The 285,654-nt window shown below is 33.4% G+C and overlaps 22 protein-coding genes, 3 long non-coding RNA genes, 1 other non-coding gene and 4 pseudogenes across 45 annotated transcripts; 17 read left to right on the forward strand and 13 right to left on the reverse strand.

The window, feature by feature from the left end:
- Positions 1–9,203: 9,203 nt before the first annotated feature.
- On the forward strand, positions 9,204–13,423 carry LOC18588781 (uncharacterized). Of its 2 annotated transcripts, XM_088809851.1 has the most exons (3): positions 9,204–9,263; positions 9,367–9,465; positions 12,205–13,423. In XM_088809851.1, the coding sequence occupies exons 2-3, from the start codon at positions 9,373–9,375 to the stop codon at positions 13,105–13,107; spliced, it is 996 nt and encodes a 331-aa protein (XP_088665977.1). In that variant the 5' UTR covers positions 9,204–9,263; positions 9,367–9,372; the 3' UTR covers positions 13,108–13,423. The 2 variants fall into 2 exon arrangements, with proteins under 2 accessions (XP_088665977.1, XP_017983347.2); XM_018127858.2 differs by lacking the exon at positions 9,204–9,263 and having other exon boundaries at positions 9,277–9,465.
- A 418-nt stretch (positions 13,424–13,841) lies between these two features.
- LOC18588782 (chloroplast thylakoid lumen protein) lies at positions 13,842–16,235 on the reverse strand. Its single transcript, XM_007013422.3, has 4 exons — positions 15,797–16,235; positions 14,803–14,942; positions 14,463–14,535; positions 13,842–14,261 (listed from the first exon to the last, which is right to left on the reverse strand). Exons 1-4 carry the CDS (start codon positions 16,170–16,172, stop codon positions 14,152–14,154), a joined length of 699 nt encoding a protein of 232 aa, XP_007013484.3. The 5' UTR covers positions 16,173–16,235; the 3' UTR covers positions 13,842–14,151.
- A 4,866-nt stretch (positions 16,236–21,101) lies between these two features.
- LOC18588783 (glucan endo-1,3-beta-glucosidase 11-like) lies at positions 21,102–26,635 on the forward strand. Of its 3 annotated transcripts, none has more exons than XM_088810220.1 (3): positions 21,102–21,564; positions 23,056–24,092; positions 24,783–25,211. In XM_088810220.1, the coding sequence occupies exons 1-3, from the start codon at positions 21,513–21,515 to the stop codon at positions 24,846–24,848; spliced, it is 1,155 nt and encodes a 384-aa protein (XP_088666346.1). In that variant the 5' UTR covers positions 21,102–21,512; the 3' UTR covers positions 24,849–25,211. The 3 variants fall into 3 exon arrangements, with proteins under 3 accessions (XP_088666346.1, XP_088666347.1, XP_007013485.1); XM_088810221.1 differs by having other exon boundaries at positions 21,103–21,564; positions 24,778–25,211; XM_007013423.3 differs by lacking the exon at positions 24,783–25,211 and adding an exon at positions 26,324–26,635 and having other exon boundaries at positions 21,104–21,564.
- A 2,845-nt stretch (positions 26,636–29,480) lies between these two features.
- LOC18588784 (umecyanin-like) lies at positions 29,481–30,484 on the forward strand. The gene is made up of 2 exons (XM_007013424.3): positions 29,481–29,812; positions 29,991–30,484. Exons 1-2 carry the CDS (start codon positions 29,635–29,637, stop codon positions 30,326–30,328), a joined length of 516 nt encoding a protein of 171 aa, XP_007013486.3. The 5' UTR covers positions 29,481–29,634; the 3' UTR covers positions 30,329–30,484.
- Positions 30,485–37,938: 7,454 nt separating this feature from the next.
- On the reverse strand, positions 37,939–38,818 carry LOC148760662 (uncharacterized). The gene is made up of 2 exons (XR_016028232.1): positions 38,684–38,818; positions 37,939–38,585 (listed from the first exon to the last, which is right to left on the reverse strand). It is a non-coding gene; the product is annotated as an uncharacterized LOC148760662 (long non-coding RNA).
- Positions 38,297–39,878, forward strand: LOC18588785 (blue copper protein-like). The gene is made up of 3 exons (XM_007013425.3): positions 38,297–38,553; positions 38,727–39,083; positions 39,292–39,878. The coding sequence occupies exons 1-3, from the start codon at positions 38,373–38,375 to the stop codon at positions 39,669–39,671; spliced, it is 918 nt and encodes a 305-aa protein (XP_007013487.3). The 5' UTR covers positions 38,297–38,372; the 3' UTR covers positions 39,672–39,878.
- A 1,919-nt stretch (positions 39,879–41,797) lies between these two features.
- Positions 41,798–48,280, forward strand: LOC18588786 (uncharacterized). Its single transcript, XM_007013426.3, has 4 exons — positions 41,798–42,086; positions 42,196–42,794; positions 47,464–47,665; positions 47,811–48,280. Exons 1-4 carry the CDS (start codon positions 41,903–41,905, stop codon positions 48,104–48,106), a joined length of 1,281 nt encoding a protein of 426 aa, XP_007013488.3. The 5' UTR covers positions 41,798–41,902; the 3' UTR covers positions 48,107–48,280.
- Positions 48,281–49,711: 1,431 nt separating this feature from the next.
- Positions 49,712–50,659, forward strand: LOC18588788 (umecyanin-like; annotated as a pseudogene). Its single transcript, XR_016028318.1, has 2 exons — positions 49,712–49,965; positions 50,241–50,659. The product of XR_016028318.1 is annotated as an umecyanin-like (transcript).
- LOC18588789 (uncharacterized) lies at positions 50,175–54,795 on the reverse strand. 2 transcript variants are annotated; one of them, XR_016028317.1, is made up of 5 exons: positions 54,165–54,793; positions 53,951–54,065; positions 53,754–53,868; positions 51,325–53,572; positions 50,175–50,587 (listed from the first exon to the last, which is right to left on the reverse strand). XR_016028317.1 is itself a non-coding variant. In XM_007013431.3 (5 exons), exons 1-4 carry the CDS (start codon positions 54,263–54,265, stop codon positions 52,680–52,682), a joined length of 1,224 nt encoding a protein of 407 aa, XP_007013493.3. In that variant the 5' UTR covers positions 54,266–54,795; the 3' UTR covers positions 50,175–50,587; positions 52,667–52,679. The 2 variants fall into 2 exon arrangements, 1 of the variants encoding a protein (XP_007013493.3); XM_007013431.3 differs by having other exon boundaries at positions 52,667–53,572; positions 54,165–54,795.
- Positions 54,796–57,618: 2,823 nt separating this feature from the next.
- Positions 57,619–59,743, reverse strand: LOC18588790 (protein LURP-one-related 5-like; annotated as a pseudogene). Its single transcript, XR_016028176.1, has 3 exons — positions 59,612–59,743; positions 59,085–59,510; positions 57,619–58,346 (listed from the first exon to the last, which is right to left on the reverse strand). The product of XR_016028176.1 is annotated as a protein LURP-one-related 5-like (transcript).
- Positions 59,744–64,114: 4,371 nt separating this feature from the next.
- Positions 64,115–80,231, forward strand: LOC18588791 (Transducin family protein / WD-40 repeat family protein). Its single transcript, XM_007013433.3, has 20 exons — positions 64,115–65,541; positions 66,254–66,728; positions 68,239–68,326; positions 68,437–68,618; positions 68,770–68,906; positions 70,063–70,129; positions 71,773–71,935; positions 72,024–72,138; positions 72,922–72,997; positions 73,099–73,281; positions 73,803–73,963; positions 74,305–74,410; positions 75,088–75,292; positions 75,381–75,667; positions 75,805–75,926; positions 77,268–77,412; positions 77,546–77,638; positions 78,844–78,917; positions 79,177–79,230; positions 79,315–80,231. The coding sequence occupies exons 1-20, from the start codon at positions 64,526–64,528 to the stop codon at positions 79,613–79,615; spliced, it is 4,050 nt and encodes a 1,349-aa protein (XP_007013495.3). The 5' UTR covers positions 64,115–64,525; the 3' UTR covers positions 79,616–80,231.
- Positions 80,188–83,386, reverse strand: ARP6 (actin-related protein 6). Of its 2 annotated transcripts, none has more exons than XM_018127219.2 (8): positions 82,557–83,386; positions 82,097–82,316; positions 81,948–82,011; positions 81,572–81,656; positions 81,422–81,472; positions 81,269–81,331; positions 81,030–81,177; positions 80,188–80,905 (listed from the first exon to the last, which is right to left on the reverse strand). In XM_018127219.2, the coding sequence occupies exons 1-7, from the start codon at positions 83,249–83,251 to the stop codon at positions 81,048–81,050; spliced, it is 1,308 nt and encodes a 435-aa protein (XP_017982708.1). In that variant the 5' UTR covers positions 83,252–83,386; the 3' UTR covers positions 80,188–80,905; positions 81,030–81,047. The 2 variants fall into 2 exon arrangements, with proteins under 2 accessions (XP_017982708.1, XP_007013499.1); XM_007013437.3 differs by having other exon boundaries at positions 80,188–80,919.
- Positions 83,387–84,032: 646 nt separating this feature from the next.
- LOC18588794 (putative clathrin assembly protein At2g25430 pseudogene) lies at positions 84,033–86,754 on the reverse strand (annotated as a pseudogene). Its single transcript, XR_016028559.1, has 2 exons — positions 86,494–86,754; positions 84,033–86,218 (listed from the first exon to the last, which is right to left on the reverse strand). The product of XR_016028559.1 is annotated as a putative clathrin assembly protein At2g25430 pseudogene (transcript).
- Positions 86,755–90,968: 4,214 nt separating this feature from the next.
- On the forward strand, positions 90,969–91,061 carry LOC148760663 (small nucleolar RNA snoR8a). Its single transcript, XR_016028723.1, has one exon. It is a non-coding gene; the product is annotated as a small nucleolar RNA snoR8a (small nucleolar RNA).
- A 1,071-nt stretch (positions 91,062–92,132) lies between these two features.
- BRIZ1 (zinc finger (ubiquitin-hydrolase) domain-containing protein) lies at positions 92,133–95,410 on the forward strand. Its single transcript, XM_018126421.2, has 11 exons — positions 92,133–92,513; positions 92,717–92,825; positions 92,904–93,018; positions 93,105–93,202; positions 93,422–93,528; positions 93,654–93,903; positions 94,236–94,289; positions 94,442–94,585; positions 94,727–94,791; positions 95,018–95,072; positions 95,153–95,410. The coding sequence occupies exons 1-11, from the start codon at positions 92,227–92,229 to the stop codon at positions 95,309–95,311; spliced, it is 1,443 nt and encodes a 480-aa protein (XP_017981910.2). The 5' UTR covers positions 92,133–92,226; the 3' UTR covers positions 95,312–95,410.
- Positions 95,411–101,890: 6,480 nt separating this feature from the next.
- Positions 101,891–111,158, reverse strand: LOC18588797 (topless-related protein 4-like). 2 transcript variants are annotated; one of them, XM_018127773.2, is made up of 26 exons: positions 110,975–111,158; positions 110,702–110,791; positions 110,386–110,565; positions 109,941–110,054; positions 109,669–109,827; positions 109,399–109,576; positions 109,195–109,318; positions 108,752–108,867; positions 107,955–108,150; positions 107,687–107,796; positions 107,516–107,585; positions 107,334–107,407; positions 107,136–107,231; positions 106,967–107,062; positions 106,053–106,180; positions 105,691–105,925; positions 105,442–105,606; positions 105,255–105,347; positions 104,951–105,106; positions 104,392–104,502; positions 104,088–104,267; positions 103,691–103,819; positions 103,511–103,606; positions 102,909–103,097; positions 102,521–102,687; positions 101,891–102,406 (listed from the first exon to the last, which is right to left on the reverse strand). In XM_018127773.2, the coding sequence occupies exons 2-26, from the start codon at positions 110,779–110,781 to the stop codon at positions 102,208–102,210; spliced, it is 3,441 nt and encodes a 1,146-aa protein (XP_017983262.2). In that variant the 5' UTR covers positions 110,782–110,791; positions 110,975–111,158; the 3' UTR covers positions 101,891–102,207. The 2 variants fall into 2 exon arrangements, with proteins under 2 accessions (XP_017983262.2, XP_007013506.3); XM_007013444.3 differs by having other exon boundaries at positions 107,955–108,123; positions 110,975–111,157.
- Positions 111,159–124,743: 13,585 nt separating this feature from the next.
- Positions 124,744–129,744, reverse strand: LOC18588798 (beta-1,4-N-acetylglucosaminyltransferase family protein). Its single transcript, XM_007013452.3, has 2 exons — positions 129,700–129,744; positions 124,744–126,068 (listed from the first exon to the last, which is right to left on the reverse strand). Exon 2 carries the CDS (start codon positions 125,974–125,976, stop codon positions 124,870–124,872), a length of 1,107 nt encoding a protein of 368 aa, XP_007013514.3. The 5' UTR covers positions 125,977–126,068; positions 129,700–129,744; the 3' UTR covers positions 124,744–124,869.
- Positions 129,745–131,148: 1,404 nt separating this feature from the next.
- On the forward strand, positions 131,149–135,425 carry LOC18588799 (putative vacuolar membrane protein YML018C). The gene is made up of 8 exons (XM_007013453.3): positions 131,149–131,318; positions 132,548–132,943; positions 133,356–133,573; positions 133,803–133,873; positions 133,959–134,060; positions 134,567–134,684; positions 134,777–134,912; positions 135,131–135,425. The coding sequence occupies exons 1-8, from the start codon at positions 131,238–131,240 to the stop codon at positions 135,191–135,193; spliced, it is 1,185 nt and encodes a 394-aa protein (XP_007013515.3). The 5' UTR covers positions 131,149–131,237; the 3' UTR covers positions 135,194–135,425.
- A 2,865-nt stretch (positions 135,426–138,290) lies between these two features.
- On the reverse strand, positions 138,291–139,912 carry LOC18588800 (auxin-induced protein 22E-like). The gene is made up of 4 exons (XM_007013454.3): positions 139,374–139,912; positions 138,871–139,127; positions 138,682–138,763; positions 138,291–138,597 (listed from the first exon to the last, which is right to left on the reverse strand). The coding sequence occupies exons 1-4, from the start codon at positions 139,724–139,726 to the stop codon at positions 138,546–138,548; spliced, it is 744 nt and encodes a 247-aa protein (XP_007013516.3). The 5' UTR covers positions 139,727–139,912; the 3' UTR covers positions 138,291–138,545.
- Positions 139,913–150,034: 10,122 nt separating this feature from the next.
- Positions 150,035–151,483, forward strand: MYB82 (myb domain protein 82). The gene is made up of 3 exons (XM_007013457.3): positions 150,035–150,191; positions 150,318–150,447; positions 150,638–151,483. Exons 1-3 carry the CDS (start codon positions 150,065–150,067, stop codon positions 151,134–151,136), a joined length of 756 nt encoding a protein of 251 aa, XP_007013519.3. The 5' UTR covers positions 150,035–150,064; the 3' UTR covers positions 151,137–151,483.
- Positions 151,484–152,066: 583 nt separating this feature from the next.
- LOC18588803 (RabGAP/TBC domain-containing protein) lies at positions 152,067–162,999 on the reverse strand. Of its 3 annotated transcripts, none has more exons than XM_018127650.2 (16): positions 162,771–162,999; positions 162,388–162,561; positions 162,018–162,069; positions 161,808–161,915; positions 161,335–161,419; positions 160,026–160,080; positions 159,265–159,663; positions 158,453–158,596; positions 157,195–157,254; positions 156,788–156,886; positions 156,581–156,691; positions 155,302–155,373; positions 155,066–155,182; positions 154,294–154,443; positions 153,332–153,432; positions 152,067–152,548 (listed from the first exon to the last, which is right to left on the reverse strand). In XM_018127650.2, exons 1-16 carry the CDS (start codon positions 162,831–162,833, stop codon positions 152,224–152,226), a joined length of 2,115 nt encoding a protein of 704 aa, XP_017983139.2. In that variant the 5' UTR covers positions 162,834–162,999; the 3' UTR covers positions 152,067–152,223. The 3 variants fall into 3 exon arrangements, with proteins under 3 accessions (XP_017983139.2, XP_017983140.2, XP_007013521.3); XM_018127651.2 differs by having other exon boundaries at positions 158,453–158,533; positions 162,771–162,998; XM_007013459.3 differs by lacking the exon at positions 158,453–158,596 and having other exon boundaries at positions 162,771–162,996.
- A 6,812-nt stretch (positions 163,000–169,811) lies between these two features.
- Positions 169,812–177,775, forward strand: LOC18588804 (UDP-N-acetylglucosamine transporter UGNT1-like). Of its 4 annotated transcripts, none has more exons than XM_007013461.3 (11): positions 169,812–170,093; positions 171,487–171,563; positions 172,987–173,148; positions 173,248–173,381; positions 174,525–174,655; positions 174,742–174,786; positions 174,896–174,993; positions 175,714–175,821; positions 176,614–176,670; positions 176,758–176,867; positions 177,322–177,775. In XM_007013461.3, the coding sequence occupies exons 1-10, from the start codon at positions 169,961–169,963 to the stop codon at positions 176,830–176,832; spliced, it is 1,020 nt and encodes a 339-aa protein (XP_007013523.1). In that variant the 5' UTR covers positions 169,812–169,960; the 3' UTR covers positions 176,833–176,867; positions 177,322–177,775. The 4 variants fall into 4 exon arrangements, with proteins under 4 accessions (XP_007013523.1, XP_007013522.1, XP_088665600.1 ...); XM_007013460.3 differs by lacking the exon at positions 177,322–177,775 and adding an exon at positions 176,946–177,172; XM_088809474.1 differs by lacking the exons at positions 172,987–173,148; positions 177,322–177,775 and adding an exon at positions 176,946–177,172.
- Positions 177,776–186,184: 8,409 nt separating this feature from the next.
- Positions 186,185–190,713, reverse strand: LOC18588807 (serine/threonine-protein kinase PBL35-like). Of its 2 annotated transcripts, XM_007013464.3 has the most exons (6): positions 190,296–190,707; positions 189,234–189,553; positions 188,991–189,126; positions 188,038–188,171; positions 187,818–187,941; positions 186,185–186,993 (listed from the first exon to the last, which is right to left on the reverse strand). In XM_007013464.3, the coding sequence occupies exons 1-6, from the start codon at positions 190,408–190,410 to the stop codon at positions 186,539–186,541; spliced, it is 1,284 nt and encodes a 427-aa protein (XP_007013526.3). In that variant the 5' UTR covers positions 190,411–190,707; the 3' UTR covers positions 186,185–186,538. The 2 variants fall into 2 exon arrangements, with proteins under 2 accessions (XP_007013526.3, XP_088665784.1); XM_088809658.1 differs by having other exon boundaries at positions 187,818–188,171; positions 190,296–190,713.
- A 4,516-nt stretch (positions 190,714–195,229) lies between these two features.
- Positions 195,230–198,203, forward strand: LOC18588808 (Ubiquitin system component Cue protein). 2 transcript variants are annotated; one of them, XM_088809659.1, is made up of 5 exons: positions 195,230–195,777; positions 196,190–196,346; positions 197,103–197,308; positions 197,459–197,632; positions 197,812–198,203. In XM_088809659.1, the coding sequence occupies exons 1-5, from the start codon at positions 195,580–195,582 to the stop codon at positions 197,896–197,898; spliced, it is 822 nt and encodes a 273-aa protein (XP_088665785.1). In that variant the 5' UTR covers positions 195,230–195,579; the 3' UTR covers positions 197,899–198,203. The 2 variants fall into 2 exon arrangements, with proteins under 2 accessions (XP_088665785.1, XP_007013527.1); XM_007013465.3 differs by having other exon boundaries at positions 195,235–195,777; positions 197,091–197,308.
- Positions 198,204–199,244: 1,041 nt separating this feature from the next.
- Positions 199,245–200,640, reverse strand: LOC18588809 (calmodulin-like protein 3 pseudogene; annotated as a pseudogene). Its single transcript, XR_016028325.1, has 2 exons — positions 199,663–200,640; positions 199,245–199,580 (listed from the first exon to the last, which is right to left on the reverse strand). The product of XR_016028325.1 is annotated as a calmodulin-like protein 3 pseudogene (transcript).
- A 13,710-nt stretch (positions 200,641–214,350) lies between these two features.
- LOC108663496 (uncharacterized) lies at positions 214,351–216,510 on the forward strand. Its single transcript, XR_016028570.1, has 2 exons — positions 214,351–214,576; positions 214,827–216,510. It is a non-coding gene; the product is annotated as an uncharacterized LOC108663496 (long non-coding RNA).
- A 27,915-nt stretch (positions 216,511–244,425) lies between these two features.
- DAYSLEEPER (BED zinc finger and hAT dimerization domain-containing protein DAYSLEEPER) lies at positions 244,426–248,774 on the forward strand. 2 transcript variants are annotated; one of them, XM_007013475.3, is made up of 2 exons: positions 244,426–244,702; positions 246,423–248,774. In XM_007013475.3, the coding sequence occupies exon 2, from the start codon at positions 246,436–246,438 to the stop codon at positions 248,455–248,457; it is 2,022 nt and encodes a 673-aa protein (XP_007013537.3). In that variant the 5' UTR covers positions 244,426–244,702; positions 246,423–246,435; the 3' UTR covers positions 248,458–248,774. The 2 variants fall into 2 exon arrangements, with proteins under 2 accessions (XP_007013537.3, XP_017983540.2); XM_018128051.2 differs by having other exon boundaries at positions 246,426–248,774.
- Positions 248,775–249,107: 333 nt separating this feature from the next.
- Positions 249,108–252,334, forward strand: LOC18588812 (Small nuclear RNA activating complex (SNAPc), subunit SNAP43 protein). Of its 2 annotated transcripts, none has more exons than XM_007013476.3 (8): positions 249,108–249,265; positions 249,423–249,517; positions 249,609–249,735; positions 249,879–249,992; positions 250,208–250,406; positions 250,507–250,552; positions 251,179–251,254; positions 251,904–252,334. In XM_007013476.3, exons 2-8 carry the CDS (start codon positions 249,461–249,463, stop codon positions 252,146–252,148), a joined length of 864 nt encoding a protein of 287 aa, XP_007013538.3. In that variant the 5' UTR covers positions 249,108–249,265; positions 249,423–249,460; the 3' UTR covers positions 252,149–252,334. The 2 variants fall into 2 exon arrangements, with proteins under 2 accessions (XP_007013538.3, XP_017982062.2); XM_018126573.2 differs by having other exon boundaries at positions 249,185–249,265; positions 249,410–249,517.
- A 420-nt stretch (positions 252,335–252,754) lies between these two features.
- DIN10 (Raffinose synthase family protein) lies at positions 252,755–256,277 on the reverse strand. The gene is made up of 5 exons (XM_018128042.2): positions 255,998–256,277; positions 254,530–255,914; positions 254,217–254,426; positions 253,962–254,096; positions 252,755–253,624 (listed from the first exon to the last, which is right to left on the reverse strand). The coding sequence occupies exons 1-5, from the start codon at positions 256,199–256,201 to the stop codon at positions 252,934–252,936; spliced, it is 2,625 nt and encodes an 874-aa protein (XP_017983531.2). The 5' UTR covers positions 256,202–256,277; the 3' UTR covers positions 252,755–252,933.
- Positions 256,278–262,512: 6,235 nt separating this feature from the next.
- Positions 262,513–263,534, forward strand: LOC148760664 (uncharacterized). Its single transcript, XR_016028286.1, has 2 exons — positions 262,513–262,572; positions 263,354–263,534. It is a non-coding gene; the product is annotated as an uncharacterized LOC148760664 (long non-coding RNA).
- The last annotated feature ends 22,120 nt before the right edge of the window (positions 263,535–285,654 follow it).

The following is a 285,654-nucleotide window of genomic DNA, read 5'->3' on the forward strand; positions in this document are numbered from 1 at the left end:
AATTTAATTGTATTATATTTATAAAATTTAATATGATTCATTTAATAAATGTGTCAGTCATGTCATATTGTGTTTCATGGTGATTAAATACATTCATGTATATGTTAAAATCTTGACATAATTAATTAATCATGTCATGTTCGTATTTACCCAAATAAGCATTAATACCTTATGTTTATACGATACGAATAAGACATGGATACACGAATTACCAAGTCTACACATCATCTTCAATGTGAGAGGTGTCTTTTATGAGACAAAATTGAAAGTCTAGTGGGACAAGGTGAACAATATATTGTAGGTTAATTTGAATTGTGACAATTGATATCAGGGCAAACTTTGGGAATATTAACGATGTGCCATTGAGGATAGTATGCTTTTGTTGGAGTGAAGAGGATGTCATGCTTTTAGCGGAGAATCGTGAATCTCACATTGAAAAGGTTGTATGCTTTTAACGAGGAACCATGAGGATATTACACTCTTAACGGAAAGCCATAAAGATAGAACACTCTTAACGAGGAACCATGAATCTTATATCAGTTATGTATTAAAGTGAGACTAGGCATTTAAGGTTCATGTTGGATAATTTGTAATATTGGAAGTCTTATTCAAATGTGATTGTTCAAAGTTAAATATAACTCTTAAAATAAGAAAAGTGTTTTTAACAAACACAATTATTGAAAATTGTTTAGTAGACACATCTATTGAAACACAACAAACACATCAACAAATACATCTGCTAAAATAACAACATACATAACTTTTCAGTGTCTATAAAAGGAACATACTTCTAAGACAGACTTCATCTTTCTAAAAGCATTATGTAATAGGCTTGTTGTATCTTGGAAAATTCTTGTTTGCAAATCCCCATAGTAGGCAACCATTCTTTAAAAACAATGTGTTACAACATGCCTCAAGCCTTTCTCATCTTTTCTTATACTATTTTTCTAATAATTTTAAAGAGTTATTCTTAATGAAGTCTAATCCAAATTCGAGATTTCAGTTCATGAATCAAAAATTCATCAAACTTGATCAATTGATGGAACCAATTTCACCCATTAACGAGATAAGATGGTGTTTTTGCTCAAAACCTTGAAGATTTATTATGTCCTATATTTGAATCTTACTGCACTTCCAAAACCAACTGATGAAGATTCTAATGCATAAAAGGAAATTTCATGAAAAAATGAATTGATATATCGTAGACTTATCCTGAACACTTTGATAGATCATCTATATGAGTTTTACTCTAATTTGAAGACTTTAAAGAAAATTTATGTAGCCTTGAAAACTATCTACAAGAATGAAAAACGAGGTATTGACAAATTTTTGTTCTTAAAATACTTTGAGTTTAAAAAAAATGACAATCTGCCTAACATGGATCAAGTACATGAACTACAAGTTTTGGTTTCAAAACTTAAAGACCTTGAGGTTAAGGTTCTTGATGTACTACAAATAGGTGCATTACTTTCTAAACTGCCTTAATCTCGGAATAATTATAGAAAAAAGATTCTGCATTTTGTTGATTCTATATCAGTAGAATAATTCATGACTCAAATGCAAATAGAATGTGAAGCACATGTACGTAATGCACTATTTAAGCCATCTAATTCTAATGTAAATCTTGTGAGTCAAAATTTGAATAATTTTGGAACTAATCAAAACTCTAACAATTCCACGAAATCCAAATTATTTGCATTAAAAGTTTCAAGACAAGCCTTTAAGAAAAAGATAAGAAAAATATAAATTGTTTCTACTGTGGAAAGAAATGTCATATGATTAATGAGTGTAGATCAAGGAAAGTAAGAAACAATTTTAGTTCTAAAAATCTTAAAAAAGCAAACATAGTAGAAGCTATCAAGGAATTGGTTGCCGTGGTTTCTACAATAAATATTAAAATGGTAACAAAATATAATATGATTGTTGGTTCCAATAAAAGTAAAGATTGGTGGCTGGATTCTAGTGCTACAAGTTATGTATGCAATGATAGAAACTTGTTTAAAACTTATATGAAAGTTAATAAATCAGAAGATATTTTGATGAGAAATCACGTTAAAGGAAAAGAAATTGTCGAGTTAATTTCACTTTTAGACAGAAGCTGACATTACTGAATATATTCCATGTTCTTGAAAATCGAAAGAATTTACTTTCTACTAGTTTGCTTACAAAGAAAGGATTTAAAATTGTAATAGAAATTAACAATGTAATGGTATCCAAGGGTAGCCTATTTGTAGGAAAATGATACTTTTGTGATGGCATGTACAAGTTCAACATTAATGAAATAATTATAATTTATATTTATATTGTTTAGTCTAATTTGTTATTATGGCGTGCTAGAGTAGGATATTTAAATTTTAGTTCCATGAGATTTATGTCTAAAAATTGTTATATTGCACGCAAACATAAGCATATAGAAAAATGTGAAATATGCATACAAGCAAAAAAGATAAAGAAACCTTTTCGTAGTGTAGAAAGAAACTCAAAATTATTAGATCTTGTGTGTTTTGATATATATGAATTAAATGAAAATTTAACTAGAAGAGGAAAAAGATATTTTATAACTTTCATATATGATTATTCTAAATTCACTCGTGTCTATTTAATTAAAACAAAAATGAAGCATTTCAAAAATTTTAAAAATATAACTTTGTTATGGAAGATAAAAAAAGGTAGGAAAATCAAAATTCTAAAAAATGATAAAGAAAGATAATATTTTTCTACAGAATTTGATAATTTCTATGAAGAACATGATTTAATACATAAAAAAAGTACTCATTATTTGCCATAACAAAATAGATTGACTAAAAGAAAAAATAGAACTTTGGTTGACATGACCAATGCTGTGTTATTGAATGTGCATCTATTGCATGATTTATAAGGAGAGACTTTTTTAACAACATGTCATATACTGAATGAAGTTCTTTTAAGGGTATTAAGGTTTTACCTTATAAATTTTGGAATGAGAAAAAAATCAAACTTGGAATATCTAAAAGTGTGGGGTGCTTAGCCTTTTATCAAGTTCTTGAATCATAGAGAACAAAGCTTGGACCTAGAGAAATGAAAGATGTTTTTGTTGGCTATGCCCAACTTTCTAAACCATACCGAATTTTAGATTTACAATCAAATATTATTGTAGAGCCTATACATTATGAGTTTATTGAAAATAAATTTATGCATAACTCTAATAATAAATTTAATTGTAAACAGAATGTCTTAATGTGACTAAAATGATATGACTTCTCATGGTACATTTAGTAAAAAGAAAAAGGATGATATTCAAATTGAGCTTAGAAGAATTCAAAAAACCAGAAAAAGAAAGCATTTAGAGCCAGATTTCATTGATTTGCAAGCATTAGTATTCCTTGTGAAAGAAAATAGAACTAAAGTGTATAACAAGATACATATTTTATAAATGTTGAAGATGATCTAAAAATATTCAAAGAAGTTATGTCTTCAAGGGATGTAGCGTTTTGGAAAAGCAGTAATGAGTGATGAAATGGATTCAATCGTGTTAAACAGAATATGGGTTTTGGTTGATCTTCCTCTTGGATCAAAACTTAGAGACTGTAAATAGATATTTAAAAGGAAATATAACACAGATGGTTCGATACAAACCTTTAAGGCTAAACTAGTTGCCAAAGGTTTTATGCAAAAAAAAAGGCATTGATTATGTTGATACTTATGCTTAGGTAGCAAGAATAGCATCCATAAGAATGTTTTTGGCTTTGGTGTCTATTTATAAATTACATGTACATCAAATAGATAGTAAAACAACCTTTTTAAATGGAGATCTTAATGATGAAATATATATAAAGATTCCTGAAAATGAGAGGAAGGTTTGTAAACTAATCAAATTTTTTTATGGACTAAAATAAGCTCCAAAGCAATGGCATAAAAAGTTTGATAGTACTACACTTTCAAACGAATTTGTACATAATAATGCAGATAAATGTATTTATTCTAAATTTACAAAAGATTATGGTTTAATCATATATCTTTATGTAGATGATTTGTTGATATTTACAAATATGTTTGAAATTGTTGAAACCAAGAAATATTTGACTTTAGTTTTCAAAATTAAATATCTCAATGAAGTTGATACAATTTTGGGAATTAAAGTCAAAAGAGATAAAAATGTGATTTCATTGAATGAATCACATTCCATAAAGAAAATACTTCACAAATTTAGTCATTTAGAAATCAAAGAGTTTAATACTCTTTATGGTTCTAGTATAAAATTGACTAAAAAATTATGAAAGAGTTATGATACAATTAAAAATGCAAGTATCAAAAGCAACATAATGTATGTTGCACATTGTACCAGACCAGATATAACCTTTGCCATTTGCAAATTTTCAAGGTTTACAAGTAAACCTAACAAAGATCATTGGAAGGTTATTAGTGGAGTACTTGAATAGTTAAAGAAAACCAAAAATTTGAAAATTTTTTACAATGGATTTACTAAAACTTTAGAAGGATTTTCTGATACTAGTTGCATAACTAATATTGATGACAATAAATCTACATTAGGATGGATTTTTACCTTAAGAGGTGGTGTCATTAGTTGGGCATCTAAGAAGCAGACTTGTGTTACACATTTTACAATGGAATATCAATTTTTAGCATTAGCAGTTACTGGAAAGGAACTAGAATGATTGAGAAATTTGTTATTAGATATAAAGTTGTGGTTATAATCGAAACCAGCCATTTTTATATATTGTGATAGTGAGGCTACAATATGTGTTGCCCACAATAAGATTTATTATAAAAAGTCTAGATATATAAGTTTGTGACATGCCTACATAGGAAAATTAATTTTGAATGGTGTTGTAACAATAGCTTATGTCTTGCATTACGCATTCCACAATGGCATCTGAATTTTTAGCATTAGCAGCTGTTGGAAAGGAAGAAAAATGACTAAGCAATTTGTTATTAGTTATAAAGTTATGGCCATAATCAAAACCAGCCATTTTCGTATGTTGTGATAGTGAGACTACAATATGTGTTGCTCACAATAAGATTTATAATGGAAAGTCTAGATACATAAGTTTGTAACATATTTACAAAAGAGAATTAATCTCGAATGGTGTTGTAAAAATAGGTTATCTTAAGTCTTACAAAAATTGGGTTGATCCATTTACCAAAGCTTTGCCAAGAGAGGTTGTAAAATCAACATTTATTGGAATGGGGCTAAAACCCTTGACTTAAATGCTTTAATTATGGAAACCTAACTTTGAGTTAGCAAAACTAACAATAAAGTTTAATGGGTAATAACAAGTTATAATATGTTATTATTATACACTAAATTTTAATATTAAATAGTCTTATTATAGAATGTTCAGTGCAATTGTTATAAAGCAAGAATGAGCAAAAGGCTCTTAATGGAAATGTTAAATGCTTGTAATAGCCAGGACATAATGACAAATTCCACCTATATGAATATTGAAGTAGTGTTGCTTCAAACAAGAGTTAAGAAGGTTTACTCTTGTAAATATTAATGAAATCAGGATTAGTACAAGGCTATATAAGTGATAAAGCAATTGGTAGAATCTTAAAACGATTAAATAATGCTATGTGTGTGATATTTTTGGTTATGACATAAGGAGTTATGGTTCGACCCTTGTGATACCAATAATGTCGTCTTAACTTTAAAATTTCTACACTAGTAGAAGATCAATCTTCAAGATACTTTCTCTCATGCACAATATTATTAATATTATAAATTAGTGGGAGATTGTTAGATAGTTTGTAATATTAAAAGTCTTTTTCATATGTGATTGTTCAAGATTAAATATAACTCTTAAAATAATAGAAGTGTTTTCAACCAACGCAATTATTGAAAATTGTTCAGTAAACACGTCTGTTAAAACACAACAAACATATCAACAGACACATCTATTGAAATAACAACAAACACAACTTTTCACTGTCTATAAAAGAAACGTATTTCTATGATAGACTTCATCTTCCAAAAAGTATTTTATAATAGGCTTGTTGTATCCTTGAAAGTCCTTGTTTACAAATCCCCATAGTAGGTAACATCTTTTTAAAGACAGTGTGTTACAGCACGTCTCAAGCCTTTCTCCTCTTTTCTTTTACTATTTTTCTAATAGTTTACACCATCCTCAACTTAAGAGGTCTTTTTTGTGAGACAAAACTGTGAAGCCAGTAGGTCAAAACGAACAATACTTTGTAGAATGATGCGGACTGTGACACTAAGCTTACAACTTTTGTTGCTTTCAACAACCTTTTTATAGTAAGTAAATTTGAGAGAGAAAGAAGAGGGGAGTGTAGGGGGGCGATGGGGTAAATGGAAAGAAATCTGTTGCTACTTCTTTCCAAACAAAAATGCTTGCGTTTTAATCTTACTTCCAAACTTAGAAAGAATAAAATCCAAAAATACAGGAAAAAAAAGGAAAACAGGCAAAAGCCAATTGTTTTGTTTCTATTTTTGCATACATGAGTTTATTGAAGGCATAAAATGTTATTTTGCAGACAATATACTTATTGCAAATAAAACAACCTTACCCACAACAATTAGTAGACTATTTTGTACAAATACAAAACAAACTCAATTCATTCAATTCCAAATCTTGATAAAGATTCAAAATTTTTGAAAAAATTATGCAATTGAGCATAGCCCATCAAATTTGAACGCAAAATTTGAAAAGTAATTCCCTCAATAAATTCATGGACGACTTTCTGTTTATCATTGTATGAAGAGATTTGCAAAAATGTTCGAGTTTGGGTTCAACAAGCATCAAATTAAAGAGCTTGTCCTACAACTCGCTTTTTCACTTTTAGGAACAAAATGGTGGTGAAGGGCTAAGATTACTTTTCAAAAATTAAACATGTGAAATGATTTTTTTGCTTGAAAGCTTTTAGAAGGAAAACAAAGACACGAAAGAAAGAATTTTTTATTTTTATTTTGGCATAATACTTTAAAATTTTTTTGAACTATTTAAAAAAATTTAAATATATACTTATTTTTTTATTGTGTTCAATTAAGTTTTTATACTTTTATTTTAAATCAACTAGCCTTTTTATAACTAATAGTTGACTAATTATTATTAGTCAAAATATCACTTATCATTCTATACTACGTGACACCGTATGTCATAATAAATAATGATATGACACATTGATGTGGGATGATGACAAGGTCATGTGACATTTTTATCCTCCACGTTATTGCCATGTGAGCATAAAAATGACAAATGACATTTTGACAAATCACAATTAGTTAACTATTAATTATATGTACATATTTGACTTAAAATAGAATACATGACTTAATTGAGCATAATAAAAAAATAAATGGTGAAATATCCTCATCTTCTTAAGTTTTAATCGAAATTTTAAATGAGTCTATTACTTTTCGAAATGGACACTCCGTCCTAAAAAAAATCTTCCACTGGACACATACTTCCAACTGTTAGTGTTTTCGTCAATTTGATGACACGACAATATTAAAAAAAAAATTACTCTTTATTAATTTTAAAAATTACTATTATATAATTTTATCAATTTTTTATTAATTTAAAAAAAAAACCCTAGTTCTGGTGCTCTCCAGGGGAGTGTTGGTTGGTCAGCCGGTGCAAGGGACACCATTAGCTAGCTTGAGAGTAAAAAAACAATGGAAAAAATAAATAGGGTATTTTAGATATTTCATATTTAATATTAACGCCGTTTACACGTTTTGAGCAAAATGTCTATTTTGAAAAATAATGAATCTCTGTGTAATTTTGATCAAAACTTAAGAGATCGAGGGTATTTCACCCAAAAATAAAAGTTTATTTAAATTTGTTTGAATTGTTTAGTAGTTTTTTCAAATATTATACCTTTTATTTTTCTCTTCAATTTTTAGTTTTTTTTTTCATTTCTTCTTTTATCTAAGCCTCAAATCAAAAGGTAAGGTGGTGTTGTTTTCCAAGGGAATTTGAGGCCGTTGTTTCGGTGCAATTTTCTCATGAAACAAGAGTTTTGTTGTTGTAAAGGGGAGAGAAGGGAAAAGATGATGACGATGTCATTTACTCCTTGATTAGAAATTAGACAAAAGACTGGTTTTGGTGTTTTTTTATCTCATAGATAGTTTAATCATTTTCTTACATACGTTAATAATGTTTGGATTTTAAGACAAAGCATCCATTTTAAATATTACTGGATTTGAAATGAGTTAACATGAATTAAGTTTGTGTCGTATCGAAAAATATAACAAAAAATTTTAAAATCAATTATAAATAATATTTATATATGTAAAATAAAAAATTAAAAAATATTATTTTTTTAACGTAAATAAAGATTAGAGGGCCTAAATTGAAAAGATAATTATTTTTTTAATTTAAACTTTCAACATACTCTTTAATAATATAGATTTTTAAATAAAATGTATATTTGTCTTATTAATTGATTAATTAAAAATTAAAAAACATTTATTATATTAAAATTAAAAGAGAATTTAATTTTTTAGTTTTTTTTTGTTTAAAATCTAAAAATTAAAACTCATAAAATATAATTTTATATGTTTCAATTCAAAAAAATAATAAAAAAATAATTTTTTTAATAATTAATTAAATATAAATTTATAAAAAATATATTGAGTGTATAGTATGATATGCTTCTCGTATCGTATGATATGTATCATGTACGATAAATTTCGATACTTGATCAAATACGATTTAATTATAAATACATATTATTTTTTATTAATATCGTAGCATATAGTACGTATCGCATATTGTATGATAATAATAATTATGTCTTAATGAAAATAAGTCATATGTTTCAAAACGTTGACTTACTATGAACTTTAAATTAGTTTGATTTTATCCCATAAATTATTTCGAACAAAATTTTTACATTTTTGTTGGAAAATGTGAAATGAATATTAAAAGGTTCATCGAAAAATATCAAGTAAAGAATATGAGAAGACATTATTTAAGTTTACCTATTTTGCAAATGATTAGAACACTAATTAGGAGGAGGACAGGTGTCAGAAAGAGCGAAAACCGTCACGTTTGAAGAATACTCATGTGGAGCACGGAAAACTCTTCTCCTACCCAAGGCGTTTCTTTTGGAGATGGATAAAACAGTAAAAAAATAATAAAAGAAGAAAAAGCGAAAGAATCGTCTCTATTCATCTGCTATTTGGTTTTGTCCTATTCGGCACATCACCATTTCTATATAAAAATCCAAAATTTTCAACAGATAAACCTGTTATTTTGTAAAATAATATTTTCAACTTTCTAGAGAGAGAAAAAACGGTCAGCTCAGCATTTTCTTTCTCTCTCTAGCGTACTAGGTGTTGGTATATAAATAAATAAATAAAAAACAATTCTTGATAAAATTTGTGTGGGGAATTTGTAGGTGGAAATGGCGAGCTCAGTGGAGAAGAAGGAAACGGAGGGTGCCAAAGAGGATGTTGTTTGCTTAGAACTCCCTGCTCCTCCTGGTTGGAAGAAAAAGGTTCTTCTTCTTTTTTTAGATTTTAATTGCTTCAAATTTAACATGGCGTCTAATAATTTTATCTATTTTTGGTTTGAGTGGTTAAATTCTGTTAATTAGAGTGTACTGCTCGTGGTTTCGTTTGGTTTTAATTTTTTTTTATTTGGGAATTAGAGGTAGAATTTGGGGAACTAATGACAATTTTTAATTTTTTGTTTTGTGCTTCTAGCATTAATGGTGAATTATGAGTAGTTTTTCGATTTTGGGTTATTTTGTGAAGATTTCTGGGTTTCCCAATTTATGGGAAGCAAAGCAATAGCTAGGGTTCTGTAGATGGCCTTTCTCTGGAATTTCGGGTTTTCTGTTTTAAAATAATTTTCGGGGAGAAATAAGCATCCCATTTGAAATTCTAGTACTAGTAGTTGGAATACGTATCGTTCAATTGAGAAATGCTATGATAACTACTATAGCGTTGAAATAATGTAGAAGAATGCTAGTCGATTACACATTGTTTTGAAGTTGTTCTGCCATGTTTCAAAATTTATATAAGATTCAATGTTCATTTGTTGTGTTTTATAAATTTACGTAAGTTTGATTGTATGCATTTTGATCTAATCTAATGGAGGGCTTAGTGTTATTCCGCCTATTTGTGTGTACAATTTCTTTGCTCAAGTTCCCAATGGTCTCTGAACATATGGTTGTTACTTCTTGTGGCTGATATCCTTGAGCTCTCTCAGGGCTGTAATTTCTTATTTAAGAGTTTCCTAATCTTTTTAGGTCCTGCTGAATGTTGTTGTACTTATGTTCTCTCTGAACCATTTCTGTGGAAGTACCCTCTAGAACTTTTCCTGGTCATGTATGGACTATGGAGCTTTCTCTGGTATCAATTTGGATACTTGATAGTATAACAATTTTGGCGCCCTTACAGGATCACAAAGCTTTGGATGGTGTATAAAGTTCATGCTGCTTCAATTAATGGGCATACTGAAATATTTTGATTTACCGTCTTTAATTTTATTTATTCATGTTGGGCTTCTGTAGATCTTTTGTGAAGGGAATGAACCTTGCTTAACAGTATGTAGGATATGCTTGCCCAAATAATTTCTTACTTTCCCTCATGTGAAACACTGTATTCGAGTGAGAAGGTGATTTCAGTGGAACTTCAAAGTACCTCTTTAGAAATGAGCTTATTGCGTTTTTCCTTTTGCGAAGTTTTTTCATGCTTCTTTTTTTTTTAATTTTAATTGGTTTTTATGTCATTCTTAAAATACTATAACAAAAAAGTGCTGTATACTCTTGGGACCAAAAACATTGAGTGCCCAGAAGGTATTTTTTTGGTGTTTATGTTTGTTACCCTTTTACAAGATCAGCTAAGGCTACAATATTTTCATCTGATTTCTTCAAACTCCTGATGCATGGATCTACAATGGTATGTTAGTTACATATACTTTTGGTAGGCAGTGCCTACTAGTGGCAGACTTATGCTTTAACTGATACAGCCTGAAAATTGTGGTTCTGTTTTTGGAAATGAGTCATATCTTTCCCAGGGTTTTTCTTCCATGGCATAAAATTATCACCCATGTATTAGAAATGAAGTATCAGTTGGATTGTTTTATCTTGAGTCCTGACAATTGATAATGGTCTACACTTCTATGCCAGTGGGATTTTTTTATCTTGAGTCTTGACAATCGATCACGGTCTACGCTGTCATGCCTTGTTCTCTATCTTACTCGATTGGAAATTTTAATCATGTTATCACTTGTTTAAACTAATTGGGTAGCGAAGGTGCAGTTAACTTTTTTGAACCCGCGTTCCTTTTTTTTGTGATTCAATGGTACTATTATCAAGTTACAGAACTTGGCAATTACACATGTTTCTGGGCTTTGCATCTTAAAGGCCCTTCAAACAAGTTTAATTAGTTTACCAACCAGTCAGGATTTATGTGTTTTTATGCCCCCCAAATTAATAACACCTGTCTAGATTTTTGGAGTTGGCTACACAAGTTTTGTCATGCCATTTTGACTCATCTAGGTCTTTCACTGCTTCTGGTCTTGTGCACTTTCTTTTTTTTTCTTTTTTAACCTTATTAACCGGGTGGGGTTAGGTATGGATGCCACAGAGTGGGGATAATGGCTTCTGTTCTGCATCCTTACGAAGATTGGGTGAAATGGAAAATATTCAAACATTTTGTTGGGTCTCACTTCTCGACTGCCATCCAATAAGTTAATTTAAACAGTATGCTTAAGTTGCCTTCCAGTAAATTAGTTTTTTTAGTTTGGTGCGGTACAAGTATTATGTGTATTGTATGGTTAGTGAAGGAATTGCGATTTTCTTTAGGCCAAGAAGAATTATGATTTATGCTCTGCTTTTCTGCATAACTTTCTTGAATTAGATGCCTGGTCATCAACCTGCCATAGTTTTTTGCATGTTTCTTTAGTAGATGAATTTTCTATGGATTTTCTTTAGTTTACATGATGCTTTTCTGCTGTGGTAGGGTAGTTCTGTTAAAATTTTTTTCTTTGTTTAAGTTCACCGGCATGCCTGTTTCATATGTTGGAACTTTAAATTTGATTGACTATGATGTGTCCAAACTCAACATTTGAGTTCGATTTTAGCTGACATTTGCTGTAGGCATTTATATAGCTGGAGACCTTCATATAAGATATTTTGGTCTTGAATTTCTTGATATTGAATTTATATCATCATATATGTTTCCCTATCAAAAAGCCGGTGCAATTTCAGGGTTTCTTTTTGTTGCAGTTCATGCCTAAGAAAGGGGGGACTCCTAAGAAAAACGAGATCTTATTCACTGCTCCCACAGGAGAGGAAATCAGCAACAGAAAACAATTGGAACAGTACCTTAAAGCACACCCTGGTGGTCCAGCAGTATCAGTATTCGATTGGGGCACTGGCGAGACCCCAAGGAGATCAGCAAGGATTAGTGAGAAGGTAAAAGCAATGCCAACACCAGAAAGTGAACCTCCAAAAAAACGTGGCAGAAAATCATCAGCTTCAAAGAAGGATAACAAAGAAACGGAGACAGGCCCTGAAGGAACTGAGGAGACTAAAGACGATCATATGCAAGAGGCTGAAAAATCTGAGAAAGATAATGAGGGAGAGGCTGGAAAGGTTGCTGTGCAGGAAAATGAAAATGAGAATAAAAATAAAACACAAGATGGCGATGGCAAAACTGAATCCACTCCTCAAGAAGTGAAACTTGGAGAAGATGCTAATGTATCTACTAATGTTGAATATGGTACGGAAAGTGCTGACGCAGCATCTAAAAAGTTGAAGAACCCCAAGGATGGAGTTGAAGCTGATGCTTCTGGAGTTGCTGAAAAGGAAAAGGAAGGTTCAGAGGGTACAGCGTCTCAGGGAAAGGTTGAACAACCAGTGGCTGAAGCAGAGAAAGGGCTTCGATCTGGGGAACAGGAAAAACTGGACATAGGAATTACTGGGGAAATAAAAAATAAGGTGGAAGTAGAAGAAAAAGGGAAGCATGATATTAGCGCTACTGAATCTGAAGGAGCAATCAAGGAGAAAGAATCAGCAAATTGCAATGAGGGGCAAAATACTTCAGTTGTCAATGAAATTGACAAGAAAGCAGAAGAAGCAATTCAGAATGGTAGTAATGGAAATAATGCAGGCGAGATCAAGCCTTGAGTTACTATATATATGCAATAGATTAACTTGATGCAGGCTTCTCTCTCACCTCTTTGTGACCCTTTTAGATTTTTGGGGCTCCTTCAAATGACTGTAGCTTTGATGTTTGTCAAGGATAGTAACTGATTGTTCATTGAGACATCCTTCCATATAAAGGTAGATAGCTTTATAATATAGCTGCTTCAAATGTATTGGTCAGACCTGTAGCTTGCAGTAATTTATGTAACATTATGGCATCTAATACTGCAAATGAATGTAATATGCAGTGTTAAGTAATAAGTTACAATAGTGGATGAAACTCCTAATGCTCTTCTGATATGTTGCTTTTATTATTTTCTTGATTAATTTGGTAAACTTTTCATGAGAAGCTGTAGATTCTGTGGAAACAACACAAGGTAAGCATTCGTCCACAATGGGTATTTTTCCTGGATTGGTGCTTTTCTCTCTCCCCCCCACGTGTGAAGTTGGGGAAGGGACCATGAAATGCCCAACCACCATTGGGGACCGTGAAGTCTAATTGTCTCAACATCCATTACAACCAAAACGAGAGCAAAATGTTGAATAAACATCTTCATACCCGTCTTGTAGGGAGATAACATGCAGCATTTATCATCTAGTCTTGAACCCTAAATAGCCTCTGCCCACGGAAAGTAGTCACAATTATTTGCACAATGAGAATGCTGATTTTGTGAGATTTTTGAATAAAGCCGCAGGTTTCTTAACTCTTGCAGTCCTTCAAACTAACTGGTTAGTATATTGATAAAAGAAGATCCCTGGCAGCTGATTGCATCAGAATTTGTGGTGCTTATTGAGAAATCTTACAAAAAACCGAAGCTCAAACAAATCGAGCAAGGAATTACAGCTCTTACGAAAGAAACAGTCTGTTGATCTCAACTTTTGGACCCAGCTGAATCGTGAAAAAGAAAAGAAACGCTAATAGAGGATTTCAGTAAAATTCCCCAATGGAGGATAAATGAAACCTTAATTGTACTTTTTCTCAACAGATGCTAAAAAGAAGAAAAAGAAAATCCATCATCCTTTTCCTCAAAGACCTTTAAGTTGTCCAAAGAGCCCTGTCAAGGTCGTCCATTTCTCAAATGCACTTGCCGATGCCACAAATGCTACTTTGGATGATTCAACATCATTTTTTGTAACTACAAAGTGCAATGCAAACAAGAGAAGGGCATAATCAAAACATTGGACTCATAAGTAAGTTATGATCTTTAGGTAAACTACTGTTTTCTGTCATTCTGTCACCTGGATGATCGCCAACCGTGCAGTACAGAAATGCGAGACATATCTAAGGTACAATTTTAATGCTGGAATATCAAATTTTACTTGCAAGAGTGACCCACCTGATGAGATCAGTGAAGCTAATGAAGCATTAAACGTATCCACCTGAGTCTTTTCTTCAGGACTAGAGCTCAGCTGTTAAGAAAGCAAACAGAAAAAAGCTTAAGACATCTTTATAACATAAGCCACTACATGAGAAGGTCATATGCTCCTCCATGAAAACCCATATTGCAGAAGTCAGATGCTAGTATGACAGCAAAATTAAAACTTTTGCAAGGTTACAATCCGAAATCCAAGATCCTTAAAATGTTTGCTACAAGTGGGGCTTTCTGCAGGGGTATAAGATTGCTCAAAATTAATTTATAGACAATTGTGTGAAGATATATTATCATCAAGAGTGACCTTGTTGAAGGCTTTATTGGCATTCTTGACCCAATCTATATCAGTGCTTCCCCCAAGAACTGAGCTGGCTGCAGGCAGATCATTGTTGTCGATGGCTTGACCTATTTTGCTTAACTTGTATACCAGATCCTGCAAATATCCTGCAACATTCCATTTCATTGCATAATGTTAGAGGCAGCACCGCAGACAAGAATATTTGCTGCTGAGCTTGAGAAAATGGCATGGAAAACGTTATACGCTACATCTCTTGTATCAATAGCCATCATTTATTCATTTTGTGATGGTAAGAAGAAGGAAGATAACACTGGTGAATGTATCGGAGGTTATGAAGATATCATCATCCGGTTGCTTCTTGATGGCTGTTTTAAGATAAATGGCACTTGCCTATCACAACTTCAATCTCAGCCTAGCTCAGGTCAATTAAGCCTTAAAATCTCAGGCATTGGCTCAACTCCTCCACCAATCTGCTTAATCTACAGTCATGCTTTCAAAGATGTCCTCATCGTAAAATGCAACACAAGACAACACACAAGGACCATTTTCCAAGCTTATGTGCAATCGCCAAGGTTAAAAGAGGGCATGTTAGTAGCCTACCTAGAGTGAAGTTCTTGAAACCCCAATTGCTACTCCGAAATGGGAATAACAATTAATCAAACATAGCTTCTACTAAGCTTAGAAATAAAACCTCATGCAAAAGTTTAGACACAAGAACAACACAATTTTTTTTTTCAGTAGGAATCACCTTCTTGAAATGCTCAATCTAATTGTCTAAGCAAAGTTTAAAGAAGCACATGACTATGTAATTATATCATCAGAAGGAAGAATTCCAGATTGGTCTAACAGCTTGGACACAAACAAGATTCATTGCACTTCGATTAAACACAGAAAAGGAGGAACTGACAGAAATTTATGCTGTAAGAGCATTTGGGTCCATTCGAATTATGCGCACTAATTCTTTACTTTAAGGAAACATACAAGAAAAGCACCAATCAACCTTTCTCTTGGTCTGATGAACTGATCACTCCTTGTCTTTCAAGCCTTTTCTTCCTATCTTTCTTGACTTTCTCCAAAAGTTCTTCATCATCATCAGCCTCTAGAATTGCTGCATTGGCACCGAAGCAACCATTACCAGCCAAGACTAAGCTGGTGATGAAGCCGAGAGAGAAGCCTCTTTTGGTTAAAGCTGGAGAGGGTGGTGGTGATTCGTTGAATGCTTTGCAAAGAGTTTGTCTTCTTTTGACATTTTGATTGTTGAGGTAAATTAATGCTGGTGTTAATGAAGAAGAAGAAGATGAACAGGAAGAAGACGTGGAAGTTGAGAGAGTTGAGGAAAGGAAGGAGTTAGCAGTTGAGAGAAATGCAGTTGCCATTTTTTTTAATTTTTTTGATCTCTTTGCTTTAATTTTTCTTTGCTTTTCTGGTAAATTTGGTGGGAAAAATTAGAGGTATTGGCACTTTCAGAAGATAAGGTTGCTGGATTCTGTTATCTGGTCCAGTCATTTTGCCAATGCTTAAGGGGCTTCCTGTCATTTGAATGCCCACTTAATACAGGATCTAAATCTACATTTATCAACACAACCATAGTCTGAATACTAAAATTCAAAGACAAATAACAGCAAAATCTCAATTCAGACATGTCGAGGGGCTCTGATTATAACTTATTACCTTGTATCATGGCTTAACCTCAGACATACCAATAATAATCTTGCTAGGTGATTGGGAAAGAAAATTCTGTATTGTTTCTTCCTTTCCCTTTTCAGACAAATTAAAACGTAAGCTGTAAGCCAAGAGGCTTCTATACGGAGGTACTCATTCATCTTGGCGTAGCTATCCATCTAATAAATTAAATTCCTGATAAATTTGTTCAGTATGGCATCCAATTTGTCTTAATACGACGGAATGAAATTTGTTTATTGCTATAATCTCTTTTGATTTTGTAAACTCACCAATAAACCAATCATCGTTCGAAATGACCTTTTGTTTTGGAGGGTGTTGTGATAGTTTTGAATTCTACTTAAATTAGAATATTTTAATTGTAGTTAGACTAACATGCCTTGTTGAGATAGATTTTAATTCTAGCAACACTAAGATATCAGATTTCAATCAAACTAAGTTAAGACTCTTGTACGTGACCAATCATATACAAAATTAAAGAATATCATTAAACTAAAAGAGAATTTGGGAATATCTAAATACAAAATGAGTGATTTGGGTGTAAATGAAACAAGGTTGTGAATATTTTGAATGATTTTTTTATTATTATGCTATTTTTACAATAAATGAATTTGAGTTTCCAGATGAAAATAGAAGTTAAAGCATTTGAAACAAAAAAAAAAAAGTCAAATGCACTTTTTGTTTCTCAGTTGATAAAGATTGTTTCTGGCGATGTCACACACTGAGTTGCATGGAAAAATAACTAATGAGTTGCTCCGTTCAATACAAAGAAGTACACATGCAAATCTTAAAATAACCCAAAGGCCTGTGACCCAGCAGAGGGAAATGCAGCGAAAACACAGACAGCATTTTTCTAGATACAAGAACAGAGGAAAATGCTGCGAAAACAGGGCCCACTAACGAAATAGAAAGGAAAGCCTGAAGCTTTCCGCATGATGAACCTCTCCGCTTTCCTTAACTTTACCCACTCATCAAACGAAAGAAGGAAAAGTAGATTCCCTTACGTGGATCATTTCATTTGGCTTGACAAAAGCTATCAGTTCCTCCATAACCAAGTGCTATATCCCTTCAAAGCCAGCTCTAAAGACAACTCTTTTTATGTCAGATTTGTTTTTTTTTTTAAAGCCAGGTACGAACTATAAAATCATACACACCCAACATTTATTTAGTTTCTAATCAAAGTAATTAACTTAAACTTCAATAAAGGTCCCCCCACAGTTTTCGCTTTCTAAACTTCATTGCTTTTCCTATTCCCACACAGAAAAGTACTTCCACCTTCGTGGCCTTTGTCCTGTTCATACCCCTTTTTTTCTTGTAAATTATAATTACTGTTCAGTTCACAATTTAAAAAAAAATTGTAATTAAATTTTAATTGAACTGCAGCAGGTACCTTCCTAATATTTCTTTTTGGATTGAACTAGCTTTTAAGTACGGAATCAAATTGACTTCTAATTGGGTTTGCACCTAATTAAGGAGTAAGGCGCCATTAATTACATCTTTAATTATTTGAAAGTCTTCACTTTTCTTTCTTTAGTTACAAACAAAATGTTAGTTCAAACTTCGAAGACAAGACTCTTGTCTCTTAAGTTATGATCACCATTTGCTTCCTTCGTCAAAGCATTGATTGGCATTCTAAGCTCAGCTGCATTATCAAGTGAAGTAGCAGGACATAAAATAATTCGAAGAAAAGTAGTCAGCCAAATGTCTTGTTTCTTGCCAGTTAAGGTAATGATGGAAAGTGGACAAGGTTACAATAACTTTCAGTTCTTTTTCAAAACGTAAGCATCAAACTTTTTTTTACTGGGGATTAAGCCAGTGACAGTACAGTATGCCTTATTGCCTCCTCTATTTAGGTATTAAATTAAGCGTAATTAAAGAGCAGCTAGAATTTTCAAACTTAACTATTACTTGATCTTCTTTAATTTCAAACGCGAAGTATATTTCAAATTCGTTGATTATATAATTATTTTAAATCAGACATACTTAGATTCGAAAGTGAGCATAGTGTGTGAAAGCCTAGTAATTGAACAAACAAAATGGTAGCTGCCAGTTACTGTCAAGCGGGATCTCCGAGCAGCCGCCCCAACCGCCCAAACTTGGTCTACATTTGTCAGCCACTGCGATGAGTGCTCTTCGATATACCCCACTCGTTCAAGTTCAACAATCCGCACGTGAAAAAATAGTTGAAAAAAGAGAATGTTTAAAAGTAATTTCATTTTTTTCTTTTTTTTTAGATTTTGTTTTGACATCATATTATTTAATAGATATTTAATGCGTCAAGTGTTTGCAAAGATTCATTATCAAAAAGCGAAAAGTGTCTGCTGTTAATGTGTGAACCTTCTTTAGGTGCTCTGATTTACCCCATTTTGATAACCCAAATTAACAAGTGGTGGGTTGTTGCTTTTGGAGTTGTTAACTTAGTTAAGCAACTCCAAAAAGGACAAAAGGGAAACGTGTTAAAATATTCGATAATCAAAATGAAAAATAAAATGTTCATAAAATTATTATTTATTATTTTTGTATCATTTATGAATAAATAATTGTGACAAAATAATATTTCTCCAAAAAAGAGTAAATTGCTCCATTAAAAGAAAACAGATAAAGAAAAAATTACAAATTTTTCATAATCTAATTATTCGCGAGAAGGTTTTCCTTTGGGAGGGGACCGGGGTGAGGAAGAGGTTGAGAGGACGGAGGACAGTTTGATGACAACACTTTCTAGTTACCCAATAGCTTTCACATTAGCTGGGAAATCATGATAAAAGTCCATTTCATAGCCACCTTTTCTGAAATTAGGACCAAACGTTTTCTCATTAATCATATCATTCTTATTTTCTTGTCCATTCCAGTGATTTAGAGGTAGTTATTCAACGTTTAAGAGAAGTGTAAGTTAATGAAATAATTAATTTCCTTCTATTTGACATTTCCACGTACTAAGAGATAAGTATATATATGTGATTTAAAAAATAAAATTCGAAGCTACCCTCCTCATTAAAAAATTATTATTAGCAATTCAGCTAAATTGGTTATTATCTCTTAAATACTGACCAACAGGTGATAAAATATGGGAAGAGTAGGGGAGTTGAGTTCGCTTGAACATTGCCAATCGAATGATTGATTAGGTGGCATTGGCCTACACACATTATAAAATTGGAATCTTTGAGGGAATTGAATAGAATTTGCAAAAATTTGAAGCCACTTCTGTAAAAATGGCTGCCATCTCTTCTCGCTTGAGCCAAGACCAATACCAAAGAAGGTGGTCTATGCGTTTCAAAACGCAATGAAAGGTTCTCCCACGCGCACGCGCTCCCATTGTCGCTTGGCAGGAAATTCCCTGAGGATTCAAAACCTTAAAATTCTTAAAATTCCTGTCTGCATTTGGGCCAGCATAGCAATGCATACGAGCTGTGGCAGTTGGAAAAAGGGACACCCACAAAAGGATTGTAATAACTAGAAAAAAGACATTCCCTTAATAGGTTGGCTTCGTAATAAGGGAAACCCATTTTTAGTCTCATTATATCTTTAGTAAAACAAGTCTTGGTGGTTAGCAATTAACAATTTTTTATTACAATCGTTTCTATATTTCTTTTGTCCATAAAATTTTAGCATAAAATATAATTTGCACTTTCTAATATGATTCTAGGAAGTTGGAACTAACCAAAACCAATAACAGTAATATATATAATGCAAACAAAAAAAAAAGAAACTATAAAGTTTCATCTCAACTTTTTAAATGATGAGAAAAGTGGTTGGAATTTTTAAATTTCTTTTTAATTGATTTTTTTATTTTTATTATTTATCTATTTTTTGGAGTGAAATTTATCTATTATTTTTTATTATAAAATAAAAATACAAACATCAATCAAATTGAGTTTAATTTATTAAAACCATTTTTTATGATATTATTGAAATAAGCAAAAAAATAAATGCATTACACTATATTTCATTAAGCTAACAAATGAGATTTTTAAATTTTTGATACAATTAAGAACGGTAAAAATAAGTCTTAGTTGTTCTCGACTTGCGCTAGTAGACATATGAGTATATTAATACTTCACTTGATAACCAGATCATTCACTAATAACTAGATATAGTAAATGGTCAAGTTTAAATGGAATCATTTTGGATTCGAGTCACAACAAGTTCAATTCATTTTAAATTTGAATTGTTTAAGTTTGAATTATTTTTGAATTTAGATTATAATGAAATTAATAATTAATTTTATATTTTTAGTATTAAACATAAATTATTATAATTTTAATTTAGATTGATCTTGGATTTTGATTATTGAATTTTTGACCAATTCGAGTTTGACCACATTCAAATTCAAATTTTTTCAAATAAGTTTTTTAATTTGGATTCATTTTACCACTTCTATTAATAATAATAACAATAACAATAATAATAATAATAATAATAATAAAAGCTTTTAATTCATGCCACTTATGGCGCGTGGAAACAGTTTTTGAGATTGCGAGTGGGTAAAAACGCAAGTTCAACACTTCCAAATTGGCAAGTTAGCATTGACCAATGACATTGACCAATGACAACAAATTTAACACTAAAACCCAAGGTTTTTTTTTTATTCAAAAAAAACAACCACACGACTAAGTTTTAAAACGAGCAGTCCTAGGACTTCATTAGTTCAATACAATCAAAGGCCCGAGGCCGAACCTCCTCTCTCCGCAGAGTCCCACAGAAAACGACCGCCAAAAACAAACCTTTTGTTCTCTGTCTTAGAATCACTTCACTGTTTTCTATTCCCAGATTTACCCAGATTATAGTTGAAGAAAACAAAGAAGCTAAGATTATAAGAGTCAAAAGCAAAGGCATGGAGAGAGTTTGATATAAAGAGAGAAAGTGAAGTATAAAGGGAGAATCTTTGGTGTGTTATGGCATGCCAGAGTTACAAGGAGCACTGCATTGAAGGAGTTAGTTCAATTTTCCGTTTTGGTTTTGTTCTTCTGTCTTCCCCTTGTAAGGATCGTTTCCAAAAGTCGGATCCTTTGATTCTTCCTTGAAGAGAAACAAAGCCAATGAAAAGTTTTGGGTTTCATCTATTCTTCTTGGTCTTTCTTGCTCCAATTGGTACTTTCTCCCTTACTTTTTTTTTAAGGTTTATAATTGAATTTTTTTGCTCGGCTTTTTTTTTTTTATGTTGTCTAAATTGGGTTGATCTCAGAATTTGTTGAGTTTAATCATTTGGAACTGTGTATATTGCCTTTTCTACTGAAAGTTCACCTTGTTTTAAAATTTGGGTCTTGGTTGCTTACTGATGAATTTTGTTGGGATGTTCCTTTTATATTGATAATTGTAAGCTATGGTGAATGTTTCATAATAAAAAGATGTAGTCAACCGAGAAACTACTCTTTTGTGGGAAAATTCGCTTTTTTTAAAAAAAAAAATTCATTAAATTTAATGTTTCTTTTATATCATGATTAATTGAGTACTTTTTTTTTCTTGAATGAAAGGAAGGCTCTTTTCCGCTGTTGCACTTGTACTTCAATTGCTATGTTTTTTAGTTGGATTTGGGATTTGAATCCTATTATTCTCTTGTAAGGCTCGGTGGATTATATAAGAACTCAGTTTGGTGGATATGTTAGATTAAAGTTTCGTCAAAGTATGAGAGTTCTTTTTTAGTATAGCTTCATCCATAAGGATGGTTTTACTAATGTATAACCATTCTTTTATGTGTTAGTGTTCAATTGTTAATGGCATTCGTTTGCTTTCCGTGCTAAAATTATTTTGTTTGATTTTTGGGATGATTTCTGTGTGTGTGTATAGAGATGTATATATCTTCTATTAGTTAAACAAATCTTAAGTTCTTTTGAAGGTTGAAATTTGCTCACTTTATGCCACAAAAGTTCTTTCACAGTTTTGATTACAAACCATACAATATAAGTCTATAAAAAATGACATAATAGTAATTGAAGAAACAAAAATAACATAAAAACCATATCTGATAACCACCCTCTAGTGAATTTTCCCCAACTTTGTCTCCATACCAGCCTTTCTCACTCTTTTTCTTATCAATAACTACTGATTCACTCATACTGTATTAGAACACATTTGAAAAAAATTTCTTTCTTATTTTAATGCTCATTTCTGTTTGGCTTTTGGTTTGTGCAATGTGTGTATGCGTGTGTATGCAGTTTTTTTCTTTTAACCCTCTTTCTATTATTTCGAGAACTTGCTTATATATTATTTAGTGCAATTGGTGCTTATTATTGTTTCTTTCAATTTATAATGGACATCTTAATGCCAGAGATCTTACCAATAAAACATAAAGAATTCGATTTGTTTTAGTGATCCACAAAAGATGCACTATATTATTGTAGAATTCATAGGAAGTGAGATGTGTTTGCCAAAAATCAGGGGAAAAACAGCCTTAGTTTTTTTTCCCTACCAAAATGTTGACCATAATAGTTATCCAAGTCTAGAAAATTTAAATTGTGTACTCTCTTCTGTCTGGGTTGACAAGTGAATATCATTGTTGTTATAATTGTCTTCCTGTTTATTACGTGGTGCTTAGAAATAAACTGACAGTAATCAAAAAATATTTTTGTCTCTTTTCTCCAGCATCTGTGACTGTGAAAGCATTCACCGGAACATATGGCATTAATTATGGAAGAATTGCAAATAACATCCCTTCACCTGATGAAGTTGCCACACTTCTTAGGGCAGCAAAAATAAAGAATGTTCGAATTTATGATGCTGATCACAGTGTCCTCAAAGCATTTAGTGGAACAGGGCTGGAAATTGTGGTTGGACTTCCAAATGAAAATCTGAGAGACATTAGTGCCAATGCAGATCATGCAATGAATTGGGTCAAGGACAATGTGCTGGCATATCTTCCTGATACACATATTCGTGGGATTGCTATTGGGAATGAAGTCTTAGGAGGGAGTGATGAATTTTCTGGATTTCTTCTGGGTGCTGTTAAGAATGTTTACAATGCAGTAAATAAGCTTAAGTTAAGTGATGTTGTTCAGATTACCACGGCGCATTCACAGGCTGTTTTTGCTGATTCCTTCCCTCCCTCATCATGTGTATTCCGAGATAATGTAGTTCAGTATATGAAGCCACTCCTAGAGTTTTTCTCACAAATTGGCTCCCCTTTCTGTTTAAATGCTTACCCTTTTCTCGCCTACATGTATAATCCAGAGCATATTGATATTAATTATGCTCTCTTCCAACCAACTCAGGGAGCAGATGATCCGAAAACTAAGTTGCATTATGATAACCTGCTTGATGCTCAGATTGATGCAGCCTATGCTGCATTAGAAAATGCTGGGTTTAAAAAGATGGAAGTTATCATCACAGAGACAGGGTGGGCTTCACATGGAGATGAGAATGAATCTGCGGCAACAGCAAGTAATGCAAGGACATACAATTACAATTTGCGAAAAAGGCTTGCAAAGAAGAAAGGAACTCCGCTCAGGCCAAAAAATGTGGTTAAGGCATATGTTTTTGCGATCTTTAATGAAAATTTGAAGCCTGGGCCAACCTCCGAGAGGAATTTTGGACTGTTTAAACCTGATGGGAGCATCTCGTATGATATCGGGTTTCATGGACTTAAATCTTCATCTGCAGATTCATCACTTTCATCTTTGAAGGTATGAGGCTACCGTCCACCCTTGACATATGTCATCTCAGATATGTTAACTTTTTGCAGATCAGATTTGAGTATTCTCTGACAGAAGAAGCATATTCTTATAACATTGTCAATTTGTCATGTTCTTGGTGTGCTAATTATTTTGTTTTCTCTTCTTTGATTTCCACTTGATGAAATTACATTGGAGCAAAAATGGGTGGGTATATAGCAGTGGTATCTAGACAATTCTAATTTTACAATTTAGATATAGTGAAAGCATTAGGATTTTAATGTCTATTAATAAAAAGAAAGACAGACTGCAATAACAATTTCATCATGTTAACGGAAGAGGCTTAGAATTGTCATATAGTTTATCAATATCACAATATGTGATGCTGCTGACCCAACTGCTTTACAAGTCTTATTTATCTTCTCATTAACAATCTGCTTCGTTTACAAGTCTGTACTTAATAACTTGCCCCAAATACCATTTCACTCATTCCCAACATGTCTATACTTGCTTGATTGCATTGCATAGATTCATAATGCCTTTTTATGCACCCCTTTGATGGTCTTCTCATCATGTTCTTGAACCATTAATTAGTGGTTGCTGTAGAATTTTTTATGTAAATGCCTTATCTATATCTGAGAGCACCCAAGTCCACTTATTTATTAGTTTGAATGACAAATTTCCTTCAACTTCGTAGGGCAGCTTGAAGAGAAAGAACATAGAGAGGATATAGGAGAGAACAGAGAGAAAGTAAAGAGAGATAGATGAACAAGAATGAAAGTAGATAGATTTTCTGATTTCGTATTCCAATAATCAAGTCTACTGTCAAAAACCACAGTAATAAGTTTTTATAGTTGCAAGTCATAAACAAATAAAGGAGCCTACCTAATTTCTATGTCTAAAATTCTTAGGTAGTGATTCTCTGTATTGTTTCTTCTCTGCATCCTGCATGAAAGGAAGTCTCTCTAACATATATGAACTATTGAGTAAGGAATCATAAAAGAAGACAGGAATGCAGTTGAAAGATTGGATAAGGTCCTCCAAGTTAAGTTTAGCCTCCTGCCATGTGATGCAAAGCTTCTACGATTTGCCAGTTTTCATTCTGACTACCTGCTAGTGGATTAAAAATAAGTAATGTACATATGATCCTGGAAGGATCCCAAGTAAGCACAAACGGCAATATGGCAGGAGGAACGCTAGTATCCCCAGCCAAACCAGTGCAGCCTAACTTTTTCTAAAACCAGAAAAGCTGAATGTGCTCCTATATGCCTTGCAAAAAGGTTAATCCATCATCATGCAGGACTTATTAATCATTTACAATGCACAAGGACTTTAATCAAGTACAACGAAAAGATCAACCCAGATCTACACATCATTTTTGCACCAATGCTACATGGGAAGCACTTCTTTCAATAAGAAAAATCCTGTTTGGATGCCATATGTTCTACAGAATCTCTAACTTGTATTCATACTTGTTACCTTGTGGGATCAGTTGCTTAATAGCATGAAAAACAATCCCCAATTGGTGAGTAATATAAATTATTGGAAACAGCTAAGGGGACGATGCTGGTTTGAGTTTGGTTGTACATGAAGAGGGTGGGTACCAAATGGTATCATAAGCTACTATGGGTTAGCTTATTTTCCCAGTACAGTTGGAAGGTTGAAATGCGAACTCAGCGTATCAGAAACCTCTTAATTTAGAATTGACCTTATTGCCAAATCATGGCCCTTCCCAAGTCACCTCATCCCCAGTGCAGCAAGTTCAATAATGGTTCCAAGGGAAGGAAAAATAAGATGAAAAAGAATTAAAATGATGAAGATAAAATTTCTTCCATTGAATGCCAATATTTGTTCGTTCCCAGAACCTAGATATACCATTTGATTAATAGGCAAAATAGGTAGTCTTTTGGTGGCTTTATTTGGTAGGTTATTTAGTTTGTGACAAGATCTCCCTTTAATTGGTTATGCATATATCTGTTTTCTTTGTTAATGAAGGGAATAAAAAGGTGTTGTTTTGGCTTAACTTGACAAAATGGAGTTCTGAACATATCAAAATATGTGGTTTAGTGACTCACTTGTTTGTGGTAACTTCAATTTTAATTTGACTCGAACAACACAGGAAAAGTGAAAGATGCTAGAGATTGTATTTAGTACTTATGCATATCATTTGAGGAGTTTGCCTATTGATTGATATTATCGTTTCTTTGTCCTATTTAATCTTATTTTTATGTGCACTTTTGCAGGATATTCGAGCTGGCAGTTGGTATGGATTTTATCCCATAATATTAACAATCTCTACTGCAATACTGCTTGTGTTCTCAAGATAGTGATTAAACATGTGTTGGGGCTCGTTCTGTTTTGCATTTGATACCAAGCCAGCACCCAGAAATTCTATAGTTATAATTTTATTACTTATTTTCATGTCATACTTCAGAGAGCAAACAACTACACCTGATTTTTGTACCTTTAGAAACATTTGTTGGAAATTGCTAATTAGTTCTTTCCAAAGCTCAAAAAATGTATATTTTTTGCCCCCGAATAAATTTCTCTTATAATTTTAGTTAATATATATACATTAATACATACTTGGGGGGTTTTAATCCTTTTTTAATGAAATCATTTGTTCTTAATTTCTTATTGTTTATGCATCAAATTTAAGGAAGTGACAGTGTACAATTAAAGGGTTTTAAACAGATATTTTCATGATTATTTTCTTTTAAAAGAATGAAGGCTTTGTTTGGTATTTATCTGGAAAACCAATGAACTCTCTCACATGTCTCTTCCATTTTTGGCTCTTGACAGCATAGAGAATAAATAAATATATATTATTGCATTATATAATTTCAATCAAACTCAATGTAATAAAAACTGTAAAAATAAAAACCAACAAAATATAGTTGGGAAGACTTGGGAAATCAACGAAAACAGAAGAGAAGTATATATTGATCTTAACTTTAGCTAGCCTTATGGCAGCAATGGAAGATTAATGAACTAGCATGCCTTTAGCCAAAATGTAATATTGATCTTAAACTTTCATTTTCACCGACATCATTTAACATTTTAGATCAATGATGCTAAGATTTCGATAAATTTATTTATAAAACTGTAAAGATTAAAAATCAACAAAAAGAAGAGAGAAAAGGGTATGTCCCCAACCTATTGAAGTTCTATACAGAAAAATGAAAGAGAAAAAAAATTCTAATCTAACCTATTGAATTAGACTTTAAACAGCAATGGAGGCTAATCTTTGGGGTAGTGGGCTTTATCTATGGACTTTCTTTTCCTTTGCTACCAGAAGCCGGAGGGTCCATATGAACTACAAGCCCCTCGTTAGCTAAAAAGTTACAACTATATTAACGTCTTTTTCCTTTTAGTCTGACCTCGATTTTTTTTTCTTTAATTTTTTATTAAAAAAATGCATATACTTATTAAATCAAATGATTAAATAATTTTACTTGTACAGATAACTTAATAATAAAAAGAAGAACAAAACCGTATCAATGAAGCAAGCCTTAATGTCAAACAGGTTTAGATTTTGCCAAATTTCAGACTGACATGCCAATGATGTCATATAATTTAGAAAAGGCTGGAAGCTCCAAAAGGAAACTACCATCATGTTCAAACTTCAAAGCTTTTCATTTCCTATCATATAAGTACAAAATTAAATTTAATACTATTAAAAGTAATAAAAGCGAGATACGACGCTGATGCATAATGTAATGGGACAGCCCAACGACCCTTGAAAGGACAGTGTCGGTGCGGATGGAACCCTCCATCTGGGCCTGAATTTGCATTTAGCAGTTGTTGCAATATAAATTCAGACAAAATAAAAAATATGTCGCAGCGACGGCCAAAGAAATGGTTAGAAGAAAAAACAGAAAAGCTGAAATAGAAGCTTAGGCAATTGATTATATTGGCCATTGAAAGTCGTCCATGTTACTTTCCTAGCAACTTGTCAAAGTAGAAATTGCCAATTTTTCAAGCCATTCATTCATTAATTAAATATCTTCAGATACGAATGAAAATAGGCCAATACACATCATCATAGTTTAGACAATCTTTTAATATTGCACGAGTATTTTATAATGGACTGCTTTTGTTTACTAATGTTGCATGCCTACTGGTCTACAAAAAGAAAAGCAGATCCTAACTTTATTTTTACTTTATTTCAGAAGGGAAGTGGAAGATTTTCTAAAATTAGTTCGATAGTTGATACCCTTTCAATAAATTAAAATATTGCAATTATGATGAAAAGAGTGGGAAGCCCTTGAAATCGTAGCAAGAGTCTAATTAGATCAATAATTCTAAATTGCAAGGCCGACCGCCTCCGGTTCAAAGGAATTTGACAACGTCCAAATTCAGCATACTCAATTGTTATTAAATTCAATATAAAAGGATACCAGGCAATCTCTAAAATAATTGTACTGAAAATTTGGGTCTCATTTCATCAGCATGATTAAGTGCATAATAAGTAATAGATAAGAGCTTAAGGGGCTGTTTTTTTCTTTTCCCACATGTTTAAGTCATTTAGGAGGATTTGTCTTCGGAGAAATCTCTGTTCTGTTTACATAAGCAACGTCTCTTAATATAAAATATAACGAAATTCGTCATTCCATGGCCTACTAAATATTAATTAGTAATTTTTTTAAGTCGAATGATTTAAAAATAAATAATGGAAAACGAGAGAAGCAATTGGAAGTAAAAAACGTACAGCTTGCAAACATATATCCTTAAAATCAAAATATCAAAAGAGCAAATGTCCTAGAGGCCCCATTGACATATTCTCGGCAGTGCAATGGAGTTGATACTTTGATTTCTGTTTCTTCGAGGAATATTAGAGCTCCAACCAATCCATGGAGCCAAGCATCTAAGGCACTTTAAGATTGCTGGAAATGAGAAGGTGGGGAAAACTACTGATAAGATTGAATTAGAACCTCATAAGGCTTTGTTGATCGGCTTTAAAGTTAAGGAAACTGATGAAACTCAAATTTCTTCTTTAACCCCTAAGAAAATGTTACTTGGAAAGAAATGGGAATCCAATCTATTGATAGACTTGGTTTTGGCCAATTGTAAAAGCATGATTTCTATCTTTAAACCCATGTCGCGGTGCTATAAAGGAAATGTGCAGGAAACAGTCAGCGGTCAAGATGTTCAACGTCATCCAATTCGCTTCCCGGGTTGAAAGTTCAAACATCAAAGGACGGTGGCGATGTTTCCACACTTTAGCAGATACTTTTCTTTTTCTTAAAAAAAAATTGTAAGCATGTGAATATGGACCACTTCTCTGCATTGACTCGGTTTGTGGATGTGGATGGCATTCAACAACTGCCCCCACAACGGTAAATCACTAAACAATGTAGTGATTATTCACACATGGCTCCTAATTAATTCACTCAAAGCTTCTTCAACAACTTCCAAGAAAGTTTTCACTCTCCACTATATATACTCTTGCAGAGGGAAGAGAAAGATATACAAAGCACACACTACAGAAGCGGAGAGAGACAGAGATCTAGGGGCGACTGTAAGAGAGAACACATCAAATACGGAAAGAAAAATGGCTAGGCAAATCAGCATCGCAGCACTTTTTGTAGTTTTGGCTGCAGTTGTGTTGCAGAGCACGTATGCTGCAACTTACACTGTAGGAAACTCCACGGGTTGGAGAATCCCACCTAATACTGATTTCTATGATAACTGGACTGACGATACAAACTTCGTGGTTGGTGATATTCTAGGTGAGTTTCTCAGCTCAAAATCCACCTTAATTAAGTCTTTGAATTGAAATAGGAACTTGATCAGCTACATAGATGCTTCTGCTTTGGTTTCTTCGGAGAATTATGCCTGGACAGAGAAGTTCTGGAGTTTGTATATGCATAAGTTTTTGTGACTAATTGACTGTTCCTTTTTTTGCAGTGTTCGACTTTACTACCGGGATCCATGATGTTGCCGGGGTGACAGAAACTGCTTACGACGCCTGCACCACTACCAATGCCATCTTCACTGAGACTACCGGACCGGCAAGAATTAGACTTAACACGACTGGTGAGCACTACTTCATCTGCACCTTCTCTAATCACTGTGCTAGCGGCCAAAAGCTCAAGGTCGAAGTCCAAAATAGCACCACTGCTTCCACACCTGGATCAAGCCCCACCACCCCCTCCGGCACTTCCAGTCCTCCCAGCTCAGCTTCATCCCTTGTTGCCGCCCTCTCTCTTGTCTTGATGTCCATTGCTCTGGTTTTATTATGCTAAATATGTTAACCTCCATTGCCTATTTCTATGTGTTATTATATATGTCAGGTCAGACTTTGTAGTGTATTCCAGAGAGACTTCATTCATTTTATTATATAGATATTGATCTCATGGAGTGATATTTTGTGCTTGAATAAAACTTGATTCATTTTTATAGATTGATCTAATCAGGGCCTTGCTCCGAACTATAGTGTCTTATTATCTGTTAGTGTTGTTTCACGACCACTGGATTTCGCGATTCTTTTACTCTAGTTTGCAAATAAACAGTATGATCTTTTTTAGGGTTTCAACAAAAGATAAAGACAAAAATAGGGTGGTTCCGATGTTTGGGTGACAAGTGGCATATCCGGCTTTTCTAAAATCTACATTATCATTAAGATTTTAATAATTTCTCTTCAGTTTTATATTGACCAATGACACACATGGCCTAATTGAACAAATGGAGATGGCCACCAGCTAATAACCTAACCTTATCTTGATTGCATAAATTAATTTTCCGATTTTAAGTTGCTTTGAACTGAAACCCTTTGCTACGCGTATCTAGACTTTTAACCTTTGGCTATATCATCCACTCCGTATGAATGACTTGGCTAGTAGTTGCAGGAGGTACTTACCTAGAGTTCTCCACTTTTTTCAACACCTTAACTAATGGTGCATGGCATATGTGGAATAGGATGCTAATTTGAACCATGATGAATGAATAGTTATTAGGTATTTGACTTTGCAATGGCAAAAGCAAACTTGGCTTCTTCATCCCTGTACAAGTACCAAATATATCTTATACGATATTTACATTCTTAGTCTTGCTTTTCCTTTGACATGGAGGAGTTCCCTGGTATGCCCCTAGGCCGAATTGGCCGTCCTGGGGAAGGTGCTTTCAAGCTTCCTTTGATTTATATTTTATCAGTGGCAAAATAGCTTTACAAAAGTTGTCCGACAGGATAAGAGAATCACAAGGCAATGTCTATTCTTTTAAAAAAAAATAATTTGAAGGTGGTAGAGAAATGACAGAGTCCACGTCCAGCACGCCAGGTTAATTGATTAATGATAACAGCACTGGTGTAGGCTTCATCGAAAATGGGGAGCAGGCAAAAACTCAAACTTAAAGTTGCTTTGCTAGTTTAGTTGTTGTTGTTCTTTATGCTACCAAAATCCAACCCAATGAGAGCTACATACCCATAGAGGGAAATCAGGTGAAGGTGGCTAAAGTGAGTTTCCAGCAAAAACAGTGGATAGTAGTTAACTCAAAACATACTGTGAAAAATGAGGTATAAAAAGGGCAGCAACAGACTAATTACAGTAGAAGATCGATAATGCAAAGTCTTTCTAATCATGTATCTACCCCTTTTTTTTTTTTTCTACTAGAAGATTCATTATGCACAAAGTAAAAGAATTCTTTGTCAAAATTCTAAGGCGTTACGTACGTGGTTGTGTTAATTTACTCTTTTTTCTTTTACCTTCAGATGATAAAAGGTGCTGAAATATTGTATATATTTTGAGTTGAAAACGCGGATTCTTAGGTAAGGTCCGCAAGATGTTCTTCCTTCCTTTTAAAGGAGAAATTAAAGCAAACAGCAAATCGTCACAATGATGTCAACAGAACGTCATTCTAGCTTTTTATGTCCCTAGGGATCAATTGACAAATAAAGAAGTTTATGGGCCTGAAGGCCCATTCAAACCCTCAAGTCCACCCGACATTTTTAGATAAATTAGTTTTTTAATCTTGCATTCTTGGTGGATGATTCAATACGTATCATAATTATAATAAAAATAAAAATAATGAGTTTGTGGATCATAATTTGATCCGTTTCTAATTAATTATCGTTTGTAAGTAAAAAAAAAAGATTTATTTTCATGAAAAATACAAAAGTTAAATAAATAAATTTCTCTTATAAAAACAATAAACCAATAACCAATTAAAATTTAATTAATAAATTTTGAGATCATGAAAATAAAAGGAGAAAACTCACATGAGTTTTGACACGTATCCTTTTAGCAACCAATAAATACTCAGTTAGTTATGCATTTAGAATATCAGTCAAAATTTTATAATTCATTAACACACACAATCTATTATTTAAAATATATAAAGTTTGAAACTTAATTTTCTAACCACTAATTAGGAATATTAGTTTATAGGCGCATTCCGAAAAAAAGATACAAAGCATTAAGAAATAAGAAAGAATGAAGTTTATTTCAACTTAATTTTAGATATTCAAGCACAATTTCTTGTGTAGAATATTATTTTACTTACCAAAGAATTACAATATTAAAAATCATTGCGTCAATGTAATAATCAATCAAGTTCTTTTATGTATTTATAAGTAATTTTTAAATTATAAAAAGACATTTATTTCCATAATTAATGACAAACACTTATAAATAACAAAAAGAATTACAAGTCTCATATAAAAAAATCAATCCAAACTACTTATAAATGTAATTATGAGTCATAAGTTTCATATGAAAAAATTACATATTCATTATTACTTGTTATCTATTTACTAATATTATTATCAGTTATATAGAATAGAAGTTTCAATGAAGCAAGTATTACTGATTGATGATTTTATTAGTAATATACCAAAACTTTAAAAAAAAAATACGTTACATTCAACTTGTTGGCTCTCTTTTCAAAATTTTATTTTTTATCAGTTTATGAAAATTACAATCTCTATAAATGTTACTTCTAATCATATATAATATAAATCTTAGATATCAAGATATACTATGAATTTAATAAAAATTTAATCATTCATTAAGAATAATCTCTCTTTCTCTAAAATGATCCCTGGTCTAAACTCTAAATCTAATCTTCTTGAATTAAAAAATGCATTTACTGCTAGCCATAGAGATGCAACTCTGTAACCTGCTTAAGGTGTGGAGCTTGGTCCAGATTAGCCATCCTAGCTATAACATAATGTTGAGTAGAGCTGACAAAGTTAATTTGAATGAAAAATTTTGACTGATTCATTCAAATCCAAAATCGAGATAATTTGATTTGATTAGAAAAAATCAAGTCAAATATGTTTGATCTTTTAGAGCATGGAATTAGAAAATAATGAAAAAGATTTCAAGGCATGAATTAATGTCTTTGATTTTAAGATTTTAGGAAACTGCAAAAATACAATAAAATTCAACAATCATAATTATTGATTGTACAAACATTTTTATTGATATTTAAATAGTAATTATTTTTAAATATAATTTTATTATTTAATTATTTGTAGATACCAAATATCAAGTATCTTTATAATATATTAATTAAATATTATTAATTTAATTAATTTTAAAATCTATCAAAGATTGAAAAACCTACTCATGGTCCATCTAGCATTTTAACCCACCTTAGTTCAACTATTATGAATTTATTCTATTTTTTATCTAAGTGATTCTTGTATGTTCTCTATTTTCAATGTGAAATTATGTCTCACATTCATTATTGTTGAAAATGTTCCACATGATTTAAATTTAAATCGAATTAAAAAATTGATATAACATTATTTGAATTCGAAATGATCCAAATAATCAAAATTAAAATGATTCAAAATTCTTTTGATCCAAAATGACTCGACTTGCCTAATTGCCATCTCTATCTCTAGACTGTTGAGGCACATGAAGCTCAAATCAAATGAGCCTGTGCCTATCCACTTTAGGTTGTTAATGTCCAAGTTTCAAAGGTGCTTAGTTTTCCATATTTTTGAAGCTATGCCACCTACTTTACTATGAATAGTTACAAAATCAGTTGATCTTGCTAGTGGCAAATAGCAGACTCCCATCTTAGATTACATCTGCTGCTTTTTGCATTTTCATTAAGGCCTTGATCGAATAAACTTCTTTTGTTGAACGTAGAGAGAAGTGACCCATTTTGATGACACTTATCCCACGGTAGGAAAGCATTCCTTCTATCCCCAATTTGATGGTGTATGAAGCTGTCTTCCCCATAAGCTTTAATTATTTTATCGAGGTCCAGCTGCTGCTATGACGGATGGGGACCTGCCAAAAAAATTTTCTTTGTTTTAGCAGGTGAGCTTTCACTATACTATTGAACTAGACTGCGTAAAGAGTGTCCAAAACTCCAAATGTTCTTTAAATTCCAGGCTTGAACATGATGAAATTGACTGAAGAAAATATGTTCCTGTGTCTTCAAATTCTACCGTCCAGTCTGGCTACTCTACACCTCCATCAGTTCAATTCATTTCTGCTTTAAACCTGAACACACCATTCTTTGCCTTTGCTTGTCAGGTATGTTCATATCTAAAATCAATTGATATCCTTAAAGAACGCCGAGGAAAATAATAGACAGCTTTTCAATTTTAGTTCAGCTTCTAAACATAATTTTTCTACCAAACTTCACTATTTAGATAAGCACGGACAACCTAACATTCTGATTACATAAGAAAGGGGTAAGAGGCTGTTACAGTTGAACTAGCTAGTACAAAAGTTAGTAAGCTTAATTGACATCTGTTAAGCATATATTCAGTAGATCCTGAACAAATTATTTGGATATGATTTTAGTTTTGTCCCTTAACTCTCATTGACCCTGCCTATGTTGGTGGGATAGTGATTACATTTCACCTAAGATATTAAACTTTTTCATGGACGTTAAGCATTTGACTTAGCCGGTGACACTGCAGACTGACACGGTTAGTACTTCAAAAACTCTTTCTTACCTACCCCGCCATTGCATGTGAACTAAACAGTTTCATTCTCAAGGACTCTCCCACGCTGACTTACAAAAGCTTATCATCCTAGAAACCTCTATTTCATATGAAGCTTACCCATTTTCGTGGTTAATGCATTCCAGGGGAAGCAATAAAACCGCTACAGTTAATTTTTCTGCGAAGATATATAGGAGCTTTCGTTAAAAGTGTGGAAGAAATTAGTCCAAATATGTTTAACAACCACCTTTTACTTGAGAACTGAAGGAATTTTAAAGGCATCTCATTTCAGCATGTGGTAAACTAGGATGATTACTGTCAATCCTTTTCCTTTTCTCTGGCTCGAATAAATCCAAGTATGAACTAACAAGTCAGATGCAACTAGTGCTTCTGTTCAAATCTTTAATGGGGAAACTATATAAAACAGCCCATCTTTGCTGACAACGGGTCGGGCAAAACAAATTTATACTAATTTTGAAGCCCAAAATGGATGTCCATGGTCCACTTAGTAAGGCTATGACTTTGTTGGTGTCGTGTCGTCGTGTTTCCCTATTTTAAATTTCACTTATAATTTTATATAATTTATAAAATTTTAAAATATAAACTAATCTGTATTTAAATATTTGAATAAATAGTTGATACATAAATTTTTCATTTAAAAATATAAAAAATAATACAAATTAATTTAACTAAATGACAAATCATTGCATACTAATTTAAATTAATATATAGTTCACAAGGAGATCATCAAAAGATCAAATTGCCATAGTATGGGACATTAATATAGCTCGTGGGTTATGCTTGCTTAAAAGGTACGTATTCAGGGCAATCTTGAGGAACTGTAGATACTTGATTTTGGTTAATACTGTTACTCTAAAAAATTATGTTATAACATAATATTGTACAAAGAATAACCTGAACAAGCGGAGTGCTACTTCATGCAGAATAATTAGAACAAGTGAAGCGTTACTTCACGCAAAACAATTAGAATAAGTGGAGTACTACTTAAGGCAAAACAATTAGAATAAGTAAAGCACTACTCTATATGGAACAACTAATACAAGTAAAACAGCTATTTCGAATAGAATAACCACTTCACTTGAGTGACAGTGAAAGTAACTCGGAATAAGTGACAGGGTTCATGGATTACTTTCATCTTGGGATGTTTCGGAGAGTTTGGCTTGGTGGTTTAGATATGGAGGTAGTTAAGAGGTCTTCCTCTTAACCTTTTCTTGAAGTACAAGTATTTCACCCTCTTAACTTATTCTCGTATACCTGTTCACATGCACTTTCTTCTCTTGTACCTATTTTTGTACAGCTTCTTCCCCTGTACCTATTCATGTACAACTTTTCTCTATCATCCCCTACTCAAGAACAAGTCTCATTAAATATAATTACTTCAATAGTCACATAATAAGTTTCTAATAGTTATTCAATATTAATTTTCAGTAATGGTTACCTAATATTAAATTTCTCCACAATAGTGTCATTCATTACGTATGTTAAAACCTTTTCTTGTAACCGTTATTTCTGACACTATATATAAAGCTTTTATAATTCAAATAAGGGAAACTTTTCTCCTTCACTTTCAGAATTATCCGACTTTCACTCAAAGTTTTTCTCATTAACTTATTCTCATTTAAAACACCAATTCTTTTTTTATCCTCTTTCACCTACCACAACATTTGGTACTTCAAAAATTGCTCTAATCTTCCTCTCCGTCACCTCCGATACATTCCTTACTTGTTTGCAATGCTTCTTTTTCTTCTTATCACAAGAACCCCTCTTATAGGAACCAATATGAGATATGAAGAGAGGTCTACCTAGATAGATAGATTGCATTTGCAACACCATTACGGAATATACAATGGTGAAAAACAGATGTGTCACTGGAACAAATCTTGTGCCTTGACAATTATTTGCCTGACTCAAATCTTGTGAGTATTTGTCTATCATGCCCCCTGAAATCAAGATTTGAAGCACCAAAGCACATCTACCAAACCTCTTGAACATCAGCGCTTCGATCTAAGCCTTAATTTTCAACGATGAACAATAGCATACTGCACGGTCATGCATGTTAAATAGCTAGTGGTACCAAGATTTTAAGCTTGAAGAGATAAAAATAAAAAATTCAATATTTGAAGGAATGAAATTAAAAAATTTTTGAAAAAATAAAGATAAAATTTTAAAATAAAGACAAGATTATAAATTTTTGAAATTTTGGGGGACAAGGTCCCTCCTAGATCCATCTCTCTCCGCCTCTGGTCTATACAAATGAATAGTTAAAAAGAAAAGTAAATGGAGAGAAAACAAAACAATAGTAGTTACTTGAAATGACACTGACTGTTTTTATTATGCTTGAGAGAAAACGTTGAAAAGAGTAAGTGTCGTGACTAATATATTTGATCAAGGTGTAGCTTTCAAGCTTACTTTATTATTTTTGTGAATTAAAAGTGAATACCTATTAAAACTCTCCAATTTTACATATATTTGATATCTGGATCGAGAATACACATCATAAATAAAATATTTGAGGTTTAACTTTCTAATCTCCTGCTAAAGGAAGATTCGAATCATGAAATACGTGCACTATCAAATAAAAATAATGAAATCATGATCTTATATGAGAAAGAACAAGAATGGAAACTTCATGTTTATAAACAATTGTATTTCTGGCTGGAAGATGCATGTTGGTTTAATCGGTAAAAGTTTAACAGAACTTTTGACTACTAGGTATAGAATTGGACTAACATTAAAAAAAAAAAATTCTCGAAAGTCTATAACGTAAGTTCAGGGCAATAACTCAAAGAATTATATTTCCCTTTCTTTCCCCAATGAATCCGTTAAGAATTAGACAAATATAACAAAAAAACGAAGACTTTTGACTAATTACTCTCAAGTCTTAAAAATTACTCCATGTACGGGGGCAAATGAATACTACTCTAAGCATGGTGGAATACTGAAATGTAGAAATTAACAAAACACGTAAAAATAATTATAGAAAAATCAATCTTCTAGAAATGGAAATCGAAAATTCGTAGAAACAAAAGAAGAAAAACTGACGGGATTTTTGCAAATCTTCATCTCTGGTGCTTTGGGTTTGTGTTTCTATATCTGTCCCCATCACCCAAGTTGCTGAATTCATTATAGAAGTAATCGTCTATTTTTCTTTCGTTCTAGAATCCAATTCAGCTGACCAATGATACTAAAATAAGAGTAGAAAGAAAAATTGGTAGAGATCAATTTTTTCAACCAATCACATACTAAAAATTGGTTAAACTATTTTCGTGATCTCTATAAAAAGTCATAAAGACACAAATCAACCACTCGGATCTCAAATTCTCAGAAGATACAAAACCCAAAACAACTCCTTGACAAAAGATATGGCTAGGAGTTCTAGCTTAGCGATTTTGGTCATAGCTTTATTGGCCATATTGCAAGCCACCGCTGCACAGACAACGCATGTGGTTGGTGACGAGTTGGGTTGGCTGGTCCCTCCCGGTGGGCCCATTGCTTACTCTACTTGGGCTGCCATGCAAACTTTCACTGTTGGCGATGTCCTTGGTATGTGAACAAGTCTTGCTCTTTTTTGTTTTCTGTTTGAGTGAAGAGAAAGAAGATCAGAAATGAAAATTTAAAATCCTTGTTACAAAAAGATGGCGTTTCATTTTAAGAGATTTCAAGCTTTTGCAACCTGAACTTGGGTCTTATGAAGCAAGTTTTGCTTGTATTTTCAGTTTTCAACTTCACTACTGGAGAGCAAGATGTGGCCATGGTCACCAGGGAAGCCTATGAAACGTGCAACTCAACGAATCCCATTTCCCTTAAAACAACTGGTCCGGCGAACTTCACCCTTGACTCAATTCGCGAGTACTATTTCATAGGTACTATGGACCAACGCTGCTCCTTAGGGCAGAAGTTAGCCATCAATGTTCCTGCCCCTGGACCTCGGCCTAGCTCTGTTCCTCCTCCTCCACGAGGGCCAATTACCTACACCGTTGGTGATGACTTGGGTTGGCTTGTCCCTCCTGCTGGTCCCCTTGCGTATGAGACTTGGGCTTTCAACAAGACTTTCCTTCTGGGAGATACTTTAGGTAACACTTGGACCTTCATAGCCACGATCCATAGAATTAGCAATCTAAAGTATTGATATGAAAAAGTAAGGTTTAGGTTGATGTTTTAGCTATTTACAGTTTTGTTTCTTAAAAAAAAGAAAGGAATAAAAATTTAAATACTAAATGTCAAAAGAGAAATACTCATCTAATGCTATCTTTAAATTTTTGTTTTTTTTTTTTTTTGCAGTATTCAATTTCATCAATGGAACACAAGACGTGGCTGTTGTGACCAAAGAAGCCTATGAAACCTGTGATACTAACAACACCATCACGGTTTTAACCACTAGTCCTGCTAATATCAGCCTCACCACCACCGGTGAGCATTTCTTCACTAGCACTTACGCACGCCACTGCGACTTGGGTCAGAAGCTAGCCATTAATGTCACAGCCATTACTAGCACTTCAAATCCACCATCAAGCTCCACAGAGCCTCCATCCAGTGGCTCAAATCCTGTTTCTGAAGGTCCCTCTGCTGCGCCGCCTCCTTCTCTAGTTAGCTCAGCCCCGTCTCCTCTCATAAGCGGCTTCTTCATCACCCTCTTTTCTCTAGCCATGGCATTCTTTTAACATACATTAGTACGTAAATATGTCACTACATTTATTGTTTGTCTTTAGGACTATGTTATCATTACATTGCATACTTGTACTCCGAGGTAACATTCATTTTATTTGGTTTTCGCTCCGTATTTGGATGTTTGGGGAGAGGAATTGAGTGCCTTCTCCTTGTCATTATTTCATACTTTTATACAATATTATATGTCATTAATTTATCAAGATGTCGATTTAATTTTTTTTTATCTTTTAAGAACTTAAAATTATATTATAATTATCATAAAAAGTGAATTTTTTTTTTACATCCATTAAAAAAATGGTCTCATAATTTTTCAAAAACATATGGTTAGTAATATAAACCCATCCATACCAAATCAACCGTCAGTAACTCTAATTAACTTAGAAACTTAATATATAAGTTAAACAAAAAAGGAAAAGAAAATTAACTTATAAAACATGGGCTGGAGCTTAATTTTGATTTTTCATTAAGCCCAATTTCTTTCCCCGATTGGACTTCACAAACTAGGCGTAACAAATAAATGGGCTTAAGAAAGACTTGTAACATGTGCCTCAAACATGGACTAACTTAAAACAACAAGTGCTTGATCATATAGCTATAACTGCGATCATGAATTTTATAATTTTACGATGAAATAAGAAAGAGCTTAAGCCCCTTTTTAGTTTAAGTTTATCATTGTTTTCTTAATTTTGCTTTTCCTTACTTTCAAAGGAATATTTGCCTGTATTTGTATAAAACAAATATGTACCAACTTCAAATTTTAATATTTATCGAATCAAATAACATCTTATTTTTTTCATTAAGTTTCAAGAATAAATTATTACAACATAATTGAATTAAAATCTTATAAGTGATTAAGCTCAATGGTAAAAGCATAGGCTTTATTTAACCCCACATTGGCTTATTTCAGTTTTTGGATGATAAGTTTTTGCATTTGGTGTGAAGGAAAATGGAAATATAAAATGATCGTGTGTAGTAATTTTTTTTATTTAAGTAACATTTTTAATTGTTAGGTAAACTTGGGTACAAAATCCTTGGATTTGCTAGAATTTGAGTTCTGCGCAATATTATATTTATACTCTCTGTGGAAGCTTATGGACAAACTTGATCATCTTTTCTTATTTCATAGTAATTGAGTCACGTAATCTCTTTTGACTCCATTAATCTCAGCCATCGTATAATGAAAGTATTTATTTTTTGTCTCAAAATGAATTAAACTCATTAATTATGATGTTATCACATGTGTCAGTACCACAACCACAACCTATTCTAGCATTATTTATAGTCAGCCATGCACATTGACCAGTCCTTTTCTTGAAGTTTTCAAAGTTCTAACTTTTCCAGAAAGTAATACTTGCACGATAAGAGATGAGCTTCCTCCCAAATTTCATGACCATCTTCTTTGGCACTTCCTTGCAGAGTTTTTGTTCTTATTTTTTGTATTGTTTTAATCATCAATTTGATTGCATAATGAAAGGTAACATAACTTTCCCCATATCGACAATCCTACCAAAACGACCATATCATTTTGTAAACAAAACAAAGTTCTCTCATAGAGTCATGGGTATGAAAATAAGATCATTAATGTTATTTTCAAGTTCGTTAACATTCCAATTTGAACAGAATTTTGAATAATTTCATCATCTATGGCTTTAGACCTTTATAATATTGTAGCTTACCATTAAAAAGTATTTCTTGTTCACATCTTTCAATCTTCCTTCTTTTTTGTTACAATTTTTATATGGAAATTATACAGAACCATCCTCAGTACATCTATGGTCCAAACCTGTTCTTTATTAGTTCTTTTTCATCTAATTTAACTTTATACGCTCTTTTACTTTAAATAGAACTTAAATACATGCAATTAATTGGCTATCAAAGCCTTTCATAGACTTTACAAATCAAACAAAGACTTGGCAAGTGAACCTTAGAAAGTCGTCCGATTTGGTAGAGATTTCACGCGGCAAAAGTCCCAAAACTCGGCAAAATTGCACCACCACTCTCACTCTGCAATTAAAATCGGTGCTTTCATGATGTTGACCAAACGATACACGTGTCCTCCATCAAACGAATAGCATTCCATCATAGTGGCAAAGCATTTTGCCTATAAATAAATTGGAGGCAAACAAAATGGTAACCTCTCCCACTTGAGTTCTCTGTCTCCCTTGGAAAGCAGAAGCAGAGTAACAGAGAAAAGGGGTGACCTGAATTTTAAGAACACAAGAAAATGGGAAGAAGATTGAACATTGTATTTCTTGCAACAATTGCCATAGCGGCTATGCTGCAGAGCTCGTCGGCGCAGACAGCTTATGTTGTTGGGGATGCGTTAGGTTGGGCCATTCCTCCTGGCGGCGCCGTGGCTTACACCACATGGGCAGCAAACAAGACTTTCAGAGTTGGTGACACTCTTGGTAAGTAAACGAACGGAAAACGTTTCAGATACTCGTTTCTTCTTTTGGTTTACCCCTTTTTTCAATCGAATCGGAGTGATTTAACATGTTACTATGAATTTTTGTGCAGTTTTTAATTTTACTAGCGGATCACACGACGTGGCTAGAGTGACAAGGGCGAATTTCGATGCTTGCAACTCTGCAACTCCTCTTCTTTTACTATCAAATGGTCCTGCAAATTTTACCCTCAATGAAACTGGCGATCACTATTTCCTCTGCGCCTTTCCTGGCCACTGCAGTGCTGGTCAAAGATTGGCGATAAACGTTAGTGCTGCAGCCTCATCTCCTGCCCCTCAGCCTTCAACTCCACCCCCTCAACCTTCTTCTCCTGCTCCTCAACCCTCTACTTCTCCACCAGCTTCTACCCCTCAGCCTTCTGCCCCTGTTCCAGCTCCCCAAGCTAGCTCCCCTTCACCCATCTCTCCACCAACGTCCCCGGCGACCCCACCATCCTCTTCCTCACCCCCACCTTCAACGGCAACACCACCATCCTCCACCACCTCACCCCCACCATCAACGGCAACACCACCATCCTCCACCACCTCTCCCCCACCTCCCGCCGGAGATAACGGTCCCACCCCACCACCGCCTGGCAACTCGGCAACATCTCTAGGTGTTGCTGGGCTGTCCGCTACTTGCCTGTCCTTTATTATAGCTTTGTTCATGTGTTAATTAAACATAGTAGTAAAATAGAATTAATGTGAGAGAGGGCATTCATTTTTCTTCGATGTCTTATTGTCATACAGATTGAGATTTTGATTGCAATAAAGAGATATTTTTGACATATGAGTCGACAATCATGAAGGTCTTGAATACTTGTGATTGAATTGTTAATGCGATTACAAAATTTTCAACCTCTCCAATTAGTAAGCCACTCTGCTTTTGTGTGGTCCTCAATCCTCATGGCCGGTTACAAATGAGACGTTTGGATTTGACAGGGTGCCCAAAGACTTCCAGCATAGTTTAGACGAAAAGAAAGCAGATTCTTTGAACGTACATGGGAAGGTGATATTGTTTTTCCAAAACTAACAGGAAAAGAGGGGGAGATCAATTGGGTCAAGATTAGGACCTATTTAGGTTACCAAAAATTTTGTATGTTTGTTGGCATCTTCGTAAATCAAACATTTGAAAAAGAGTGTATAATCTATATATGCATATCTACGAGAAAGATCTTTATTTTTTTGGTTTGCCAAAATTTAATGTGGCTAGATAGAGGAAATATTTTAGGAATATATTCTCAATAGGCAAGATTTAATACTTGGTACTCGAATTCTAGCTAGGGTTAATTTTACGACTTAAACACACATGAATAAACTAACAATAAAATGAAAATATGCTAAATAATTTAAAACAAGGAAAAGGACAATATTCAAAGAGTCAAAATAGAAAATGACAATAACGTAAAGTTGCTAAGACTTAAAAACCAAACCCAAATGAATGAGCTTATAAATTGGAAATATTGGAGGATCAAAGGTCTCAAAGCTATCAGATACCGTAGCATGCCCGTCGCTTTGTATCGCTACCCTGTTTCAAAATAACCCCAGCTATTGAGAATTATTCCCTCAGGACAGATGACCTTCAAGGTTCGGATTTAAAATCACTTTTTTTTTTTAACAGAAAAACATGAAATTACATTTGCCTAAAATTGGATTAGAGATGGCTTTGGACGGATTTTAATTAATCGGGTATTTGATCCGATTAAACTCAATTAATGCAGTTTTAAATATTTATAAATAGATACAAATATATTTCTATAGTAAAATTAGCACTTGTTAGAGTTTGGACTATAGTTCGGGGTTTAAGGGTTGAGATATCTTGTTACTCAGAATCATTTTACATATTAGTTTTTTTTTTTTTTGAAAAATGATAATATTATTGATCCAAAAGCTAGAATGCCATAGTAAGTGTCTGTTTAAAAAAATAAAAAGCAAACCAAACGTGATCTTTTGAGAAGTTTTTAAAAAAAATAATTTTTTTTAAAAACAAAATTTTAAAAAAAAGAATTTAAAGAAAAACTCCAAAGAAGAGCTTTCTCTTCTCTTCTTTTAAAAATATATTAAGTTTTTAACAAATATCCCTCTCTTAATCAATCATCCTTTCCTCTTCTTTCTTTTCAAATCATCATTTTTCAACGAAAATCACGATTTCTCTCTTCTCTACCTCTCTCTACAAAAACTAATAAAAAAACAAAAAACTCAACAACAGAATATCAAAATTTAGAATTTTTTTATTCTTACAAAGATTAAGAGAAAAAAATTTAAAATTTAAAACTGCATTCAGATACTATTTAAAAATTTTCTCTTTTTTTCACCAAAAAGGATTTTAATGTTAAATACATAGTTTCCTCTTTTCTTTTCTTTTTTGAGAATTGAAGCATTACGGTCCGATTGCTTGTTAGATCAATAAAAATCTAATACTATTGCTATTATACAAGTTTGAGAGTTATTTCTTTTTTTTTTAACATATGAAATTATATATAAACTTGAAGCATTATATCGTAGTTTATGAGGTGATTGAAGATGGCATGAATGCCCTTCATGATAATTTTAACCAAAATTAAAACTTATATAATTTATTTTGTTAAACAGTTTATCAAATAGTTTTAATTTAATTCTAAAAGTTATTATTTTTTACAATGGCTTAATAATAACTTTTAAGTTAAAAAAAAAAAAAGCTAGGCTAAACAGACTCTAAGTCTTGATCCGAATTAGAAAAAGACTCTTTTTGACATAAGAAGACTAACTTTGGTAAAGATGTAACCTAGTACACAAACAAAAGTGAGCAGGTTGTTCAAAAAGTAATTGCAGCACAGGCATAATATGAGAGAAGTAGGAGCACATTTCTTGTAATGTATCCAATTAAATTTCATTATGTTTTATAACAGACCACCGTAATGTAAGATTGTAATGCAATCACATTACAACTAAGAGATGTAATGTGCTCGCAGTCCAAAATCAATGCAATCACATTACATTGTACTTTGCAATGTTATTAAAGATATTTTTACCTTACAGCTTTATTACTTTGTTAAAAACAATTTGTAATGTTATAATTAAAATAAAAAATATTAAAATAAAATATATAATATAAGAATTAGAAATTAAAATAAAATTTATATAATATAGGTTAAAAATTAAAATAAAATATATAATATAAAAAATTATACTAAAGAAATGAAAATAAAATATATAAGATTATAATAAGAAATAAAAATAAAATATATGACATTAAAAATATATTTAAGAAATGATATTATATCAAAATTAACAATAAAAAGTACAAGTATATTTAAGAATAATGGTATTTGTGATATCCGTTCAGTACAACCAATAGTTGTTTCTGATATAGTTCTGACCCATGTCACTGGAGTTAATTGTGATTTTGATTTTGACCCGTGCTGCTAAGGTTAATTGTGGTTTTATTTCTAACTTATGCCACAAATGTTAAATGTAATCATAGCATGTTACAGGAGATCAATAAAAATATGAAATCAATGTAAAATTATGTTCTGTTCTGTTAACTGAAAGTTTAAAAATTTTGTTAGCTATGTTATCTGAAGTGAAATTATATTGACTTTTTTTTATAATTTGAAAATCAAAATTGAAATATATGTTTCTGAATGAGATTACCCAAAATTTTGTTTTGATACTTATATGTGTATTAGTAATTTTGGACCTAAATATTTTGAGCATGCTTAACTCAGTTGAAGGGATATCAGTTACTTGTTGAGTAGTTGTACTGATTCCTATAATCTCATCATTTTACAGATTTCAACATTTTGCATGTTTGGGAGTTACACTTGCTTGGCGAGAGTTTTGATTAGCAAGATTAACGTATGTCTTTGAATAATTATAAGCTTTAACATGAATAATCAATTTTTAGTTTATTTAGCAAATGTTAACTAGATCAAAAATTTGTATATTTTGAAGGATTGTATTTTAATATTATATTTTAAAATTTGAGGTTTTATAAAATACAGAATTTATAAAAATTGTAGAGATATTATATTAATTAAATATGATATTATTGTCTTACATGCTTATAAGATTCGTCCCTAAGTATACGTTGATTGTTAAGTCCTAAAGTTTGGGTTTGAGACGTGACAGTTTGACTCTACATTTGTTCGGTCCTTGTCCCGTGCCGCCGCCATTAATTTCCTACCCGGCTACCCCTCCTAATTTTTCTAATCGTAGCCTCTTTTCGGCCTTCACTTTGCTCTTCCTGATCCGTTAATCGCTTTTTTATTACTGGTTTCTTTATCTGCATTTTCTACTTGCTTTTCTTCTTTCTTTATTTGCTATTCTATGAACATTTTGCTTTACTCTCCACATCATATTTCCACAATTAGATAAAACGTGAAGATTCCTGAACTCTTAGTTTAGTTGGCATTCATATCTGTAATTTTTTTTTTGTCTAATTAATCAACCAGAGCAACATCAGCGTTCCAAAAGTATATAGACCTCTTTTTGTTAAAACCATCCATAAATTTCTGAAAAAGAATACCAATTTGACAACCAATCCCTCCATTTCTAGGTAATATAGCTGCCTGAAGTAGCCTTTGGAGGAGGACAAACATGGATCCCCTTGCAGGTCATATATAGTCATATATCACATGTCTTGTTTATCAACACTCAACCCCCATCTGGCGATTACACTCACCTAAGCTACATTTAGAGTCTCTTAAAATTTCATATTCTAAGTTTAACCTCTTTGATTTAATTTTCAGCTATATATAGTTACTTTGAACATTGTGATTCCAAATTCAGAGCTTGGTCTGCAATAATTTGTTTATATGTCAATATGTGTGTGTGTGGTTATGATATAACAAGCTCGTGCTATTGGTTTGCATAGGCATTCTGATGTTAATGTTTACTGGATCTATCAATGACATAAATCCAATCAAATTGTTAATACCATGTGTTTACAGAAATCGATAATTTTGTGACTTGTAGAAACAGGAAGTGCAAAATGATCGAAAATCAACAAATAGAACATGCGAAACAAAAGAAAATTAAACCGTGGACCATGTCAATTTTGAAGGCAGAAGAGTATTAGTGCCTTAGTCCTTTTCTGGCGCTAGCTACCAAAGCAAGGAACGTATTCCACTTCTACTTTCTAAGTAAGGTTAGTCCATGGCCATGCGACTGGACCAACAATTTCCCTGCACGTTTCTTATGCAGTTACTGCCTTTTAGTGGACTTGCTTTTGTGTGTATATATATATATATGCAAGATGTAGACACCATGGTTATCGAATTACTCATTCCCATTTTCTTTCTAAATCATAAAATTTCTTCAAGGGAAACAAGACGAGCGGATTCTCCCTAGGGGTGACCTGAGAAACACAAAAAATGACTAACCACCGAGTGGGCCTGAGCTTGATTGGGTTATTGATAGTGGCAATGACATTTCTAGAGGGTGCAATTGCAGCTGATTACACTGTGGGAGACAACTATGGTTGGGATGTTCCTCCCAATAACTCCAGTGACTTTTATGCGAGCTGGGCGAACAGATTTGAATTTAAGATTGGAGATGTAGCGGGTAAGTGTCCCTTAAATATATCTTTTTGGACATCAACTATCTACCATTTCTTTGTTCAGAGCATAAAGAAAAAAGAAGTTGATTACGGGTCTCTTGATTGCTTGATAGTATTTTCTAACCCTTAATTCTTAATTTCTTCATTCAGTATTCAACTGGACTGGGGATCACACAGCAGCTCAAGTGACAAATAAGGCTGATTTTGATAGCTGCAACAAAAGCGGTGCAGGAATAAGGCTCATCGGAGAAGCTGGGGTAAGGGTACCTATCACTTGGGAGGGCTTCCACTATTTCATCTGCACCGTTGATACTCACTGTGAGCAAGGCCAGAAGGTGGCTCTCAATGTTACAGCTGATGTATCATCTGCTCCGGGTCCACATCCCACCGTGTTTGCCTTTTCCATGGTTCTCTGTGCCTTGGCCATCGTTTTGTTGATTCATTGAAATGTTCAAGCTCCGTCCATTGCTGCAACCTGCTGTTAAGTAGAGCTAAGAGACGATTAGCATTGATTTAATTTACAGGGATGATTGGAGTATAATTAATAAAGTTGTTATCTCCAGATTTCATATCCTTTTCTCCAAATCAAAAATAAATGAATAAATAAAACTATTATCCTACATCAATAACTATGTTTTGGCTTGCTATACATACATACTTTCTTTTTTTGCTCTCTCTCCCTTTTATAAGTAAAAGTTGTATATATCCAAAGAAGCATCCTGCTACAAGTAAAACAAGCAAAGATGAAAAGCTTACAAGAATAAGCAAAACCCTCCACGTACCAAAACCAAGCCTCCTCCTTATCTTAAATAGTTTAATTATGACCTCACCAGCACCACCACCATGGTCAAATAAAACCTTTCAATCCCCACAACTTTATATAAAATTTAAAATCTATTTTAATTCGCTCTCAAATTTTATTTCAACACTTAATATGCTCTTATAATATTTTTGTATTCAAGAAGTTTTTCAATTTCTCAATTTGATGCAATTAGATCAAAGCATCGAAATACATAACTCTTGACTCAAATCTAACGGTCCTGATATTGGCAAATGTCCTAAGCCAATAGAAATTAAACCCACTTTTTGGTTCTGCCCGAAAACAAAAACACCCACTTAGGTAGATTGAGGTAGGATCACAAATACCCCCCTACATGGGCCTCCAGTCTACCAGTTATAGTATTGGTTAGGAGTACGTATTTGGGCTCATTTTAGTTTGAACCCAAATTGGTCTGAGCAGTTCATCTATCCTTAAAAAAGCCCAACTGAAAAGGAAAAAGCCCCCTTTTTTCATAAAGGAAAAATTATACTATTGTCTATAAAATATTAATAATTCATTTTGATTGAACTCATACTAATTTTCGCTAGTATTAATTAATTGACAGAACATTGCAATCGTACTGTTCGATTGTACGATCTGATATAATGATCACGATCCTAACAATCTAGTATTACATAAACTACTAAAGGGACAGTTTCGCATAACAATAGATTTGCTAGTTGAAGGACATATTAATTTGCTTGCTATGTCTTCCCCGACTCTGTTGAAACCTTAAAAATGGACTTTGATCATAATTTCCTTGGATTCACACTCTAAATTCATTCATTCAACTGAGTGCGCAGAAATCATGATGTTGTGCTACATTTATTTTCCTAGTTTCACACTCAACCATTATGGAAAATACAAAATAAAACAAAAATCTCTTCTCAAAGGTCAAAAAATTTACAAGTATTTTGTGTTGAAAAAGACCGTGATAGCTTTCCTGGGATTTCTGTATCCCATATACTGTCAAAAACTAATAATTCAAGCAGCGAAAAATATGCTTAATTTCCAGGAAAACTACGTAGTCTCTGCTTCCAGAAGTAGAAATAGTTATCAAGAAGAAAAAAAACCACCGTCTCCCTAGCACCCTTTGTCAAGACTTGCAGGTTCTAGATGGGAGACGCCAATGTTGAAACAAAAAGAATATCTTGGGCACGTTTTTTTTTTCAAATGTAACTACGTAAGGGTGACTTTGTGTACTATAAAAGTACCCCAACACTGCATTCCTAGGCAGAGATATTTTCTTGTGAGGAAAAGAGATAGAGAACTGCACCGGTGACGACCTGAGAACACGTTATAAAATGGCTAATCGCTTGGGGTTGGTTACTAGCTTGATTGTCGTGGTGATGGCTTTGTTTAAGACTACAGCTGCAGACACTTACACAGTGGGAGATGAGCTGCGCTGGACTATCCCTCCTGGTGGCCCTATTGCTTACTCAACTTGGGCTAGGTCGAAGAACTTTGAGATCAATGACACAATAGGTAAATTATTCCTCAAACCTTCTTCTGATTCAAATTCAATAGCTTTGATAGCCGAGGTAGTCGAGTTCATTAGTGGGGTATATGCTTTCCGAACTGCATGTTACTAACGTGCATTCAATCCTCGCCTAAACCTATACCTCATATATCTAAGTCATGTACCCAAAGTTTTCTTCTATATATGCAGATAAACAAAATAGGCCCAACCCAAATTCAATAACTTATATTTATAAACTTTCTACTTATTGATGAAGATAATAATTTTGATTGTTATTCAGTATTCAACTGGAGTGATACACACGATGTGGCTGAAGTATCCGAGGCTGATTATGACAACTGCACAAAGACAAATCCTATTGGCACCATACAGCAGACCAGCCCTGCAAATTTCACTTTGGATTCCAACAGAACCCGCTACTTCATCTGCACCATCAACACCCACTGTGAGCTTGGCCAGAAGGTTACTATCAACATCGGAGAATGGAATTCAGCATCTTCTCTGACGGTCGGCGCCTTGTCTCTACTTCTCTCCACCATAGTTATCTCCCTGTTGAGTTACCAGATTTAAATATCACCCGTCTGTCATGGCAGATTTCCTTCATTGATCATACTTCCATTGCTTTGGCTGAGTAGAATTTTATTTCATCATTTTGGGAATCAATAAAAAAGAAAAAAAGAGACATGAGTTGATATATTACTATGGCATTAATACTCAATTCGACCTTCCATCAGATTAAATTTCAGCAAGTGCAAATTAAATTAATAAAAAGGCTTGTCACGCTTTCTTCTCAACATTGCTTTCAACAGCTTTGGGATTTTAATGCAAGTGGTAGGTATCCAAATCTTTGCCTTGTGTTTAAAACATTGGAGAGTCCAGTTGGGAATTGGCTACGAAAGGACAGAAATACGATTCTTGATCTAAGGGGCAGACATTTTCTTTCCAACATGTGATCTTTTTATAAGTTATCGCTGGAACCCACAAGTTAGTTACATTGCGGCTGGGGAATCGCTGCCCAAACTAAAAAGCGGAAGACCTCTGGCAGGAAACTCAACTCATTCAGCTGATGTTTACTGTGCTGGTGGTGACAGTATAATAATAAAGGGTAAAGCAAAAAGTGCACTGAGATGAGAAAGAAAAGAAATCTGAATATCCTCAACAATGGGAGGTAAATCCGTCAGCCATTGTCTTATTCACCCTAGGGAATAGGATGGGTTACCAACCACAAATTTAAAGCTTGGTGGAGTTACCCAACTACACACCGCATGGGAGGAGTTAGACTCTGCCCAGGTTTGAGAGGTATCTCCAAAAACTTTAAGCTTAAAAGGTCCAGAATGGGCTGAAAATGGAAAAAGAGAACATACCTTATCTGGCCACCAATTACAACTTCAGATTCAATGGGTTTTACAATCATGCATGAAGGGCGCTCAACCTCAGTAAAACATTTGCTTTATTCCAGAAATCAGAACACAAAGTGAGGTAATCCTCAAAGCAAGCATTCACCTTTGAGGCCTAACTGAATACCACTGGCACCCATCTGCCTCACTCCCCCATCCGAACGAAAATAACAAAGCCATTCTTGTCGCAATCCACTTCGTAATAAATAGGTTCTTGAAATAGGTCAGCATAAACCCAACTCATCAATCATACAGCTAATACATAAAGGCTCATTCTATAAAACACCAAACACAAGTCCACAACCGAAGAGTCCTTTTATCGTGCGTCTGTACCACCTGAAAACCTAATAAGGTAGATGCTAACCAGGATTATTCCCACGGACCTCCTTATGCCCGAGTGCATCTAATTACTGAAGACTATCACACCACAAAGATATGCATGAGACCCTTGCTCCCATCCTGTCCCATATCCCCTCCACCTGTAGTAATCTAGTCCCCTTCCCACAAACTAACTCCTTTTCTAAGAACACTCAGATGCCTCTTGCAATCCTGATCTCCAAAACAAGTGATTTAACAGAGACTTATCTACACCGCGGAAGTGACAAAAATTAATGGGTAATTCCTCAGCCGGCAGTGACAGGCAGCAAACTGCACTAGAAATTGGGCTCAACCAAACCTAATGCCGAGAACTAAAAAGTACCCTCATGCGGCTAACTCAAGAAACAGTCATATCAACAAGAAATGTATTACTGTGCTACAAACATGCACAAACCAATCCTTGCCCATTCTTCTAGGCCAATATGGAAAATGAATTCTGGATGTTGGATGTATCCTTCATAATCAACCTTAATTCAGTTCACTCTGTGTAAGCTCAGGTCTATATTTTACTCCACTCTATAGTTTGAAATAGTTCTGATTAATTTGTCCACAGTACATAATCTTTTTCCTCTTTCTCTTTGCTCTAGCTATTTGTACAAGCAGAATTCTATATATCACTCAGTTTGATGGTGAGAAGTTAAATATTCCTTCTATGGCCCTCAACTGATCTAAATTTATTTATTAAAAGATTATAAGTAATTAGATGAGTAATGAGAATTAAATCATCCACCTATTAGATATCAATCATGCTCAGATTTTATTTACAATTCACTCTACGCTGCATCCCAACAATGCAACTCTTGGTCAGCATTTAAATTTTACAATCAGATCTACTTAGAAAATAAAGATTGCAAAAGGGATTCACTAAAACGATCCAGAGATCTTTAATTTTGAAGGACAAACTACAACAAAAAAACTATTGTCTACAAACCTGGCCCATTTTTTCAATTATTAGATGAGGGCCCTGGTTGCCAGCAAAATTGTTCATCCTCCGAATTGCCTCCAAATGTTGCCTTACGTTTTCTCATTGTTGCCCCCAAATTGCGACCTTCAATGTCTATAATCCACTTTCTTGAAAATGATTCATAATGATCATTCACATTCCTTTCCGGAAAAAAACAGAACTCTTTACTCTTTTGTTGAAAAGCCTCATTAACTTTGCCCCCTTCTTGAGAGCTGCTTGGACCAACATCTTCAGTTTCACCGATTGAATTCTTTTCTACATGCATACAAGGGTCAGAAAATAGACCTAACCGCAAGGACAAATCACATTCTGTCCCAAATGACTTCTCATTGGTGTGCCTGATATCTTGCTGTCCAATTCTTTTACCACCAACATCAACATCAGAAGATGAAAAGAGATTCTGCAAGGAACCCATTTCAACTGGCTGTGCAACCGATGTACCAATAGGTCTCCCAACAATTATATTATCAGATGCTATATTTTCCTGAACTGGAGAACCTGTCTGAGACTCTACATTTTGATAGTGAATTCCATAATACAGGGGATAAACTTGACCCAAGTTCGGCCGGGTGTTAGTTTCCATCCTCGTCAATTGGTCATGGCCAGGTGGACAATTGTCAGACAGGAAAGGATAACTATGACGGTTAGTTTGTGAAACCGAAATGTTCGAATTCACATTGGTGGCTATTCTTGTGAATTGACTGCCAGAGTGAACTGGCGATAACTGAGGACACCTTTCCTCACCACCTTTATCCAAAACCCTAGGAGCTGCAGAAATAGGTTCTTGTGCTCTTGGTGTTAGGTAAGTCCTAGGAATACAGTGCCGTTGGCTCCTCGAAGCTCTCACTGGATGGCACCCCAGATTTAGGGCCGCTAAAACAACATATATGTACTATAATCTTTTAGTCCAAATTGTTCTTGGAACTACTTTCAAATTGAAAACTTCATAAAGTTTAAGCTAATGTACATCCAAAATGAGAAAAACCAGTAACAAAATAATAAATTTGGATCCAAAAAACCCAAAAAAAAAACATAAAAAGGAAATCAACAGTACCTTCAACACAAGGTGGCAAAAGCTCTCCTGTTTCAGTGCTCTCATCTCTACGGATAATCGTGTTGATGGCATCATTAACACGGTCCCATAAGGTTTCCGGGTTCATATATTCCGACTAAAAGACAATAATAATAAAATGAGTCCCAAAAAGTAAATACAATAATAAAAGATCCACAAAATTGAACGCAGAACAGAACCTCAGAATTGGCTTTGGAATACATAATCTCCTCAGCTTTGAAGATGACAGTAAGTATTTTATCTTGCCATTCCTTGTTTTTTTTAGTAGCTGTGCTATGAGTGTCAATAGCGAGCCTAGAATCAAACATGTGGCGGGCAAGGTATTAGACCCCAGAAAAAGGATGCTGCTAAAAATGTACAACAAAATTGATGGTAATAAAGAAGACCCAGAACCTTAAAATCTGCTGAATGATGGAACCTCGGATGGGTTGGTGTCTTTCGCTATGCCAAGCTCTTCTTACACACTCGTAAGGTCTAGGGCCTGGCCTTGGCATCTTTCTTCTTCAATGGAAAAGGAAACAAAGAAAGTCTTGTGTGGTAAAATAAAGAGACAGAGAGGAAGGGGCAGATATTTGTGCTTTACCGAGAAGAAAGGAAAAAATGGTAGTAAGACAGTACTGTTTACATGGGTTTGATGGATTAGTCAATTTCTTTATGATGTCTTTTGCTCTTTCTTCTTTTTCCAATTCCCAGTTTGCAATGGAAGAGAAGAGAGAGAGAGAGAGAGTGAGAGAGAGATGGGGGACTTGGCTTTTCTTTTTTCTTTTTCTTTTCTTTTTTTTTTCTCTTTCTTTTGGCTGGGGAGTAGTACAGCAGGAGAGAGAGAAAGGGTTGCTTTCTCTTCTCATGCCTTTGTTTTTTCTCCAATAATTTTAAAGAGAGTTTACCATTGTTTACAGTCGGTTTTTGGGTCATTTTTTGATGGGGAAAAAGGGAGAAAGGGCGAGCTGGGGTTGGGTATCAAAAAGACAAAGTGTTTGGGTTTTATAATAGTAAAGAAGTCACCACTAAAATCTCCCTGGCCATGCCCCCTGCCTGAGCAATTGGCACATCAATTTTCCCCAGCATGGGCACTTCACAAATTGACATCCTATCCTCTTCTTTTGATCCCCAATCCCCTGCTGAAAGACTAATAGTATCACGATAATGATGCATATAGGAATATATAAATAGATGATCTTGCTTTTTTATTCTGAAACTTGTTGCTCTTTATCTCTTCCTTTTCTACCTTTTACTGCATCGCTTTTTGCATTTCAATGATGTGAAAAATTAACCCTTTAATATGTACTTGTTTTTTCCATTTGCCATAAAAAAAGTTACAACTATCCAATAAGCAGAAAATATGCTCTGAACAGAGTTAGGATTTAAAAGTGGAACAAAACCACTCTGTTGTTTTCAGTTGCATTAATTCCCATTAAATCACTGGCTGCACAAGGGGAACAGAGTGAATATTGATTGGTAAATAAAAGATAGTAGGAACATTATTTTCATGTCATAGATTGTCTATTAATTGGAGTTAAGCTACTCTGAACGTACGCTTTCAAAAAAAAAAAGCTACTCTGAACATTGCAACTCAAGCTTAACTTCTGATGAGTGCTAAGATGAAGAATTCCTCCCCTCCTGCTTCATCTAGAAGCAAACATCCAATCAATGTCTACCGTTCAGACTATTGGACTTAATATTTTCTTGGATGGTTTAACATTTTCTGAGACGGTTAATCACATTTCTAAGCTTGGCCACCAATGAAAGCGAGTGGTTGAGTGCATTCACTAAAGCAGAACCTCAGTGGTGATGAAAAAGTGTCGTAAATTGTCCATTTATTTGTGAGAATAGCCTAACACAGCTTTTATCATGTCCCTGACAATGCATGGGTTATCCCCAGTCCCCACTCAAATGCAGTTATGTCCACAGTCCACTATATTGAAAATGGCTGTGCAGTGCAAATTAGTGAGAGACACTTGACCCTTCTCTGTACTTTTGGGACAATCCATCTTTCCTCTTTAAATGAACAAATAAACCCGGCACGCTCACTTCTGCTGGTTACTGTAATCACAATTGATGTAAATCTTACTTTTTGGTTCTAGTATGGGAAGTTGTCGATTCTATTGCATAACATTTTACCTTACCCTTTCTCCAGTAAGAGCTATCACCAAAATAATTAGAAATAAATTGTTTGTTTGTGTACTCTCTCTTCCAATATACAATTAAGCTGGGCCAGATGGGGTTTTTGACAAAAACAAAAAAACAGGTTTTGTTTATGTAAAAAGTTGAAAATGAGCTTTTAGAAGCTAAAAGCTGCAATTTTAATTGGAGATTCTGGAAAAAAAATATTATTGTTATTATTATAGTACTAAAAGATTGATAAAGACGTTTAATGAAATTTATAAATATATAAAATAAAATATAAATATTTTAAAAAATTCTTAAGCTATTAAATAAAACATAATAAACAAATAACATGAACGCGTGATACTTTTACACTTGATAATAATTTTACATGAACATAAAAATGATAAATAGTATTTTGATTAATGTAAGTTAATCAACTATTATGATATTAATCATAAAGATCTATTTGATTTAAAATAAAAATATATAAATTTAATTAAATATAATAAAAATAAAAATTTATTTAAATTTCTCCCAAAATAACTTTCAATTATTTGAACTAATTTAATTTAACAAAAAAAATTTCTAAAAATTTGTACTTCAAAAACACGTTCAAGTCACTGAGCAAAAAAAAAAAAAAAACACGTTGAAGTCGAGTTAAACATGCTCTAAAGTTAATTATTTGATGGATAAAAAAAGGGAAAAGTTGGCAATCCTATGGTCTTAGGTTAAACTTTTATTAGTACAAGAGAAATTTGTTCTGACATTTAAAATAAAGTTTTCTTTTTTTTTATTCTTTCCTCCACCGTGGAGTACCTAACAGTTAAAATGCAGTACATTCTTTTTCCCCTTTCTCTTTTCCTTATTAGTTAGTACTTGATACCGAAAACAGGGGAGAACACATTAGGTGGGAAATGGGAAGGACGGACAAGAATTAAAATTCATCTGCGAGTAGGGACTAGAAACCCCAAAGTTGGGTCCGTATCGTTGTAATAAATTTTGAAACCGAAATGGATTTCTATAAGTTTTTGCTTTGTTCCCTCTGTGTATACTGAACAAAATTGCTTTCTTTACGCAAAATCATGGGAAGCCAAAGATTGTTGTACCGAAGGAAAGCAGTGTTCACTCACATCAGCGTCAAATCAACTACCTTAATGTTAGGGAATGGAAGATTCTCTTGCCAAATCAGAGCTATCAAAGTCCTCATGACTTGGGTAAATTCCCCCCCCGCCCCCTACTCCCCTACTTTACTTTTGTTTTAACGAGCCCATGTTACTATACGAGAAAGGTCAATGCAATTCAACTTTTGTTTAAAGCAATGTAAAATTTGATGGATGGTCAGTTATAATTTAATGACAGATGAGTCTAGTCCTATGTCTGCATCCTCGCGTCTCTCTTTCTATTTTTATTCATGCTTCTGTCTCTTTTTTCCCTTCTTTTCACTTTTCTTTTACCCCTTGATTTGTTGCCTTCCTTCCATCCCTTTTGGAAACTTCTTCACTAACTTTATTGCTTGCTGTTATGTTCCTTGTTTCGTAGCTGGGTAGGGGCCAGCCCCATTTGAGTGAGAGTCTAAGCCTTTATTCTTATAATTCTTGATCAAATATTTTGTAAAATATTATATTAACGGTGAAAAAAATTTAGCAGTTTAAAAATGGATGATAAATTTGATTAATTATTTAAAATAAAATAATAAATATAGATATTATCCAGATTTTTAGAGAGGTGGATATGAGAATTTTGCTAACAAAAATGTCACATGCAATATCTAATTGAGTGTACATAAAAATAAAACGTCCCTTCGCCTCGAAACAGAACAGTGCAGGAAACAAAATATGGTGATTGTACCAACCGGGACAAATCACTAAAACGCATTCAATTTCCTTCTTCTATGTACACTCAAAAGTGGCATAAAACAAAAACAATGTAAAGGCGTCAATCTTCAAATAAAAAAAGAAAAACAAGTGGCATAAAACAAAACATAAAAAAACAAAAACAGTCAATGAGAAAATGAATTCACTAAAATTAAAAACTATTAAAAAAAACTTTAGTCAAGGGGAAGAATCCTCTGCAACCAGATCCATCTTTTCATCATCATCATCATCAGTGTCATCAAACACTTGATCAAGAATTAGCACCAATCCCATTGCAAATGCACTGTCAAACCGTGGCCGAAGGCAAAGCAGAAACACATCTTTGCCCACAATAAATCAGTTTTAGGGTCCACTTTTCTTTTGATCTCAGCCATCGGTTCCTCGATGATCTTTCCAAACAAGTGCTGTTGATTGTACAGCAACGCTGGGGAAAAGAACCCTCTATCTGGTACTCCTCGCCTGGATCACCGTACACTCCCACCACCACGCTCGACTGTCCGATGATGGATGATCGACGAACGCAAAAAATTGGGTTTTCGTTTTCCATTTTCTCGCCTAATAAGCCTTCCCACCTTTGATGGAGACTTGGCTTCTGATTTACCAAACATTAACTCTTTAAACGGGCACTAAGCTTTCCTTACTCTTCAAATTTTCTTCAAACTGGTTTAACAAAAGTCAATGCTTAATTTTTAGTAGAAGAAAAATGAGGGGCAATTGGAATTAATAATTCTACCTCTAATCTTTTTAAAACATTTAAAGAAGACAAAAACATAGTATATAAAATTCCTATACGTATGAAACTTTTTTTGATAATTCTGCCTTTATAGTTTTAACAAAGCATAGAGGGCATTCCATTTTTTTCTTTTTTGGATAAAGTAGTTCAATATAGCATACTCAATTTTCTGCAAGAAATATGTATGAAACTTGAACCATAATCTTATAAGATTAAATAATTTTGACATTTTCCTGCTAATTCTTTTTTTTTTTAACACATCAGATGATATAACAAAACAGGAACATACCAGGGTTAAAAAATTTCTACCAATAATTTTGTCCTAAAAAAGTATTATATGTACCGAACTCTTTATTGATCGGAAAAGAATCAAACTCGTCTAGGTTTGACATGGAAAACTAATTGTGAAGCTATGAATTATTCCTGTTTTCTCTACATGAACCTACAAATTGAGAAATGCTTTGTGATTGTGAAGTTATTGGTTTTGACATGGCAAGCAACAGTTTTTTACTTTATTAACACAGTTGCATGATTGAAGGGATACCTAATATTTCATGTCATTGAAGCAGTTTCCAACAGACATACAGACAAACTGACCTTTCGAATAAGGGTGAGGAGGCACTCGCCGGTTGCGTCCATGAGAACTAGCTCATCTTTGGCTTGTGAATCAGGGCCATAGTAAGAATCGAACCTGAAGATCAATTCTCCTTTAGGGTTGTATACAACAAAGCCATCTCCTGGAAAAAACACAGAGGTTTTGTGGACTGTTAGGTGGGTTTCCTCTTCAAAACAGAACCTGTCATCCACGAGCACGGCTCTTGCCATGGTTATCCCTGAAGAAAAGAGATATATCTTGCTATATAACAAAGCAGATATAGGAAAAAGAGAGAGAAATTGGTAGAGGAAAGCAGGTAGAAGTAGGTCGACGTTTGTGGCTTGGAGCTTTATGGCCTTTTTCCCTAATTTAGTATTTGATTTAAGTTGATTGTGGTGGTCTTTCTTTGTCTGTGACGTGCCGTAGACCTGTAGATGGTGCAACAGTTGAATGATCCATAAATATCTAGATCAGAGAATAAATAAATAAACTAGTAATGTTATGTTTTTATTTGTGGTTTTAAGCTTACCTTTGGGTGCATGGCAGTTATCATGGATGGGCGTTGGGACAGGGCAATTCACTCATTAAAGTCATGGTAGAGTCTGTCAATGTTTGATGGCAGCCACATAAGGATGAGAATTGAAACCATAAATGGGGGTATCTCAAGCTCAAAAGGGACCCTCTTGCCCGCTTAACAAGAATGATGTTTGATCATCAAGCATTCAATCCAAAAACTCTTTGATTGGACATTCTCTTACCAAGTTAATTTTGATGGTTACTTGTATTTGTTTCTGTTATTATCACTCTTTAACTGGAAACGTTTTTGCTTTCCGTCTGCCTACGCTCTCAAGTGATTGCGGCCTAAAGGAGCTGGATAGGTTCCCCACTTGCCGGATCGCCGCAGCCGCCGGCGGTTTGTTAAAGCTTGTGGGGATCATCCCCTGCTGCCAACGAGCTTGGTCCCTGGTTCATAACTAAACGCTATATCACTGCAAGAAATTTAGCAATTAGTGGCGCAAGCATTAACGACGCAAAATATAAATTTTACGTCGCGGATAGAAGCATCTTTGTATCCTAGCCGCTTCGCCTTAAATCTTCTCTACGACCTAATAAACTCTAATTCCATCAAAGTTTATTAACTGTGTACTTTTGGCAACACTAATTACTAAGAAAAATTACAGGGACTTTATATTTCACTTTTGTATTAGGTAGACCGTACGCTTTAAAGCCTAAAGATTTGATATAATGAATGATAAAAATGAGAAAACTCCAAGCCGAAGAAAACTGAGCGTTTAGTCTTTCTTTTTATAGTGATAGTAGCTTGACCTTATAGCAGTTAAAATGAGAAAGGGGAGATTAAAAGCTTGTTTGGTTTGATTTTTTTAATTTAAATATTATTATAAAGTTTTTATTAATAAAAATAATTTTGAAAATTAAATTAAAATTATTTGATAAATTTATTTTTATAAGTTCTTTTTTATAGATAAGTTATTTCGCAAAACAATTGATATAAGTTTTAATTTTGGTTAAAATTACTAACTTTCTATTAATTAAGAATTTATTTTTCACAATTAAAAAGTTAACTTTATTTTTTATCTATTTAAAAAAAATTTAGAAATATAAAAATATAACGTAAAGTTTATAATTAACAATAAATCATAAAAAAAGAATTCTACAAATAATTTTAAAAATATTTTTAATAGATGAAGATATTTTTGAAACAAAAAAAAATTCTCTTGAAAAACTAGTGTATTTTTTTTTAAAAAAAACTACTTTTGGAGTTTTTTCTTTTTTTTAATTTTATGCTTTAAAAATATATTTTTTTTAAAAATAATTAACTCAACTTTTGTTTTAAAGATATAAATAAGTTGAAAAAATTGAGACCAAAAACAGATACTAAGTATAATTCTAAAGTATTAAAATATTTCTTAAATACGTTGCAATATTTACCAATTAAAACTATGAATGGTAATGGGTATCCTTTTACAGAGTAGTCACAGATATCGAACCCGGTTATATAGGATTAGGATATCCTATAATCGGGTTTGGGAAGGGTTTAAATAATGATTTCACTACTCGAATCAGGTTTCATTATCACCCTTTGGGTACCCGTTACTTGAACCCGATTATTATTTACAAATATATAATTATTATTTTAATAATTATATTCAAAATATATAATTTTTATCAACTTTATAAGCAATTCTTTTTGTTAACAACTAACAAATATATGAAAAGTATAGTTACTCTGATTATTAAAATAATGACATTAATATATTTAAATTAAAAAATTATTAGATTGTTAATCATGTTTAAATAATATGAATATCATATTATATTATAAAAAATATAATTACTATTATATACTTTTAACATAAATATATTTACTTTTTATTTTTTTTAACATTATAAAAATTATGACTTATAAAATTATTAATTATAATATATATACCATTATTTATATAAACTTATAACATATATACTCAAATAGTGCTTTTGAGATTTGAATAGTTTTGGAACTTAACTATTTTTTTTTTAATTTCATGAAATTAGGGACAAATGCATATAGTTAATTAAATTAATTCATCAAACTATTATTATTAACTTATAATGTCTTTTAATAAATATAGTTTATATATTGTCTTAATTTATAAAAAATATAATTACTATTATATATATACTAAAATATTTTTAGTATATATATACTTTAAATATAAACATATTTACTTTTTATTTTGTGTTAACATTACAAAATTATAACTTATAAAATTATTAATTATAATATATATAACTTTATTTATATAAACTTATAATATATAAACCTAAAGAGAAGTTGTGAGATTAAAATAGTTATGAAACGTAGTTATTTTTTTAATTTTATGTAATTAAGAACAAATTCGTATAGTTAATTAAATTAATTCATGAAACTATAATTATTAATTAACTTGTAATGTCTTTTAATAAATATATTTTATATAAATTAAGTTCATTTATAAGGAATAGAATTACTATTATATATATATACTTTAAATATAAATATATTCACTTTTTACTTTACGTTAACATTACAAAAATTATAATTTATAAAATTATTAATTACAATATATATACTTTTGTTTATATAAACTTATAACATATAAATATATAGAAAAGTTGTGAGATTAAAATAGTTTAGAAATTTAGTTATTTTTTTAATTTTTTATAATTAAGGATAAACTCATATAGTTAATTAAATTAATTAATAAAATTATGATTATTAATTGACGTGTAATGTCTTTTAATATGCATCCTTTATATACATTAGGTTCATTTATAAAAAATATAATTACTATTATATATATTAAAATATTTTTAGTATATATACACTTTAAATACGAATATATTTACTTTTTATTTTGCATTAACATTACAAAAATTATAACAAATAAATTTATTAATTATGTTTAAGATATTTATTTTTGATTATTAAAATTTAAATTTTATTATTTGTGTGTTTTAATTAATTTAATTATTAGTAAATTATATGAAATATGTAAGAGAAATATTATTGTATATGAATACGGATTCAGATTCGGGTAATTTGATACTTATAAATAGTATTTTAATAATTTTTTTATATAATTAAAATTTTAAACTGATTAAGGTAATTATAAAATAATGAGAATGTATTAAAATTATGATTATAATAATAATTTTAAAAAATATTCAAGTAATTAATGAGGTTTGAATAATTTATTTTTTATAGAGTTTAAGTTTGAATATTTTAAATTAACAGATACCTGACATCTTTAATTAAAACAAAAAGACAACATTATTGCGCACAGCTCTTTTATTGCTCCACCATCTGGTCAGCTACGCTCAGTGCCTTGGATTTGCCGTTAAACCAACCTCACAACTCTGTCGCAACTCACAACCTTTTCTTCAAACGGCCTACTCAATTGCAGTTACATCTGTGTAGCCAGTGCAGTTTAATTAAATGGGCCATTAGTTTTTCTTAGGGGTGATTAATTGATTGGTTCGATTTGTCATAATTAAAATTTAAATAGATTAAATATTTTAAAAAAATTATTCAAATTTAAAAGAAGATCAAACCCATTGAACATCAAATTGATTCGATAAATTTAATTTTGGATTGCAAGAACTAAAGTTTTATCACTTTTATCTCTTGTAAATTACAACACTAAAATATATTAATTTCATTCATAATCATAGAATACACAAAATAATCTAAATATATATAAAAAAACCAATTGTCATTTCATTTACATAATTATGTCCTCATACATAAATTATCAAATTAACATTCAAAAGTTTTAACTTTTAAATTTTAACATTCAAGATTCAATATAACGAAAATAATAAAATTAATATCTACAAAATAAGACTATCTAACACATGATAATCAACCATTGCACATCATCAACTTAGTAATAAGAAAATATATATTTTTATAAAAATTTAATATATTTATAATATTAATTTGATTTTTTGATCGATTTGGTTAAAAAATTTTAAAATCAAAAACCGACAAAATAAATTAATTGAACCATTTTACTCAAATTACATTCGATTCAATTAAATTATTAGTTCGGTCCAATTTTAACTAATTTTTAGTTTTTTTTAGATAGACATTGCCCAAGGATGTTTTCCGCACCTATTTTTCTTTTTTAAAATTTTCCACCTAGCATTCTTGCATCTTTCTTAGATAGTTTCTTCTTTTCATTATATTAAAATTAAAATGCATTATATTAACATTTAAAAATAACATTTAATATAGAAAAAGATTATTGTGAAAGAGGCCTAAATCATCCTTTTTTGTTTCCTTGAGCAAACTACCAGGAGAATAAAATGTTTATTATTATTCATTTTTATTTTACATAGATAAAAAATTACAACGAGTATTCGTTATAGTAAAATAAGTTACTATCAGAATTTTCAGAATGTATAATGACCCAATCGCAGTCCAACATCATGGTTGTGAAAGCAAGTTCCATCGACATCAAAGCTTATATTTTAAGCATGACAAGAGTAATGGAGTGTGGATTATGTCTTCAACAAAATTAGTAAGATTTTCGCCATAGTGTTTTATAAAAAATAGTAATGAAAATGCTACCCACGTTGACGTCCTGCACAATGCTCATTTGGTTGAAAAAAAGAAACGAGCCACCATTTTTCCATGAACCTCCAAAAAAGGGGAGAACAGAGAGACCATTGTTGTGGAACGAGCTTCCAAAGTGTGTAGTCTCAGGCAAGCTTTAACGGTTCTTACTTTCTCTCTGTACCCAAACGAGAGGAAATCAGCATTTCTCCTTGAAACAAGTTCAATGTACCTTTTGCCTCCTCTCCTTTTCCCTTCGCCCTCGAATTAGGGAGTGAAATTCACCGTCAAACCCGACCCAAAAATAAAAACCGAATTTTCAAATTTCACTTTCCATTTCAGAAAATGTCGATCCCGATCCCGATCCCTCGACCGTTGCCCAGTGACTCATGGGACTGTATGCTCCCAGGCCCACCGAGCCGCAACAACTTCGGATCCGCCGACCTAAGCCCCTCTGGCCTCCTCGCCTTCGCCTGCGGCTCCTCCGTTTGCGTAATCGATTCCCGCTCTCTCCAGCTCGTAACAACCATCCCTCTCCCTCCTCCTTCCGCCACTCTCTCCGGTTCTTCTTCCTCCAATTCCTCCACTTCTCTTTCTCCCTTCGTTACTTCCGTACGGTGGACCCCACTCCCTCTCCGCCGGGACCTTCTCTCCACTGAACCTTCCTCTTCTCACCTCATCCTGGCCGCCGCCGACCGCCATGGCCGCATCTCTCTCCTTGACTTCCGTCTCCGTTCTCTCATCCTTTCCATTGATCCTCCCGATCCTTCTTCAAAATCCGGTATCCAGGACCTTTGTTGGGCCCAGGCCCGGGCTGATTCTTTCCTCCTTGCTTCCCTCTCTGGCCCTTCCTACCTTTCCCTTTACAACACTTCCTCTTCTCGTTGCATCTTCAAATACGACGCTTCACCGGAATATCTCTCCTGTATCCGCCGCGATCCTTTTGATTCACGCCATTTATGCATCATCGGACTCAAAGGATTCCTTCTTTCGATCAAAGTCTCGGGAGAAACAGAAGACAGTATTGCCCTCAAGGAACTTCAGATTCGAACCGATTGTACCGAGTTACTTAAGCTAGAAAAGGATGCTGCTGCTGGAGGAAGTTCCTCTTCTTCTCCTGCTTCTGCTGTTTTCCAGCTTTATGCGGTGCGTTTGGCGTTTTCGCCGCTTTGGAAAAACGTCATTTACGTGACGTTTCCGAGGGAGTTGGTGGTTTTCGATTTGAAGTACGAAACGACGCTTTTCTCTGCCGCATTGCCGCGTGGGTGTGCCAAGTTTCTTGATGTGTTGCCTGATCCGAATCAGGAGTTGGTTTATTGCGCTCACCTTGATGGGAAGCTCAGCATATGGCGAAGGAAAGAGTAAGGAAGTTTATGTTCCCATCTTATTCCTGCAATAGCTGGCCTCCTTGAAATTTAAACTTGACGCGATGAAATAGCTACTATAATGCACAGTACTATGGGTTATTTCAGGAATCAGAAATGGTGTAACTAAGTTAGGAAAAAGGGGTAGAGTAGGTTTTGATGAGATAAAGATAAGTCAATGTGAAATAGTTGGAAACCCTGAAATATCATTTTAATTTAGATAAAATTAGGGGTTCCTGGCTTCCTTCACATAAAGATCATTTTAGTCTATGAATATTATTTTAAATCTATTTCATACGGTGGACTATGATATGGTTTTTATCAACATGTCAACTGTATATGCGTTGGTGCAATAATATGAATTTGCATTGAAGGGAATTCTTTTTTCTATGTAACAAATTAAAGAATAAAAGATTGTTAGTACTCTCATTTTACAGTGTAGACTTTGATTTTAAATATTTATAGCTATTTATTAGTTGATATCTGGTTGAGCTAGAATCATATTAGCAACCAATTAAAGTTGTTGAATTCTTTTTCGTGCTGATATACTTTGATATCACAGTAAGTGGAAGCTTAAGATATTTTTTCACATTTGATCACTTATCATCTATAAATTTTTTTGTTTCCTGAAGTTAGTTGTTAATGATACTTAAAAAATTACAAAACTTTCTGCCCCCAAGGTAATTTACTCGTTTGGATATTATCACAGAGGAGAACAGATACATATAATGTGCACAATGGAAGAGTTGATGCCATCAATTGGCTCATCTGTCCCTTCACCGTCAGTACTTGCAGTCCTTATCAGCCAATCAGAGTCAACGCTACAAAATATAAGCAAGCTTTATTCTGGTTTATCAAATGGTGCATCTGATGAGGATTTTGATAATCCTTTTGATTTTTGTGATGATACTCTTCTTGTTTTTAAGACACGTTTGATGTCCATTTCTGATGATGGCAAACTGTGGAGCTGGATCTTGACTGCTGAAGGGACTGGAGATATGCAGAAGGATCTTATAAATTCTGGAAAGATTGCTGATGTCTCTGAAGAGTCAACTAATACAAACATCACAGTTTCTTCTTACAGTGGACTCACGGCAGAAGGCAGCAAGCAGCTGCACAACATAAATGGTAGCAGAATTCAGCTGTCAAACTCTACTTTTGGCCTGGCAGATGTGACATTTAAGGTTTGCAAATAAATGTCTCACTTTCTAATAGGCATGTTGTAGTAAGTTTTTTTTTCCTGTTGAACTTCTCGCAGTTCTTGCTGAAGACTGTAGTTTAATCAATTGAAAAAAGGGGAACTTTGAAAATTTTACTTCTTTTTTCCTCTTAATTTGCGTCTTTGCCCTGCCCCCAAATTTTTGAACATGCACTAATGCTTTTTCTGTCTCTCCACACTCGCACACATACAAGTTATGCACATTGTCTATTTTCCTTGTCCTACCATACATGTGTCTGTAGACTAAGTCCCTTTTTAACCATAATTTGTGCTGCCCCAAATTAAAGGAAAACCAACTAGGAAAGTCTGTTGCTTGGTTATAAAACTGCTGGTTAAGGAAGAGTTAATGCTTTCCAAAATAGTTTTCTTCTTACCTTTCTGATACCCAAAATCTCTTCCATTAGATGATGCAATTTACGATTTACAAATAGCTAACAATTGATAAATGGAAGATTAGGGAAGCTGTCAAGCTAAAAGGCATTTTTAGCTGAAGGATTTTATTAAAAATATCAACCCTTCTTGGGCCCTGTTTCTGGTGTAGTTGGGGTGGTAAGGAATCAAGTGGCCTGCTCAATGCCAAAAGGAGATGCATAGCTGCATGGATGGGCCTGGCACAATGGAAGTTCAGGCATGAACTTGACATGTATAGGCTTGGCTGACTCTTGCTGGGCCTCAGAGTTATTAGCTTATATTGTTTGTCTGCTTAATCCTCAGGAGATATAGATTCATGAGTCAGGTGGAATTGACATCAAGTGTGATGAAATGAAATAGTCGTAACATAAATTAATTGGCCAGGCAGTTCACAATTTTGGTCAGATGTGGCATTGGACTAGTATTGGGCAAGAACTTAAAGTTAAATCATGGTGCTCTTCTGGCTCAACCCAGCGTATGGCCAGCCTTAGGTGCTTGCTGCTGTGGTGCTGAGAGTTATCTAGTTTAGCATTTAATTTATTCTATATCTAACTGCTTAGCCACTTGCTGCTGCATCTTGCTCTATACTGATCTGTCAAGCTGAGAGGAAAATGACATGCCTACTTTTTATGCATGTTGAAAAGTGAAGCTGGGAAATGATGACACGAGATCACAATGACTATTGCATTGTAAATGTGAAACGTGTTTGAACTGGATGGAAGCCATGTACTGAAATCCATGGGAAATGGAAGAAGTGGTGTTTGACCGGCAAGTTTATTGCTTACCAAATTTTAACATGGTCTGAACTGTAAATCATGGATTTCTTTGTCTGGTGAAACTTTGCTGACATAACTGCATTATGTTATAGTAGTATAATATTCATTGAGTTTCTCTTCTTTATCAAGGATGTGTTAGGTGCTCTGATATAACCTTATGATTTTCTCCTTGTTATTAAGAATGAAATGAAAAACAATTATTATTGGTAAACAACTTCCTTATCATTTAGCCTCCCTACAAATTCTTTGGGTTATTCATGATACTTACATGCCAAATCGCTAGTGCAGATTAGCTTAGTTGGACAGCTTCAGCTTCTTTCTTCGACAGTGACCATGTTGGCAGTGCCATCCCCTTCTTTAACAGCTACTTTGGCTCGTTAGTTCCACCTCCTCACTCTTTCTCCTGAATTTCCATTTCTGTTAAACTTCTGAACTCCCTCAGTGTAAACTTTTACAAGTTGATTAATCAGATTATATTATGCAAAGGTGGGGGAAACAATCCTGCAGTAGCTGTTCCACTGGTTGCTTTGGGGACTCAAAGCGGGACAATTGATGTCATTGATGTCTCTGCCAATGCTGTTGCAGCAAGTTTTTCAGTTCATAATAGTACAGTGAGGGGTTTACGATGGCTGGGTAATTCAAGACTGGTTTCGTTTTCTTACACACAGGTAAAATATCAAGCTTTGAAGAATCATATATGTCTAAGGCATCATAGTTAGCTTCATTTCTTCCTTGCTCCCTAGGCCTTCCTTTTCTTCTGTTCAACATTGTTGCTTTCTGGTGATAATTGATTACTTAATATTACTTGTATGAACTCAGGTAAGTGAGAAAACTGGAGGCTACATTAACAGGCTTGTTGTGACTTGTCTTAGAAGTGGGCTTAATAGAACTTTTCGGGCCTTACAAAAGCCAGAACGTGCACCAATAAGAGCTTTAAGGGCTTCTTCATCTGGAAGGTTTCTTTTTTCCCCTAAGTTCTCATATTGATTACTCAATGCATCAATTTAGCAGCATCCTTTTTTTATACACTCATACTTTTCCTTAATGCCAAATTGCTCCTTCAATATTACAAATTTTTATTTGTCTCCACATCATAAAAAATGCATGATGGGTGAAGAGTGTGCCACATTAACTTACATGTGTAAACATAAATTATCGAATAAAAGGGGGCTATGACATGGATGCCAAACCCTAAATTACATGTTTCTATTATGCGTTGCAATTTGATTATGATTGTTGTTTAATATTTAATATTTACCGTTATCTTAGAAATAGTTAATGCAGCCAACATTAACTGGTATGATATAAATATATTTTGGTCGGAAACTCTATAACTGTTAATTTGCTCTCATATCTGTGATCAGAACTTGGGTGTTGCAATGCATGATAAAGTTGGGGAATTCAGTAAGATGTGCAAGGCAAATGAAACTGAAGTTGTACAAAAGGCTTGGTCATGAAGGCCGAGAATAGAAAACTTTAGCATACACTTCATAACATTAAACTTTGAAGATAGAGACTAGCATCCTTGGTTCAGGTGGGTGGTTTAGCATTGGTGGTAGCCAAGGGATCTCGGAAAGTATGTGATATATATTCTTGTCTATTAGATGGTGGACCATCTCTCCCTGCTAGTTGCACTTTTTGTTATGAAATACGCAACAATCCTAGTTTTTGGAAAATTCAATTTTCATTTATAGTTAGAGAAGGTGGACGGAACTTGGGAAGTGGCATACTTTGTTGTAAAAGATAAGCAAATTAATTTATGGAAATATTCAGTAGGATAAAAAATATATTGTATCAGGAATGAGCTCTTAAGAAAAGAAATGGAAAACATTTACTGAGAGGACGAAAATTTTGTAAGTTTTAGGGAATGAATTAGCTGCTTTTAACAGTTTATGAAGCAATTTAAGTGTAACAGCTTTTCTCAAATAGGTTTGAGATTTTTTTTAGGCTGTCAAATTTTGATGATCATAATCCTTTATATGTTCAGACTTCAGACCCATATAGCTGACTTGTGGTGTTGATGTTTTTCAAATACTGCTCGGTTCTTTGTGTAACCTGCTCTTCCCTTTCAGGAATATGTGGTAATATCTTGTCATTTTTTAACCTTTTCAGGTATCTTCTGATTTTATTTCGTGATGCACCTGTTGAGGTTTGGGCAATGACAAAAAATCCAATTATGGTAAGTGTGATTGATACTTCAGATTCTCTTGATCTGGTTTGTATTATTTCTAATAATTTGACTTTTTATTTGCTTGTTGCTGGCAACCGAGCTTGTTCATTTCACTATATACCCTTCTGTATGAGGATATTTTGACTTTGATGACTGGCTTTCTGATACTTTATTGTAGTGAAGGGTTAAACATATTGTCATTTGTTCACAACTCCTATTTTCGTGTTTAGTATTTCATTAGGCTTCTCAAATTACCGGTATTGCTGCTGTTGCACAGAAATAAAGTAGCAAGAGCGAAGATAGAAGGATTATTATGGTTCTTGTAGACTTATTGAGGGAGAATCACCTTAAGGTTTTATTTTAGGATTATTGTTAATATGTGGAATATTAAGTTTATGTTAGTGTTTTATGGCTGATACCTATAATACTTTGATGGATTATTTTTTTGACTGCCTTGACATTATTATTTATTGAGATTCCTATTTTTAACTCTGATCTACGTTTTCTGCCCCTTTCCCTAACTGAGACATCATTTATAAACCTTAAAGGATGTAGTCACTGTGAAGGAGATGGTAACCAAATTTGTGAATGAGAGTGATTCAAGTTTCAGAATGTTTTCCTCATCTCAACATAAAATGGACCATAGGCTATGCTTTTTGAGTCCTTTCACTTACCAGCACTTCATCTAAAGACACGGCTTTACTTTAGAGATGCAGGATGTTCTGATGTAAAAGAGAAACCTGATGATATTTGTCAGGATTTGTCATTTAGGATGTTTATATATTAGCCTTAAAGGAAGAAGGATGATGTCTTTTTGCTTGCTTTATGCATCTCAACTAGTGGATTTTGGACAGAGTACATTGTTTGATCTTGCATAAGGGAAAAAAGATGGAATTTGTTTCATTTGCATAACATGTGTCTTAGTTTTGAGAAAGCAGAACATCATTTATATATTTTCTGTTCATGTGAAATTCAAGTGCTATAAATGAATAGTAGAATGTTCAGATATTGTTTGGAATTGCGCCTCCCATTTTGTTTTCCTTTGTATTTGAATATATTCCTTGTTAATTGAGGTGGTACATGACACGAAGGTCATAATTGACTATTGGAATTAGTGGCTCCTAAAATCTCGGAAGTCTGAATCTTATAGGAAGTCATTGAAGAACAAAATGGATTTGTTTTTGCAACCTCAAAGAAGCATATTAAACTCAATAATAAGTTTAAAATTTCACGGCTCCATGACCATTTCATCAGTGCGACAGGTTCCTATTGTTCTGCATGTGTTTTTTTTTTAAATATTGTTCTGCATGTTAGTAGCTCCTTTTGCTTAATAAGACTTTATTTTGTCTGAAATTATTTCTTGGATTAGTTCCTTTTGCTTTTCCCTTATGATTTCCTAGGAAGCTATGATTTTTTTCCTTGAGTTTTTTATTGTGGAAGGTTTTTGTATCTTCATATTTAACTTTCCTTGAAATAATATATTGCCAATAGGTAAATTCAGTTCTTGTTTTTTTTTTATTGATTTTGTGTTTATTCTGATTTTTTTTTTCAAACATGTATAAATCAACATGACAGCTATACTAAATTTCATCTTGGTTGACAGTGTCTAATTTTTAATTTAGATAATTATTTTGCTTTATACTTCCATGTAGCTTAGATCATTAGCTCTTCCATTCACGGTATTGGAATGGACTCTTCCAACAGTTCCCCGACCAGTTCAAAATGGTCCCTCTAGGCAATCTTCCCTTAAAGATAGTACAGCTGCGGCACCAGCAGAGGCAGCCTCATCCACAACAGCATCTTCCTCAGATTCTAGTGGGATTCTTTACTTGCCATCATTTATTATGTAGACCTCTGTCTGGCCCAAATGATTATCTAATTATACTGTAACTTCTATATGCAGGGGCAGGGAACTCAGATGGCTCACAAGATGACACTTCTGAGAGTTTTGCATTTGCACTACTTAATGGTGCACTTGGCGTCTTTGAGGTTCATGGCCGAAGGATCCGAGATTTTAGGTAGTATTTATCGTACATGCTAAGTACAGTGTTATGACATTAGGTTGCACCACATGCTTTTAAGGAAGTATATTGTTCTTTATTTTAGGTTATATATTAGCCACCTGTTTTGCAGTTTTTCTTTCCATCTGTACTACAGCTTTGCCCTGCTAGCAGGCTTGAAGTTCTATTATTCAGTTTTAATGTGTTAGCTATTGTGGACATTGGTATTTGTTTGGGCTAACTTGACTTGAGCTGTGAAGTGACCTTATTTTGGTTATCGGACGACAATCCACTGCTATAATGGAGCTTGGACAAAATTTGTCCGTGCATGGCTATTGATTTCACACTCTAACATGCACAAACACATGCATCCTTGTTGCCATAGTTGTAGTGGCAAGTCAGGATCTTAAAGATGTTGTCTTGGAACCTAAACATGTTGACAAGGAACCTTGTCAGTTGTGATTTTTCCAAACATGGAAGTAAAGATCCAATATCATACGGAATGAAAATGATTACTTTTTTAATCAAGTTTTTATTGAATGTATACAAGAAAAAAATAGAAAGGCCCTACGTTTCAGTCAGTTTGCTACTTGTGCTATAGATTCTTTTTGCTTAAGTTTTCCTAATTTTTCTTTATTTTCTACAGAAAATATCTAAGTTTTAATCCAAAAACATTATGATTTATTGCTGATTACATTTTACTTGTGTTCTCTTAGCTCTATTCTAAATTTTTCATAACATATAATCACAGTATCTCTCCCTTTTTTCGTGCACTAAAAAGGATCCTTTGCTTGTCTCCAGACCAAAATGGCCTTCTTCTTCATTTGTTTCATCTGATGGATTGATTACAGCCATGGCGTACCGCTTGCCTCATGTTGTACGTATCCTATTTTAAATTATTCCATCCAATTTGTAGTTTATATTATTATCTTTTTTCTTTGGAGATTTCTGTAGTCACTGACATCATTAATCTCTCAGGTCATGGGGGACAGGTCAGGTAACATAAGGTGGTGGGATGTCACTAGTGGCCATTCTTCCTCATTCAACACTCACAGAGAAGGAATCCGAAGAATCAAATTCTCACCTGTTGTTGCTGGAGACCGTAGTCGAGGGCGTATTGCTGTACTATTTTATGACAATACATTTTCTGTGTTTGATCTTGTAAGTGTGAAAATGCATTATCAATTCTTCTTCCCTTCCATTGATCTATCATTTGCAATTTTCTTGCAATACTTAACATTTGGTACATATTATGTGTTTTATGGTAGCTGGTGTGTTGTCTTAGCTGTACGAAAATGGATTCTGTTTTCTCATAAGAACTGAGAAGTGACTACCACCTTTTATTTTCTATATTAATGTGTTTTATTTGTGAACTTTCTTTGGTCTCTGCTTTTTGTAAATTTGGAAGAAAAATTAAAAAAGTTTAAGTTTATTTTGCGTGCCTGCTCGGTAAGCTTTTCATCCTTTCTAAATTTGTATTTAATATTATGCACTAAGAGGGTTAGAAGCCTTGTTTTGGGTTTTTGTTGCTAGACATGTTTCTCATTGGGACCTTGCATGGTCATATTCTGTGAAATATAGAAGTTGACTTTGTCAACTTAAGTGGTGCCTATTGGGTGCAGGACACCTTTTGAAGGATATTTCTACATGTTAGTCTAATGTTTAATATTTGTTATTCGCAGGATTCGCCAGACCCATTAGCCAATTCTCTTTTACAACCTCAATTTCCTGGAACCCTTGTATTGGAATTGGATTGGTTGCCTTTGAGGACTGACAAGAATGATCCACTGGTTTTGTGCATTGCAGGAGCTGATAGTAGCTTCCGTCTTGTTGAGGTTAACACGTATGTGCCACACTGTTTTCAGTTCTCTTAACTTTTCTTCGTTGTAGTTAGTCTCTATATGACAGGATGCCAAGAGGACCTATTGTTTGTTATAAATTAGTGTACTCAAATATTTTTGATGAAATTTGTTTGGAGCTGTAGATGGGACTTTTTCGTTGCTTTATTAGAATGAAAGTATTATAGGTTTGGAGTGACTATCAAAGAGACGGATAGATTAGGTCAGTGATAAAACGATGGGTGGATTAGTTTTGGGTGATGTGAGTAATGCTATGCTAGTAAAGATATGATTCATATGAAGTTGATTACTTTGTACTTTAGTAACCTCACTTGTTTTCATGCAGAAATGACAAGAAAGTGGGCCCTGGGCCACTGCCACGAAATATAAAAGAGAGATTTCGGCCTATGCCTTTATGTTGTCCCATATTACTTCCTACACCCCATGCCCTGGTAACAATCATTCTGCCATTTTATTTTTGGTTTAGTAATTGATATTGCTAGTATTTTTTACTTTTATAAGCTGCCAACCACCAAAGGTTCTGTTAACAGATGATGGTATGTTACATCATTTGTAATTAGCAGAGACATGTGCAACACTAAAACACTAGTTGCCTTTTAAATAACCGTAAAAATGGTCCACGGGTCTGTTTACATTGATGAAATGTGCAGTGTACTCTTAATTCTCTGATTTCTAACAAGTTCTGTTAGATATGATTTGGATATCACATCAACAAAATACCACGTCAGCACCCTAATGGCTAATGAGCAACTGAATTAGTAGTTTCCTTGATTGCAGAAATGGTTGAGTACGAGGATTAAACTGTTAGAAGTTAGACTAAAGAGGACTACATTGCATGTTTCTTCAAAAGTATAGGACTGATGGAGCAGTTTTACCTTAAATATTAAATAAAAAAGAAGCCATAAACAGAATTGTTAATGTTGACACATTGGGGTTGCCTCCACAATCTAGAATAGGCTGAGGGATGGCTATTGAAATAGGGCTACTGGAGTTGTTCTGCTTACCATGAAGCTTCATTTTCTCTGTTTATTGTCTCAAAGGTAAAATGGGCATTCAAAGAATTACTTATGACTGACCATCTATTTTCATGTCTTTTCTTTTATTACAGGCACTGCGGATGATCTTACAATTGGGTGTAAAACCCTCTTGGTTTAATACTTCTGGTACAACTATAGATAAGAGGCCCCATTTCATTCCAGGAACTGCTTCATCCTCAGGGGATCTTCGCAGTTACATGATTGAATTACCACCTGTTGGTGATTCTGTAGTGCCAGAATTGCTCTTAAAAGTATTAGAACCTTACCGAAAGGAAGGTATGTTTTTGTAACCTATTTAGAATTCCTAATTCTTCTATTCAGACATTAGTTTTCCTTATCCTTTTCCATTATTGCATTGCTCAAGGCTGCATACTCGATGATGAAAGGGCTAGATTGTATGCTACCATAGTCAGTAAGGGTTTTGCTGCAAGGTTTGCCTTTGCAGCTGCGACATTTGGTGAGGTCTCAGAAGCACTTTTCTGGTTGCAGTTGCCTCGTGCTATTAACCACTTGATGAGTAAGTTAGTAAATAAGTCTCCACAGAAAGCACCTCTTTTAGCATCAAATTCAGAGCTTGATGACACGTCTCTACTTAGTAGAATTACATCAAAGGGGAAATCAACACCTGAAAATGGGCAGAGGGATGCATTGGTAAGTCTTTAATGGTATTGACTGTCCTATGGTTAAATAGTTTAAAGGGCGAGAGTTTCATTAGGTTGTCCTTGTGTATCTATTATGTCTTGTGATTTTAAAACTTTTGCTAGCAATACATATTTTCTGATTCGCAGAGTCAAGGTCAGCTTAGATTAATGGCTTTTGAGCAAGAAGACTTGTGGGAAAGTGCTAATGAGCGTATCCCTTGGCATGAGAAATTGGAGGGAGAAGAGGCAATTCAGAACCGTGTACACGAGTAAGTTCACCATCTTAATTTTTTTTTTTTTTTGCTCAATCTTTACGTTATTTTATTGCTATGTTAACGGTTGAACAATGAAGTTACTGCAATGTCTTTGTAGAAGTGGATGCAAGATGTTCTAAATTTATTTAATGACTATGTAGAACCTGTTACTTTTGCTACTTCTTTTTGCTTCCAGAAGAGAAAAGCAAGAAAATGTTTTTGGATACAAAAGCAAATATTTTTTTTTCGTTAAACTTTTAACTTTTGTAAATAACCAAATGCATGATTTTACTTTTATATGGAATAATTATGATAGACTTGTGTTGCATTTTAGTTATTTGTTCATTTTTAATCTATTATTACTGTGTTTTTGCTGATATGCATTTGCATCTTAACAACTTCTGAAAAATATAAAAGGCAAATATTCAAAGAAAGTAGCAAAAGTTCCAAAAAAATGGAGTCTTATTTTCTCATAAGATAATTGAGATACTGATTTTAATGTTTCTTTTTTTTTTCAATAATACTTTTTATCTAATGAATACATTAGATGTTTCATGTTCATAATTCTTTTAGATATACGGTACACTACTGGGAGTTTACAAACTTTGTGGATGCAATGTTGCCTAGAGTTTCTAGCTTGATTTCCTATTATTCTCTCTTTAACTCCTTCTTGTCTTTTTCTGCAGTTATTATATTTTCTTCATAATTTCTTCCGAAATAGAACTGAGTTAGTTTAATTCTAGACCAGGCTGAAATCAGCCTAATTAACCTGAAAGTGAGCTATCCAATCTTTTTCAATGCTCCCCATAGTACACATTAATTCTGATTTATAATTATGGTGCTGTAGTTTGAAGATTTTAAGCCTTATCTACATCAGACAGTACGGGGACGCTTTACTAGACATAAGAGCTACTGATCTAGTTTTAGCTTGGTATGACCTTAAGTTTCTTGTTTTAGGAACTGCTACCTTTTCCCAACTAGTTAAAACCATCTGCTTCTTAAACTGCAACTTCGGAATTGGCAGTGCTATGTCATTATCAAGGACCTGCATCCAAGCAGAGATGAGAAGTGCACTATGGTAATTTTTCAATTTAGTTAGGTGGTCAATTTGTTTAAATCGAAGTGTATAGAAGTTCAACTCCACTCAATATGCACTGTGGTAACTTTCTCATGTTTTAATCTGATTGTGTGCAAGTCCTAGTATTCATGAGGACATTACAAGGACCTAAGGGTAGGGAGGAGGGGGCAGTTGAACGATAAACTAATCCTTCATTTGAAGAGTGACATTCACTAGGCCAATTCTGTGTTATTCAGTGGCTGCCACACTAGTAATTGTACTTTGTGTTTTATGAGCAGGCTTGTCTCAGTTGGGAACTTGGAAGGTGCTGTCAGTTTATTGCTTTCAACTTCACCAGAGAGCCCTTACTTCTATCCAAATGCTCTCCGTGCAGTTGCTCTTTCTTCTGCAGTTTCAAAATCTCTTCTTGAGCTGGCAGTTAAGGTGAGGATTAACTTTGATTCTGTTTCTAGATTAGAGAAATGTGATTTTTTAGGTTTTACAATCTTTCATGTCTATTTTGGTATTCTTTTAAACTGTCCTATTTTTGGCTGCTATTTTACTTCTGTGATCATAGGTGGTTGCTGCTAACATGGTAAGAACTGATCGGTCACTATCTGGCACTCATCTTCTCTGTGCTGTTGGAAGGTATCAAGAAGCTTGTTCACAGGTTAGGTTCTGTTTGTTGAAAGAAATCTGTGTTTTTCAGTTTTCTTGAAGATAATCATCGAAATCCAACCCAATGCTTGTTACTTTTCTTATTTTGTGTCTAATAGAATCCCCAGGATTTTTTTGTTGTATTTTAATCTTTACTTACATATGATTTGTGCATGTTGGTATGCATTCACCTATCTATCTCTACATTGGACACTCGTAATGGCTAGGGATGTAAATAAACCAGTGTGTTGAAGGGCTCATGGATGAGCTTGACTAGAGCTTGTTTGTGTTAGGTTATCAGGCTAAATAGACATACATAAACGACAAATTCAAGCTCATTTAATGAATGGGTAAGAGTTTCAATATTGGTGAACTTGGCTCATTTATATTCACTTGAAGGCTTGATAAGCAGTTTATAAGCAAGCTCAAGGAGAGCATGTTTATCCTTTTGAAGTTGACCAGTTTGAGTGTCAATATCAATATCTTTTAGTACAAATCAAGTATAAAAATCTGTCATATCTTTTAAAAGTTCATGTGACCTAGGAAGAGCTTTAGCTTGGCAAGTTTTATACAAGCCAACTTCCAACAGCCGTTCTTGAGCTTGAGATGAGCTCAGTTTCTGTTTGAGCTTAGTAATATCCAGTCGAGTGGTGCCTAAGCAAGATAGAGCTTTGCTTGTTTGCACACCAATGATAGCAATGCTATTATTAAACCTTGTGGCTCACCACTAGTTGTTTATCAACTTTATCCTTGATTCTGTTTTCCTTATCCATCAATTTGAATAAGTTTATAATAATGTCAATATGGGAATATGATTTGACAATTGGATGCCATCCTACTGTATATAACTGCAGATGAGCCTCTATAATGCAAATTAAACACAGTTTACTTGGAGAAAGATTTGAACAAAGTATGTGCTAATGAACTCAAAAGAAAACATGTTGGATTCTTCTGTTCTACGTATTCTACAAATGAGTTGCACAAACGAATAGATAAATTACATGTAAAAGAGAACCAACTTGTTGAATGATAAGAGCTGGTTGATAGAAGCTTCCTTTAGTTATGGATGTTTACTCTCAGAATTTGGCCTCTTTTGTGGCACTGGGTACTTGAGTTGGGAAGAGAATGATATTATTTCTCAACATTGCATAGATCCGCTAAGCATTATGCTTCCTTGTTGTGAGTCTCTTGATTGATGGTTTTTTAACATTTATGCAGCTACAAGATGCTGGATGCTGGACTGATGCTGCTACTTTAGCTGCGACGCATTTAAAGGGATCTGATTATGCCAGGTTTCTGATTTATTTCTTCAGATAAAACATCTTAGGTTTTTTAAGCAGTTAAATTCGTAGCATTAGCTTTACTCTATGTGATGGCTTAGCCTTGTGCTTTTTATTCTATGTAACATACGCATTTGCTATGTTTATTTTAAGCCAATGAAGATTTGATCTCCTGGTGCAAAGCTGTCAATTTAATTTATTCTTTAAGATATTTAGCAACTTAGGCTCTGCGTGGTTAGGATACCTTCATTTCAAATTGTTCCTTTTGCAGGGTGTTACAAAGATCGGCTGAGCATGTCCTTCATGCTGAACACAACATTTGGAGGTAATAGTTTTTCTTAATTGTTCTTGTAGTACTTGGTACCCATTGCATAATTGGCATTCTAAAGCTTAAGATGGTTGGATGCAGGGCGCTTATTTTATTTGTTGCAGCTGGTGCAATCCAGGAGGCATTGGCAGCCCTGCGTGAGGCACAGCAACCGGACACAGCTGCCATGTTCGTACTGGCTTGCCGTGAAATTCATGCAGATATCGTCACTAATTTAGTAGGCTCAGATGATGAATCAGGGTCAACAGTCAAGGATACACTGGTTAACTTGCCTGGTTTAAACCCAGAGAATGAAGATGTGGTTGCAGTGGGTGAATATTTTGGGCAGTACCAAAGGAAATTGGTGCACCTATGCATGGACTCTCAACCATTTTCAGATTGACTGGGCTAAGGGAAAAGTCGTTTCATTTATTTACAGTGAAGCAATGTGGATATTTTGTTGGAAGAACGTATAACACCGGAGGGCCAGCAGGATGGTCAACTTCACGGATGAAAGAACAAGTACTGAAGCAACTTTACGGAGTAGGCAAACCTATTTGTTTTGGAGCAGACTCATTGTCCGATTTAGCGCAAAGCTGGCTGTTTAGAAATACGTCAAAGATGTAGTAGCTCGGTGCACAAAATTTTGGATGCTTCTAAACCTTCACCCCACAGAATATGGTTTTCAGGAGTGCGGGATGCAGCTGCTGCTCTCACGAAGAGGAATTTATTTCTATAGAAGACATTGGTTGAGTTATATTGTTTATTGATAGTTGCACATCGTGGCATTTTCATAAAGAGAAACTCCAATGCTGATCAGTCTCATTGATTCCTTTTTCAAACAGTTTTGAGCGATGTAAATTGTTCCATAGGGTTACCCTTATCCGTATTATATTTTGATACCCATTTGAATGGCATATAGAGGATTCCATTCTATTTAATTTAGTAAGAAGTATTCGGGGCAATTGCAATGCCTTGACAAATGAACGGGAGATTCCTGTTGTTCATGACAGCTATAAGCAGAGTGAAATCAATAGCATTCTTTGTGAATGTAACTGTTCATAAAAAAAAAAAAAAAAAAAAAAACCATGATGGTTGTCAAACCAACAGCAAGATTGTATGAGGTATGTTTTCAGGGTTGGCTCCTTGGTTGTCATTAATCATAAAGCTAAATCATCTACCCACCAAGCTAAAAATGGGCACTTGGAATACATGAATATTAAGTAACATCCCGCAACTGAAGACAGGAATCCTCATCTCTTGGATGCAACCATACCAAACATGTCACTTCTTTCACATATTTAGCTTCCAAATAACATCTTTGATTGATTGGAGTAGGAGTTTGTCAGCTGGCTTCTGTGTCAGAGTAATGGAGGCTAATTTCATCTCCAACACACTCCTTTCACAGGAAAACACATCAAGAGGCCATATTGTAGCAACTTATCAAATCAAGTTGATGAGCATGACAAATTTGCTAAGGTTTCTGGGTATATGTGTAAGCCATCTAACAGCAGTTGATATCCAGCAACATCTTCCCCCATATGGCCTGAAAAATTTGCTCAGGTTTCTATGTACAGAATTGCTCAAATTTGTCAAAAGAATGCTGTTCACCATAGAAGAGAAGCTCATGTCTCATAACAGCAGTTGATTTCCAGCAACATCTTTCCCTCATGTACAGTTGCATCAAGAAACTCTAGAAAAATTAAACTGACATGATTTGACATGTGTTCACTATTTAAATGCCTTGTAAATTTCACCAAACACCACAACCTAAATGCCACATAAAGAGGCATTAATATTCAGTAGAGATAACATACCTTCAAGATCTTGAGTACTCAATGAAAGAATCTCCTCCGACATCGAGCAGATCCAAGCTCCTCATATTCAGCCTTGGTGACACACATTGATTCATATTCAGGACTGGATGCCAAAAGTGAACCCCCTCGCCACACACCTAGTATTGGACTGACAAGCATCCCAAAGATTTTACCAAATGGGAAGAAATAGCATTTCAAAGAAATAGCATATTAATACTTTATTGAAGGTGGGATTTTACTCTTCTTGAGTTGTTATCTTCACTTGATAGTCATCTGGAACAAGAGGACGCAGATCCTTTTCCCTAAATTTAGCATAAAATTACGAGTGAAAATCAAAGTGGCACTGCAAATTGATACTAACACAGTCAAAATGGTAGAGGGATTAAGCTTACAGTCTTTCAGCAAATCGAGGAAACAATGTGCTTCCGCCAGTCAATATTATGCTGTTCAAGCACAACGTTTAAATTGTAAGTGGCATAAGCAAATTAAATTTGACAAAATCAGACACTTTATAAGATTGTACTTGAGGAATATAAAACCACCTTTGAAAAAGTACAGGATGAAGACAAGGATGGCATGCATTGACAGCACGAACAATGCATTCTGCTAGTCCAGCCTCATTCATTCCTGAAAAAGAGAGGGGCTTTAAGTTGGCACTTTATCATTGTTGAAGTACTAAGAAAAAATGAAACAGTATTCCCATTTCTTACATTATTAGTCATTACACAACACATCATTTTCTCAAATGCTTTCCTCCCTATCCCATGCTTTGACAAATTAGATGCTGATTTTAGTGAAAAATTCCAAAACTCACTGCTTCAAACAAATTAGATACTGATTCTAGTGACAAATAACTAATTGAAAATGTTCTACATTGATTCCCACCCTAGAACTAGGAAAAAAGCATATGATACACACCCAAATCTGCAGGTTGGAAGATCATTTCCGGGACAAGAAACCGTTCATTTGTTAAGTCAAACTCCTGTAACAGGCAGCCAAGGCAATAGTTTGAGTATCATTGAAAATGGATAGGCAATCACCCACTCAGTAAGAAAGACGAACACTACATTTTTAGTTAAATCCACTCTCTTCCTCTCCTCACTCTTCTCCATAACTTCCAAGTGATCTGTCTCTTTCTTTGTTTCCACAGCTCGTGAAGGAGTGGCTCCATCTGTCAAAATACGATGCCTCTGCGCCGCTTCCGGGTCTTTAACATAACCCTTTGTGTGAGTAACACCATCAGGCAAGACGTAAGTACATCTAAAAAGATTGTCGTTGCCACGTTTCCTGTAAAGATTATCTACACCATTTTAAAATAGCAGAACAAATTGCTTATTGCTTTCACAGCATTTAAAGAGCACATTGCAAGTAATAATAATATTTCAAGAAAATAAAAGTCTCATCTTCACAAATGTTCCTAAAACATATTTGCAGGAAACAATTAAAAGGGTTTAAAGAAAATAAAATAATTCACTGGAATTTCAAACTCGCCATCAAAATAAAAACTTTATTTTTTGTTGTATTTACCGGGCAACCTGGAGATCTCTTTCAACATCAACAGAAACAAAGCAAAGCTTCTCTTTAACATCATCCATTATAAAAGTCTCATCCATTACATTAACCGACCGATACGAAACCAATTCTTTCAAATAATTAGTCAAAGCTTTCCCTCCCAAATCGATCCTCTTCACCCCATAATTCACCGTAAAGTTCTGGAAGACCGGCGCCGCATGCGTAAACGAGAACCCACAGTCCACCACCAAACTACACTGTGCCTCCGAAACCAGCCCGTATGGACGGCGGCTGGCCTCGTAGAGGTGGACGAGGGAAGGCGAATCGGCGACGTAGAGGGAGTTGAAGCCGAAGTCTTCGAAAACGAGTTCGTCGGTGGAGCGTTGGATGGAAGGGAGGGAAAAGAGGGCTTCGGTTAAGAGGAGGGAGGAAGAGGAAGGGGTGACGTGGAGGAGAGAGGTGAAAAGGTGGGACCATATGTCTCGTTGCAAGTCGGGGTTGATTAGGTAGCCTCGGTCGATGGGGCGGCGTATGGCAGCGGAGGTTAGGTCTTCGGTTGTGGAGGAGAGGGTGGTTGTGGGGTGGAGGAATTTTTTGGATGTAAGAGGGCGGTAGAGGCAGTTTGGGATTACGACGGCGGGGTTGCGCTCGCCTCCTTGGCCCGCTTTTAACAGGCCTCCGCCGTTGTCGAGAACGACGACGTTTGACATTGGGGAAATGGGAGATCGGTTCCTCGAAAGGGGTTGGCGGGTTTTTCAGGATTTATGAGAGGATTAAGGAGACGCTGGGCTTGAACATGTTAGAACATGGGAGCACGTATTAATAAAATTCATTTATACTTACCGACACTTACCGTTTGGATAAAATAAAAGGGAAAGAAGTTTCTTGGTCTATCTAAAGGAAGCAAGGTAATCTATCAATAATTTTTTCCATGAGTTTTGCATTGTAATTACCATCACTTAAGATGTTAAATGCAGTTGACTGTCAATTTATATAAATTTATTTATCATTTTTTAAGTCCTTGTCTAAAGGAACGATGGGAATTGCCATGGATATCCAAATTTAGATGGTGCAAACTGCCAAGGGAACAACTCCTTCCTTGAAGTAAAATTTAGATGGTGGCGTATGTTGTTAGAGCTTCGAGTTGTGTCTCCGCTGCAGCCGCTCTTGGGCGGCAATCAAAGCTTCCCAATAACCCAAAGCTTGTTGAAAATTATGCAGAGAATAAACTGCTTCCGAGCAAAACGAGTAGAACCAGTCGACAAGGTCATGGTCAGCGCATGCCATCTGACGTATGGACCAGCTCATCGTTTCTAGAATTCAGCCTATGAGATGCCGGACGTGTTCAAAACCAACTCCATGGTTCAAAGAAACGTTTTGTTAAGGCTGTCTTCAGCCAGCAAGCATTTCTTATATTCTGTAACGTTTTGAATAAGAATGTACACCCTTGAAAGAGGGCCAAAATATCTTCCTTGCATAACAGTAAGAATATTGCAGAAAACACAGATATTATGATAACTATCCATCATATACTTATACTGTATACTTTATCAAACCTTTTTATGTCCATTGCACCCTCTGAGGCAGGTAAGTGCATGTAAACAAAATGAAAACAGGAAAAAGTAGGTGGAAAAAATCTTCCAAATGTGTTGGCAACGAAGCTCTCATCCGATAGTAACAATGTGCACCATGGGAAGATACACCCATTCATAAACAAGTGAATTCAGTAGGGTGGATAGTAGTACCCTCCCGGCTGTCCCATGCCATTGACTTGTGGCATCCCGTAAGGCATCATCATTGGTTGTGCAACAGGGGCATAGTAGCCAGGACTAGCAGTGATCTTGGCCAGACTCGCTTGGCCTTGCATTCCATCCCTTCCATATTGTTGCCACAGCTGCTGTTCCTGTACAAGCAAATGCTGCTTCTGCTCCATGTCTGCTATCTGCACGTATGAAGGAGGTGGCACTGCAAGGGATGCAGCAAAAGGGTCCTGGTGTCCTACTGGTTGTACCGTCCCATCTGGGGCAGGCAAAGCTAGCACTTGAGTATTTGTCTTGCCAGGGCCAGGCAACGCAACGCTACTTGCACTCCCACCGCTTAGCTGAGTAGTGCTCACATGCTGCCTCACTGCCCCCTGATCATACATACCATTCAATAGCAATGGATCAAAACCACCTGCCAATGCAGCTTTCTGCTTTGATAAATTACTAGCTGACTCAACCAATGCCAATTCCCAATCTGCTTTACCAGCCTCAGCAGCTGGTGTTTGCCATGCAGAAGTCACCTCTGGCTGTCCATTTGAAGGGAATGCTTCCCACGAGCCATTAGCATTTGAGGTGGGTGGTCCAGAGAATAAAGCCAAAGCTAATCTGTTCCCTTGCTCATCAGCTGAAACCGCATCATCCTTTAAATTTACCAAATCCTCTGTATCCTGTTGAGCCTGCATCTTAGGTTGTTCAGGTTCGGGTGGCGGAGGAGGTGGGGTATAACTCTCTGGTGCAGGAAGAGCCTTTATTTCATTCATATTTGCTTCCGGCTCCTCCTTAACCGGTGGCTTCTCTTCCCTATTTCTCTCTGGACCCTTTGGCCCGTTAGTCATTTCCTTCAAAAATCCTTCAAGTGTTCCCAAAAGCTTATCAGTAATTCTCTGCACTTCCGGATACTCAGATGATCTAGCAATTCCCATTTCCTTACACCAACCATAAAACCCCACAAGCTCATCAATCATCTTTGCTGCACTAACATAAGTATCAAAACCCTTAACACAATCCGCATACTCCATCTCAGTAAACCTATCCAACAAAATCCCTAACGCCTCACATATCTCTACATAAAGCCCAAAACTCTCCTTCAAAATCTGATAAAGTGCAACAAGTACCAACCTGCTATTTTTGGCTATACCAGCTGGCCTACAACCCAACACTCTATCAAGAATCCTCAACAACTGATTCAGCCTCCCCAAAACTCTCTCTGGCCTCATTTCCCTCATTGGTGTCACCTCTCTCCTCTGTTCTCTCCTGACAGAATCACTCAAATCACCATAAGACCTCGATCTCCTACCCATTCCATGATCATAATCATCTCTAAAGTCTCCGTACTCACGCCTATTCCTCTCATCTCTCTCCTCAAACCTCCCCTCCCCATCTCCCTTCTTCTTCTCAAACACCGAAAACTCCACCTTCTCATCAAGATACATAGCATAAAACCTAACAAAACCGGCATGATCCCACGAATTGGAATGCGCCTCATCCCTAAAATCTGACAAATTCAAAATCCTCATCCCTCTCCTAGTTGCATACACAATCTCCTCTTCAAAACAAGGGTTCCCATCGACCAAAAGCCTATGAACAAGCATCAAAGACTTAAGCGCCACAATCCAATCATGGGTTTTATTCAACCTTTTTGACACTGTAGCGATACAAGCACTAACATAACCTCTAGAATAAGATGTATGGCTTATGATCTCCCTAAAGTACTTCTCATCAGCTGGATCTTCATCGTGGCTTGTGGCTTTGACCACCAAAACTTCCAGTTCCGGCGCTATGTTTCCTGCCACTTTGGCAATGCTTATACTCGTTTGATCCTTCACGGCCCCGATCGCTTTACGGATCGTGCTAGGCGCCATTTAAAAAAGACTCTGCTTTCCCTTTTTTTTTTCTTGAAGATTTTTGTAATCTCTAAAAAAAAAAAGAATATCAAATCTTTATGCTCCAAACTCAAAACGTAAAAGATCAAAAAACTAAAACTGGGTTCTTTCTTATGTATATTATAAACTTTTTATTGTTGAAAAATTCAGATTCCTTTTTTTTTCCCATAAAGAAATGTAGTAGTACTTGCCAAACATTTATTCTCCAAAATCAAAACTTTTACCAAAAACTAAGTTTTTTCTGATAAAGAATTTTGATATCACAGAAATAAACGACAATGAAAATTGGGGTTTATCCGTGTTTACCTCTTAGGACTCTTTTTGATCCCGACGCTGAAGAAAAGCGAAGATCTATGAAGCTTTGACGCCGTAAATGGTGTCCGTACGGCGGATGAAATCGGATCCAAGAAACGTAACAGTGATTCTTTCCTTTTCTCCTGTGTCAGTGTAGGTGAATTGTAAGAGTGAAGAATGCAAGTCTCGTGATTGTCTCCATTTCTATCGCTGCGTGAGTAGTAAAAAGGCCGAGAGGGAGAGAGAGAAGGAGCGGGCAAAGATTTGCAAAAGCGCGTAATAGACGGGGCGATGCTTTCGATTAAGTGGTTAATACGACGTCGGATGAAGTTTGGAAAAGGCCGAAGGCATACGTAACGATGCGGTTTAGTAAATTATGCTCTCTATCTTCTTTTGTGGATTAACATCCTTTTTTATCTTTTTATTATTATTCCTATTCTAGTTTCCACCCCCATATTTACGAATATTCTAACCAAGTCCTATTTCCTCCTTTGAAGCAAACGGGGCCTAATTTATTTTTCTATTAATCCCCTTTTTCTGGTCAAACGCTTTCATTATGTTCACTCTTGACCATGTCCTTTTTTCTTTTTTACATTATTATATACATTGTAAAAAGTACAATAAACAGAGGACGCTTAAAACAGTATAAGAATATCTTCAAATTGCCAATAGATAAAAAGCAAAAAATTAGGGGAGAAAAAAGCCCATGTTGAGTTTGTCTATAAGGATAGATTGATAATGAAGAGGCTCATCGACCCTTTTAGAATGGGAAAAGAATATATATTTCTAAATAAAAAAACATGGTTAGATAATTGGTTGAATTGATCAAATCATAAACTACTTTGGTCCGATGTTGCGTTGATAATTGTCAACGTAAATTATTCAAAAACAAAATCGGTCTGTTATTCTAGAATTTTGCATTCAAACATAAATGTTCCATTGTGTCCACTCAAATCAATCCACTTCTTTATTCATAGACTTGTTCTAAAGGCAAACATAGATTGTGAAAGAGCAAATTTTTAAATTTTTGTTTTTTTATATAATTTTTAAAAAAAAATTGAACTATTTAAAAAAATTTAAATAAATCATTTTTTGTTTATTACATTTAATTAAATTTTTATATTTTTACTTTTAATCAAATAAACTCTTATAACTAATGATAGATTAATTGTTATTAGTCAAAATGACACTTATTATTCTATACCACCATGACATTGACTATGACTTGTTAACTTGTCATAATAAATGATTATATAGCATGCTGAAGTAACATGATGACACGATCATATAGTATTTTTACTTTCCACATCAACATTATGTCCATATAAAATGACAAAAGATATTTTAATTAAAGATAATTAATCAACTATTAGTTATGAGAGTCAATAAAAAATATATATTTATTTGAATTTTTTTAAACAATTAATGAATTTTTTTAAACAAGATATTAATATAACATATAATAGCAAACATCATGAAAAGTGAAAATAAAAGAGTTAGATTGGTTGAAGTAAGAATAGATTGAACACTCGTAATAAAGTAGTTCATAATTCTATGTAATTTTTTTATGCGTATTTCAATATGTTTGGATATGTATTTTTTTTTTGTTTGACTCATTTAGCACAATTCTACAAAAAAGATTAACTCATTTGTGTGCTTGTGTCACGCATTCATATTTTTTAATTTAAAAATATACATTTTAGATAGAAGAAAACGTTTGCTTATAAGTTTAAAACATATCCTTATCTCTCATTGATGTGTGATATAAAGACATGTTGAATTAAGTTTCAAAACTCATTAGTCATTTCACGTGGAATATGTATAGAATGCGGTCTCACATTTATGAAGAATTGGGCAGATTTTAATATTAATTATCACAAATCTACAATTTTAACTTAAATGAGATACTTATTAAGTAGAAAAAGATTTTTATTTATATGCCTAACAGGTTAAGACCTAATTTAAAGTGGGATTCATGGCACTTATATTTACCTACATAGATTTCTTAGAATGAATATATATTAAAATAAGATAAACTCTACATGGATCTGCATTTTCGCACATGGCACCTTGAGTTTTTTTTTTTTTTAATATAAAACCTTGTATTTTATTTATATTTGCAACACAGATAACAGAGTAAAAATTTCATTTAAATTTTTTTGTAAAAAGACAATAAATTTTTTTTTATAACTTTATTTATTTAGTTAATTAAAAAAATTGAACCTTTTTTTTAGATTTTTTTATGACTTTTCTGTCATTTTCTCATTCTTATCCAACAAATCAATTGAATACCTTATATAAGAAGGAAATATAAGCTTTTCTTTTATTTCGAATCTAACTATATTACTCCCAAGTACTAGAAGCTGCCAAAAGCTTCAAGAAATCATTCGAAGTGAATTTGGGAGACAAAACTTTGATATAAAGCAAAGGGGGTGCCGACCATTCATTAATGGACAATATTCACGAAGGTTAACGAAAAATAACACGTCAAACCGTAAAACATAGTTTTTTAATTTTTTATTTTATAAAGGACAATGCAATTTTTTCAAAAAAAGAATAATATATTTTTTTGCGTTGTGGGTAAAATACTGATACTGCTAAAATATTATTAAATAAAAAATAAAATAAGTGTGACATGAAAATATGCATTTATTTAAATAAAATAGATATATGATTAAACAATATATTTAAAATATTTTATCATTATATAATTGAATAAAATCATATATAAATTATTTAATAAAAAGTTTATTGATTAATTATTAATTTCATGATGATAAAGAGTCAAAATATATAATTAATGTTAGTTAATTATAATAATATAAATTAATTGTAAGTATTAGATGTTCAAATTGATTTTAGATTTTTTTTTCTTCTAAAGAAATGTAATTATTTTATTTTTATATGGTGTTGTAATATGCTTACATGTTAATTTAGAAGGTAACCATATTATGTTTCTACGTTTACTTAAATAAATTTAAAAATAATTTATTTCATACTATTATTTTTATAATTTTCAAAAAAGAAATAAATGAAAATAGAAAATATGTAACATAAAAGTTATATACTTGATTACATAAAACAAAACAAAATAAAATAATACATTTGAAATGTTTACTTATTTTATATGTAATATATTTATAATTATTTTAGGAGAAGTCATATGATGCATCAAAATCACATCTACACTTATAATTAAACAAAATATTTAAATGCCAATTTCATATTTTACATTACATTCAATTCCATTATCCATATATAAAAATAAATTCATAGAAAACTTAATTGATCGTATCAACAATAGTATGATTAATATGGAAAAATAATTTATTTAATATTAATTATTAATATATAAATGTTGTGAATGACTTTATGATATATTAATATTAGCATATATAGAAAAATATGCAAAAAGATATATTAATATTTTAAACTAAAAATTATTTAAATAAAAAATTATCCCAAAACAACATGCAAGTAAAATTCTAGTATCAAATAAAAATTGATCAAAATACCTATCAAGTCTTTATATTTATGCATTTTGTTCAATTTAGTCTTTGTACTTAAAATCAAAGCAATTTAATCTCTAAATTTTAAAAAATACTCAAATTTAGTCATTTCCTCAATGGTATCCAATTTTGTCGTTAAATGAGATGACGTTAATGTTGACATGGATTAACGTGACACTGACATGATGACATTACAATGTCACGTGGTACAGTCTGTGATGACATGACAGTACCACATGACACTAATATGATGACATGACAATATTGATGTGTCAGTACCACGTGGTAGTGACGATGAGAAAGATTGAGAAAAAAGTTGTCAAAAAAATGTGTCACGTTATAAGTACTAAATTAAACAAAAATCTGTAGTATATGACATAAATTAAACAAAATTAAGGTGTTAAATGACTAAATTGTGTAAAATATAAATCTTTAAGTAAATTATACATATACTTATTAATAAGTCAAATATTTAAGTGTAAAATATTTATAGTGTTAAGAAATACACATAAATATTTTCTTATTGGATCACTTTATTCCACAATAGGTATATTAGTTTATCTACTTTGTAAAATTAAGTTTAAATTCCCCTTTTATAATTTTTTTTAATATTTAATCTTGGATATGTACTTATAGGAAAACAACATTGTCATTTACACAAACCCTTAAAACACTTAAAATTAAAATTTAATTTTCGCATTTATAAGAAACAATAGCTAGTATTCTCCTTAGCCACCCTGCAATCTTGTTCTCCATTCTTTGTTTTTCTTATTAAAAGTTTAATTCATTAATTAATTGTTACAAAATTAGGGTAATGATGATAAATTTACGTTTTTTGTTTTTTATTTAGATTTTTTTCTTAAATTCTTTTACTTTAAAAACCAAACAGCTCTATAATGATAATGTTTGTGCGTGTTTAAGCCTCTTTGTTTTTTGTTTTGGTTTTTTCTTTTTAAAAAAATGAAAAAGGGAAATATGGAGTTAGCAATAATTATGAAAATAATTACTCATCCTGACTTACTCAATTTGGGCATAACAAATCTCTTATTACACCTATAAAATCTGAGCTACTCCACTCTTTCAATTTTTTGATTATTTTTTATATTTTTATTTTGTTTAATATTTTAGGTTATATTTTTTATGCTGGAATTTCCTGAATTAAAAACTACATCTATCACTAATAGAGTTAAATATAATTATAAAATATTTTGTGTCATTTTATTTTGTATTTACTAATTTTTTGTAAATCTAAATTAATAATTTAAATTTAGCAAAATTTATTGTCTTTTTTGAACATAAATAAAATAATTTTACAAAAAACTTTAAAGTAAATTTAAATAAAAGGTAAATTGGTTAAATGTTGAATAATTTCAAAAGAATGGGTATTTGTAAATTTTAAAAAATTGCAACTAAATCATATTTTATACTATTATAAAAAAAATTATTTAATTATTTATATTATTTTATTTCAATATAATACAAGTTATTTATCCATATCTAGTTTTGAATATAATTTTTTTTTTGAATTTTTTTTATAAAAAGAGAATTCAAACTTAATTTTTATTGAAAAAAAAATTTACTGTACTTATTCTGAAATCAAATAATCAACTAAAACAATATATATATATATTTATATATATTTTTTAACATAAAAAATCTTTTACGCTTATTAAGTATATGTATCATCTATTTAAAAATTTATATTTTTTAAATATTTTTTTCAATTTAGTCATTGAATACCTCAATCCTATTCAATTCAATTCCTATACTATACATTTTTATTCAATTTAATTTCTATGACATAATACATATATATTTTTTAAAATATTTATCAATCTACCACATTAGCATTATCACGTGACACTAACACGTCAACATATTAGTGCCAGATTAGTATTGTCATGTCATCATATCATGTCACGTGACATATCACATCATCAAAAGTGTCACGACAATATTATGTCAGCGCTGATATCATCCAATTTAATGGTTAAATTGAATGTCATTGAGGAAAAAATTAAATTGAAGTAATTCATAAAATTAAAAGATTAAATTACTTTTATTTTGAATATAAAAATTAAATAAAATAAAATCCATAAACACATAAATTTGGTGGGTATTTCAAACAATAAAATTAGTGACAAAAGCTAAGAGAGAATTCATGGGGCAACTATTTTAACGGCGTCAGTCTTTCCCGCGAATAGCCCAACTCCCAAAGCGAGAAAACTCAGCCATCATGTCCATCCTCCGAGTCCACTCAGTGGACAGCGAGCAACCCATCACCACCAACGAAGAAATCGAGTTCTATACGGTCACTTCCCCATCAAACCCTAGCCCTATATTCAGCGAAAGGAGAGGCGTTGTTCACCTCTATCGAAAGGCCTCCCAAGGCTCCCTCCCAAACCCTAGCTCTCGCTCCACGTCCCTCTTCGTTGTCGCCGTCCCCAACTACCTCTCCGCTGCCGATTTCATTCGATTCTCTGGACCCCACCTCGAAAATATCACCCACCTTCTCTTCATCAGGTACCTTCATCACGCTTACTTTTGATCATTGTTGACTCCAATTTCATGAATTCAAAAGAAAAGAAAAAAAAATTCATCTTCAATGTAGAAGAAAAAAGTCAACTTTTGGATTAGTTGGTAGTCAATTTGTAATAAAAAAAAAGGGAGGGGGGAAAGGAAAAAAATGTCTTCTTTTTAATTTTTTTGTTATTTTGTAAAATTAGGAATGATGGAATTGAGGATAGGTATAGCGTGTTTATAAAGCTAGTTGATCAGTTGGCGGCGGACGGATTTTATCGTAGCTTGAATGGGAAGAGGTTTTCACCTGCTGAGGTTGGTAACCTTTGCCTCAAGTTACTACATTTTGATTTTTTGAGTAATTAGTTTGATTATTGGGTTGAATTTTGTTAGGCTGAGTTATGCCATATCCTTTTTACGCATTCCGTGGAATATACAGAATCGGGGGACATTGCTAGCACACCTCCGGTAGGATTCACTGAGTTGCCTACTTGCCCCATTTGTCTTGGTTAGTAGAGTTGTTTTTATCCAATTTATCTTGTATATTCATGTTGATATGCTTTTTACTTTAAGCTTTTTGTGTTTTGGTGACAGAGAGATTGGACCCGGATACTAGTGGGATACTTAGTACGTTTTGTGACCATTCGTTTCAATGTTCTTGCACTTCAAAATGGACTTATTTGTCCTGCACAGTAAGCTAGTTCTTGGTTCCCTACAACTTTTTTGCTCTTTGTGTTGTGTTAGTGCCTGGTCATGTTGTTATCTTCATCCAAGAGGAGCTTCCCTTTTGTTTCTATTGTACCATTGCATCTGCATTTATTATGTTTAAGACACTGGTTCTTTGAAGTTAGTGTTTAGCAATTTTTGTCATATGAAGTTATGTTTTTGATTAATATCATATGTGTTGTTAGGTCTGCCGATTTTGCCAGCAGCAGGATGAGAAACCAGCCTGTTCTATTTGTGGATCACTGGAGAATCTTTGGGTCTGCTTGATATGTGGTTTTATGGGGTGTGGAAGGTAATGTATTGTCAGCTGCTCTTCTATTATGGTGTTAAAAATCTTTATCATTATCTAAGTGTGGGGTTAACTTCATTTAAGGATTGAATTTATATACATTCATGGTTTTTTTATGGGCACTGCAGATATAAAGAAGGTCATGCGGTTAGACATTGGAAAGATACTCAGCATTGCTATTCCCTGGAGTTAATATCACAGCAAATATGGGATTATGTTGGTGATGGTTACGTTCATCGATTAAATCAGTCAAAAGCTGATGGCAAGTCAGTGGAAATGAATTCTCGTTGTATGTCACTTGAAGGAAATTGTGGTTCCTGTGGATATGGTGATGATTCTGGAATTAGGGAAGCCATCTATAGCAGCAAAGTAGAAGCGGTACATTTTCCATATAAATAACTTCTGGGGCAGGTCAATTTTTTTTTTATTAAGTGTGGACATGTTAAACTAGCTGATAAGACATATTGGATGTGTCAATCTTTTAAGTTTGACAGGTTCCCTTAAAAGAGTAAAACAATTTTGTTACTTTTAACCAACACGTATATGCCTTGGGCACCAATGGTTCAAATTTAATGGAACAAGCTTTATGATGGAGAGTTTCAAATCAACTCATACTTTGTGCTTTATTTTGAAACTTTGTGCCTTTAGTTTTAGATTTATAACTGCTGCACTTCACATGTACCTGTGCTGATTTTGACACGGCATATCAGATTTTTGATGAGTACAGCCGTCTTCTGGCCACGGAGATGGAGAAACAAAGACAAGTAAGAGCGCCACTCCTGATGCTATTTTAAATCTGCACTATTACGAATCTCATAAGAATTTCTTTCTCTGTTCTTCTACTACTGATGCTATTGTAATTTGCATTATTAAAAATTTTAATTATTGTTTTCTGTATTCACTCTTCCTCCCCCAGAATTATGAATCACTACTTGCAGAATCCAAAAGCAAAAGAGATAGTTCCATTGCTGAAGCAGTGGAGAAGGCTGTGACTTCGGAGATGCTGGACATCCAGAATAAACTGGATAAGTGCACAGAGGAAAAAAATGCTCTCGCTGAGGTGAATGTTTAACACATTCCTATATAAAATTTTGCATGCATTTACTTCATGCAGAGCATATTCATAATATGTTCTTTTATAACATCGTTATCAGTCACACAATGTGTTGCATTTGTTACCATTAAAGTTTTTTGGTTACAGATCAATCGCAATCTTATAAAAAACCAACAAGTGTGGCGAGAAAATGTCAAGGAAATTGAAGAAAGGTACTCTCTTTTCTACCCTGGCTATATAGGCCTAGGCCTGATTTGTTCTCTTGCTGTCTTGTTCCAAAAGGGGAAATTTTACATTTTCTGTATGCATACATGCATTCGCATATTCTTTTTGAAATAGTTATTTCCTCTGTTGGTTGTTTTTGTCTCATGTGCGTTAGCTTTTCCCTTTTTAGGCTTCCAGATCTTACATGGTGTCTTGTGTTTGTTTTCCATTTAGGGAAGCTTCTCAGTTGAGGTTGAAGGATGAGAAGATACTTGATCTGGAAGAGCAGGTATCTTAATTACCTAAATTTATATGTCTCTATGCAATTGATTGAGATTACTGGCTTTGACAGTAGTTTGTCAATTACAGATACGAGACCTTAAAGTCTATATTGAAGCTCAGAAGACACTTATTGACATGACCGATTCGGATGGCATCAGGGGAGGGACACTGTTACCTGTTCCTCAAACGCAATCTTCCTTAGCTAATACCAGGAGGCACAAGAAGTCAAGTCGAAGGAGGAATTAGGAAATTGCAGTTATCCTGAGAAAAAGCAGAACCATGTTTTATATGGAATGGTTATTACATTGAATCAAATGCAGCTTAAACCTTAAGCTTTAAACCAAATGCAGAATAATATTTATCTTTTAATATTAAATATTATTTAATTATAATAAAAGGTTTAATTATCTTTTAATACAAAATATTATTAAATTCTAATAAAAATATGTTTATATTTTGGTGAAAATATTATTTAATTATAATAAAAGTTATTTTGATTTTATTGTTCAGAATATTTTTATTTTTTAACAAAATAAATTTTTTAATTTTAATAAAGAGTATTTATTTTTTAAAATAGTTTTTTAGTTTTTTAATTAAAAAAATTTTAAATTTTAATAAAGAGTATTTTTATCATTTATTCATTATTTTTTAATATTTTTAAAATTATTCTTACTAATCAAATAATGGAATAAGTAATAATAATAATTTTTATTTTTTTTTATTTTTATAAATTAATTTATATAATAGTTATTTTTTAAAAAAAATAATTATTTTATTTTTATTCTATTCTTTCCAAGTAACCAAGTATGTTATAAAAGTAATCTCCTAAACAGAATGCATTCATAACCTCTTTTGAAAAATGACAACACCTACTATTACCCATCAGCCATCATCACTGTTCGATGGCTCAAATTATTCAGTACGGGCTGTCAAAATGAAGGACTATTTGAAAGGCTACAATCTTTAGAGTGTGGTTGAAAATGAAACTGTAGTGCCGCCATTAAGAGAGATGTGTCCGAGACGATCTTCAGTCGAATTATGGGCTGTGAGACAGCGACTCAAGCCTGGAACAAGCTTCAGGAGGAGTTTCTTCGCACTAACAGAACGAGACAAATGAAGGCCTCTAACGTGAGAAGAGAATTTGTTCTCATGAGGCTGAAGGAGACACAAACTGTCAAGGAATACATTAACCAAGTGATGCGTCTGGTAAATCAAATCAGAATGCTTGGTGAAAATCTACATGAGGTTCGGGTTGTAGAGAAGATTCTGATCAGCATTCCAGAGAAGTTTAAAGCTACCATTGCTTCTCTGGAACAAGCCAAGGATGTGTCTGACATCACTGTCACTGAATTAGTAGGTGCTCTTGAAGCTGCAAAGCAAAGAAGATCTGCTCGATCGAATTCAAGGACTGAGGTTGCCATGGTTTCTTAACTTAAAGGCAAAGCTGGTGCAGAGAGTGGAGCCAGGAAAATTTTGAGAGAGAAAGACAAAAGCTCTCTAATGCAGGTCAGTCTTCTAATAGAAAGGGTAAGTTTAAAGTCTGCTCTTTTTGTAGGAAACGCAATCACTTGGAAGAAAACTGCTGGTTCAGATCTGATGCAAAGTGTAAATTATGTAATGGTGTTGGTCATGTAGACAAAGCTTGCACCATCTGATAAAACTCAATCTACAGAAAACGCTGAAGTTGAAGAAGAGACATTATTTATGGCTTCAACTGACTCATTTTATGACATTGACAACCTTGAATGGCTTATTGATAGTGGCTGTTCGAACCATATGACTCCATCAGAGGATGTGTTTGTAAGCCTTGATAAGGGCTACAAATAGACGGTTAAAGTTGGCAATGTTATGTATCTTGATGTGTTTGGTAAAGGCACAGGTCGAGTAATTTCACTCTCGGGGTTCCAGATATATTTCAGAAGTCGGTTCCCTCTATTTAACTCAGAACCTACCGAGTGTTGGACAAATGTTGGAGCATTATTATATTCTGCTCTTCAAGGATTTGGCATATGCACTATATATGAACCAAATGGAAACTATCTTATGACTGTTCCAATGAAGAACAGAAGCTTTTCTCTAAACTGGAAAGAAACCTGCATGCAAGCCACTCAATCTCCTGGAACTGATACAGAACTTTGGCACAAGAGATTGGAACACTGCAACTATATCTCTCTTAAGCAAGTAAGTTCCACTCATTTGCTTAAAAATTTGCCAATATTATCTGATAAAGGTCAAGTTTGCAGTGTTTTTCCAGCTTGGAAAGATGTCCAGGAAGCCTTTTCCATCTGCATCTATGCACAGAGCCAAAAGCAAGCTAGAATTGATTCATACAGACCTTGCAGGCCCCATGAGTGTTGAATCTTTGTCTGGTGACAAGTTCTACTTCATTTTCATTGATGATATGAGTAGGTTCTGCTGGATATGCTTTCTTAAGTCCAAGTCTCAAGTGTTTGAACTGTTCCTGCAATTCAAGGCAAAAGTTGATCTTGAAACAGGGCATAAAATTAAGACTCTAAGGTCTGACAATGGAAGTGAATATACCTCTAATGTGTTCACTGATTATTTGAAGAATGCTGGCATCCATCATCAGTTAACTGCCCCACTACACCTCAACAGAATGGCGTGAGTGAAAGAAAGAACAGAACCATCTTTGGGATGTCCAGGTGTCTGCTGTTTCAATCTAATTTACCCAAGAAATTCTAGGCAGAAGTTGATAATACATCAGTATATTTGCTCAACTTGCTTCCCACTCGAGCCTTGACAAACAAGACACCATTTGAAGCTTGGTATGGCTATAGGCCATCAGTTGACCATCTCACAATATTTGGTTGTCTGTGCTATCTACATGTGCCTGAAGTTCAACGTGACAACTTTCAACAGAAGGCAATAAGAGGTATATTTACAGGGTGTAGTAATCAATCTAAAGCTTATTGTGTTTACTTACCTAAAAACTGATAGAATTACTGTCAGTAGCAATGTTACTTTCGATGAGCGTTCATACTGGAATAGGAATACTATTTCCAATGCAAATGAAAGTACCTCAGCTCCATTTACAGTTAATGTTGATCTGGGAATAAGTGAATTTAGCAATGATCTTGAAGAAACTGGTGATGATATTGATGATGTACCAGTTCGAGGCACAAGATCAATCACTGATGTGTATCATAGAAGTATGCTAGCTGTTGATGAGCCTAGTTCTTTTGCTGAGGCTTGTGGCTTTCTTGAATGGTATGAAGCAATGCGTGAAGAACTGGCAACGATTAACAAGAACCAGACATGGAGCTTGGTTGACAGACCTGCCAATCATCATGTGATTGGAGTTAAGTGGGTGTTTAAGAGGAAACTTAACCCTGATGGGAGTGTGAATAAACACAAGGCACGTCTGGTGGACAAGGGCTTCAGGACATATGCCCCTGTGGCCAGATTTGATACCATACGCCTGTTGATTGCCTTATCTGCAGCATTTGGATGCAAAGTCCATCATCTGGACGTTAAATCTACCTTTCTAAATGGCTCTCTTAATGAATAATCTTTGTAGAGCAGCCAGAAGGCTTTGAACTACTGACTGGTCAGAATAAGGTATGCAAGCTCCACAAAGCACTGTATGGGTTAAAACAGGATCCTCAAGCCTGGTCTAGCAGAATTGATGAGTTTCTGTTGGAAGATAACTTCACTAGAAGCTGCATTGCAGCAACTTTATACGCATACAGGGGCACAGGTTCATCACATCTGATCATTTCCATTTATGTTGATGATTTGTTGTTAACTGGAAATGATGACACTTTAGTGTTGAAGTTCAAAGAGAAACTCAAAAAGAGTTTGAAATGTCAGATCTTGGTCCTATGAATTACTTCTTGGGGCCGGAAATTAATCTAAGGTAGTGATGGAATTCGACTTTTACGAAAGAGTTATATTAGTCAAGTTTTGAGAAGGTTTCACCTGGAAAATTGTAAACCTTCCCCAACACCTTTTCCTGTTAATGAGAAGTTCTCCAGTAGCAAAGGAAATAAGCTCAAAGATCCTTCTGAATATCAAAGTATAATTGGTTGCTTGCTTTATATCTGCACATCTCGACCAGACATTATGTTCTCTGTCAGTCTTATGTCGAGATTTATGCAAGAGCCTTCCAACCTGCATCTTGCTGGTGCCAAACGCACCCTCAGTATTTGAAGGGCACTTAAGACTTTGAGTTATTCTTTGCTCATAAACCAGATATCAATCTACATGGTTATTCTGACAGCGATTGGACAGGTGTAAAGGTTTTTTTGTTAAGGAGAGAGGACTTGTTGCAATGAGTGAATCAAGGTGCGCTAGAGGAGGTAGAAAGGAAGACTGGAGCAATCCTTGAAACTTAAGTGCTTTAGGTGGCAGGTGGTGAGAGATGAGAAAAGATGGAGGAAGCGGCGGATAATGGCGAATGGGAAAGGCCTAATAGAAAGAATGTTGGAGGAATTTTAAAAGAACTTTTAGTATAATTTTTGCTGGGTGCCTAATGATATTTTGATTGCCTTCCAACTTTCAAGGCTCTCATATTTATACTAAACAGGAGCACTTTCTTAAGAGTAGTTAGAAGAGCATGTTCAATCATGAGAGAACGTACTTGTCATGAAAGAGCAGTTAAAGAACGGTTTAGGAAATATGAAAAGAATGACCGTGTAATTAGATAGTGAGCGTAAGTTTTGGGTAATGGACTAGTAGCACTTGATAGTGCGTCACGTGTGTTCTTAAGAAACAAAGAAAGACCAATAGGTAAAGCACATGTACTTCAAGAAAAGATTAAGAGAAAGCCCTTTTAACTATTTTCATATTTGAGTTACCAAACCAAACTGTTTAGAATATTTCAAATGTGAAAGTAACTCATGAACCCTACCACTTGTTCTAAGTTACTTTCACTTTCCCGTACAAGTAGTTGTTTCATGCTTGTTCTTAGGTGTTCCTGTGCTTGTAACGCTCTTTAGGAGCTTCTGTGCTTAGAACACTCTTGGGTGCTTTTGCACTTGGAACGCCTCTGGGAGCTTCTGCACTTGGAACGCCCCTGGGCTCTTCCACGCTTAGAATACTTTTCGGTGCTTCTGCGCTTAGAACACCCTAGGCTTCCAACTTGAAACACCTTTGGGCACTTCTATGCTTGGAACCCCAAGCATTTCCGTGTTCAAAATGCACTCTTCTACGTTTAGAACATCCTGATGTAATTTTCCTATAAACAATACTTTAAAAATAATAGTTAATCAGAATTAGGCATCTACAACAGGTAATATTGATGATTCTAGAAGCACATCCGGGTATATTTTCTCTCTTGGAAATGGGACATTCTCCTGGAATTCTCACAAAAAAACTCTAGTGGCTCAATCCACTGCTGAGGCAGAGTATATCTCAGCAGCAGAGGCATCAAATCATGCTGTATTAGTAACGTTCTTGCAGACCTAAACTTAACTCAAGGCAAGCCTACTGCTTTGTTTGTGGATAACAAGTCAGCAATTGCACTGACCAGGAACCCTTGGTTCCATGGCAAGACCAACCATATTCATGTTAAATACCATGCCATTAGAGATGCAGAGAAGAGAGGAGATATTTCTGTCCAATATTGCTCTTCAGATCAGCAGCTGGCAGATTCAATGACCAAGATTTTGCCCAAGCGAAGGTTTGAATACCTTAGAAGGATATTAAATGTTCAGTGTGCAAACATTAAGGAGGAGTGTAGAGAGTTAGAGAGCTAATGCTTGTTTTTGAATCAACACGTGGAAGCAATACAATGTATTTTGCTTCATTGTACTGGTTTTATCAAAGCTTCCTCTTATGTCTGTGGTGTCAGCTTGCATGAAATACCAAAACTCAAGATTAACACTTGTTTTGTACTACATTACAAGTGTAATCCTTGCATAATGTATATTTAACCATGACGATGTTTAATGGAGTATGTTTTACAGTTTGTAACCTTGTTATTGTCTTTGTTCATTCTCTGTTCTTCGGTTCATCAACAGAGGTTTCTGGTTTGCCATCATGTTCATCCTTTAGCTTGATTATAACAATTACGACCTGAGAATCCATACAAATGGTACTGTAGACAAAAATAAAGGATAAGAAGTAGCTATAAATAAGACGGCAAATGTCTTGAGCGATATATGAACCGCTCAAACAGCTTGATTGATGAGTTCTCATAAAAACATAAAGCTTGGGTTAAGTTGGTTATAAACGAACTAGTTCAAGCCTAATGAATGTCGTTGAATTTCTCCCAGGCTTGAGGCTGGCATCGAACAATACTCATTGTACAAACGTTTGGTAAAGTAAACTTACATACTGGTGCATATCCAATATATAAAGCAAGTAGGTTTTTCACTTTCAAGCTTATTTAAACTTTAAATTTGCTATCGAACTCACACGAGCCGAGCTCAAGCCTCTTATTTTCAAGTTCAGTTAAAGATGTAGCAACCCATCTGGATTCCTCCACTTTGCAAGAATCTAGTCTATTTGTCGAACCCATGATTGAGATTCGGTGGTTAAAATGGCTGAGAGGGAAGGACATGGATGCAAGACCACGGAGAAACGATAAATTGTTGTGCTGTCTTCTGTCCCTCACAATCAACCCTGCTCAGGAGTAGGGCGGCCAATCTCCGTAAAGTCTACTCTAAACCCATTCCCTTGAAATAATAGACTCCCCCAAGACGAGGGAGAGACCTCCACAGTCCACGCCACCTGGCGAAAATATGCGCTGATTATTACCATGATAGCATCCCACTGAAATTATTAGGGGTTTGATAGTCTTAGAAAGTATAATAACTTTTTAAACCCCCAAAGTAAGCAAGAACAAAAAGAAAAAACCAAAAATTGTGCTCGACTTAAAAAATGGTGATATTAACTAATTAAAAGTTTCTGAAAAGCTGAATAACAATGAGAAAACAGCCAGGGCTCCTAGCTTAACCAACACATAATTTGTCCCTGATTTCCTTTTATGTGTTTTTTCAAGTCTACAGTCAGACCACCTCTGATGTACCAACTCCTAAATTTACACCAATCCTATAAAAATGTAACCAATGAACACTAAGCCTTGGCTGCAAAGCGGATGTCATGCCGTTTTATGTGAACCTATTATAATTGTGCAGTTTCCCAGGGAGAAATACTCGATATCCTCTCTAAAAGCCTAGTCACCGCTGGGGTGGTTCTGAACCATTTGCACCAGAAGCATTACTCGGCCCAGCACCATTTTCAACTGGTGGAGAGGTGCCCCATTTTCCTTCAGACTCCAATGGCTCAAGTATGTGGACTCCACCATCTGTTAGGCCCAAAGCAAATTGATTTGGGTCGGATGGATGTGCCGCAATGACGAGAGGATAAACTCTCAAGCTGTTCAAGGTGCATTGTTAGATTTAGATACGTCATACCTATTGCCTTGATTCAATACCTGATTTTAACAATTAAATCAATTTGTAATAAAGTACATAGTAAAGGAAAAGGCACCTTGGATTGGGAGGTAAATATGCAGCAGGACCTATCCGACATCTCAATCTCAGCGTTGAAGCAGTAAGAACACCCACACTTCCATCTTCAAAGCTCACATATATTGATTGGCTATCACAGGAATATGTTGCATGTGTGATGGGGCCACTTGCTTCTCGCGGGACAAACTATTTGAGAAAATAATTCCAAAACTAATATTAATAAACCTAAATCCAAATGACCTAGGTACTATTGTTAACTAGCAAACCATACAGCCAACACTGCAATTTCTAGAAAGTCAAATTTGGCATTGCTGCCACACTTTTTACTATGTGCTCCGAAGTGCACTTGATTTCAACATAGATTTTATAAGTAAAAAAATTATATTACAGAAAATGAGCTCACACACCTGCTTTAGGCATTCTAGGTTTGGAGCTTCATATATAGCGATCTGTGTTTCATGAACTGCCAGCAAATGTATCTGATCTAGGTGAAATTGAACACGAGTATCTGCATGAGGAGATGCTGCTCGCCCATTTGGAATTTGCAAGTACTTACTAGCTTGCTTCTCCCAGCCATCTGTGCTCCAGACACACAGCTGCAGGGAAAAAAAAAATGTGGAAATAGAAGCAATTACATTAATGGAGAGTTAATTCCATAACGAGAAATATTGAATCATTTTATAAGACATGAAAAAAACTCTAATGAAATTCTATATAATTTTGAATAGAATAACCAAACAACAAAACATGTGAGAAAGACCCAATAAAAAGCACAATAAATAAATCTGTTATCAGAAATCATGAATTCTGGAGAATCATTCCCTAGACAAGCTTTTTCCTAAGATACCTAACAAAGTTAATTCAAAATCAGCCAATTACTTGAAACTTGAGCTTTAAACATATCGAGTTCCCATCTCAGACTATAAGTTATTTTTGCTTTCTCATAGTGGGTTGTTGAGCTGCTTTAGCATTACAAAACGTGCATGGGACAAACACCGATATTTCTTACCTGACTATCAGCTCCTGAAGATACAAGCACATTCAGAGTATGAGAGAAGGCAAGACCTGTTATTCTTTTCTGATGACCCTTTAACTTTGTTTTTACCTGTGAAAATAGAGCACACAGTTAATCAAACAATTTCCACTTATTTATCAACAGCTATCAAAGTTTTAAGTCAATTGAAAGGACCTCATCCACCCGAACGTTGTAAATTTGGATTGATGAATCATCCATGCCTATGGCAATGATATTATTGTCCTGAGGATGAAATGCAAGAAAGGTAGCTGCTGGTGGTGGGGGCATAAATGTTGTCATTGTCTGCATATTAAGAAAGCACAAAGAAACAAAATAAATGAAATTAACTCCTGCAAAATGAAAATCCCCCCAAAAAAGTAACCTTATTATCAGTCACTTTCCACCTAAAGACCCAACTAATAGCCTCAGAATTTAATCAAAAGTCTTTAAACTTCATAAATTACACTTTAAAACTTTATCCTTTTATGTAAGGCCTATTGACCTGAAATCTAGAGCTTCCCTGAAAATGTAGTCACGTGCAAAGAAAGAAATAAATGGAGAAAGGACCTACCTTAAATGTCATCATATTGAATAGTGAGATTTTACCCCCGGAAGCTGACATGACGTAAGAATCATTCTTTGAAAGCGCAAAGCATGGAACGGCATCTTCAGGGTTTGTATCAGTTATATCATTAGTCATTAATATTCCACTTGAAGGCTGCCATAATTGTGGTGCTACACTAGTTGTGGCCTACAACAGAAAAGATCATTGTTAATACCTAGCTTATAATAACATTATGAAAATAAATATGAAACCAAAGACATTAGGATACTAAGTATAGACCTAGAAAAGAGATTTAAAGAAATTTCCATACCTTCCCCGTTAAGTTTCGATCATTCCTCTGCCATTTCCAGAGCTTGTGTACAGCATTAGATGATAATGCCAATATGGCAAGTCCAGAATTTGTATATATTAGTCTAGACACCTACATCAAACACAAAAAATAAATGACTGTCCTTAAGGTATTCTATAATCTGAACGACAATTGTGTGTGTGTGTGTGTGTGTGTACTGAATGAGAAATTGTTATAAACTAAAATAATCTCTCAGGTATTTTACACATCACATTTATCAAGTCACTGAAAATTATCATATGAAATATAGTATTTCTTTGTGCTGATTATCATACTCTGATCATAGAATAAAATCAAAGCCCCAAATAATGCAAAATGATAACATTTCTGATGATAATTTTGGTCCCTAATTGTTAATATAACCTAAAAAATAAAAGAGCTGTCTACAACAGAGTAGAGAGGTAACATCTTGGTCAATTATTCATGAGCAGATGATTTTAGAAGGACCACAAAAAATGGTATACGGGCACAATTATTACTAAGTTATATAAAGTTACACAAAGTAGAAACTGAGACTTACCCTCATTGCCGTCAAATTATCAGAAAGCCTCAAGGAGCGGCACTGTGTTGGTTCATTAATTTCTGTAAGTTTCCAGATCCTAGATTTTTCAACAGACTCATCTGCAATTCGGGGCTTTACATCAGCCAAACTTCGACCATCGCTGCTCTGCAGAGACTGAAAAGGAAAAGGTTAGATCATAATAGATCATAAGTTCTTTCATGCATAAATGAAAACTCATAAAAAATTAACATTCACAAGATTAGTACATTTATGTAAAATTCTGGCAAAAGCACCTAGATTATGATGATTAGAGATAACTCACCATTCCAACCATAGCAGCTACTGGTGCAGCCCGATCACCGATGGTTGTTCCAATAGTTGCATTGTTAGAGCCAAATGCACCCATATTTGGAGCCTGTTACATGAACCAGACACTTGAAAAGCATATTCTCATAAAACATTTACATGCATAAATGAAAATACGTATGTATATATACAAAAGGCTTTACTTTTACCATAGCAGCAGGAGCAACTCTTGAAGCATCAAATGAACGATTCTCCACCGTCCGTAGAAACCTAATCCCATCTGAATTTGCTAGAATTTTAACCCCATTGTCTTCAGTCGAAACAGCTAACAGTGTTCCTTCCTTGTTAAATCTGATGCAAGGCGCATGCTGCATTTGTTGTAAAAATGCAATTAGTAAGTACAAGTAAGCATTAGATTGCCTAACATGGAGTAATGCATATGCTATAATTACCGGTAATCCACCATCTGCTGGAGTACTTGTTAATAGATTTACATTGTCCATGTCCCAAAATTTGACTGAGAACTCATCACCAGCAGCCAAGAAACGACTCTTTGTGGTATCGAATTGAACAACTCCTGCAGATCGCTTCCCAAGACCAAAATATGTCCGCTTTACAGCTCCTTCACTTTCATTCCATTCCACTAAGTACGATTCCCCATCTTTGTTTGTCCCACATGAGAACAACCTATAAATGGCCAATAAAGCCAAAGATAAGTATTACTGTTAAAAAATAGAAAGAAAGCAAAAGAACAACCTCCAGTCAATAGAAGAAGAAAGATCAGAATCACAGAGTGCAAATAAGATATATGAACCTTGTTCCATCAGCACTGTATGCCATTGTCGTGGATGACTGGCCTGGCGCATTATAGTCAACTCTTGAGCCCACATTATCATACAACCATGCCTTTATTTTGCCATCAGTTGCTGTTGAGAAAATGAACTGAAAAAAGAGAATAAGACAGAAGAAAATAGAGGTCTTTAATCATAACAGCCATATAAACATGAGACTCAAGGGATAACAATGGTTAAAATGTATACTTCAAAAAATAATACCACCAAAAGAAAAGGTAAAGAACTTCTTAAGGAATGGGAGAGATTCCAGAACGGAGTTGTGGACTCTATGGTTGAGAGGAAGAATGCATTAAAAACTCAAAACAGATTGTTCTATGACAAGCTCAATATCCCAAATTTTAAATCTTTTACTATATCATGTGTTGATCTCACAGAAGATTTATACTTAAAATATTTTTTAACCCTGCTACATTTATTTAAATAGGAAGTAGAAAGAGGTGGTCATTGGAGGTGAAACTAGCTGAATTTACAAAGTCACAAAGTTTTTATGCTAGCAGTCAAACAAGAAAGTTTGCAGCACAAAAGAGATCCAGGAACACTGTATGACAATCCACTTCAAAACAAGCAACAAGATATTAATCACCATGAAAAAGCAATAAGCAGACAGCTTATTTGGAATAAATATAAATTAAATGTCCATGGCCTCAGTTTGACGTTACATGAATAATTATTTAATGCTATACATTCCATCTGTTAAGAATTGTCTAAATAGACTGGTCGGAACTTTTGAACCTAGTTTCCTAACCGCAATATTAGCTCATTTTATAAACTAAAGGAAAAATAACTAATATGACTGTCTTTTACTCACTGTTGAAATGGAGAAATCTAAACAGAGAAACAAATGAGCATGAATCTGCATGCTATTGTCTGTTACCTGAATATTTTCCTTGTGATGAGGGCATATAGAATAGACAGGTGCTTCATGACCCTCAAAAATATGCTGTTTAGCCCCACTAACTGCATCCCAAACCTACAAAATTTGAGACTGTTAAGAGCAGTATCAAACAGATGCACTAAGAAAAAAAAAAAAGAAGACAAGCAACCTTAATAATCCTGTCCTCGCCACAAGTGACAATGCACAATTGTTTGTTTGGGTAAGAGAACGCAAGATCATTAACACTCCCGACATGAGCCTCAATCTAAAAAAAAAAAAGTACCAAGTGAATATATTTAGGAGAAAGAAAGGCAGAAAATCAGCTTAAAACTTGTTGGATCTAATGGACTTGACTAATCACACACACCTCTAGGCGGTTACGTAGATCATCACCACCATGGTAGGAGTATACGTGCACGATATGCTTGGAGTATGCAACACCTGAAATAGGGAGAAAATATCAAATCTAGTGTTTAATTTATAAGAATTTACTTCCTATGCACAGCAGAAGGCTATCAAAAATCCAATTGCTAAAGCTCAGAGCATTACCAAAAAGATTTCCATCAGGGCTCCACATAACACGGTTGATCGATACTGTATAATCATTAGCCAGAGATGCCTGAATGAGAATCAGAAGGTTAACATTAATTCAATTTTAAGCAGCATTTAGTACCTACTTCATGCTCAATAAATCTCACTAGAGGTGAAAGAAAGCTAAACCTGCAGAGGCATTGAACATGCTGAAAGGTCCCAGACCTTAAAAGTTTTATGAGCTATCCTTTCACCACTACCTACTTCCCACACCATGATATCACCGGTGTTTGTTCCCACTGAAATTATAAAACCAAATATGGATAAAACACAATTAGATCACAACAGGAGGTAGGGGAAGCTAATACCAGAATGTGAAAACCGAATCAATTTACAAAAAGATGGATTCTGAGCAGGCACAAAAATTTTTGTTCTTTGTGCCAGTGTGAGGGCTCACCAAGAAGTAGAATTTGTGTCTTTGGATGGAAATCCATGCTCTTGACAGCAGAGCCCTGACTTAGGGTCATAACAACAGTCTTGGGCAAGTCATCAGGAGAATAAGAACTCTGACCATGGCTCTGGCCAGCATATGGAACAGGCAAAATATTTACTGGCAGATTATTGACCTGGTGGAGTATCAGCTGATTAGGTACCTGTCATTTAAAAATATTGTTCCAATTGGAAGGATGATGCTATGCTACATGATAAAGCAGATCTCATGCTTCCCATTTAAGAGACTAGTAGCAGAAAAACCCTTAAGGTGATAAAACAAGACAACTAAAACTCACAAAGTTGTCATAACTATATAAGCTGTACATTACCAATTTTTTTTCTTTCAAATAGTAAAGAGAAACCAAAGACGAGGTTTAAAAGGGAGGAAGCCAAAACCAACCAAGAATGCACTCAAAAACCAAGAAAAGCAAATAAAATCTCATTCTGCCTCATCAACCACGCTCTATTACATTTCCTTGATTACCTATCTTTAAGGTGACAAAGGGCAACCAGCAAAACTTTAATTAATTGTCATTAGAAAAAAAAAAGTCATAATACAAACAAATTTTTGAAAATTTTTTATCTAAATCACATTTATCACATGAATTACTTAATATCCTCTAAACCTCAATAAATATGCATCACATCATCTCAAAGCCATACTACATTAATCCATATTAAAATAGATATGCATATGTTACAAAGCAGTTCATGAGGTAAATCTAAATACAAACAAGAGAAGATATTACTGGCAACTGATACCTCATCTGGCATTCCAAAGGGCCTTGATCTCTTCAAAACATGTTCAGAGTCTGCTGACTGATAATCCATAGCTGGGTTATTGGTTGGAGGAGTTCTAGGGCGCTTTAAGATTGCAGCTACCATGAGAAACAAATACAGAAGATAAAATTATAGTCCATCATGGTATGCAGTTCACTAGTAAAACAACCTGACTGAAATCGTAAAATCTTCATCCTTTGGTGAATTCTCAATTTCTTCATCTTACATCTTAAATATATATCAGCAACAAATATACCTTTTCCTAACAGGTTTCATGCATCATGTATCTTGTCTGAGGCAATATAAGTAATTGTAACATACAACTATAGCTTCATAGCATGCCCATGCATACCCCCATGATAAATGTGGAACTTAGTAAAGCAAAAGCACTTTGAACACAAAGAAAAGATCCTATAAATAATTACCTGCATTGTTAGGTGCAGTCAATCCTATCGGCCCTGCAGAAGCCGCAGGGTGAGGCACAGGAGTTGGGTTAGCCATCCATCCAGCAAGAGAGGTTGGAAGAGCAGCAGGTGTGGGCTGAAAGGGCTGTAAAAATATATATGTATATGAAGTCAAAAGAAATACACACTCCAGAAACAGCTTGATTACTAATGACTTCTACTTACACCATGAGCGCCCAGTGGAGGAAAACCCCCTGCCTTTGGAACAGCACTCATTAAAGGATTAGTGACAGGGGATGGAGCTCGTGCACCATTTGGTTGTCCACAACTATGGTCCACAAATAGGGTTTTTATGTCTGGATTAGGCCTTGGATTCTTACAAAGCTGGTGCTGCCAATTTAAACTGCATTATAGTGCCAATAACAATAACTATCAGAAAGCTCACAAAGGATAGGAATAGCTCAAGTATAGAATCTAGAACCAAGAATCTGAGACCTTTGATTTATTAGCGTCCGCAGTCTTGAATTCTTCAAGGTAGGAAACTGAAGCTTATCGCGGAAAAGGGGGTTCGCCTCTATCAACTTCTTTAATTCAGCAAGCATTATACTCCTAGCAGATTTGGTATCTCCATACTTCGATAGCTGTTCATTCTCTCTGCATATTGTCATAAGCCATAAGCACCCATGAATTAATGAAATATGGACATGCAAAAGGTAAAATTCTGCCACATAAAGATCATAAACCAAGCACCAATATCTCATTCATACCTAAAGTTGTCCAATGTCAAGAGATGGGTAATTTCCTTAAAAAGTTCCTCATTAAATGCCGAAAAAACTTTCAGGTCCTTAACTAAAATATCAACGGCTTTAGCGCGATCCCGCCTGCATTTATTTCAGTAAAAATCAGATGAGCATATAATCATTTCCCTTTTTTGGTAACTAAATTAACTCATGAGTATGATAAAAAGAAAAAAAAACTCATGTGAAGGCGAACCAATTAACGACAAAACACACTTAGAAGATGCACCGAACATAACGAACTTTTAAAAAACAAAAACAACATAGAAGATGCACCTAACATAACGAACATAACGAACACAACGAACATAACGAACACAAGGACCATAATGAACATAAGGAACACAAGGAATATAATGAACATAACAGACACAACGAACATAACGAACTTTTAAAAGACAAAAAAAAAACTTACTTATCAAGAGCTTCAAGGTACTTCTGTTTTCGAATCTCGAAAAAAATCTTCATGGAATATCTGTTATCATCAACCTTGGTAAAACCTGAAAGATACTTCTCTACCTCATCCCATTCCCCATTTGTCACCATTTCCTCAAAATATCTCAAATTGAAGAAAAACCCTGACTCTTGCTCCAATCTATTAAATTTAAATTCATTCATCAATAGATAGAGCCCCACAAAAACCAAAACAAAACAAAAAGAAAACATCAACAAATTCATATATAAACTTTTATTAAAAAAAAAGTAAACAGAGAGCAAAGATTAAAGCATACTTGTGAACAGTGTCTTTAAATTTCTCTTCATCAAGGAATTGAAGTATAAGAAACACGAGTTCTCTGCTAAGCGAGGACATGATAGTAATTCTGCAACAAGAAATCAACGAAAAGAAAAAGCAAAGAGATCTGAGCTTCTCACAGATCAATTATACTTCAAAAACTAACCAAAAAACCCTAAAGAAATTACAGTCTCCGCTGAAAATATTCAACAACTCAAAATAATTATACAAAAAAATTTATTAAAAAAATAGAAATGAGAACAGAAATTACCAGACTGGTTGCACAGATCGGGAGAATTTTTGGAGAAAGCGAAGAGAACGACAGGTCGTTTCACTGCTTTCTCTTTAGTTTTCTTTTTTTTTTTTCCCCCAACTTTTTTTTTTTTTTGGTGTTCTTTGTTTCGTCTGTCTCTCTCTTCTGCTTATTGCTCTTTCTGATGAAGTATTTATAGAGAGGAGAAAAGGGTTAGGGATTTGAAGATGAGAGAGAAAAAAAACAAACAAACAAACAAAAGAAATTTGCCAGTATCAGACAAATTAAAAACCGTGATGTGCGAGACGAGATGAGATGAAATTGATGTGAGAATTACAACTCATCTGATAAGTGCTCGGTCTTATAAAGTGATAAGATCACTATAAGTGCTATTACTTATAAGCGTTATTAATACGCTGGACTTGGCCTTGTATCCGGCTGGATTTGCTGTCTTCCCTAGTGAGTAATTACTCTATTTATCTGTCTACAGGGTAAGCTTAGGCTTTCTTGCCTTATATAAAATTTTCAATTGTCTAGTCAAAATTTGCTTTCTTTTATAAGGAAAGTTTAGTAAAAAATTTAGTTACTTACTCAAATCACAAATTTTCCACCTGACTTCCTTAAAAAAGAGTTGGTGCCTCATTTTCTTTTAATTTTTTTCTTTAAGTATTCAAAAACAAATCTGGCAAAAACAGAATATTTTAATACATACCATGTACAATTACACTACCATGTTTAGCTTTAGAAAGATAAAATTTCTTCCAATTTGCATTAATGATATAAAAACCATCATACTGAGCTGTATTTGTTGATAAGCTTAGCACATCATATTGAGCTGTATTTGGCTGAGGGTAATTTATGTTTCCATTTGAGTGTGTGTATTAAAGTTAAATTTTGATTTAAGAAATTTCAATTTAAATTTTAATGTAAAGTGATAAAATTTCTATGAAATACTTAATTTAAACATGAATAAGCATTTAAGTTAATGATTTTAAAAAAGAATTTCGTAAAAATAATCATTATTGACATCTTGAATTTTGGTTGTATGTAATTTACCCAAGTTTACACTTATATAATTATTTACGTATATAGTAGCAAGGTATGATAGTAGACAATTTTTAATTTAAAAAAAAAAAGCATTTAAGTATTCTGTTTTGTTGTTAAGAGGTTACTATAATCAGACACTTGTACTTCAATTGTCTCCATGCCTAAAATTTAATTCAAAAACAAATATCCTTGCCAGGGCCAGGAGCACAACTTTTGTAGAGCGTTTTTCTTTTCTTTCTTTTCTTTAGAAACACGTCCTCACTTGCGTGTAGGCACGCGCTGAAAAAGATAAGGTTGGACAACAACCAAGAACGTGGACCTGTCGTTTATTTCTGGAGGGAGACAGGTTAACTCAATGTGTGCCGCGCACAATGTAAACATGCTCACGTGCTCAGTGAAACCCCCTTTCTTCACACGTGTCTCATCTCTATTGGAGATTGTTTTGCACGCTAATCATCTGCGCGTTTATAACAGAACCATGCAGCATTGCTTCTTTCTTCTTTTATTTTATTAATTTATTTTAATGGAGGACTGGAGGAGCGCATGGCATGCAGAAATCACAATTTACTGGCAAAAGTTGTCTAAGAAAAGAGTAAAAATAGTAGTAGCAGTAGTAGTGTAGTACAGTTTCCTTTGCTAAGGACAAGAATGGCAGTATTACTATTTCTTTGTAATAATCTATTTGAATCAAGTGAAAAACCAACATTAAATTATATAAGTTTAAGGTTAATTAATCGAAAATAAATAAAAGCACCTACTTTATAATAGTAATGCTTTTGCAACTTGTGTACAATATGCAGAGTTATACTTAAAAAAAGAAAGAAAGGAGGCAATCAATTTTAAATCAATTCAATATATATATATATATATATATATATTTAAAATTCAGTCCTCATCCAACTTATAGTAATGAATTGTCTAATCATGACATTCGTGTTTTATAAATTTAGGTGAGTTGGAGTTGTTAAGACATCTTTTCCCTTTTCTTATACAGAAGAAAGCTTAACCATGTGACATTGAAATCTTCAAATAATATATTTGTGATAACATAATGAGTTATAAAACTCAAGAGTTCGACTTACGAGGACTCAGGTGTGATTAACCATTTAGGTAAATTTATTTTTTTTAAGAATGTCAATAGGTAAAGAACCCGTTAATTTTGAGATACTTAAACCCAAACTTGATTAATAAATAAGATATCTAAACTTTACAATTACTCGAATATTTTTGAAATTTACAACCTTAAACCAAATTATAATACATATCCACTACCTGATAATCATTTAAACTTATTTAAAAACCCAATTATGTAAAAAAATTATTAAAATACTTTTCATGGGTACTCAATTATGAGAACCTGACATTTGTATCCTTATCAATGTACAATAATATTTCTCATCGATATTCCATATAATTCGTTAATAATTAAATTTATGAAAGCACACAAATAAAAAAATTTAAATTTAAATAATTAAAAATAAATATTAACTTAAATAACTAAAAATAAATATTCAAACAACAACTTAAACAACATTACAAGTTTACACCAAGGCAATAACATTACAATTTTAATTAACTATATAGGTTTGTCCTTAATTAAATTAAATTAAAAAAATAGTTAGGTTCCAAAATTATTCTAATCTCACAACTTCTCTTTAGGTATATATATTATAAATTTATATAAACAAAGATATATATTATAATTAATAATTAATAATTAATAAGTTTATAAGTTATAATTTTTGTAACGTTAACGCAAAATGAAAAGTAAATATGTTTATATTTAAAGTACATATACTAAAAGTACATATATATAATAATAATAATTTTATTTCTTATAAATTAATATAATATATAGAGTATATATATCAAAAGACATTATAAGTTGATTAATAATAATAGTTTTCATGAATTAATTTAATTAACAATATAGGTTTGTCTTTAATTATATAAAATTAAAAATATATATAATCGGGTTCGAGTAACAGGTACTCAAGAGATTATACCCAAGCTCGACACGAGTAATGAAATTACTACTCGAACACATCCCAAACTCGATTATAGAATGTCCTAACCCTACATAACCAGATTGGGTACCTACGAGTATCCTGTTATAGGGTACCCATTGTCATCTTTAATTTTTCTTAATGAGATCTTAAGTTTGACTTAGATTCATTTAAAAAGAACTTAACTCATTTAAAAATAGATTCGGGTCTACAAGTCATTTAAAAAATACTTAGATTCATTTAAAAATAGATTCTGATCGACAAAACAGATTTAAGTTTAGAAGTACAGTTACATGTAAGGAGGAAGGTATTAACACCCTCACAACGACCACTTAATTTACCTAATTAATTATTGTACTTTTAACCTTATTAAATTCAATGATAAATTTTATTTTTATTTTCCCAAAACAAACAAAATTTGTTGATATTGAAATATTCCTGGAAAACTCCAACACTTGAGAGAATTCAAGGAAAATTTCATAACTTTCTTGAAATTTCATCATTGAAAATTTTTTATTTATTTACATTTATGATTGAAATAAAAACAAAAACTCTTTGATATTAAAATATTCCTTGAAAACTCCAAGACTTATGACAAAATTCAAACAAATTTTCTCACTTAAAAATTTTCAAGTAACCTTCTTGAATTTCATCATTGAAAGAATTTCTATCTATTAATTATAAACTCTAATTTTTAAATGTCTCAACAAATAAATAAAATAAAGATAAAATAAAATAAAATAAAATTAGAATCATAAAATCTAATAATAATAATAATAAAAACTCACCTAATTGAGTTGAAAAATCCAAAAAATAAAAAACCAAACTAATGGGTCAAGATTATCTAGATGGATTCATGCAGATCTAGGTACCAAGCGTGCATTGTCAAAAATGAGAGACTCTCTCTAAACCATATTCCAAAAATTGGGAAACTCTTTCAACTTTTTCTTTTCCTTATTTCTCCCTCTAATAAAAATAATTCCTTTATAAACTAAATCGATTCTCTTAAATTTAAAAAGAATCGAAACCCAAGGCCTCAAAAACTATTTACTCCTTTTACCAATTGTTTTTTTTTTTTAGTTTTTCTTTTTGTGTGTTTTCTGACCTTGGCTATATTTATAGCCAATGAGTTGTATTTAATTTCTTGAGTTTTAATTCAATTTAACTTAATCTCTGTTCATATTTTCAATTTAATCTAATATTAGAATTTGTGCAAACACATTTTTATCTTTTTCATATTTATCTCTCCTTTTTATATATTTTCTTAATTTTCATATTTTTTTATATTTTCAAAATCTATATACATCTCGAGCCAAATGGAGTGTCTACAATACTAATGACATGTGCATTTTCATTTTGTAAACATTGTACTTTATTAAAGAAAAAAATAATAAGAAAATTAACAAGTTTCACATTAAGTTTGCGATTTAATTGCTATCGAGTAGAATTTGATGAAAATTAAATCCACATGGCACAATAACAATAAAAAATTAGTATTGAGATTGAAATCCAAAGGCTTCCACCTTGCTTTTAAATGCCAACATTGTCACTCCGAGGAGTCACTTTTCTATGTCAAATGGGAATGTCCTCTAGCTTTACAAGTTTGAAATTATTTTACAAAATTCTTCTAAACTTATATTAATCACCCACAAAATGTTAATCAGATTATTTGGGCATGGTTGTACTCTAGTGACTACACTAAAAAAGGACACATCTGCACGTTAATGCCTTTATTTAATTTTTGGTTTCTATGGATTGAACGTAATGATGCAAAGCATAGGAACCTAGGCATGTATCCCAACAAAGTAGTGTGGAAAGTGTTAAAGTTGATCCACCAATTATTCCTTGGGAAGCAATTTCAACAATGGCAATGGAGGGGAGATGTACAGATTGCTAAAGCATGGGGCCTTTTATTCCAGAAGACACCCCACATCCACCAAAAGTATTCTATTGGCAGAAACCATTAACATGTGAGTTTAAGTTGAATGTTGATGGTAGTTCTAAACGTGATTCTCAAAGGTCATGTTTGGTAGGTGGAATGGCTAAGCCATTCCCCCTCTATTCCTTACAAAATTTTATCCCCTTGTTTGGTTTGCTCTTGGGGAAGGAATAGCCATTCCAAAAGGAATGGCTATTCTTTAAAATTAGGCAAAAGCTTGGAATAGCTAATACCACCATCCCCCATGGTATTAGCTATTCCACACCTATGGGAATAAAATTTATACATTTTGGACTAAAATGTCATTATTTATTTTTAAAAATTACAAATTTAAATTTATAAAATTAATATTTTAAATTAAAATATAAAAATATTAATATTTTTATATTTTAATTATAACATATTTAAATTATAAATAAAAAATTAGTATTTTAAAATATTAATTTTTAAATTATTAAATGAAATTTAAATTAAAAAATGAAAAATGCAAATAGAGAAAAATAAATCTTATTATAATAAAAAGGTTAAGTTATTAATTATATATTATAAAATATTTTGAATTTAAAAATTAATTAAAAGTATTAATATTTTAATCATAATAATATTTAAATTATAAATTAAATTACCAATTATTAATATTTTCAATCAATTATAAATTATTAATATTTAAAAAATAAAATAAAAAACAAATAATCATAATAACATTTAAATTATAAATAAAATAGTAGTATTTTATAATATTAATGATTAAATTACAAATAAAATATTAATACTTAAATAATCAACTATTAATATTTAAAAATATAAATTATTAATATTTAAAAGATAAAATAAAATAAAAATAAATAATGACAATAACATTTAATATTAATGATTAAAGTATAAATAAAATATTAATATTTAAACTATCAATTTTTAATATTTTAAATAAATTATACATAATAATGTTTAAAAATAAATAATCATTATAATATTTAAATTATAAATAAAATATTAGTATTTTGTAATATTAATTATTAGATTATAAATAAAATATTAATATTTAAAAAATAAAATAAAAATAAAATAATCATTATATAATAAAGGGTATTTTTATCTTTTTATTTTTATTCTTTTCTTATTCCAAAGTTATTTTTACCAACCAAACACTGTAATACGTCATAATAATCATTCCTGCTCTATTCCATTTATCATACCAAACTACGTAATACCTATTCTATTCTATTCTCATCTCATTCTATTTTCACGTAATAGCTATTCTATTCCATTCCTGTCTATTCCGCGAACAAAACGTGCTAAAAGTGCTGCTGGTGGTGGACTTCTTCGGGATCATACAGGTACTCTGATTTTTTGTTTTGCTGAAAATTTTGGACCTTATAATTCATTACAAGCAGAGTTAATGGCATTACATAGAAGTTTACTTTTATGTATTGAGCACAATATTCGTAAACTTTGGATAGAGATGGATGTGAAAGTAGTGATACAAATGTTACATGGAGGACATAAAGGTTATGCACAAATTAGATACTTGTTGGCTTCAATTCGTAAATGCTTAAGTGTCATATATTGTCGGATATTGCATATTCATAGAGAAGGTAACCATGTTGCAAATTTACTCTCCAATCAGGGGTACGAGCATCAAAACCTACATGTCTTTTCACAAGCCCAAAGTCAGCTTAAAGGTATTCTTAAACTTGACAAAAATAATTTACTTTATATTCGTTTTAAATAAATGTAAAGGAGTAGTACTCCTAATTTATTCTTACTTAATCCATTTTGTTTTTTATTTAGAATCTTGTAACATGGAGGTGTCTCAATTTTATGATTGCATTCATAAATATGCATGTAAAATGGGACATTTCTTTTTGGGTATTTCTTTAAACTTCTCTCCCGCTCATGTAACTTTGGAGGTTCGGTTTATGTCCCTTTCTCCAATGTGCTTAATTTTTTCGATTAGTAATAAAATGATTATAGGATAGCTGGGCCCTGTGAGAATTTCCAATACAAAAAAAAATAAAAATTTAATGATCTTAAACTAAAATCACATCTCATATACTAATCATGCTAGCAAAAATTCAGTTACTAAATCTGAAAAGTTACATCTTTTCATATGAAAAGTTATAATTATTGGAAAGATATATTAATTGAAAGGTTATATCATATAATGTGATTATTAAATTATTGGTGGTTTTTCATATCAAAAGTTATGTCTTTTGGTAAAAGTGATATTCGAAAAAAATAAACACCTCTAAATCTAAAATTTACGAGATAATTGAAAAGCATCACTATTAAAAAATTGTGATATTAAAAGTTATTTTTTTCATATTATTATTCAAAGGTTATATTTTGTGGTATAAATGATTATTTTTTCATAAAGTAATTATTGAAATAATATTTTTATCCAAATGTTATATCTTATCACATGTAAAAATGTGTTTTGTGTTAATGAAAGGATTGTGTCCTTAAAGAAAAGACACTTACAAGTTTGGCAATTATTTTGACACATAAAACAAACAAGAGAAAGATAAGAGTAAGAGATGTGTTATGAACTAAATTAAAATTTTGAAAAGACATAAACATTTTGAGTTCTTATCATTTATCAAATTTGTCAAAATCCCTTATAATCTACTTAGCACAGAATGTAGGCTTTAAAACCAAACAACTTTACAACCCTCGAGTATGTCTAGTGATTTATCCCGTAAGTACAAGATAAAGTTAGACATCAATTTCATTGTATATTTTTAAGTATTTGTATAATTTTCTTTTTGCATATTAAGTTATGGAAGCAAAATAAATTTTAAAGATATTGTTTATAAATTTACGCCTTTAAGTAAATTTTGTTGATTCCTTCCATAAACGCCATTTGCACCAACAAAATCTATCAATAAGCCAAATTAAATACCGAATTAATTTTAATTTGCGAGCAAAGCTCATTGATTAATTAATATTTATAGATGTGCGTAACATTATAGGAGTTTTACCCGTCACTCTTTATTTTCATAATACTCATAAACACTCATAGATGTCCAATACATGCATATCCACATGCTCATATGCATGCAGGGGCAGAGTGTTCCTTTGTAATGGCCCCCCCAAGATTTTTGAAATTTTTTATATATTATATATTTTTTAATGATTTTTCAAAATAATTTTTTGAAAAATTATTAATAAAATTAAAAAATAATAAAATGATCTTACAAGTCCCATTTAATTTGACTCAAGTTCTTAAATTTGTTTTTAATTTTTTAAGTTTCTTCACCCAACTTTCCCTCTTCTTTTTTCTGTCCTTATATTGTAAAATTATAAAGAAGTAAAGTTTTTATTTAATTTTTTCTATATATTATTATTATTATTATTATTTATATTTATTTTTTTTTTTTCAATTTTATTCTATTTGCTTATATGTTTTAAGTTTCTATAGATTTTCTTTTTTAAATTTCTACGAATCATTAACCATATTCTTTTATTTTTGTTATATAGGTTATATCTTCTACTTGTCATGGTTTTTTTTTATTATGTGAATTTTATTTTTAATGATTTTAATTTTTAAAAATTAAAAAATTATTGTATATGTAATTCTCAAATATAAGTTCTAGCGTTACATTATTGGTTATTGTTTAAAATTTCACCAATATATTATTTTTTATTTATCCTAATTATATAAAAAAATTATCTTGAGTATATGTTTTTAATGTACTTCACATTTTATATTTAATTGAAAGGAAATTATCTTGAGTATAAGAAGAAATTATTAATTCTATATATCGTATTTAACTATTTATATTTTATGCATTATAGTTTAATATTTAGTATTATAAACTTAAATATAATAAAATAAGAATATTAGATGTTGACTACAGTAATTTTTTAATCATTTATATTGAGAAAGACAATACTCTAAAATAAAATAGATGATAAGTTTCTTCCCAATAAGTTAATTGTTTATATTAAGAAATATATTGCTATCGTCGAATAAAACTTTCCTAAAGCACTATTATAGGTTTTTTTCTTTCGATTAACATGTTATATAAATTTATTTTCTATTATAAATCTTTTGATTATTAATGGTTAAGTTTAATATATTAGCTTTAAAAGATTTTAACTTTTATTCTTCTTAACTTTTGGCCCTCCCAATAAAAATTGGCTAGCTTTGCCCCTGTATGCATGCATGTAAAACGTACCAAATTGTACAAAGCATATATAACTTAATCATGCCTTCTAATGATGTCCTATGTTATGCCTTTCGGTAATGCTTTTTGGTAAAGTAATCACCTTAATTGTTGGATATATATATATAAAACTCAATACTAATCGCATTGCATGCATGAAATCATTCTGTCAAGCAACAAAAATTATTAGTCATTTGCTTTCAAATTCAATATCTATAATATTTTAAAGATATAATATCTAAAAATTCTTTTAGATTATTTAATAGAATTTAAATAAGTTCTTATTATTTTATTGTATTCATTAAAACTTTTATAATTTTTATTTTGAATTAAATAGATTTTTATGATTAACAATTAATTACTTGCCATTAGTTAAAATATTATTTATTATTTTATGTTATATGGTGTGGACATGGCATGATGTCATATCACATAATATGTTCACTTTACACGTCAACGTTATGTGAATATAAAAATGACAAATGAGTTTCGATTGATAATATTTAGTAGTTAGTCAATTATTAGTTATAAGTGTTTATTTGATCAAAATAAAAATGTAGTAAATTGATTTAATAAGATAAAAAAATAAAAATTTATTTAAAATTTTTAAAATAATTTATAAAAATTTTAAAATAGTATATTTTTTAATTATCTCCAAATTAAGCCTACTTTTCATTCTAAATCAAATGTGAATATTTGAAGTTGAAGGAGAAATATTATTATTTTGTCAATTTGATGCACATGGTTGATAAAACTTTTGGGAAGATAATAAAAAGGAGAAGGCATACCCTTGGAATAAGAAAAGTATCCATCATGTGCCAACTTTGATCAGCCTCTTTTTCATGTGCCATTGAAATGACACAGTATCATATGTTTTTTATTAAAATTTTAATCAAAGCAAAAAGAAAAATGTTGTTTATGGCTGACATACATGCTTATTGCTAGTCAAACTCCGAAAAAGTTACATGGTGACACGCAGCTCACATGACAAGCGAGTACCAAAAACCTTAAATACTCGAGGGCGTTAAGGACCCTGAAGAGCGCTTTCGCCAAGCAATACTTTAGACGTGTGACAAACGAATTGAATGGAAAAAAAGAAAGGGAAAGACTAAAAATATCGTTTTATTCAATTTATCGCGATTTATTCTGCGGGAAGAGAGAATTTGTCTGATCTTTATCTCTTTCTCTCTCTCTCTCTCTCTCTCTAAATCACATCATTTTTCTCGTTTGACAAAAACAACCGCACGTCAATTCACTGTGACGCAAGACATTTTAAACGGTTCTAATCAGATGAGTTTTTGTATTTATCTGGACAATAAAAAAAAGTGGGGTTTTCTTTCCTTTATTTTTTTTCTTTTTATTATTTAAATAAAAAGCAGAAACGCTCCTCTTCATAAATTTGATGTGGCTCCCACACGACACCATAACATCTATTTTTCCTTTTTTCCCCTAATTTAACCCCCCACCCCCAAAAAAAAAAAAAGAGTTCTCATGAAAATTTTAGCTAAATACTAAAAGCCCATTAAATAAATTAATACTTCTTTAAACAATTATGATGTAACTGTGTAAGTGAAAAAATTATTACATAAGTTTTCTTTAATCACACCAGCTGTATTACGACATGGTAATAATGATATATGTAATATATATTATTTTTTTATGTAAGTGAGCAAGTCGTCCTTTTTATATCCATTCACAAAACAAGTCAAACACTGCCTTTCATGTTAAAGTAGCTGAAACTAAAATATTTATTAGAAAGTGGCGGATTTGCTTTAAGGTTTCGCAAGCTCATGGTACAATCCATACTTCTGCATCGAATGAGAAAGAAAACAAAAGAGCGAGAGAGTAGTATTGTGTAATAATTTCTCTATTGGTTTTTTATTTTAGACATCATTTAATGACGAACGCGCCTACGCCTTGTTAGAAATTTGAAGGTAAACTTTCTCACCAATTAATTAATTTATTTATTTCATCCTTTCACATATAATAATTGGTAGTAAATTTTTAATGAAATAATAATGTTAGGCTCTCGGGGTTCTTTTTAGCCTATATAATAAAAGTTTAATTTTTAAAAAGAAAACGTGGAGAAATTAAAATGATCACAGCATGGAGGAATTATTATAAATTATGTTTTCAATAAAAAAAATTGAAATTTATATTATTTCTATGTTTCGCTTCAAAATTAAACTAATAATCACAAATTAAAAAAGAAAATTATAGATTTAGTAGTATGAGAGTAGGCAGTAGGGCCGGCTTAGCTTTAGCCATTGACTTTTTTCGTTGTACTAGTAAACGATACAGTATTAGCTAAATGCTGCACTTTAGCATCGGAAAGACAAAATTCCCTCTTCGACGGCGAATTTGCTCAAATGGGAAACACCAAGTTTATAAATAAACGAATTTATAAATATAAAATGAAACGAATTGGGTGGCGCATGTCACTTTCAAATGGATGCAATAAATAAACAAGATTCAAAATTTATTTCAATTTGCTTCAAAGTTTATTCTTCAAACTCCAATATCCTACTTTTCATTTAAAATTTCTTTCTACTAAGTCCGATAAATCTTCTTTGGAATTGAACGTCAATTTTTTTTTGTTATTTTTTTAACTTTTAAAAGTCAATATTGTTGCATTTTCCGATGGGGACCTGTTTGCGTTCAAAGTTCAAACTATACATTAGAAATAATTCTAAAAGGGGAAAAGAAAAAGAAAAGACCATGCAAATAATGTTAAAATTTTTTCTCTGTTCTTTCGATAAAAAATTATTTTTTTTTAGTTTTTATCTTCAAATCAAATATGTCAAGTTATTAGATAACATTAATCAATTAGGTTAAACTCGTGCATAATTAAAAGAAACTTGGGTCGATGAAAAATGGTAACTCTTAGTAGAAGAATGATTATATAAATCATTTGTTTTGTTAATTAGATATCTAATAAAATATGGGTTCACATGTTATTTGTATTTAAGTATAATATATTAAAATATTTAAATTACTTTAAAAAAATTAAATAAAATTTTTTAATTAAAATAAATTTTTATAATTAATAGTTAATTAACTATTATTAGTTAAAATATCATTTTCTTATTTTATGTCACGTGATATGTTAATGTGTTATAATAAATGATGACGTGACATGCTAATTAGACAAAATAACATGATTATGTAACATTTTCTTACTCCACATTAACGTCACGTGGGTATAGAATGACATGTGACTTTTTTATTAATGTTAATTAGTCAAATATTAATCATAAGAGCTCATTAAGTTGCGAGTCTATTTATGTTAATATGTCAAATTTTAATTATGTTAATTTATTGAATTTATAATTAATATATTTAATGTACATTTGAATATTTAATTTAATAATAGATACATAATTGTCATTTGATAAAAGAGTAAGATTTGAGTACTCATTTCTCACAAATATAAATATATAAAAAAGAGAGGTATGTAATAATTTATGGTATGGGAAGCATAAGGTACATGAGACCAAAACTGATGAAAAAGACAAGCATGAATTGGCAGGAGTAGTACGTGTAAACGGCATGAGGAAGTTGCCTAGAACATTAAGCTTTCTTGGCCACTGATGTACCAAAATTGGAGGTTTGTGCTGTTCAAAAACTACTTTATGCATCACAAATGTGTACTTGATTATAAAGTATATGGTCGGTGCAGAAATATACGACCCTCATTTCACAGCTATCCTTTTGTTGCTGCAAAACACTAGATTCACTCAATAGTTTACAAGCTTTCCACATATGGCCTATCGTATTTCTATCAGCAGCATTTTTCCTTTGGGATTAGGGATTTCTCATTTCCCCTTCCTTAACTCCTTTCCTTGCGCACCAACCTTGTTTACTATTGATTCCTTTGGTTCTGGTTTTTTTTTTTTTTTTTTTAAATAAGAGAACCCAAATGGAATTACTGTACTTGTTGCTTGCAGCACCATAATTGGCTTCTCTCGAGATTGAAAAATTGACTATTGAACTATTCTGGGCAGATGTTTTAACTTAAAAATTTTGTTTAGAAATATGAAAATTTTATATAAACTGCAAAGGACTTTCACGTGTGCAAAAAACAAAATTGGGGCTGATAGCAGGGGAAGTTTCTAGCTCTCTTGTGGATGGCAAAGAAAAGATTGGACTCAATGATTGCACGCCAATGTCCTTAGTACCAACCAATTCAGATAGCTTAGCTTTCTGTATTGGGAAATGACATCTGAGCCGAGATTCCTGGATAACCCTAAAAGGCTAAAAACCCATTATTAGACCCAAGTCAAATGAAGTTTACGTCATGTTATGGACTGCCCATACAAACCCACAAAGCCCAGCCCGTTTCCCAATCTTGAAATGCTCCTTTCAATGTTTTCATTTCGGATTCATTTTAATCCACAGAGTCAAGACCCTGCCAGGCTTTTAGTTAAAATCATTGAAATTTCTGATACTTGACACATTATCTAAACGAGAAAGTGTACATGTCATCGCCACATCATTGACATAGCAGCACAGTTAATGGTTTAATCTAATGGTATTATAAATTTGACTTTGACTAATCACAGTTTTCCTTCCAAGTAAGAATAAATTACTCAAAATTCAATATTTTCAGTTTTGACCTACTTCAACTAAATTGTTTCTAGTGTTTGATGTCAACGACTCCCATGTAAATGCTAGACCTTCACATCCTCGGGAAGAAAAAGGGAAACGGATTAAGCACAAAGACGTCTAATGTAAATGGTTTCCCAGTCACCTTCAGGGGCTGATTGTAAAATCTTTTCTTCTTATACAGCCCCCTGGGAGAAGAAACCTAAACCTATCAGCATTTTCTATCAAATACGCAGGGAGATGAACTGCTGAAGCTGAATGCGGGATAGAACCCATCTTTTTGATCAACTCTTGGAAGGAGTACTCTTCAGGGAGCATATCAAAAAGATCATCTCCCCTGCAAATGATTTTCTGTATTCTAGAATAATTTAGAAAGTCCATCCTTTTCACCCTGTCGGCATGGCTGTAACCAGTCATCTTAAACACAAATTCTTCAAGACTCCGAAAGCAAAAGCTGCAATGCCATCCTGCATCCGAAAAGATTACATCAGTTTGGCGTGAGTGGCGGTACCTAGTCCAAGGGCTATACAAGTGAACTGTGGCTCGCCAACTGCTATAATCCACGGGAAACTCAAAGGAATACATGTAATGCTTCAACTCAAGGTGCAAAACAGGTGGCACTCCATCACACCATTGTAGTAGTTTCAGAGTGTGTGGGCTTGGGACCTCATCTGTGTCTGACATTATTAGCAAATCTCCATTGGATATCCCCGCACTGAGAAGCAATCCATTCATAGCTCCACGTTGGAGTGATTCCAGAACAAATGGGTCTTTATGTGAACCAGGGGATGCAATTTGGCCTGGAAATACACCATGGACAATCTTCTCCTCAGCAAAGGCAAACCTGGCACGGTTTGATGCAAAGAATAGGGGTTTGGGGATGCCAGTGAAAGTTGTATTTGACTCAAGGATTACGAATTTTGAAATATAGGGATCAAGCTCGTGCCACCTGATCTCAAGCAAGTCTAATTCATTGCTGAAGATGATGCTGTCAAAAATACGACGTGGCTGTGAACGTATGGACCAACCATGGAGGTGGCAAAGGTGTTCCATTGAAACATTTTCAGCATAATAGTGAGGTAGGCGTCTGAATGGGGCAGGGGGCTTGTCCCAAAGTGGGCGGAAGAAATAGGATATTTTCTGGCCATTGGTAATTATTCCAATCACACAAACTGGCACAAGTATCAAGAGGGCAATAGAAAGAAGCTTAGGTGGTGATCTTCGGCTGGGGAGGTGGGGGAGTCTTGTTGCCATGGCTTAAAGTAGAAAGCTTAAGACAGATAGCAACAGGCATGCTTTGACAGTTTAATTAGCCAAAGAATCATGGCTCTGACAAACTTGATCACCTGCAAAAAATTCACCAAAAATTAAGGTCTAAAACTGCAACTAAAAATGTAATTTTCACCCAACTGTTCTTCGTGAAAGTTAAGACAAACATCAGAACTCAAGTAGGAGCATGAAGGCAATTTTTGCCCCAGTAATAAGCAAATGATGAAGATAGGGCTGAAAGGCAAACAAACAATGTCTTATATCAAGTCAATATTCATGGATGAATATAAAATTAGCAACAGCTAGAAGTTTCTAGGTCCAATCTTCCTGGTGAATCCAAATTGTCATATTCCAACATTACATCTGTATCAGACTTGATGCAATTATAAATTTCAGTGTACTACGTAGCAGAAAAGCTTGATTCACAGGCTCAGATTGCACTTCTGCTGAAGGGTCAAGTATGATCTCTAGCTGCTACAATAGGCCTACAGTCCAATAATAATCACATGCACGATGCATATGCCAATTTAAAGCATAAGTTGAGACCACATATAAATTTTACATGAATAATAATAAAAAATACACAGAGAAACTTCGGTAATCACATACAACGGCATGATATCAGATGACATAAACAAGTATGACAGTGGCAGTAACAAAAGTACTGTTTAAATGTCTTTGTACTTAACTGAATATGCTCTTAATCTTTAATTTTATGTGCCTGCAAGAAAAATTAATCATACAAAGACTGTGCTCTGGAGTAACTGAAACTAGACCATGCATGGTAGATGACTGAGAAAGAGTAATGAGCTTTGAGCCTTAATCAGGTGCAAGGCACAAATATATAAGAAGATTAAATAATCAGAATTCAAGCAATCTTAGCATATATAAATTAATGAACTAGAAACTTAACGATAACTGAAAAAAATTCATCCCTAAAGTTTCATGTAAAAACAAATAAATGAATATAAATAATAAGGTTGTATGCTCTTCTATATGAATTTAAAAAAGCTCAGTCATGTCTAACAGTTTGGACATTTCCAATCTGATAAAAACTCTGTGGAAGCACATTAATAGACTGGTAAAAGGGAAAAAGGTTTCTAAAGTCCAACAATAACCATTGGTCCCCTGCCTCCTAATGCTTTTCTTCATCTAAAGTGGCTCAGTGGTAGACCAGTATGCATGTTTCTCAATAATACATGATGTAATATGATTATATGTAAGTTTATGATGCCTTCAATAAGGTTTTCATAGCAACATGACATTTTACAGAGAAGATGGGAGTGACAAAAACAATGAGATATAACAACTCTGTACAAACACTTGGACTAAACTGACTAAAATTTCTTGCAATTATAAAAACTGCAAAATGAAATTGTTATTATCAATCACAGAAAATAGGCCAAGCAGTAATAATACTAATGTGCACAACATGAAACGAAAGTATAATATGATATGTGTTTGCAAATCTATTGCTAGCTATGCATCTCTAGGCAACTTAGATTTTATAGAGCAAAAAACACCTGACGCGAAAGAGACTGGAGAAACATTACAGTCCTAGACACAGTCAAGGTCACCAAAGTGGCAAGATAATCTTTTGCAATGCTTTAAGACAATCAAATATGATCTCTTTGAGAAAAAAAAAAAAAAGAAAGAAAAAGAATAATTTTCAAGGTTCACCTCATCCTGACACCATATTTATGAAACTGGAATTAACATAACATTAAGCGTACTGGAGGAGAGGGGGGGAGGGGTTCTAAGAGTGTTGTTTAAAGGAAAATTCATCTCGATTCGTTTTGTGTGGGGTAGAGGTACGAATGCTAGGGAATTTTGGTTCTGTGTCTCGGACAAAAGGGAGGGGGGCGGGGGTTGAATTGTGAGAGTAGGATGGAAGATATGAACCATCCAATGTTGCTGTTTAGGAAGTGAGAAAAGGTAGGTAGAATTTTTCATGATGATAGGGAATCTATTAATATGGTTGTAGATAGTTCTCATAAATCTATTTTACTTATAAAAGTATTTTGAGAAAAAAAAAAAGAAAATAGAAGTGAAATAGAAAAAAAATGAAAGAAAATAATAAACAAAAAAAAAAAAAAAAAAGAAGGGAAAAGTAAGACATACAACCCACCCTATGGATGTGTGTCTTGCTTAGGTCCGGTTGGTTTGTGGGGAGATTAAGAGGATGTAGTAAGGTATTTTGGGTGTTGATGAGGATTGAATGACCTGATGATGCTTGCGGGGTTCATTGCACAGTAGGGAGCTGCTTCGATGTGAAACTGGTATGATGGTTGCTGCTATAAGGTTTGGCTAATGGAAAAAGGGTGAATGGTTGAGCATGATAAACTTTGAAGGTAGGCTGAGATGGAATGAAAATTTCGGTTGCAATGGGATGATTTTGTAATGCTGTCAGAAGCATACCAAATGCAACCTGGTTTGCTTCAAGGCTGAGTCTGGTGGATGAGGAATTCGAATGGGGCAGAATGCTCTTTCTCTTGGTAGGAATGCAATGAGGAGAGGAAGACAGGTTTTGTAAAGATATTTTGGAAGTTGATGCTGATGGTATGACTTTAAGATGCTCTCTGGGAATTTTGATACATTAGGGAGCTGCTTCTAAGTGTAACACATGTAGATTGAAGCTGATTTATGCCCTGGGATATTCGTTAAACTAGGGTGATGGCTCTACAGTTTGTCTGATTTTGTGGGTACACTGATCGTTTTAATTAGTTTGTTTTTTCTTATATGCAGCTCTAATCATGTTAAAATATATATCCTGCATGAAATGGCTGCATAACTATCACATAGAGGTAGTTTTTTCTACTCATCGTTAAAGAAATGAAATCATCTTTAAATACCTTATCACATGCCGATGAATAAGCTTACTGGCACAGTAAGAAAAGGACATTTCCTGACAATGCACAACACCATCTTAAGATACTGAACATAACTACATCCTCTATCAAGCATTCTCCCCAAATTTTAGTACATGACATTCATTAATGGGGTTATGTGAAGCAAGCAGAGATTAAGTCGATAACCATATTTCACTCAATGAACAAAACTCCACACATTTCAAATCATCAAATATCATTGCAAGCAAACAAGAAAGCCCAAACGTTTATTAAAAGACAAAGAAAAAGCCATAGAAAAGTCCCATTCCACCTTATTCTGCCCGAACCACTCTGTGTTTATATACATTTTCGTGAATACCCAAGTAAATAAAATCATCTAAAAACTTAAAAATGAGGGAAATTTGAGCAGCAGACTGAAAAACAATAACCATAAAAACACAAGAAAATCCTCCCAAACATCGGCGCCTCTACAATCCTTACAAACCAAAAATAGGCTTTTTTTTTTTTTTTTCTAATATCTGAAATCATGTTCCTAATGAAGAATTAGCCCAAAGAGTATTAAAAAAATAATTAAAGGTGAAAACTTGTTGCACGAAGCTTAGATTTTTCACAACAATGCCCCAAAGCAACGTTAAGACACTAACAAAATTCACTTTCACGATCAAATAGCTATTACTTTAACGATAAACAGATAACCAAAAATAAAAGAAACAAGCAAATTGACGGTAAAAGATATATTTATTTAAAAGAAATCTAAAAAGCCTCTGAAACAAAAGTTAATGACCGAGTTGTAAGAGAAAGGAAACATGAAAAGGCCGAATTCAATTTAGAGAGAAAAGAAAAAAAGAAAAAAGTTTACCTTTTTTTTTCTTTGGAGGTTGCAGAGGGCCGGGGGATTTGACGTCCGATCAAATTCCCGCCAGAATATACGAAATTACAGTTTAATCCCTCCCACCATTGTTTATTTTGTTAATTAAAAGATTAAAAAAACTGGGGACATGCAGAGATAGAGAGGGACAAAGCAAAAAGATATTCGGAAAAAAAAAATATTTATTTGGTAAAAGAAAATCTTGAATGAGAGAGACAGAGAGAAGAGTGCGGCCCACTTCAGAATGACGGAGGAGGAAACCCCGGATGAGGAGAGAACCTAGCACTGCGAGACTCGGAAGGAAGGAGGGATTTTTCTCATCTACAGTTGTGTTTAACTCTCTATTTGAGTTCAGCCGATTAGTTAACTACACGTGTGATTTTGTGACGTGGCAAGTTTCTTATTTGGGAGATTGGGGGAACGAGGGTGGGACGGGGATGTAGAAGAATTCCGACAGTGGAGTTACGTCATGCGAAACACACTTGTCATGGAGTTTGAGAGATTACGTGATGACGTGCATGCGGTTCTCGGGAGAAAAATTAGCCGGTACTACGAAATGACTGATATGCCCTTTCGTATTTTTAGCACTATTTGTAGCAACTTTTTTTTTTTGGGTCGCGCTGACGCATCATCCGTGGGATCTTTTTAATTAATGTGACTCGTTACGTCTTATTATGGTTAAATAATTACAATTAGCAACTAATATTGGAATAAGATACCTTAAAGTTTTCGAGCTTGGAAAAAGCATTGTAAAATATTGACTAGCAAAATGTCTACCACTTGACAACTGTGTTAACCCAAGTTTTCTTTTTTGGGCAATATGTTTGTATTTACTCAAGTTGGATAGTAGAAAATGACGTTAATTGGGATACGATGGTTTAAGAAAGAAGAGCCCTTTTGTCGTTTATCTAATAAATAAAAAAATCTTTTTTAAATTATTATTTTTGAAAATATTTGTGTGATAATTAATGTGTTTACTTAATATATGTATATACATAAACAAGAACCCTTTTGTCGTTTATCTAATAAATGAAAAAACCCCTTTTTAAATTATTATTTTTGAAAATATTTGTGTGATAATTAATGTGTTTACTTAATATATGTATATACATAAACAAACAAGAGTCCTTTTGTCGTTTATCTAATAAACAAAAAAAACCCTTTTCAAATTATTATTTTTGAAAATATTCATGTGATAATTAATGTGTTTGCTTAATATATGTATATACATATGCGTAAAGCTTATACAAAATGAAAAATGAATACAATGCCTCGATCTTTGTTGTTGGTGCAACTGAAACGACCGGTTGGAGAAAGAATTGGTGCTACTGACCATGCCGATAGTGAGGCTGTGACAATGAACTAAAACTCATCACTTCCCTTTGGTTTTCCTATATATAATTACGTTTCCTCAGCTGCATTTGGCAAGGCTAGCTTGGATGTTATTGAAGGTAAGAAAATTCAAAAAGAGAATTTTTTTTTCAATGAGTTTTGCATAGACAGCAGATTGAAGGAAGAAGAAAGAAAAGATGGGTTGGAAATATAAGGGAGGTTTGCTTCTAATTATTGGTGTCGTAATCATGTGGGTTACCTCTGCAGAGGTCACTCAGGTTAGTTCTGATCAGATTCTTCCCTTCCGTCTCACATGCTTCCTTGTTTTCTTCTTTTACTTTTGCAATCGTTTTTTGTCGAGTTGTCAGACCGAATTTCTTGGACTTTTCATGTTTTTATGCTGTCGAGTACGGTTGATGAATCTTCCATCTTTCTGGGACAACTTGGTTTTCGACACTGTCACTTTGTAGTTTCGTGGTTATCATTTGTTGCAAAGATCTGAGAGGTGATCTTTGACAATTTGTCATAATAGAACTTTTGTGGGGTAGGCGTAATCCACCCATCATGTCAATTTCTTAGCCATCACCAGGCTGAAATTAAGAACAATGGTTTTGGTTTTTGACACAAGGAATTTTAAAATTATTCCTAGCCAGGTTGGAATTTGTTAATGTTATCTTGACTCTATCTCTGTTGCTTAAATTCTGCAGTTTAATGATTAATCTGTAGAATCTATGGATGGTTGATGAATGTAGTCGTTCTTATTTCTAGCTTAGCATAATTGTCTTTAGCGTGCACACCAGCCATAATTGAAATTAATGTGAAAACAGGGAAGAACTTCGCCCATAAAAATGTGTGTTCATGTTATTTAAAGTGGTTCTAAAGTCAGAAAATTTTCAATGCCTAATTTGATGATAATCATGAATTTTCTTGATTATCTGTTCATATCTTCTTCTATTTTTGACAGTTTGCCACTATGGTTTTCTTCCTATATTTTTGATTCAGTTGTTATTTTTCGGGTCATGTTTTTAACTTCCCGTTGTTGAAACTGATGATTTCATTTCATCTGCTTTGTTTGCTAATGGAATCGGGAGGTCTCCTGGTTGCTCCTGGGATCTTCGTTCTGGGCATCAGGTTTTCACCCACTTGCCTTTTTCCCTTCTAATCTGTTTTTTTTTTTTTCTTTTTGTTTCTTTCTGAATGGTTTGGTCTTCTCATTCAAGCTCATTTGTCACATTTTCCTATGCTTAGCTTTTATCTTCTGATATAAATATCATTACCAATAATTTGCATTCACTTTTATTTTTTATTAAGTTATAAGACATTCCTATGCTAAGATGTTATTCTATGCCAGTTCAGTGGTGCAAGGTGAAGATCATTTTCTTCTTACTAAAATTATTTAGTCCATCAATTTTTTTTTGTTGGAACTTGACTGCTAGGGTTCTGTTCTAATACCGTTACATTCTCATTTTTACTTTGGAGTTTTGACATCACTATTATGTTTCGACAGGGTGTGTTTGAAGACTATGGACATCCATTTGCCGTGACATATCTTGGAACCTCTCTTTTGGCACTTTATCTGCCAATAGCATTCTTTAAGGACTGGTTAGTAAAGCATCTGAGAGGTCGCCCTTGTAATAGTACCAAAGGCCCAAAAGGGGTTGACAGGTCCTCTGTAGAACTAAATTCTCCTGTAAAACATGATGACAAGCATGGCAATTTTCAAATTGAACATCAAGTACCAGTACCTGAGTGTGTCATAGACCTTTGTATCAAGGAGGAGGAAAATCCCCTGGTTTCTAGACACAAAGATATTGTGGAAGCACCAAAGCGAGACCGAATGCTTAGCACAAAGGAGATTGCTGCATTTGGCTTTTGCATGGCTCCTATCTGGTTTGCAACAGAGGTGTGAATGAAAAAGTTGTTTATCTAATTTGTTTTTTTAGCTGGTTTTCAAGTCAAGCATTTGTCTTTAAGCATCTAACATCGAATTCGTTGAAGCCGAAATTTTAATTAGTAAGGAATGCCATATATTTTCTCTTCCAGATTCCAACATCTCTTTGTTTACATTTCAAACTATGCTTCCACAATGTATATATGCATCTATGCATGCCCCTTTTGCCTGATTCTGCCACCCATCTCTTTTAAATCTTCATATGCATAGATGTGCTCATTTCATGTAAATCCTCAGGTCTTTGCTGTATGAGAAACATAATCCCACCGAAATACAGTTGATCTCCTACAGGAAAATCTGGGATTTACATATTTCCTAGAAAGACATTATTGTAGTTCTTTCTAATATTGTTCATTGTCTCCAGTATCTTACGAACGCTGCTCTTGCAAGAACAAGTGTTACTAGTACAACATTGTTGTCCTCAACTTCAGGATTTTTCACTTTATTAATTGGGGCACTTTTGGGTCAAGACTCCATTAGTACAGTGAAAGTTGTTTCAGTTGTCATTAGCATCGCTGGTGTTGCTATGACTACACTTGGAACGACATGGGCTGCAAATGAACCAAAATCAGGCATTAACAAGTATTGTTTTCCTCCACCTCATTTGAGCTGTTACATGCTACCATAATTTGGCTTGGACTATTACTTGTGTTAAGGTTATAAATAAACTAATTATACACTTCTATAACTTCTTTTTGCCCCTTCTTTGAGGTGGGGTGGTGGGTTGCAATTGTTTTAATGGTTTTATTTACTTGATACATGTGAAGCATGTTTTCTGAGAAGCTACTTACAGTTTTACTACTGCATTTAGAATTGGGAATCATGCTCTTCTAGGAGATCTTTTTGCTATCTTCTCAGCTATGAGTTATGGACTGTTTACAGGTTTTATACCTTCTCTTTTATTTGAACCACATTAGAGTTTTTTTTTGATAAATTACCAACAGAATACTAAAATCTTATGTTGCAGTTTTGCTTAAAAAGTTTTCTGGAGAGGAAGGAGAAAGGGTAGACATGCAGAAGTTGTTTGGCTATATTGGATTGTTTGCACTTGTTGCCCTTTGGTGGCTTGGTAAGAGCATATTGTTAGTTGGTTTTCCATAATTATTCTGCTCTAGGTCAAAATGAAAAATTTTGACATAGTTATCATATTCTGTTTTTTTCAGATTTATACTATGGAATAAATTTATACTTGACTGCTAGGTTTCTTCTCCCCTGTTCTGATAAGCTTGTTAAGAGATGTGAAATAAAAAATAGACATTACTGTTTCATCTTCTTCCTGATAGCTTGAAACTGGACATAGTTTAGCAAGACGTTCTAGGAACTAATTTAGACTATGCAAAGCAAAATGATGGAATCAATTGACGGTGGTAAGCCACTACTGGAATGATCAGGCTGTGGAGCTGTTTTCTAAGTTTTTAAGCATTTCATAGCCACTGTTTCAATGAATTGCTTTCTGTGGAAAGTAGCCAATATGCTTCTAGCAGCTTTCAGTAAATGGTCTCTTAAAGTTGTTAGATAAAAATTGGACACAACATCTGCATTGTGTATGACTTGATGTTTCTGAATTCTTTCCAGCGTGGCCTCTGACCGCAATTGGTGTTGAACCAAAGTTCACATTTCCTCAATCAGCTAAAGTGCAAGAGATCATCCTTATAAACAGTTTTGTTGGGTGTTTTCTATCTGACTATTTCTGGTATGCGAATACAACAGTCTAACTAAATTTTCTCACTTATGGATCTACATGTTTTTAGTTCCTCCCAAGTCAACATCTATCATACTTTACAGGGCATTGTGTGTTGTCTGGACCTCTCCGCTGGTAGCTGCACTGGGCGTTTCGCTTACCATACCTATTGCAATGTTGGAAGACATGCTAATTCATGGTCAACGGTATTCAATAATCTATATGATTGGATCAGCTCAGGTAGAGTAGTAATCTTGATAAATTCTAAAACTTGTCAGCCCCATCATCGTTCAATTTCTTTGATACATAAGCTTCTGACCAGATAAATATTCAGTTAATTTCTACTCCATAACTTAATCAAATTGATCAACTATATATTAGTTTTGATCCTCCAGCTTATGCACATTGCTGCGTGGAAGTGCCTTGCTTATGAAGGATCATATTGTGCTGAATTTCAGGTATTCCTGGGATTTCTAATAGCTAATATTTCAGACTGGATATCAGAGAAGTTGAGATGGTAAAGCTGTCATTCTCCACCAAAGACTATATAATTGGCCCAACCTTAATGACGCATGGCCCCCCTGTAGCCTACGTATGCAGTAGTTTTATCATCTGGCTTTGCTGGAAAGGATACTATTATATTATCGTAATGTACTAATGTTATGATGTTTCCTAACTAGTGGCAATCCGAATGAAAGTCTACCTGTTTTGAGTTTCCACGTTGACAAATTGCAGCACTTTATGATTTAGGTTTTTGGGATAGCTATATAGAATTAGTACAATTTAATTTTCCCTCCTTTCAACTCTTTATGTCGAGAATTCTTTTCCATGATTTGTTGCCACAACCGTCATTTTCAAATCTAATTTTCTCTGCTTTTTCCTTTAAGATATCGTTTGTTCGTTATCATTTTCAAGATGATTATGATGTTTTATTCGTTATGTCATGGTTATCTTATTATTACAGGTGATTAAAAAAATTATATTTACTTAACAATTGTTAAACACGAGGATTTAGATCATTGAGTTTCATATCATATAAGATCAAACCAAATTTTTTTAATTGTAAAATTTTAATATGAAAAAATATATTTATCTATAGGTAAATACATAAAAATCTTTAAATGAATTAGAAAAATGAAACTAAATCTATTAAAATGATAGTGGATTTGTTGAGAAAACAAAAAATATATGCAACATAAGAAAAAGGCATGTGGTATGCATTTGAGTTTGGTAAAAAAAATTATTTTTTTGAAAAGGCAAATATTTATTATACAAATATAATTACTATATGGTATGAAAGTAAGTTTTTTATTCAGGTAATATCATCCAAAATTAATATTTTAAATCATTTACTTGGCTGGAAAAAGTTGTCCACATTTTTTATGGAAATTAAGGTTTAATCATTATTGACAATCTTAGTTTAATATATTGTCATAGATTATTAGGTTACATCATAAGTTATATTATAGGTGTAGATGCCCAATTTTGATTAATTATTATTTAAAGTACTCTTTACAAGAAAATTACGTTTAAGGGTGTTTCAAGCGCAGAAACACCAGTAGCGTTCCAAGTGCAGAAACGCCTAAGGGTGTTCCAAGCGCGGAAACATGAGTTCCAAGCATGAAAACGCCTAGGGAGAAGTGCCCAAGGAGTTCCAAGCGTGGAAGCCCCTAAGGGTGTTCCAAGCGTGGAAGCGTCCAGGGATGTTCCAAGTGTGAAAGCTCTTAGGGATGTTCCAAGCGTAGAAGCGCCTAGAGATGTTCCCAGTGCAAAAGTGCCCAGAGAGTTTCAAGCGTGGAAATGTAGATACTCAATTTTGGTTAATTATTATTATGTACTATTTACAAGAAAATTACCTCAGAGGTATTCCAAGCTCGGAAGCGCCCCAGGGAGTTCCAAGCATGGAAGCGCCCAGGGGTGTTCCTAGCGTGGAAGCGCCCAGGGGTGTTCCTAGCGTGGAAGCGCCCAGGGGTGTTCCAAGCGTGGAAGCGCCCAGGGGAGTTCCAAGCATAGAAGCGCCTAGGGGAGTTCCAAGCATGGAAACACCCAAGAACAAACATAGAATAGCTATTTGTATAAGGAAGTGAAGTAACTCAAAATAAGTGATAGGGCTCATGAGTTACCTTCACATTTGGAATGTTCTAGAAAGTTTGCTTGGTGGCTCAAATATAGAGATAGTTAAGAGGACTTCCTCTTAATCTTTCCTTAAAATACACGTGCTTTACCCTTTTCTCTTTCCTTACTCTTTAAAAATACATGTGACGCACTTTCAAATGCTACTGCTCTATTTACCCAAAACTTACGTCCATTACCTAATTAGATGATCATTTTTTTAATATCTTGTAAATCGTTCTTTATCTGTTTTTCCATGACAAGGACGTTCTCGCATGATTGAATGTGCTCTTTTAAGCAACTCCGTTTCTACTGAGTATAACTGTGAGAACTTATAAGGTATGTGGGGACTTTTGGAGACCTAGTAGAGATTACTCTAAAAAGCTCTCTCCAGATTCCTTCAAGCATTCTTTCTTTTGAGCCATTCTAATTCGTTGTTATTCGCCACCTCTTCCATCTTTTCCTATCTTTCACCACCTGCCACCCAAAGCACTTACACTTCAAAGACTGCTCTAGTCTTCCTCTCTATCGCCTCTAGCGCATCCTTATTCACTCATTGCAACACGTCCTCTTTTCCTAAACAAAAGCCCCCTCTACAATAGGTATATGTGCCAATGCCATTAAGCATTTTTAGTTTAAATGGCAAAGGTAGTGACAGCATTTTGACTTTAAAATTGCGTTGTTTTAATTACTTCAATGTCATTTTAATTAAAGAAGAGACATTCAAATTCAAATCAATTAGCTAAATGGAGAGCTGCAGGCGTAGCATAGGAGGGAGCCCATAGTTAAATTAAATATATAGATCAATATCCCATTTGATAACTTCAATGGTACTGTTTATTAATTTGTAAATAGAATTTACAAACGAGAGGGTGCCGACATTACTTGAGTAAGCAATTATTTATGATTGTTACGTTTTAGGCAAATCTAATCAAATTTGTGATTATTAATTTAATTGAGTATCGCTTTCCCTAAATAGTTATGTTTCCATCATCACATTAGATTTTTTTTTTAATTAAGGGAAGGAGATTTGAATCTTATTTTTTAATCAAAGTATCATGCATCAACTAATTAATAATGGATCAAGCCTTTAAATCAAGAGATCATGCACCAACTAATTATTAAGGATCAAGTCCTTAACTTAGCACTGATGCCCAGATTCAAATCTAAAATATCTAATCAAAGGACCATATATCAACTAATTAGTAACAGATCAAATCTTTAATCAAGAGATCATACACCAAACTGGAAAGCTTAAAAAGCTAAATCTTCAGTAAAATTGACAATGTCTCCTTCTGATAAAGGATAGCCAGAAACATTCCACTCAAGAAAGAAATCAAAGCCCCTCTTTGATGGGGCCGGAATTGTTTCATGCTCAGGAATACCTAAAAGTTGAGTAGTATCGTGAAAATGCTTGAGATCAATTGAAGCAGAGAATTAAAAGTTATTGCACTTAAATATGGTGTCATGTGCTTGTGCTTAAAGGAAAGAGGTGTCTCAAGCAGATTGAAAATATAAGCAACAAGTAATTAATTTTCTTCTACCAGGGAAAAAATAGTCTTTTCCAGTTGTCATGGAGCTGATTGCTGTTTTAAGATTTTACACAAAGAGAGTTAAATTACACTATTATATTACATACAGTCATTCAAAATTCCAAGCAAAAAAAGGGCCACCAGGATTCGTTTTAAGATCAAAAGGAAGCTGAGAACATGGCCGACGATTTTGATAGTTTGATGTGTTGGCGCAGGAGAAACCCACTATCTAGCCTCTGATTCTAATTAATTTGAGGCATTTCAAGGAGCGAATGAAGGTCCTGAAATAACCAAGTTCATTTCCATCAGATTCTACCTATAAAGAAAACAAAAATAACCCAGAAAATTAAGGCCAAAATAAGCACCTCCAGGGCACATCTTCAGCAAGCAACCAGTCTCCTTCGCGGTCCAGATAAGTGAGTCTAAAGCACTTCCAATTCTCATCAGCTGTTTCCAAACAAGAAGGGAAAGTAACAGTTAACTCATGCTTTTGTTAATCAAAATTTAATGTTTGAAATTAGGATTATATTTAAGCAAGGATTGGGGTTACTTACAAATACCAAACATTCTCATCAGGGTGCTTGTGAGCGTTTCAAAGGAATGATGGACGCTAAGGTCAATTTTCCTAGCAATTGCAACTCCTTCTATCTTTACCTTCACGAACGTGGAATTTGAAGCTCTAACACCACAGCCATTGTCCGCCGCCGCAGCTACCCTATTGTTCTGCGCTCCACCATCAGGAATTTGGCGGCGTTGCTTCTTCCTCCAGGTTTTAACTGGTGGCCACCCCACTAAACCCTCTCCATCATTCCTATCAAACCAAAGATTTAAACCCCATAAATGAAAAATTCACAAAGTTCAGTCATCGAGAAAATTGCCAACCCGGGAAAAAAAAACCTAATAACAAAAGTTTTTGCACGATTTTGTTCTGAAAAACTGAAAAGCACGCATAAAAGAAACACGACAGAGATCAAGTGCAAACAAAGAAACAAGACAGGCGCACGAAACAAACGTAGAGGAAACAAAAAGAAAAGAGAGAGAGAGAAAGAAAAAGTACTTGAAAATGGCAGAAGAAGAGTTGTCCTCGAGATCTTTAGGGTCATCTTCGTCATTCGGTTGGTTACTCCAAAGCAAAAGAGGCAGCGTTTTGGGAACAGCTCTGTTCTCATCAAACAGTACTACTTCATCAAAGCCGCGTTTTCTGCTGCCACCGCTGCTGCTAGAGCTACTGCTGCTGCTACTGTTAATATTGTTAATGTCGCATGGACCCAGTTTTAGCAAAGGCCAGCTCAAAATGTTGGAACCCAAAGCCTCCCTAGGTTCATAACCGTAGCTGTTTAGGTCGAACATCTTGATGGGAATAGGAGGAGTACTTGGAAGAGCAAGTCCCAGTTGGAGCTCCATGCACATCAATATAAATTGAAACTAGTCCCTGATCCAAATTGTCCAACACTACCAAAACAAAGATTGCCTCCAAAAATAAAATAGAGTACTTTAAAAGAAGCAAGGTGCAATTGCTCTTATGCTACGGCGTAAGAGAAGCAAAGCAAAGGGAAAAAAAATGAAGAGTCAAGAAATCTGGTTTCTTGGTAGCAAAGACGGGGGATTTTAATATAAGATGAAATGCGAGGCGGTGAGACGGGGACATTTAGCAGACAGAGGGTAACATTTGTTGAAGTGGGTCCAAGCTTTGCTTCACTTTTAGCCGACCTATTTGCCCCCCTTCTGCTTCCTTTGTTGCTTCCCATTGTTTTCTGCATCTTTGTTAACTACACTGCCTGTGTCTTTTGTAAGGATTTCACGCGCACCTAAACTGGGTCTTCCGTCCTTTTTTTCTTTGTAACTCTTCCGTTGGTTCGTTCATTTTCTCACTTGGACGGCATTTCCACAGTGAGAGGGGGGAAACACATGAACCAGCAGAGCAGTCCTGATTTTTTTGTAGGGCGTCTATTTATGAATCACTTGGCTATTAATTGAGTTGGGATTTTCGTACTCAAGAAATTAAATACTCTAGTACCATAAAACCAAAAATTAATTTGATCTTTACTACTACCTTTCTTTTTCCCTTTCTATTTTTGCTATTAAAGAAAATGCACGTTTAAAAATTTGTTTAAACTACACAACTTTGTTGATAGCAGTTTTTATAGGTATTTCAAATTCACCAACAATTAAAAATTCATGAATTTAAAAATAATTATGGAAGCTATATTAACAATTTATACTAGATTTGAAATTTAATTTTCTTCTTCCAAAGACAACCTTACTAAATTCCATAAAACCATGGTTTTGGAATACGATGTTTTTACATCAACTTGATTAAATTAATGGATCAAAAGCTTTTCTTGTACATCTCTCAAAGACATGCACAAGGGGAATATGTACTCCCAACAATGTGAAAACGGACAACATGAGTTCTTGACCATATAAACTTTTTAGGCTCTGAAAGTAAGGGAATGTGGTCACTTTATGCTGGACAAATGAATTTACTCTGTGAAAGCAATTCAACGTCTTTGTAACCCTAAACCAACCCTAAAACCACCAAGACTAAGCCCCACACTATATGAACACACACATGTAACAACTAGTTCGAAATCCCAGGCATGACTTCGTGGTTGCCTTGCTTCCTCTCATCTTCTAACCTCAAATCAGGACGCAGATAAAAAGTGAAAAAAGGTGGAACCAGGCTGTGCTGTCGACACGCTCCTGTAGGGAGAGTGGGAGGGTTGGAAAGTAGGGTTGAGTTTAGAGGGGGAGGGGCCCCATGAGATTGAAAGCAAAGCTTAGAGAGAGCAACAGAGTTTAATTCCCGTTTAGGTTACAGATTTGATAGTCAAACATACGGGCGGGGTGGGGGGCCACCTCTCCATTTCCCCTTGCATTCAAAATCATTGCCACGTCTTCGGTTTCTCTCTTTCGGAACACTTGCCCAATCTCGCACGTTTCATTAGCTTCGCTGTCTTACTGATGAGATGTTCAAACCACACAATCAATCTAAACAATTCAATTTCTCTACCTGTTGCTTTCAAATTCCACAATTTCCTTTTTTTTTTCCCTATTTGTAGAAACTATATCTGTAAATAATATTTGAATTTGAAAACTTTGCTTTGCTTTGAAGGAAAGGTGTGAGAGGCTGATGCACTGAATCTTGGATTATATCTAATTTTCGATTGCCTAATTTCAAATTCAACTTTATATTCAATTTTTTAGTCAAGTTGGTTGGACCATATTTCTCACAATTCTAATTTCGTCTAATTTTTTTTAGCTTAAAGTACCTGTTTAGCTCGGTTTTTTCAGCTTATACTTTCTCTTCTCTTCTCTTCTTTTAAAAATATATTAATTTTTTAAAAAATATCTCTCTCTCAATCAATCTTCCTCTCCTCTCTTTTCCTTTACAAATTACCATTTTTCAATATAAATTACGATTTTTCTCTTCTCTATCTCTTTCTACCAAAATTAATAAAAAACCAGAAGATCCAATAACAAAATATCAAAATTTAAAATTTTTTGTTCTTATAAAGATTAAGAGAAAAAAAATTTAAAATTTAAAACTGCATTCATATACTATTTAAAGATTTTATATATTTTTCACTAAAATAGATTTTAATTTTAAATACATCGTTTTCTCTTTTCTCTTCTTTTTTGAGAATTGAAGTATTACGATCCGATTGTTTGTTAGATCAATAAAAATCTAATACTATTGTTACTATACAAGTTTGAGAGTTTTTTTTTTTTTTTTTTTTTTGATTTTAACATCTGAAATTATATATAAACTTGAAGTATTACATTATAACTTATTAGATGATTGAAGATGACATGAATACCTTTTATAGTAATTTTAATAAAAATTAAAATTTATATAATTTATTTTGTTAAATAGTTTATTAAACGATTTTAACTTAATTATAAAAATTATTATTTTTTATAAAAGCTTAATAATAGTTTTTAAGTTAAAAAAAACTAAGCCAAAGAGGCTCTAAAGTATTGGTACCCTAAAATTGAATGTGATTGTTTGCATTTATATTTACATAACAAATTAACAATTAAATAATGTGTAGAAAACATATAATTACTGCTTTGTTTTTTCATTAAAATAAAAAACATGAACTTGTACGGAACAAAAGTAGCCACCTAGCACGGATCTCCTAATTGATAGTTATATAAAATATAAAATAATGCAATGAAAGCAAGAATTAATTGATCCACACGTAGAGTACTATATGCAAAATATTTTTATATATATTTAAATTGCACTCACAAACATAGAAGAACTCCTTAAAGAATATTTGTTTAAAGGGGGCAGACCACATCTTTTGATGTCAAGAAAAAAAAAATGGTTCTTTTTCTTTTCTGTCTTTATCTTAGTCTGGGAATGGAGAGAGAGAAAGAAGGGGGGAAAGAAAGCATTGTGGAGAATGCAACCCACAGCAAAATTGTCCGTATGGTCTTCCCAAAAAGATAACTTGTCAGGCTTAAACAAAACACATGTTCCCTATGTGTTTTGTTTGTGTTATGTTTGGTGCTGAATCATAAACATAATTTAATAGCACAAATTTTGATTAAATATTTTATTCTGGATTTTTGTCTCACTTTTGCCTGATGCTAGCAAAAGTAGCTGGTTCCAATGAATGAAGTTGGGCAACACTGCCCCCCTTCAAAGCTCAAACCCAAAAAAACAGATTTCACTCACGTTCGTCCATTGCTGCTTTGCTAGCAACAGAATGGACAAGATTGAACGGGAGCCATGCGGGGTTCACGTGATGGAGGCCCCCCCCCCCAACCCCGAGGCAGTGGCAAAGCCCACGAGACAGACGGTCAAGGCGGGGCAACCCGCACGCGGCGGTGCATGATGCAACCTACATTCGAACAAGCGATAAGACTGGCTCCATCCTTTGGATGGAGCTGGATCGAAACACACACAATCCACGAGTTCCACCTCCCCCCCACCCCGTGGTCCAGCACTTAAGATGAGTTAATTACTAGGGAGGCAATGTGGACCAAAAACTTGTGAATTTGGCGTAGTGCCTGAGTGAGTGCAAGGGCTTTTATCACCCTTTGTGGGAGGGGGACTGCTTTGTTTAGTCAATTTAATCTATGTGCATGCGCAAATCAATGAGAGAGTGAATCCAATTCAATTAGGCAACTTGAATGGTGAAGAATTGGATGAAATTCTCTACCACTCACTCATGGCTCCTGTTTGTGCGGGATTGATGAGTGCGTTGTTTTTTTAGGCTATTTTCAACTAGTCTAGAAATGTAGGTGAGGGGCAGTCTAGTAACTAGGCTGTTTGGGAGCCTGATTTTGTATCTCCAAAGAGGTCCCCCTCCTTTGGGGTTATTCATTTTATTCAACCCTACTCTAAGACAAGCAAAGAAAAGAAAAGAAAAGAAAAGAAAGAATTTGCATGTCGAAGCTATCTTCCAAGTTCAAAGTCAATCGTTGTCACTGATAAATTGTGAATAATAATTATAAGGTAATTAATTTTCAAGATCATAGTCATAAGATTTAAACGAGCATAAATTTCTTAAAAGATAGTCCATAAGCAATTAAAAGGACACGAGTTTATTCAACAAGGCAAATCTCAATTCAAATTTCCTTCAATCTATTTTGTTTTACCATGCTTTATAATCCTTTGTAAGAACTTTTCATAATATTAGATTTTTGAACTTCATCTTTGTTAAGTTAATAATAAAAATTTAATTATAATATCATGGTGAAATTTGACTCTGGGTATGTTCTTAATTTCAGAAGAATAGATAATCATCAATTGCAAGTTTATATACAAATTAGTACTACATCATATGATTAGTTCACATAGCAAATCTTGAATTTCCAAAATTTCATATATTTTGAGAGCCATTGAACTTATAGTCCAAGTAATTATGGTAAAAATGGTAAAGTTGGAAATTTTAATGTTAAAAAGGAAAATATATTTCAAAAAATTCATATATATATATATATATACATATATGTATGTATATATATAACTGTGAGAAGAGGAGGATAACCGGTTGTAATTGCAGTGACATTGTCGGTTTGGATTTTCCCAAGATTTCCATTTACAAGTTGAACAGCTTGTGAGATGGACACCGTCCGAGCTGTCTCATTCATTTTATTCAATGTTCTCACTAACTTCCAGTCCCAAACTCAAGAAAGAACCATCTGCTCCTTTGGATTCGGGGGAGGAATAGGATGGCATTGGCATCACAGTCACACGTGGGGGGCGATATAGATGACAGGTTGAAGTCTTCTTGTCCTTTTTCGTCAGCCTAGCTTTGCTATATAGAGCCATGGACAAACCCAGCCTTGATCCACCTAAAGGCCTAGAATTAATTTGCTCCTACTGTTACACTCCATGGGAATTATTGGGACCCAAGTAGAATTATGAATCCAACCCATTTGGCTTTTTAACACGTCTTTCGACTCTTATGGGTCGTTTTCCAACCAACAATCTCTTGTTGGCCCACTAGTATCAAGATTCTCATCTTAAATGGTATTGCATATTTGTTTCTACTAAGCGGAAATTTTAATCGGAACAATATTTTACACCAATTTTCTCTTTAAAGGGTGAATTGTACTCCAAAATTTATCAGTTCGTTTAGTACATTAACAACATGGTTGGCCCACTGGGGGTTCATGTTTAAGCAATGTTAGGTTACGAAAAGATGGGAAAGAGACAATACTAAGGCATTAATGAAAGATGAAAAAGGACTCTCACTTTGAAAGTTTTTAGAAGGTTTCAAAACTTGTTCAGCCTATTACTAACAATGGTTGCGCTGTCATTAGATATTATAGCTTTTTCTAGTGTTGGGTCAATAAAAGGCATGGAAGAAAAGAAAAAGAAATGCACTAGTGGGAAAAGCATCCAAGTATCTATTCCTTTGATATTCGTTTCCTCTCCTCTCTCTCTCTCTCTCCCTTTTTCTCACCAATGAAGAAACAAAGAAACAAAAAAGGGTTTTTGTTGCTGGTTAGGTTAGTGCACCCAAAAGCGTGGAATGTTATGTTTTGGTTATATCCACTTAGGCTTCTTCTTCTTCTTTTTCCCAAAAAAAGTGTTTTAAACTCATAAATTACTGTCAAGTGATGGTTGATACAAGTAGATTGGGCCGGCCACTGTTGGGCCTATTGCTTATATAACTTCCACAGTTTATTTTGCATTGGCTACTATAAATTTACATCATACCCAATTTTCCAGTTGAGATTTGAGTCTTGACAATGTTTAAGCCACTGCCTGAGCCATAACCATGATGAATTTGGCCGGATAGAAAGCAAACATAAAGCAAAACTGTCGACCATATATATATATTCTCACTCATGTTATACCAGCTCAGCTCCTTCAATGGGAAAACATGTTAGATCTCGTTCCACAGTCTCCTTGTCTGTATTGAATGTTCATTACAGTCTTAATTTTCCCTTAATTTGTAGGTCTCATTCGGCAATGCGGTGGGGGCTTTAGTGTTTACAATCAAACCCGGGCATTGCACAAACTTCAGCATTTGATTTGGTAATGTCTGTTAAACAGTATAATATCTACAATTTAGTGTGCCTTATTGGTGATGTTATCTTGTTTCTATCTTTTCTGCTAAATCCAAATTGGTAGGATATAAAAGTTAGGAAATCATTAGCCTTTGTATGTGATAGGTAGAGGGTTCGAAATTTCCACCGACATAGAATTGCTTTAGGAGACAGAGAGAGAGCCACGCATTGGCATCCCATATGTCCTAATCAACATTTAAATTGACCCACAATTTCAGTGATTAACGAAAATGTTAATGGGATCCACCGACACAAATCAAAGTGGAAAATTAATATTGTAGACCAAAACATCACATCTAAGAGGCAGAATCCCTATTAGGCTTTTCATAGATGCGTTTGGAATACTTGTTAACTTTCATATGCCCTAGAAAACAACATTACTAAATGTGGCTCTTGACCATTTAGGAGTTAATCAAAATTTACTTGTTAGTACAAAAAGATGAAGGAACACCCCCACTTTGGACATACAAGGGCAATTGTTGTTGACAGCTAAAATGGTTGTTTTTTTCTTCCTAGTAATACAGGGACAAAGCCTGTAGACTTCCGATTTTAGAATCTTAAGATTTTTTCTTTCTTAAAATAGGATATAGGATTCACAATAAGCATAGTAATAGGACAAAGGAATGGACCGAAGCATTTCTTTTCCCCTAAGTTTGCTGGTTATGGTCCCTACTATGGACTTGCTCTCAAACAAATGTGTGCACGTGAATCTTGTCATCATGTCTTATAACTGAAATTCAGAATCTTGGCATGAGAGAAGAGTCCTATCTTAACTTTGGTTATAGTGTTTTGATTGCTAGAGACAACGGATTTTTACAGGAATATGTGCTTATCATGATCATGGGTTGCAAAATGGGAAAACTAACACCCATTTTCCAAGCAAGAAAGAGGTAAGGGGGAATTAATCTGGAGCTTGATGATGACTGGAGCTGGTCGCTTTCACTTGTGAAGTGGGGAGATTTTATATGAATTGGCAGGCGGAAAAAGTGAATCATTGTGGAAATGATCGGAAAGTGAAGGGAATCGTGATCTAATGCCTACCCCACGTTCCAGCTTAAAAGTAGACTAATGCTCAAACTTCGTAATATGTGCACACATCGTAACATCACATTCTTATCCCAAGAAATTGGCTACATACGATTATATTTTCCAATCCCATTGTTGTTTTTGCTTATAGTCATTTCATACTTTCCTGGTCTGGTGAATTCCAAAGCTATTGAGATCATAGAATGAAGTGAACTGAACAATAATTTCATGTGAATCAAGAGCAAAACCTCAGGAGAAAAACCTACACGAGGCATTAGATAGGAATATGCATGTATCCTTTTGCTAGCTAAACTGATCCTATATGAGATGAGACAACAGAAAAGAAATGGAACAGAATGGAATGGATACATCCTGGATCCAATCCCTAAAGCCTTTTTCTTTAGGATTGTGGTGTGAGAGAGGGGGAGATAGACTGGGATTTGATTGCAGCTTTGATCCGCTCTGTAAAGGGGAAATCCCCACTAACCATCTATTGAGGAATGAACACAAATATCTAGATTGCAGTCCACGTAAAGTTGTCATTTTTCTCTACCTCTCAAAATATAAAGTTTTTGTAAACAGGTAGTAAAAGGATGTGAAATGTTGGAAAGACCTTTACATTGTGATAATGACATGAAAGAAAAGCAAAGCAGGATAGAAGAGAATAATGCTACAGTAGCATTCTGACAAGCTTCAAGGACACAGAGTTTCCAACTTTCAAATGGGTTTAAGTTGGCAACCAACTTTCTTGCTCCTCTTATCTTTCATCTTTAACTTGAAATGCTTCTGCTTAACTGCTGTATTCCCTTCCTAGCTAGCAATTTGCATGGTTTATGTGCTTTTTTTTTTCTTTTTAAATTTCTTATTTGGGATATCTGCTGATAAGGAGGACTTGAGTTGAACATAAAACAATAAAGAGAAAAATGAATACCATGCAAGATGAAGAGCTATATAATCCGACAACTTTAAGAAATATTGAGTGCCCATTTTAATTCGAGTCAAATGAAAATATTTAAATATGGAACAAAATCCGCACGATTATCGACATGATCAGACTCCTCAAGTAAATTGTCAACCCAAGGCCCAAGGGTAAGGGCTAAGGCGCCATGGTTTTGTTACACATTCCCAGGTAACCACCAGTCAAAACTGTTAGCATTTTGGTGTCTTGATATATATATATATATATTTTGGGAGTTTCAGAAAAAGAAAAGAAATCAATCTGCAATCCATGTTGTTTATATATAATATACGTTATCCATGTAAGATGGGTAGTAGTGGCCATGAAATGACTAGTAAAATGGTGCAACCTGGAAACATTCGAGTAAATTGGGTAGCAGTGACTTCAAATGACTAGTTAAAAGTTGGAAATATTCAAGTAGGAATGACCGGTAAAATGCTAGAAATATTCAGGTGAAATGCGTAGTAGTAACTAGAAATGACTGCCCGAATAAGACAAGATTGGTAATCAATTCACAGAAGCTTATAAGTATGTAGCTTCAACCTTTGTTGAAACGTTTCTCGTGAATTTATGGAAATGGTCCAACTGGAAGAGGCTTTGGATTGGAATTGAGCCCCATTGCTTTCTCAATGATAAGGGGCATGATTGTTGATACCACTTTGTTTTTATCGTGGCAAAGATTTTGAGACAAACTGCTGAACCTAAGGAGCTGAAAAAAGTTAAAATCATAGCAATCAAAAGCAAAATTCCTCTTGAGCTGACACAGACGACTGAAAACTGAAAAGCAATTCATTCATACCTCGCCTTGTTCCCTCCACATCTTCAAGTTTTATTTTTATTTTTAAAAAATTGATCACATTCTCTCCACCAAATTAAATGGTACAAAAGCAATGCACCCCTCCCCTCCCGCAACACAAAAAATAGAACACTCATGATAATGCATGTCATTTCATGGGGCTCCCAAAAGCTGCATTGGGGAGATAGTGGTGTCTCAGATCATTTACATATCCCAACATCATTTTGATTGTATTTCTTGTCTGTATTTTCCATCATTAGTAGCATCGAAGTCAAACAAAGTGCTCGGTGCATCCATTATTGGGATATTTTAATTCATAAATTTGGTTGAATTCTGGGTTTGCTTCATTTAGAACTTCAGCCTTTTTCTTGACAATGTAAGTTTGCATCTGCATTAGGCTCAACTAACCTTCCTTTATCCTCCTTCATTCTGCACTAAGTCATTGAAACATTTTGAGGATCAGAAAGGGTGGAGAGTAACCCTAGCTAATTCTCAAATTTTTATTACCCTATATTTCACATAGTACTTGGTGTGCAACATGTGCACATTTTCCTTTTACTAATAGTTAGGAGATAGAGACTTAAATTGATTTTGAATTTCAATTTTAGAGTTAATTAAAATAGGATTATAATTTTTTTCATACTTGCAAAAAATTTATCAAAAATTAAGATATTCGAATTCTCAAATTTTTTTTATTGAACAAATAGTGAACCTTTTAGTAAAAGATAACAATCACTACAATAAACTCGATACATCAAAATATAATATTTTTATATTATTGTAACATTTGCGATGATACATTATAATAATTAAAATAATATTAATAAAATATTAAGAGAGGAAATCATCATCGAGGATGAGTAATCAATAAAAAATAACTTAAAATCTTTAGATTCTAGCAAGCTATCAACATACATCATTTTAATTTTATATGATTTCTCCAAAACCGTACATTAATTAATCTTAAACACAGTCAAAATCATGTCAAAAAGTTTCCATTTACAACAGGATGAATAGGAAGCATATATGATAGTACATGTACAACTTCCTTTTAGAGTAGCTAGTAGCTATAATATTATAATTTGGTGATGATGCACGTTCCAGGTTTTGTCTCTCTCTCTCTCACTCGTGACTCTAGGGAGAAAGTGGAAGAGGTAACTCGAATTTGCTTTGCTTTTACAGAGAGATGGTGTGAAGCAAAGATAAAGCAAACCAAAATAGGGGGGGCCCCCATATGTCAATCATTTAAGCACTGTTTCAGTATTGTTAACGCACGAATGTTTAGCTAGTTGATGAAAGATATGACTTCGCAGTTTGCTAGACTTTTCTCTTTCCCTATATATAATCTCCTTGTCATTTGAACCATGTAATAACAACATTCACCCCACTCCCACATCCTTTTCGTGCGCCTGTTGAGGAAGAGAGCAAGAGAATGGAGAATAAAGAAATGAAGCCACAGCCAAAAAGAGGTCTATGGAAACCTGAGGAAGACTTGATCTTAAAAAATTATATAGAGACTCATGGAGAAGGCAACTGGGCAACCGTGTCAAAGAGATCAGGTATGTATCTGTTGCTCATCCTGAACTTTGATGGCCAAGTTTTATAAGCAAGAGCTCTTAGCCTTCGCTTGGCTGTAAGTAGGTTAAGCTTATTTATAAATGTATATGATATATTTATATTTTCAGGGTTGATGAGAGGAGGGAAAAGTTGTAGACTAAGATGGAAGAATTACCTCAGACCAAACATAAAACGTGGTGGAATGTCTAAGGAGGAAGAAGACCTTATTATCCGAATGCACAAGCTTCTTGGTAACCGGTTAGTACTTTCGTTTTCACCATTTGATCTCGAACCTTGTTTATTTAAAAGAATTAACCAAGTTGTTGCTATTAGATTATACCTTCATGGTTTTATTATCCTATTAGAACTTCATCATCAGATATACATGCATTCCAACATTTCTGTCGTCTGTGTATTTGACGGTTTTGGTTTTTGATTACAAGTGCAGATGGTCTCTAATTGCTGGTAGACTTCCTGGTCGAACTGACAATGAGGTGAAGAACTATTGGAATACCCATTTGAACAAGAAAAGCGTTTTAGGCAAAAGAAAAACTATTGACTCAAACAACCAACATAGTGACAACGAATTAGACAAGGAGACCCTGCAGCAGGTGCAGGATAGCAAGAAACCAAGCCAATTCGTGCATAATTCTCAGCCCGTTTTCGGCATAAGTCCAGAAAAGACAAAAACAGGGAGATTGGATTTGGATGAGAAGAAGGAAATGCAAGAAGTGAAGGAAGAGAGTAGCATTACGGATAGTACATGGATGGAACGTGCGGCTCAGTGCTTCAACTATGAGTATGCCTACGACATAGTAGAAACTCCACTGATGATGCACCCTAATTATTCAAATTTTGTGTTTGATGAAGAGCCTTTCACATCCTACTTGGATTCTTTTGTTCTGTTCGAAGCATTTGGGACAGATTCAGATCAGTTTGGAATCTAATCATTAATTCTTGCCTGAGGGACAGCAGAGCATACGTGGACCACCACCACCTGGGACGAGCACTTTTGCTGGCAGGCTGGCTGGCCTGCTGGGAGTTTTGAGTTTTCCAAGGGGCAAAGAGCTTTTGGCTTTAGCAGGAGATGAGTGCATGGTACGACTGCTTTTTGGTGAAAGCAGTGTTTGAGCGCTGTTGAGTGTAAGCAAGTCAGGATTATAATTTTAACTTACTAGTATTTTTTATCCTAATGCTTAAGTTAAAATTATAATTCTTTCCGTGTTGAGAGACAAATAAAAAGTGTTCAGGAGTCAATTAATTTAAGCAAATGTGTGTAATGCTAGTGTCACCATTCAAGCAGTCTTACAGTTCAATCGGAATCCACGTCCCAAAAAAAGCTGAAAAGGAGACAAGTACCCCCACGATGAAAAGGTGAGAGCACAGCATCAAGGAAACTGGCGAGCACCCTACCATTGAACATTTTCTCGATGAATGACGATTGCCGTTTATATTATCATGAGATTAGCGTCTCAAAAGGACAACAACAACAAAAAAAGGTTTATGCAGAAAACAAAAAAGCTTTCCTAGAAAAGCTTAAAAAATAAGAAAAAGATACTTAATAAATGCCACTAAATTGGAAATTTCCAAAAGAATCCAAATGGAAAAAGCTCATTCCCCCTCCCAAGAGCACATGTGACAACCTATGCACGCAAAAAGAGCACATTGTCCATCATGGAACATAACCCCTTCAATTCAGATTATTGCCTCGCCCAAAATGGCAAAGAGAGAATAATAAAAACAAAACAAACAAACCTTAACATCTCTCAAATTCTTCTTGGTTTGCCAAAAGTAAGGAAGAAACAGCTAAAGAAAAAGTCACCATAAAAATATGGAGTTAAGAATTTGACGATTTTAGGAGATTGTAGAAAACAACAAAAAAAGGAAAGCATACTAAATTGATTTCATCAGAATATGATCCATCCATTAGCACTGTTTTGGAAAAATCGGCTAATTACAAGAGCAAGAAAGTGTTGCCAAAATATAAGACTATGAATATTAATTTGACATATGCTCCCCAGAAAGGGATAACATTTACAATACTTCATCTTGTTGAGAGTAAAATAAACCATTGTCAACAGGTAATGAGGGTGGAGTTCCAGGAGGGATGCACGCAGCTCCATTCTCGCCTGCACATATGCATAAGGCCTCTGCATCCCTGAGAGTTGCATCAAGGTCAATCTGACCACTCAGCTCATTGATGAACTTCAAGAGGGTGTCAAAGTCCATTTGCTCTCCCATTATCTTGCCACGATAGCGCTTCAATACAGCAACACACACATACAGATGGAGGTGCTCCGACAAATAATGTGTCCACAATACTTCCCACAATCGCATTGTTTTCTCATATTCAAATTCCCTGATAAATATGTTGAGACCACTCATGTAAAATACAGTAATTCTATCTCCATGTCCCAGTGCATGCATCAGCAATCTTAAGATGAAATTTGAAGGGGAAATTTTTTTTTGAAATCCCAACATGGTGCCAAGTCCAAGATCATGAAATGCCACAGTTTCTTTTTCTCACAAAATTTTTTCAGCAACTACACAAACCCGCATAACACAAACAAGTCTTCTCCCAGCCTTCCTCTGTCTTTCCCCACCAGGTTCCAATGCAAATAAATTTATGTTGGATTTTGTGGGAGGGGAGAAAGGAACACACACATGGAGAAAAGTACAAGCTAAAATAGATTAATGGTTTGTTTGAAAATAGGGATGAAAAATGGATCAGCAGGAGGGGGTATTTTTCATCTATGTGAACGAGATAACAGGAAAATTTGCAAACTTGCTAAGACTCTCATCTTCTCTCCCATTCCTCTTTGTACCCCTCCCAAATTAGGTAAATTAAAATCGACAGGTTTGGGATAAATAAAAAGGCAACCATCTAACACTTTCAAGTCCTTTTACACCCTCCTTACGAAGCCTTTATCTTCATCCTCTCAGATTCCTCTTCCTTGGAGCACATTGTAGGAGTTATACCACATACTACTCTACTTTAGATGCAGCAATTTGATATGTTTCATTGAAAATAAAGAACGCAACAGCAGGAACATAAGTGCGTTACATAATTAAGGGAACATGCATCCTAAATAAATGTTGGCATAGAGGGAAATGATTGAACTAGTAATTCCAAGAGCCTAACCTTTTAAACTGTATCAAAATCCAGCGGAAACAGAAGAAATAATTCAAGCAATCATTCTGCTTGAAATAGTTATGCAATGGGATGTCTAACAACTCCACCAGCTGCGAAAAAGTAGAGGTACTGTTCAAAGTCAGAGACCAAAAATCTGTTCATGAACTATTAATTTACTTTTGTTAGAAAAATAAAGTCATGATACCCTTTTAATCTTCTTTAGGTTGTTTCCTTCCCAGGAACACAACCAAGGACTGAACCCCAAAACTCTCCAAGAAAATACATAAGTTATACGACATTGCATATAGATGCTACAACATTTAACTTTATTCAAGGACACAAGAGACCAACAGTGACAATGTTATATCTTGTTTCAAAGTTATAGTTGGTAACTGAAGCAAAGAATCGGGAATCATGATAATCTTGGGAATGATACTCTACTCATTGTAAGAATGATTTATGAAACGTAACTTTTGAGGCCTGCTATCTCATCACGTAAAGTCTCCTATGAAGCTATACCACAAACCTTGGTTCACAGTTCAAAGTTTGACAAACTTGACTAATACTATTGCTTTTTAATGCACATTAACAGAGGCTGAAATTTCAAGGAGTGATACAAAGTGAAGAAGAATAAATAAATTGATCACAAAAAAAGATCTTAAATGAGGACATGCCAGAGTTCTCTGACTATTTTACACATGAAGTTTAGTCCTAATTATAGAGAAATCGATGTCTGAAGAATGAAACAAAAATACTACTGCCCTTTTCTCACTACAGAGAGAAAAAAATAACCCCACACCAAAGAAAAATAGGGAACGAGGAGGGAGAACGGAATATGAGATTACCTTTACGTCTTGATTATCCATATTCTAAGAAAAGAAAAAAACCAAAAGACATCTGCCATTTTAATGGAATAACATGACTCCAGGAATTTGCAAGAGAGAGAGAGAGAGAGAGAGAGGAAGCAAGACCTTAGATAATGCAAAGAGCTGAGTGTGCATGCCGTTTTGGTCACGATTAAAATTGGGCCCAAGGCGTTCCATCAGTGCCACAAAACACCAAAATGATTCTGACTCCTCCTCCATTACAAACAAAATAGGGGAGAGCAGATCGCTCATACCCTATAAGAAGGGAATAAAAAAACAAAGATGAAGCACACAGCCATATAGAACATTAGTGCCACAACTGATAGAAGCTTTGGGGAAACTCATAACATAGACACATTAAATTATGCTCAACTTTCAACGTAGTTTTTGAAGATAATGCCTGCTTGAATTCACTAAAACCATATTCATACGAGAAAAGCTGTTTCAAATTTATTCATTAATTAATGCTCTCAAAGTATGTGACATATGATATCATGTGTACCGCCTTCTTGGTTGCTTATGAGATTTTTTATGTCATACTTGTACAATGCTATGTCACCTGCATGCTGGCAGCTCATTGCCAGATGGTATGACAAATATTGTATGAAATGACAAAATGAATTGTATTGCCACCAATCCAGTCATTTATTAAGCAGGCATTACCATTTAGACCAGACTGATTCCAGCATTTCTACATACTCCCATGCATATCCGATATAAACACTTCATTCTTGTTGCATTTCCAAAACACTTGAGATTTTCTTCATACTTAACTAAAAGAACAACATCACAATTGCAACTCAGCATAACTATAAAATTAACTTTTTTTGCTACGCTACCGACAGATCAAAAACCACGGCATATCAGAAGTCATTACCTGACAGTAACCAAGATCAAAGTTGTAGAAAGAGTAGGTCAACAGAATATCACGTAAAAGATTCACATTTGGATTGTCATCCCCCTCATAGAAAAAGAGCGATCTGTCAGTCCTTACCTTAAACCAACAACAACAACACAGGGATTGCAATGAACTCAGAGTGGTGCCATCACACTTTTCAAGAATAAGAAAATATATGAAAGTCCCAGTGAAACATGTGATGGTTTCATACATACCACATCTTTCTCTATAAGGCCTTTCCTCTCTCTGAACTTCGTAAATCTTTTTGCCTGTTCAGGAGAAATACTCTGCCATAAAAATTCATCGAACAAGTGTTAAGCCTCATATGAAAACTAAGCTTTGCCAGCATTAAATAATATTTCTCTTAACAGTACAAACAGAATGACAATAGTTACAAGATGTCTAAGAACATTATTTATCCAAACACTCAATGGTTACAAGACTGCACTGCATCGTCTTTTTGACTTTACATTAGTCCGCACGTAAACCAGAGTATGCATAAGATCAACAACATTATGCATTTGGGCTTTGAAAATCTGCAAAAAGATGTCATCACTAGGGTGGATTCATGTTGAAGTCATTGCTTTGCTTGAGCTCCCAATAAGCCATGAAAGCTGGCCTTACAAAGGTTTGTCTTCTCAATTTGAAATATGAAAAAAAGAAAAAAAAACTCCCTTTACTGGTTGTCCTACTAGACTACAGAAAATCTTGAAGTATGTTAAATAAAACCAAATACACAGCTTATAAAAAAATAAAAAAAAACAAATACGCACATTAACACACAGGCAGATCAAGACAAGCCCAAAGTAAACCAATGCCTGGCTCACAGAAATCAAAAGCGCAAGTGGCTGAATTGACCCAATTCTAGTGACAATGGTTAAATGGTGCAAGGCAAAATAGTGAAAATTTTCTACCAAATAAGGCCATTGTTATCAAGGACCTGCAAGGTGTTTCTACACCCTTACAAGCACAAAACATTTTTAACAGTTTTGTTCCAACATCGAAATTTGCTAGCCCAAAGTTCCACCCTAAAGCTTTGCTTCATTCAGAGGCACATCTTGGAGGCATGCAAGTTGTGCAACATGCCACATACCTCAAACGCAACCAGCAATCTTAACACAAATGGCTTGTGAAAGAAACCTCCAAGCAAAACAACAATCTTAGCCCCCCCTTCCCCACCTCCCATTCCCCGAAAAAAACATGTGATGCACTATAGAGGCACCACAAAAAAGGGGGGAAGCCTGCTTCCAAAAGAGGCCAAAACAACTCATGCCGTAGTAACATAAAAAGGAAAAAGAAAGTATGTTGTCGACAACAAACATCCAAACATGTCTTTGGTTTGAAAAAAAAAAACATAACTCTTTTGAACATCAAAATTTTGAGCTGCTGCTAAAGACTAAAGACCACTGAAACTAAAATTCGACACACTCTCACATACAATGTTGGGAAGGTGAGAGCAGTACTTGACAAAATAGACAACGATTTACTGCAAACCTGCCACTGGTTTTTTATAGTCTCATATTCTGTCTTTTTGATAGACCTTAGATATTTCCTCTCCGCATAGGTTGATTCGTATGTATGATATCCCAACAATATTGCCCAGACCTAAAAATCACAACCAAGATCTCTATGAATAAGATGCATTTTTAATTAAAAAAGAATCAATCCACTCAAAATTCCTTGCACCATACGAACACAAACCTCTCTTCGTAATTTGTGTTCAATTCCTCCATAAAATATTCTTTTCCTTAAAGCTTTTGAATCCACCACACGTCCTTCGGAATCCAAGAATGTGGCCCACTGAAAAAAAAATTAAATTTCAAAAGAGCAATATAACACCAATCACATAATGAATTCATAGTCCTTGGAAGAAAGCGTGTACAGCATGTAACAACTTCAAAGACATATTTATGGAAAGCTTTAACATAAAAATTAGGAAATTTTATTACTAATCTATTTCTTTTCTCATAGTAAGAGACTAGTGATGAAGACTGCCTAATCTAGAGAAGCAAGGACATAAGGCAACCAGGGCCCATCAAGGAAGAATAGTTAACTAGATAAGGAAATTAGATACAACACGGTAACAAAGTTTGAATCTGGCTCCCTACCTCTTCTAACCCCAAAGGTGGCTGTCGGGGTTTTCCCCACACTAGTGATAGTTTGTCAAACTGCCAGAAAATGAAGTAAAAAACATATATCAATAGATATGCAAAATCTATCCCCAAAATATGAAACAATAATATGCCACAGTTATGGAATTTAGTGTTCAACCACACCAAGTATTGGGCCCTCCTGATATCATAATCAAATGCACCAAAATAATGCATGTTTAGCATTAAGAGAGGAATCGATTTTTAAAACACACAGACTAGTGACAAAAAATTACATTTCTGTTCCATTCATAACAACTAGTCACTGGAGGGCTGCATACAAATAGACAGACTAGTAGAATGAAAGTTTTTTCAGCTTTCAGTTTTTTAATTTTACAAAAGTATCATCGCTTCTTGGCTAATTCATAAATATAATGAATTAACGTTTTTAATTTCCTTTGCAGCCCTGTAACACTTTTAAGATTGTCCAGCTTGGTCTACAAAAGATTAAAAAAAAGACTCCTATCACAATAATTACATTGCAGATTTGTTTAACACAAAAATCACAAGATTATAAGTACAGATACCTCTACTTGCATTTGTAGACCTTAGATTGGCACGAGGCCTTCTAATATTGACATCCTAATTTATGACTACTTTTCTGCAACTTATCAACAGGTCAATGCTGAAGGAAGAGAAAGAACTCAAAACAAACACCCGAGTCAATCCCATCGATCAAAAGGGGGGAAAGCCCATTACCAACGCCAGCCATATTCCCAATGTTAACAACAATAGTCTATAGACTACACAGGGTTTCTCTATGTAGTCAGACCAAGACAAAAACCAATTTTCTCAACTACTCAGTGAGTTTTTCCTGGCTAAACTGAGAACCTACTGTTCTTTTATCCATCATCTAAGGCCATATAAAAATTTTTGTAATTCCATCCGTTAAAGATTATTTATGGAAGCATCACATTGCAACACATTCGTCATCTGCTAATGCTTCATAAACCAATCTACCCCTGCTTCTGGCCACTTTTTCGACTTCCAACTTTATGTATCAAACAATAAAAAGAATTGAATTTATGCAGTCTCATTCAGTAATTTTAAGCCAGAAGATATACTGGAACCTTAGCAGGTTGTAGCAGTAATCTAAAAGGATTATAAAGGAATGTGTTGCTAAATATCTATATTGAACTCATGATCACACTTGGAAATGTCAAAAGAAAAGGAAACAAACCCAGAAACCATAAAGAACTAAGGCTCCTTTCTATACCTCCTTAAAATCGATTAGCTCAAATGTCCCCACATTGGTGGCAGCTTCATCATCATGATTGTGTTTCCTATATGGGGCTTTCTGTTTAACAAGGGTAGAGGTTGGCATCGGGTGGTCCTGGCATAGAACTTGAAATCTTTCCAGCTAAAATAATGCAAGTAGCATGAATTGAATAAAGAACATAAAACTCTAAACTACGCTTAAATTAACAATAATACTTAATCTCTCCAAGTAATGTGGAAAGATGTAGAGACATTCAAACCATCAAATTAACGTTCCGAGAGCGCTCCACCACCTCAAGAATACACTCCATTCATCTCATTCTTTGTTTTTCATCACCAAATGGACCACTCCAAGTATCTTATTTACATTGCAAGAAAAAAGAGAGAATCTCTCCACTATCTCCAGAAAACTAATCACTAGCATAAATCCTATGGAGTAAGTAGTTGAATTGTTATCATTAAACACTTGCAAGATTAAAAAGTTTCAAAGAGGACACCATCCTATATTATGAATATGGTTTTTTTTTCCTGACCCACTATATTCAGCCATGACCCCACCCCCAAAAAATGATGTTGATATTGAGTTTGAATTGATCCATGTAGGATAAGACCTTCTACAAAAAGATATGTATTTGTAATTTTTACCTTCCAATAAGAATGCATGAGCATCAAAATTGTGCGGAAGAGTATCTAGAGTGTAAATCCCCATCCGAAAACACAAACCTTTTGAAAATTTCACAAAATAGACAGCAATATTTCTTGTGCAAACATTAAGTGTGCGAAAAATTGACAAAGGGTGCAGACAGCTACCTCAAGAGGATCTGGAGCAACAGGGCTTTTAACAGGAAGTTCCTCATCTTCGTCAACTTTGTGATTATAATCAAGGACAGACTGGTTAGTGTTTGTCCTCTCAAAAGTATCAAAACCATTACTATGTGTCTCCCAGAACAGCTGCGATGTTGTTTCTCGGGCAAACTTGGTTACAAGAGAAAACTTCTCCAAAACATGAATTGATAAGTCTCGAGCAGGATCATGAACCTTTTGCCTCTGCCTTCCATTGTACCGAGATGTACTTGCATTTTCATCACGGACACCTACATCAGTCCTCTCTTCATTTTCACGCGAAGTAGACTCCCTAACTGAAACAGGTGTTGATGGCACACTTGCAATGGAAACTGCCCTGGGAAGCTCCAATGAAGACAAAGTTCTCTGTCACAAGCAATTGGAAAATTCAGAATATATTAGCAACTCACTGACCATGTATGGTCAACAAAGTCGAACAAAACCAGACAACTCAAAGTAAATAAAATGACTTTTAGTTCAACAAATCTAGTCAACCATTGAAAACAATAAAATTTACAGTTTGCATTTTGAAAAAAATACAAAAAACAGATAAGACAATGTTAGTTAGCACAATTACACTTAAGACTTGCATTTAAAATAATTAACCTCTGTAAAAATAAGATATTTCGCAATTAAAGAATTCCTTATTTCCCCACTTTGAACATATGATATAGGAAGCAGTTAATGAAAGAAATTTCTGTAACAAAAATAAACCAAACAACACAAACCCGCAGAGGATTTTCGAAGTCGTTCGCAAGAAATACATTGGCATCTTCCGCTGACCTGAAAATAGATATAAAACAAGGACCTTAAAGAAATCTATATCAATGTTGTCAAAGGCACAAGGCACATTCTAGGCACTAGGACCCTTACCTCAACTGAGGCACAAGGCTCGAAAAAGAGCTTGCCTGAGTAAAGTAAGGAGCTAATTTCTAAAAGGTATTTACAGGACAAAGAAAATTCTACATATCATGTCTAATAAGCTTAAAATATATGATTTTGCTAATAAACATTAAAGAGTTTACTCCATTACATTGCCTAATGTGTTCCAAAGATCAAGAATATAATAACAAATGTCATTAAACAAAGCTCCAAGTCCTTCATTTCCATCCTCAACAAAAAGTTGTGTATCAATTCTATTATTTAATTTTTTAGTGCCTGATGAAAGGTGCCTTGCCTGAAGGGGTGTAAGCCTGCAAGGTGCTTTGCTTGATTTGCACTGCACCTTAGCACCTAGACACGTGCCTTGACAACACTGAACGATATATCTTTGTACTAAATTGTGAGCTCAAGACAGATGTAATACTAAAATATTGGAAAATAAGAATATAATTGCAGTATAATACTAATTTTTTCCAGAGAATACTCCTGAATTAAGAAGATTTTGAAGTGGAAGAAGTAAGAAAATAGAAATATTTTATATCACTAGAATTCTTTCCATTAAAAACTCTTCTCCTGTATATGTGCAAGAAACTTTTCAATTTAAAAATGAGGCAAAGGCTTCATGGCAAAAGTATAAATTAACTATGGCACATTTGACAAAAGAAAAAAATCATCATTATAGCAAATTCTTTACTAAAAATAATCAAGACTTATGGTGTAAAATGAAATAATACAAATGTCATATTTTGTTTTCCCAAATCTAGGAAAAATCCCAAATGATGGGTTCCAAAAATCTATCAAAATCTCCTGAGATTTCTAAATGTGCCAATAGAAAAAAACAGTTAATCATACTAACACAGAAACAAATTCTAAATGAATAAATCAACAAAACTCCATAACCTCCCAAAATATTTTTTTGCTTGATTCTGTGTTAAGAAAAACATTTATAAAAACTTTTACAATATATACATTGTTTGTCCTAGTAATTATATTCCTTTACACGTCTTACTCTACTCCCACTTGTTTTAATAGGTCAGCATATGGTAGGCAACACCAGGTTAATTCCAAGATTTTATTCTTGATCAAAATACTGTAGCAAGTAACTGTTTAACTCAAATTATTAATTACACAAACTTAAAATGAACACAAACCAACCTCACAAGAAAAACGTGTTGTTTTACTGTAGCAAGGAACTCTCGAACACCTCCATTATAGAAGTAAAGGGGAGGAAATGCAAGTCCTGCAAAACAATATTTTTTTCATAGAATGTAAGGCCAAGCATAGATACGAAGTAGGACTGAAACAAAATGTAGAGATAAAAAATTTAAGTCGAATAATTCAAATAAATCCATGAGATTAACCCATTCACACGATATTCTAACAATCATCAAAAGGATTGCAAATACTTACAAGTTGAACAGTCAATTATTAAGTAGTTAATTGACACATTCCACAAGTGACCTTAAATGTATAAGTTAGTTAATTTTTTGTCCCACAGGGCCATGAAAGTTCTGATGAAGATCAACTGAACATCATACGTAGAAGATACAACTTCAAAAATCAAAAGCCATCATGCTCAACCTCTTATAGCACAAGCGATAAAAGCAGTACAGTTTGTGGTTCCTTACCAGATGACAAAACAACAATTATGTACTGCCACCCAAGAGCTGGAGTGTGTCTTCGGATGGACCTCACATCAGCAAACGGCACTGGGCTGATGGTATAAAGATTCCTATCTGCATAATAAAGCCATGCAACAACAACTTCAGCAAATCATCTATGCCAAATTGATAAGTGCATAGTAATACATTCAAATCACAAGTCTAAAGCTTAAAAACCTTTCTCAGACAGCCTCGCATTTGTACTTTGCCCTTTGTATGGAATCCATGTCTATGATCAAATACCACAATCAAACATATAAATTATACATAGATAAAACATACAAAAATGATATTCACGCCAACACCGTTTCACATCCTATTTGCGTCCCTTGACGCGTATCCTATCCATGAATTGATAGGGCACACTAGGTTCTCGTCCAATAACTACTGGCCACATCAGATGGTACAAATTATTGGTATAAAAGAGGTACGGTAAGTAGCATGATTAAAACAATATACGGCAAGTTGTTTAATGTTAAACATAATTAACAAAATTATCCATATGTAAACATAAGTAAATACAAGCGCTTAAGAATTAATCAATTACCATGAAGAGAGAAGAGCCTTGCTTAATTAACTTTAATCTGCCACTAATCCGCTCAGAGGCAAACTGAGTAGGATGAATTGTAACATTATCTTTCAGATAAACAATTTCGGCTCCCTCCGGTTCACTCGACGAGCTTCTTTTCCCACGGTCGCACCGCATCATACTCGCTGATCCCTACACCCCAAAAAATGAAAAAAAAAACTAAATTAAAACAACAAAACCAGAATTAAATGCAAGAAATCCGATATATATAACAACTAATTACGAGATCGATTCATACAAAAAAACAAGATTAAAAAAGCGATTCAATTAAATATATATAAATAACGGAATAAAAAGAAAATAAAAAGAGTTAAGTTGAATGTGATTTTTTTTTGGCTTACTTGTTGTTGAGACGCGGCGTAATCGGCGTCGTCTGATAAATCATGAAGCTCAGGTTCCTGCATCGTTTAGGGATTTTTCCTTTTTTTTTTTTTTTTTGGTTCTTGTTTTGAGTAGAGATTTTTAAGAGGGGAGAGCTGATTTTTTATTTGATGTATGTTTTACCTTCGAGGCGAAGAAAAGAGAAAGGAGAGGAACCGAGCCGAGAGCGAAGGCGTGGTGGGACCCGCGTGAACGAGATTTCTATACCTTGTAAACGGTTTCAGGGGATAGCAGTTAGTACCGTACCGTTTTACATTGCATCATATATACAAAGAATCAAATTTCCTTTTCTCATAGTAGTAATTTTGATTATCTTGATAAAAAAAATTATCTTTTTCTTGAGAATTGAATTAAATTAAATTATTTCTCTCATAAAATAGTAATTTCTACCTCAAAAACAAGTTAAATCATTTTTAACTAATGATGTGTTATGCACTAATTAAGGTCATTCACTGCTTAAGTGAAGGATAAAACAATCAAAATAGAGTGCCTAATGTTGTTCTTGTATTAAAAAAAAACTGCCAATAAAAAATCAAGGATTAGAATTTTGATGTGCACAAGTGGTATATGAGATAAATTCAAAACACTTTTCTAGTAATTAGGATTAGATCAGACGGAGAAAGAAAGAGAAATGAGTAGAAATTTGGATACCCCTTTTCTTCAAGTAATGATTAAGAGAAACCGCAAACTTTAGGCAAAGTATTTATTTAGCGTGCCTAACTTTAGCTATTTTAGCCAATAGATTTATTTGGTACATTTTTTAGCCAATAATCTGCTCTTACTAATTGACACATCCTACAAAGGGTTTTAAAATCTTTAAATTCCAAACAACTCCGAGAACGGTCAAAACATCCATCAAGTTTTGTATTCATTTATTTTGTTTTATTTAAAATCAAAGCTATTTAATTTTCTAATTTAAAAAATTACTTCAATTTAATCCATTCTTCTAATGACATCTAATTTTACCATTAAAGATAATGACGTCAATGTTGACGTAACACATTTTGATGATGTGGCACTAATATGATGTAGTGGCATTAACATCATGACGTCGTATGTCAAGTGGCACCAACTTGATGATGTGGCATGCCACGTGACACTAATATTATGATGTGATAATGCTAACATGGTACCGACATGTTAACGTGTCGGTACCACATGGCAAAAATTTTTTTTTTTTTTTAAATTGTGCTATGTTATAGAAATTAAATTGAATAAAAATATATAGTATAGGGATTAAATTAAACAAAATTGAGATGCTAAGAGATTAAATTGAAAAATATAAATATTTAAACAGATGATAGATATACTTAAACCAAATATTTAAATGTAAAAGATTTATGGTGTTAAAAATATATATATAAATATTTTTTACTTGATTATTTAATTTTAGAATATGTACATTAATTTATTTTTTTTAAATTAAGTTTGAATTCTCCTTTTATAAAAAAATTTTGAAAAAAATTTTATGCCTAGAGTCAAATTTAGATGAATAACTTACATTATGTTTGAATAAAACAATATAAAAAGACTAAATAATTTTTTTTCTTTCTATTTATAATAATATAAAAATTTAAAATTTATTTGACTTAATTTTTAACTTAAACTGAACTCAAATTAGTAAAATAAGTTGAATTAGTTTTTTCTGTTGAAAAAATGAAAAAGGGAGATACAAAGTTAACGATAATTATAAAATAATCCATCATTCTGACTTACTTAATTTGGGTATAACAAACCTCTTATTACTTTACCCTTTCAATTATTTATTTATTTTTTATATTTTTATTTTGTTTAATATTTTAAATTATATTTTTTAGGTTAAAATTTTATTGATTAAAAACTGCATTTATAGTCGATAGAGTTAAATATAATTGTAAAATTTTGTACTATTTTATTTTGTATTTACAAATTTTTTGCAAATCCAAATTAATAATTTAAATTTAAATTTAGGATAATTCAATTGTGGTATTTGAATTTAAATAAAATCATTTTATAAGAAACTTTAAGTAAATTTAAATAAAAGGTAAATTTGGTAAGAATTGAATAATTTCAAAAAAATTGGTTTTTGTAAATTATGAAAGTTCTAACTAAATCAACTTATTTTGCTAATTTGAGTTTAGCTCATATTAAAAATTAAGTCAAATAAATTTCAAAATTTTATATTATTATAAATAGAAGAAAATGAGAATTTATTTAATCTTTTTATATTATTTTATTCTAACATAATGCAAGTTATTCATCTAAATTTGGCTTTAGGTATAAAATTTTTTAAAAAATTTTTTTTATAGAAGAAGAATTCAAATTTAATTTTTGCAAATAAGGTAAATTAATGTACATATTCTATAATCAAATAATCAAGTAAGAAAATATTTATATATATTTTTAACACTACAAACCTTTTATACTTAAATATTTGTCTTATTAATAAATATATTTTATTATCTACTTAAATATTTATGTTTTTCAAATATTTTTTCAATGTAACTCCTCCACATCTCATTTTCGTTCAATTTAATCTTTATATTATATATTTTTATTCAATTTAATCTCTATGATGTGACATAATTTTTTTAAAAAATTTTTAATTTACCACTTGACATCGACATGTCAACATATTAGTATCACGTAAGTATTGTCATGTCATCATATTAGTGTCATGTTACACTGTCACACCATCAGGTAGGTGTCATGTGATACAACATCAAAATGTGCATGAAGATACAACATATAAAATGTGCACATATAATGTCATCATATAATGTTGATACAACATCATCAAAATGTGCCATGTCAATCCCTTTAACGGTGAAAGTAAATACCTTTAGGAAAATGGACTAAAGTGAAGTAATTTTTAAAATTAAGAAACTAAATTACTTCGATTTTAAATACAGTGACTCAATTGAATAAAATGCATGAAGATAGAGACTTGGTAGATATTTTGACAAAAAAATTCTTGATTATAGAACAGTAAGAAATACTTTATTTAATTAAAATGAATAAATCTATATAATCTATACGCTTTCAGCTCCTATTTAATATCAATAAGGATAGTTTGGATATTTTCAGAGACAGTTAATTGAAGTAATCTGTCCACCCCGAAATCATTGCCACATAGGTGAATTTATTCTCATTTCTCCGCTTTCTTGATTTTTTATCAATGTGTTTGGCAAGAGTTAGGTATTTTAGGTGTGAGTTTTTAAGAGGGTTCTATAATGAAATAGAAGGAGAATGGAATAATTATTTTTTTAAAATAAAATATAATAACAAAAGAATAAATTAGTTATTATATACTTTACTTCATGAAATGGAATTATCATTCTCACATTATTTTAATATTTAGTTAACAAGTGATTAAGCGATAGGCAATAAAATGATAAAAATACATTTTATTATAATTTAATAAATTTGTTGAGGGTTTTAAAACTCATTATCTTTTAACAATATGTTTTTATTAAATTATAATTTAATAATAATTTAATATTTTATCTTTAAAATATTAAAGTTTATTATTAAAATATTAATTTAATTTTTTGTCGTCATTTCTTTTTATTTTCAATCTTTTAATTTATTCTTTATAACATTTTATTAAAATATTAATAATTTATTATTTACAATATTATTAATAATTTAATTTTTACTAATTAATATTTCAATAATAAATTATTATTAATTTAATAACATTATTATTAAATTAATATTTTTATTATTACAGTATTACTAATAATTATTATTAATTTTTACTAATTAATATTTCAATAATAATTTATTAATAATTTAAATTATTGCAATATTACTTAAGGTTAGTGATTTATTATAAATAATTTATGTCACTTAAGCTCGCTTAGTAATTTCTTAAAATGAGTAGGATATTTTTGTTTAAAAATATTTGGATTCTATTTTGTAGGGAGAAGAGTAGTTAATACCAAGGAAGTTGATATTAGTTATTCCGTGAAATAATATATCTTTTTTCAATTCTAATTAAAATTTGTTATTTTTTTAAATATTTTACATGCTTGATCAGTCCTGTGCTTGTCTATTATAATTAAAATATTTTATAAAGGTTTTTTTTCGAACTAGTTTACAATTTTACACGCTTGATCATGATTATATATGTCTAATCAGCTTTGATTTTTTCTTGATTCTTATATGATAGGTTTTAACCTTTGCAACTAAGCTATGAGCCTAGCAAAGCAGTTGAATTTGGCGGTTGACATGAGGTACATAAAGACGATCCTATTTCTAGAAGGAGAGGGATTCGTCATCAGACATGGATGAAGGTAAAGTGAGAAAGGGACGGGGAAGCCAACGAGGCAACCCATTTTCTTTCTTGGAACGAAGATAGATAGATAGATAGATAAATAGGTATTGGATAGTGGAATGTCCCACCCATACTGCATCATCTTTAGATAGTGCTGAATGCAATAACTTTTGCTTCATTGATAAAATCTCTTTTCTTTGTTTTTTCCCGAAAACAAAAGCCTTTTTCTTTGTAAATTTATGTCCAGGGTCATTTGGCCGATGGTCTGTTAGATCCATGAAGTTCTTTAGTTATATTGATATCGTGTTTATCTCATACGGTTTGTAAGTTTTATCTCCCAAGGAACATTTTTACAGTTAATAATTTTTCTATTTGATGGCATTTGAAAATTTTGATAAACAAACAACGGTTAAAACTATATGATCAAATCATGCAATTAATCCATATATTTTGTTGAATTTGATTTTTATATAATAATTTATAAAAATTAAATTTTTATGTTTTTTGAAATTATTAATGTCAATCCAACCATTAATAGTATTAAATTTTTTTTGTTATCTATATTAAAATAATATTTGATTGTACTTACTTAACATTAAATATGATAACATTGATTATATTTTTGAATAATAATTATTATATCATTTTAAATATCATATTATTAAATTTAATGATATGTCATCATATTCAATATCGCGTCAATATAATCAAATACCATATCAATATAAATAATGAAAAAAATTAATGTCATTAATGATTAAATTGATATTGCTAATTTAAAAAAATAAAAAAATAATTTTTAAAAATTATTATAAAAAATTAAATCAACTATTTTAATGGAGTACAGAAATTAATTTTATAATAATAACCCAAACTGCATCTTTGTCTTCAAGTTAATTGAAAGTACAATAAGGGAGTTTAATTTCAGCCTTTTGGCAATAGAGGCGGTTTAGTATTAAGAAAGTGACTCACTTTTAGGGAATGTAGTCTTATCATGGCCATTGTATTACAACAAATCTTTGAGAGTGTCATTTTATAGGGAGAAGTGATAAGCTGACTTTCTCATAATGAGGGAAAGTACAAATTTATAGTGCAGACTCTTTTACTCTTCCAGCCTCGGATGGAATCAAAGTTAGATATTTATGGTAGTTACTTCAATCTTAAATGTATTAATGATTGAATAAATGTAAAAATTAATAAAACTTATCAATGAATATGTTTAAAAATTTTATTTTAGCCTAACCTTATGTTAGGCTAAGTGCAAATGAATAACTAACGAGGATTCTTTTTAGGGAAAAAAAAAAACAAAGACCTTACATATTACTAAAATATGGTAATTCCAATAAATAAGATTAAAGAGATTACATGTCTCCTAATTTTAAAGAAAAATATACATAAATCATTAAATTAAATGCTCGACCACAAAATTACAACAAAATTAATCGATGGAATCAAATTTTAAAATTAACATGCTGTCGATATTTAAAGATAAAATGTCATATGAAAGTATTGAATATTCGGTTCATATATAATCACCCCTTTAAATCCACCCTCCATATTTGAGGCTTTAGCAAATATGTTTTTCCCCATAGCCAACCTACCATTAGGAAAGAATGCTCATAGTCAACAGACTTGTCATTTTTCAATAATTGTTGATTACGAATTTTTTTTAGTACACGTATCACTTCTAATTATTCCTCTATGTACCATAAATTTATTGGTTGAGTTTTATTAATTTATCAATTTTGATTATTAAATTTAATTTAATTTATTGATTAATTTAAGAAAAGAGGATTTCAATATAATTTTTTAAAGTGAGAGATGTACCATACCAAATATCCAAATGCAATTTTTATGCAATCTTTTTGTAAGTTAACTTTTTTTTTTTCAAACTTCACAATAGGAAATCCAACTATGCACATCCTTAACAATTAATTACATAAACATTACCTTTTAACTTTACACTTTGTTTTGGCAAGTGTTCTAATTTAGGTAGGACAGTAGGACTTGACAATTTCAAAAACAACAATAACAAAAATTGCCACGTATTTGTCCACAGATCATCCTTCCTAAATTACGAATGTATTTATTATATTACCATATTTATATTTATAAAAAAATAATTTTATGTCACGTTCTTTTAGCTCTAATTAGAAGAAAAACATTTACTACAAAATTATATACTATGTTTTTTTGCACAAAAAAAGATGCTTAAAAGATCAGAAATTTAATATTGCAATTAATGTTCAGCAGTGTACCAAACAAATTTTAAAATACTAACTGAATACTTATCTTTTCAATATGAAAGCCTTTTATTATTTTTTATTAAATACAATAGAACTCAAGTTGAAGCAGTCAATCAGTGTGATCCCGAGCTGCCCAGTGAACATCAAAAGACATGAAAAGTTGAACTGTACGCACACAACAGATTTATACAAACTTTGTGACATCAATCATCACACTCCATTTTTGTTTGTCTTTTTTTGGGGTTAAAAATGTACTTTTCTATCTTTGATTAGACTATATTCAGTCATACTAATTAATTAAAAAGGGCAGATAATCCTAAAAGAAGGAAGGAAGACTGGGGTAAAGAACGATAAAGTTATTAATTATTAATATCTTTGGCTGGGACCAAACTTGAATGCGGACCCTCACATTGCCAATGTCATGCCACCTGTCCACTCCAACTCATTCTTGGTCTCTGCCGGTCTGCCCACTCAAATATTCCCTTCCCTCCCTCTCCCTCTCTCTCTCTCTCTCTCTCTCTCTCTCTCTCTCACTCGCTCTTTCTCTCCACAATAGGAGGACACTTCTTTATTGACTGCTTGCTGTCTCTGAATCTTCTTCCCTCATTCCATTCTCAAAAAGCAAAGCGAATTCCGGAAATTCGGCATGGATTCCACAAAGAAGGAAGGTTTGCCACTAATCGATCCCTCCAAAACTGAACTCCGCCATGAAACAGCCGTCGCCTCAGCCATGTCCAACAAAGGAGCGCACGCTGCTCTTGGCTACATGGTCAGTGCAGGTCTGTAAATTTTGAAACTCTTTTTTTCTTTCTCTTCTGTTTGTTTCTCCTCATTCTCACCTGTAAACCTTCCTTTTGGCCAGAGGTTTTTCAGTGGACTAATTCTTTATTCATTTTACTTTGAAAAAGCAGTGGCATGACGTCAGAATTTGTTACTATTTTATTTGTTTTTTGGTAAATTTTTTTAGCTGATTTGATTGTTCCATTTTTTATGAGTTGTTTGGTTTAGTTTCAGAATTTTGGAGTACAAAAAAGAAATTGCTATTGTATATATATATATATATATGACTGTGGAATATGGATACTACTTGGCCGCAATTTGAAATGTTTGCAGTGTGTCCATTTCGAAAAGCATGGAATTATGAATTGCACATATTAAATCAAACGGATACGTGGCAAACCGTTCGTGAAGCTTTTAAAAATTTCATCCACAGTGCAAAAAACAATAAACTAAATTATATGACTAATATAAAACCTTCGTTTATGGTTATGACATTGTTAAATGATATATCTAACGAAATCAAATGTTAATGAAATGAAGTTGTACTGCCTGTTTGATGTGGTTGGAAGAATCGTGAGCTTTCCTCTGGAAATTTTGTAAATAAACTATCTAGATTGGTGGAAATTATTCAGAGGAAATAACTTTTTTTTAATTTTCTTATTCTGTTACATAATTAATCAACCTGTCGTGTTTCGAGTCACAATGGGGTAAAGTATACATTGTCAATGTAACAGTGTTTACTTGACTCATTCACTGTGGGGGAAGAAGTTAGGTTTTGGAGGCTTCTTTTTTAATTGTAGTTTTTTTTTTTTTGTATGAGAGAGACTACATTTTTATTATTCAAAGATCAATTGGCAAACAAAATGACTTTGAGTCATCTCGTTAAGGGGTTACTGAGGTTGCAAAAACCAGGCAGAAGTTTTGTCATGGACATTTTGTCTTAGAATTGAAAAAGTCTTGCCATGTTTTGTGTGTTTTATTTGAACAATAGAAGTGGAAATTACTAACTAGTGGAAGAGGTAACATTATTTAATTATTTTTTCAGAAATCGGATCATCATTTCATGTCATTTTTCTCTTAATTAGTCATTATGAAGAGGATTCCTTCATGAATAGGGACAAAATGAGGGAGAATAATTGCCACTGCATTTATCATCATTTCTGAAAAGCTAACTGCATATCTGTTTTGGTTTGTTTTAACCTACAGACTTTTCAGCTATGCTCTTTGTATAGTTTTAATGCAAGAACGATAAAACGCTGGTTTTAATTATTTGTCAAGAAACAGCTCTGACCACTTTGCTTGCCAAGTGTTGGTTAATTAAATTTTCTCCATTAACACTACTAGTTTCTATTATGTGATCAAGCCTTTTTTTTTTTTTTTCTCTTTCTGCAGTTCTCTTGATTTTGTTCAACAAAGCAGTCCTTTCCTCTTACAGCTTTCCATATGCAAATGTGATCACACTTTTTCAGGTAAATTACTTGCTAAGTCGGTTTCCTGAGCTAGCCTAAGTATGTTTGTTTAGTAGAATAGTTACAATTCTCAGTGGAAGGACTCAACAGAATATCTTATTTTTTAAGATTTCCAATGACAATTTCTGCACAAACGTTTGCTAGCAGCACATCTTTCCTTCCTTGATAGCTGAATATAACCTCAAAAAGTTTCATGAACAGAGTAAGATATAGAAAGTGAAAGAAACAAGTGGTAAGGATTAAAGAATGACAATCACAATCCCAAGTAGATTCTGAAGTTGAAGCGCTCTCACTTATAATATACTTATGAATTTGATTATTTTTACACTCCCCCACCCCCCCCCCCCCCCCCCAAAAAAAAAAAAAAAAAAAAAACCAAAAAAGAAAGAAAGAAATAGAGAGGGAAGGATTTATTGTTTCCGAGTATCTAATGTAACCAACATTACACTCAGTTATTCAAGTGTTCAATTTGAAGATATCTTAAGATATATAATTTAAAAATCCTAATCCTTCCCACTGGACAGATGAGGCTAGCTTTAGTGTGAAGTCAAAATGAAAATTTCTGTTTTCTATCTATATCTTGATGTTCTCATCCAGTTTGACGTTTTTCCCCTCTACACTGTCTCAGTCATGTCAAAGTCATTTTCTGTCCTCTTTTCAGGTTCATGGGCACTGTTTACTGCATTTTTGTCACTTTTAAATTTCATTTTGTCTCCATGGTATGCTGCCATTGTCATGTGGCCTCTGAAGTGCATAGCCCACTATGGTATCTAGAGAACTCTTCATTTGGGTTAACAACATAAAGGCTCAAGTTGCCATGATATTTTCTTGAAAAATTGTAAAAAGAAAAGAAATTTTTGCTGCTTGAAGTAACTTTGCCAATTAATGGATAACTATCCTCCATTAAAACATACTAGATCAACCATCAGCAAACTGAAGTAACTGTTGAATTTTTTTGAAAAGCCACAGATTATATATATTGAGGTAAAGGATCATGGATTTCTGGTATAGCATGTTTTCTCTTAGAATTTTTGCATGATTGAAAGAGTGCATGACAAAGATCCAAAATCACCTTCCTTTACTCATATAGCCCCTCTCCCATTTTTTCTTTTCCCCTAAAGAGAAAAGCTAGGCATACTTTTGACTGCAATAGCTAGGTATTGCATGTATTTTTGGTGTTTTCTTATCTTTTGACAGTTTGTAAATCATGTGTGTGTATTACATGCTATATCTTGGAATCATTACAATTTTTAGAATTTCAGTTTGACAATTTTCTATTTAATTCTGTCAAAATCATGTTATTTAGAGTTCAGTTTTTACCACCCTGTCTGACATTTGGAGTTTGACAATTGAATCACAATGCATTAAATTTGACCTTCTATCATTAGTTTACTAAATTAATTTAACTCAAACGTACATTTAGATGCTATGTTCATGTGCATTTCTCTATGCCATGAAACGCTGGAAGATCATCTCTTTCACAGAGGGGGAGCCACAGAGCATTACTGGTAACCCAGTAACCTTAGTACCATTGAATACACTGTTTCATACCCTCCCTCTGGCAGTTTCATATTTGCTATACATGGTACGTATGAAGGGCTGGATATTGGTTACTATGTATGCTTGGTGAAACTTTAAAATCTTTCTTCTAATTCTTCCCTTTTACTTGCTTGTCTGGTGGAAGTTAATCACCATGGAATCTGTCCGTGGCATAAATGTTCCTATGTACACCACCCTAAGGCGGACTACTGTGGCTTTTACCATGATTATGGAGTATCTTTTGACAGGGAGGAAACACTCATCATATGTTGTTGGCAGGTTGGAGCCTTTTTATATGCTATTTTCGTCTAACAATTGGGTCATTTATTGTACTGAAGGCATGTGCATCTGGGCTGTTTGGTGCATCCACCCTAAGGGATTTCTTAAGAGTTCTGCATCATAAATAAGAATGCCTTGCCTTTATATTTACGAAGTTCAGAGAATTCCTGCCATTTTGAGCTCTCCTTTCTTGCACACATACGACGATTCACTTCTGAATGCTGTGGTTGACAGCAAGAATTAAGTTTAGACAACTAGGCATAGCGGTATGCATATCATTTGATAACATCCAAAGGTGTTATCTGCAATTATGGTAATATTCTCCAAAAAGGTGAAATAACATTTGAAAAATAGTAAATAGGTGTGAAACTAGATGAAAGGTAAAACTGCCTAGGAGAACAGTTACACTTTGTTGTCTTCACAAGTTTATCTCAGAATTTAGCGTTCCATTTGAATGCAAGCTTATGACTTTTACTGAAGTTCTCCGTTGAATTTTAATAGAGAGACTCTTGTTGGCTTCTGCATGCAATATAAATGTGATACTTAGACCCAGCAGAGTTGAATTAAATCTACAAGTTTTGTAACAAAATTGCACAAGGAGGTAACTGAATGTGGATGAAATTGTAGAAAAGGATAAAACAAATTCTTTTGATTGCACGTGGAAGATTAAACAAAAAATTGATTTCAGGAAGATTAATTGCTGATGAAGTATCATAAATAAGAATTATAAATTAAATGTATCTGAGTGAAGCTAAGGTGAATTTTTCCTGGTTTAGTGTATTTTTGCTTCCTTTTTTAGCATCACAATGGATGTAAGGTTGCAACTCTTGATCTGTTAGTGCACAACATTGATCTGACAAGTGCGAATTTGAGTTATTCTAAGGTACATTTTTCTGGTTATTCTAGGCATTTTTTAGTTTTTCTAAAGAATTAAGTTTGCTTGAGGTGCAACAATCATTGAATATATTAGGTTCATATTCTCTTTCAAAATTCTGCCAGCTGTTTTGAGTAAACAAGGTATCATTTTTTAGAGAAAGTTTGATTGCTATAGTTTTCATGTTCTTGCAATTTTATATATGACATCTAGTGTTTTAAAATATGACTGATAACTTTCTTAATGGACTAATCCAAGGATTTCATCAGTGTGGGGATAATTATACTTGGTGCGTTTGTTGCTGGAGCTCGTGACTTGTCATTTGATGCCTATAGCTATTCCATTGTATTTATAGCAAACATCTGCACAGCAGTATATCTTGCTTCCATTGCTCGTATTGGTATTATCCCCTTTTAGCCTCTTCTTTATCTTTCATGGAATTTTGTAATTTCTTTCTAGTTTGTGATCTATTCTCAAACTTTTCAGGTAAGTCCAGTGGCCTCAATAGCTTTGGCCTTATGTGGTGCAATGGTAAGATTAAAGGACAAAAAGAATTGTTTTTTATCCTTGTGGTCCATCTAAAAATTAACAATTTATGCTTATCTGAACTCTCTACAAAATTTTTTGTTGATTCTTGAAGGAATAATATGTGCACCAATCTTGTTGTTTTGGACATCATTCAGTGGCGACCTTGAAGCGATGATGAGCTTCCCTTATCTATATTCGAAAGGATTCCAGGTGCTTCCTTTTCACAAAATAATTCCTCTCTTGCTACGTGTTCTTTTCCTCATGATGTTGTTCAGAAAGTAAGTGCATTAATTGTTAGCTATTTTTCAAATCCATCCATTACTCCTGCTTAGGTCTCAGCTGTACCTATTACATTTGGATAAATTTGATGGTTTATTTTTACTTAATGATTTTCCTGAAAGGAAAATACTGCCGATAGAATCATCCTTGTTTAAAGCTGCAACATGTCATTAAGATATATTGTTACTATCTGTCGTTTGTTTCACTTTGTGTCCATTCCCTTCTTTTGTGCTGTCATTGCTATTTATTTAAGTCTTACTGGTCTTACTGGTTTGGTCTTCACAACTTTTTCATGTCTATTTCAAATTTAAAAAGAAAAATTTCAATCAACTTTCCTACCTTAATTTCATTTCCCCTCTATTTTATCATATTTGGAGGTTACTTGATTTGGTTTTGTTAGTTCAGTAACTTCTGTTTTTTGTTGTTAGTGTTACCGATCTTGTGTGTCATGCAAACTTGGTTTTATTGCTTTCCCTGGCTACAGAGCTTTTCTTTAACTGCTTTTCCTTGGACTCTTTCTTTTGTTAATTCATTTCGGCAATCATTGCTTCTGTAAAGTTGCATCAGGATTGTAGTAACCCTAATGAATAACTTTCATGGCTGGAGAGCATTTTAACTCTTTTACACTTTGACCATTTGAATGTTTTTCAGGTTGTGATGTTTCTTTCTTGTATCATGGCTTTCCTGATAAATTATTTTGTATTCTTGAATACAACACTCAATTCAGCTCTGACGCAGACAATATGTGGCAATTTGAAGGTGTGATAGCTTATTCTAGCTTTGTGTTAATCTAACATATTTGTCTGTTACATGTTAATAGTACATAATGCAGTCAGTGGTTTTCATACTTTATTACTGAACGGAGTGATTTTTTTCTTTTTAAATATGTGGGACAGTAGAAATTTTATGAGAGAGGGGTTGAAGGCTCCTATGGGGTGACCCTTTTTGTAGACCATTAGACCATCATGCCTGATATTTTTAATTGTCTGTCTGACCTAATTATAAGCTGCAGTAATGAAGATCCAATGTGATCCAGATGCATATGAAGAGAATCTGTCAATTACACTCAGATCCATTAAAAAGTTTTAACCTCTAAGCAAAGCCCACTAAGTGATAAGATCCTGAATTTTACATGACATCTTCTTTTAGATTTGCACATTTAAGTCAGTAGCTGTTTTGCTTGGCATTTTCTTGACTCTGTTTCACTTTAGGTCCACCATGTTTCTGTAAATGCCAAAGGGAAATGTTGCAAATTATATCAGCACTAAAAAGGCACTTGGCCTGTATTTTTTTAGTTTTGTTTTTGCGCTGAAGGCTCTTGGCCTGTGACTCAAAATGATAAACGGTAGGGAGAAACAGTATAGGTTCAAGTCTTATAGGTATGCATGGGAAAAATTCTGTTTCTCTTGTGAACTTAACAGTCTTTAGTGGGTTTCTACTTTCTACTTGGCTTGCAAAATGTGTTACTGGTCCAATAGATGCTTGCCTTTGCTCTGCCTTTTATGTAGCTTATCCCCTTGAATTTTGGTGACGCCTACTTGTGTTGTGTAGGATCTTTTTACTATTGGACTGGGATGGCTACTGTTTGGCGGGCTTCCATTTGATTTGGTGAGTATAGGCGCCTACTAGGCCCGTTACATGTAAGCCTCAGTTAAGCTGGCATAGTTATGTCATTAACTTTCCTGTTGTTTCCAGATGAATGTTGTTGGCCAATCCCTAGGGTTTTTGGGGTCAGGTTTGTATGCGTACTGTAAAATCAGAGGGAAATAAACCCATGGCCGCTGCTTGAGAGCCTTATACTGGAGGTAAATAATCTAATGGCTCGATTACTTCTACATTATCTTCTGCAAAATTTTGATTCAAAGATCCTTCTATGCTCAAAGTTCTCAACACAAAGGTCAAAGAGGCAAGCAGTTAGGTGTATGAGAGGAACAGGGACTCTTCAGTGTCTTCAACACAGGAATTTTGTGGATTCTAGTGATCATCAGTTTCTTCTTCTAGCTGATCTTAGACTAATTAATATTGAACTATTAAAAAGAAATTTTGGAGTTGATAAATTTTGATTTCACAAAATTTCAGAATCTTGATTCGCTCTTTATGGACCTTGTCATATTTTTTTGGGCCGATCTTTTCATAGTTTTCAATCCAGCATACAACTTTCATCAGTCAGTTGTTTGCTATGACTGCTACATATTCTCGGTAATTTTGGCTGGCTAGGGAAAATACCTTGAGTAACACTTATATTCCTTGGTGCAACAGCTAAGTTGCTCCACTTTGACTCGGAGGTCACAGTTTCAAGGCATGGTAACAGCTTCTTTGCACAACAAGGATAAGGTGCATACATCTGACCCGTCCCAAACCCCACAATGCGAGAGCCTCGTGCATTGGGCTACCCTTTAGCATGTGTCTATCTCATCACGGCTGTTCGGTGTGGCCATGAACCATATATAAACATGGCAATTGCGCTTGATTTCGATTCTTCTGCTACACATGTCTAAGCTGATAAATAACAGTAGAACCAATAATGTTCCGAATAAATAAGAATACGGGCATATATATAGATATCAGAAAAGGTGTTTGCGTGTTTATAACTTTCCAGGGACAACACCTGATGCCTGATTACTTCTTCAGTTTTGTTCGTTTGCAAGATTACTTCCTAGAGATTAAGCTTGGACACAATTCATTTTCATTAACATCAAACGATTACAAATCTCTTTTCATGTGTTGCAACAGTGACCAACTTTCCTTGTACTGCAAGAACTTATTGGTTCCATTGCCTGTAAATGTTTCTGTTCGAAGTAGAACATATGGCTGCCATTGCCCTTGACACTTGAGACATGATTATCACGTATCGACAATTCATGTATAATTTCTATTTTTCTTTTCCCTGGTGCGCCCACTGACTTGGGACAGTTCAGGTGTCCCTTAAGTCCCCATAAAAGGTGAAACTGTGTCCATTTGTGCCTGAATCTTTACAAAAGCAAAAGGCTTCTGCCATCCACTTATTGCGGAGCAAATATTTTTTTGGGGGATTCTAGGAGGTAACCCTGCTTCCATGTGTGGTGTGGACAGAGAGAAATCTCAATCTAACACCACAGCGTTTCTACTAGTGGCAATTAAGTTAAAGAGAGAGAGATAGATGTGTAGCAACTCGAGCTCCTGAAGAGGGAGGTGTGTCTTTCTTGTCTCCACAAACTGACAACCGAGTTTGACCTAGTTGCCTCGCATGATTGAAACATACCCGTCACCCACGTTCGCTAAAGCCTCAAGCTTGCTCCAATGTTCTCGAACCCTTACGACGTGCTCAATATCAGAGAGGGAGAAAGGGTACCAAACCTCCCAACAATTTCTTTTGTTTGACTATGATTCCGAATGCCATGATCTTGACGTCCAACTCCGATCTAATTTTTAGTCAAAGAAAGTTCCTTTTTATATTTTATTTTTTTCGAATGGGTGCATTAAGCCGGAAAAAGCGTGCTAGTCTCTCCATTGATTTTCTTTTTTTTTTTTTTTAATTTCCTTTGAAAAATCATTGATAAAAATAAAGGAGGAAAAAACATGGAGGAAGCTTGAAAAATCAAAAGTCATTCAACTACTCTCTTCATTGGAGAGACGCTAAGAAAGTATGTTTGCTTTCGTGAGAAAAGAATAAAAGCCAACATGGACCATACAACTTTAGGAAATCTCTGTAAGAGTAGAACATGGGTGTCTCTTTGTCCCACCCCTTTAATCAAGACTTTGAATATCATCAATCAGTTCAAGTCCAACCTTGTAAAATCTATGTTCCCACTCTACTTTTCGCAGCTTCTGTACATCAAAAATGAGAATCCACAGAACAAAACTGCTTGATTCCAAAGTTGCATTTTTCAGAAAGAAGAAACCCAAAGCTGTAATTTTAATTACGTTATTTCTGGTTTTACCATTTGGTTTGTTTTATCGCTTTACTTGAAATTGAAATTTTGGTCACACATGTAAAGCATGCGCTTGTCCAACAGGATAAAAAATAATGATAAATGAAAGAAAGAAAAAAGCCAAAGTTTGTGGTATAGAATAGCTTTTGACCTCTCCTCCTCCTCCTCCAGAGTGGTGAAAGTAAGAAGTAAGGAGGAGGTAGAGAGGAAAAAAGTCCCCTAGGATCTGGTGATGAAAGTAGAATGAGGAGGAACGGTTTAAGGCGTGGGAAGGGAATCTGTTTTGGTAGTGGCACGCGAACTTATCGCCCAAAATCATGAGTGTGTGAGAAGGGCTTTTTATAATTAAAAGGGTCCATTTTGCAGTTCCCAAAACCTTCAAAGAGAAGAAGGGAGTGAGTGACCCCCCCCCCCCCCCCTCTCCCTCTCCCTCCCTTTGAAAAATTAAAAGAAAGGAAGGGTAAGCAAAACCCAAGGAGTGTGTTCCCTAATGCAGGCCCAAGGCAGGGCTCCTTTAGCGCCGGTGTCTCCGCTTTGGGTTGTTGGCAAATGCCAAATCTTGCCTATTCGCTAATTGCTATGTCCTTAAGTGTGTTGAAATTAAAAAGATTTTTTTTCTGCAAACAACTTTGTACGTAGTACACCCTTGGAAACTTCTTTCTAGACAATCCCTTCGCTGACATTCTGCACTCCTGTTCCCAAGATTCCCCCCCTATCTCTCTCTCCCCAATATTAGTGACAATAATCCTTAATTTCTTTCATCAAAATGTGAACATCTTTAATTAGTTTCTAGTCCACTATGGAGTATGGTATGATGGATACCAACAAATGCCATTTTTTAAGGCTATAGCCAAGTGGATGGTACTCATTGGGATAGCCTAAGGGGACTGAAAACTTCCAATGTTTCTTGTGCTAGCTTGCCAGTATTCTACAGCTTGTAAAAATTTAATTGTGATCCATAATCAAGTTGATTAGATCGATGGTATTAGTGCAGGAATAATAAAAGGGAGATTTCGTCGGACAAAATTCCATCCTAGATCATTAGTTGTTCAATTTGCTTGACATATCCATAGGCAAGGTGTACATTAAAACTAACAGCAGGGACTAGATCGTTTGCAAACAAGCAAAGCCGGTTACAATATTGTAGTTTGAAGCTGAATAGATATATATATATTTGAATCAACAGTAGGCATTGTACATATATATATATATATATAGCTTGATTATACGGAGTACATATAAGCCAACCATCTTATTCTCTCTTTAGCAAAATCTGTTGTTCACTTGATTAATCAAATGCGAGCATGATACAGAAAGGTGGGGTGTTAATTAACTATTATAGAAAAAGAAGGTACAGTCAAAAGGGGTGTTTTTTCTTTGGAGGGGGGGTTTTTTTTGGAGGAGAATATTTCAGGTGCATGCGCAAGGGGAGGAGTTTGATTTTATTTGAGTACAAACTAAGCATGGCAAACCCTAAAAGTAAGTTGCTCCCCTTGACATCATTCCACTCACCTTCTTCACCTCCCCATCCCGAGGCAAAACCTTTCAGTATAACATTCTCTGCCTCCCCACACCTTCCTTCTTCACTCAAACTCTAATCTGTCTTTTCTCTCTCTCTCTCTCAGCTATAGTTTCTTGTCACCCTGCAACACTGTCTTAATTCTTCTCTCGTGCATTTTATAAAGTTATAGTGGTTTCTTTTATTGACATATTGATCATTATGGATAATTTTATCGTCGCGTGTATCATTTATGGTGTCACTTTTTCTTTTTTCTTTCTTCGTAATCTTCGTTCTCAATTCTAATAATTGAGTTAGCGTCTTTGAAAAATTCCTTGTTTTTGATTGATTTGAGTGGTTCTCCATGATGAACACCCGTTATCATTAATGCTTTAGATATATGTAGCTGCTGAAAACTTTAAGGTTTACCATGGTCTTTGAATCAATTACTAAACAGAAGAATGTCCCTTTCGTTTGTCTTTTGTTTTTCTTTCGCATTGCTTTTCTGAAAGATAATTTTGTTTCCTCATGTTCCTAATAGCGACATATTATGTCTTAGTGCACCCAAAAACATCATTTTACTGTTCCCCTGTCTTGTTCTTGGATAACTGGTTTAAGCTGTTTTTCCTCTGCTGTAATTTGTTTTATCCTATTCATAATTCCATTGACTAGACGCTGTAATAGTGTTGCATCAAATTGCCTTGATTTTGACTCAACTCAAGGAATACAAATCATGATTTTGAGATCCCACTTTGTCATTATCATTCCCAACCACCAACAAAACCACCATCTCCACCTTCCACCTTCTACTCCATGAAGGTAGGCATCTTTTGCCCTACCCAGGGACACTGAAAAAAGATCAATTTTATTGTCATGGGGTCATATCTTAACCTTCTTTATTCAAGTACTTTTTTCCCTTCTTTTTGGTTGGTAAGTGGTACCAGGCATGCAAGTATATAAAAGCTCCAAACCAGTACAAACTCTTTAACATCGTGGTGTGTTTCTCGTTGCATTCGTGGGATGATCAGAAGCTAGCTTTATTTGATCTTTCTCTGCTCTCTTTTTTCCCCATGAGAGAACTTTGCTGGTTGCTTGGGAAGCAAAAAGAAAGCGATGTTGGTGAGGTTCAATCCGAAGACGGATTTACGCATGCATTCAGTCGTAAAATACGATCTCAGATTGAGCCGCGCCAATATCACTTTCCAAAAGTATATGCCAATTTGCTCTCCCAACTCACCTTCATCTTCTCTTTTGCCTGTATTCTCAATTTCAGCTTTCATGCTTACGATGATATTACTATATCTTTTGCATGGGCTAGAGCTATAAATGTGTTATGCCATTGCTATTGTTTTATCACTCCTAACTAATTTCATGTTTGCTTTTCTTTGTTTTATCGGTAATAACTTCATCTTCAACTTGTTATTACAGCTCTCTCTACGAGCTGCTCTATCTCTCAAGTACGATAAGTATACATTTCTTCACCCTTGCCTGCCCTTGCAGCAGAAACTATGTTTTACTGTTTTTCAGGTTTCTTCTTCTTGCACTGACGCAGGTATGGTCACAAATGCACAGCTTTTACCTTTATTTCCTTATTTTCAATGACGGTCCAATTATAATTACTGCAAATAAAGGTTATGGAATTGCACCATCATGGCATACATAATGCAGATATTGCTTGAGAGTTTGAGACCAGCTTGCTTAGATAGGGAGTTTAATCTTTGAATCTGTGAGATTATAGTTGGCCATCATCATCATAATTGATCATACATATAATCTGCCATTGTCTCTATCATTTGCGCAATTATCTGTTTGGAATGATAGTGAAGTGCTATTAATCAATGCAACACCTGCTTTTGGGGATATATGTAATTTAAAAACTCCATAGCAAATCAAAGAATAGCATTCGTTTTTGCAGCAATTTGTAATACTGTAGCGCAAGATAATTTCACTGTTTCATTATCCAACAAAAGTAACTTTTTCCATATATATATATACACACACACTACACTAGTACTTGACGATCATATTCAATGCTACAGTAGGACCATCTGATTGGTTTAATTCATGTTTTTTCAAGAGTCTTCGCAAGGTCTTGCATATTCCATCATGATACATTGATGATATTGAAGAATAAAGTTGTTTTGTGCAGTGTGATTTATTTATTTTTGTAAGCGAAAATAGAATGACTTAAGAATGTATCCAAACTTTTTATATTAAGTATCACTTGATTAATTGGGTTCAAGTAGCAAAGTTGTTGTGTTTTCTCTTCAAGTTTATATATTAATGATGTTTGTTAAAACCTTTACCGTGATTGGTGGCCTGGGTCCATTAATTTCTTATTCGATTATACTGTTGGTTCCAAAATATATACATTTCCCCTGTAAACATAAATGAATAAGAGATCAACTTGTAGAAGAAAAGACATTTGAATTTTTGTTCTGAAAATAATTTCTTGGTCAAACTAGAAGCAAGCAAGCTTCTTACTTAAGCAATTAACTATTTTCTCCTTGAAACTGATCGTCTGCTCGACCCCTCATTCTCAATATATAGACAAGACAAAATCATGGGTCTACAGAGTACAGAGTAGTATTCCTTAATTAGTGTTTAATTACTGTAGTTGTGGCAAAGCAGGGATGTATAGCAATTGCCTTTTAATGAACGTATAAAAGGTAAACCGCGGCTAGCTTTGGCAAAGAAGAGTTCATAAATTAACTATGAGAAATTTCCTTTCTTTTTTTTTTTTGTTTTGGTTTAGGGTTACATATTTGTCCACTGTATATGACTGTTGAGATCTTTTCTTTTGTTTCGTTCCCTAATTTGTTTTAGATAGTTAGCTTGTTTGGCCAAATATGTGATTAGTTAACCATTAGCCCAGTGTATCAAAGAAGGGCTAAGGGTTTAGTATTATCAAATCCGATATTAGATCATGTTTAGTACACGTCCTTGTTACCATATATAGCACTTCGCTTCAACTTCCCCTTAAAGCTAAAGCGTCTCAAGCTAGCGATTGTCTCAATAAATCTCACCTCTATTTGGTTTATATTTCTAAAAAATGAATAAAAATAAACAACAAAATTATCAACCAAAACAACACCTTAATTATATTACATATTAAACTAAGTTATAATAAATGTGAATTGGAAGGTAATCAAGGGGGCTTTACACCTTGTAAAGTCCACAAATATATATATTGCAGGTCCAAAGAAGTAAGCATTTATGTTGGAGTTAATTAATTTTGCAATAAATGACAAATTAAGATGGTGATATGGGCTCAGCAATGCTCTCTAATTGCATTCGTATTCTATGTATTTCGAAAAACTAACTGATAGATTCTAATTCTTTATAATTCTACATATCTATAATTAATTGTTTTTTTAATTAAAAAGTAGACATAATAAAATTAGTCTAATACAAGGTTGTACCGCATTCCTTAATTGTAATTTCTACAACCCTTAACTCCTCAAGATTGTTTTGCCACAATGCCAGGATATGCTTCATCTAGCATGACCATTCTTTTACCCCCCTCCCTATGTTTGATACAAGTTGAAACCTGAAGGAAAGGTGCGGATTAAAGAACAAAGATTTCGATTTGATGGTTAAATTATGCCACAAATTCCTTTTCTCTATTGCAAGCTAGCTAGTCATACGGATGAAGCAATGCCCTATATCCAGAAAACAACTACTTCTTTATCTTCTGTTTTCCTGGTACAACTGTACCTGTATTAATGCTACAGGCAGGGAAATTTCAACTTTAAATCATCGTTGATGTATATCAGAATTCATTAAAATGGTAACAAGCTTCAGATATAAACATAACTTGTTAAGTGCTAAATGATGAGGCAACACCTTGAGAACCATTAACATGTATTGTTAACCCGTAACTACAGTTCGGGAAAAAGAGGAATATTGAAGCACAAAAAGTGCAGCGTTTGATGAATAGTACGTGGTTAAAAGTTCTAAACTGGAAATTTTCCCTTTCTCATCTCCTTTTTACATTGTTGTTGGAATTAATCAATCAAATCTGGCGGTTGCACATGGATGCCTGGCCTTCTAGATATGTAAAGTGGCCACTTTGCCTAGCCTGTCATGAATGCTTCCTTCCAACATCAGCAAGCAATGCCTCCCAAAAGTGTCCTTTCACCAGCTGATGATGCGGTACAAGTTCATTTCCTAGGTTTGCTATATCACTTCCTCGATCCATTTTACTTTGCTTAACCCATTTGATGGACTTCTGTATGAGCAAGTTAGTTCAACTGAAGTAAATTTAGAACTTCATTGCAGTGTATTATTGTTATAGTCTCTACTGCAAGTTGGATAAAGTAGGACGGTCCACCGCCATGGAGGCTTCTAAAAATAATTTATGTTGAGACAAAACGATTTTACTAATTGAGTCAATCTATCGTTGGTATATAAAAAGCTTACATTATCACAAAGTTATACTCAATTATGAGTCACCTTTACCCTATCTCTTGGTTTAGAAATATATATACATTAACTATTGACATGTGAGTGTATATATATATATATACATTGCATTAAGCTGTATGTAATTTGGATGCCTCTATTTGGTTATCTGACACACAACAGCATTAAAAAATGACGGTGCTATCAATTCCAGGATTTCTAACATGGCATAGTGAAGGGAAATCCTGTCGTTCACCATCTGACAGCTAAAAAAGATTACTCGATGTCTTTTGAATTTTGATGCTTATGCTGGCTAGCTATAGATTCTCATAGGAAAGCTTCCAGTTGGCCTAATTATAGTTGTCGTGAAAAAAAATTACACTTGAGTTTGATTTTTGATTTCATCAGCAAAGAGAGGGAGGGCCAGATTGCTCTTTATTGAGGTAAATCACACAATGCAAGGTGGTCCTCCCAACTCTTTCTCTAGCTAGCTCTCACTGTTGATGGTTAGCATATATTCCCTAGAGCTGCTGCTGTTATGGCTCCAAAGTCCAAAGATAAAATTCCCATTTTTGCCTTAAACTTTGACTATACTCTTTCTGCAAATCGTTTTCAGAATAAGTTAAAGCAAGATAAGCTTTTTATCTGATGTAGTTGATGATGAGATGCATATGTAACTACACCATTTTTATTTGTAAAGAGCAAGCGAATTTTACTGTAGCCCTTGTGGAAATGATTTGCAGAATAAGTAAAGCTCACAAAGATTCCGGATTGAAGGTGATACAAAAGACAAGTGATGTCAAGATGCATTTGGAACTATAAATTTTGCACTGTACTCTTTTTGGAAGTGATTTTCAGAATAAGTTAAGGCAGGATTCGATTCTAGTTTGAAGAGTACAGCTGACAGAAATTCATGGATTTTATTTGTTTTGTGTAAAAATAATAGTACTATGCCTTTTTATACTTGTAGAAAGTTGATGTGCTGATTTTGGTGCAAAGTAAGCCAGTGGCTTATCTTGGACAGAATGGTTAGATGCTTTTGTTTTAAGGGGAAGCAGGCTGAGCTTGTGCAGGTGCAACTGTGCATTTGTAGCCAGTGGCTTTTTGCGTTTAGACACAGTGTATATGCAGTCAGGTAAGTAATTAATGAACCTATCTTGTTCACTAAATCAAAAGTTTTCCATCTTTAACATTCACATTTACAGATACAGAATACAACAGAGAGTTGCAGTTGCAGGATCCAACAAGGTTTTCAAATTGAAGAAACTCTCAGCTTAACAACTTTTAATTCTAAGAGGGGAAATGTAGATTTGAAGCAAAGCATTCTGCAAATTCCAAAACTCAAAGAAATTGACATTCAGGTAGCTGCAAATACCAATCTTGGAAATGGGAGGTTTGATCTAATTACAAGAGATATCTCAATTACAACACCGGGAAATGGCGAGGAATGGTCCCACATTCAAGGTTAGCTCTCTAGTGTAAGGTTTTAAAGAAAAGGAAATTGATTTACCTCTTCCAATCCTTCCACCTCTAGCAAATTTCAAACTCCCCAAAATTATACAACAAGCTTGAAATATTGTCTTCACACAATCGAAGTTACAAATGTGGCATCATAACCTCTGATTTGATAGTTGAGCCAATAATGACAGGAATTGACTACTCATCATCTACACCGTTGTTTGCCAGTATTCAAGGGAGAATCTCTGATGCTTTTGGATTGAGCATTGGACAGTTGCTGAGATCCCTCTGGTTTCTTCTTACGTCTCCCTTGTTGAGATAGACGAGACTGATAAGATAAGATGGCAAGATCATTAAGATCTTGCAATGGAGTGAGAACTTTCACTACTTCATCCATTGTAGGACGGGATTTTGGGTCCCTATGGAGGCAGTTGTAAGCTAATTGAGAAACTTTCTGCACCCCTTTAAGAGAATAATGCAGCTCCAAGCGGGGATCCACAAGTTGGTAAAGTTTTCTCTTGTCAGCTAAATATGATCGAGCCCATGCAACAAGATTCTGCTCCCCACTAGGGCGCTTCTTGTCCATTGATCTTCGGCCAGTCAAAATCTCCAGTAATACAACACCAAAGCTGTAGACATCACTCTTAGATGTCAAGTGTCCTGGGAAAAAGATCCAAAGTTGTACATATAATCAATTCTCAGATTTTTGCATGGAGCAGAAAACTTGAGGAACAAACAGAGACCTATCATACAGTTCGCAAAACAGGAACTCTCAGCACCAAATAACACCATAACAATCAATCAACATGAGCTATTAAGTTTGATGAATGCTTTCCATATCTTTGAAATGCTCCACTAACTAACAGAGTCAAATCAGATAGCTCAAGAGCACTTGTTAAAAAATCTTTGCTTAAAGCAGTACAGGGTACAAAAGCACATGCACAAAAATATTGTGCATTTGGGAGTCTGGCTACTGATATTCAAAATTCCACTTAACTTGGCAAGGGTAATGCTCTTGCAGATATGTAACATATTTAGCATACTTTACCTACTCTAGTCTCTAGAATTTTGGTGATTCTATATTCTATTTACTTTCTGGTACTTAAAATCAAGTTCTATGGCAATTTGATAATGAAAGTCAATTTCATTATAGAATGTTAGTTTAGTGATTTCAGCAATGCCTTGGTTGTTTTATGACCATCTAGATTGTTTCTAATTCAGCCACTGATATTTTGTATAACAGGTAGTTTTAATGGTAATTGAAATAAAAGTAGCATATCTGACCTGCTTTTCTAACAACCAGTGACATTCATGGTTCAAGAACAAACCAGATACACTTGTCTGAGTAGTTTGATGTCATTCCTACTGCTGTGTTCCTTAGCATTTAAATTCGTTTTAATGTTAAGTCAAATTTCCTTAGAGAAGGCATGTACTAGAGGTTCAAGCTTTCAATTAGTTCAGATCGCCTTGCATACATTTAATACCTGTCATAACATACTCTGGTGCAGCATAGCCATAGGTTCCAACAACCCTAGTAGAAACATGTGTTTTGTCTCCTCGAGGACCAGCTTTTGCTAGACCAAAATCTGAAAGCTTTGCGTTATATTCCTGCAAAAGAAATTCCATATTAATGATTCCATAAAACAAATGATATATTGGATAGGTTGATGTAATCACGTAAATTAACATCAACAACCCACATACCGAATCAAGTAAAATGTTGGATGTCTTAAAATCTCTATAAATGACTGGCTCTGGACCACCATGGAGAAAGGCCAATCCTTTTGCTGCCCCAAGTGCAATCTTAATCCTATTAGACCATGGAAGAGGTATCGTCCCTTTGCAAAATTAGCAACAAGGCAACATCAGTATTTCTTTCATGTGAACTTCTATAACTATGAAAGAATGCAAATTCCTGAAACTGTTTATCAGAAGTTACATAAGATGCATCAAATGTTCAGGTGCGTCCAGAAAAATCATTGGTGTAAAATACCAAGACAAAAAATTATCAGCAGTACAGAGTTTATGTTCAGTCTCTTACAAGTTTGCGGATAAAATGGAATTGGTGATTTAGTAGCCATAAAAAAGATCTGATATTGTCAAACCCATTTTTTTCGTTTCTAGTCTTTTTTTTAGGGTATTGTAAGCATCATCTTATGCATATTAAGTATTTCATGAAGTCCATTGAAAAATGTAGACTAGCTGCATCTCTTGTAAATTAACTACATTACATTTCTGGTTTTTTTTTTTTTATTGATGGGGTCTCTTTTAAGACAGCAAAACATTTCATGAGGGTTATAAGTTGGAAATAAGAAACAATTTAAAAATTCCAAAGACTTTTTATACAAAATCAATTTATACTGTAACAATGCTGTTACAAGAATAAGAAAGAACATGGGAGGATGCTTATTTAGGATAACGAAAGCAATGTTTTTGGCTAATAAACGAAACTTATGGTGATGCCTGTACCAAGTTCCCACAAGGGAGAGCCCCATCAATAAGAAGGTACAATAATAACTAACAGAGGAACCGTGCAAGAGGACCACTCCAACAGAGGATTTTAACTTAAAATACCAAATTGGAGATAAAACAAATAAGAAGAACAAAAAACTAAACTGAGTTGGAAGGATAGAAGGAAAGAAAACAGTGAGACTCACTTCTAAAAAGATGGTTTTCAAGACTTCCTCGAGTCATAAATTCATATACAAGCAGCCGTTGATCGTCTTCAATGCAGTAACCAATAAGTTTAACAAGATTAGGATGATGAAGCTGTCCAAGGACATCAACCTCAGCCTGCATAAAAAGAATCATCCAATGTTATACTCCCAAAATTCAGTAACTTACCAATAGTCTCTTCAGCATTAAATCTACTAACCCAAAGCACATATTTTTCTACTAACCACCCATTCTCTATGGCCTTGAAGACCATCTGGCTTTAAACTCTTGACAGCGACAGTGATCCCTGAACCTGGTTTCGCTGGTGCTGTCCCATTTTCCTCTATCCACCCTTTGAAGACATAGCCAAAACCACCTTCCCCAAGAATGCTGTCAGGTCTAAAGTTTCCTGTCGCAGATTTTAGCTCCTGAAAAGAAAATTGGAGAAGCTGGCATGGAGATTTGTTTTCTGATGGTAGTGGATCAGGATTATCAGATGAAAGATGAGCTTCATTTGGAGGGCACAGCTCTCTATTACTAGCATTTAGATATCTTGTCTCTGTAGCTGCAAACAGAGTTTGAGAATTAGTTGCCTTCCTTTGATCATAATTCCATAACAGCTTAAAGAACAATATGAATTCCATTTCATTTAAGGTTGTGACTTAATAATAAGGAAAAGAGAGAAGACTACAATTCCTTTGTCAGTAGAGAATCTTTCAACGAGGATCTTAATTAAAATGGATTATGCAAGCTAAAATCTTGATTGGAATATGGCAAATTGTCAGAAATCAAGTAGAATAAATCAATTCCCTTTCTTCTCCTGTAAAAAGACAGTACCATGATTTGTAACGACCCAGTGAAAATGATATTAGCTGAGAATAGATACAAAAAACCCAGTCTCACATTCACTGCCCACTTTCAAAATCCCATTATGAAACTCATATGACTAAAAAGAAAAATCATCTTTTTTCAAGAATCAGAAGAAAGTTGCCCGTGAAGAACAGTAGCCTAACTGTATTCCATCCTGATATTGTTTATTGAACTCAAAATTTTGAAGCTTTTAAGAAAAAACAGATCAGAAATAAGAAAAGCAACGTTGGATTAGTATCAGAAATCAGCTGCAAAGAAAGAAACAGAAGAAGGAAGAAAACAAGCATTACGAAACATTAGAAACAGAGGAGACCAACAAGAAGAAACAAATGGCCAGAAGAAAAAAAAACCATTAATATTTTCCAAAACAAAAAGGCCAAAAAAAAAAAGCTAGAGAGAAAGAGACATAAAAAAAAGAAACGAGAAAAGAAGATTACCAGCATCATAAACAAGACTAGTACGAGGAATTGTGTTAGCAGAGTCACGAGAAACAGAGGACTTGCAAACACCGCGTTTTAAGACGGCCCAACAGCCACAGTTGTTGTCATCCATGGAGAACAAGGATGGGTTTAGAGAGAAAGTCTTAGTCAGTTAAACTAAAGTATATGATTTATCGGATGTTACTATAATTGCATAAGAAGAAGAAGAAGAAGAGGACGAGATTGGCCATGGGTAGCAAAGAAAGAGAGAAGAAGAAGAAAAGAGAGTTGAATTGAGTTAGAGAGGGGTGGGAGAGAAAGAGAAAGGATTGTTGTTATTAGTGTTGGTGTTGTTGTTGCTGTTGGAGATTGCAGGCATCATCATCACCATCATCGCAGTAGTGTGTACAAAAAGAACTTTTTTCCCACCACCTTTTTTTGTGGGGATGGCATTTGCCTCCCCTCCCCCCTCTCTCTCTCTCTCTCTCTTTTCATTCTTATTTTGCTTCTTTTTAAAAAAAAAGAAATTTATTTACACGTGGCAAGATTACTAAAAGAATGGTACATATATTTACTTATAAAACATAAACAAAATTATGGCAAATAAGAAAGATTAACACACAAAAGAAAAAGTTTATGGAAAAACTTGGGATAATGTCTAATTAAGCTTTGTGTTTTTTCTTGGTTTGAGAGAATAGTTGCTCTAGCTTTCATGTGTAAGCTGATTGCTTTGCAAATTTGAATTTAAAAAAGAGGAAGAAAAATTTGATTAATAGAAAGTGATAGGAATAATTTGGTTGGCTTATTGGTGTTATGCTGATTAATAGAAAGTTGCTATTCCTCATGAATCATGACATTAACACATGAGGTAAAGGGATGAGAGGGATGTTTTTGTATTTGGAGGTTGAAGAAAGAAACCAAACCAAATAAAGCCCTTTGTTATTTTCATATTTTTTGGTAGTATCAATCATAATCTTGACCTTGAAAAATACAAAACAGGCAAGATTTTGCAAACAATTGACATAGACTAGTAGTAGGCCAGCAACTCATTTGTTTTTCCTTTATTAGGACTGAATTGGAAACAAATATCTCCCTCACTCTCTTCACCACTTACATGATCCAATTCCCCAATGCATAACACCCACATTGGAATGATATCTAAGCCTACTATTTACTTGATTGCGAAATGGAACGAAAATGATGGTCCAAAAAGAATCATTTTGATGGGAAAACAAAACCCTTAATTCAATTTAAGTTTATTGAATAAAACAATGGAGGTTTTAAACATAGTATAACATAATCTTTTATATCTTAGAAGATAAGTGCAAAATTTAATCAAATATCTTGGTAATATATATAAATAAATCATATGTTTTAATAGATAAACTCATTGAAACCTATTCTTTAATGGGTGTGACTTAAAAATTTTAGTTTGCATAAAGTCAAGTATCTTATTGTGTTTTGAATTAAGTCAAATATAGCTTTAATGGGTTTTAATATATTATATTTAAGTAGGTTTATCATTATTCAAAAAAAATATTTAAGTAGGTTTATCAGAACTTGATATATATTATGACAAATTTCATATTGTTTAATATATATATATATATATATATAATATAATATAAACATTGGATAAATGATCAAAAGAAAAATATAGCAAATGTTTGATAAGTAATATGTTAAAATATTGATTCCTTATATACCGTGGCTGCATTCAATGATATTGATCCATCAACAAACTTTGAATGTTCAATCTTAATTTTTAACATTATAATAAGTTTCTTAAAAGGAATCTAATCTACTTGAATAATTTCACCTAATTTTTATCTTAAAGAGGCTAAATAACTTACCTTTCACCTCCCAATATATGAAAAAAACATATATTTACAATAAAATAATATTCTTGGTTAAATTCTGGAAGCAGTGGCCATGATATTTAGTATGGATATGAGGCAATAAAAAGTTTCGATTGACTCCATTTTCTAAATGGTTTCTAAGTAATATATAGGATGTAATTTGTACTCAAATGCAAATGTAGTTGTCCCCAACATGCCTTACTAAGCAAATAAAAGAAGTTTCTTTCATTCTCATTATGTTAAGTAAATTCAATAGATTGCCATAGGATAATACTATGAATCTGCTCAACGGAGTTATAAGATTAGTAACAATGAGATTTAGAGTTATAACAATGAGATTTTTTTATTAATTGGGGAACAAGAATTCGAACTCTATTTTTTAAACAAAAAATCATAAATCAATTAATAAATCAAATGTTTAAATGCAAGTAATAGCAATGAGATTGAAATTACAGAGTGAGAGAATATTTGTTAAGTAAAAATAACGGTAACAAATGTGATGAAAAAAGAAAATGAACATTAAAGATATTAAGTAATAGTTAGGTATAATTATAATTTTATAAATATGTGATATTAAAAATTTAAAGGGCATTTAATATGCAAGCGTCTGGAGGGAAATGATGTAGGTGGAAACAGTAGATAACTAAATATCCATTTCCCCAGTATAAATGAGTCTTGCTTTAGGTAATGGAGTTTTTCACTTTCTTCATTGTCTGTCTCTTTCTTACCCACATCTAAGTTAATCTAGCACCTTGGCACCTAATCTTTAGCTGCCTAAAGAGAAAATCTTTTGCCCACATGGAGTTTTGTAACATGTAAGATCTTGTGCCCAAAAAGGTTTCCTAATCAGGGGGAGTCAAAATTAAGTTTTTTCCACTAATTAAACAATTCTTGGTCTGTATTATTGTCTGGTCAAAACTAATGGAAAGATAGTCAAGAGCATATTTGAGTGCAATCCCATCAGCCACTCTCTCTTTCTATGGGCAAAATGGATATATTCCTATACGTAGAGAGGGGAAATGGGATGGGAGGTTCCTTATAAGTGCCCTTCCTTCTATTGACAATAGTTTTGGGTGTTTTTCTTTTTTCTTTTTTCTTTTTTTAAAGGGGGATTTGATAGGAAGAGAAGGGGAGGGAGGGTGCTTGGTGAGAGGTCATTTCATCAACAACCAATACAAACAAAATGGTATTCTATGATGCTTTGGGTGAAGAAAAGCAAATGTGAGATAATATGCAATGAAATGAGATCCCTATTCCTTCTTTTTTTTTTTTTTTCCTCTCTTAGACAGTGCTTTGCAACTTGACAAGGTCCCCTTGTTGGAAAGGGGGTGATACCCATTGCCCCCACTCAGCCTGTGGGTCCACCCCCCTTCCCCCAAATCTTGGACCCCACCACCACACCTAGGCTGAGAATAGTTTTGAAAGACTGGCCAGTGTAGCCCACTCAAGGTCATCATATTGGGCAAACAAGATATCCTATTTCGGGAGGTATAAAGTTGCAGAGTCATATAATTGGTGTAAGAGAAAGCTCGCAGATGTGTAAGATTTTAAGAGAGATTCTGCAATTAATTTGGATTGATGTTTTCTCCAACTCTTTTAAGACGCCAGGATTTCATCATAAGTATAGCATGCACTTCTATCAAAATGTGTTTTAAGGATCAACCTGCCAACTTGCCCGAGTACTAAGTTTCGGGCATCATCTTCCAGGGCCCAACAGATCATCAGGCTCCGCATATTGATCAATATCACAAGTAACAATTGGAGGGTTCGAGTTGGATCGAATATGATCAAATTATCCGGGATCAAGTTTGAGATTTCAATTATTTTGAGTTGAGTCACTTCACATTGACGTTATTATTATTTTTTAAAATTAAATTAAAATAAATTATTAAAATTCGTGTCATTTTAAATTTCAATTTTAATGTATTGAATTGTTGATGATTTTTTTAAGTTGAATCAAATTTAAACGAGTTGGCTCGAATCTTGTCATCGGGGAATCAAAATATCTAACCTTACAAATTGAAGCTGCAACTGCTTGGCATAAAAAAGAATACTCTGTGTTTTTTTGCTTTTTTTTTTTCTGATAAATAACACAACAGGTGAACCACTGGTGCAGCATGGTTTCTTGTTAGGTGTCATCATCATGATGGTTTGAACAATTTATCTTGTGAGCTCTCATTGGTGGGAAGATTGGTAGAAAGAAGGGAGGAAAAGAAAATCCCATTGATTGATGTGAAGATGCTTCTTGACCAGGTTTCACGTATCTTTGAAACTTGGTTTCAACTTCGAACTGTAGCCAACTCAATCAAGTAGATCCTGGGAAGTATCTTTCCTCCTGTTTTTAGCTGCTACCATATCAGTATATGACTTTAAAATCATGTAATTGGTGAAGAAAAGATTGGAATTTAGAGCGCTAGCAAGCGATGGACAAAAGCCTGGGAATGAAAATTTTTAAGACAGAAAACAGAATGACCAGCATTCCATGCTTTCTTACCAAGAAATCCAGGCATCATTGCCTATATTTATCAAGTACAATTATTTTCAATAAAAAATTATGTTTAAATTTAAATCAGGTCCACTACATATTATTTCTCAAAAAAAAAAAAACACTGAAAATTAATTATATGATGATTTATTGTATAGGTTATTTACGTTAGTATTTTCTTCTCCCTTTTCTCCTTTTCTGGGGAAGGCCTAGTGTATTCAAAGACTGGGCCGGTGAATGGCCTGTATTTGTTTCTGGACCTAATCTGGGCCTATAGTTGCAAGTTGGGCTTTCTATTGAGAAGTTGAGGCCCATAAATAATGGAAAATGAGAAAAACAAAAAGGAAAATACATTATACTGTTATTTAATACCGCAATGACTTTGTTTTAACTAGAAATATACTTTTAACTAGAAAAAAGAAAAGAATAATACGGTGGCTCTAAGGAAAAGCTCTGGTGAAATACTGAATACGAGGCTCCAAGTTAAATATGTCGAAACCCAATGGCAATAAACCACGTGTCCAGTTCGAAATGCGTAACTCCTTACGTGTGTAATTTTAAGTGGTGCGTTCTCCAACCATCGGTGTTACCGGATCATCATCCCCCCATCCAACCAAAAATTTCCAATTTTCTGATTTTCCTCCTGGCTGCTGTCCTGCCCCCTCCTCCAGCCATGATAACCAACAACAATTACAAAAATAAAAAACAAAAAGAGAACAAGATTCAACCGCTCCCTCAAATGCTACACCAACAAAAGCAATTCCTCTGGATCCAATTTCTATCGATAGAGAGAAATCATAAATCCTAGTTTTATGAATTCCTTGTTTTGAGAAATTCCGAGATCGACCGTCGGATCGGAGTTTTTGAGATTGAATTTCGATATAATTTAAAAGGGAGGGGGGATTGGGAAGAAAAAAAAAAAAAAGAAGGCCAAAACAGCAGGCAATTTGGCTGAAACATGTCTGCCATAGTTTCAGGGAAGAGATCTTTCTTTGAGGAATTGAGTGCAACACCTCCCGTTTCCAAGAGAATCCGTTGCTCTTCTCGTTTTGCTTCTTCTTCTTTCTCTCCTTCTTCTTCTTCGCCGCCGCCGTCGCCTTCCTCCTCGTTTCTGATCGATCAATTGATTGCTATTTTCCCTGAAATGGACAAGCAGGTACCATTTTTTATAAATAAATATTATTTTTTCTGTTTAATTTTTTATTTCTGGAAAATTATTTTTATTAATTATTTATATCATGGGCTCTTCATTTTTTTTCTTTTGCTGTTTTTTAATTTAATTTTTAGTGGCTTTATTTCATTAGAATGGAATATTTGAAGCGATAAATTGTTTCTTTTATGGTCAAAGAGTTTGGAGCTGAATGTTGGTAACATTAGAATTGGAATTTGAGTAAACTTTTGAGATTTTTTCCGTCAATTTTCTGAATTAATTTCATTTTAATCCAACTCCAGATTTTAAGATCAAATTCCATGTTATCAAATGTAACGTGACATTATATCGATCAAAAAATGGAATCATATGATATAAATGAAGTTGACTTAAGGATTACATTTTTATTTTATTTTAGGTTCTTGAGAGAGCACTTGAAGAATGTGGAGATGATTTGGATTCAGCTATTAGAAGTTTGAATGAGCTTCGTTTAGGATCTGCTTATAGAAATGCAGCTCCTGCTGCGGATAAAACTGCTGTAGCATTAGAAGGAAATGTTCAACATCAAGCGCAAGGTATGATAAAAAAATCCTTTTGGTTCAATGTTGATTAGTCAAGATTGATGATGTCCCTCACAATTGACCAAGATCTTCACTTTTTGTTGTGCATCTCTCTCTGGATTCAAATGTGAGATTTTAGATTGTAAGACTGTATCTGCTTCATGTTTTAACTTTTAGAAGTTTGTAGTTGATTTTTGTGACTATGAAGCAAAGAAGGTTTAGCTTACCCTTTTTCTTGGGAATAGTTCAGAAGAACAAATGAAAAATTGGTAGTCATCCAATAACCCAAAAGTTTGTTGTTTGATCTAATGTAACATGTTTTAAATGAGTGGTTGCTTTTGATGGTGTCCGTGACCATGAGAGTGCTGCTAGGATACTCTGACCTTAAGAAAGGGTAATGTGCAAGGTGTAAATCACCATGAAACCCCAAGGGTTGGGATCAGTTATCAGTAGATGTTCCTCCCATGCCCCTCACCCTTTTCTCAAAATCAACAAACAATTTGAAGAAACCAGACACTGACACAAATACACCTGATGCAAAAAGTAAAGCTTTCTTGGCAATTTGATCTGTGAATATTGCTATTAACATTCCAGTTTATGTTATTGCTTTCACCTTTTATGTTATTTAGCTAGCCTAACAGTTTCCATGGATGAGATGCAATTAAAACTAGAATTATGAGTTACATACATCTACTGAATTACCTTATAGATATTTGGCATCTGTAGTTGCTTAGTGAGAAGAGCATTGTTCTGTTCTAGGTGTCGCAACAGCTAATGGAGATGTTCCAACTAAGGAACAGACAGCCCCAGAAGTCTTATCATTGGATGGTTCAGATTGGGTGGAGCTTTTTGTTAGAGAAATGTTGAATGCTTCTAACATTGATGATGCCAGAGCTCGTGCCTCTAGAGCATTGGAGGTTTTGGAGAAGTCCATTCATGTACGCGCTGGAGCAGAGGTGGCCCAAAATTTTCACCAGGTTGGTTATCATGGCTGTTACAGTTACTAATGCTTATCTACTCTCCATTCCTACTACACACCACATCCACATATTTTGTTGGGTTTCAGAGGGTTAAACAAGGAAAGGGTTGTTTTGAGGATGCTGAAATTGTTACTTGGGTTATTATAGGAAAATAGGATGCTGAAAGAACAACTGGAAGCACTTATTCAGGAAAATTCTATTCTCAAGCGAGCTGTTGCTGTTCAGCATGAGCGTCAGAAAGAGTATGAAGATCAGAGCCAGGAGTTGCAGCATCTAAAGCAACTAGTATCTCAATATCAGGAACAGCTAAGAACCCTTGAGGTTGGCCTCATGAACTCAACTTTTGATGCACACAGGGGAGACATACACGGACTGTGCTTTTGCATATATGACCTATGTGGCTACATCCATCTTATTTTTTATTGCTACGTGTTTAATTGCACTGCTTTCGATTTTCCAGAATCTGATGAAAATTGTTTGATTATCTGATACCCCAACAGGTAAACAACTATGCATTGACAATGCACTTAAAGCAAGCACAACAAAGCAGCTCTATCCCAGGCCGTTTCAACCCTGATGTTTTCTAGTAATTCTTGGATATAGCTAATGATCTTTAGCCTCTTAAAGTTTGTAATCTGCTTCAATTAGTGTGCTGCCACATGGTGGTGTTCTTTTTTTCTCTCGCTTTAGAGAAGAGTAGGCTGCAGTCAAAACCTATGCCTCAATTTTTTAACGAAGACATGTATGGTAGTTTGTCTTCCTAAGTATTTACTTGAAGTGAATATTTGATAGTCAAAAAATGTTGTAAGGTTTTGCATCCACAGACATGAACCTTTTATTTGTATCCACTTGTATGCTATAGAAGAAGATTGAAGTCTGCATTTCATCCTCATGGCCATGCTTATTAAGCCACAAGAACAGTGCCTTTGTAAAATGACTTGGAGACTATGTTTTCTTACTGCCATGAGCAAGAAGGGAAGAAGAGGAGAAACTTGGCTTCCAGCGATGCCATCAGATGCCTCTGCGTTGTTTTGACTCTCCATGGCATACTTAAGTTGCAATATAATGATGAATGCCATATGCAATGACAGATTGCGAGTGTCCTTGCTTTATGTTTCCCTTACAAACTAGGGTTAGCTTGGAAATCGGCAGCCTTCAGTTTTCAAATCCTGTTTAAGGTGGTAGAATTGCGGAATTTTTACGATTTCTATAATGTTTCTCACCTTCCATTAAACTAGAATTCGCTTTTACATGGTGGACTTACTTAATTAGAGATAAAAGCCGAAAAGCATAGTCAAAAGGCAGCAACTTTTTGTTGTTGAGACATATTTTTCTGTTCCACTATCCAAATTTAGATAATTTTGTGCGAAAAAGAAAAGAAATCAAGAAGTACCCAAGGCATGAGGTCCCAGCTGGGACGCTTTCCAACCTTTCCTGCAGGCGAGCGCCCGGATAAAAATCACTTGTTTATTTCCGCAGCCAGCCAATGGCTGCATCCACATGTGGGGCTGCTCAGACTTGTGTTTCCAGACACGCGAGGTCCTTATTCGCCCCACCGACTCATGCTGCTTTTGCTTTGCTTTTCATCATGAACGCTAGCCTTTGGCCTTCGATTAATTTTCTCCGATGCAAACTGGGAAATGATTACGTTCAGTTGCATTCATTCAAATTTTCCATAACATGGCATTATATCCTAACCAAGGTGAAACATTTGGAAAAGAGAAACAGATTATTGGGGGATTCCGAGATTCATTCACTACAAGACGTTTCAATTTTTTAGGCCAAATTAAAAGAAAAACATCAAATTTTCTTGCTTCTTATGGTATAAGAATCGGCAAAATATTAAATGTTGAGTGTTGCAGAGATTAAGCAAAATCAAGGTCTAATAATCCATCTGGATTCTGGAGTCGCAGCTGCATGTGTTTGGAGGACCTTCGCAAATATAAATTTCGCTAGCATTAAGTTTCAAAAATATACGTACAGTACGTTAAAATAAACAGACCCAAAATCTGAACTAGTACGGAAGTTCTTCAACGTACGGTTACAAATAGAAGATGGTAATTTAAGGTTGTTGGTGAAAGCGTGCGAAGATTGTACAGTGTTCAAAAAGGATTAAATGACAAAAACAAAATGAAAAAGGTCCAACATATATACAACGAGTGTAGATAGTCGTCCACCAGGTATGGTTGAAATGGATCCAGAGCTGTACTGTTTGGTGAGAGCAGGCGAGCGAGGAACAAGCACGTCAGGTTATAAGTCGTCGTTGTCTCTACATAAATTGTGAGTTTGAGCAGGAGAAAGAGAGATCAGAAGTGAGTTTGAGCTGGAGAAAGAGAGATCAGAAGCCTTACTTCTAGCTTTAAGCTTGAAGCCTGGGGTAGTTAATTAATTAGCGGAGGAGTTCACCAGGCTGATACTGAGACTAGCCCTCCTCCACTTTTCATCATCCTCTTGAATTCGTCGAAACTAACCATGCCATCTCCATCCATGTCAACTTTCCTGATCATTGCTTTGCAATCCTCCATCTTGTTCCCTTCCTTCAACCCCAAAGAACTCAGCACAGAACCCAATTCTTCAACTGAAATCAACCCATCTTTATCTTTGTCAAACACATCGAAAGCCTCCTTCAATTCTCCTTCTGCATCGCCTTCCTCATAAACTCCATTCCCATCTTCTCCTCTTCTCGCACCTTCCTGATGACCTTGACCACCCATGGCCTGACACAAGATGCAAAACTCATCGAAATCGATCAACCCATCTCCATTAGCATCTACTTTCACTACCATTTCTTCCACCTCTTTCTCTGTAATGAACAGCCTCATGTTCTTGAGTGATTCCCCTAGTTCTTGCTTTGTTATGAACCCATCACCATTCTTGTCAAAGGTGGCGAAAACCCTTTTCAGCTCTACCTTCTCTGAATCACTTCTTTCCTTGACTGAAATCACCTGAGGAGCAGCAGCAGTCTTGGAGGAGACAGCTGATGAAGAGCTGTTGCGGAAGAAAGAGAGAAGCCATGCATAAAACATCTTGGGAGAAAAATAAAAGTAAACATTAACAACGCCAGCTATAAAAAGAGCTGCCAGTAACAGTATGGATGTCACCATATTTTTGGTTGTCAATAGAATAGAACCAAGAAGAAGAAGAAGATAAAACAGCAGCTATCTAGCTACAAAGACGAAGGAACAGAGAGATGGGTTCATCTTTATTTGAGGGTTCGGAGTGCTTGAGAAACAAGCCCCCTTTTTCTCTTTTTTAGGCTAGAAAAAAAGAAAAGGTATAGGATTACAAGGAACAAGAAATGAGAAAACGCGGAGTTTGGTGCACCTTCGATCCCACAAACCGCGTGAAGTGAAATAACTGGAGAAAATGCGAGGGGTGTGAGAAAGTGACTAAAGAAATCCATGCACTTGTCATTAATTACTGAAAGGACACTTGTCAAACTCGTGGTATTTACTCTGACTCAAATATCTTTAGCATTTTGTTCTTTTCTCGCTACAATTAGTAGAGTATATATATATATATATATATCCCATGATCAACACGACTTCTGCGAATTTGAGTACAAACAACTGTACTTCTTCTACAAGGAGAGATGCTTGACTATTTGATTAAATTTTTGTTATTTTTTAGGACTAAACATTGCTTAAAATATACTTTTTCTATCCCTATTCCAGACTTATATTCTTCTTTGGTTTTTTTTTCATTTATTAAATTTTAATGTTGAAGATGCACTAAAATTAAAATTTTTTCTTCTTAAATTACGTGGAAAAAAATTGAGAAGGAATGAATATATATAATGGAAAATAATATTTTACATTTGATTAGACTCGTTGCATTATTTTAAAAAAAAAAACACTTTTGATCATGTGTTCTCTGTGTATAAAATTTTGAAAACTACACTCTAGTAAAAACGTACCTTAATAATCTAATTATGTACAAATAAATAGTATCATAAATTCGATCTAAAAGTTAAGAATGCTTTGACTTACCTCTTAGCTGGATTTTCCTATTAATTATAATTAATTTGTACATATACTTTTGACTTATACAACAAGTGGTAATTTTCTATAAATTCTCTCATCTCAAAATTCTAATATAAAATCTCTAATTTCTAGGATCATTTATTTTAAGGAAGCTTATTAATTATACTTTGTTGTGTGATTAATGAAGTGTTATGTTACCATAATAGCCCACCATATAAAGTATGATGGCACTCATCGGCCCACATTTCATTTCTCTCTTTGTTTCTTCGTTATTAATTAACATTTCTAATGTTTTAGTGAATAATAACACTTAATTATTTTTATGAAATTATAAATATGAATAAAAATTATAATTATCATGAAGTATTACATCTTATATGACAATTACTAAACTGACAAATCACCTTAAAAACTATATGCATAAATCATCAATAAACTCAACGTAAAATTATATCAAATTCACATTTAATGAAATTTGAACTTAAATTTTTGAAAATCCCAAATTAAAAAAAAAAGTTCTGAATTTTTATTTTTGTGTAGCAATTTATTTATTATTAATGAGTTTGTGTGGACTTCATTTAAGAATAAAAAAGGAGAGAAGCTTTAAGACCACCAAATCCATATCCCAAAGGAAAGATGTTTTCGAAGGATGATAGACTTTTCCTTGGTATTTTTGTTTTCGAAGAAACCGAAACCTCTCTCCATATATGCTCCGCTCTCCCTTGGCAAGGTGGGAATCTCCGCGGAATTCCACGTCAAACTTCGATGCAATGCTTCAATTACCAATAATTTTGGAGATATTAACAACAACAATAACCAGAAGCAACGACAATCATCTCTGAACAAAACGACAAAATCGAACAACTCCAATTTAGGACCACTTTTGTTGTGCTTATTATAATCTCTCTTTATTGCAAATTGGGTTTTCTAAAGCTTTGGCTTCGAGAAATGTTAAATGTAATATACTTTTAATTTGTTATGATAATGAAGCATTTTTCCCTATTATATTATGCATCGTACGTAACCAAACACTGTTGACTTTCTCCCAACATTTCCTAATGCGGTTTTATGCAGTGGTCGTTGCGACATTTGTCTTTTGCAGCATCGGATGCCTTGCTTTTGTTGGCTAAGTGCCTAATAAGATTCTGTGTGTGTGTGTCTCTCTCTCTCTCTCGCCTTATCTCTTACTCGACAATATTAGTTTTAAACAACTTAAGCATATAGTAGATTATAAAAAGAGAATGCGTAATTAGTTATTCTAATAAAGTACTCTAATCTTAATAATTCTTTTAGGTTCTAATTTTTCTTTAATGCGTTCTTTTTACGATTAATAATCTTCATTTCATTAATTATATATAATCATTATATACTCATATCGTAATGTGCAATAATAATTAAGCTCTAAACATGGTTCCAATACCCTTTTACTAGCTAGTTGTCAATTTTCATTCTTAGATATTTAGTGGTTAAGGGTTGAAACATCAAAGTTGAAGATGTGATTTTACTTTGCAAGGAGAAGACAGTGACGTTGCACATAACTTTATATATTGTAGCATGAAATTAACGATTATTAACTGAAGGACGACAGTTTCAATCGATATGAGAGATCCAAATTACCAATAACATCAAATTTAATGTGAAAATAAATGATTGTTATTTCGTATGGAGTTTACAAGTCTAGTTGTCTGCATATGTATCACAATCTGCCGATGTTGGGCCTACCACTTGACTAGTGACCTTGAAATCTAAGGGAAAAAACTATCAGACGAAGAAGAAGAAGAATTGAAAAGCATGTCAAGGATGTTAACATGCTATAAGCTTTAATTGAATATCCTGGTGGCTAAAGCACACGACGGAGACTTGTTGGCCCAGAGGAAACGACAAGGCAATAAAATGTAAACTTTGATGCTGAGTGGATACATACAGCCCCGGTTGATGTTGAGCATTTTGGGCCTCGACAAAGCGTTCTTCTTCATAAGTCAAAACCCAAATACGAAATGTGAAGCACCACTTACTTTTCCATCCCTATTCAAAGTAAACTCTTTGAATGCCCACATTTTTTCTGAAATGTTACATATCCACTCAGGGTAGACAGGATTTTTGCCATATTAGCCCAGTGGAAAAGTTCAATCTCCCCTTTCCCTTCATCCTTACCTTTGTCCTCCTCTTGAGCCACAAGAAGCCCATAGTCCACAGACAATGTTCACATAGTATGGAGAAAGCCCAAACTCCATTAAGATCAAGGCAGTATTCAAACATGCGGCAATTGATAAACAAATTAACAAAGCCGAAAGAGGAAAAGGAAAAAAATAACTAAACATGTGACACATTTCATCCACTGTTGATAGACATGAACATATCACTTTAGATCAGACAAAAACGGTTGATTCATTTCTTAAAATATTTATAATCTTGTTTTGATGTTTCACAGGGTGACAATTGTCAATCACGTATAGTGTATTTTTGGAATTTGCCTAGGACCATCATTGTGAACATTGCTTCTTTGACTTAAAATACCTAATTTTTCCACTGCTTAGCTTCACTTTGCATTCGGCCTTATCCCTAGTGAGCTTAGCACATTGAGGCCCGGATGCAGAAACCAAAGAAGCTCCAAATCAGCAGTCAATGCTATCAGCCTCAGTACAGTTGGAAGCCAAAATGGCCAATCACACCCAAGTTTCAAACCATGTGTTGTCTTACGGCTTCCACTTGATAAGTGGGTATATATTTCTTATTTTGATTAAAATTTTTATAAGTTAATATTTCTGGGATTATAAAAATTTATTAATTAATTGATATATTATTTAATTAATAAATTATTAATTTATATTTTAATTAATAAAAATTTAATTGATTAAAGTATTTTTAAAAAAAATTAAACTTAATACATGTATATATTATATATTGTGATTATACTAATATTATCTAATTACTTAGTTACGAGTTATCATTATTTGTAACTAGCAAATTATTGAAAATGTTATAAAAAATAAAAAAAAAATTGAAGTTGAAAACAATAGTTTTGTACTAGAACCTATTTTACATAAAGATGTACTTAAAACAACAATCTCATTGCATAATTTTCTCTTATAATACAAAAATATTACACCAAAACTTCTTTAATTTATAAAAGTTTTACTGTACAATTAATGTTTTTATTTTTTTAATTTTACTTAAGTAATACTAGTTTGAATATGTGTAGTTAAGTCTATGCAATTAGAATGATTTCCTTTCACATTGCAGGCAGAAAGAAATGAGAGAATCTTTGGAAAACTTGACAAGAACCCAATCATGCAAAATTTTACAACGTTGGACAAAATTGCATGTGGTGCTCCATTTGTCTAGGATAAAAAAAATAAAAGAAAAGAAAATAGAGATCCAAATTTTCTTGGTAGACCCACAAAGACCCAAATATTTTAGTATAAAAACAACAATTAGCGGGAAAGGAAAGGAAAATCATAACAGAGCTGGATGCATGTGATGGATCATAAATTCATTATTGAGGATTGGGCCCGTTTTGGTAGAGGGACTGTTGATAGGGGGCCCATGTTTTATATTCTCTTTTTATTTATTTTTTTAACTTTTGCAAAAAGATCCAGCAGCCGTAAGAGGGAAGAGGCCCATCATTGTAAGAAATGAACAGGCTGTTAAATGAGGACAGTGACCCACGAAAACGGATGAAGACAAGCTTTGCTATCTCTGTCAAAGCTCCGTCCCGTTTCTACGTACGCCTTTATTCCGTCTTGCTTTCACATGCCGGATGCCCCCCCTATTAACATTGCATTAGGATGGTCCCATTCGTGCTTTGTCTTTCATCCATGAAATTAAAATACACGATGCCCTTTTCTTTGATACTCTTTTTTCAATTATTGGAAAAACTACTGAAAGATATGCCAATATTGAATTATTGTCATTTAAACGTGAAAATTAGAACCAATATTAGAAAGATTTTGAAATATATATATATATATATATATATATTTGAAGAATGGGTCTAATTTTATCTTTATTTGTTCTTATTGTGAGATATTTTCCGACCTCCTTACCACCAAACGACCAATATCCAATCTCCCGGAAGCCGGATGTCCAGGAAAAGCCTATCAAGGGTTGGCAAGGGCTCAATGGGTGTCCCTCCTTCCCCATTTCAACACGGCGTTCCTACCGCGATTCCTAATAACCATTAGAGAAAAGTCCTTTTAATCCCTAATAAAAAAGAAATTTCATTGAAACAATCTCTAATTGATGAAAAGATCCTTTCAATTGTTAGAACTACGGTTTGGATTTTGCACCTAACTTGAAAGGGTCAAATTGTTGGAACTTAGAGGGTGGAAAGGCGAGTGATGAAAGAGTTGGAAGAAAGGTTGAATATTTAAGGTATTTTTTGTTTTTCTAAGTCAAAATTGTTGGTGTACTTTTACGTTATCTTCAAAAAAAGACGTCCTTCCCCAATGCCTAATGATTTGATTTTGAGCAAGTCTAGTACCAATTTTTATCCAAGTAAATTTCCGCGGGGGAACCTATAGATGGAAAGGGAGGAAGAAGGGCACCAACAAAGAGGACCCAAAGAGGAAAAGGTACGTTTGGTGATCCGTGCAAACATGATCAGATTCAGATGACGAGATGCCGTCGGGCGGTTGGCTAGCCAGCCCTGCCTGGTTTGTGTGCTTTGCATGATCATGTGATGAGATAGAAATATCAGGCATGAAGGGTGGGTGATGTGGGTCCCTTTCCATTATCACAACATTTACAATGATAACAGAAACGTCTAAACCTTTTTCCCTCCCTTCCTCCCTCCTATTATTGAGTTTTGTCCTTCCTCTCTCTGCTCTCTGCTGCCACACGCTTGGGTGGATGATTTCACTGCCTTCTCTTCTCTCCTCTCTTTCCCATACCTTTTACTGTAGAAAACACCACTTTTCTTGTACATGGATGTGCATGATGCAACTTACAACATATACCAAATACGTATCAAAATTTCACCCTTTTTTTTTTTTTTGTTTCAAGTTATTGGTTAAATCGAATGGAAATACAGGTTACCTAAATTATGTAGAAGCATGTTAATTACCTGAAAGTAGTTTTTCAATTATGCTATTGGTATGTTATAGTAATAGATTCTTTTCTTTTTCTACTTTAATACTCAAATTAAATAATATTGTTATCAAACTATTTTCTTTTATAGACACACACATACACATTCTTTTCATAAATTAACAAAATTTTTTGTATAAACTCAATTTATTTAATTATGTTAATTATTTCGCTTATTTATAAATACTCAAATATAATTTAGTTACAAAAAATAAATATAATCAACCAATTTTGTCATATGTTTTATGATAGGAGCTTGTAATCTGCATCAACATTACTATACTAGTTGCAAAGATATCTATATATTCAATATATGGTTTAAGAAGGGTGTGATCTAAAATTCAAACTCTCCCACTCCTGGAATTTTATCTTAGGGATGAAAAAAATGCGATCCATAGTCGCACTTTTATCTTTGTCAGGCCATAACTGCCCGAGCTATGCAAGTCTAGCTCTGAATTTTCGAAAATCTTAATGCCCCCACTTGGGTCACAGGCTCTGGTCATGGAGCATGCAAGTCTAGCTAGCTATACAAGGGTGAAAAAGGACGTTCGATTCCCAAAAAAATTTTGAAGAAGAAAAGAAACACATATGCCCTATTCATTCAAGCTGCTCGATCGTACATCAAAATTAACTATTTTTCCTTTATCTTCCATTCGGACAAGTCATTCCAATCTGTCTATTATTTTTGTTTTTGCTGTAAAGGGAAGCACTACAGCTCCACGCCCCCACCTAGGGTTTCTGTTCAAATCTCCTATCATCCTTATAACTTGAGTTACATCCAAGTGGTCCAAATTAACTATCCATTTTATAGATTTGATCCATATCACATTGACTCATGCATCAGGAACAACAGATTAGATTTTTACAAGGATTTATTATAGCTCTAATTTCCATATTATGAACCTATGGATGCTAAGGATTTAAAAAAACAAACCCTTGGAACAATGAACCAAGAAAAAACATTATATAAATATATATATATATATATATATATATATATATATTTACACACACACAGTCTTTTTCTGAAGCATAAAACTCCTAGCTAAAATGTCAGAAAAGAGCAGCTTACACTGACTTCCTAAAGAAGTCCGTGATGAATCAATGGTAGATGAATATGGCCCCCATTTTGGTACGCATGGAAGGGCATGGTACAATTCAATGACCCGAAATGGCAGTCAAGAACAGTTTCGTAATAGAGACATGGCATAGAGAGGGTTACATATTTTCTGAGTCATTTTTCACCACCTTATCGATTCGTTCTTTAATGAGAAGTTGAAGTACCAGAATAGAAATCAGGCTTTAGAGACTTTTTATTTAACCAGCAAATTCAAATAAATTTGCAGACCAGATGCTGACAATATATTTCAAACAATTGACAAGATCGTAATGCAGCGCTGATCAAATCCACGTGCATGTTCTGAACACCACGTACCACTTGGTTTAGACTTCCAAATAGTTGTCAATGCCTCTTATGATTGATCTTAGAAAGACCAAAAATATTTGGAGAGAGTATTTAAATTTTCTAATGTCTGTGAATTGGCTACAGGTACGTCTGGAGTTCCTTTTTCTTTTCTTTTCGTTTTTTACTTCTATTTTTGTATTCTGAAGCATCTTGTTAAGTACCATGGGAGAGGGAAGAGAAGAGGAAGAAGAGAAAATTAATTCATTAAACATAACATCGTTCCGTCATACATTGGTCATCATCAGTCAAAGATTTTGAGATGTTGCTTTCGTGTTTAACCTGGAAATATTATCTTGAATTGACTGTATCATGTCAGGATCCTAAGCAGAACGTTGGTTTAACCTTAATGATTTGCAGAATAGTAAGTTTGAATGATTTGAAACGGATCAAAAAATTGATGATGAGTGAAAGGTGACAGTGAAAATCAGCATATTGTCCTCTGATTTTTTTCCTTTCGGCACAATCGGTGAGAGAGACCAAAGATAGAGTCGGGCCTAAGATAATACGGCCAAAAAAGTCTAAAATGGCGCCGACGGGTAGCATGCAACGCTGCCACAGCCTACAGGAATTCCATTGAGGGTTGCTCTGTTAAAGCGGTACATTTCGCTGTAATGTCACGTGATCGATTCCCTTCCATCCTAGACTATCTGCTAGTATTCACATTTCATTTTGCATACAAAATTCAGTCCATTTGTTTTTGTTTTTCATCCTCTTCACCAATTTTCATTTTTTAGTTTTTCCTTTCCGTTGAACAAGTAAGGAGGGTCAAAGCAATTAAAGTCAGGCCCAGGAATCTGGTGGTTGCAGGCTGGGCTAGTACAATGCTGGCCCATAACGTTGACACTGCAAGACTTAGGCTTCGATTGCCTAAATGAATTGTCAGCAAGTCAGCAGGAAAGGAGGGGAAAAAAAAAAAAAGGAAGAAGCCTAAGTTGGCATCTCTTCCCTAGGAAATTAAAGGTGTTCATTACTGCCTTTTCTGTGGGTATATATTCACACAACAGTTGTATTTTTTCTTACATTGGTGAGGACTTGAATTGCATAATTGTTATCATGCCTGGAGACTACGTGCATCCATGACGTACAAAAAGACATTTATTCGTGCCACAATTTCTCTTTTTGTTGTGTTCACTTTGTGCCAAACTTAATTTAATACAACGCATTGGGGCCTTAATTCAGATAGTTGGGGTAGGTGAGAAGTTCGGTCAAGATTATAGATTCAATTTTTTATTTTTATTCTTTTAATTATAATATATAAAACGTGGAATAATTTAGCTCAAAACAGAAACGGCTGTCACATGTGGAATTTCCAAACTTTCATTTTAAAACATCAATTTGTGTACTGTTCTGTCTTACATTTGAATTTTGGTTCTTTAGGTCAAATTCATTTAGTTTTTTACACATCACACGCCTATTGTAAAGTTTATATAATAGGATACTAATTTATATTGAATTTTGCAATGGATTGGAGGAAAGTAAAAATAAACTATACTAATTTATATAAATGAGGGTATTTATCACAATATTTTTTTTAGTAAAATACGATCACAACATTAGTTTGTTGATTTTGGCATAATATGTTTAAAAATCCCCTGAATTATTAAAAAAATTCAAATAAATCATTATATTTCTATTACGTTTAATTAAGTTATTATATTTTTGTTGTTAGTCAAATTAACTAAAATGTCACTTCTAATTTTATACCAATGAGACATTTACATAACAAGTTAAAAAAGTCAAGTGGATATATTATCATGTTATGTCACGTTATCATCCATTATAATATATTAACATATTATATCAACGTCATGTAATATAAAAATGACAAGTGACATTTTAATTAATAATAGTTAGTAAACCATTAGTTATAAATTAATTAAAAATAAAAATATAAAATCTTGATTGAACATAATAAAAAAATAAAAATTTATTTAAATAATTTATAAATTATTTTAAGTATTATGCTGTTGATTTTTAAATTTTAGCTAATTTAATTCTCCAAGTTTCTGCAGGATAAAATTCCAAATAAGCTCTTGAAATGTTTTGAAATTTTCAAACAAGTGCTCATCACTTATATTTAAATAACATATTCAACTCTTCAACTGCTACCAATTACGTAAAAGTCTATATTTAATTCAGTCAGCAGCATGAGCATGCTAAAGCCTTTAGGCCTTGATGTATTTACATGGTCTAATTAACAAGTGAAAATATGAAATTGTGATCATCCAATAAACGAAACATGCTCATTTGTCTTTCTTGGAGTATTCAATTTTTTATTGTGTTTTAATCGTTATTTATAAAAATCATTTGAGTTTTAACTCGAGTGATAACGGTAAATTGAGTTTAGAGTAAAGACTCTAATTTTAAGTATTATTTTTTTTTACAAATTCAAAGTGTTATTTTTTTTTTTTACTCTAAAAAAAAATACTACTTGTTAAGGAGAGGACAATTTACCAATGAGAGGATTGAATTCAAAATAACAAAATTGTCAAGGGTCAATATAAAAATCTAACTCATAAATCAGTGACAAACTCAAGATTTTGCATGAGAGTTGGTTAAAAAGTAGTCATACAAAGTTATGGATCGAGTCCATGATTTGATTCAACACAAAAATTAATTTTATACATATAATAATAGCAAAAATTAAAAACTAAGGGTTGGCGACTATCACCCCACCACCACCTTTGGTCTATCCCTACCATTAATACTCTGTCCCTTTATTGAAGGCGGTAATTGCTAGGTTTCATTTGATTCTGATTTGGGTTTATTTTGGGATTATTGCATGTTATGGGTTTTGGCCATCTTAAATTAATTTCTTAATTCATTATTTTTAGGCATAATGGTCAAATAAGCTCCTAAACTATCCAAGAAGATTTAAATAAGTCTTTATTATTTATTACATTCAATCAAACCCTTATACTTTTATTTCGGATTAATAAGTTCTTATAACTAATGATTGACTAATTATCATTAATTAAAATACCACTTGTCATTTTGTATTCACATTATATTGACGTAACGTTGATATGAAGGGTAAAATATATTATATGATCATATTATCATACGATATTAGCATATCACGTTATCATTAATTATGATATGATAGTATACTATATAATAATCAATTATGATATTTTAGTACGTTACATCAATACCTTGTGATAGAGATGTTAATATGAGCTAGCTCGGCCCAAAACCTTGTTGGTCGAGAAAATATGGGTTGGGTCGAGCCAACCAATTTTTTACATCGGTCATTAAAACCCTAACCTAGCCCATGGGCAAAGTTGGCCCAACCCACTTTTTTTTTTCAAGAATAAAAAATAAAAATTATTTTTATAATTCTACTTAATAAACTCTCTATGAATAAAATTGTTTTATAATTTAACCCATAAATTGAATAATAAAAACATATTACAAACAAATAAATTACACCAAATATAAATAAGCAAATAAATTACATCAAATATAAATAAAATTTCAATCTTTAACACAAATTATGATCTCATCTACATAAGTATATGACCAAATAAATAGAAACTTCAAGACTCATTTATGTCTTCCTCAATTCTCATCTTCAAGCAAAATATTTGAATCTTATTTGGACAATAGTGATGTCTCAAGATCTGAATCATTATCAATTTATCATCTAATATTCATTGTCATAAAAGAAAAAGAGATAATGAGTTTTGATCTTAACCAAAATTATTAATTTGGCAAGTAAAGATTAAAAACATTGAAATATATAAAATAAGCATTACTATTGGTAACTAAATTATTGATTTTATATAACTAAATATACAAAATTATTAATTTATTTTTTTCTTCTAGCTCGTAGGGTTAACCTACCTTAACCTGAGATAGTCCACTGATCAGATGGGTTAGCCTATTTAGACATGATTCTAATATGAGCCTAAATTTTCAAACCCAACCCACTCACCTTCAATAAAAGATGGATTGATCCAATGGGTCATGCCCATTCTGACAGGTCTACCTTGTAATATAAAATGACAAATGATATTTTAATTAAGTAGATTATTAGTTATAAGAGTTTGTTTGATTCAAAATAAAAAAATAAAAATTTATTTGGTTTAAAATAAAAGTATAAGAGTTTAACGTAAAAAAAAAGTATAAAGGTTTATTTAAATTTTTCTAAAAAGTTTAAGGACTTTTTGAATATTATACCTTATTTATATAATTGTCTATCAATTACAAATAATATTATTTTTTAAAATTTTAAAATTTAATTTTAAAATATATCACTTGTTCATTTATTCAATTCAAATAAATTTATTTAATTATAAATTGAGTGTTTTCGCATTATAAATTCAAACTTTTATAAGTTATAGATTGTTACAGAATTGGGTTTAAATTTGAGTCCAGTTGTTTCATATTTAGGTAATTTCAAATTGAGATAATTGGATTCAGATTTTTGTTTTTTTTTAATCAATTCAAGTCACATTGAGTTTGAATTCAACAAGTTTGTACAAATATTTGGATTCAACAAGATTTTATGACTTGTTAACTTAAATATTTAAATTGTTGAAACCCCAAATGCATTAATATTACATTTAAACACGCACAAATCAATTTCATTTACCTCAATGATAAATAAATATTAAATTCAATAATTGTTGTCCTAATTTTTACCAAAAAAAGTAGATTGAAATCTCCTTTTTCACAATAAAAAATTAAAAATTCCTCTTATCCCAATAAAAAAGGAAAAATGATAAAAAAGCCAATGATAAGAGCTAGTGATTGATGGGGTGGCGGGTGGATCAGATCAGATCAGATCAGAAGGCTGACGATAAAGGGTCATATGATGTGGGTAATGTACGTAATAAGCTTATAACTCTTGTATACGGCAGGCCACTTGCGCCGTACTTACCCCTATCCAAATACAAAACAAAAACAAAACTGAAAATCAAAAACTGATTCATGATACAACAACAGGTGGGTGATGAGGTGGACCTGACTGTTACTGTAGCGGGTCTTGCTCAATATTACATTTATATTTTCCTACGACGCCCGCCCCCCCCCCCCCCCCCAAAAAAAAAAAAAGAAAAAAAATAATTTATTACAAAGGGTTTTGGCCCACAGCCCCAACACCACCCACCACCACCACCACCCCCTTCAAAGGGTCCACTCCCACCGCCACATGCATTTATATATATGCATATACATATACCAACATCACCGCATATATCATCATGTGATCATAATATCTTATGTTATCTTGTCTCTAAATATTTATTTAATATATGAAATTATGTTAATTATATATATTTTTCTTGCTTTTCAAAAATAAAAAAAATGAAATAATTATGTCATTTTGCATGATTTTTTTCTTTAAAATAAATTTAAAAAGTTGTGTTTATATGACTTGTGCGTTGATATATATTGATGAACGAAACTAAGCTCAGGAATTTCATGTCACACATACCGTCCATGTTTACAAACAAGTTGGCTGCATGGGTCTTGTATGTTTGTTTCGTACACTTTGTCATCTCAAATTACATGTATTTTTTATTTAAAAATTAATATATTAATAAAAGAAACTATTTGAATTAAACAATGTATGGGAAAATAGAAATATTAAGAAATTATGAATTTTTTGTTGCCTTTAATACTTTTAAATTCCCTTGTCTTTATAGAAAAAAGAAAGAGAGAGGGAGAGAGAAATGAAACCCAAAAGTTGAAAATGGGGAATCTAAAATTCCAAACCAAATTCATGAACAAATGAAAATGGAAGATATTTGCTAATCATTCTTTCATGGCTTTTTGGTTCAAAATGGTCACGCTTATCATTTAGCAGCCCCATCCCATCAACATCAAAGTTTGTCCAAAGGAGTCACATCGTTGCAGCGAATTTTTAAAAAATTTTTAAACTCTGTAAGGACACCAAGTAAAAAGGCCAAAAGATAAAAATAAACAAATAAAACTCATATTTCTTTTACTCCCGTGTTACATCTTTTCCCTTCCTTAATTGATCCCCAAAAAACACCTTATTTTAATTTGCACAACCCAAAATTACTCATAATTGATTCACTTTATTTTCTAGAACAATCAAAGATTAACAAGGCAGAGACATTTCACAACATCCTGATTGATGATTCACTTATATTATACACAGGTTTGTGTTAAAAAGAAAGAAAAAACATCAAGATTGGGGGACCATAAACAACCCATACCTTTAGTTTCCAATAAAATTTTAAAAAAAGAGATCGTAATCACATGGTTGCATGTGATGGGAATGGGATTTGTTTTTTTTTTTTTTGGGTGGATTTTCCCTTCTTTTTATTTTTCTTCTTGTTTAATTATCCTTTCTCCATAATTTTACAATTTCTGGTTGAGTTTAATTTGTTTTCCTTTACCTATCTAACAGGCTGTGTTTTGTAACTGTACCCCACTGCGCACTCACCAGTAAAGCAGGCTCCTTTTTTTCTTTCTTCTGTGAGTAAAATGCATCATTGTGAGTGAAATAAACCCTACCCCCACCCCCACCCCCCAACACACTCCCTCTCTTCCCCTCCCCCCAGGCTCTCCTCTTTCCCTCCCCTTTTTCTTTCTCTATAAAGCTGGTAGACAGATTATATGTTGGTAGAGTGGTCCATGAAACTCTGTATGGGCATGCTTTTTCTCCTTCTTCTCTCTGTCTGTCTTCCTTTTCATCACTACTCTGTGTTTTAGGTCAAGAAAAAGGCTGTGCAGATTTGAGTTTTGAGATCTGAGGTCAAGCATTTTCAGTGGATGGTTCATGGGTCTTTTTTTTTCTTTTTACTCTCTTTGAAGTCTTGGCCATGCTTTTCCACAGCTTTCTTGAACTTTCTTTGTGAACGACTCGATCTCAAAAATATTAGCTTATGCTAGATAATAGCTATATAGCACACCGAGGAAGCTCAAGAAAGCTGTGGGAAAACATGGCAATTCAGGACTTTTTTTCCCTCGTTTCAGTACATTCAACCAAGATTTATTTCTGCAGAAAATGAAGAAATATACTCCACATCTTTTTATCCGCATACAGAGCATGGTAAGGTGTAGTCCCTCATTTTCATCATGGCCATTTTATTTTCCTTCTGAATTATGATCCAAAATTTTTGCAGCTTTTTCTCATAGAAAAGGTTTCTGATGCTGGATTACAAGGTGGGTTTTTAATCCTTTATCAATCTTTTCTTTTTCTTGAAAAGATAGCTTCTTCAGATAAATTAAGGAGTAGTGGAATATGGTGATTTCATTTATTTTAACTCATTTTGACTGCAACACGTTTCTTGCCATGCATGGACATGGAGAGAATAGCAGGAATTTTTTGTATATTATATATATATATATATGTATATTTATATAACATTAGAGTTCATATGAAATTGATGTAAATCATTCTTTTTTTCTTTCTTTTTTTTTACTTTAACTAATAGTATATCTGATTATTATTCAATCAAAATGGTGAAAAAGGGAGTTACATTTGCTGCAGAGAAGATTCCCTGCCTTTAATTCCTTTTTATCATCAATGATGATAGTTCTCCCTGTTGGCCTTTCTGGTTTTGCCCCTCTACATGATCTCCTACATTTCTGTGGAAAAAGGTTAATCTTTGTCCCTTTTGTGACATCATTTTTTAACCACTCCCCCACTCTCTCCCAATCTGACTGATCAATTTTTCGTTCCTTTCTCTTTCTTTTTATTTTCATTTTCTTCTTCTACCTTTTTTTTTTTCTCAATCTGTCGTATCCCCACACTGAGGTAGTTGAGCTCTTATGGAAATAATCCAATGTTGTATAATATATCATAATTGGGTTGGATAGCCAGGCTGCACATAGCCAACCTGTCTAAGTGATCTTAACTTTCCAACCTACTCGATTATTTTTTTTTCCCTAACTCCTATTGTAAGATCCCTCTAACCCTAGCTCTTTCATGCATTAACTTATTGACTGCATTCCATCAATTTATCCAAAATCCCTACTCAAACTCTGAAATTGTACATAGACAACATCCTGTTTCCTTTGATGCTACCTTCTCCTGCTAAGATAGTAAATAAATATTTTGGTTTTCTTATTATATCTTTGGAATGGTGGCTGAGTTTTATAATTGTTGTTGACCAGCCTTATCAAGGGATTTCAGACAACATAAATTCTGATTATAAATTCAGTTGAGTTTTGATTTTCAGCCCTTTTGCGAAGACAGGTCGGGACTATATGCTAATTGATGGTCATAGAATTGAATTCAAGTTTGGTATAGAGTCAAATATTGTTGAATTGAGGAAGCAATTTTGCTAGCTATAGTATGATTTATTTGACAATGTATGGCTGGAAGGGGTAAGACGATCATGACAGAAGAAGTTTCATACGTGTGAAGACAGCATTGGCGGACAGCAGAAGAACAGCCAAGGAACATAAAGTATATCTACCTTCACAAGCACCTCTTATTCCAACTACTTTTTTTTTTTGTTTGCCCCTCCCTTTTTTCCCTTCCTTTCCTTTTCTGTTTCTTTTTGGTTTTTATAGATTTCATCCAATTATGTTCTAGCAAGTAGCAAGAATATTACAGCTGAGACATTTTAACATATACTCACTCAGTCACCGGTTCCAGGCAATGTAGTTTTCATTTGTCTTGATAATTACATTTAGTTTATTATTAGTAAGGGCAGTAGTAATATAGTATTTTTTTTTTATTTTTTTTACAGCTATACTTGAGGTCTGTAGGAAATAAAAAAGCAGGAAGCATAATTAAAGTGAGGGAAGATAAAGATGTGAAAGAAGAATCTCACCTAATAGAAAACCCCAAAAGAAAAGGCTATAATTAAGGGTGTAATCAAGATTGGGAGAAAAAGGGACCATTAGAGCAAAGCAGTGATGGGGAATCTTTCCTTAATACAAAGAAAGCTTTGGAGCATACATCATTTTGAATGTTTAGCCAAGGGAATGCTACGGGTAGAGGAAGGTCCACCAAAGAGACCAAGTTTTTGTAACAGGCCAGACAAAGGGTCATGGCAGCTTCTGTAATCTTACACCGTAGCAAACAATAATAATGTGATAATAACAATAATGCTAAAATATAGGAAATATAATTTGCTAATATTAGACCCCTTATATTTTCTGTAGCTTTTCATGTATTGCGGCCTATTTTCATCAGAGTGATTTTCAATTATTGGCAAAGCATGGGGAAAAGGTGACAATAATTCAAAGCCTTTTATGCATCAGTAATATACCAATTCAAAGCTGTTACCATGGTTGCTTTTGCTGTCAAATCTTGAAGCTTGCTGTAATTTGCTTTTTCCTTTCTGCTCTCACAATGCAGAAGTAAATAAATATATACATATATATATATATATATATATATGTATGTAGGTTACAGTATGATTTTTCTGAATTGCAGAGCTGTCATCTGATGCTAATTGCCATGCATTTATATTGAGATGAAAATTGAAATCAGCATAAGCTGGTGATAACTAATCTTCAAGTTGTAAAAGGGTCTGCAGAATTTACATATATATGCAGATGGTTGAAAAGAGAGAAATGAACAGCTAACTAAGGTAGATCAGAATTGTTGTAGTGGGCTTGAATAGCACCACGCCGACATATACTCTAAATCACCAGACATTGTTATGTGCATTTTAAAATGAAATGAGATTTCTACTTAGCCATCACCCCTGAGTGTGTATGCGTGGGCTAAATCGCCAATCATTATTATAAGTTGAAGCTTTTGGTCAAATTTTTGTTGTTTAAAGTGGAAAGGACAAGCGACTAGTGGTGGCACGTCTCGTCTTTCCCCCAGAAAGAATGTCTCAAATTCAAATTATAACCTTTTCCAAACTTAATTATAGGAAAACAATGATTGGAAATTTCTCTTAAGCCTGTTTCCTGAGAAACTATTCTATTTAAGCAAACATTGCAAGTACTGAATCAACAAATTAGTGAGATTTTGTGGGGGAGGGAAGTGGGAGCCGTCCATGTTTTTGCACGGATTTTAGTAAAGATGCAGTCTCACACAGGTGCTGACCCATGGTTTTGTTTCATGCTCTCAGCATTCACTTAAGCTGAGAGATTATTAACTTGGATGTATAAATAAAATCTATTCAAGGTCAATGAGACAACTGGAGCGCCCCAATGGAATTAGGAAAAAACCAGTGAAAGATATTAGAGCTGAGAATTTGAACCTTTGGGGGAGCCATGGTCACAACTGAAAGGGAAATGGGCAAAGGCAAAGCAATAATTCCGCCCCCATGTGTTGGGGAAATTGCCCAGTCACGTCGCTTTTGAGGCATAGCTCTTGTTCATAACCATTGGAGCAATAGGACACCAAGTGAAACTGCAAGGGGCAGGGGCCTGCCCTTTAATCTGATGTGAAAGTGCGCAACAATGATAAATGGCAACTTTGTTGACCCCCAAAGGAATATATATAGGAATTTTTGTACAAAGCCAAAGTGAGCCATCATCATGAAAGTATCTTAGCCTTCAACCCCTCGGCTGCAAGAGACGAGCTGCGGACTTCGACTTCACTACTTATGACACTTCTGTAAGGATTTTCATATAATTAAGATGGAAATAACTAGGAGTCAAATTTTTGTAAAAATAGAAGGGCAAATGACTAAAATTGTAGAAATTATGACATCAATCCTCTAGCTAGTCTCCCATAATTGCTTGCTCTGCTAATCAAAGAAATTTAGAAGCATTATAACAAATTTGTCATGATTTCTCAGAAGAATTCACTTCCCCGCTTCACTTTTTTAAAAATAAAAAGAACAGCCTAACTTGCCTACATATAAACAGCAAAACATTCAATGAATATAGCAGCAGTGTGCGACGCTGGCATTAAAGGCGCAAGAAAGTGTATACTATTTAATGTGTCGTAAGAGTGAACATGCACATGCCAAGTGAGAGTATGTATATATATATATATATGAATACTTTAATCTATTGACATTCTACAGAGATAAATTAGTAAAATAGTATCACCTTTGTTGGTGGTGTTCTTTAAAGAGAGAAAGAGATGAAAAAGTCCTGCAAAGAGTTGAGATTATTATTATTATTAATACCGCATTACAGCAAATAATACAAGCAATAAGACAAAGAGTTGCAGCAGTTACAGTAGTCTTAAGATACCAAGATTCAAGTAGACATTCACCAAACACAAGGTAACCACACCTTTTTTTTTATCTCTTTCCATCTCTCCCTATCTTTCCCTTCCTAAAGAAAAAGGCTTATATTATAAATATTAATGGGACAAACAAATCCTTCCTTTTTGACCTGAATATAAGTGCTAGCTAGGTTGTCCAACAGCATATACATTAGTTTAATCACAAAATTTGATCCCAACTCTTTTCTTCAAACACTTTCTTTTTGGAATAATTAATTACTTATGAACAAAGCGAAGGTAATTACAAAAGTTGAGATTAAAGTGTCAGTTAACACTCATAAATCCAAAGAATTTAAAGGAGCAATGCTCCACGTTCCATCAATCATATATAAAGTAATTTGATTGAAAACATTATGCACCAAACAAAAGGAGCAATGATTAAAATATCAGCTACATTAGTTGGCGGTATTAAGACATGCTTGTATGGTCATACGATTAAAGTAGATAGCTAGATCAGATGATCTGTGCATCTTCAACAAACGTGCAAAAGCGTTGGCCTCTTAACTGGATGAATTCAATTTTCTCGTGAACATCTCCGAATACAGCTAAGTTAAACATATAAAGAAGCAGGCAACTGTAAGTTAGTTAGGCTGCATATTCTACTTTCTCATCGGATTTGTTTTATGACGGTAAAAAATTATTACAACAAAGATATCCATATATCCCTGCATTTTAAAAAAGGAATCACTAGTTTTGTCTATGGTAGATCCACTTGTCTAATGAATAAAGCTTCATTGTTTCTACTGCCTTAGAGTAAGGCACGAACATTAATTCAGATCTGATTGTGAAACACCCAAGTACTATATATCAAGACAGGACAGCATGTTTTTGGGATAATCTAGAAGCCCTTTTCTTACAGTTAAGTTGCCCTGGACACTGTTGAAAAGAATATGTATATATAAAGGAAAAAAAGGGAAAAAAACCCTAATCTTAGCAAAATAAAAAAGTGGGGCACTCTTGACTTGATACATCAAGGTTTCTTATGTTATACAGATTCTGTTTTGATAAAAGTTTCATTTACCTAACAGCTGCACATGCAAATCCAATTGGATGAACTTAAAGTATGGGAAACTTGAGTTGGGTGGGATCTCAAATGAGGCAGGCTAGGCTAGCTAAAGCCTAATTCCTGTGGTCCATCCAGCATTCAATAACTGGAACTTTAATGCTTCTCATTTGAGTGGTAAGCCTATTATAGTTAAAAAAATTTCCTCAGTATAGGTAGTTTTAAGCAGTCAAAAGCAGAATAGTTGTACACTAAAAACAGATTAAAAAAGCATGGATGCCAATTTATCAGAGTGCAGTGAATCTATATAGTCACTCACAAAAAAGAAAAATTGACTGCAATGGAATCTTTGGGGGGGTTTGGAAACGTTTAAAAATTGACTGAAGTCAATATTTATCGATGGAAGTATAACTGCAGATCAGCTGATCTGTTGCAATTTTATCTACAAATATCAACTAAGAGCTTTTGAACCTCAAGTCCAGTGGTATGTGGAACCTACACATGGTGGCACACTATAAAACAAAGTCGAAACAATTAAGTTAAAAAGATCCAAAACAAACTCTGAGAAGTATTCAGCAAAGACAAGAATCTAGACCTATAGAAAATTCCAAGTACCAAAACAACAGTTATCATTCTCTCTCTCTCTCTCTCTCTCCCTCTGTCTTTCTTCTCTTACAGTGTTACTGCAAAGTTGTATACCCTTACCCTTCTAATTTTCTTTGATGTACGTACAACAAGCAGCTTAGTTGCAGCAGAAACAGAATAGAAGCAAACAACTTGCCCTTAATTTCATCTAAACCATGAGAAACAAAGAACAGATACAGAATGTTATTATGCAATCCTTATAATGATTGCTTGGACTCTTAGTACCACAAAGAACAAAATGGAAGTAAAACAATATAACAATTCAAGGAAATCAAGATAAAGAGATTGAAAATTTTAAGCTTAGACATCTCTATATGCATTCATCACATAACTCACCCGAAGAAAAGAGCACATTTAGGGTTAAGAAAAATTTTCTCTTTAAAGCAAAGAACCATGAAGATTTTTGACCTATAAAATATAAATTCCATGGCTGAGCAAAAAATAAAAATAAAAATTCCATTCATAGTCAAATCATGTAAGGAAAAGCATCAAAAAATCCTTGCAAGCTGATCATAATTGAAATACAAACCACAAGAAGAAGTCAAAAGAAACAAGAAAAGAATTATTAGATCAAAAGGAAAAATCAAGCAACCAAAGTAGCATTTCGAAGCATTTCAAAATTGCCCGATCTTGAACTTTTTTCCTTTGACCCTGTCCGTATCTTCCCACAGCTTTATTGAACTGCAACAACATACCCGTATGCAGCCCACATGCAACATCACCGCCAACAAGAAGGAACGATCTAAGAAGTAGCAGTTCAAGAAAGCTGTGGAAGAATACAAAGAGGGCCATGTATGCTAAATCTTTTTTCCTCTCACCACCATTTTTGTAAAACCCTAAAGCCTCAGAAACAACCTTTGGCTGAGCAAAGCAAAGAAGAGATAAAGAGAAATGGGAGTTCATAAGGTGTAGGAGACGAGGAAAGAGGTGGGTATTTATAGCGGGAACGAGGGGGTTTCTTTTTAACCACCAATCCCGAGAAGAATATTGGGAGGGGAGGGAGGGCCTCTTTAAGATTTACTGAACCCTAGCTTTTACTATTGTTTTATAATTTTATTATAACAAAATATAAAATTTGATAATAAATAACTAATTCTTTTTTATTGTTATTTTCAACCCTTTGTGATATTAAAAAGCTGACCGTGCTTGATCCCATTAACCCTAACAGAAGAATTATCTTAGCATTATATTTTCATAAATTAACGTGCGGCTGGGATGCAATTTTCCGGATCTGACGGTGGCTGTTACCATAGTGGGGGCAAACACGTGGGCCCCACCGTGGATCTGTCCACATTTGAAACTAATTGACCCCCACGCGCTTTTCGGCATCTGGTTCCTAATCCAATCTTTACTTTTTTTTTTCTCCTTTTTTTTTGGTTGGCTTTTTACATCCTAAAATCATAGTTAAAAAAACAACACTCAAGCATGCAACTAAAAAAATTAAGCTAAATTAAGAATGAGCAATTTTTTATAATTAAAAATAAAATCAAATTTTAAAAAAATCAAAATAAATTTAAAGATAAATTCAAATAATCATTTATATATGGAAAAGTAAAATTATATCAATTATTTTCATTTGATGTATAATATTTATTATGAACTCATTTGCTTTTTTTTTTTTGTAATTTTTTCAACTAAAATTGATATCACTTTACTTGTAATACCAAATTCAGTAATTGATATTAATTATATATTAGTATGGATGCAATAAGAATAAAATTCGACCTTGTAAAGTTAATACTTGCCAAAATAGTTATAACAGTTATTTTGCTTAATATATAACCCAGCTTGGGAGATGTCAATATTGACACTTTCATTTCAAAGATGCATATGGCCACACTAATCCAAGTTAATTACCCTCAACCACAAGTCAAAAAAGTAAGTCGAGGTATTCAGTTTAGTCATTTTTTTCCAAGTAATTGTCACATCTCTTGTTGCTATATGCATAATTCAAACATTTCTTTAAGAAGCATAAAGCATTATCCATCTTTGAACGTTAAACAGAAAAAGAAAAATACAAGTAAAAGGTATCATCTTCTGATCAATTGCTTTTCTCTTAAAAGAATTGTCATTTATAGGGAGACATTTAATTTAGTACATTTGGTTTATTTTGACAATTATAGTATACCATGCTTCTCATATTAGTATTACAGTTGAATTTTCAATTTAAATGAACGTATGCTTCAAAGGAAAAACCTACCTCATAAGAGTTAACGTGGCAATCAAGTTTAGTTTTTAACTGTTAATATGTAGACTAAAGCTTAGGAGGAAAATCTTCCTAGTGCTTACTAGGTCTCTCGGTTGCATTATCTAAATCTTCAAATAACTTTTCAAGCAGAGAAGAGATCTTCTATTCACTTTAACCATTCTTGAAATTAAAATTTAGTTTGTTTTGTTCAATTCTTGAAATGAGTTCTGTAATTTAAAACCTTAAAGCTAACTCAAATATGAAACAGTTTTTGTAGCTTTAATAATAAGTTGAAAAGGGGTTTTTGGAGACTAATTAAATTTCAAATTTTTAGTCCTTTAATTAGGATAAACATAATCTAACAATTTATTTAAAAAAATCTATTTAATTTTAGTGATACCTTAAGATTAGATTGGCCAATTAAGCAATCTCAATTAAGATCCTTTGAGGTTTGTTATGATTCAATGGTTTATACTTTGCAGATGAGCTATGACATATTCCGTAAAACTTGATGCAATCCCCTTATCACTTGTTCAAAGGAAGCCTGCTAACATATAGACCTAGGGTTACAATTCATGAGATAATTGGAGACAATCAATTTGCTTTTATATGAGATAGATAGTTATTGGTTTGTTCGTTGATTGCCAAAAAGATGATCGATTTACTAAAAAAGGATAACCAAAGTGGACAATTATTTAAAGTAGATCTCAAAAAAGCCTACAAGAGTGTAAATTGGAAAATTCTAGAGATGATCATGGGGAAGATGAGGTTTGGGTGCAAATGGTGAGGACGGATAAGAAAATGTATATCCTTCGTCCCAAATGTTGGTTCTTGTAAATAAAGCCCCCATGAGACGATTTAGGACATGTAGAGGCTTGAGGCAAGGTTGTCTATTGTCACTATTCTTGTTCAACATGGTTGCTGAAGTGTTTAGCACAATGATGGCTAGGGCGACTAAAATATGGCTATGCAAAGGTGTTAGCATTGGATAAAATGGCCTTAGCATTTCTCATTTGCAATACGCAGATGACACGTTGATCATTTACAAGCCAGATTGGAAAAGCCTAGCAAACATTAAAGGTGTCTTAAGATGGTTCCAAGTGATCTCGGGACTCAAGATTAAATTTCGAAAGAGTTGTTTGTTGGGTGTAGGAATTGAGGAGATGCTGGTTGATGAGAGGCCGGATATCTTATGCCAATCTGGTAAACTTCTTGCTACCTACTTGGGCTTCCACTAGGGGTTAACCAATTCTCTTTAAAAGTTTAGAAACTAATCATTGAGAGGTTCAAACTGAGATGGGCAATTTGGAAATCCAAAACGCTCGATATTGAGAGAAGATTTACTCTTTTCATATCAGTATTTGTCAACCTTTTCAAATTTTACATGTTACTTTTCCAATTGCCAAATGGGGTGAAGGAAGAACTTGTGAAAATTCAAAGGACGTTTTTATGGGTTGGATCATCTCCGGTTCAAAAAATTCACTATGTTTGCTGGGATATAGTCTACAAGCCTCTTAGGGGTGTTTGAAAATTAAAAACATGGTGTTATATTTAATTGATGAGCTCTCAAAGCCAAGTTAGCAATGAAAGAAGAATTGGTCAAGAGAAAGTTATTGGATAATAGTTTGACCATCTGTTGGTTGTCTAAAAAAGAGAACGAATTTGTCTATCATTTGTTTTATACATTTAACAATAGTGGAAGATTTGGTTAATTTGGCATAACACTTGCAGATTGCTTTGGGTTGCATCATGGGTAGTTGTTCATTTTTTTCTAGGCATGGAATGCTACTTATTCAAATAGGGTTATCGACAAAGTATGACGTATGGTGTTTTTGCCATCATTTGTTTTATTTGTCTTTGTATGGATGAGATGATGTTTAATGGCAAATGTTTGGATGTTGTCCAATTATTTGATGTCATCAAATAAAGAAGAGCTTAGTGCACTACAACAAATTTCACTTACGGCTACACATTTTTCAATTGTGCTATTAAAAATATTTTTAATAACACATTTTGTATACTTTTTACGATAATTTTATAGATTTGACTGTATTTTATAATTTTTTAGTAGCATTCTAAATAAATTGTAGCTATAGATTATGCATACACTAGCAAAGATTGCACTTTCGATATTGCTATTAAATGTGAAACAAGACAACTAAAAGTTTTATTAATTGCACTTTTTAAGATTTCACTACATAAACTATGTGTTGCCTAAAAAAATTAAATTAAAGTAAAAATTTGTTATAGACTTATTTAGATACCTCAAGGTTGCCTTAGTCCTAAAAAAGGGGTAAAAGTTTAGAAGATTGGAGTTGTGTGGGAATGTCCTATTCTTGTCTTTCTCAAATTTATTGTTAATGGAGTGACAAAGGATAGTCCAGAGGCCATCGAAATAGATGAAGTGCTACAAGATGAAGTAGATTCTAATAAATGTATATTCTTTAATTGTATTGGTGGAGGAGATTAGAACCTTGTTGAGTTGCTTGCAATTAGAGAAGTTTTCATTGTGTTTGTTGCATCTAAATAGGTAAATTCTTATGGTTTAACAATTGAAAGTGATTATATTAACGTGGTTAACTAGGTTTCACATGCTCACTCCTCCTTTTGAAGGCTAAGGAAGTGGATTCTTTTTATTGAAAATATCATAACAAAGTGGGCAATTAAAACATTAAGCATATATTCCTAGGGTTGCTAATGACCTAGTAGATGCTCTCAGCAAAGTTAGGGTACAAAGACAACATGACTTTTTGTAGGTTATTAAATAGTGAATAGGTATTTTCTTGTTTGTATCAATCATGTTTTGGCTATATGCAGGAAAGAAAGCCAAGGCTCACAGGGAGGCAACTTAGTGGAAAAACCTAAGGAAGGATGGTTGAAGTTTAACATGAACAGTGCAACTAGAGGTAACCTTGAAGACGTGGGCATCAGAAGAGTGCTTAGGGATGATAGGGGGACAGTGAAAGTTGTTTTTTCCTAGCATGTGCAAGTTAAAGATTTTAACAAGGTTGAGTTGCTTGCAATCAAGGAAGCCTTTGCAATCTATACATCTTCTGGATGGGTCTGATCTCATAATTTAAAAATTGAAAACGACTTAGCTAATGTAGTGAAATGCGTCACTAATCTTGACACTGTCTCGTGGAGATTAAAGATGGCAATTGGTTGAGCATTGAAGGCACGAAAAAGAAAATAGGACAATAGAAGATTTCACAAATTTAAAAAGAAACAAATTATATAGTAGATGGGCTTGCAAAAGTAGGAACACAGTATGGCCAGGACCTGCTGACAATAAGGAATTAGTGGAGTATGATGAGAATTGTTGGTCAAGTGCCCCACAGTACAGGTAATTTTTATGTCTTTTGTTTGTGTTTTATATTGATAAAATTGACTTGTTGTGTAGTGCTTCATTGTTTTAGGGACGTTAGGTGATGATGGCAACTAGGATAGCACATAGCAAGGTGATAAGTAAGGAACACAAAAAAATAAAATAAAATAAATAAGGAAGAAAAAAAGAAAAACAACAATTTCTTTTTTTAAAAAAAGCATTTGAATGGAGTCATTACTAATCAATGGGACATGAATTCCCTAGTCGTGGAAGGGTTGGATTGGTTGATTGAATGACATTGAGTGGATGCATGTTCAAGCCTAAGTTGATGGTTGAAAGGGATTTAAATCACAAAAAGAGGTAAGGTAGTGAATATGTGGTGGAGGTTACCCATCGCCATAAAGAAAAGGTGAAAGGAATGGCATGATGAGGAAGACTAATTGTAAAGAATGACCGTGAGAAGGAGTGTGAAGAGGAGTGGTTTTTTAGGGAGGTGTTGTAATTAAATGCTCTTAATTAAGGTTAAGGACAAGAGAGAAAGAAGAAAAGTAATCAACGGGGAAAGGGATGAGTGGGGTCATGAGCTTCATGGGATTTGGCCAAGGTTGGGAAATACTTAAGTAACCTTTTAACATCTAGGTAGGAAAAATTTTAGTAGAAAATAAATGGTGACAAAGAGAAAGTGAAGAAGGAAAGAAATGAAAAAAAAAAGAGAAGAAAAATAGAAAAGAAATAAAATAATTAAAAGACAGAGAATAAGGGAAAAATAAAAAAAAAACAAACTACCTTCAACGAGACTCTCTTCAAAAAACACTATCAAAATAAGCAAAGAAGGAAAGGTAATGAGAGGGACATAATCAAGAGTTTGAAGGTATAGAAAGACATGAAAAGATGGAGTTAAACAATTAAGCAAAACCTACAAGTGAAAAAAAGAAAAAAGGTATGAAAGGGGTGTTAGTGTAGTAAGCTCAATATAATGAGGACCAAGAAGGGTTGAATTAGACTTTATGAAAATTTCTTTGAAACCATAGTAAAAATCAAGTCTTTTTCAAAAATAGATTTTAGACTTGTGTTGAAACCAAAGCAAATGATTTTCTCCAGTAATTTCCAACAATAAATCACAAAGCTAAAATGAAAAACAAGACATAAGTATTTTCATAAAGGTTCAGTTTCTCAAATGCCTATCTTCTTTCCTTTAGTGCCCAAGGTGTTTCAAATCCATTAAAAAAATGTGTTTTTTTATGGGATTAAGCGTAAACGCTTACAAATGCTTTTTAACAGGATTAAGTAATAACCCTTACAAACACTTTGTAACGAGATCAAGCAAAAACCCATACAATAGTTTTTAACGGGCTTAACCACAAACCCTCACTAACTTTTTAAGGCTAAGTTATAACTTTTATAAGTGTGTGTACAAAGGAACAACAATGAACTCGTCTTAAAAGCTAATGAGATAAGTGTTTAAGCTTTAAATGAAGTAGGTACAAGTATATCGACTCAATGATAGCAATAAATGGCTTTAAATGCTTGAAAGAAGACTAAGATTTGAGTGTAAAAGAGCAATAATAGATCTTGAAGCTTTTCTCTAGGGTTTGAATGTGTAAATGTGTTTTCTCTTCTTCCAAATAAGTGCAAAGGTTCTTTTTATGCACACAAGTGAAGATAGAGCCGTTGGACACAAGACTGAAACAGATCCAGTTATTACTGTGTCTTTAGGATTGACTTTAGAGATTCCAGGATCGACTATAGAGCTTCTAAGGTTGACATGTTCTTTCAAAATTTCAAATTAGGGTTTCTATAGTTGAATACAAGTGTCCTTTCAATCCTTTACTTGAGAACTCATCATTTTGAATTTTGAACTGCTAGGGTCGAGTAGGGGTGCTCAAAAGTCAACTAGAATTTCTCAAATCTTGAAATTTTTTGCGCAATCTGGCTTAAGATTGATTGTTGAAATGAGCTTTGTAACTAATTGAGATTGGTCAAGGTTTAGTTTCAAACTTGTAATCATATATTCACATTGAATAATTAAAGGTTTTCAGTCATTAATAAGATATCAATATAAAGGTTATAAGTCTCTTGGATAAAATTCATGAGATTAATATACTTTGAAAGGAAATTATAATGGGTTACAATTATGTGAACCTCATGTATCAAAGCATAATCTTTAAATAGTCATGGTTAATATTTCATTAAGATTGAATATCAGTGATGCTAAGGATACCTATAGACTGATACATTATGCGTTCCTTACTTGAGAAGTAAGTAACTGATCTCATAGGTTGAAGTATAGAGATACTTAAAATTAGAATTTGGGTGTTTATTCTTGAAACAAGTTCATTGAACATAACCTGACATTAGAAATGCATTTGGTATCTTACTCTAAGGTCTACAAATATTTCTCATGTGTTAATCGTGTAAATATTCCTTAGACTTAAGATACCAGGTTGTTTTATATGTGGAATGTTATATATTTGATTATATCCTTACAGGTCCTACTAAGGATGCCAAATCAGAATATGGTTGGTAATAGCATGAAACATTTGAAAATAAATGAGTGGTTAAAATAGAAATCTTCATCCCAAGAGATTCAGAGAACATATTCTAACAGTTCTTAATTAATATTAACTTATTCAAATCTTTGGTCAAAAGAAAAGTATTGATCATCTAGCAAAAAAAGTAATTTTAGATCAAAAGTAGGTCTAGCCATAGACTTTTATATATATAAATGAAATAAATATTTTGATTTTAAATTATTTTCTTTATCTTAAGATAGCATATATATGACAAATAATATCAACATTGCCATTGAATTGATATTTTAAGGTGCAACTACAGGTCGAGGGTCTTATCACTTTGCCCCCCCAAAATTTTAAATTTTTTATATATTATATATATTTTCAATGGGCTCCCTAAAATAATTTTTGAATAATATATATTTTCAATGAGCCCTTTAAAATAATTAATACGAATAAAAAATAATAAAATAACCCTACAAACTTATTCAACTTTACCCTAACTCTTTTAAGTTTCTCCACACATCTTTCCCTTTCTTTCTTTTTCTCTTTTGTCCTTTCATTATGAAATTACTAAGAGGTAAAAATTTTTTATCTTTTTTTTTTCTAATTATATTATTATTTATATTTTTTATTTTCTAATTCTATTCTATTTAGTTATATGTTCTAAATTTCTATAGATTTTCTTCTTTAAATTTCTACAACCATCAACTATATTCTTCTCTTTCCTTTTTTGTTATGTGATTCTATTTTCTACTTGCCATATTCTTTTTTTTTCTATTATGTGAATTTTATTTTTAATTATTTTAATTTTTAAAAATATTATACAATTCTCAAATATAAGTTGTAGCATTACATTATTGGTTGTTACTTAAAATTTCATCAATATATCATTTTTTATTAATCTTGATTATATAAAATATTTTTTATGTGCTTTACATTTTATATTTAATTGAAAGAAAATTATCTTTAAGTATTTAGTCTTTAAACAATTCTAATTATATAAGAAAAAATTATTAATCTTATATATCATATTTAACTATTTATATTTTATACATTATTTCTCTTGTCTTTGACTTTCTTAACAAAAATTGGTTAGCTTGAGCATAACAAAATTAGAATGGAAAACAAAAAGTAACTAATGTTAACTATGAACACTTAGAACCTGTTTGGCTTAATTTTTTTTTAACTTAAAAGCTATTATTAAGCTCTTATGAAAAATAATAGTTTTTAGAATTAAGCTAAAAACGTTTGGTAAACTGTTTAACAAAATAAATTATGTAAGCTCTAATTTCAGTTAAAATTACTATAAAGGGTATTCATGCCATCTTCAATCACCTAATAAGTTATAATGTAATACTTCAAGTTTATAGATAATTTCAAATGTTAAAATCAAAAAAATCAATAAAAAAGATAATAACTTTCAAACTTGTATAATAGCAATAATATTAGATTTTTATTGATCTACCAAGTAATAGGACTACGATGCTTTAATTTCCAAAAAAGAAGAGAAAAGAGGAAATGATGTATTTAATATTAAAATCTTTTTTGGTGAAAAAGAGAGAAAATCTTTAAATAGTATCTGAATGTAGTTTTGAATTTTAGATTTTTTTTCTCTTAATCTTTATAAGAACAAAATAAGTTTAGATTTTGATATTCTATTGTTGGTGTTGGGATGAGCCTTGCAGCCAATTGGGATTGGTTGAGGCTTGATTCCAATCATGCAACAGTATCATTCATGTTAAATGATTAAAGATTTTCCTTCATCAATAAGACATTAATTATAATGAGTTATAAGTTTAATTGGATTAAGTTCATGAGATTAATATGCTTTGTAAGAAAATTGTAATAGGTTGCAGTTATGAGATTCCTATGCATCAAAACATAATCTCAAAATGTTCCTGGTCAATGTATCATTGAAATTGGACATCAATGATGCTTAGAGACTAGTATATTCTATGTTCCTTACTTTAGAAGTAAGCAATCGATCTCATAGATTGAAGTATAGAGATACTTGAAACTAAAATATAGGTGCTTGTCTAGGAGAGCAAATTCACTGAACATGACCCACCATGAGAAGTGCATTTGGTAATACACTCTAGTGTCTATGCAACACTTCTCATGTGTCAGTTGTGTAAATACTCCCTAGACTTGAGACACCAAGTTGTCTTATGTGTGGAGTGCTATATTTTGATTTCATCCCTATGGGTGCCTAACCAAGGATGCTAAAATAGGATGCTTTTGAGTATACTATGAAACATGTGAAGGCAAATGAGTGGTTAAGATAGGAATTGAAATACCTCATACTTTGATATAGTGATAAATAAAGTTGATAGAATGCAAATTAAGGTCAATTAAAATGTTTAAAAGTGATAAAAGACGAAAGGAGTAATTTAGGATAAAAATATTTCATAAGTGAGAAAATAATAATAAAATAATAATAATTTTATCAGAGGAGAATTTGTGAGATAAAAGGCGATTCAGAAGTCAAGTGAGGGATAATAAGGTATTTCAGGTACCAAGGAGACAAGATAAAATTTTTAAAATATTAATATTTAGCCGGATGTCGAAATCAGTCAAGAAGAAAGATCATATGGTTGATTCAAGTGGGGGAGAAGATGACAAGCCCGACTCTATAAAAATAATTGTCATGACATACAGGTGATGGATAGCATGTTTGCATGCTAAGAGAGTCCTGAAAAAAATTTACAAAAGTCGGTATTATACCTAGACGTACAACAAAGTTGATTTAAGCTCGAACTAGATCAAATAGAGAATTCACAATGAAGTTAAGAATTTTAAAGTCCTAGAATGGTTTAATACAGTGATTCGGAGTTTGAGGATCAATTTGGACTCAAACTGAAATTTTCGCTATCCAGGGGTAAAATGGTCATTTGCCACCTGGGGACAAAATGAAAATTTTTAGAAAAGATTTTTGGCCCCATTTGACTTATTGGAGTAAGATTTGAAGTTTAGAAGTGAAAAATTTTAATTTCAGTATAATTTGGAGTAAAAGGGTAAAATGGTAATTTTACCATCTGGAATCGAAAATTTAATTTTTGAAAGGATTTTGATCAAATTTAATTATTTGGAGTGTGAAATGAGTATGAGGAGTGCAAATTATGCATTATGGCAAATTTTCAATTTTTGGAGCAAAAATGTAATTTTTGAAAAGTTCGGGGGTAAAAGTGTAATTTTGAAGAATTTGCTCCACCAAAACTTTGGAAAAATCTGAAAATTTCACTTAAGACTTGGATAAGTCAAAGGGAATGCATGGTGGAAAAAGTAGGACAAGTGGACGGCTAGAAAAAAATGAATTAATAAAATATTCAAAATATGAATAAAATAATATTATTTCATTAAACTAATTAAAAAAGTATAAAAAAAATCAGCCCACCCATTCTTCTTCTTCAACATTCGGCCAAGCAAGAAACAAGAGAGAGAAAGGAGAAAATAAAACCCTAGCCAAGAAATTTAAAGGGAAAATAGGTGAAAATTCAAAAATCAAGTGAAAAAAGGTAACATTTCTTAAATTTGTCTTGTGCTTTACCTTTCCCATGCATTTTCCATCATTTTCCATGGTTGAATCATGTGATTTGAGGATGATTTCAATTCTGGTCATATGGGTTTAGAGAGAGAAAGTTGTTAGATAAACTTGATTTTGAGTTATGTTAGTGTTTAGTGTTAGTTTAGCATGTTTATGAGCAAAACAACAAGAAAAATATTTATATTATCCATGAATTTCTCTAAGCCGAATCTAGCCAATGGTATGTGAGGATGAGGTTGACTTTATTTTAAGAGAATTGGGTGGAAAAATGATGAATTATGAGGTTGGAAATTAAATGGGAATTTTCGGTGCAATAAATTGAAAATTTTACCCACTAGGGGTAAAAGCGTAATTTATAGTTCGGACTGATAAATTGGACCAAATTCACAGTCATTGAGGTATTGTGGATATAATTGGATAATTGAAATTGAAATGGATGGAATTGGAGTCGAATTGGGGATTTTAGGACTTTACATTGTGTATAGGCAAGTTAGGTCGGACACCGTAATTAAGCGATTGTCTAAACATTTCAAATCCTATCTAGTGCATACGCATGGATAAGAGCCTGAAATAATTTATGATAAATTGACACAATTTATTGAATTTTGTATCATGAATTATGGATAGGTGGTGAGTCAATTGTTTCGGGTAAGAGACTGCACCCGAGGGCGGAAGATAGGAGTATTTCTACTCCTAATACTGTGAGTGAACTTATTATCGTCTTAATTATCTAGAATAGTTTTATACAATTGTGTGACTTTATGAAAAATAGGTTTAAATGGTAAATTGTTATGTTTTAGGAGAAATTGTGATTTTATAAAATGATTTTATAAATTTTTTGAAAAATCGAATACTGATTTTGAAAATAGAGTAATTGGAGACTGCCTGCTTGTGTTGTAAATTATGGTTTTAAATTGAATGGCTTATGATAATAAATGAGCATGAATGGCTAAACTGATTTTGGTGTTAGAATTATTTATACTGTATATTCAGCCTTGAGAGGCTAGATTGCAATAAATTGTCATGTCATGCTAGAATGAATTTTATTGATTGGTGGATTATATATTAATTATTTACTGTAGAGGGGGTTCCGTGGACCAGCCTATTAGAGGGGCACGGTAAACTCCATTATATTGTTACCTCGAACGGAGAGGCGCGTAGGGTATCTCCTGAGGTAAAGCTTAGGGTTCACTTCACGTCAAACCACCACGTGAAGGGGAACTCAGCCAACGCCAAGGAACGGCTGTAGTTTTCTCAAACTAAAAATATATTTTAAGTGTATACAAAATTTTAACAGCCTTGGCGGACTCGGTTGGATGCCCTGCGCAAGGTATCACCGAGTATGAGTTTTGGCACGAGCCAAAGTTTTAAGAAATTCATAAGCCAAGTTGATTACTCGATTTATATAGATTGATTTTATTTGGTTGAAATGAACTGAAAGGTAATGAAATTACAGTATGATGACTTATTTTAATTGTCTCTATTTACTCGGCTTTAGATACTTTTGATGGTATCTGTTTACTCACTGGGATTATAAAATCTCACCCCTTCTTCCTATACATTTTTCAGGCTCAGGACAGTTTGTAGATAGTCGAGTAGAAAGAGAACTAAGCTCGGAACTGCGTTATAGAAAGTAAGAGTTCACAATCTTACATCCTCTTGGTCAATTGGAGCCCACGTGTCATTGCAGATCAAAACTTATATTTTGGTTATCTGTATTTCTATTCATACAATTTTTACTTTACTTTCATGTGCGAAAAATTATTTACGAATATTTCTATAAAAATTTATTTTATGAGAAAATAGAATATTTTATTTATTATTTTTGAATAGTACTAGTTGTCAACAATTTGCTTTCAAATGAACGTTTTAGATACTTAATTTTTTTTAAATCATTAAATATATATTTTCGGCTTACCTACTACATTTTTAGCAAGTTTCGAGATTTTCGACAAAAATGACAAAAATGCCCCTGTTAGCAAAAAAAAAATGTTATGTTATGATTTGGAAATGATTTGTAATCTTTCGTATTTTGATTATTTGATAACTATTGCTCACCGGGGAAGTGCGAAAGCTGATACGAGAGCCTTGCGAGGTTTCGATCGACATTCGGGGTGAAGAATGTTTGTCGAGGCTTCGCGGCGATTGTCACGGGCTCGATGGGGAGTTCCGGGTCGTGACAGAAATTATCACCTTAAGTGTTTTAGATGATATATTCTATCAATTCTTGGTTAACATTAGCTTATTGAAGTCCTTGGCCAAGGCGACATGAAAATTATGAAAATGTTTTATAACTCTCTATAAAGCTAATGCTATAATTGTAGGAACAAATATGGAGATCAATAAGAATAGACATTGTACCAAGCTCTTATCATCTCTAAGATATATGATGAGGGAATGAATTACACTGATAGACTGTACACTGAAATGTTGTCAAAGAACCCTTAGACTCTCCCAACAATTGGGTGGTCATGATAAATTACTAGATGCCAATCTTGGTCTATGAAATTGATTATAAACTAATTAATTAAAATTTATATTAATCAATTAAGTCATTAATCAATTCCATTGCCAACATGTTGAGAACCTAATGGGTCACACACAATGATTGCATTTGAATTAAATTGGGAGAGTGATGATTTAAGTTAGACTTAAATCACATGCTAGGTAATTAACTTCTATAAACTTAATTAAAAGAGTTTAATTACGTTTTTGACATAATTATAAATAGTTATAACTATAAGGCCTTGATTGCAAAATATAAAGAAAATTAATTTTGATTTTAATTTTCAAGGACTTAATTAAAAGAGTTTAATTAAGTAATATGTCTAATATTATAATGTGTTATAATATTGAAGGCTTAATTGTAAAATTGAAGTTATTTTAACCTAACTATATAAGTCACCTTTTAACTATTTTTCATATGAGAGTTTTTCACAATTGAAGAAAACATAGTTTTTTTCATAAAAAGAAAAATGTTTTCTTTCTTTGCCACCAGTCCCTTTGTGTGAAAAAGAAAATTGCTTATGAAGCAATTTTCGAGAAAGGTTCGACTAAGATTGTGAAAAAGAAGAAAAGGACAATTGTTGTCCTCTTTGCTAGCACAAAATATAGTTAAAAACTCATTCTTTTGTTAAAGGTTCAAGTGCAATCGTGTGTACTACCATTGAAGGTCAAACACTTGATTGGCTAGGGTTTTTGCTCCTTATGTTGTTTGAGGGATTGCTTCGGAAAGTGCCATCATTATTACAAAATTACATGACAAGATAACTTTCTAAATAATAATTTATTTTGTATTTTTATGTGTTAAATATCACTAAGGTGATCCATGGGTGGAGGCATGTTTTATTGTTTTGTTATAAAGTTTTTAATTTTCTTTCCGCTGCGTATTTTGAGCATGCCATCCATAGCCAAACCCATCAATTGGGTCTTCTGTTTTTTCATTAGTTTTTGTAGAGAGAGGTAGAGAAGAGCGAAATCATTATTTACGTTGAAGAATGATAATTTGTAGAGAGAAAGAGAGGATAGGGAAATTAATTGAGAGATGAGTATTTTCTAAAAATTAATGTATTTTTAAAAGAAGAGAAGAAAAAGCTCTTTCTTGGAGCTTTTTTTAAGCTCTTGTTTTAAAAATTTTGTTCTTTAAAAAAAACTATTTTTTTAAAGAATTTCTCAAAAAATCATATTTAACTTGATTTTTACTTTTAAGAGGTAGATAAGTTGAAAAAAAAACTAAGTCAAACATGCACTTAATGGGAAAAGAGTTCCATTGAGAAAGTTACCTTTGAACTTTAAAAGTACTAGCATGGCGTGCAATTGTGATGTTTACTTTGTTTGGATTTGAAGTTAAAATCATGATATTCGAATAACGTTTCCAAAAATGTTATTTGTATTTTGATTTTTTTTTGTCTTTAATTAAGTACAAGTAGAAGCTCCAAGCAATACTATAATCGAGACACTTTCAACACGTAATAATCAATAAAGAAGAAAAGTGAATAGAATGTTGTGGAAAGACATAAACATATTTACGTAGTACTACCTTACATATATATTGGTGCATTTTTGGGCTTCAAACGTACTATTATTATTGATAATGACCATACCAAAAGCTTTTCTAAAAAATCACATAAATCCAAAAGGGAGCGTGAGATGCACTGGATCAAGCATGCAAGTGGGGTCTTGGGGATGAAGCAAGATGAACCCTAAATCAAATCAAAATTAAAGAGAAATTAAGCCCAAATTGAAGAAAAGAGGAAAAAAAAAATTTTTCATGTTCACATCGAGGCATGTGGGAATGACCCCACCCGTAGGAACGTTGGTGTGGGTAATGACAGTACAGCCCGTTTTTCCCGGGACGGAGGTCGCTTTGTCGGGAGGTGGTGTTTGCGGACACTTCTATTTGTAACCATTCGCCAACTTCATGGAACATACAACAGCCACGACAACAGAAGAAATTAAGGGGTGCGCACGTTAAGGCCGTTTCACATATACTTTTGCACCTATATGCGTAGGTCAGTAAAAAACAAGACATGTCAATTTTATTGATGTTGAAAAAAATAATTAATTAATGTGATTGTTTATTTATGAATGAAAATAATGCCTTCAAAAACTTTTTTTATAATGGTATTTTAATTATCCTTAACCTGTATTTATAGACAATTTTTTTTATAATAAATGTGATATTTATAAAATGATTATAATTAATGTACTGTTTTAGAAAATATATATATATGCAAAGTGTATAAATGAAAACTTATTTTTTATATAATAATTTAATTAATTTTAACATGTATTTATAAACATTCATTAATCGGATTCAAAAAGGAAAACTTTTTTAAAAATTAGAGTTAATTATGGGGCGTAATAGACAAAACCATTTACGAAACCCTTTAGATTGGAGAGTTGGTGGGTTGATTTTTAAATTAGGTGTCGATCCCCAATTATTTAGTTAGCCCTTCCATCTTTTCTTTAAACATATGCCTTTATATTATCTGTGTTTTGATTTGATATTTGACCAATATAATCACCTGCTTTAGTTTCTTATTATTAGAGTTGTGAGAATTGTGTGTCGGTATGTGGAAATTTTTTGTGCTAAGTGCGAGAGAGGATATGCAGCTTTCGGTGAGTGGATGGTTACTTGAAAAAGGGTGAAAAAGATGGTCGATAAAGTTAGTGGGAAAAATAGTAGAAAAATGGGGTAGTAGTTAATTATAATTAACGGATTTTGTTAAGGGTTTTTTTCTTCTTTTTATTTTGGATTTGTAAAAGATTTGTTTATTTTTTTTCAAAAAGTGGATTTGTAAAGGATATTAGATGATATCAAAGGACCGAGCTTCATTTGTCAAAACTTTTTCTTTATTACTTTCACTCTCACAATCTAATAGTGAAACCTACAAATTTTACCTTTTAAATCCTAGGCTTTATCATATTTTATGAGGCTTACGATTTCTTCTTTTATCATAGAATTTCTTCGTTTAAAATTATGGCTTTTTGTTATATTTGTTGATGCGAGTTTAATAGAAAATTAAATATTAAAATGGAATTTTTTTTATAAAATTATATATAGGTGTAAAATTTACAATTATGATCAAACAATCCAATAAGAAAATAGTTAATAAACTTAATATAGACAGTGTGAAGAATGAAGATATCCACTTTTTCTTATTTAAGCTTCTTAAAATATTAATTAAGTACACTACTAAATTTTACTCATTTTAATTTAATATACTACTAATTTTTGTGTTCTTTACTCTCTTTTTTTCCTTTTATGTTAATGTCACATAGAGACAATGTTAAGATCAAGGAATTGACACCACCCAAATCTCTCTACATTGTCGGTGGTGTATGGGAAATATGATTTCAAACTTTCGCATTATATATATATATATAAAGCAGTGATGATTAATTGTTCTAATTAGATACCTTTCAAAAGAAAATCTAATTACTTATTAAAATTTGTTGTATAGCATTATTATTTCACATGTTTTAGTACATGAAATATTTGTCATTATTTTGACTTGACAAGAGTGTTAAACTAGGTTTCATATATCTATAAGGATTTAGGACTTCGTTTTCTTTATCCCCATTTGGTCTCACATCATCCAATAAATGAAGATTGTAGAATGGTTTAAATTATGGCGAGGCCCCACTATAATCCCCCTTTGTCTTCTCTCTAGGATTTGCCATAATTATTGGTTTCTTTCTTAAGAACTAATTAAACTCCTATATCTTAGGCTTGAAAGCATTTGTTCCTATTTTTTTATGATGTTTATATGTTGGTTATTGCTTTTCGTTTCTTCAAAAAAACGCTAAGAAAAAGCAAAAACAAAAAGTAAAACGCATAATCATGTTTGAATAGAAACAGACAAATATGTCTAAAATATATCACAAACTCAAGCTTAATTGTTCCATTAGAAATAGAGAATCAGCGTTTTGTTATTGCAAAAATGTTTAATTTTTTATTTACAAAATTATTCACTTTTAAAAATAAAATGTAAATATAATTACGCTCATGTATCTTTTTATTAATTTAAAGAGTTATATTTAAATTTATTTTTTAAAATAAAAAATAAAATACAAATAATAAAAATAACCCAATATTGTGTAAATCTCTCAAATACAAAATTTTCTTCATGACTCTTTAAAGTCCCAAAATTTATCAAAGTTAATAAAATTAATAAAGTATGTCACGATTAGTTATGAAACTTATAAAGCCATTAATTATATGATGAACTTGCACTCTAGACCTGTTCACAGGTCGGGTTGTTTGCCAAGCTTGTAGGCTCAGTCAAATCGGGTTTTTAACAGAATTTTTAGACTCAGACCTAGCTCGAGATTTTATTATATTGATACATTTTTATTTTTATTCAATTTTAATATCGTATATTTGAAATATAATATTTTAATATTTTAATAATAAATATAATTTAAATGAACAAACTATAGACCTAAACGTAGGTTTTGGAGGTTGCAATCAGACTTGCTTGATCCATGAATAGTTGCATTCTAAGTTATTTATATGTGTAATTCTTTTAGGAATAATCCATAGCTGTTAGAGTTGGTAAATAGGGCATTCACCCTATTGCATTTAACTAATTAAAGCTACAATATTGAAGCTATCAATTATGAATATAAGGATTCATGATATAATTTCTTTTACTTCTTTTTTGGCACAAATGTGTTATAATATGACATATTTGTTTGCTTTTTCCTTTTTTTTTATAATTTTGAAGTATAAAATAGTAAGTAATTTTTTATTGTATAATACTTTAAATTAAAATCTTAAATTTTAACTGTTAAAATATTTTTTTGTCCTATTTACTAAACATGTGTTTAATTATTAATAAAATTATTCAAAAAAGAGAGTAAAATATTGTATAATATGTGGTGTTCTTCAACGGCCTAAACCATCCCTAATTCCCCAACAAGCTGAGGCAGACTGATGAAGACTTTAGGAAGAACAGGAGCTGGCTCGCACGTGTAAGAGCAAGGCGACAATTGCATGGAAATGCATGTACTCTTTTGTCAGTATATCACTGACATTATCTACTTGTTCCAACAAGTAAATTGCACATGCCCGACACGATTGAAGCCCCTTTGTCCATTCGATTTAACCCACGACTTTGTCTTTCCCCTTTCCCAATTAGTTGTCCACCTTTTGTTTTTTTCTTCTCCATTGTCCAGTTCCTTCAAATTTCAAAAATTTTTTTATCTTTATTCAAGATAATTCTCCTATACATTTTATTTGAAATTTTTGAACTCCCAAACGAATTTACAAAATTATTATTAAATTTTTTAAATAAATTATAATATAAATTATTAAGTAAATAAATATGTGACAACTTATAAATTCCTTTATTGAAAATTTTCATCATCATATAAAATAATAGTGACCGTTTTTATTTGTCTCTCGTTCTATTTTTTTTTTTTATAATTTGCGCCGATCAAGATTAGAAATGTGGAACTTGATGGGATGTCTTATAGCAATGAATGTATGCTCATGACAACGTGGCACATACAACTTTTTGATTTATTTATTGAGATGACTTACAGCACTAATACCGATTAAAAAAGATATTTAATATCTGGCGACAACAAATAGTCATAATAGAATAGAATAGAAAGTCAGCAATCTAAACTATTTTAAACATTTTTTTATTATAAATCTTTGGGTTCAGATCTTGCCTTCCACAAAGGATTCAAAGTGTCTTGATAATCGTTATAGACTTATAGTCGTATAATTAGATTAGAGTATGTTTGATTTGATTTTTTTTAATTTAAAAATTATTATGAAGTTTTTATAAAAAGTAATAATTTTTAAAATTAAATTAAAATTATTGATAAATTTATTTTTATAAATTTTAATTTTGATTAAAATTATCATAAAAGATATTTTTAAAAAAAAGTAATATTGTGATTATTTTTAACAAATAAGGATATTTTTAAAAAAATAAAAATTTTCCTGTGTTTTAAAAAAGAAGAAGAGAAAGCTCTTTTCTGAAGTGTTTCTTGAAAATTTCTTTAAAAAATTTTATTTTTTAAGAGTTTCTCAAAATTTTTGTTTGATCTGATTTTTATTTTTAAGAGATTGATAAGTTGAAGAAAAGTTAAACCAAATAGACACTAAAGTGTAATCATTAAACAAAAATAAAAAAAACAGAAAGAGATGTGCCATTTTTATGGCCAAACGACCATTAATATTTTGTATGGTATTATAGTAAAAAATAAAATATTGAATTGTGCTAAATGATCTCAAATCTAAAAATAAATAAATAATAACAACACATATAAATAATTATTTTCTTAAAAAAAGGTTTTTATGTTTTATTTGAATTATTTCAAGTCATTAGTTTTTTTTCACTTGATTTATTAATATTTCTCTAAAATAAGTGTCAACATAAATAACCCAACAATCTATATGAGACTCACTCAAAAAGTTTAACCATCAACACCAATCTTAATTAGTTCACTAGAAGCCCATTAGGATTTGTTATGTTAAGTGCATATTTTACTTTAGGTTTTGTGATGTAAGTTGGAGGGATATTTTTGTTGGTTGCATTTTTTGAATATGATGATAAGTAATTTTCCTTATTTTAATTTTAAAGAATGTTGTTGAAAATATTACTGAAAATTGTTGTAATGTTTATAATCGGTCGAATTGATCAACATAATTCAGTATTGATTATTTCAAATTTTAAAATATATTTTGATCGATTCAATTATTATTTTATAAAATATTCAATTAATTCTGTTTTCCAAAATGAGCAAGAACCCAAGCCTGGCTGCCACATTGGCACACAGCTCTTTGAACTGCATGCACATGTAGAATGAAGCTAATTTTTGCCACTTGTTGGTGTAGAGAAAAATTTTGCTTTCTGAAAACATCAAAACGTTGCTAAATAAAGCATGAGTCCTTGCTTCAAGGTACAAGGAACATCGCTATTCTCAAATTCAGACAAGTTTTGACAAAGGAGCACCCACTTCTAATCTAGAAGGGAACAAGGGGATAGAAAAAAAAACCAGATCGAGCCGAACTCGTTTGTATTTACATATCCAGACTTTGAGGGAGGCCTTTGGTAGCTAATGCTTTCATCAAAATCAACTAACTTTCCCTCAGTTCTTCATTCAAAACTGTCTCTTGAACTTAAAATCTTTGGGTTGGCAGTAGCCAATTTCAGTTTGCAATCTTCTATCTCAACAAGTTCTGTAACAGAAGAATGCCAGCAGCCTCATTCTGAAAGTGTAAGGCAGGAGAAATAAAATTTTAAAATAGTTGAAGTCCACTAAACCAAAGACATGTTCAAGGTAAAAACAACCAATAGGAATAATCCAAAAACACCCATCTACACCAATCCAACGTCCCATGCATTTTTGTGGATATCAATCACTTCAAACCTCTTCCTTTGTGGAGTACAAACAAGTCAATTTTTTGTCTATATTTATTTATCTTGGATAAAAAAAGAGTGGAAAGGAACAGGATAGAATGAATACTTCTCGATGTTATTACAACTCCATTATAGGATGATAAGCAAATGGCCGAAAACATCAGGTCTCATTGGTCATAGATAGATGCAAAATGTAAGCCAGCTTTTAGGGTCCAGAATGTTAGCAAAACTGGTTTCAAAGAAATTCATTGTCCATACACTTACCAGGCAGCGGACATGAAGAATTTGCCTCTTGGAGTAGCGCAAAACGCAATAATTAGACCCACCCAGAAGTTGTTGGTCTTTTCTGAAACTCTATAGCTTGGATCTTTGGTTCTATTCTATTCTACCCAAAGTAAATAAGGGCGAATTTCACCGCTAGTGTGTTTTTTTGGGCCCAACAGCAACTGCCCGGGGCCAACCCCTCTGAGAGATCTATAGTTTATTGGTACGAACCATTGCCAGTAAGCCTAGTATTCTGTATTCTCAATGAATGTTAAGGAGGGTGGGCCAAGTGCAGCAGGGAACTAACCTCATCCGACAGCTAATGCCCCCATAGTCCATCCCACCTACATAGGTTATGTGCAATTTCCATCTCTCCTTTTGGAGTTTGGATGCAGCCAGCAATTTCAAATTGGGGCCATTTCCCCATTGTTTTTCACTTGAAAAAGGGATTCAAATTTTATTTTTTAAAAATAATTATTGAATTCAAGTACATTATTTTATATATTTCGATAATTAGTGTGGTCTATAGCTTTTGTTTTGCAGTGAAGGTAGAAGAAATCTAGATAAAAGTAGAGTCGTTGGAAATGATCAAGATTTAAATTTGGAAATAAACTTGATAATTACTAAATTAATTATGAATACGTGTAAAGCTTAATTAGACATAGTATTTATAATGCAAAGCACAACTTTTATAGCTAAACAAAAAAATTAGGGTTTAAATTCTATAAAAAGTATAAAATGAGTTTTTGAAAATTTAAAAATATGAAGTAACAACAATATTGAAGACATAAGAAATGTATCTAATGAAATTGCTGAATGAATGGATATAGTTTAAACCTACCAGTTCTAGGCAACATTAAGACTTTGTGATCTCAAATAAATATAAGGTCAGTTAAATTACCAATGGTGTGACTGAAAACAGTAGGTTCCTAACTTGAAAATTAAGTAGAAAGGTTTGTTTTGTGACTTGAATTTTGACTGTCTGAAGAACCTACCTTAGACTGTGCTTCATTTTATTTAATTTATTTAGTTGGAGCACTGCAATTTTCTTCTCTTGTTATGATCAAGTCTAATGGAAAGAAACGAGATCTCACCTAACTATAACTTGAATTATGGCTGCTTTAAAGATATTTAGTTGATAATTCTCTTCAAATCAAGTACTCAAAAAGCAAAAGTTCTTTAGCCATGCCCCTTTCTCTGTACCCTTTTAATAACACTCAATTAATTTCCCAAAAGTTATTGCAATTTCTAAGAGTTATTGGCTTTTGGAGGTGCAATATTTCTAATAAAAATGGACGGTGTATTTAAGGGGGGAAAAGAAGATAGAAGGAAGGAAAGAGATTATAGGTAGATTAAGTTCTACGATTGGACTAAAATCTTTTCATGATAATAATCTATTTACTTAGATTTTGTATGGTTCTTTGTAGTTTGGAGGTGGCTTATAATTGTAACTATCCATAGAGTAACAAGTCATAGGAACATGGAAAACTCGCTAAAAAGATACTAGCAGCCATGGCCTGCCTGCCTATGATAGCAAATGGGTTTTGAAACTCGCTAGGAAAGCAAAAACAAAACCACCCCAAACCTTAATAAAAGCTGGACTGAACTCAGGGGGAAGGGGGGTAGAGGCGTATCAATGGATTCAAGGATGGGATGCCGTTGGGCTAACCATCCCCAAAAGCTAACACAGAAAATTCGCAAATCCCAGCCTCCATGTGGACCCTCACCAATAAAAATGTCCCATTATGATTCGGTGGGCTACGGTCTCCACGCTCTACACGTCTCTTCAACTCACCCTAGGACTACGACTAGCAAATAGAAAATAAATTAAAAAAGAGTGGTTTTGGGGTTGGGGGTGGGGTGGGCTGGCATTGTGGTCCGTTTCGTGCATAGATCAAAGTCATAGAGTTGGTTTTGTGTGGTGCAAACCATGAAGAGCCAATAAGGAACCGGAAAAAAGGGTTTCAAGTATTTGAGTAGGAAAGCCGATTGGGATTGGAGTAATGGACCTCCTCTCCCCCACTACCCTCTCTCCCCTTTAAAAGTCCAATACCCAAAAATAAAAATAATGACCCTATCCCTTTTTTAATTTTAATCTCAATCTCACCCCACATTACCTTATCCCCAAAAGTCCCATCCCAACAACTACGCCTCTCCTTTCAGGTCCAATTAGCCCTTTCGGGTCTGTTCGAAGCCCAAATCCTCCTTCTCTCTCTCTCCTTCCCTCTCCTCCCTTCCCCCCTCTCTCTCTCTCTCCTCCCCTTCTTTCTCCCTGCAAAACCCTAGATCTCTCGGCCTTCAAAGCGCTTTCCGGGCTTCAAACCGCTCCCAGATCGCTTCTCTTTCGGTTTTTGAGAGGTAAAAATCATATGCGCTACCTAATTTTTCTGTTGATTTCTTTGACCCTAATTTCGTTTTTTTTTCCTTTTTGTTTTTGAGGTTTGCTTCTTTTTTTTTTATCATTGTTATTTTTGGTTAGTGTTTGGGTTTCTTTGTGCTTTTTTTCCTTTGTGTTGATTTTGGGCTTGATTTTTGAGGTTTTATGTTCCAGTGTTTGAGAATTACGGTGACTGCTGCTTCGATTATGTGACAAACATGAGAGATTGTTGGTTTCTTGTCTTTATAGTTATGGAAGTTAAAGAGTTTGTTTTAAATGTAATGAATTGCTTGTCATATGGCTTTGTTTTCCTTGTTACAGGCTCGATGGGTCTGTCCTTTTGAGTTTTGATGATCTGGGTGGGTACTGGAAGTAGATTCCTATTTTCCTCTGTGCGTTAATGGGTTATTGTTTGTGTTGTTGATCTGGGCAAACATGGGTTTTTTCTTTAGCTTTATCCTTTTTGATCTGGGCAGATGTGTTTAATCTTGAAACTGAATTGGGTTTCGGTTTGTTTGATCTGGGCTTTTCTTGTTGTTTGTTTTTTTCGATAATTTTTTTTGAAACCCTAGATCTACTTTTTTTCCATTGTAAACTTTGTCAGATGTTATCAGTGAAGCCCATTTAGATGTGTAAATGCCTATTTTAACCCTGGTCCGGGAGGTGGGCCCGTTTGACTTGTATCTAGTCATGTTAATTTTTGGCATGTGATTTGGTTTTGAAATGGACCCACCGGATAGTTGGCCCAGGCCCAATTATTCCTTGACCCAGTGGTCCAACTTGTATCTTGTGAGTGAGACGGACTGCAAGCTGGCGCGCCTTTTACAACCAAGCTTTGAGAAAAAGGAAAAAACAGCAAGAAGCTAGTTTCAATTCTCATATATTAACAGCCAAGTTTATGGAACCTGAAAACAATCAAACTGTTGACAGTATTTCTTAAATCTAATTTGGCCCACGAGCCAAAGGAGACATTGGTAAGAAAGAAAAACCTATAATTCTAAATGTTCAAGTGCAAATTAAGGAGAGTACATTAGTTGTTAACTTAATTAGATCATATCCACACAAAGTTTTAATGTCTTTATTATGGAACATATCACAAAGACAACAGCTATTCTTGTGATTTCAACAGCTAGAATAAAATTTTTGTTGCATATGTTAAATAGGTGTTGCTGATAATAGAGTCTTGTTTGGTTCTCTTTTTCTTTTCTCCCAATAAAAGCAGCTCTTATTTGTAATCCTGGATTGCAAACTCATGGGTATAGGATGTTTGGCATGCACATCCTGTGTAATAGTGAAATGTTATAGCTTATGAAGAGTACCGTTTTACACCAACTATACCTATAGCAACTGCAATGTGATTTGTTATCCTTACAACAGTGAGGGTATATCCAACAGCCTTTACTCCAATCCTGATTGTCTTGCAGTTTAAAGTTGAAATGAATAAAGGCTCATTTTCTTTTCCCTAGAAGCTCTTGGTATATAATATGCCACTGTGTAATGGGCTTTATGCCCCGCATCCTCCTCCTCCTCGCTGTCTATGTATGAAACCAGATAGATTGCTTTTGCAAAACCTCATCATTTACTTTATTTTATAGCATCCAATTTATGCTACTCATAATGTTACTTTGAACTACTTTTTTATTAATATATTATAGATAGGTATTTTGGATTCTTGTGTAAAGTTTCTTTTGCTGTCAGCAGCAGGGTTTACTTCATGACAGAAATGGCAGAGATGGCACTAATGGAAACAACCCCGGAGGAGAATAACAATCAGCTGGCCACTCCTGAAACGCAGCCTAACAAGCGAAGGAAAAAGAAGTCTATAGTTTGGGAGTACTTTACCATTGAAACCGTGAGTGCTGGATGTAGAAGAGCGTGCTGTAAGCGTTGCAAGCAAAGTTTTGCTTATAGCACTGGTTCCAAGGTAGCAGGTACCAGCCACCTCAAACGTCACATTGCCAAAGGAACCTGTCCAGCACTCATACGTGACCAAGATAACAATCAATTGACTCCATATAACCCAAGGATGGGTGGAAGTGAACCACCAAAGCGACGCTATAGGTCTCCCAGTTCACCTTACATTCCATTTGATCAGGACCGTTGCCGCCATGAAATTGCAAAGATGATTATCATGCATGATTACCCTCTTCACATGGTTGAGCATCCTGGGTTCATAGCTTTTGTTCAAAATCTTCAGCCTCGGTTTGACAAGGTGAGTTTTAACACTGTCCAAGGGGACTGTGTCGCAACTTACCTGAGGGAAAAGCAAAGCCTCATGAAGTTTATTGAGGGTATTCCTGGACGCTTTTGTCTTACCCTGGACATGTGGACTTCAAATCAAACACTGGGTTATGTGTTTATATGTGGACACTTCATTGATAGTGACTGGAAGTTGAATAGACGGATTCTCAATGTCATAATGGAACCGTATCCTGATTCTGATTCTGCTCTAAGTCATGCTGTTGCTGCTTGCCTGTCAGACTGGAGTTTGGAGGGCAAGTTCTTTTCCCTCACCTTCAATCATCCACCAAGTGAAGCTGGGCTGGAATATCTTAGGCCTTTACTCTGCATTAAGAATCCCCTTATTTTTAATGGTCAGCTTTTACTTGGAAATTGCATTGCTCGTACTCTTAGCAGCATGGCAAAGGATGTGCTTGGAGCTGGGCAAGAGATCATCAAGAAAATTCGTGATAGTGTAAAGTACGTGAAGGCATCAGAATCCCATGATGATAAGTTTGTTCAAGTTAAAAACCAGCTTCAAGTGCCAAGTGAAAAAAGCCTATTTCTTGATAATCAAACTCAATGGAACACGACATACCAAATGCTTGCGGCTGCTTCTGAATTGAAGGAAGTGTTTAGCTGTTTGGATACTTCTGATCCTGATTATAAGCTAGCCCCATCAATGGAAGACTGGAAGGTGGTCGAGACTTTATGCACTTTCTTGAAACCTCTCTTTGATGCTGTCAACATCCTTACAACTACAACTAACCCTACTGCAATTACATTCTTTCATGAGGCATGGAAAATACATGCAGACTTAGGTCGTTCAATCACAGGTGAGGACCCCTTCATCAGCAACCTTGCTAAATCAATGCTAGAAAAGATTGATAAGTACTGGAAGGATTGTAGCCTGGTTTTGGCAATTGCAGTAGTCATGGATCCTCGATTCAAAATGAAGCTTGTTGAGTTCAGTTTCACAAAAATCTATGGTGATGATGCTCCCACGTATATCAAAATTGTTGATGATGGAATTCACGAGCTCTTTCTTGAATATGTGGCACTTCCACTGCCTCTGACACCAACTTATGCAGAAGAAGGAAATGCTGGAAACAATGGAAAGCCTGAAGATTCTCACCAAGGGAATCTTCTTTCAGACCATGGACTTACTGATTTTGATGTCTACATTATGGAGACTACTAGCCAACAGATGAAATCTGAGCTGGATCAGTATCTGGAGGAGTCCTTGCTGCCTCGTGTCCAAGAGTTTGATGTGTTAGGTTGGTGGAAGCTGAACAAACTGAAGTATCCAACTCTTTCAAAGATGGCTCGTGACATTTTGTCGATCCCAGTATCAGCTGCTGCTCCTGAGTCAGTCTTTGATATTGTAGACAAGCAACTGGATCAGTACCGTAGCTCCTTGCGACCAGAGACAGTGGAAGCCCTAATCTGTGCTAAGGATTGGCTTCATTATGGATCAACTGAAGTTTCAAATGCACTTGTTAAAATGGAATTTTAGATGTAGGTCTTACATCCATCAGAGTATCATGTTTATGATGGTAGGTTGCCGTGTTGGACATATTTAGTCTTCTATTTGTACAATTAGAAAGAATTGTATGGATGCTTAAGACATCAAAACTTAATCGCTAGAGTAGTTTTTCCTATTGCATGCTTCTTTGAAGGTTGTACAGGGCACGAAAAGTATTAAGTCCAACACCAAGTAGGCTTTTAGCAGGGTTATGGACTAGTGACTAGTCTTTAAGCTCCTGTACATCTATTTGGTTGTAGGGTATCCTGTCTTTTGCCTCTTACTAGTCAGTAATAATTTTCTCAACATTCTATGGGTGTGCAGTGCAGATTTGCATATTTGCATTTTGCTCTGAGCCGAGCCGTTGAAACAACACAATCTCAAGTCATTGTGACTTGCATCTCCCCATTCAGTTGTGCTCATCAAGTTTGAGCTCAGTATATCAAGACAGCATGAAAATATAAAGGAAACACAACTGTATGACTATGACATTTTTCAGTTGCTTTGATTGCACCAAGTCATGCCCAGCTAATCTTCTGATACTATTGCTACTGGCGTTTGCCAACCATTTGTTTAGTTTCGTTTTCGGCCCAAAATCAATTTATTTGTTCATCTAATTATAAACTTTGCCACCTTAGGCCCAAGTCGTTAGGCCCAGAACCTGCCTTTCTTTCAGTTCTTCCCTCTTTCCCTTGTATATTTTTTCTTCTTCGCGACACCGCGAATCGTCGTTCCTGTCTCTCTCCCGCCTCCGTTGAGCTCGCCGCCGGTTTTGCTTCGGCACACCACGCAAAACCCAGTAATATTCTTTTCTTTTCTTTCCTTTCTTCCTTTCTCCCTATCTCTTTCTTTCTCCGCCCCTCTCTTTCAATTCTCTCTCTCTCTCTCTCTCTCTAACTGAAATTCACTTCTTCTCTGTTTTTTTTTTGGTTAAATTCGCCGGATGATTAAATAAGAGGATTAACTAAAGAGAAGTGGAGGGTCAGAGCTGAAGATGGATCTTTCTACGTTCAAGCTAGACATTGACGAGCTTATTCATGAGTTCGTTCAGGTTTTTTTTTCCTTCTCAATTTTATCATAATCTTGGTTCTGGGTGTTGGTTTTAAATTTTATATAGTAATTGTTTGATTCCAAATTGACAGAGTGAATCAAGAACGTTAAATGATATGAAGAGAGTATGGTTATCGAGGAAATTCTCATACATTTATGAGGCCAGTCCTTCTACGAACGTGGCTTTTTTTATGCAGTCACTCTATGCCCATACTATTAGTATGTCAAAGTCTCTCTCTCTCTCTCTTTTAAAAGCTCTGTTTGGTTGTTATTTTTGCCACTTTCTTTTTGCTTCCAGAAACAGAAATAAAATTTTCTGCATGATCTTTTGCCTTAGGTGACTGTCATGTACTCTTATGCAGGTCACATGGTCAATTTTGATTCTTTATCTTGCAGACTAGGAGGGCTTTATTGCCTCTACTGCCTCTATGAAACTCAACCATTCAAACCTCCTTTCAAGATTTATCTCTCACTCGGTATACTTCCACATTTTCTTAAATTTATTTTCGCTGAATGGTATTTACAGTGATACTTCTATTTCAGAACTCGGTTTATTACCACAACTAATGATAAGAACGGTAATGATACAATTATTTTGTTGACTAGGCATCCCACTGTTTATCTGACTTTGTGTGTTTTCTTCTTCTTCTTTTTGTTCTTTTCGGCTTGCTATTGAATCCTTGACTGACAGGAGAGCTGAAGAAACTTAAAAGCCTTGTTGCTGAGGCAAACGAAAAGGGTATAAGAGTAGTGCCTACTTTGGTCAAAAGGATGCTGGAAAAAAATATGTTTCTGTTTGGTTTTGTAGACTTTAAGGAAGGCTCGGTTAGTGAGACAATTAACAGTCTGACAAAGTTACAAGACGCCCGTATACAAGTTGCATATGAGAAGTAGGTTCAGATATCTATTTTTTAGTTTGTTTTGTTATGTTCATTATGATTTTCACTTTAACTTTACTTTAGTATTTGCTGGTTTCCTTTTGACTAACAGGTTATTTACCGATACTGAGATTGAGCAATACCTCCACATGAACTTGGTAAATTATACAACTCATCAGATAAAATTATGAGAGGAAGTATATGGCACCTTTGAGGCAGATGTTAATGTATGTTAATGTATTTACTGCAATGACTGCTATTAGAAGGGACACAATACAATTAGGAAATGTATGATCCTCCTTATTGTAAGTGGTGCTGAGAACGTTGTTTAAAATTAAAGCTGAGACCCATCATGAACTGGTTGCAGTTCATGAATACTGCAGAAGACATTTGTGCATAAAGTTAAGAGATGTAATTTTCTTTTCTTCTTGAATAATGTTTGTTATCATCGTGACCATATTATTTTTTCTGTACTAAACTAAGCACTCATCTCTTGATTAATTTTGTTTTTCATCATGTCTCAGCTTATTTTATGATGGTACATATTTGCTTCAGATATGCCGTCTTGCCTAAAAGATGTTGCTTAGAAATATATGTTCAAATTTTCTTCTCTAATGGTTAGGCTGAGAGTTTCACTTGCATGTTGCCAGTCAGTAGATAACAATGGTTTTAGAATGTATGCAATGGGTGCCACTAATTTCCTCTTAAAATCCTTATCAGATTAGCTCTTGTTTTAAACTGCTTCTGATTATGTGATTTCTGTTCGAACTGCTTAATGTTGTAGGGTATGGAAGTTGACCTCAATATGCTAAAGAAACTGTCTACAGAATATGCAGTGGCCAAGAAACAAGCCATTGAAGGTACATTTTTTGCTATTTCTCTGGCAGTCTGTCAGCCATTACAATATGCCTTAACAGGACTTTATATATTTTTTAACTGACCATCTTAATACCTTGATGTGGTGTCATGCTTATCATTTTTGGAACCTTGATTGAAGTGCATTTGACCTTTTGGCTGTCCTTAGTAAATGAGCACATTTATGTATCTAATATTTTATGCAGCTTCATTTGGTATTGTATGTTGCACGTGTGAGTTACAATTTCCTTTTCCCATAATTCCATAAAGCTATTGATGAATATCATGAATTCTATGAGTATTTTCCAAATAATAATTATAATAATAATGAATCTAAATGATATAATTGATCTCAAAAGTATCCTGAAAGTGATAAAACATCCATGTCCATGATTTCATCATTTCATTTTGCTTTTAAATTATTTCTCCACGAATATCTATAACTTTTTGCTTTCCTTGTTTTAATATCTCATTTTCATTTCAATACTGCATTAGCTCTAGTGCCAAATTACTCTCTGAAACTGAAACTGAAACCACACAGCTTGTGTAAGCTAGTTTTCCTGTTTGCCTGGTTTTACCATGTAATGATTTCTTTTATTTCTAAAGTATCTACTCGTTTACTTATTCTGAATTCAATTTAATTTCTTCTTAAAGAGGCCAGCGAGGTGGTGGATGTCCAGAACATAAAGCATATATCAGAAAATAAGGAATCTCTTAGTGAAATAGTGGAGAAGATAGATGAGAATTGGAACAACCAAAGAGAAGTTTTTTATCAACGGACAAGATTGAACCCACAGCCTGCTGAAGAGGAACAGCCACAGCAATTACAACTGCAAGAAAATGAGCAGGAAGACGAGGTTGCTGATGAAATCTTTCAACTACTATATCAAAACGAGTGAATTCTGCCCCTATTTTTTGTGCAATTAATGGTGTCAGTGGTGGTGTTGGGATTGGTATCCTTTGTGATTATGTCGGTATATTGAGATTTGAAATATTTCTGTATATATGGAAAGGGGCATCTGAATTTCGAAGACGGGAGAAATGTTTCTTATGAAAATGTTCAATGAAATTTCAGTTGCCATTAATTTGTACTTTGATTAAATATTCAACAGTTTGGTTGTGTCCCCCAAAAATTTCCAAAGAAAGAAGGATGAAGGATCTTGTCTCTGTGGAGAGATGAGTAAAAAGGAAATGAGATGAAACCAGTGGATCTTTTGTAGGGGTTTGGAAACCCCACTGCTCTCCCTTTGGATGGAAAGAACCTTTCATTACGTGGCTCGGGACACCAACAGCATTGTGAATTGGTGACAGGCTGTGTGTCAGCAGTCATATCTGGTGGATCATTTCTTGGGCAAAACCACTCTTTTTTTCTTTTTTTGAAAAACAAAAACAAAATATCATCAAATTTTAGGTTCACTAAGTTCTCGAACTGCTTGATTCTGGGATTTCTTTCCTGCTGTAAATGTGATTCATAGGGGCAAAAGGGAAATAATCAAGACACCAGCTTTAATAGCAATAAGAAACTTTATTCAATTTCTTTCCTCCATCTCATAATACATAGGACTAATAAATGGGTAAAAAAATACGAGGGAACAATGAAAAAACACCTCAACCGCAGCGAAACCTACTCCCCAACATTTCCCTCCCTCAATCTGACACTCTACTCTAACATGCTGCATCTAACTCATAACTCAACTTCAAGAACATGGACTTTCTGCCCTTCCTCAGGCAATTTTTCCAAGCTGAACTTCACCAATCCTGACGATGAATCGTAATCAAATTCAACTTTACTAGATCCAACAGTGCACTTTCTCGGCTTTGCTGATGAATAAGCACCAAAGTTGCCGCAACCTTTAATTTCAATGCGAACTGTCCCCACCAATTCATTGCTGCAATTCTCCGCTCTCACACCACCAAGACCACTGCTTTCACCTTCATATCCATCATCAAGCTCCGAAAACTTGGCACCATCTTTAACTTCATATTTTAGCCCCTCAACGGCACCACCAGAATTGTACATGTTGATGAGTCCCAATGGTGCAAAACTGAACCCTGGAGCCAAAACCTTGATGGGTGTTACTGTGAAGATTTCATGCTCAAGGACCTTGAGGGACACTGGCATGGCTGCATTGTATGGAAGGGTGATTAGTTCACCGGTCCGGTCAGAGTAGACTGCACAGTCACCAGTCCAGTCAGGGTCCACGGAGGCCTCCGCAATGAGGTGGACATCACGGCCCTTTACATGGCCCGTTATAGACTCGTCCTTGGTTTGGTGGAAAGTATTTTTACGCGCAGCGCTGTTCCATGCTGCACCTTGGCAGTTGTATACGCCAAGCACTCCGGTGTACTTGTTCATGTTCCATATCTTCAACAAGCTGCAATCAAAGAAAGAGTATCATAAGGAATTGCCAACAAGGAAACATCTCAAACTCCAACAACTTCAATTTTAATGTTTGAGACTTGTTCATTGATGGATCTGTTTTTTTAGCTTCAAGATTTTTCATATCAACATTAACAATCATATTAAAATTATTAAAAATAAGGAATTAAGGATATACAAATTGATATTAGAAATAGTTGGTAATATTAATATATAAGAAATTATAAAATATTATAAATAGCTAACCAGACTCTTTTATTTCTATCCATTCTACCCAAAGGGCGAGAGACAGAGACAGAGACAGAGACAGAGACAGAGAGAGCTAAGCTTACCTAACACCATCACGGGCTGGATCTGTAAACAAGCAATCACGAGTGGGCCGTCCAGGCAAACGACCCCGGAGGATCGACCCATCAGGCAACACAAGTTTCTTCAGGACCTCAAAGTTGTGCCTCCCAGGCGCATCACTGTTCCAAACAAAACGCCCAATACTTAGCCACCAACAATAACCATAAGTAAATAGTGAAAACCAAAACAATATGATCACAAATCAAAAAGGGCCGAGGGTGCAGCCTGCGAATTCTTACCTAACATAGAGGGGACCACCGCTGATAGCACGTGCTGAAGCGTGGTACTCGGCGGCCGGATGAACAGAGTGAAACATGTCCCAATCCGGCAGCATAAATTCCCCAAGGAACACGCTATTGTACGCCACCGCCGCAATGTGGATGGTGTGTGACACAGGATCTCGCGGGTAGAAATCATCCGATGCTCTCACGACCGCCGTCTGTTTTGAACTGTTCCACACAATTCCAAACCCACCACATCAGAACAAAACCCCCCCAAAAAATTCACCGAACTAACAATAATAGAGAGAGAGAGAGAGAGAGAAATGCTTACCAGTAGAGTGCATCAGTGTTATGGCTCATGCAAGCGATGATCCCATTATCTGGAAAATTCCTCCCCACCGATGCATCAAGCGCCTGATGATATTGCGTCGTCAACTCCACCCTTCCACCCAGCCCAGCTCCAAGTGTTTCCAAAATGCACTGCACGTCCACCTTCACTCCGTCTATACCCGCAGACGCCAGATAACTGTGCAACTCATTGTAAAACTTGTACACATTTTTCGGGTTCACCAAACCCAACCCTTGAACCGCTATCGCGTCGGTTTTCCAACCCGGTTCATTGTCCACCACTCCCTTCGAAACCATCGGGTACCGGATTTTCGACCCGTATTCCTCCATTTCCTCAACTCCAGGACGGACCCCACCCCAATACCCAGTTATCGCGTGCCACACGTACACATAATTTAACCCGTGTTTTTCTTTCGCAATATTGACGATGTTTTTAATTCCCACCGTTGGATCATCCTTCTTTTGGAATTTCTCGTTTTCTTTTAACCCGGTCAACCGAAGCAACGGCTGTTGTTTAGTATCGGTCTGATCAGACGACGACGATGGGTTGTTTTCTTCTCTGGGGTCGGCACCGACGGATTGCCATCCGTCGTCGATGATCACGAACTTCGGAGGGGTCCCACCGGAAGCTAAAGACTCGAGCCCAGATTCGACTCCTTCTTGAGTAACGTCTTGGTAAAACGCGTCCCAGGTACACCACCCGAAATAATCAATGATTCCAGGTAATTTTTTCTCGTGCCGTTGACGGAACGTTTTGACGTGTAATTTGACGGCCCTGATTGCTTCCGTGATAGCACTAAAAGGATCGGTGCCAGCGTGGAGGAACACGGCATGCGTAAACGACGACGCTTTCGTGTCCGCGTCGCCACTCTCTAAACACATCTCGAGCTGGTCGTTTTGGTTTCCCTGTAAGACGGCTCGAAACGAGCCTTCGATCAAAGGGAGGAATACGGTGTAGACGATTTGATTTTCTTGGGTTGAGTCGAGGTGGGACCCTTCTTTGGTTTCGACCAATAGGAATTGAGTCTCGAGAGGAACGTCTTTCCCTTGATCTCCCATTTTCTGGGCCATCCACCATAACTTGAACCTAAAGCAGGACATGAACCGGACGTCGCGCAAAGTACCGATGGGGACCACATGCCTGCTGTTCTCTTCATCAAAAACGGCTCCGAGGAAAACTCCCTCGACATGACCGGATTCTGAACCGGACGTCGCGATCACATTTTCGGGAACTCCCGTCAAAATTGTCCGGTCCTTAACGATTAATTTCCTCTCGGCGATCCTAACCGCCGGTTTAATCGTCATTTCTTCTACTTTTCCTTCTTCTTCTTTGTATAGCTTCTTCAAAGGTGGCTTTAAATCACTTCTCTGAAAATTCCAAAATACCCATTCAGAAACCGTAAAATTAAAAAATAAAAACTTAAAGAAAGAAAATGCGAGCTCCTAATTACCTTAAAAGACAACACGGATAACGCTGGATTTAGAGAAACTCCGACACCCGAAATACCAGAACTGAAACGTTTCTGAAAATTTTGCTTTGAAATGTTTCGAGAGAACTGTAGACTTAGAATTAGATTCGATTTTGAGTGACGGTAAACAAAAGAAAATCTCCTATTTATAGCTAAGATTCGTGAGCTGTAACATGTATTTGACATCACTTTATCCTTCTACTTCTCTCTCTCAATCTATGTCTTTCTCTAATTTTTTTTTCTTCTTTTTTATACGTTTCTTCTTATTGCCCCACTTTCTTGCCGGGTTTAATACTGCTTTCTGGCCACGCACCGAACGGCAGAGAACTTCTTTACCTCGGTTAAGCTGTTAAACTTAACGGTGGATTAGATTGCCACGTCGGATCCACTTGTACCAATCCGAGTTCTCGGTTTTTTTATGCCCACCCGAAAGCTTTGTTCACTATCGGGCTACATTTTTCGTCCTGGTGTGGATAATTTTTAATGCGAGCTGACTAGTGTCCAGGTATGACGCCTCTCACGAGCCAGAAAAGTAAAAAACCAAACGCGTAGCTTCCAAATCTACATGTCCACGTGGCACACCTCATCAAACGGCTGCGTTTTTTTAATTCCATGAAACACTTTTACAAGGCAAAGGAACGTTTTACATTTTTGACTGTTGAAAAGTTCGGAGAACAAGTGGCAGAAAAATCTTCCCTTGCGTACGGGGAATATGCAGCAGAGGAAAAAGACACCACCATGATCAATCATTGATTTTACGGACTGGACGCTCTTTTTTTTTTTTAGATAAAATAGCTGGTTTTCTGGGGACTGGGGAGGCGTCATCTGGAACTAGTGGGAGCTACGGGAAAAAGAGCCTAATAGGGCAAGTGGGCTGCTCCTTTCTATGAAAACTACGAGAGATCTTGAAATACGAATTTCATCAGTTTTTTTCCTTACGTGATTGATATTTTTGTTTTGAAGTTGATAGAGTAATAATATAACAATATCCATGATCAATTATTGGATTGAATTATTCATTATTGTAGATCAATTAATGAATTCAATCCATGATCCTCCTATGAATTGGAGTTAGCCAGCTGCCGTATTGCTTGTTTGATGGTTTTTATGCTCTGACTTTTCCAGCATCAGAAGAGGGGCAATATCAATCAAATATTACTGCCTTTTTCTTATGCTATAAAGTCCATAAGCAGGTGAATATTGTATAACGTATATGGTATTAGGGAAGGTTATAATTGGTTGAGGTGATTGTATGTGTCTTCCATTTCACGAGGGAAACACAAGATCATGTCTTCCTTAACGTTGCTGTTTATTTGGGAGAGAACTGAAGCACCGTGAGCATTTAATTGAATCTGTACAAATTCAAATGGAATGGATGAATCTCGTCCAGAAACAAACCATAGCTAAACTCAGAATACAGTGCTTAAAACTTGGTCCCCTGGACGATGATATTTATTTGTCTGAACCTGTGGCTTGGTCCAGTTAGTTCACCAACCCATTTTAAGGACTAATGATAGCTACATAGCTAGGGCTGCCAGCTAAACTCAAGGTTTTCTTTTCTTTTCTTTTCTTTTCTTTTCTTGGATAATAGGGCTAAATTCTGGGTTCAAAGCTAGAACCAAAGATTGTGCAGGATAATCGTGAACATTGAGCCAAATTAACCCGTGGCTCAATAAAAGAAAATTGTTTTTGTCTTCAAAAAAGCAAATTAATAATAAACAATAATATGCCTTCCATAGGATAGGGAAAATGCATCTAATCGAAATTATTAAATTTTAAAAAAAAATTAATCTTTACAATAAGTTACGTTTATAAATTAATTAATAAATATATTTATTTCAGTGATAACTTAATCACAAAAAGCTTATCAATGACTAAAACCAATCATAAATTTATAATACAAAAAAAATTGAGTAGTTATGCTCATAAATCATTAATTGAACTCATAATTTTATAGTTTTTACTTATTAGTTTTTATTTAGTTGAGTAATTATTAGTTTAATTATTATTGTTATTATTATTATTATTATTATTATTATCAATTATTTTTGCTTAATAATTTATAAAAAGTGGTAATTTATTGTATCAAAAGTTTATGTGAATAAATAATGTAGAAAAAAAATAAACTGAGTATACATGTTTTGTGATGAGTGTTTTATGAATGATTTTTTAAGTTCAAAATATGATCATATTAATTAATTTTTTAATTTTAGTGTTAAAATATATTTTAAATATTAAAATGTTAGTATAAATTTAATTTAAATGAACAAGTCTTAGCAATTTGAACTTGGCTTAGTTTAGATTTTAAAGAGATCAATCAGAGTTAATCCAACCGTAGACACTACCACAACTATTCTTTACAATTGGTTCAATTATTGATATGATTAGGTCAAATTTCAACTTGATTTTTGCTTCCATCTGATAAGATTTGTGCTTTGGATTCGACGGAATTCAACGCCACGTGTGATGATATTTGGAGCGAAAAGCAAGAACCAAAAAATCCACAATTCCACGTCAATCTTAATCCAAGTTTACCTGGTAATATTACTAATTGAGTAGTATCATTATTGGCATGGTGATTAACATTTTCCTCGTTTAAGCAAAGCTCATCCTCCACGTCACTAGCCGATGCCATCGGCGTCACTGATTAAACCAGATCTGCTGCTTAATGCGTCATGGTCTTCGCTCTTTGCCCTTCATTTCTTGGACGTTTACGTTAAGACAAGCGCTTAAGAAAGCTGAACTCCTTTACCCATGTTAACCATCTTTTCTTACTCTAACTCAGTATATCCTTTAAGAAAAATATTGCAAAAAAGAGGACGAAAAACTTTTTCAATTTTGACCTCTTATTATTTTATATATATCATTGATAAGATATAAAATTATATTAAAAACTTTGAATTAAGTAGCTTTTATATATATATATTTTAAAATTTAATTGATAAAATATTGAGAATATAAAAATCATAATTAAAATTATTTTATTATAAAAAAATTAATTGAGATAGAAGAAGATTTTTTTTTTCCCCCTCCCCTCGATTTGGATCTTTCTTCTTTGGCGTAGAAAAAGATATGACTAGATTAACATAATCGAATTTGCACCATTCACTTGTCCGCTTGATCGTACATCACGCGGGGAACAGTTCTCCGGCTAACTAGGGATTAGTGCGTACGAAAACACGTGGGCGGTTAAATCTGTTCGGACATAAATATCTTGCAGACACACGCATCTCTATGACATAAACAGCATCAGCTTCGTAACTTTACTTTTGTTATCTGCACGTGTTTTTCGCCGTACGATACGCCTAAACTGTGAAACTCTTTGCAGTTAAATGTAATCGGCCCGATAGATTAGGAAGGATACACACTCTCCATACCTATGCGACACCTGTCCATTTTGGTTGATAGGACACTTGTCATCTGGTGACGTTTTGAGGAAATGAGAGGAGATGATCAAGGATGCAGACAGTATGGGTCCGGAAGTGGCGGCAGGAAGGTGGATGATGGGCGGAGTACTGAAGATTGGGAAATATTCTTTTGCTGATCAGACTCGGATGGGATGGGAGAGAGAAGTTTTGTCATTATCTTTTGAGACAAGACGGAAAGTCTTGCATGGGGATGATGATTGGGCTGGATTTATATGTGGGGTCCAGTCTGATAGGTGAAATGCTGCTGTAATCGGATGCGCTTTTTGGTATTTCTAACGCCGGGATTGTGACTAGGATGAATGCCCCAAAAAATATCTCACTATTTTTCTTTCTGGGATCTATATCCAATGATTAGTGCTTATCAACTTAACATCATACATGGTCTAACTAAGGTAATAACCAAAGTTTGATTAACTATTGTTATCTTTTCTTTAGAAGATATGGTTTAACATTCCATTTCATTCCTAAAATTTACTATTTCATATTATATAATATATAAAATAGAAAAGGACCCACACTATCAACGAGTGTGTAAAATCTATAACATCTATAACTTGAGGACCCAAATCTGACTCTACATTGAGCCACGTTTCCCTTCTCTCAAGCTAACATCTGAAAAGTTAAAAAAATATTTACTTTTGACTTCTCAAACTTTAAAAATTTCGACATGCAGTGCCGCCATTTCTGGCCTCATTGTTATAAGGTTGCCATGTGGAAAGTTATTAGCTTAAAAAAAACAAGCTGACTTTCGGTTTTTACAACTTTGGGTATTGTAATTAATTGTTTCAGTGTTCATCACGTATAATTTGGATTTGGATGAGCTTCTCTTCTTAACTGCATTTGATCTTTATCTCCATCACCTGTTTTTACCTCGATTTTACTGCTTTTGCTTAGACTTCTTTTTGTTTCTAGAGATTTCTTTATTTGTTTATAAGTTTCTTTACTTTTATTTCTTTTATTACCCGATCTTTTGTTTGCCATTTTCTGTTGCTTTTGTTCTTTCATCTGTTCCTGTTGATCTTCGTTAGTTGCCCAACAGCAAGCACTTTGCTTTGTTTTAGGTATTTCCTCATCTTATCATGTTAGCCTTTTGCATCAGCCTAATTATGATTCATTTTTAATCAATTTTTTGGTACATCAAATCCTGGGTCATCAAATACTGCATTCTTTGCATGGGATTACTTGATTCATATATGTTTTCACTGTGTCACTAACACTTCTACTTGAGATAGAAAATACTAGCTCAACTGGGAAGAGAAACTAACCACGGCATATATGCACCAAGTAGTCAGTCTGTTTTATCAGAACAATACTTAAAACTTTTGTCTTTGTCTTTCTCACTTACATTTTTTTAATTTTCCGTTTTGCTATGGCATAAACAACTAGCATATATTATACAGTTATAACGGGCAACAAAGTTTTTCTTACTAACCATGCCCTATAAACAGAATCACTAACTAAACCACAACTTAAACCAGCTGAACATGTCTTAATCCATACCATTCAAATTCAAACCAAATCAAAAACGTCCTCCATTTTCTACACATTTTAACATGCCAACGAAAATCCACAAAACATTTTGAACTAAAAATGAACGGAAAAAACAAAAAGAGGACTTACAGGCGTCCTGACAACAACTCGCAGCTTTCTATCAGCTTCATTTCTAGGTGAATAAGCCCCAAAAACCAGCTGCCTTGGCCGCCACCGCACCAAAAACCAGCTTTCTATCAGCTTCATTTCAGTGATTTTTCAAAGAACCCACCAGCTGATTCCAATCCCATTCTTTATTTTCCTTTCTATTTCCTCTAATTTCCAGTTTAAAAAGAGAAGAATAAAAAAAATGGAAGTCCAGATGGATACATAGATGATCAAAAAAACCCAATTTTTGATATAGAAAAAAGGATTGAATCGTTTCTATAGTTTATAAATTAAAACCATGCAACAAAAACCCACCAAAACAAAAGAAATTGGATGAACAGAAAAGCCAAATTCGACCCAAAACTTAGATTATAAAGAAGAAAAATGATGCAACGAAGAAGGATAAAAAAATCAAGAAATAGATAGAGAGAGAAACTGGTTTTCTTAGAGAGAGAAACATCAAGAGAGAGAGAGTTTTGGTCTGAGGACAAAAGCACTGTGTTTCTTTCTTGCTCCAAATGGGAGGCTTTCTTCCCCTTTTTAGGTTTGTTTCTTTTATGGGACTGTGGCATGGATACACTGTACAGTGGCATTTTAATTTTCTCTGTTTTAATTTATTAATTTTATTCCACTTTTGTTGATGTAGCACCTGCTGACTTCTTTTTTCCTATATTTTCTTTAGATTTTATGCCATTTATTAGCATCTTATATCCATTTCAAGAAAATTTATAAATTGCTACAATTTACCTATATGCACTCCATATTTTTATTTGAATTTTTAAAAATGATAAATTGGAAAAAAAATTATGGGTAAAAATATAATTGACTCTACACCCAAAAACCAAGTCAGAAGAAAAAATCAATGTCTTATGCAAGTCAATTTGCTACAATTATTGTTTTAAAAAAATCACTACAAGTAATTAAACCACAGACGTAAACTTATAAATCTAAAACTCTCAGAAAAAGGAATTAATTTTTTTATCTTCTAATTCTCAAATAAACTAACAATGAATTTATAAAATGTATGTCATTGCTTACTGTTAGCTTTCAAAAAATTAATTGTGAAATTTTTATTAAATACTTATATATCTATGTGCAATTATGCATTTCAATTGCATATAATTTTTGTTCTTTAACATTTGTGTGAATTGTAAAAGATTTTTGGTTCAATCAAGTTTAGAACACTACATTGCTTAAAATTAATAGAAGCTGTTCTTTTGTGTTGGCAATGGTCTTTCCTACTATATTTCTATTTATTCTTTTTTATTCGTTTATATGTTTTGCTTTACGTAATTTTGGCAATCATAATTTATATCATTTATTATTATTTTCATTATAGGTTTTTTTTAATAAAAAATAAAATTATTGAGATTTTTTAATTTTTTTCGTCATACAATTATTTCTGCTTTTTACATTTTTTGTAAACTAAACAGGTAGTCGATTGTGCAAAGTTTAAAGATCTTCGTAACAGTGCGTTTGTAGGACCAGTTGGTGTGTATAGTCAATCTTTTCTTATCAAATCTTATCTATTTAATTTGTTTATTATACTTATCTATTTTGCTTAGCAAACCATCTGTACTGATTTTTTATGTCAATTTTTTTTTAAAATAAATAATGGTCAACAATATTAATTGCTCATTTTTTTTATTTTTACTCATTATTTTAGAATTTTTTTTCCTTCTAATTATATGTGCAATTGATTCTCAAAAAATGTATGCTCTTTTTTTCAAATATATATAGTTCGTTTTTTCATGAAATAGTTATTTATTTAATATGGCTCGCTTCATTTACGTATCGCAACTATTATTGCATTATTTGTATATTTAATTATGAAAATGATAGTGCCAACATTAATAATATATGTATACAAAAAAAATTTTAGCATCACTTAGATGTTTATCATTCTAAAAATGGAAGAAAAAAATTTGATCTAAAATTCCTATATGCTAATTTATCAATGTCTAAAATATACAACTCATATATGCTAATATATCAATGTCTAAAATATAAATATGATTTATCACAAGTTTTTTTATATTTGTAGAAATTCACAGAAGATTGAATTTCATCTTTGCTTATCTACTACTTTTAAATGTACAAATTTTTTACATTGAATTTATGCAATCTTGAACTTTTTTCAATATTTTCTGTTTTCTTATTATAAAAATGACAATAAAATATTTTTGTATTTTTTTATTGTTAGATATTACATTACTGATATAGTGTTTTCTCACATGTTTGTCTAATATATACATGTTATTTTGTTCTATAGTGTTTTGCAGTTTTTCTCAGTGAATATCACATCAACCAGCAATTAAGCACTGTAAAGCTTTCAACCTTACTTCACCTTTTCATTTTTGCATCCTTTTTTGTTCTTGCTCCCTTTATTTGTTTTTTGTCCTAGGTTGTATCGTTTCTGTTTATGTTATTAACGTTTTAAGTTTTCTGTTAAATCTTTCTTTCGTAGTAATAATTTTGTCTTTATGAATAAAAATAATCGTAGTAAACAAAATAAATCTAACAGGATCAAATTATTGAAAGCTAAAAGATTAAGCAAGATAAGGAATTATGTCAGTTCTAATCCTGTTATATCTGAAGGTAACAGTTACTCATTCCAGATGGAAGGAGAATTTCCTCCTCGACATAACAACATGAATAATGTTCCCTTAACCCAATGTATCTATGTGCTTATAGGAGGACATGTAATTCTCCATTCTACTACAAATGCTCATGGAGAATTGCAAACAATTCGAATTGAACCTTTTACAGCTATTGCTATGACTAGTTCAACAAATACTTTTTACAGAAAGAGAAAATTTAATTGCGCATATTCTCTTTCATCTACCTCGAGTTATTTTCCCCAACAAAATCCTTTAGTTATAACTGACGATTTGTGTCGAACCCATCAGCCTTCTGATTTTGCATTTTCTGCTCCTGGGTCATTAAAGGTCATTGATGCCGATCTTAATGGTAAATTTATCTTTCTTAGAATCCCTCTACACTATACTAGCATCGTTTTTTTTTTCCTTTTTTCCATAACATGTAAAACCATACAAACAATTTGTGATTGAATTTTTCTTTAACCAAAATTATGAAGGTCACATAGAAGACGCTGATTGTCGATCCAATAACCATACATCATGTCTTCCATTATCATCTGAAAAAAATAGCTTCTACACATTTACGTAAGTTAAACAATGTTAATAGAAATGTACTCACTTATTTAAAACGTTGTGTCTATATTATCATTAACTAATACTTATTATTGTTTTTAATTAATTTATTAGGGAATTGCTTCACAACTTCTTGGTTCGGAGGACCTGATTATCTTTGTCGTTTTTGCTCTGCTCATATGTGGAATGAAGAAAGAACTAACATATAAAAAAGAACTAGAAATCTGACTTTTAGTCTTTGTTGTCAAGAAGGAATCATTAAAATACCTCCGTTTAAACAAACACCTTCTTGCCTAGATCAATTGCTTAGTAACGATATAAATCAAACAATAATGAAATTTAAAAATAATATAAGAATGTATAATAGTATATTTCAATTTACATCATTAGGAGGTAAAATAGATAACTTAATCAACAATAGGCCAGGCCTTTACACTTTTTAAATTAATGGACAACTTCATCATAGAATAGGTTCTCTTCTTCCTAGAATTGGTCAAAAACCAAAATTTGCTCAGCTATAGGTCAGTTAAAATCCTCCTACGCAAGTATACATATCGAATATATAGTATATTAGCAAGCAGGGTATCGATCTCACTGGGAATTGATCTAAAACTTTACTAATTACTAAAATTAGAACAATTCAATCTTATCCAAACAATCAAAACTTATTAATTAACTACAACTAATTAACTAAAATTAAAACCAACAAGAAAAATCGAAGTAATAATAACTTGAGAAAATATCAAATCAAACAAGCCTAGGATCATAATATCTCTCACACTTCATTTAAATCTTAACTCTCTTACTTAAATTATTTCAATGGGTTGAATTGCTAATCTAGAGTCCTAAATTATTTATAAGGGTCTCCCGACTCAACCTATAAAAATATCTATTTTAACCAAAACACTATATCCCTATGTAATTTAAAATTAAAACAAACTCATTAAGTTCAGGCTCTAATTTGGCTACATATGGCCTATAGGTATATCCCTATTCTATACGTAAATTAATTAATTTGATCATATGTTATCCCAATTTTAATCTACTATAAACTCCCTTTCTCAAGTTTGTTTAGGTTCTTAGATCAATTTAATTGGTGGCCAGGTAATTAAAAAGCATTAAGAACAAATTGGAATAAACAATTCAAATCCCATTAAAGATAAGTAAGAAAGAGATTAAAAATTTAGACTACATGTGGTTCAATTGCAATCTTAGAAAAAGAAATTTAGCTACTCATAATTGCAAAATAAAATAACATTGAATAAAATTCAACCATTGAAAGTATCAAGAAAGATAAAAGCTAAGGAATAAAACAAAACAATATTTGCCGTCTTGATTTACAAGTTTCAGCCTCAACTTGTAACTTTTTGAATCTGTCAAAAGTTGTCCCCACTAATGTTGTTAAAACAGATCTATTTATACTAAAAAACTTAATCTAAAGTTCTTTAAGCTGACCTAGGGTTTAATTGGGCTTAAAGGTGTAATAAGAGGCCCAAAAATCAATTATCAGTATTTACAAATTTTCATCCCAACACAGTACATCTAGCCATTTTTCGACATGATTTTCTCTATGTTCGAAGCAAAACTGGGCAAAGTAATCGTCATGAAAGTTGTAGCTCTGTCTCTTAGCTTTCCAATGGTCAAAGAATCGCATCATTTAAAGTTCTGTAGCTCGAGATATGGCCAAAATACTAAAACATATGCAAGCAGATTCTAGGTCTTTAAACACCTTACTTTTCAAAATTAAGCTAATTACTTTTAATCTTACAAAAAATATAAAAACTAATAAATAATAACTAAAATAAAAGGAATAACATAAAATTAAAATAACTCACTAAAAATTAACCTAATCATGAAAACAACTAAAAATAATTAAATTATAATTGAAAATTGAGGACTTAGCTAATATTTAATAACAAAATTAGAATAAAATAATTCTATAAAATAGAATTATCACTATATGTTTACGATACTGAAAATGAAATCTCAAATAGACTAGACATTTTCTGTAATGATGAGAATAACAAATCTATTGATAGATCTATAGTGGAAGGTCTATTAAAAATGCTTGATGAAAATAATCAGATTGTTAAAATTTTTAAGATGGCTAGAGATAGACTGACAATATCAGATTCAACACCTCTTCGATTAAGACTTCTAGTATCCCGTAATAATTCTAAACAAAACTATCAATTACCAACTGCTTCTGAAATTGCTGGGCTAATAGTTGGTGATTTAGGAGAATGTGATGGCCATCAAGATATAATAGTTGATTATATCAATGAAGGACTTAAACGAATAAGTGAACTACATCCTTCTTTTATGGCCATCCAATACCCTCTTCTTTTCCCTTATGGCGAAGATGGGTTTCCACTTACTATAAATTATGTTCATTCATCGATAAGAAAAAAACCAAAACTTCAAAAAGTAACTATGCAAGAATATTATGTCTATATAATTCAACAACGATCTATTGTTAAAAATACATTGTTAAGAGGTGATAGGCTTTTTCAACAATTTATAGTTGACACATTTACAGCTGTAGAAGAGGAAAGATTATTATATATACGAAATAATAAAAAAAATTTAAGATCAGAATTGTATAATGGCTTAAAAGAGGCATTTGCAAGAGGTGATAACAATGCAACCACTATAAGAAAACGTATAGTATTACCTGCAAGTTACAGTGGAAGCCCACGATATTTATTACAAAATTATCAAGATGCAATGGCAATGTGTAGGTATTATGGTTGTCCGAACCTGTTCATCACATTCACATGTAATACTAAATGGAAAGAAATTCAAGATGCATTAAGTTTGATTCCACATCAAAGACCGGAAGATACACCTGATATAACTACGAGAGTCTTTAAAATCAAACTATACTATTTAATGAAAGACCTAATGAAGAACAAACACTTTGGTCGCGCTACAGCCGATATGTCAATTAAACATAACAAATATTTATTATTTTAAACGAAACAATAAAATCATACTTTTCATGGACTAATACAAAAGTTTTCATCCTATATGATTCAGTGACTTACACCATTGAGTTCCAAAAACGAGGATTACCACATGTCCATATTCTTCTTTGGCTACATCGTGATGACATATTCTCATCCTCAGAAGAAATAGATAAAATGATATCAGTTGAACTACCAAACAAAGACGTTGATCCAATAGCATATCAAGCTATAGTAGATTTTATGGTCCATGGACCATGTGGCCCATCACAATCAAACTCTCCATGCATGACCAAAGGCCACTGTTCCAAATACTTTCCAAAAAATTTCCAAACAAGCATTATTATTAATAAAGATGGTTTCCCAATATATCGAAGAAGAAATATACCTTATAATACAATTATAAAAAATGGTATTGAATTAGATAATAAATATGTAGTACCTCATAATGTTGATCTGGTAGTCAAATATCAAGCTCACATTAATGTTGAAATTTGTGGTCAATCTAGAGCCATTAAATACTTATTCAAATACATCAATAAAGGACCATACCGAGCACGAGTTATCCTAGAAAATTCAAACTCAAACATTGATCAAAATGAACAACAAACGTCTATTCAAATAGATGAAATAAAAACATATTTAGATTGTAGATATTTATCAGCATACGAAGCATGCTGGAGACTCTTTGCTTTTTCAATACACCATCGAAAACCAGCAATTCAAAGATTAGCCATACATTTACCAGAACAACAAAACATTTACTTTCATGATAATGAAAATTTATCTAGAGTCTTGCATAGGTCAGATATCAATAAAACGACCTTTACTGAATGGATGGTTGCAAATCAAAATGATCAAAATGGTAGACATTTACTTTATGCTGACTATCCTACTGAATATGTTTGGCATCAACAAGCAACAAAATGGAAGAAAAGGGAAAAAGGAAGATGTATAGGTAGAAAAAACTATGTACATCCAGCAGCAGGAGAATTGTATTTCCTACGAATGTTATTGAATGTAGTAAAAGGAGCAACTAGCTATGAATATATCAGAACAATTGATGACATTACTTATCAAACCTTCCAAGAAACATGTAAGGTGCTTGGATTAATAGGAAATGATCAAGAATGGCATGATACATTAATTCAAGCTTCACAATGGGCTTCGAGTCAACAATTAAGACAATTGTTTGTAACCATTGTCATGTTTTGCCAAGTTGTAAATCCATTAGCACTTTGGAAAAGTAATTAGAGATTATTTTCAGAAGATATTGAACATAGATTAAAACACGCATTTGGATCAATGCAATATACAATTCCAGATAATGATATAAAAAAATATGTTTTAATAGCTTTTGAATACCTATTCAACAAAAATGGTAGCTCTTTATCTGAATTTAAATTACCTATGCCTAATCAACAAAATCTTTACCATGAAGAAAATAGGTTGATACATGAAGAAATTAACTATAACTTGATAGATCTCCAACAACTACACCTAAAATTGCTTTCAAACTTAAACCTCGAACAAATGCAAATTTATCAATGTGTTAAACATTCAATAGACAATAAAGAAGGACAAATGATCTTTGTATATGGACATGGAGGAACAGGCAAGACTTATTTATGGAATACAATTATATCTGGAATAAGATCAACTGAAAAAATTGTTTTGGCTGTTGCGTCATCTGGTATTGCATCATTATTATTGCCAAGTGGCAGAACAGCTCACTCAAGGTTTAAAACACCTCTCAATATCAATGAGTACTCAACGTGTCAAATAAAAAAAGGAACACAACTTGCTAGGTTAGTTCAAGCATGTAACTTAATACTGTGGGATGAAGCACCTATGGTACATAGATATTGCTTTTAAGCTTTAGACAAAACTTTAAGAGATTTACTTGACAGTGATTCAAGTCAAGTACTAAACAAACCTTTTGGAGGAAAAACTATTCTATTAGGAGGTGATTTTAGACAAATTCTTCCTGTTGTTGAGTCTGGAAACAAAACAGATATTATTAACACTACAATAAATCAATCACCATTATGGTACAAATGCAAGATTTTTCATCTTAAAACTAACATGAGACTATTAAAGGATAACCTTGACGAGGAATTCAAGAAAGAAATTGAAGGGTTTGCACAATGGTTGCTAAATCTTGGTGATAGGAATTTAGAATCTTTGGCCATGGAAAACGATGGTGACTCAAATTATATAGCATTACCAACGGATTTATTAGTTCCACTTATGAATGACCATGTTCAAGACATGATCTTCGTTGTTTATGATAAATTTGATAAATACTATGCAAACCCTGAATATCTCAGACAAAGAGCTATAGTCACACCTTATAATGAAACAGTTGACATAATAAATGCACATGCACTTGATTTCACAAGGAATGACCAAAACATACTTTAGTAGTGACTCAATTTCACAAGCCAGCGATCAAATATCAGATCATCAACTACTCTATCTAATAGAATTTCTAAACTCTCTTAAATTTCCTGGAATGCTAGATCATCTACTTCATTTAAAAGTCGGAGCTATTATCATGTTATTAAGGAATATTGACCAAAATTCTGGTTTGTGCAATGGTACTAGACTCATTATCACACAATTAGCTCAAAATGTCATAGAAGCAAAAACCATTTCCAATTCTGAAAGAAAGAAAAAAATTTTTATATCGCGAATACTTCTAATCATGAAAAATCATAAATGACCATTCATTTTTACAAGAAAACAATTCCCAGTGAGGTTATGCTATGGTATGACTATTAACAAAAGTCAAGGCCAAACCCTAGAAAAAATTGGTTTGTATTTACCTAAACCTGTTTTCACTCATGGTTAACTATATGTTACTCTTTCTATAGTTACATCTCGAAAAGGATTGCAAATTTTAGTCACTGATGAGAATGGTCAATCAATTGCTCAAACAAAAAATATAGTATACAAGGAAATATTTGATAATTTGCATTAAGGTTTCGATCAATATCTTCTAATTGTTACATTTATTTGTTCAATATTATTTTGTTATTTAAATTTCATCAAAATTTATTCAAAATTACATATTGTTCCATATTACCTCTCTTTTTTTTTTCACGATGAGGGAGGACACTTATTACACAATGCCTGTTTTGTTCCAACCATCATTTGTTATATGTATTTGAACCCATATTATTCCATAAGGATCTATTTCTCCAACTTATTCTATTTTTGACTTCTGTCTTATAAGTACTTTAATTCGTGCTTATTTACCAATTGAACATATAGTATAACATAAACATTTTACTCTTAAATATCTATTTAATTTAAACTGCATATCCTATTTGCTATAAATACAGGATAACAATGACAGATCAATTTCTATCTGACCTACGATCTTTTCAACCAACTACATCAGTCAAAGGAAGGATTGTTCGTCTATGGGAATCAATTGATCCAAATCGTCCAAACACACTCCTCAACCTTGATTTCCTAGCAACTGATGCGCAGGTACACACTTTTTTTAATAATTAAACAACATTTTTCTTTCAATATTAGATACCATTCTCTAAGTATTATACTAAACCCTGTATTAAATACATACATACATACATATATATATATATATATATATATATATATATATAAAACATCATATCTTAACAGAATTTCTCTTAAAATATATTACAAATAGTTTGGCCATTTCTCAATAACGAAAGAGTATTTAACAATTGTATAAACAACAATCAAATTGATATTGCTTTGTAATTATTACTTATAATTAAATCAAAAGTTAACAAAAAATATTTAATTCTTTCATTCTCTACTTTTATAAAATATCAAGGTTATTTGGTGCAAACTAAATACCTAATCCAAAATATTAATAACTATAATTTCAAGTTATTATGTGCTCCAATTTTTCCTTAACAGTTGACCCTGTCATACTACAACGCTAAACTTATTATATAAAAATCTTGAAGATATTCCTTTCCATTATTATTTACTATTACAATGATAGGAGAATGTAAATGATTACCATTTAAACTTTGTACTTTTTTTATATTATAAACAAGCCAGAATGCAGCCTGGTTGGTTAGTAGACAAGTTATGATGGATTCCTATTCCTTTGTATGGACTCATACAATTTTTCGATGCCATACATATTTTTAAATCTTTCAACTTATATTAATTTAAATTGATTTATATTTTCATTTGGTAGGCAAAATTTTGAAATATTAACAAAACACTAATTTTTTTGTATTTAAATATTAGCAAAACATAGATTTTTGTTTCATTTCAAAATTTACGTACTTCATATGTCAAGATAATAGAAGTTTGCTTCTATCTTTGTATGCTTGACTATTGAAAAATATTTTTAATATTAAAACTGCATTTTGCATTCTTGGAGTTATAAATTGGTAATAACATTTTTAATTCTTCATTCAACAGAGAAATGCATTACATTTTATGGTGAGAACCCCGAACGTGCCACAATTTCGACCTCAATTGAAAGAAGGATCTTTATATCGAATCAACAAGTTTTAAACAAGTGATAACAAGTTCAATTTTAATGCGATTCCTTCAAATATAATTAGGATCTTTACAAGAAACACCTAAATCCAAGAGCTTCATGAAGATTTGGCCTCATTCCCTTCATCATATTTTACTTTTGCATCATTTAATCAGCTGAATGCAAGGATCCGGTATAATGCTATCTTGACAGGTACGGCTAACTCAATTATTTTCTAAATTGCTAAAGCATAATTTCTACAGCATTTTTCATTATTAACACTATAATTAGTCACTAACCCCAATTAAAATGATGTTTGAAAACTTCACAGATTTTATTGAGGCTTTAAAATCGATGACCAATATTGTAAAGGTCCGCTTGCATAACAAAACATATGACATTAAAAAACGTGACCTTTACATTGAAGTTCTCAAGTAAAAAGAAAAAGTCATGAACGCATTTGATATTATGGGTAAATAAATTTCGACATCAAATCTTATACTTGGTATTTTTTTATACAGTGGCAACAATTTAAAAGTTGTTTTATACGCTGACAAAGCTGAAGAGATCAATGAAGACCACCTTCTTGATGAAGTGATCACTTCTGTTATTGTCTTGGCCGCAACAACCGTGAAGAAATACATGAGTAAGAATATTATTTACTGTTGGTTATATTATTTAATATTTGTCATGTTTTTTTTATAACTCTTTACTACTCTTACAGACACCTTTTACCTTGCATCTTGTTCGGCCACTAAGATATATATTGATCCAGTTATACCTAAAACTGCAGCATTTAAACAGAGGTAATATCAATATCATAACTATAAATGGCAATTCAAATATAAAACATTAGCTCACAAATCTTTTAACTCACAGATATCAAGAAAAACCATTTAGTGTGCAAATCAGAAACATGGAAATGGACTCACATCCACAAACAGGAAACAATAGCAACATTAAGGAATCAACCATTGCAGCCAATAATGCAGTTGGCCCAACCAAAACCCAAGTAAAAGCAAACTTGAACAAACATTTTTCAAAAAAAAATCTTAAACTCAAATATACTAACAATAAATGTATATTGCAGAACATCAAATATAAGATACGTGCAACAATTACTGATATTGATTGCAGCAATGGATGGTTTTACAATTCATGTAACGAATGTGGGTTAGTCTTATGATTTTGTGTTGAAAAGTACTAGTGCACTCAACATGATGAAAAGACACCGTTGCCAACGTAAGTAAATAATGAACCTCATACATTCTTATTTATCTTCATTTCATAAATTCAATGCTTTCTTAAATTCTTTTTATAATATCATATTGAGGAAAAAAATTTTGTGTGGATATGTGGTAATCTAGCTCAAATGGAGCAAACATTCACATACTCTTAGCATTCAAAATCTTAACATTTTCGTCATTTCTTTTGTTCTAGAATATGGATGTTTATGATCAAATATTTTTTTCTGACATTTTGAAAATCACTACTAAATCTACTTCAGTTTTCTTCACGCAGTCAAAATCTTCATTTCTGTCTTCTTAATAATTAATTAAAACAAATAAATATACATGAACACAAGTTTATGTGTTTTTATATTAATTTTATAAACATTTTATAATTTATTATGTTAGTATTTTTAACATTTTAAAATTATTATTATACAATATATGTCTTTCAAGTATTAATACCTTTCGACTTTATTTCCAACTCCTTATTTTCATTTGTAAAAGACTAAAATTCAATTTTGCAGATATTCCATACAACTGATTATGCAAGATAGCACTGGACAAATGAGATTAGTAGCATTCGGTAAAGTGGCAAAGAAGTTAGTTGGAGCGAGTATCACAAAACTTGCAACACTCAATACTATCCATCGCATGACATTACTTGGACCTATCAAGACCTTGATCAACCAAACAAGGATATTCGTAATAGGTTTGACATTAAAAGCAATTAAAACATGAATTTTAAATTACAAACTATTCAATTGTGATGTGATAGCAAACCCAGAACCTCCCACTCCAACTTCTACAAGCATTATTGCATCCTTAACACCTCCATTAACAATTGAACAACCAGAGAAGCAGCTCTTCCCATCACCAATCAGCACATAAGTGGTCAGAGAACTTTTCCTAAAAAACACTCCTCAGGAAGGTGCTGCCACCAGCCAGGGAAAAGAATCACCTCAGAAAAAATACAAAACCAGGTTAGAATTACAATCCAATAAACTTAATTTTATTTATTTGTTCTTCATCTTATTGTTATTACGTTATTTTCTTCTTTTTTCATATAGTTCGAACTACAAGCATGAGATAAAAATAATGCATTTTCAAATATATCTATATTCATTTCAATGTTCAACATTTTCAAAATTCACACACATTTCTAGCACTTTTGATAAACGATTTATAGCTAAGGTATCAACACTGAAGTTTTAAATAAATTAGATTGTTTCGCACATTTTGAAAGTTACAAAAAAACAAAAAGTCTTTTTTATGGATGATAAAATTCTATATTAATGGATGTTAAAATTTGCCTCTTTTAATTGTTTGTACATACACTTTATCAATGCTTGATGTAAGTTGTGTATTACTCATAGAATTTTAACGTTTTTTGCTTTGGTTCATGAATTGTTGAGATAAAAATTTCAAACAATAGATGATATTCCTTAATTGTTCTGACATTGTTTGCAAACAAGGCACACATCGAACCAAAACCTTGACGAAAACACAGCATTACTGAAACTTTTTGTTTGTCTATAGTTACTATGAAATCTTAACATCTAATTGCCAGCTGCGTATGAAGATGCCTCATTCTTTTGTTCGAGATAGCATGTAATATTACACACTATAACTATATCTTTTTCGTATATGCTTCGAATGCTGGCTGAATATCAAAACACTACTTTAGCCAACTACATATATTTTGTAACAATAACAATGACATATTTTGTCAAACTTTGCAGAAGCCTTATCCTAATATCTACTTACAATCATTATTTTTTGTACCTAACCTAACGATGATGGTGTAAAATTATAAATTGTTGTAATATTACTCTATGTTTTGTGCTCATATCTATATATCTATGCATTGTATTATGACCCTAGATTATAATATTCCAAAACTTTCTATTACTGACTATAACATTTTGTATACGTAATTTTTAATGCATAAACTTGCTTTTGTCCTCACTTACAAAAATTTAATAAAATTAAAAATATCATAAACACAATTATTACAATATGTATTATTATATTCGTATGCAACATACGGATACATTTCTATATTTAGTCACGTTTTCATTCTCATAAGCTATAATGTAGAAAATTGTGACTTTTATAACATACTTAAAAGGAAGCTTGAGGCTTCTAGACTTAACCACGTGGAGGGCAAAGATAGTGAAAAAGAAAAGATGTTGAAGCAAAGAGAGAGAAAGAAAGGAGTACAAAGGAGTCAAACTGAACCACGTGAAGGGCAAATAGAGAAAAAGGGAAAAGATGTTGAAGCAAAAGAGAGGGGATGCAAAAAAGTCCGTGTGTTGCACATGGGTAATATTCTAGTTTTATAAATAATTATATAAGAATTTTAATAAAAAATTAAAATTAGTGATATTTTTTTAGATTATTTAAAGAAATTAAAATGACGTTATTTATTTATAAGAAAGTTTTATTTAATCTACAAAAATGAAGTTATTTGAAATAATTTAGAAATAATAGTATCTACTTTATTTTTAATATTGTCATTTTTGTAGATTTAATAATAAATCTGTGTTTGTCTATAATGCAGGGAAAATAGAAAATGAAACAATGAAAGATATCTTGAAAAGTAATGTTTATAATAAAATATATCAAAAATTGAATGAGAGGAAACATAAAAAATAATGCTAGCATCAAGGCATCATATATAACCATATATCTGATTTTGCGCTACATATATAATCTTGCACAATAGTTAAGAACGGTACAGTATAAACCACAAGTTTATCCAAAAATGAACAAATCCAACCAATTATGTTAATTAACTTCATTAAATTGATAATGTTAAGATATTTTTGACTTGAAAATTATGGCTTATTTTTTCTTCATCGATCAACTTTTCCTCTTATAGAATTTTTCTTTTTCAATATTGAAATTTTCTTTTTCGAACCACTTTTCCACACCATCTACCCTTCGAGCATTATAACATTCAAACCATGTTTTCATCTTTTCCCTTTGGGCATCATTAACATCTTCTGACCACTTTTCATCAGAACAATAGGTTTTATAGTGAATTCTGTATAAATATTAATATAAATTCGATCTTACAATCTTGTAATAAAGAAGAAAGGATAAGTCAGTGATCTGCGTAATAAAAATAGAAAATGAATGGTCACTGTAGGTGAAGCACCAAAGAATAAGCAAGGGAAAATAAAACAAAAGGGAAAGAAAATATGATTACAAGAAATTTCAAACTTATAACAAAGAAAAAAAAGAAGATAATTGTAAAAACTACTACAAAATGATTTGTAATAGAATTTAGGGATTGAACTATCGCAAAAAATAATATAAAATGGAATAGTGAACCAAATTATAAAAACAGTATTTACCAAGAATTTATAAATAGAAGTAAATAACACTGATCATCAACTTTTTGAATATAATACCTTTAGCATTGATGATAAACATTTGGTGATAAGTCTGTAAAAATTAAAAGATCATAACATAGATAACATAGCATTTAAGCTCAAAATAAAAAAGTGTTCTTCCAATAACAAACACTCAAGCTTTGAAAATTTTATTCGAAAATACAAAACGAAAAGAGCTTACCTTCACAATGCATATTGTGATCAAAATGCAAAAGTAGATCATGGAACAAACTTTAATTTGGGGTTTAGGAGCTAAAAAATTAAAAGGGGTTTATCTCAAAAAGAGAGAATCATAATATAAAGCTTTAAAAAGGCATAAAAATGAGTTTTTCTTCTTTTTTTTCTCCTTTGGCTTCATCAATTCAAAATACGAAGGACCAAAGCCCTTTAGTTTTAAAACTGAAAAGCTTGGAAAAAACCCCAATAGTGCACCATAATATAACAGATGGCAATATAAAAAGAAAAAAAAGCCTTTTCCTCTTTCTCTTCCTTTTTTTCTCTTTCTACACCCATCCATGTCAGTGTATATGTCATGCACGTTCATCGCTTTAACTTAGCACAACCATTTTCAGAATTCTGAAGTTAAAAAATTGGGTAAGGTTAGTCATGCATGCAAAATTAGAACTAATAAAAGAAAATTTAAAGAAGTCAAAAAAGAAGACCTTAAGTCCATCAATAAAAATAAAACCATTGAGGATGCATTCCTTGAAAGTAGATCTCAGCACTATGTCATCATACTTTTCATCTATGGCTTTTGACTGCTTTTATTTTTGTTTCAAAATGATAAAAAAAAATAGTAAGTGGTTTGTGTTTCTTGGGTACTCACATTCTAAAACCCAAGTAATATGTCAAAGGACAAAATTGTCGAGTACATCAATGAGAGGGGAGGGAAGATCAAGAAGAGTGAAGAAAAAAAGAGTGGATTAGGTATCCCTGTCAGTGGTCAAGAAAGCGGGAGCAAAGGCCCTAGGTAGATGGTACGCCTCGCCTCGCTTCTTATGCCGAAAAGCTCCCTTCCGATAGACGCTCAACTGATTGACCGAGGCAAGATTTCAGTAAGAAACTGACTTCCGTGATTACCCTACTAGTCACCTCAGATCGGACGAAAGATAGGCGGTGTCTAATCGGGCGGAAAGGGATTGATCCCGTTCTACCCCCACCTCTATCACTTTCGCTCCCAGCCCTGCTCGGCTCCGCTTACAGGTGCTGATCCTTAGCCAGTGCTGCTCCTAGGTATAGATATGCTATCGGATTGATCTACTGTTGTTTTGTCCTTAGGTTCTTATCAAAAAACTAGGGCTTGCGTGCGAGAACATGATTCGCTTTTCGAGAGGGGTGACCCTGATCACCCTATTCAACAACAGAGATGGGATTTGTTTGATTCGAATGAGGCTTTCCCGTCCCTTCGATCAGTGACTCTTGCCTTTAGTAGGAATAACCATGCTATGGTCAGTTCCGAACAAGAGGAACTTCTTGTATGGGTAGAGACAACTCTTGCACAAGATTTTTACCATAATTCGAAACGGGAGGTAATTTCTTGCCAGATCGTAACTCCATCTGGTTGACTTGGGCTATTTTTGAAGAAATCTGAACCATCTGGCATGATAAGACTAGACTTTACGCATTCAGGCTTTGCCTGCCCTTTCTAATAAAAAATTTCGGCTCGGCTTGAGAAAGCGCTGGCAACAACAAAAAGGAAAGGGTCCATGTAATTGCTGCGCCTGCCCCTTTTCATAATCAATGGGGCAGCAGGTTCGACATCTATTAGAAAAGAGAGAATCCACTTCAGATAACCATGCCTCTGCTAGGCAGCGTGTGGAATGGCCAAGAGCGGACCTTTTTGGATATATAATCCAAGTCGAGAGTGGAGTTACGGGAACAACCGTCTGATGGAAAACAACTTTCACGTTCGGTTTAGAGAGCACTTTTTTTGTTGAGAATTCCTCGTTCCCTTTCGTGTGAATTGTAAAATAATGTTCAATAAGTTTTCAGAGAACAACAGAAGAGAAAGAGGAAAATGAAAAGAAAAATGATCAGGTAAAAAGGAGAAAAAAGAGAACGAAAGCTCCTAGAGAAATGAGTATAGCAAAACCCCAAAAACACCCCTGAATTTTAAAATTTTTTTGAAAACGCCCATACCTTTTATCCAAATTATCAAACTATATCGGGTTCATGTCTAAAAGCTCAAAATACCCTCCAAACATGTTAAAATACCAAGGACAAATGTTATGTATAGAGGGAATATATAGGTAAGATTCATTATACTTAGATAAGAAAAATTAATGAATTTCCATTTTTTTTAAAGTTAAGGTCTAGTTAAGGGTGTTTATAAACATTGATCAAGGTTAATTATTATGTAACTTTAAGAAACATTTTTCCATTTAACACATTGTTTTGATTCAATTTAAATAGACATTATATATTAAGTATAAGGATAAGTATTTGATACATTGACAACATATGATTTCATTATACTGTTCAGTCACTGTAAAATGTTGAAAGTGCAAATATATGCCCTATAAACCAATAGATTGGTTGTAAATATACATTCTGTTATTTTAACATTTGATTTTAATATAAGGTTTTCTTTATCTTTATGTTTGTAATTATTATTATTATTATTAACTAATAAGATAAAATCCATGGAATAAGATATGTTTTGCAAAGGGAATTATAAAGTGTTACAATTGTGAGATTCCTATAGGATCAAAACATTATTTCCAAAATGTCCATAGTCAATACTTTATCAATATTGGACATTAAGTACACGGTCATATTCTTCATTGTTGAAGTGAGGGAACGATCTCATTGAATATAGTATAGGGATACTTGAACTATCATGTGAATACTTGTTAATAAAAAGGATAAAGTACAGAGGGCCAAATAAAATAGAGAACAAACAAGAAATTGAAAGAAAACATAAAAAAATATATAATGACTGAATAACCTTTGTATTAAATAGTACAAAATCGAAGACTGGATGAAGATCACTAATTGTGTTAATTAAAAACAAAAAGCTTAACTTTATTTATAGAAGAGAATCAAGTCTGCTTCCTAATTTTGTGCTAAAATCGTGGCTTCATAAATTATAGGAATATGTTACTTTGACTCCCACTTTATTAGGATTCTATTAACAGAAAATTTTGACTTAATCTTCAACAATTCTCCCACTTGAAGACACGATTCCATCACTTGAAATTGAACAACGAACTACTTCAAGACCCAAAGAATTCTTGAACCAATTAAACTTTTTTCTTGTCACAAACCTGGTAACATTTTTGCAAGGTTCAAGTCTATGTGAATTTTCTTCAAGATAATCTTGCCATCTTCAACCACATTTTGAACAAAGTGATAATAAACATCAATGTGCTTCATACATGAGGAGGAAAGTTGGGTTTTTAGCCAAATGAATAGCACTTTGACTATCACTATTAACACAAATAACATCTTATTATCTCATCATCAATTCCTTAAGAAGCCTTTGTACCCATATAACTTCCTTGCAAGCATGTGTTGCTTCCATGAATTCTACCTCCGTTGTTAAAAATGCTACAATTGATTGTAGTTTTAATTTCTAGCTGATTGCACCTTCTGACATGGTAAAAATATAGCTTATAGTAGGCATCCTTCTATCTTTATCACCAACAAAATTTGCATTAACAAAACTAATGCATTGCTGCTTCATGTGTTTGAAACATAATGACACATTCTGAGTGCCTCCTAGATATCTAAGGATTCACTTGACAACCATCCAATGATCACGATGAAGATTTGTTTTATACTTACTAACTACTCTCATTGCTTGTGAAACGTCTAATCTTGTACATACGATAGAAAACATAAAGCACACTACTGTTGACGAATATGTTACTCGAGACATTGTTGCCCCACTTCAATGTTGGGAAATAATTTTGAAGACAATTTATTATGAATAAGAAATGGGGTACTCACTGGTTTTACATTTTGCATATTGAAGCACGACAAAATTCTTTCTATATAACCCTTTAGACATAACTAGATCTTTTTTACCTTTCTTTCTCAAGTATCTTTATCCCAAGATTCTGATTCATAGCTCCCAAATCCTTCATTTCGAATTTCCCAACCAATTGAGCTTTTAGTGTAGGCATTTGTTCCAAATTATTTCCTACAATAATCATATCGTCCACATATAATAACAAGGTACAAAAGCATCCATTACCTCAATTACAAATGTAAGCTCAATGGTCAGCCTCACATCTTCTAAAACACAAGCTCACAATGAAGGAATCAGATTGCTTATATCAACACCCAGGTGTCTGCTTGAGATTGTAAAGCGATTTGTTTAGCCGACAAACAAGATTTCTCTTACTTTCTTCAATAAAGCCTTCCGGTTGTGTCATATAGATTTCTTCATTAAAGTCACCATGTATTAAAGCTATTTTTACATCTAATTGTTCTCACTCAAAGTCATAAGTAGCAACAAGAGCCAAAACAACTCTAATTGTAGTTAAACAACAACTAGAGAAAATACCTCATCAAAATCAATATCGGGTTTTTAAGTATACCTTTTTACCATAAGCCTAGCCTTATGTCTTTCCACATTCCCATTTGAATCTTTTTTCAGCTTGTAAATCCATCAACAACTAATAGCCTTTCGACCTCAAGTAATTAAATAAGGTCCTAATACTCATTCTTATGCAAGGACCTTTTCTCCTCTTCTAAGGCAAATCTTTATTTGTCTGAACAAATGGAGTCACAAGCCTTTTTATAGGATGTAAGCTCGTGTTCTTCAACTAATGCAACATTAGCATTGACACAATTAATTTGAGGCTTTGAAGGTGTGATATAGTCATCGTACCTAGTTGGAGGCTTAATTGTCTTTCGAGAATGTGTTGGCATTTCATGAGGATCTACAAGAAAAGGCTCTTCAATGGACAATTTTGACTTAGGTTCACTTTAAGACATTTTCTCTTAAACAGTGTCATCAACATTTGCTTCCTGCTTAATTATAATTTTCCTTGCTTCTTGCTTTTCAATTGTGCCTTGAAAAGTATTTTCATTAAAAGTAGCATCTCTACTAAAAATGATCTTGCGAGTAGTACAATCCTACAAGCTGTACCCCACCTTATTGGTCTCATAGCCAAGAAAAATGCATTTTTTCGAATTTTTATCAATTTTAGTTCTCTGTTCCTTTGGAACCCAAACATAAGCATCACATCCAAACACATGTAAGAAAGAATAATTTGCAAGTTTTCATGTCCAAACTTCTTCTAGAGTTTTCGAATTAAGAGACACTATAGGAGAACAAGTAATTAAGTAAAAAGTAATACTTATAGTTTCTACTTAGAATTCTTTCCCTAACTTTACAGTGCTCATCATACATCTAGCACGTTCTAAGAGAGTGTGATTCATCCTTTCTACAACATTGTTTTGTTGTGGTGTTCCTGGCACTTAATTTTCTTTTAATACCATGTTTATTGCAAAAAACATCAAACTCCTTTGAGCAAAATTCTCTTCCATGATCAATTTAGAGATATTTAATTTTCAAAACTTTTGATTCTTAACTAGTGCTTTGAACATCTTAAATTTCTCAAAAACATTTGAATTTTTTTTTTTTGAGCATAAAGATCCATACCTTGTAGGAAAAATTATAAATAAAAGTCCAAAAGTAGGAATATCCACCAATAAAAATAGCAAGTACTTCACAGGTGTTAGCATGGATTAAATTAAGAAAATTTTGACTTTTTTTTGTAGATAAAGAGAAAACCAATCTATGTTGCTTTCCATATATATAATCTTTACAAAACTTGTAGAAGGAGATTTGAAACCAAGAAAAAGCTTTCAGTTTGTAAGTACCTGAAGTCCATAATCACTCATGTGCCTCAACTGCCTATGTCAAATCATGGAGAGGTCTGACTTGTCCTCAACAATAACAGCTTTTCCAACTAAGGTTTTACCAATCAATTTATATAGATTGCCCTTCAATTCTTTTTTGGCTATCACCATGATGCCTTGCATCACCTTCAAATGACAATTTTCCCTAATGAATTTCATACTAAGCTTGTTAAACATCCATAGGGATAGAAAGCTTTTTTCAAGGTAGGTACATGTTGAACATCATAAATGGTACATATACATCCATCAAATATCTTGATTCTCATCTCTCCAACTCCCACTACTTGATTGTCCCCGTTGTCACCCATGCGAACAATGCCACCCTCACATGGTTTATAAGAGTGAAACCATTCGTTGTGTGGAGTCATGAAAAGATGCTCCAGAATAAAAAATCCATTGATTTAGGACTTTTGTTTTTTCTGATGTTCTTACTAATGCATATCCATATTCTGTTATTGAAATGTCTTCTACTATGTTACTATGAGAATTACCTATCCCAAGATTCTCACTTCTCCAATGTTTGCAATCTTTTTTTACATGCCTTGACTTTCTCCAATTCTAACACTTTGTCAATTTCTTTTTGCTCTTAGACTTAGATCTTGATTTTTCTTTGTCACCAAAATTTCTTTTAGTGGATTTATAGCTCATTTCCTTTGTTGGTAGTGATGCTATAATAGAATCCACATCAAGAACCTTTACATGGCTTAAATTCAAAATCAATAAGAATCAAGCATAAAACAAAGTAGGATACTTGCCTTCTCTTCATCATCAATTTTAACATCAAGGGCCTGAAGCTTCTGGCCAGTGAATTGAACTAGTTAAGTTGTTCTTGTACAGAATCTCCATCTCTCATCTTCAAATTATATAATTGACGCCCTAGGAAGATTTTGTTCATAAAAAACTTACCTTCATAAATGCTTTTGAGCTTGTCCAACAGTCTCTTTATGGATGTCTTTGTCTTTATATTGAACAAAACATTATCCTCCACAACAATTGCAAATTTGCCAAGGCCATTTTGTCCTTCTCAACAAATTGCTTGTTGATCATGCATTTAGGTTTGTCTTCCTTTGTCAAGAGAGCAACATCATAACCATCTTTCACAAGTACTGCATGTATCTTTAATTTCCATGGTGCAAAATTTGTTCCATCAAGACATGAAATCCCAAATTTTGTTCTAGACTTCCTTGCCATCTTGATCAGCAAGAACAAGAAAACCCTTTGAAACCTTGCTCTTATACCAAATTTATAAAAAGGATCAAGTACAGAGGGTCAAATAAAATAGAGAATAAACATGAAATTGAAAGAAAACAAAAAAAAAATATAAAGAATGAATGATCTCTGTATTAAATAATTAAGAAATAGAACAAAATTGAAGGGTGGATGAAGATAAGTAATTATGATAATCAAAAACAAAGAACTTGACTTTATTTATAGAGGAAAGTTAAGTCTATTTCCTAATTTATGCTAAAATCGTGGCTTTATAAATTATAGAAATTTGTTACTTTGACTCTCACTTTATTAAGACTCTACTAACAGGAAATTTTGACTCAATCTTCAGCACTTTTTACATTGATAAGTTCATTGAACATGGCCCATAGTCAATCTCCTGTACTTTTCTTCTTTCAAGTTGATCATGCTTTGCTTAACCAGAGATTACTTAAAAATTGTTCATTTTCCAAACAAGCCCTTATGGTCTGGCTTTAATTACCTTATAAATGGTTGCATGCTTATAACTTGCCTCTATAGAATTTGATACAACAGTGGGCTAAGATTTTGCGTTTGGTGGGGTGATACTAGAAATTCAATGTTTGACAAAAAATCAAATTGTGTGTTAAGTACAAAATAAAGGCATTTTTTTATTAACTATTGTATACTAAGATTAGGTATCTTTAGTTGAACTCGATGGTCTTTCATAGAGTTGAAAGAATCTATCACTGAATCAAAATCAAAACTACAAATGATTTTTTTCAATAAGAATGATCAATGAATTTCTTAGAAAATCATCTGACATTCTATTACGTGTCTCGTTTTTAACGAGTTTTATAGCAAAAAATACACGTTTTAATGTTGCAGTGGAAATTAATAGAGTTAAGACAAGCGGAATCAATTTGTCAACAAGTAAACTTTTGATATTTTCATCTTTTTAAGTACTTGACATAGTTCATAAAGTGTAGATATATTTTTCAAGAGATTATAAAAGAATGTCAAGCTTGAATAGATCCAATTAGTCGTTTAAATGCATTTTATTATACTTTATAATGTCATCAAGGTAATATTTATTTGCAAGATTACAAATAATTTCAATATCAAAAGATTCGAAATTACTCTAAAGGTCTAATGATATGCCAAGAGTGAACAACTCCACTTCAATCTCGTTAAATATGAAATAAGAGTGAGACAATTGTAGCTAGAAACAAGTTAACTCCACAATGTTGCTCAAATGTGGCATGTGATAAAATTATTGTAGAGGCAAAGTTATAAACTTCTAAAAAATAAAAAGCATGTTATAAAAATTTTAAAATTTTTGTAGAGGTAAAATTATAAAATTCTAAAAAAATAAAAATATGTTATAAAAATTTTAAATTTTTGTAAAGGTAAAATTATAAAATTCTAAAAAAAATAAAAGTATGTTATAAAAATTTTAAAATTTTTGTAAAAGTAAAATTATAAAATTTCAAAAAAGTAAAGGTATGTTTTAAAATTTTGGAGGGTGGAGGCCCTTACTAGCCCCCTTTCCCCTCCACCTCTAATTTGGTACCTATAATACCCAATGTTTCAAGGTGCCATGATTTTGTCTTTGATTTTTTTTTTTTACCAAGGTTTCAACGTTATTTATTTCTTCTTTGTGGGCAACAAATTCAATTTGTAATTTGAAGTTATTGCTTGATTGAAGTATTTGTTTATTTTCTTTTTTGCTTGAATTTCAATTTGAAACCCTTTTACTCGCTAATTATAACATAATAATCATCTATAGATATTCCATCCAAATAATATACCATATATAGAAAAATCATTAATCTTTCATAACATCACCCCGTTAGAATTTTTTTTTTTTGTAAGTATTACAAGTCATCATCATTTTACAAAATGTTCAACTCATCTATCAAATTACTCAAGAAAATATCTATGTTTTGATTCAGAGTAATCATTCGTAAAATGACTATATTAAGATAAAATGAATAGCTGCTTCATACACATTTACTAGCCAAACATAATAAAGTTTTACAACTGGTCTAAGAGGACTGAAGCCATCTGCTTATAAATCGAGTCTCATATTTCGGTATTCCATTGTAAAAGATTGATGAGTATGAAGTGCTACCATACTCAAATAGTTGTAGTCCTTATAGATTTTTCCTTTGTTGTTTCTATTGCTTCAATTTATTTTTATTTTCGACTTACATTAGAAATTATTAATTAATTATTGTTGGTTGT

Source organism: Theobroma cacao, chromosome 9, assembly GCF_053813885.1.
Source record: "Theobroma cacao isolate CCN51 chromosome 9, ASM5381388v1, whole genome shotgun sequence".
In the NCBI taxonomy this organism is placed as follows: domain Eukaryota; kingdom Viridiplantae; phylum Streptophyta; class Magnoliopsida; order Malvales; family Malvaceae; genus Theobroma; species Theobroma cacao.

Coding starts and splice junctions, on each gene's coding strand:
- ARP6 (XM_018127219.2), bottom strand. CDS start 83,251: ATGTCAAACGTCGTCGTTCTCGACAACGGCGGAGGCCTGTTAAAAGCG. Junction 82,317..82,556: donor AGAGATCTCCAGGTTGCCCG/GTAAATACAACA, acceptor TAATCTTTACAG/GAAACGTGGCAACGACAATC. Junction 82,012..82,096: donor GAGTGGATTTAACTAAAAAT/GTAGTGTTCGTC, acceptor TGCCTGTTACAG/GAGTTTGACTTAACAAATGA.
- LOC18588782 (XM_007013422.3), bottom strand. CDS start 16,172: ATGGCAACTGCATTTCTCTCAACTGCTAACTCCTTCCTTTCCTCAACT. Junction 14,943..15,796: donor TTCATCAGACCAAGAGAAAG/GTTGATTGGTGC, acceptor GGAATGTTGCAG/GATATTTGCAGGATCTGGTA. Junction 14,262..14,462: donor AGCTTCACTGATCTCATCAG/GTGGGTCACTCT, acceptor TGCACTTTGTAG/TTACAAAAAATGATGTTGAA.
- LOC18588804 (XM_007013461.3), top strand. CDS start 169,961: ATGGATTCCACAAAGAAGGAAGGTTTGCCACTAATCGATCCCTCCAAA. Junction 173,382..174,524: donor TCATCATATGTTGTTGGCAG/GTTGGAGCCTTT, acceptor GGATTTCATCAG/TGTGGGGATAATTATACTTG. Junction 175,822..176,613: donor CAATATGTGGCAATTTGAAG/GTGTGATAGCTT, acceptor TGTGTTGTGTAG/GATCTTTTTACTATTGGACT.
- LOC18588791 (XM_007013433.3), top strand. CDS start 64,526: ATGTCGATCCCGATCCCGATCCCTCGACCGTTGCCCAGTGACTCATGG. Junction 65,542..66,253: donor AGCATATGGCGAAGGAAAGA/GTAAGGAAGTTT, acceptor ATATTATCACAG/AGGAGAACAGATACATATAA. Junction 72,998..73,098: donor CGTACCGCTTGCCTCATGTT/GTACGTATCCTA, acceptor TTAATCTCTCAG/GTCATGGGGGACAGGTCAGG.
- LOC18588797 (XM_018127773.2), bottom strand. CDS start 110,781: ATGTCCTCGCTTAGCAGAGAACTCGTGTTTCTTATACTTCAATTCCTT. Junction 105,348..105,441: donor CTCCTGCTGCTATGGTAAAA/GTAAAGCCTTTT, acceptor TTCATGTAACAG/GCTCCAAATATGGGTGCATT. Junction 103,607..103,690: donor ACAACGTTCGGGTGGATGAG/GTCCTTTCAATT, acceptor CTATTTTCACAG/GTAAAAACAAAGTTAAAGGG.
- LOC18588799 (XM_007013453.3), top strand. CDS start 131,238: ATGGGTTGGAAATATAAGGGAGGTTTGCTTCTAATTATTGGTGTCGTA. Junction 133,574..133,802: donor CCAAAATCAGGCATTAACAA/GTATTGTTTTCC, acceptor TACTGCATTTAG/AATTGGGAATCATGCTCTTC. Junction 134,061..134,566: donor TGTTGCCCTTTGGTGGCTTG/GTAAGAGCATAT, acceptor AATTCTTTCCAG/CGTGGCCTCTGACCGCAATT.
- LOC18588812 (XM_007013476.3), top strand. CDS start 249,461: ATGGATCTTTCTACGTTCAAGCTAGACATTGACGAGCTTATTCATGAG. Junction 249,736..249,878: donor ACTCTATGCCCATACTATTA/GTATGTCAAAGT, acceptor ACTCTTATGCAG/GTCACATGGTCAATTTTGAT. Junction 250,407..250,506: donor ATACAAGTTGCATATGAGAA/GTAGGTTCAGAT, acceptor TTTGACTAACAG/GTTATTTACCGATACTGAGA.
- DAYSLEEPER (XM_007013475.3), top strand. CDS start 246,436: ATGACAGAAATGGCAGAGATGGCACTAATGGAAACAACCCCGGAGGAG.
- DIN10 (XM_018128042.2), bottom strand. CDS start 256,201: ATGTCAAATACATGTTACAGCTCACGAATCTTAGCTATAAATAGGAGA. Junction 255,915..255,997: donor TATCCGTGTTGTCTTTTAAG/GTAATTAGGAGC, acceptor TGGAATTTTCAG/AGAAGTGATTTAAAGCCACC. Junction 254,097..254,216: donor GGTGGTCCCCTCTATGTTAG/GTAAGAATTCGC, acceptor TGTTTGGAACAG/TGATGCGCCTGGGAGGCACA.
- BRIZ1 (XM_018126421.2), top strand. CDS start 92,227: ATGTCCATCCTCCGAGTCCACTCAGTGGACAGCGAGCAACCCATCACC. Junction 93,904..94,235: donor ATAGCAGCAAAGTAGAAGCG/GTACATTTTCCA, acceptor ACGGCATATCAG/ATTTTTGATGAGTACAGCCG. Junction 95,073..95,152: donor TACTTGATCTGGAAGAGCAG/GTATCTTAATTA, acceptor TGTCAATTACAG/ATACGAGACCTTAAAGTCTA.
- LOC18588789 (XM_007013431.3), bottom strand. CDS start 54,265: ATGCCAAGGCCAGGCCCTAGACCTTACGAGTGTGTAAGAAGAGCTTGG. Junction 54,066..54,164: donor ATCATTCAGCAGATTTTAAG/GTTCTGGGTCTT, acceptor GTTTGATTCTAG/GCTCGCTATTGACACTCATA. Junction 53,869..53,950: donor ATTCCAAAGCCAATTCTGAG/GTTCTGTTCTGC, acceptor ATTGTCTTTTAG/TCGGAATATATGAACCCGGA.
- LOC18588786 (XM_007013426.3), top strand. CDS start 41,903: ATGGGAAGAAGATTGAACATTGTATTTCTTGCAACAATTGCCATAGCG. Junction 42,795..47,463: donor TTATAGCTTTGTTCATGTGT/TAATTAAACATA, acceptor GGGGTGACCTGA/GAAACACAAAAAATGACTAA. Junction 47,666..47,810: donor TAAGATTGGAGATGTAGCGG/GTAAGTGTCCCT, acceptor TTCTTCATTCAG/TATTCAACTGGACTGGGGAT.
- MYB82 (XM_007013457.3), top strand. CDS start 150,065: ATGGAGAATAAAGAAATGAAGCCACAGCCAAAAAGAGGTCTATGGAAA. Junction 150,192..150,317: donor AACCGTGTCAAAGAGATCAG/GTATGTATCTGT, acceptor TTATATTTTCAG/GGTTGATGAGAGGAGGGAAA. Junction 150,448..150,637: donor CACAAGCTTCTTGGTAACCG/GTTAGTACTTTC, acceptor TTACAAGTGCAG/ATGGTCTCTAATTGCTGGTA.
- LOC18588807 (XM_088809658.1), bottom strand. CDS start 190,410: ATGGATGACAACAACTGTGGCTGTTGGGCCGTCTTAAAACGCGGTGTT. Junction 188,172..188,990: donor TGAAAACCATCTTTTTAGAA/GTGAGTCTCACT, acceptor AATTTTGCAAAG/GGACGATACCTCTTCCATGG. Junction 186,994..187,817: donor ACCAGAGTATGTTATGACAG/GTATTAAATGTA, acceptor TCTTTTTCCCAG/GACACTTGACATCTAAGAGT.
- LOC18588808 (XM_007013465.3), top strand. CDS start 195,580: ATGTCTGCCATAGTTTCAGGGAAGAGATCTTTCTTTGAGGAATTGAGT. Junction 195,778..196,189: donor TCCCTGAAATGGACAAGCAG/GTACCATTTTTT, acceptor ATTTTATTTTAG/GTTCTTGAGAGAGCACTTGA. Junction 197,309..197,458: donor TGGCCCAAAATTTTCACCAG/GTTGGTTATCAT, acceptor GGGTTATTATAG/GAAAATAGGATGCTGAAAGA.
- LOC18588785 (XM_007013425.3), top strand. CDS start 38,373: ATGGCTAGGAGTTCTAGCTTAGCGATTTTGGTCATAGCTTTATTGGCC. Junction 38,554..38,726: donor CACTGTTGGCGATGTCCTTG/GTATGTGAACAA, acceptor TTGTATTTTCAG/TTTTCAACTTCACTACTGGA. Junction 39,084..39,291: donor CCTTCTGGGAGATACTTTAG/GTAACACTTGGA, acceptor TTTTTTTTGCAG/TATTCAATTTCATCAATGGA.
- LOC18588803 (XM_018127650.2), bottom strand. CDS start 162,833: ATGCAGGAACCTGAGCTTCATGATTTATCAGACGACGCCGATTACGCC. Junction 157,255..158,452: donor AGCTAATCGATTTTAAGGAG/GTATAGAAAGGA, acceptor ATTTTCTGGCAG/TTTGACAAACTATCACTAGT. Junction 155,183..155,301: donor GCCTTATAGAGAAAGATGTG/GTATGTATGAAA, acceptor TGTTGGTTTAAG/GTAAGGACTGACAGATCGCT.
- LOC18588784 (XM_007013424.3), top strand. CDS start 29,635: ATGGCTAGGCAAATCAGCATCGCAGCACTTTTTGTAGTTTTGGCTGCA. Junction 29,813..29,990: donor CGTGGTTGGTGATATTCTAG/GTGAGTTTCTCA, acceptor CTTTTTTTGCAG/TGTTCGACTTTACTACCGGG.
- LOC18588783 (XM_007013423.3), top strand. CDS start 21,513: ATGAAAAGTTTTGGGTTTCATCTATTCTTCTTGGTCTTTCTTGCTCCA. Junction 21,565..23,055: donor GGTCTTTCTTGCTCCAATTG/GTACTTTCTCCC, acceptor TCTTTTCTCCAG/CATCTGTGACTGTGAAAGCA. Junction 24,093..26,323: donor CATCACTTTCATCTTTGAAG/GTATGAGGCTAC, acceptor GCACTTTTGCAG/GATATTCGAGCTGGCAGTTG.
- LOC18588800 (XM_007013454.3), bottom strand. CDS start 139,726: ATGTGCATGGAGCTCCAACTGGGACTTGCTCTTCCAAGTACTCCTCCT. Junction 139,128..139,373: donor TCTTCTTCTGCCATTTTCAA/GTACTTTTTCTT, acceptor TTGGTTTGATAG/GAATGATGGAGAGGGTTTAG. Junction 138,764..138,870: donor GATGAGAATGTTTGGTATTT/GTAAGTAACCCC, acceptor GTTTGGAAACAG/CTGATGAGAATTGGAAGTGC.
- LOC18588781 (XM_088809851.1), top strand. CDS start 9,373: ATGGCGAGCTCAGTGGAGAAGAAGGAAACGGAGGGTGCCAAAGAGGAT. Junction 9,466..12,204: donor CTCCTGGTTGGAAGAAAAAG/GTTCTTCTTCTT, acceptor TTTTTGTTGCAG/TTCATGCCTAAGAAAGGGGG.
- LOC18588798 (XM_007013452.3), bottom strand. CDS start 125,976: ATGGCAACAAGACTCCCCCACCTCCCCAGCCGAAGATCACCACCTAAG.